The sequence below is a fragment of the Mustela putorius genome, unplaced genomic scaffold (genome assembly GCF_011764305.1).
Source record: "Mustela putorius furo isolate JIRA1106 unplaced genomic scaffold, ASM1176430v1.1 tig00000450_pilon_pilon_pilon, whole genome shotgun sequence".
Taxonomy (NCBI): domain Eukaryota; kingdom Metazoa; phylum Chordata; class Mammalia; order Carnivora; family Mustelidae; genus Mustela; species Mustela putorius.
Window position 1 is genome coordinate 1,174,125 of NW_025421385.1, and position 283,038 is coordinate 1,457,162.

The 283,038-nt window shown below is 56.8% G+C and overlaps 4 protein-coding genes across 5 annotated transcripts; 2 read left to right on the forward strand and 2 right to left on the reverse strand.

The window, feature by feature from the left end:
- The first annotated feature begins 5,192 nt into the window (after positions 1 to 5,192).
- Positions 5,193 to 32,478, forward strand: LOC123392144 (collagen alpha-1(I) chain-like). The gene is made up of 10 exons (XM_045080301.1): positions 5,193 to 5,270; positions 12,595 to 12,806; positions 13,038 to 13,909; positions 14,017 to 14,864; positions 21,023 to 21,162; positions 23,740 to 23,914; positions 24,617 to 24,857; positions 31,326 to 31,485; positions 32,052 to 32,248; positions 32,351 to 32,478. The coding sequence occupies exons 1-10, from the start codon at positions 5,193 to 5,195 to the stop codon at positions 32,476 to 32,478; spliced, it is 3,051 nt and encodes a 1,016-aa protein (XP_044936236.1).
- Positions 32,479 to 58,700: 26,222 nt separating this feature from the next.
- Positions 58,701 to 196,999, reverse strand: SMOC2 (SPARC related modular calcium binding 2). Of its 2 annotated transcripts, none has more exons than XM_045080005.1 (13): positions 196,737 to 196,999; positions 156,413 to 156,584; positions 146,524 to 146,630; positions 145,585 to 145,684; positions 132,106 to 132,153; positions 129,063 to 129,146; positions 127,696 to 127,770; positions 93,207 to 93,393; positions 87,571 to 87,653; positions 68,302 to 68,401; positions 66,322 to 66,569; positions 62,882 to 62,919; positions 58,701 to 60,162 (listed from the first exon to the last, which is right to left on the reverse strand). In XM_045080005.1, the coding sequence occupies exons 1-13, from the start codon at positions 196,830 to 196,832 to the stop codon at positions 60,145 to 60,147; spliced, it is 1,356 nt and encodes a 451-aa protein (XP_044935940.1). In that variant the 5' UTR covers positions 196,833 to 196,999; the 3' UTR covers positions 58,701 to 60,144. The 2 variants fall into 2 exon arrangements, with proteins under 2 accessions (XP_044935940.1, XP_012899788.2); XM_013044334.2 differs by having other exon boundaries at positions 129,063 to 129,113; positions 196,737 to 196,998.
- Positions 197,000 to 257,535: 60,536 nt separating this feature from the next.
- On the reverse strand, positions 257,536 to 261,174 carry LOC101674667. The gene is made up of 4 exons (XM_045080302.1): positions 260,970 to 261,174; positions 260,003 to 260,151; positions 258,010 to 258,232; positions 257,536 to 257,796 (listed from the first exon to the last, which is right to left on the reverse strand). Exons 1-4 carry the CDS (start codon positions 261,141 to 261,143, stop codon positions 257,536 to 257,538), a joined length of 807 nt encoding a protein of 268 aa, XP_044936237.1. The 5' UTR covers positions 261,144 to 261,174.
- Positions 261,175 to 270,019: 8,845 nt separating this feature from the next.
- On the forward strand, positions 270,020 to 279,970 carry DACT2 (dishevelled binding antagonist of beta catenin 2). The gene is made up of 4 exons (XM_045080006.1): positions 270,020 to 270,414; positions 275,668 to 275,800; positions 276,767 to 277,009; positions 277,595 to 279,970. The coding sequence occupies exons 1-4, from the start codon at positions 270,151 to 270,153 to the stop codon at positions 279,181 to 279,183; spliced, it is 2,229 nt and encodes a 742-aa protein (XP_044935941.1). The 5' UTR covers positions 270,020 to 270,150; the 3' UTR covers positions 279,184 to 279,970.
- The last annotated feature ends 3,068 nt before the right edge of the window (positions 279,971 to 283,038 follow it).

Genomic DNA, 283,038 nt, shown 5'->3' on the forward strand with positions numbered 1-283,038 from the left:
GGCCCGAAGAGATGGTAGAAGAGGACAGAGCGGGGAAGAAGGCTCTGGCTTCCCAGCCACTGGCAAAAGTATCCTCAGGTTCCTAAGTTCCCTGCGAGCACAGTCAGGTCTAGGAAAGACAGACGTGACCGCCCCTCCATCTCACTGTCCGCCCTATGGAATTCCACAGTTAGGTCTAGGAAAGACAGATGTGACCACCCCTCCATCTCACTGTCTGCCCTACGTAATCTTGCTCTTTTAGAAAAGGCGTCTTGAATTTTCTTAAGAGATGAGAGAAGTTCAGAACAACTGAACTATTTTTACAAACCTTCACAACAGAAGGTATTGAATTCCTCAAACCTGTAAAACACTGTCCTGGTAGGTTGAGATGTCACTTGTTTTTAAATTAAATACGATCTGTAAGCATCACTGATATCATTGGCACAATAGTTAACTTCCAGATAAAGGGAAATTTATTAAGGCATCTGTGTATTCCTGCGTAGCTTACAAAGTCCAGGGATTTACAAAGAAGTTCTCAAAAAATAAAACAAGGATAAATTATAATTACTTTAAATGTACATTTTGGCTAATAAATTGAGCTAATTGAACCAAGGTTATTCTTCTGTTTTGTTAGGTTGCATGTATTTCTTTTTTAATTTTTAAATTTAAATTCAATGTAGTTAACATACAATGTATTATTAGTTTCAGGGGTAGAATTTAGTGACTCATCAGTTGCATATAAAACCTGGTGCTCCTACATCAAGTGTCCTCCTGAATGCCCGTCACCCAGTCCTCCCCTCCAGCAACCTTCAGTCTGTCTCCTATAGTTAAGAGTCTCGGGTATTTTTCCCTCTCTGCTTTTGTCTTATTTAATTTTTCCCTCCCTTCCCCTATAATCTTCTGTTTTCTTTCTTTAATTCCACACATGAGTGAAATTGTATTTGTGTCTTTCTTTCTTTGACTTATTTCACTTAGCATTAATACCTTCTAGTTCCATCCACATTGTTGCAAAGGGCAAGATTTCATTCTTTTGATGGCTGAATAGTATTCTCTTGCATATATATACCACATCTTCTTTATTTATTCATCTGTTCATGGACATCTGAGCTCTTTCCATATTTTGGCTATTGTGGACAAAACTACCGTATGACTCAGAATTGCACTACTAGTTATTTATCCAAAGAATACATGTGGTGGAGTAGACTTACCTTTTCATTTTATGTATTAGCAACTAATATTTAATGAAGACATGTAGTAGGATGCCATTTATCAGCTTTCTGGTATTATAGCTCATTATAATTTGTCACTGGAGTCATATTGTGTTATTATGAGTTTCTATTGAGGACAAGGCCGCAAATGTATCATCATTCTTATGGAGCAGAATCGTTGCCCATGCTCTAGAGTTTCTGGAAGATACTGCAATGAAAATTAGAACTGACTATACTTTCTTTCAAGTCTTGTATGTTGGATATTGAATGGTATGAACACATACTTCTGTTCATGTATGTGTCTATCACTATCTCCAAAAGCTCATCCCTTAACTCCTTTTCAGTGTCTCCCATTTGCCATGGTCGCTTCCATGTCATTGAAATAAATCTTGGAGCACCTGGATGGCTCAGGTGGTTAAGCATCTGACACTTGGTTTGGCTCAGGTCATGATCTCAGGGTCATGAGATTGAGACCCGTGTAGCACCCTGCACTCAGCAGGGAGTCAGATTAAGATTCTCTTGCTCTTTCTCTTCCCCTATGCTCTCTCACTCTGTGTCTTTCTCTTTCTCAAACAAATAAATAAATCATAAAAAAACAGATAAATATTGAGGTCCTCAATGACTTTAACTTTCTCAACCTTATTAGTCAGTTCTCAGTACTCATCTCACACAACTTCTCTGAAGGATTTGTTCAGCCAGTTAAGCCCCTTTGTTTAAAAACTCCTGTCTCCCTGATCTGCTTCCTACCTCCTCAGTCTCTGCTATCCCTGCTTCTTGATTCATCCCGTGCAGCCTCACCTCTAAACATGGGAGCCATTTGTGTTCAGTCTTGGTGCTGTGTCCCCTCCACACTCCCTCACTGCGTGTCTGACCCAGCATGCTCATTGGACACCACCCGGATGCTACTGTCTTCTGGGTTATCTGGAGCCCTTTGTTCCGTGTGCATGTTCAGGAAAGAATACAAACACTCCATTTCTACCAGAGCCTTGGACGTCCACCCCAACCTTGCCCCGTCCCTAGTCTTCACCACATCCATAAATAACTACAGAATTCTTCTGATAACACATCAAAACATCAAGTTTAATTCTTTAACACCCTGTCTTCTTGATAACCACAGATCTCATAACCAACTCAGTGTTCGTTGGCTCACTTCCAAACTAGGCACCCCATTTCTCCCCTTTTCCCTCCTCTGTTGTCCTGTCCAGCTGACGTCATCTCTGACCTGGCCATCTCTCACAGCTCCTCACATCTGTGCTGCTCGGACTGCCTGCAGTCAGCGCCCACACAGCAGCCACAGGTCTCCAGAGAGCCCAAAATAGGCACATTGTCTCTCATTTTAAAAGTTCAAGTGACTTTTTCCCACTATCTGACTCAAACCCAGACTCCTCGCCCTAGCCATGGGTTGCTTCTTTTACCTCATTTCTCACTGGAGAAGCCATGCCCTGCCATCGTTACAGAGCTCTCCTTCTTATGGGACCCTGAGAAAGGTGTGCCACACATCTCCACTGCCCAACCTTGGCTGCTGCTATCCCCTTGGCTGGGAATACGGTTTTCTGAGATTGATACATTGATTATCACTGCCTCCCCCACACATGATTAGGGCTCTTTGAGCTCTTTGAAGATGTGCTGGCTAGGAACTGTCCTCTAAGCACTTCATAGCTCAACCCTAGGTACCTAATGCATGCTTTATCAATCATTATTGACTAACATTGCAATTAATGTAAATTAATATTAATATTACTTAATGTTTGTCAATGGGGATAGGGCATTCTTCATACAGTCATGGACTCACTACAGTGGCTCTGGGCTGGTCTTTGAAACAGCTGGCCTAGTCACTGTTGCTGGGGATAACGCCCTGGTCAGGAGAGGGACGGGTGGGATCCAGTGCACAAACACCGTCTTCTCCAGCAGTGGCCACGGATCGAACACTCCCTGGTGGCTGTGAGCATCTTGCGGGTGATAATGGCAGCTTCTTCACGTTTTATGGGCGACTGGAAACGAGGAGCGGCTGGGATTGCAGTCAGGGGAACTAGAGCTGGTGGTCTGTGAGGAATGGAACCTGGACAGGTGGGCAGGGCAGGGCTGTGGGCTGGGCAGGGCAAGGCAGACTGCTCCCAAAGGCATGAGAGGCTAAGACCCAACAGGCTGCAGGGTTTGGAGACCAAATATAAGGAGAATTTGATGCTCACTCGCAGATAGGTAGGAGGGGTTTTTTTTTTTTTTTTTTAATGATTTAATTCAGCAACCTTTAAAAATAGAGAGAAAGGGAAAAAAGGAAGGAAGGAAGGAAGGAAGGAAGGAAGGAAGGAAAAAAGGAAAGGAGGGAGGAAGAGAGAGAGAAGAAAGAAAGAGATATTTAACTTTTGACAAAAGAGAAGAACTTATAAAACAATAAGAGCAGGACTTTTTAAAGTGAAATTTATAAATGGAATAAAACTTAGTTATCTTCTTGACTTATTCACTCAGCATAATCTCTTCCAGTCCCGTCCATGTTGCTACAAAAGTTGGGTATTCGTCCTTTCTGATGGAGGCATAATACTCCATAGAGTATATGGACCACATCTTCCTCATCCATTCGTCCGTTGAAGGGCATCTTGGTTCTTTCCACAGTTTGGCGACCGTGGCCATTGCTGCTATAAACATTGGCCCTTCTTTTCACGACATCTGTATCTTTGGGGCAAATACCCAGTAGTGCAATTGCAGGGTCATAGGGAAGCTCTATTTTTAATTTCTTGAGGAATATGGTTTCACTTATTTGTGGAGCATAACAAATAACATGGAGGCCATGGGGAGATGGAGAGGAGAAGGGAGTTGAGGGAAATTGGAAGAGGAGGTGAACCATGAGAGACTATGGACTCTGAAAAACAACCTGAGGGTCTTGAAGGGGCGGGGAGTGAGAGGTTGGGAGAACAAGGCTGTGGGTATTAGAGAGGGCACGGATTGCATGGAGCACTGGGTGTGGTGCAAAAACAATGAATACTGTTACACTGAAAAGAAGTTAAAAAACAAAAACAAAAACAACCTTAGTTATCTTATTTAGAAAAATGTCTGAAATGTTAGTAATAAAAACAAACAAAAGGTATTTATTTGGAGAAACCCACACCTGTAACTTCATGAACCTAAAAAATGAATGCCACACAGACTTCTTTTTACTGACGCAACATGGGGTCCAATTCCCTTAATTGAATTATAAAGCTGTATGTTATACAAAACTGCAATCATTAGGTAGTATCAATTCCAAGACAAGGAATATTGGTTAAATTAACAGAGTTCCAACTTTGACATTATAAGGACTCAGTGAATGAATTTAATATATTTGGTCTAAGACAAAACAAAGTGGATATTTACAGTTTATTTGCAGAATTCGTAAAGCTGCTTAATGATCTCAAGAACAATGTTTATCCTTGTTTTTTAACCTGGAAATGGTTAAATTTGGAATTTTGATTTACAACAGTTGCTATGAATTATCACAAGAAATGTGTTTTCTCACCTCTGAAAGAATGACTTTCATTGAAGAGTAAAGATTCAACAGATACTGGTCTTCAATTCGATTCTTTAAAATAGGAGTGGAGACATTGTTGGGGGTCGGAGGCCAGTTGGGAGGATGGCGGCATCAGCCGAGGGAGGACTCAGAGAGGACTTGCATGTGTGGGTGACAGAAATTCAGAGTGTGTGAAGAAGGATAGCTTGGACAGATCCCATGCGAAGTCCCTTTGTCGTGGAAGACCTTGCATTTTCAGCTCGGAGTTTAAACTTTATCTGGTAGACCTGGTAGACCAAACTCTTCAGAAGCAGGTCAGTCTGCCCCCACCCCTCTTCACCTGCCTGATGGCCACGGGCAGGATGTGGAGGCCCTGGGGCCAGAGGGACCAAACTAGGGATGGGTTAGGATGCCAAGTCACTGTATTAAGAAAAGCTACCAGCAACATGGCAGCGTCCTTCATGGAACTTCTAATATATTGTCATCCACTGTTTTTTTTTTTTTTTTTACACTGAGAAGTTACCATGGCAGCCGCCATCACCCAAGCCAGTTACGAGGACATGCTGTCACCTCTGCTCCCAAGATGGCTGTTCCAGCACCAGGTTTGTGTGACAAAGGACTGAAAATGGACCTGACACCTGAGCTTCTCCTCTCAGGGATGTCAGAGTGTGTCTCTTGGACAAAACTGGCTACATGGCCACCATGGACTGCCAGAGACAATTCCACCCAGACACAATGTTCCCCAGACACCATGAGGGCTCTGTGAGACCTGCACTCGGAAGTAACAGTGTCTGTAAGAATGTTCTTCCAACAGAGGAAGCCCACCCATGTGTCTGGTGGACATGCTTTGCGTTGCAATCTCCTTCCACCCCCTCTGTACCCACAAGAGAAACATGGTGCATGGATCATGTGGTGTTTGAAGTCCCTGGGTTAACAGGCAGAGATAAATGGCTAACAAGAGGCATCTGTCCTCTCTTGCATGGCAAGTGAGTCTTTGATGGGCTTCTGTTTCCGTAACTAGATGCAGAGCAATAGGAGGCTGGGGGCCACGTCACTGTCTCACTACCGCCCAACCACTGCTGGGTTGTTCACGAGTCCCTAGTGAATGAACAATGATACAGGATGGGTGAGGAAGTGGGTGGACATGATGGGCAGATCGGAAACACACAGAGGGGATGACACTGTGCCTCCCAGCTGCAGGACCGGGTCAGTGGAAGGGGATTAAGTGCCCAGCCTGCATGGCTGCATTGAGACTTATGTTTAAATGAGACTAAGCATTTCAGAAGGGGGACAGGTCTTCAGGATGAAAGAGAGGGGACATCACCATTCCCTTCACTGCCATTCCCTTATCAGTGTCTAACTTGTCCTCTGCAGGTGCCAAGTGTCTTGGAGCGCAGTCCTGACTCAGAGACATCTGCACCATACAGCTCAGGTCCGGATCAGTACCCTTTCTGGCCTCCCAGCCTTCCTCCTGGGACCAGACTGGCAGGGACTGTGGTGCACACGTGGGGAATGAACCCGGGAATGAATCCACCATCCTTCACATTGGACTGACGGATGATGATAAGAACACGAGATGATACTCAGGAAAGTTGGGATCAGGGCTGCCCTTGGAGCCATGTCTAAAGGGTGGGGCTGAGGAAGACTGTCTAGAAAGCTCCCCTGGAGTTGTTAAATGCTAAGCCGGGACCCTCTGCCAAACTGTCCAATATGGTGGCCGCTCATCGTGTGTGGCTATTTAAATTTCACTGCAGGAAACGCCAAGCAAACTGATGATTCAGATTCTCACTGGGCACATTTCAGAAGCTCCATGCCTCTACACGTAGAGCACCTCTAGCCTCCAGAGTGGTGTGCCCGAGGTCCCACTGAGCGCTTCCCGAGTCAGAGGCAGTCTCTTCCAGAATGTGTGGCTAATGTCCCAGTCGGGATGGGGAGACTCAGGACAGGTGTTAGGATTTCCAGGGGACCAGCGAGGAGATTCCTGGACAGTACCTAATCCCCTGCTGGTTGACCCCACATGTGGTAAATAAGCCCTTTTTAAGTGTGCAACGTGGGGACTGCCCCAGGACATCAACGGTGCTTGATTCTCAGGAGCTACAACCTCAGGTTCGTGTCATAAAACTGCAACCTTATTTTCTTTTAAAGCTGAGTCCTATTTTCAGTTGAGTCACAATACCTCCTGTGGCAGAAAATCTCACCTACTCACTGCCAAGTGAGAACTGCCCAGTCCTTGGACCGTGAGTCATTTCCGTTTGAGCCGAGCTGATTCAGAGCCTTGGCTCCTGACTGCCTCCCAGCGTGGTGTCTGCAAGTCTCCAGTGTTTTCGGTGGGAAGACATGTCTGGTCTGCTGCTCTCCTGGGGATCCCCTGTCTGGCCTTTGGTCATCAGCCTCCACTTCTGCCAAAGCTGCAAAATGTACCTGGTGCCGCTGCAGGCACAGGCCCGGGGCCACCCAGGTCACGTGTACTCCTGCGCCGTTCAGCACACCCCCTCTCCCCCACTCCTCGCCCCTTGGGGGGTGGAGGGGAGGAGGCGTGTGGGGCTGGGGGTCCCCAGCTAGGCCACCTTGTTGCCACTTTGTTCTGTGGCCATTGCTCCAGGGAACAGAGCTGTCTACTCAAGGCTCACTTCTTCCTGGCACTTCACTCAGAGAAAGAAGAACAGGTCCCCGTCCAACCTAAACAGTTCCTATCATCCTCCTCCATATAAGGACTCAAATATTTGCAGTGTTGGGGGTAGGACAGAGGGGACAGGGCTGTTGCTTGGGACTCCCCCGGTCTGCACCTCCCCTCCCCGCACTCTCCCCTTTCCCTTCTGGGAAAACATCCATCCAGTCTGGCTCCTCTTTTGTCCCTTTGCAGCCTTTGTGACGTACACTGTGCTCAGCTTTACTCTGGGATTAACTGTGTGAGTCCAAAATGCAAGCCTCTTGCAAATTAAAGCTGTTCCCACACCATCTGCAGGAGCCTGTGTCAGAGCTCAGTACAATCGGAGCCTGAGCCTGTATCCCACTTTCACAGAATGCTTCCTGAGACCCTGCAAGGCCAGGGTCCCCCACGAGAACAGGCGTGGCAGTGGGTGGGCAGCGTCCCAGGGAAGAGAGCATGGCCAGTGTGTGAGCGCCATCAGGCCCCTCTCACCAGCTACATGCATCTTTTACTACTGACCTCATCAGAAGCATATTTGTAAGTTAGTTCTTATTCTCATAATCATGTAGAATAACTCTGGCCTACGGAATAAACTACAATTTTTGTAATTCTACACCAGGAGATTCTCTGTTGGCCTCTATCTCTGCTGGAAATTCCCACAGTTGAGAGATCCGCTCTGCTCTTCTTTAAATATTTCCCCAATTTATACGGAAGAAATATTTCAAATGGATTCAAGACACAAGATTAATTATGGTGTGAAGAGATTTAACAAAGCAAATTACTATGAACACCTAAATATGAGTTTTTTAATTCACAAATAACAGCATTATTTTACATTCTACATATTTTTCATGATTTTACCCATCATTTTCTCTACTGAGAATCTGTTTTGCCTTTAAAAATGCAGACAGGGCGCCTGGGTGGCTCAGTCGGTAAAGGGTCTGCCTTCAGCCCAGGGCATGATCTCAGGGTCCTGGGATCGAACCCTGCATCAGGCTCCTTGCTCAGCAGGAAGTCTGCTTCTCTCTCTCCCTCTGCTGCTCCCCCTACTTGTGTGTGCTCTCTGTCAAATAAATAAAAATCTTTAAAAAAAGAAATTCACATAGATCAGCATTGGGTATGAGAACCGAAAACATACAGATTCACATGTATCTGTAACCACAAAAATAAAAATCTTTTGATTTCTTTCATAATAAACTGTTAACAAAGTCACAATTGACATCTATCAAATATATCAGACTAGTTATTTTGCGATATCTTTATAGGTTTAGAAGTTTAAGTTTAAGATATTTACATACTAAAAAACTTGTCTTTTATTTACTGTAGACAGGGATTACAAGGCTCTGGTGACATCTCAGAATTTAAAAATGAATAACAGAAGTAAAATGTGTGGAATATATTTACACTGAGTTAAGAAAACCAAGCATAAACCTCATCCCACACTGTCCTGCATCGCAGGGGGCTGGTATTGGGGGCTGGGAAATTGTACGTATATTGGTTGTGGGCTGTGGTAAAAGAGAAAAATTAGTAACGTGAGTGTTCTTTAATAACTGACTGGCATAAATTTCACAGTTTCTAAAATAAACATAGCAATGCATAAACATTTCAAAATAGGGCTTTTTGTGTTTATTTCCAGCAGTGTGATGCAAAACGCTGAGCAGGGACCATGTCATCCCGGGCTCCGTGGTAGGGAGAAGCCAAGCCACACTGAAGATCAGAGTCGGCAGTAATTCTTGCCTTCCTCAAAATAAAAAACCTGAAATCCTTAGTTTTTCCTATTAAACAGCAATCACAAAGTCCTTATTCAGATGCTCTCATTAGTAAGAATTACATAGGGAAAATATAAGGATAAAAACATCTAAAATTTATGAGTATACCCAGTTGCAATTTTTATGGTTAAAATACCATTAAAATAGCACAAGTAGTTATAACTATATGTTGTTGCTCTCCACAGCTAGGAACACAGAGTTTCCAGTCTGATGTGATCAGGTCATACAAGAACTGTATTCTAATAAAAATCATTTTCTCTTCCTTCTCAGCCCATATTCAGCAGATCACACATTACCTGCTCACCCTTCTTCAGATGAGAGTAAACCTTTGCTGTAATCTGCATCACTTCCTTTGGATTCACACATCTAGAAGTCAGACTATGCCCTCTTAAAACACGACCTGGGGTGGTAAGGGGCCCTGCATAGACAGATCTGCAGACGCTCCCACACCTGTAGCTAAGGGTCTAGACTGAAGGGATCTGCTGTGCCTGGAGACCCAGGGAAGCCCCACTGTCCCCATGTGTCAGCACAGAAGGTTCTCATCCAAGTTCTCTTCAATTTCTCTGCATATTTTGTCTTTAGAGTGCTTTTCCCTTTTGTGATAAGCGTGGGGGAATTTGGAAGCTGGAGTTTCAAAGGCATGAATATGTGTTAAAATGCCTCTGATTATGAAAGAAGTTTGTTTCATGCAGTCAAGAGCTCTACTCTGGGCATGTAGGGGATCTGTGCACATTCAGATTCTATTTTTATTTTTTTTTTAAACAGAGAGAATGAGAGAGAGATAAAGAGAGCGCGCATGAGAAGGGGGGAGGGTCAGAGGGAGAAGCAGACTCCCCACTGAGCAGGGAGCCTGATGTGGGACTCGATCATGAGACTCCAGGATCATGACCTGAGCCGAAGGCAGTCGCCTAACTGAGTCAGCCACCCAGGCGCCCTCAGATTCTAAATCCCTTGCAATTTCACAGTCACTGTTTTTGGTTCCTATGAAATGAGGCTGTTGGTAGGTAGGACACCCTGTGTGGTAGGAGGTCCTGTGAAGGATATGCAGATTGTCCACACTGCCACGTATTAGGCCTGAATGTCATCGCACGGTGCCGACAGAAGAACCTCTACTGAGAATGCCATTTTTACCAAGTAAGCTTGAGCCTGAAGCAGTTGATGTTTTAATGCCTTTTGAATAAGCTTCCAAGGGCCCCTGGCTTTCAGAAGTAGAACAGGCGATGTGTTCAGCCAATCCTGCTTATACTGAATTACTCACCTTACAGTGTTTTCATTTGTTGGTCATTACCACAGATGATGAGCCAGAGGGGATAAAAAAAGAAGCAACCAACTCGTTTATTTGCCTCTAAGTCAAACCCAATTTTTGTTTGAGGTTCCAAATATTTAGATAACTTGCCCACTAATTTTTATTTTACTTCATGTTTTGCACATCCTTTCCCAGAGCCACAGTGCCCCTCGCTCCACTTTATTTGTTGGTTTAAATGTCTTCTGCAGAGAGAAAACAGTCACAGATGGACTTCTTAAAATGGGCACACTGTTGTTCATTTGTGCTGAGGGAAAACACTTTATTTTTCTCACCTTTTCAAATATTTTCCTTAAACCTCATTTTAGCATTATAAGTAGGATGTGTCTACACATTTTTTTTAAAGTTTACCCTGTTTGTGGATCACTGAATTTTTGAATCTGTAAAATGTTGTCTTGCTCCATATTTGGGGAGGTTTTACAAGGGCACGGTTTGACCTCCAGTATGGAAATAATCCACTAATTCAAATAATTGCTCTCAGAGCACTGGACCCTCTCCACTCTCATCCGGGCATGTGGGTGTTAGACTTGGGATATTGTCCCACTGGGTCCTATGGCTCTGTCACGGTTTCAGTTGTCTTTCTTCTCTGGATAATTGGATTATAATTAATTGCACACTGGATAATTGCTATGGGTCTATCTTCAAATTAATGAACTTCCTATTGTCTGCCTTCCACACACGAGCACATCCAGGAAATTGTTTCATTTCATCTACTGTAAGTTTCAGTTCCAAAATTTGTTTCATTTTTTTTTCATAGTTTCCCCTTCTTTATTGTGAGCTTCACTTTCTCTTCATTATGCACCCCGATCTCAAGGAGTGCAGTTATGGTAGGTACTTGCCTTAAAGTCTTAGATAATTTCAACATCTTGGTCATCTTGGTATCAGCCTCTGTTGACTGTCTTTTCCCTTGAATTATCAGTTATCATTTTGTGACCCTTTGTATGTCAAATATATTTGAGTTTTATCCTGGGTATCTTGTAATGTTATATTTTAAAATTTCTGTCTCCTGTTGAAATGCTCTGGAAAATATTAAATTTTGTGGGTTTTGTTTTTATAGGCCATCAGCTCAGTTTGGCTGGGGCAGCCTCAGTGTCATGGGCCAAATTCCAGTCTCACCACCTGATGATCTTGCCATGCTGAGTGGACATGTCCCATACACTGGTGTCTCAGGGGTTTATCCAGGAAGTGATCGATGGTCTCTGTCGTGTTTGGTGCTCCAAGTTCAGTGCTTCACTGCAGTGTGCAGGTCTTTTCTGCACTGATGTACTTTGGAGACCACCCTAGGATTTGTATCTGTTCAGACGTGGACTTGAGAATTTCCCTTGTCAAGGTGAGTCCTCTGCCAGTGCTCCCAGCTCTCAGGGCCCTCCGGGTCTCCCCTTGGGGTGGGAGGTGCCTGCATATAGCGGGTTGGTGCAGCAGAGACAAGAAAAGAAACAATAAATCTTAGACTACTGGGCCCTCCTATCCAGTTTAATGTGTCAGGGCAGAAGCAGACGTTTTCTCACAGGGTTTTGGGTTCTCCTGTTGTCACTGCTGCAAAGAGCCTGGAATTCGAGCTGCCACAGGACAGGGCCAGGAGAGAAAAGAGGCAGCCAAAAAAGGAAAGAAAAGGGAAATCAAGAAAACAACTGACTCCCTCCCATACTGTCAGCGTCTCCATCTCCCGAGGACCCCGACCCCTGGCCCTCAGACTCCGCTCTGTGTCTACATGTCCCAGACTAGGGCGGTGGTCAGGGGGAAGACGGAACATAGAAAAGGAAACTTAGCCAGGGCGGCTTCTTGACTGTGACGTCCCTTCTTCATACAAGGTTAACTCGGAATCCTGGAGTAGTTGCTTCCCGGATTTGTTAAGCAACAGAATTAACGGAGTAGAACTGGCCCATCTTACCGGCCTTCTTCGGCAGCCCACGCCTCGGGCAGCGCAGGGGAAGGAGCTTGGGAGCCGCACACACCGGCGGGTCCAGGGTGGACGGAGGCAGGAGAACTCCGCTTGCCGCAGAGGGCATCGATCGGGCAGGGCCGCCTTCCCACAAGGACGGATGGTCCGTCGGGCCGGTGGCCTCGCTAGCGCTGACCAGGCGATGCCGAGGGACAGTCCATGAGGGCTGAAGCCGCAGGTCGGCTGGGCCTTAAGTCTCCGATGCGGGGCTGACACGAGGGACTCCCTTTGGGGCCCGGTGTCTCTCGACGGTTTTAATTAGGCGGTGCTCGGGGGCTGGGGCCGTTTTGCTCCCACAGCAGCGGGGACCGCGCAGGGCGACCGCGCCGGCGTGTCTCGGGCTCGGACCTTCTCGACTGTCCCACAGCGGCTGTGCGTCCAGCTGGCCGGGGACACGGACAGACAGACGGAGGGGGGGGAGACAGACAGACGAGCAGGGAGAGGGAGGGAGGACGGCGGCGCCCGGCGCTGCGGGTAAAGGACCCCGACGACCGGCGGCCCCGAGGACGCGACGTCGCGGCGCCGAGTGCGGGGTGGACGGGGCGCGGCCCGGGTCGTCCTGCCGCAGGAGCGCGCGGCTGTGGTCGGCAGGAGGCCCGCCGCCGCCCGTCCGCGTCCGCAGCACCAGGCGCCCCGGGCCCCGCGGCGTCCCCGTGGCTCGGCCGTCGGGGGGTCGCGGTGACCCGCCGTGTGCCCGGGGCCGAGGGGAGCACGGGACGCCCCCGCGCAGCCGCAGACCCCAGCGCGCCGGCCGCCCGCACTGACCTCGCACGCTCCGCCCGTGGCTCCCGGGGACCGCCCCGCAGCCGGCGACGCGCTGGTCTCCCGCCCCGGGCTCCGGTCTCCCGCCCCGGGCTCCGGTCTCCCGCCCCGGGCGCCGTCACGGGCGGAGCGGCCGGCGGAACCCGCGCGGCCGGCGGGCCTGACCCTGAGCGGCGGGGCTGCGGGGACGGTCCTCGCCGACGGCGGCTCCGGTCCCGCGCGGTCGGGGCGCCCACGAGCCCAGGGCGCGGCCGGCAAGCGCCGGGTTTGCTCGCGGCCCCGGGAACGAGCGGAGCCGCGGCGCGCGCACGGCCGGAAGTGGCTGGAGCGCCCCCGGAAGCCGAAGACGGGAAGTGACGTAGCGGAAGTGGTGGCCGGGCGCGGCCGGAGGCTCGGCGGCCGGGGGAGGAGGCGTCCCTGCGTCTCGCCGTCGGGTCTCCGAGGCCCGCACGTGGGCTCCGCGGCCGCCGGGGCGCCGCTTCCACACCCGAGACTCGCTGCTTCCGCGCAGCCGCCCCTGGTCAGTGCGCCCGGCCCGCCGACGCGCCTCCCGCCGACGCCCCGCGCCCGCCGCAGCGGCCCTGCGCGCCCGCGCTCCCGGTATCCCGGGCCTGCCCCGCCGCAGCCGCTCCCGGGCCCCCCGACGCCTGTGGCACGAGGCCGCGGCTCCCGCGGTTCTCCGGTCGTCGCTGGGGCCCGAGCCCCGACCTCACGGGACCCGCCGTCTGCACGAGTCACGCCGGCCCCGCGTCGCGGCCGCCCGCGCTGGAGCCGGACCGCAGACCCCGGCCCGACGGAGCCGGACCGTCCACGCCGTGAGCCACGCTGCTCGGGCGGCCGCCGTGCTCTGCGCGCCCCGGGCACACGCCTGCCGCGGGCGGCCGCTCCCCGGACGCGCCCCTCGCGTCGTCCTGCCGTGCAGGGCCCTCGCGGAGCGGACAGCGCTCGCGGCGACACGCGGTGGCACAGGCCGCGCCCCGCGCTGGGGCGTCCGAATCCGCCGGGAAGCACGCGGTGCCCCGGGCGGGCCGCGCCGTGTGCTCTGGGGTCCGGTGCGGGTCGCGCCCTGCGCCGGGCTCCGAGGTCAGCGAGGAGCCGCCCGAGACTCGTCCCTCCGCCCCCGCCCCGGTCCACCCCGGACACGCGAACGCGCGGGATCCCGAGAGCGGGACCGAGGAAGCGCGCGGCCTCCCCGCCCACGGACGACGCGGGTCCGCCCCGAAACCGTGTCTCCCTGCGACCCCCGACGCCGCCTCACCGCCTGGGAGCGCGGCCGGCCTGGACCCTGGCGGCGGAAGGTGCCCGCGCTTCTGGGAGGACCCGCCGGGAAGAGCCGGTCGCCGCCCTCGGGCAGGACGAGGAGCCCCGCGCGGGCGTCAAGGGCCCCAGAGCTGGACGACGAGAAGCTTCTCTTCCGCCCCCGGAGCGTCGCGAGCGCCGGCTGACACCGTCCGTCCGGCCAGACGGCGGCGCGTCCCCACAGCGGAGCGGCTGACCCGCGGCGCCCGGATCCTCCTCTGGCGCGCGACTCGGCGGCGCGTCCTGCCCCGAAGCCCTCCGGGTCGGAGGCGCGAGACCAGCGACGGGGTGAAGCGGGCCGAGCCCGAGCTTCCCGGGGACCCCCGGCCGGTGCGGCTGCGGGAGGCGGAGCTCGCGGTCCCGGAAGACCCGCCCCGCCTCCGGCTAACGCGCGTCTCTGCGGTCCGGCCTCACCGGACTCCCGGAGGCAGCGCGAGCCTCGGACACGTTCGGGGACAAGCCCCGGTTCCTGTGCGTCACCAGACAGACCGAGGCGCCGAGACGCACAGTGAACATCCCAAATTCACGTGCACCGACTTAACACGGACATGGTATTTTCATTGTTTCGTAGCAAAATGAAGCAAAGGAATGCAAAATTTACTCAATGTGAAAGATTTATTATTGCTACTCAGAATCTATACTTTTCCCTTCCCAGATGATTAGTTTTTCCTCCTCAAATGAAATAATGATGATAATAGCATTTCTTTATAATCTCTAACCAGTAAATAAATAAAAATATGAAAGAGAAACCATATGTTGATTTTCAAATTTGTTAGGCAATGTTTTGAGTGCAGGAGATCTCAGATTTCAGGAGCTGCTATGCTACTGTCTACCGTGTCATGGACCCCTGGTCGAAGCTGGTTCGGACCCACCTCTCTCAGTGGGCCACACATTCTTCCAGTTCAGTCAGAATGCAGATGTTGTAATTATTACTTCCATTGTTTTCTGTGTTAGAAAAAGACCATCCCTACCTACTTCTGTACTATGAGTCAGAGATTTAAAAACTCTCAGGATATGAAATAATCTTCAAATTTTCTAGAGAAGGAGCTCAAAAACATGGCATTGGCTTTAAACCACAATCATATTTTGCAGGAAAATATTTTTAGCTACAAAAAATAATTACTACTTTCTTGTACTTTCTCAGTAGAGCCGTTTTCTCCACTTATACAAATGTCAGACAACCACTGAAGTTCCTAATCGCAAGACCAAGATACTAAATGCACTTTTAAAAAGTCTTTAACAAGATCATTAATGCATTCAAAACAGATTTTTTTTTTGTAAAAGACCATTCTGATAAGTTTTTGAATCAGACTTTGTAAACTTGACTTTCTGCCCTATTCCTTTAAAGTACAAGGAAAGTACAGTCTTTCTTCATGGTGACAAGCCCCTTTCTCTGGGTGGGACAGGCAACGGACTGGCCCAGTGGCAGGCGCTGTGGACCAGGCATTGATGGCCTGAGTGCCGTGGTCCTCGGGCTCCACATGGATGGTGCAGGGGCTGTGTAGCTCTCTCTGTTATAGTAGGAGGAAAACTAGTAAAGGCACAGAGAAAATCTTGGGGGTCTCAAGTGAGAGAAAATTCTAAAATGATTTACACGAGGACTGTTTTACGTCCGTGAGTGCTCATTCCAATCCAGCACTGGCAGGGATGGCACAGCCTGGAGGACACCCTAGCCATGGGCAGGATGGACCCGATGGACAAAGAGAGGGGTCCGGGATCTGTCAGGCTCAGGGGGGCTTGCCCTGTTCGCTGGAACCCGTCAAAAATGGAACCTCTCACCCATGGCAAAGCCTCTGAGGTTTCCAAGGATACACGCAGGCAACGTTTTGGTTTAAAAATGGAAAAATGAATTTAAGTGTTCATTTTTTCTTTCCCCTCAAACTTACCCATTTCCATTCAGCCACATCAATTTTGCTTTTGGTTTTCTATGGAATGTAGGTTGAACTGGAAAATATTTGTGGTTGAGGCGAATATGATTTTATTGGAATCATCAGCAAACGGCTCACAGGAATGCTTCACAACTGCAAATGTTTAAACAGGCTTCACCTCCTGGAGGCTTCGTTTCTTCTCCTCATCCACCTCATGTTCAAGACCTGGGGCTGGTCTTGAACCAGCCTGCGTGATTGCTGTCATCCTCCCATCAGGACCCCGCACATGTTGGTCATGCAGGTAGACCCATGGACAGACTCACGCCCGAAGTGTACTTGAACTCTTTTCCTACCACAGGTGTCTTTGAGCCCGTGCAGAAGTGTGACTTCTCCATCCACAGGCAAGGAACCCCTGGAAAACCTGACCCCACAAGCCCTGGCAGGGGGCTTTGTGGCTGGATGCAAAGCAGGAGAGGGACTGAGCTCTTCATGGGGGTCTGCTTGACCGGGGGGTGCTGGAGGCAGAGACCCACAAAGGAGACAGGGACTCTGGACAGTCACAGTCTGTGACACTGGGAGCCAATCCCCCTCCCATTCTGAGTGGCTGGGGAGGGGTTTGGGGTTACTGGTGACCCGGTGATGGGCAGGAGGGGTCCATGGGCCTGTAGTCCCCACACGCTCAGCCTCCAGGGGCTCTGCCTCCTCTTGTCGCATGCTCTGTGCACGGTGGGACCACCTGCACAGGGGAGCCCTAGGCTTTACCTTGCTGGGCTCTTGGGATCTGAGTCTCTGGGCTGCTGGCAGAAGTCGTTGGGAGGGGCAGCAGCAGCAGCAAGACCTGTGCATGTCCAGGGGGGTCGTGTCCCCAGGAGGCAAGCTAGAGCACTGACCCCCAGTGACTGAGAATGTGATCAGATTTGGGAACAGGGTCTTTGCTGGTGAAGTCAAGTGAAGATGGGCTCCTCCTGATCCTATCCCAACATGACCCGTCTCCCTCTGGGAAGAGAGATGAGGACCCTGGTACAGGGGGGCAGAGGTCAGGGTCGCAAACCAGTCAGCTGCCCTCAACTTCCAGGTACAGCGGGCTGCTGGAAGGAGCCTCCCCGGGCCTTTGGAGAGTAACCTGACCTCGGACCTGCCTCCAGCCAGATCTCTGGCCTCCTGGACAAGCGTGAGAGGACAGCAGTCGGTAGTTTCAGACCAGGGGCTCTTGGCTCGTGTCTGCAGCCCCAGTACAGAGGTCCAGTGTGAAGACCACACAGAGGGAGGGGAAGGGGGGTGAGGCGATTCCGTGTGTCTCCTCGTCGGTAACCCGTGTCCCACATGCTGAGTCACCCTGCTCCTGCTCTCGCAGCTCTCAGGTGCCCAAATCATGGCTATTTTGTTGCACTTAGAGTCACTTTTTACATTTTAAATCTGCATAAAATATAAGTGTTTTATTGCAGAAAATCTTTAAGAGTCTCCAGATGGTAAAAACAAATTGTTCTTACATCGCTATTGGTAAGGGGTCATGTAGTGTTCAACTGAGGGGTTTTTTGAGCAAACACCTAGACGTGTTTGTTGGACTGGTCGCTATTTCCCTTCACGTGGGGTAACCCTCCAGTGGGGTCACAGCCACCCACTCCCAGACCCTGCTGGGGTAGCAGAGGTGAGGTTTCTTAGTGGACCCCTGCAGGCCAAGGACACACATGACCCCGAGTGTCAGGGATTTGTTCCCTCGTGGCCTTCGGACTAGCATCTGAACAAGTGTTCCCATTGTTTAGCATTTGAGCTGTAGTAGCAGATTTCTCTCTTCAACACTCATATATTCTTAATTCTGGGGACTCCGTGTTGGCAGCTCAGTGGTGGGCTGAGTTACGGATGTCATCTTGTCTCCATTGACAGTGGCCGATGGGTCACTGGGCAAAATGTTCACTTACCTGCATCTTCTTTAAACCTATAAGGCAGGAACCATGAAACTCACCTTCCTCATCTCAAGAAATGTGTGAAAAATAGAGCCGACTCACCGCGTTCTGTAAGCACCCGCAGCCCTCCACCACAGCAGAGGGGTCCAGGTGTCCACCACGAGGACAAGGATGAGACATGAGCTGGAGGAGCAGGGGCAGTACAGGCCCCTACCCTGGGCTCTGGACCCCGGAAGCCACCGGTGGACACGGTGGGGTTTGTCTGACCACTGACTGCTGTCCCCGGGTTGGTGGGGGGCAGCCGCCGGGGCCCAAGAGGCAGGAGAGGTGCTGCTTCTTCCTGGACTTGAGCGGAACAGGAAGCCCCCTCTGGCTGGGGCTGGAGGAGTGCCAGCCATGTCCCTGCCCCTTGACTGCCAGCCCCTGGGTCATCCCCGGGGGGTCTTTAGCTCCTCAGGGCACAGAGTTTGTGGTTGGCTAGGTCTTTCTCTCATATGTGTGTGTGTAACTTTCTGAGATAATTGTCGGGGTTTTTGCTGCAGATGTGGTCTCTTGCAGTCACATCAGTGTATTCTAGATGGTTCAGTTCAAGTCCTTCCTGAGTTGGAGGGCACTGTGACCCGCAGTCCCGAGGCAGCTGTGTGTGTGTGTGTGAGAGAGAGAGAGAACGAGAGAGCGCCCCCCCCCCATTGACCGCCTTTGCAGCACGTCCTTCCGGCCATTCTCTGCTTGGCTCCACCCGGCAGTCAATGCCAGAGTCCCGGAAGCTGCGTCCACAGAGGGCGGCAGGGACAGCAGGCAGGGTCAGAATTCAGTAGTAGCTCCCAGTCTTTCGGGCAGAGGTTCTGCAAACACCAGGGGCCTGAAAACCTCCGGAGTGTGCCAGAGGGCATGCGGTCGGGGCTGCCCAGCGATGGCAATGGAGGAGGGAGACAGCCCCGAGTTCCTCTGGCCTCCCAGTCTGGCCACACAGGGTTGGTGCCTCCGAGGACCGTCCCAGAGCTGTAACCACACTGACCGGCTCTCCTGTGGGGCCCCAGTACCTCCTGGGCCCGACAGACACGTGCAGCCCGGGGGCCCCCCACGGGCAGCATAGACCTGGCAGTGACCACAGGTGACCATAGATTATAAGTGTCACTCACAGTTACAGCTTTCGGGAGTAAACGCTGTTGAGCTACACAAACTGTGTGCAGGGGCAGAGCGGTCAGCTGGCGCGTGGCTTCTGGAGGTGCGGCTGCCACCACCCTCCTGCCTCCCCACGGGGCCCGGCACCCACTGCTCCTCACAGCGTCTTGGAAGAACCGTGACACCCGCTCTGTTGGTGACAGAGAGAGACAGAGAGCAAGAGACAGAGACAGAGAGAACAAAGAAAACCACAGCCACCAGAGTTACCGTCACGTCTGTGCACAGATAAACACCATCGTATCCATGCATCTCTTGATGCGAGCCTGGGCAGTGGGGTCCCACTGACCGTCTGGAGCATTGCTCATCCCCAGTCCCCCCAAGCATGAGAACACGGTGCCTCCCTCTGAGCCAGGACCTCATCGGGAGCCCTCCCAGCACCGTGCACCTCCCCTGCTGGGGAAGGCCTGTACTTGGGGCTCAGCAGGTGACACCCCTGCTGGGGTTGCCCACGTAGGCCCCCACCATCCCCACAGCAGCCCTCCCCAACTGTTCTGAACAATGCAAACCATCCTTCCAGATCGCAGGGTCGGCCTCCCTGGGACAGGGAATTTAGGACACGTGTCCATTCCCACTGGAGCCCGTGTCCAGCGCCCGGTGTGACTAGTCCTGTGTTAGATGAGGAAATACCATTTCTAGGTCTATCTTGTCCCTCAGGCTACTTCCTGGGGAGGTCAGCCCCCTTTGACAGGAGCGTGTGTTGGAAAGACGCTTACCGTCCGAGGCCTTCAGGTCTGTGTTTGCAGCTGGCCTTCCTGACCTCCCTGAGGTCACCTGGAGGCCCTGGAGTCAGGGTCTTGCCCCGTGAGGAAGGAAGGGCCAGGCATGGAGTCTCTGGCTGGTGTTTCTCCCTCCACAAGTGGGAATGGCACGACCTGAGAGAACAGTGTTTTTGAGAAAGGAGTTGCTCCCCGTGTCGCTTCGGGCAGAGCAGACGCGGGAACCGGGCTCCACGTTCACACACACGGGGCCTCAGCGCTCTCCGGGCCTCCTGCTGGCCCCAGCCTCCGCCTGGACCCCAGGTGCGTGCGGCCTCCACGTTGGGCACAAGCCACAGCCACCTTTGTTGACTCTAAACAAAAGGAGAAATATTAAGGGGAAGGAGAAAAACACTGACCGAAATGGATGTGTTTGCTTTTTCCATTTCAATCATATTGGGTTGAGAAAGAGCAATTATGGAAAACAGCAGGGAAACGAGCTTTTCTTGTTACTGTTCCCACGATTCGCCGAAACGCGTCCGCCCCACACAGGAACTGGCGCTCCCCACGGAGGCACAGAAGCTGCTGGAATCCGGGTGGTCTGGGCCCTGGCCTCGTGGCCCCCAGCATCCTGGGGCTGGCGGCATGTGTGGCTGGGAGCAGGACAATTTGGGGTTTGTGTGGTGTGGTTTAATTCACAAAAGAAAATTCCTTTAATCAGGCAACAGGAATGCTGTCCTGTGCTGTGTGTGCACCAAGGACCCGCTCCGATGCGTCTGGCTACGACTGCGGGGGGCTGGGGACCCCTCCCCGGGCCCCCACTGCAGACACAGACCTGCCGCGGCCGCCGGCCCTCCACGCCGTTGCAGCGGGCACGCCGGCTGGGCTGGGCACGGGCTCCTCACGGGAATCACACCTGCGCCGGGTCGCCACTTCCACATAGCCTGATGTGCCACCGGGACCAGTCCCGCCAATAGGGTGCCCGGGGGGCCTTCCCCCTCCTACGGCCTGGGGATGCCAGTGGGCTGGGCTTTGGTCCCTTGCCTGCCGGGGGCAACACTGTGAGGCGGGAGACTCAGGCGGCTGATCTGCTCTCCTCCGGTTCTTTCGCCCGCCTGTGAGGGGCTCAGCCACGTGGACGTAGCTTTGGCCGCTAGGGTCTCTCCTGGGGAAACGGCCTCTGTCCCCTCGCACTGAATGGCACGGGGGAAAGCAAGTGTTTCTTATGGGACACCCAGTGGCTGAAGGGACCAGACCCTCATCCCCCTTCTCACCACTGCCTCCCCGATGGGTTTAGGAAAAGACACTGAGAATGTTTACTCCCTTGGTTACGAAGCAGAACTGGGCATAGAGGAAATCCCCAACTTTGAACCCGTTTTTTGCTCCATCTGTCTTGGTGATTGAATTAAGCTTCTTCCTGGGCTGCCGGGAGGCAGGGAGGTGTGCGGCACGCGGCGCTCGTGCAGCCCTCTGGGTTCCGTCCAGGGGACCCTGCTGTCCACGCTCCCGACAGGCTCCCCACTGCGAGCACCTCGGGTCAGAGCAGGCGTCCAGCGGGGGAGGTGCAGTCGTGTTCCGGCTCCTGCTCCCCGTGGCCCCGAAGCCTCCTGGCCTTGGTCAGCCGGTGGGGAGTGTGGGCCGACAAGAGCGTAACCCGCGCCGTTTCTGGCTCCACTTCCTTCGCCGCCTGAGTATTTGCTGGCGGGATGGAAGCTGGGCCCGGGAAGTGTTTGTAGTCTGTTCGTCTGTCCTGGACCTTTAACACCCATCACACACCAAGGGGTCTGTGACAACAGTTCTCAGGCGTGTGCAGGGTGGCGTAGCGGGCTGAGGGCATCCCCGAGAGACACGCAGTCCCCCCCTGTGTCATGGGCCAGGCACTAGCACGGGTCCATACTGGGACCCTCCGACCTCTGAGCGCCCCCCGCTGAGCCTGGCTGAGGTTGGACGGACGGAGCTAGAGGCCTCACAGGGACACTTCCGTAGCCCACCAGGTCCTGTGAATTCCTTACTGCTCAGCTTCAGCGCGAGAGGATGTGCCCCATCTTGGTTCTTCACGGCTTGTGGCCTCCCCATCTCTGCCCCGCGCAGGCAGGAGTGTGCCTGTCCTGTGCGCTCCAAACCCGACTTTGCGGTGTTCCTGAAAGACTCGCATTCCTGAAGAAATGTCAAATGTTGTCATTTCAAGTTGGTGCGAATCTATAGCAAATCCTTTTGACTAGTTATGAAGACGCACCTGCTTTCTGCAGTGGTGATTTGCAGTTGAAAAGAGACGAGCACAACCACACGGTGTTTCTTTTCTTAGACTTCTCTCGCTCAGCATCAGCCCGCCAGCACCTTCCAGGTCGTGCCCGAGGGCAGGACTCCATCCTTCGTGCTGGCCGAGTGACACTCCCTCGCACGGAAGGACTACGTCGTCTTCGCCCGTCCGTCAGTCTGCGGACCGCTGTGCCGCTTCCACAGGGGCCACCGGAGACAATGGTGCCGTGCGTGCCGGGTGCGGGTGCGCCTGTGAACGAGTAATTTTGTTTTCTTTGTGCAGCGTGAGTGGAGGGGTGTCGGAGACTCAGGCTTCTAGTCCTGGGGTGATCGAGTCACCGCTTCTAGTCCTGGGGTGATCGAGTCACCGCGTGGAGAAGAGAGACGGGGGATCGGGGGCGGCCACACTCGGGGTGAGCGCGGCACGGACCGGGAACTTGGGCTGTGTGCCTGAAGCTAATGACCACGCTCGAGTAAAGAAAGCGTTAGAATGCACGTACTAACAGACTCCGAGCAAGCTGGCGTCCTCTCTAGAGGACTTTCTCCAGGAAGAGTCTGTACGTGTTCTGAGGGAAAGCGCCGTTTGTTGGTTCCCACAGACCCCATCGCCCTGGTCACCACTGGGCCTCAGTTGTGGAACTGTGGGGCTGGGGTGAGGGTCCCCCAGAGCCTGTAGCCCACGCTCGCCTCCCTGTGGAGGTGATGGCCTAGGAACTTCCCGTGGGCGCTGGGTGGAATCCCGAGAGCTGGGTGAATTAACATGACAGAAGTGTTCTCTGACGGCTCTGCAGGCTCAAAGCCCCAGATCCAAGCGTGGGGGCCACGTCCTCCCTGGAGGCTCCAGGTGAAGACGCTTTCCTACCTCTTCCCATGTCTGGCGTCCTGCAGTCACGGTGTCCCTCGGCTGGGGGGACCCAGCCCCACGTGCGTCACCGTCTTCTTGCTGCGGCCGTTAGCACCCTGCCTCTGGGCAAGTCTGTGTCCGTGTCCGGACGTCTCCTGCTCATAAGGACTCAGTCGTCCTGGACAAGAGCCCCGTCTGATGACCTCTTCTTACCACGGTCACCATCCCAATAAGGTCACGTTCGGAGGTTCTGGGGGTCTGGACTCCAACCTATGGACGGGGAGCCCGGTTCATCCCTCCGGCCCAGGTGCGGCTCTACTTTCCTGACGAAGAGCTGAGGTTCAGGGTCTGTGTGACAGAACAGGCTCCAGACTCTGCTGACGGGGACGGTGGCATCCCCGTCGCCACAGGACCGGCCCGCTTCCCGGCGCCACGGGCTGCACCTGTCGCGTGTGCACACAACCAGGCTCCCAGCCCTGAGCCCGGCCTCCGTGCCTGCGTCCCTCGGCCTCGGGCTCGTGCTGTGCGCTCATGGAGGGCTCGGGTGGAAGGTCTCCATCTCCAGCCTGACGAAACCTGTCTGACGTTCAGGTCTCGGCCGTGTCGGGAGTCTCTGTGCAAGCCACAAGGAGACTCTGCAGGGGTGCCCGCTGGGGGGACACGGCCTGCCGGGCAGCGAGGGCCGGTAGGGGCCTGGGCTGTGACCACCTCTGCGGGGCCCTCCGAGGGCACCCGGGAGGCGTGCCAGCGGCGGACCCCCGTTCCGGTGTGTGAGCCCGGGTGTGTGTTCCTGCACCCCGTGGCGGGGTCGGAAAGCAAAGAGCAGCTCCCTGCCCGCACCTGGAGGCAGACCAGCAAGGACCGCACTACTGACCACGGGCAGGGGACAGGGATAAGAGGGACATCAGACCCAGGTGTGTCCGTCTCTTCAGAAAACATCTGAGCCGCGAGGGAGGCAGGGCGGGACCAGCACAGGGACGTACTCCCGGCGGCTCGCCAGCCGCTCCTGCTGTCATGGTCTCCGGGGTCCCTCCCTCCGAAGTTAACCTGCGCCCGGTGCCCTCTCCGACGGGGACCCTCGAGAGGTGAGCGTGGAGGCCGGTCCACACGAGACAGCTGGCCTGTCGTCAGGGTTAATTCGTCTGTTCGTCCGGTGACAAAGCACGTGTCTCCGCCTCCCGGAAGCCCAGACCCTGGGAGTTGGGGGGAGGGGCAGGGGTAAAGCATCCTGAACAGCAGGCCCCAGCCCCAAACAGACAGACTTTATCTGTGGAAACGACCAGCTCAGGGGTCCGTGGGATGGCTCCTTCCACCCTCCTCCTCAGAAAAGAAAATCTGACCACCTGATTTCATTTGCTGTCGGCAGCCGGCCCTGACCCCTTGCTGGGGCGGGACAACCTCCCGCACCCTCCGGGAGGGGCTGGCGGAGGCTCAGGCCCTGGCTCCTTCTGTGCTCCGGCCTGCCCAGCTCTCCCCAGGCCAGAGCAACGTGACAGAAAGCAAGTGTCTGAGCGGCCTGTCCGGTCGCGGCCCCAGAATCCTCTCAACAGGAGCCACCGCCGAGTACCGAGAGCGGGTGGCACGTCCCGCGCCCGTCCGCGTCCACTGGGTTCTGCGGAGTCTCCCGGACCTCACGGGCTTCATCACTGACCAGAACCAGAGTCGGTCGGAGAAAGCAGCCCGTGACCCTGGACATGGAGCACCCCGTGGTAATTCCAGAAAGACGCTCCCCCCCCACTCTTGTTTCTCACCCACGGCCCGAGGGAGCTCCTCCGGCCTCTGCACTGCTGTGTGGCCAAGCCCGGAACCCGCACAGCTGGCGGCCACCTGCCGAGCTCTTTGTACCACCTGCCGCGAGCCCTCCAGGCCAGGCTGTGCACCTGTAAGGTGCCCTGAAGGAACCCGAGAGGTGTTTGAGAACAATGGGCTCTTCTCTTCTCTGAAGCTTCTCATGACTTTTCATTCTTGGAGGGCAGCCCCACCTCCCCCAGCACACGGGGGCCCGTAAGGTGACCACAGTTCTGTGAAGCAGACATTTGGGAATGTGTTCCTGACGAAGACACAGGGCTAAGGTCTTATCGTGACCATCAGTGTGAACCAGGCCAGACCAAAATGTGTTCTGGATTTTCCATCCCAGGAGGGGCTTCGGAGATGGGGACCAAGGCAGTGACTGTGGCCTTGCTGCGTCCAGGCTGGGGAGCCGTAACCAGGCACGGTCAACCGTGTGGGTTAAAACAACAGAAATTTGTTGTCCCGCAGATGTGGAGGCCCGAAGTCCGCGACCGAGTGTCGGCAACTCTGTAGATCCCCTCCCTGCCTTTGGAGCCTCGAAGGCCGTCCCTGGCATTCCCGGGCTTGGGGACGTTGAAGCCACGTCCACCACCTTCGCACCGGACTTTGACCACGTGTGCCTCTGTGCCCAGACTTCCCCCTTCTCAGCCCAACAGCCTTGCTGGACCGTGGCCACCCTAACAATCTCACCTTGACTTGAGCACATCTGCAAAGACCCTATTTCCACATAGGGTCCCGTTGCCAGGTTCCGGGGCCAGGCCTGCCATGCGTCCTCTTGGAAGACGCGGTCCCACCCCCAGTACGGCTCTCACACTCTTGCCTTCGGGGGCGATTTCAGGCGGACCCGTGTCCTTTCCTCAGTGTTTGCCGCTGCGCTCTCAGAGAGTCCTAAAATCAAAACAAAGCAAAGCAAAGCAAAGCGCCGCAGGAGAAAGTCCATACTTCTCTGTAGCTTTTTACCTTAACAAACTAAAAGCACTAAAACGCCAATTTTAGCATCATTTCCTGTGAGCTGATGTCATGAATCCAAACTTTTATGCAGCTAGTATTTGAGAACTTTGACCCCATAAAACTCCAGGATTCAAGAAAATGTCCATCAAGCAGGTAAAGGCATGTGAGACTTCAGCACGGCATTCCCTGTAGTTTTATGAGATAATAAACTATTCACAAGTTGGACAAGAGGAAAGGGCCCCTTGGGGCAGCCCCCGTGTCAGGTCGCCCAGAGAAACCGGAGTCTGAGCGTAAAGATACAGAACGCTCTTCATTATGTAAATACACGTATAAAAAGCCTGAAAGAAAATACATCCAAATGTTAACAGGAGTTCGCTCTGGGTGGCAGAAATAGAAATTATTTAGATTTCTTCTGTACACTTTGTTGTATTTTCTTAATTCTCTATGGTAAATAGGAATTATATTTATATAGAACAAAAAGGCAGGAAGCATTATTTCAAAATAAATACAGGTTATTTTCTGACAGCCACAAAAAGAGGGGAGCAATCAGTACACTCTGGGCTTCTGAGGATTCTTCCCAACCAGCACGTCGCAGGAGTGCCTGAGGACGGAAAGGCTCCAAGACTGTGCAGAGCAAGGCAAGCTGAGGAAAACCAGTGGAAAAAAAAAAAAATAGGTATTCTGAGGCCATCTTGAAACACTTACCTTTTATGTTTTAAATGTTCCTGGAGCAAAATGAGCCTGTGGGGGTGTGTGACAGGGACTCCTTGTTGGCAGCTGCGATGGCAGCTGACCTGCGCCCTGGCTGCGTGGATTCCAGAAATGAACACTTGCCGTGGGCCCCACCTGCCTCTGGAGGCCACGGGCCACCTGTGCGCTTCCCCGGGCGGGCGCAGCCCGGGGTGCCGTCCCCACGCTCCTCCGGGACACGGCCGCTGTCCTGAGGTCATGGCACGCCGGGCGCGTTCCCTCAAGGCCACACGCACCCCCGGACTGAAGTCCTCAGCGCACGGCCTTTCCTCTTGCTGGCCCCAGGGCCACCAGACGTCCCCAGTGTCCCACCCCCCTGCATAGCCACCCCCTTCCTCTGATCTCAAGGGCAGCACCTTCCTCTCTGGAGGACGTGGACTGCAGACCAGGAGACCTAAGGATCCCTTCGAGAGCCGTCCCCCAGTGCCCTGTCGTCTGCGGTGACCGCTCCCGCCGTCCACCAGGCCCTCAAGTCAGCACAGACACACCCCAAGTCCTTCTTTCGGTGCAAACGAGGACTCGCACCTTAAAACAATGGCGGGCCTGCTCCCACCCTGCCTCCCCATGGCGGTGGGCCGTCAGGGAGCGTGGCGGCCTCTACTTCCTTCAGCCTCTCTGTCCCCATCCTCACAGGGCCCCTGAGGCAAGGGTCCCCAGCCAGCCTCCTCGCCCTCCTGCCTCAGGCAGGGGTCCTCCCTGGATCCCGTCCAGGTGGGTGGCACACATGCCCCAGGGCCGGCTCTCACCCCATCCTTCCCAGGACCTTTTCCAGCGTGGATCCAAGTAGCTCCAGCACGTCCACTGGCCCATGGCCCTCCCACTGGTGTCCCCAGCCCTGACTGCCCCAACTCCCAGCCTGTCTGCGACGGCCGCCAGGCTCTCTCGCCCGGACGCGTGTCTCCTCCTCCAGACCCGCCTCTCCTGGCCTCCGGGTCGGCTTACAGGCCCGCCGTGGTGTTGGCCGCGTGGGTCTGGAGCGGCACCCGTCCCCCGCCTCCCAAGCTGCACAGAGAGGGTCACGGAGCAGCTTCCCCCGCTCTCCGAGTCCTGAGGCTGAATCAGGGCGACAGCATCTCCTGGAGCTGTCCTGAGTGTACACGGAGTCCTTGTGCAGAAAGCTCTGGGCACCGAGCCCGGCATACAGTAAGTACCACATAAGTGGTCACTCTTGAGCACCACAGCCGATATCTCCACCCGCTTCCTAAATCCAAAGACTGACCGTTCTCCTGGAGAATCGCCCCACCCCGCCGCGCACAGCAAGCTCACCGGCAGAGCCTTGGAGACTTCTCCAGCTACGAGCCGGGAACGGCCGCCCTGTGCACCCCGGCGCTCCCGCGGCCTCCGAACCAGCCCTGGGCTCCTTCCCCGTGAGGGTGTGTCCCCCAGACAGTCCGCAGTGGCTGTGTTAGACACACCCTGTGACTGCCAAGCTCAAGAGGCAGGAGCTTGAATTCCGTGGGGCCACGGCCCTCCTGGCGCTCCCCTGGCAGGCCCTTCCCTCCCATGCCCTGGTCCCCAGCGGCCCCCGCCCCGCACACGCGGCGCTGTCCCACTGTGTGGCCTTGGCATGACTTCCTAATCCCATACAGATCACATCTTCCTTGAGTTCAAGCATCTGCCCAGAAGTCAGCTCCTCCTAGAGGCCCTTCCTGACCACCCAGAAGTACCCACTCCCACCCCTCCCGTTACCCTCTGTCCTCTGGCCTCTAAGTCCCGCTGACTCTCTGACCTGGTTCCACGCGTGTGTCTGTGGGGTTTTTGTCTCTGTCCTCTGTAACGTCAGTTCCTTGAGGTCCGAGCGGCCTGGGGGTGTGCTGCTGTGTCTCCAGCTCCCACAGGAGAGCTGGGCCTGCCTGGGGGTGGGGGGGATGCTTGCTTGGGGGAGCCCTGAGGGAGGAGAGACGAGCCACAGGAAGAACAAGAGCAAAATGAGGAGCTGGGGCTCCTCCTATGGGGGCTGGGGCTCCTCACGCAGGGGCTGAACATTGAGTGGTTTGGGGGTGTTGAGGGATGTCTGTCAACACTTATGAAGGTCCGCGGCGGAGACACAGCCATCCACACTACAGAGCTGCTCCTTACTGCGAGACCTGGGGCTGGTGGGGTCGAGGGGATGCGTGGGTCGGGGTGACAGCGAGCCCTCTGGGCCACACCTGTCACCCTGCAGCGTGGAAACGTTCACACTCGGGTCCCCTTTACGCTGGGTCCACATCAGTCAGGAAGGGGCTGAAGACACAAGTACACGATCTGGTTCTTTTAAAAACATGAACGAATTAATCTTAGTGTTTTGAGTTCCAGGATTGTTACCAGGGTTTTGTAAGAGAAAGATGTTTTTCTGAGACTTGGGTCCCAGAGTTGGGCTTCCAGCATTTCCACTCTGGCCCTCGGTTGGGAACTGCAAGCGCCCCACCGGTTCCACGTGCCGCCCTCTCCAGGCATAGCCGTCGGCTCCATGCGCCTCGAACCCTGGGCTTCCTCTCAGAACTGGTTTGGAGAAGGGAAGTCCTGCAGACATGTCTGAAAAGCCCTGGGGCCGACGATTTGTAAGGTTGCAAAGGGGCCGACGATTTGTAAGGTTGCAAATGGGCCTTGACCATGTTGTAGTTGGTTTCTTAGATACTATCAACGGTTTATCGTTCTCCAACCACAAGTGTCCACTCGGTCCCTTCATCACTGAGCCGCCATGAGGGCAGCTATGCCGAGTGCCCACTGTCCCCAGAGACACACTGAGAGGACGGTCACCTCGGATAAACCTACAGGAAAGAAACACACGTTTCCCTTCAGAGAAGCTGCAGATGAACAGAGGAACGCTCCACACCGTGCTCAAAGATGGACTTTATAATGAAATGAGCTTAGAAATGCAGACCGCGGCCAGACTAGAAATGATTACGTGGCAATGGCCGGTCACCGAGCGCACTGGGGTCTGTCTGGCTGCTGGGGTGGACAGGCCTCTGTACCACATCCAGGGACATTTCTTTGTGCTGCACGTTAGCCACAGGAGACTGGCAATGGAGGGACAGAGCTCCAGGACGGACAGACGCTGGGTGTTCTGTGATGGACCACGGATGACAAGCCCTTCATTCTCACTGTGAGGGCATCTAACCAGAGTCCGGTGCGGTGGCCAGCGGGCAGAGCTGGGAACGGACCCGGCCGCCCCGGTGCCTGCAAACTCAGCTGCTCTGGGCCGGGTGGGAGGGCGTGCGGCTGACGTCTGTCTTCAGTGTCGAGGCATCACACGGATGTCGGGCAGAGCTCACGTTCAGCATCCGACCGCTGGAGCGTCTGGATCACTCAGAAGGTCACCAGTGTTTTGCAGGAGCCCTCCTCTGAAAAGGCTTCTTTTTACTCAAAAGTTAAAATTACTAAAACCTTGTAATGGCTAGATTTACCGTCTCAGCGGAGCGAGTCTCCTGGTTTTCCATGCGGTGTCGCCAGCTTTCTCCAGCAGTTCAGCCTTGGAGCGCATTTGGCGCCTCTGGAGAGACATGAATTTTTCCTAGACAAGGTTTTTATGGTTTCATTTTGTAGCATTTAACTACATGTTTGATGAAGAAACCACAAAACCTCATGAACCTAGATGCAGCAGTGTCAGACGGCGTCCGCGGGTCCTGTTCTAGGCTTCGGCACGGCCATGTGACTCCACTCAAAACCCTGCCAATTAAGACGAGAGCGACAGTGCAGCCCGTGGGGGGGGCAGCTCCAGCCTGACTCGCTGCGGCCCGTTGATGCCCTTTCTAGAAAGACGGCCCATCCCAGGCTGCGACGCGACCACCTCAGGGTCGCAGGCTGGGTCGTGAGATTACAGAAAATTATCTTTAATAAATGTTCTGGGAAGTATGAAAACCCAGCAGGCGGGATCTTCAGACACAGCCAGGGTGCCAGGCACTCCAACGCGGCCCGCCCAGAGCCTCCGTCCCACTCCCGGCTGGCGCAGCGCCCTCGGAAGGGGAGCACAGACAGCGGGGGCACAGGCACCCGGCACAGGCACTGGTCCCCGACACAGCTCCCCGACACAGCTCCCCGACACAGGCACCCGGCACTGTTTCCAAGATAGTTGGGCGTAGGCTCTCCAAATGCAGCAGCTCGTTGAAAAGCTCACCTGTGATCGTCAATGCCGAGTTTGGCCGTTCTTGTGGGGAAACGGGTCGTGGCTGACGATCTGGTCTCTGCTCATGTCAGCCAGAAGACCTTCCGTGCGCGCAGCTGGCCGGGGCTCGCTGTGAAAGCAGTGACCGTCGGGACACACGAGAGGTTCTCACCAGCTTGAAATGGCTGCACCGTTTCAGGTCTATGGCCCCAGAGGGAGCAAGGGGGATTTGGACACCGAGGACCTGGGTTAGTAAGTGAGGCCGTGGTCACTCTACGCAGAGACCAGGACAGCGTGTTCCAGCCACTGAGGCCGGGACGGGGCCCGAGTACGGGAGGAGAAGCTCCACGAGTCCACATTCAGGTTACGGACGTCGGTCAGCTTCTCTTTCGGGCGCCTCCACCCCACTGCGCCCCTGAAGCCTCGGGAAGCGTCCCCCAAGGTCTCATACTCTGGCAAGACTCAAGGTCAAGGCCTTCCCAGCATCCGTCTCACTCTCTCTCCCTGAACTCAGAAACGATCTCTTGGTCCCTAGAAATCTCCTTTCCAGCTACGTGCAGCCCCTCGGCCGTGCTCCTGTGGCTGTTCCCTTTGTTCTCAGGAGCCCGTCCGCGTGAGGGAGGCAAACAGGCGAGGCGCTTCCGAGTGAAACGTAAGTCACGTTCCGCGCTGCCCTCCTCAGCCGGCGAGAGTGGACGCCGCCAGCTTCCGGGGGAGTCGGGGCCACCACAGACTCGCACCGTGCGCTGCCACGGACTCCCGTGTGCGACCAGATGTCACTGTCAAACCAAATGCACAATCTAACTCGTGCTGGGACACCTGGGGGCTTAGCGAAGTGTTTGCCTTCGGCTCAGGTCATGATCTCAGAGTCACAGGATCAAGTCCCTCAACCGGCTCCCTGCTCGGTGGGGGGCCTGCTTCCCCCTCTCCCTCTGCCCCTGCGTGTGCTTTCTCAAATAAATAAATAAGTAAATAAAATCTTTAAAGAAACGTTTGACTTGTGCTGTGCCACGGCCAGGGGTTGGGAGGCGGGCAGAAGGCCAACAGCAGGGCTGGTTTGCGTAGGGGGACAAGGAAGCAAGAGAGCTCGGGGACACCCAGAGAGACATGCACAAAGGAAAGCCCCTCCTGGAGAGCGAGCCCGATGGCCGAGGGCGATGCTCTGTGGGACAGCGGGTGTCCAGCGTCACTGGGCATGAAGACGTGCTGTGTGACGGCTTAGCCTCCGGCGAACGCACGTGCCTGCTGAGAACACGGAGACCCCCGGGCGTCCTGGCGGCGCCACCACGAACACTCTGCTCTTCAGGTCACCCCGGGCTGCTCCCAGGTCCAACCCACCCCATCCGAGTTCCCTGGTCATCCCTGTGAACATCGGGGTCGCGTCGGACAGCCCTGACAAGTCTTCCCGGAATAGCGACTCCCGTTTTCGGAGCCACGGACCCGACACAGCAGGCACCTCCGCTCTCCTTCCAACCGCACTGCAGGAGGACGGATCTGTGTTTGGAGACGGGAACACGGTCACGGGCAAGGACCATCCACGGCCCGCGCTCCCCGGGGCAGCCACACTGTCCCCACTAGGCCCAAGACCCCTTATTCGACTTCTCCGCGCCCGTCCCTGTTTTCCAGGAAACCCGCTGGTTCCCACAGTGTTTGCCGCCCAGCTGCCCGGCCACTTGCACCTGCGGCCGCCGCCGGTCGGGGCGCTGGAGCGCGACACCACATGCTGGGCAGACGTGGACTTTTCCCACTTATGAGGCAGCAAGTCCCAGACCACAGGACCAGCAGAGGCAGGTCTGGTCTGGGCTTGATTCTGGTGCCTAGAGTCACCTTCTCGCTGCGTCCTCATGTGGGGGAGGGGCACAGACGCTCTCTGGGGTCACTTATAAGGGCCCTGATCCCGCTCACGGGGCCACCTCGTGACCCCACCACCCCCAAGAAGCCCCAGCTCCTCACAGCACCAAGTCGGGGTTAAGGTTCGAACATGGGGACGGAGGACCCACACCCCCTCTCCCTCGCCCCGTCACCCACCTGTCTCCCAGTCCCGGGGTCCCAGGGACCGATCAGCACACACGGCCTCGGCCCGCCAGCTCCCGCCTCCACCCCCCAGTCTGCCTCCTCTTCTCCAGGGACCCTGGTCTCCGCGGCTATTTTTAAATACGCAGGTAGGTGAGGAGTAAACATTTACTACCCCTTAATGTTCCACAACTTGGGAAGTCTCACCGTAAGTCTACACTTCGGGAAATCAAGCCTGTTGGTTCAACACTGACTTAACTACAGTCAGCAGCTTCTCCTGCTTCTGGTGAGTGTTCTACCAGTTCTTGTAAAGAAATGTGACAATTCTCAGTAAGAAATACCTTGACTTTCACGGGTGTGCCCTCCATCTTCTCTCCCTGGACTCATTCTCTAAACACAAGGAAGGACGCCACCATCAGCAGCCGACATTCATCCCAACAGTAAGTGACCTGGCGTGGATTTTAGTTAGAGCTCAGGGGTTACGGTCCCTTCGCACATCAAGAAAATGTCCTTCAATCCAAGTGATTAATCTGCCAGTCTGTTTAAAAAAAAAAAAAAAAGCACAGTTTCATTGCTTCTCAAAGTAGAATTTAAAAGGTGACCCAAGTCACACAGGCTGGAGCAAGCTGTGACCCGGGGCACAGAAGGGGACAGTGTGGGGACACACCGCCGTCCACACTGTTTTCATGGGGTCAGGACAGTGTGCTTTGGTCAGGGACAGAATTATTCGGGGGACATCCAACATTCGGCTTCCAACAGACCGCGCTGGGGTTTGTGTGCCTTCTTGGGTCGTGGGTTTGTCTTGTTTATTCATCCAAGGACAAGCCCGCCTTGAGGAGCAATCATAAGCGACATAGTTACAGCAAGTAACAGAACTAATTGAAACCATGAACTAGTCACACTCCTGAGGTTTATTAATTCCTAAAAATATTCCTTCAGAAATCTCTTTAATGCTTTGAAACATATCAATGGGAATTGTATCTTCAAAACCAAGGTGAGAGTCTATGCATCGAGTACTTACCGGTAAGGGAAACATGCTGTTTTCAGAAAGATAACTGTTTCAATTTATCATAACCTGATCACGTAAAGCCGCTGTGCATTCCCCAAGGAAACCTCCAGCAAGAGGAAGAAATAACTTGCTTAATGTTGCGGAAATGAATTTAGAACAAGAACTAAGAGTTCAGGCAGATGGGTCAGCTGAGCTCCAAACCCTGTATCTTTGGAATTTGAAGGAAACTGAGTCCTTTTTGATTGCCAGAGAAATAATGAAAAAAGGAAAAATAATGTTCATGTTCCAAAATAAGATGAAGCATGTTTGGACTTGGGAACGCGGAAAGCTACTCCGTCATAGAACATAAGTCTATGAACAGATGTTGTTAGCATAAAATAGGGAAAGGATGTGCGAAACCTTAGAACAGATTTAGGTTTCAGGTTCTATTAAGATCAGTACTTGAAGTCAGACCTCCTGCAGCTCCTTAAATGATTCCCTCTGTCTTTTTGAAGGAATACTGTGTTTCCAGATCGCCTCGTGACCCAGCACGTCCTAGCTCGCTGGTACTGACAGGCAGAGCCTGGTCTGCTCTGAGCACCGAGACAGGAAGCCACGGGAGCGACCGGGACTTGTCCTTTCCAACCAGGAATGTAGGAGACACAGAGCAGATCGCCTGGTGGCTGCCCCCCGCCCCCCGGCCTGCTGGTCAAGGGACAAGCAGTCCCTGGAGGGGCTGACATCCTTCCTTGTTGCAGAAGCTGGCTGGACTGCATTTCCTTGAGTCAGTCTCCACTTTGAGTAGCTTTTCAACACTGAAGCCCGTGCCTTTCCCGTGCAGACCGTACCCGGGAGCCCAGCGTCTCAGGCTTGCGGTTGACACTGCTTGACGCTCCCTCATCCTCTGGGGTCCACGGCGCCTGGCTTCCTTCTTGTGGCCGCCGCAGTGTGACCGTCCCGTGCCTGCATTTCTAGTCTCTTTCACTGAAAGCAGACTTCTTGCTCCTTTCAGCCCAAAATCTATCGGGGGAATGTGCCCTGGGTAAGAATGGGAATGTGTATCTACCAACGCAACCCGGGAAACGAATTATTCCTTCCCTCCTTCTAAATAGATGTATATATAGAATATACCCACAGAGGAAAAAATGGATGTTTTTGAGCCAAAACACGAAGGCGACGTTTTCATTCAGCCACATGAGTTGAAATAAAACTTAAAACTGAAGTTGTACATTCAAAACGGGCCGAGTGTGGGTGCAGATCTGAGCTCCATCAAACGGATTCCTCCTGGCCCCAGCGTGCCGTGGGTTCGGCACCATCCGAGAAACACGGGCTCCGGAGGGAGCTGGCCAGGTCCCACGTGCAGCGCACGCCAGTCCTCCGCCGGCGGCCATGATCCTGACCTGACCCCACTCCTGGACACAGGCCTGGGGTGGGCTTCCCCTCCCCGCTGCTTCCCAGAAGAACCGTACTGTGGTTCTCATCGATGCGAAGGCAACGGAGATGTCTCTGAGCCTGGAGACTGGGGTTTCCCCATCTCAAGGCCTCGAGAATGACCGGTTAGCTCTGGAGCCCCTAAGATCTTGCTAACGCCAAGCTGGAAGCTACGTCGGCAATGAGCCAGGGATGAACTCGCCGCAGCAGCTTCGTGCATGTTTACAGTAACTCGACTAGTTACGGGCAATGTTCACCTGGAAAACACTGGCCCTGCCCCGTCGGATGTCCTTGGGAAGACACAGACCTACAAATAGTACCTACAAAGAGGGCCCACGGCGCAGTCACCCAAACGTGCAGAAGTGGGAGGGCCACCTTAAGGGAGGGGCACGAGGCTTGTGGGAAGGAGCCAGGAGGACGGGGAGACCCCCCCCCCGAGATTTGGGAGAATAATACTGATTCTACGTTCAGCCGAGCTTCACACATTTTACCAGTGGAGAATTTTAACTGTAGGTGTTAGACCCTTCACACGTGGGCCCTGGGCTCCCGAAATCCTGGTGAGAAAACACGTGTTCCAGGACGGCGGGACGGAGCGGGACCGATAAGCTGCTCAGACGTTGTAGGCTGGTTGGACGGTGGGTTTGTGGTCACCGTGGCTGCAGCTGGGAAGGTGAGCCCAGCGTCAGCAAATGACCAACAACGCCATCGGGCGGGCGCTTGCCTCCCTCCGGAGCGAGGAAGCTGAGCAGAGGAAATGACACGGCGTCGCAGCGACCAGGTGGGTGGGGTGGGGTCTGCGGGCGCCAGTCCTCCGTCACCCCACTCTGCTCCGCGTGCCGCCCGCCCCCTGTGCTCCCAGCCAGCCGGGGTCGGGGGATCGCAGGAGAAGTCCCGAGGTAAGACAGGGAGTGGCCGGAATCACCCAGAACACGTGAAGGGAGGGCTGGTTCTCTACTGATTCTGGTAAAGCGAAGCTTCAGACGCACGTCCAGTGAGGACGCGCCGGGGAGGACACATCCGCGGAGGCCGTGGAGGTGTCCACGTCAGCGGTCCCTCGGCCGTCAATACCCAGGCTACGGTACCATCCTCAGACTTCAGCCCCGAGGGGGCATCCGCACCACCCACCCCAGCAGCCTGTCGTGGGATGTCCCCCGCATCCGTGTCCGAATCTTCGGCAAACTGCTCTGTGTGCTCCGGGGGACACCTGTCCAACGCTGGTCACGCCCATGCGGCCCACCATGAGGGAGGCTACGGGTCCACACGGGCAGCCTTGTCTCCAGGCTCAGCAGTGGGGCTCAGGGGCACCTGCCGGACGGGTCGGAGGATGATGGAGAGAAGCGCACTGACGGTTAGAGACCCTCAGGGGAGACAGAGTCGGGACTCATGCCGCTCCCCACCCGCATCCCTGCGACCGGGGGTCGTCCCCGGGGAAGTGGCTATTGACTTCCACCCCGGTGTGACGTGGCAGGTTCCGGACGAAGCCTCCAAGTTACGGCATTGGGCTGGGGGTGGACAGTCTCTTGCCCACTCAGACCCCAGGGATCAGACCGTGCCCTGCCATGTGGGGCTGGGTTTCCCGCACACGGCATACGTGATCGGTCGGCCTACAGATCGTCCTTGTGCACCGGCACCGAGCGTCCCTCCCGGGCCTCCCAGTGGCCCTGCCCCGTGCGTGTTTGCAGCTTACGTCCTGGTAAATTCTCCAAACTACATATACAGGGATTAACTATTATGAGTAGCAGCTTTTCCTGGTCACACTTTTATAAATTGCTTGTTTTTCCCTCATTGGGGGATAGAGTTATAGTTCCCATCAAACAGTGAAAACGGATAGAATTTTCATTGCTCACTTAATATGAATTTTAAAATACTGTCTTAAATCATTTTTAATAGCCATGAGAAAGATAAGCCAAACACTGCTCGCTTTGGGGGCACCCAGCTCTTGGTTCCACCAGCCACGACGGTGTCCTTGTGGCCAGACAGCTGCCGCTCCGACCGTCCACTTTCTCTGCACTCGCCCAGGAGAGCTGGCCGTGCCGACCGCCAAGCCAGGGCAGAGAAGCAGCCCGCACGGCTCTCCAGGTGTCGGGCTCCAGCATGTGGTTCTCATTTGCAGGCTGAGAAGCGGCAGTGTTCTTGCACAGCTCCAAAGAGAAGCCGTCTCCCTGAAAACCGAGGGGCACAGGGGAGGTGATGTCCTCAGGATCTCCAACAGCCAAGGGCAGCACAAAGCCCGCATTCATTCGGGCTTGGCTCTGGCAGGGTGTCCAGGAAGGCTGTCTGCTCAGAATGGCTTGTGCCACCTGGACGCCCACCAGCGCCTGCCCCAGAAAACCCTGGCACCTGGGGCATCCAGAGTCAGATAAATCATTGCTCAGTGGAAGTCAAGTGCATTCAAATGCTTGGGAAATCTTCCAGCCCTAGTTAGACCCACTGGTCCCCAGCTCAGATCTCCTATGGAAACCCTAAACCCGTACTCACCTGGAGTGTGCAGACCAGCTGCCGTGGAAAATCGCACCCGGGGCGGGGTGGGGGTGGGCATAAGGTAGGCATGACTCCCCAGGATTCAACGTGAGGAAGGCGACCAGGGCTCAGAACGAACTGACCATGCGCAGACCATCTTGTGTCTTTGCTGTTTTGATGAAACAGCTGCACTTGGGAACAGAAAAGAAGCATCTCGAGATTTGCTCTGTTTTCTTCCTATCAGTCAGTCTGCTGAGAAATGCACAGGTGAGATGGAACCCAGCTGCTCTGGTCCCTCTCAGTGTGGGGGGGTGGCTGCGGGGGTGCTGGAGAGACACCTGGGGTGTCTCTCTTCACCCTGACATCCCGGGTGAAGGACGTTGCCCAGAGTCACACAAATGGTGAGTGGAGGATCTCTGGTTTCAACCAGACGGTAAACATAAGGAACTGCGTCCAAAAATTACAACTCCTTGAAGTTTCCAGCTAAATCGTGATTTCTCTATGTGCTGTCGCCATCACTGGTGAGTGTCCCCCTGGGTGACGTCCCACGTGACTCTGGTGCGCTGGAAAGACCGGGCTGTTGAAGTCAGCCCGACGCATTTAGCTCGACTGCCGTCCTCACCCGAAGTCTCCGGTTTTGCAAGGATTCTTTCTTGTACATGCGTCCCGGTGGGTGATTCCGCCCCGTCTGTCACACATGTGAATCGTATCCGCACCTCCACGGTCAGGACACAGAACTGCCCGGCGGGGAAGGACACAGCTCATCTCTCGGTGGGTTGAGTCTGTATTTTTGAACTACGGAGGCATCAAGGCAAACACGGCTCAGGGTAACGCACAGGTCTGACCCCGGGTGAGATGGGAAAGTGCCGGGGCACGTTCCTAGGACCTCCGAGAGAGGTGGGGACGGAGGGAAGGAAAGACGTTTAACTTCTTCACGCATCCAATATTACCCAACCTAAAATAAGCAATTTTTTTGTTATGATGTAAAAATACTAAAATTCAGTAAATAAAAAGGTCAAGCATTTACAGAACAGAAGGACAACTCCCACGCAGAGTTCGGAGCGCGGCAGGCGGAAAGCATCATCAGACCCGGCCAGCCCTGCTGAGAACGCACAGCGGCTTCTGTGCTCCGAGTTGCCCCGTGTGAGTGTTTTCAACAGAAAGTCATCGCCCGCTCTGAACATCGTCTCTCCGGGAATGTTTCAGAAGGACACAAAGGCTGTAGAGCTCGTGCACAGCATTGGCTCCTGAGGGAGCTGGATGGCCCTGCAGCCAGAGAGGTGGTGCCCCCGTCCCCGGGTGAGAGCCCCTTCCCCCCACTGCACGCCGGAGTGTGTACCCCACCACGGCTCGGGCTCCCAAGGGGCTCATTGGTTGTGAGATCGCAGCTGGCTCCTGTCGGACGGTGTCTGAAGGTTGCATGGTTGTCGACTGTGGAAGCAGGTTTTCAGGGCGTTCTGAAGTCTTCTGACTTAGCCGCCTCTGACTCTTGTCCTTCAGTCAGTAGAGTACCCGTCTGCCCTTTTGTGTACACCTGGTTTTTAATTTAACCCCAAATCTCACCTAGCTCTTCTTCAAAGTCCCAGAACTCTCTTTCCCTCTCCACCGCCTTGCCGAGCGCTTCCAGGAGATCGAAGCTCACGATCACCGGAAGCACAAGACACAGACTGTCCTGCGGCTTTCTTCAGCCGGGAGTGCGAGCCTCGGACTACGGCGTCGTGAGCACGGAGTACGAGCAGGAGACACTTTCGTCTCTCAGAGGCAGGCAAGGTCAGTAGACTGCCTTGTTGGAGGCAAACTAATAAATTAATCACTGGCACAAACGAGAGCGGACAACCTTCTCCGGACTTTATCCCCCTCTGCGGTGTAGTCTGCTTACGGACTTCGAGCTAGTTACAGAGCTTTGGTGACAACATGTAGAGAAGACACATGTATTTAAAAAATAAATTTCGCAGGCCCAGAGAATGAAACATGTTAAAGACGTACATTATTTATTAAGCTTCCTTTTCATAAACAGAATGTCTACAGTAGCTCTTCATAGGCTCGTAACGAAGTTCATTTTTATGAGACTGACGCGCTACCTATTGCGCTAACGAGGCACCTCGAAGTTCATTTTTAAATTCTCTCCATGGAGCCCTGGGTGTGGTGCGGAAACAATGAGTCTTGGAACACTGGAAAAATAAAATAAAATTTAAAAAATTAAAGAAATAAATTCAATCCCAATGTCCCCAACAACACCAGTATTAACTGGTCATTCCCAGTCCCTTTCACGGGTGAGCATTAGACTCCATTTCTCTACCCTTTACTCACGTGTGGCAGGGACCGTCTGAGGGGGAGGCGTCAGGTGGAGGAAGGGCTCTGGGCGTGAGGGAGGAGCCAAGGGAAGCAGAGCGCCGCGAGAGGAACTAGGACATGCCTCGTGCTCCCGAGAGGGGAACTCGGCCCCCCAACCTCTCTGAAAGCGGCCGGCACGGCCCACATGGCGACTGGACCCAAGAAGTGCCGTCTCAAGGAAAGAAGACATTCGTCCCCGAGCCCGGCTGGCGATCCGTTCAGAGCCCTGGGGTCCTGGAGGAGCAGGCCCCTGCAGGCCCCACTCAGGACAACGGGGCCTGGGAAGGTGCCTGTCCCCCATGTGTCAGTTGCCACAGGACGTGCAAATGCGTCATAGGACGTAGGGCGCCTTTAGCCTGGTTCTCATGACTGTGCCCGCCACATGGGACACAGACTGACGCCCGGGAAGCGAGGCTCCTCAGGAGGTGGGTCTCCTTGTCCCCGTCTAAGCTGTCAGGCGACTTGGGAAATCTGCGATCGGCGTCCGAGGACGCTTCATCAAGGCCCAGCGCTCCACAGCTGGAGATTCTTCCAGCTCACTGACCCCATGACCGACACGAGCGCGGATGTGGTAGGGAATACAGGAGAAGCAAAAGAAAAGGAATCGCACGTGTGCGTTGCGAGAACTTCTGTGGTCTGTGAGCGAAAGGCTAGTGAAGGGGTCAGTCAGCGTGAACATCGCGAGTCACTCACTCTTTGGACATGGTTTCCGATAAGTATCTTAAATTAAAGTTAAGAACATTTAAAAAAATAATTAAAAAGTAAAATATCCGTACCGTGACGATGGCAACTTCACAGAAACAGGCAAACGGGACATGCTCCCCGTCCGAGCCGACCGCGTGGTCCGGCTGCACAGCTCAGGCCTCGGTGCTGTTTTAACTCACCAAAATATTAGTATTAACACGTACCATGTCCTGGTGCGGACGGCTGACGTCTCTCCCTATTTTCCTACTTTATGAAAGGGTCTAAAATGAACATTTTGGGGACATCTGGGGGGCTCAGTCGGCAACACATCTGCCTTCGGCTCAGGCCGTGACCCCAGGGTCCTGGGATCGAGTCTGCGTCTCCCTCTGCCTGCGGCTCCGCTGCTTGTTCCCTCCTGCTCTCTCTCTCTGACAAATAAATAAAGGAAATCTTTTAAAAAATAAAATAACTAAAAAGAACATTTCAAAAAGCAGAGGACAAGAGGGTTTAGCGTTGCTGTAAAATCTACGTGTACACATACAAATATACTGGCTCCCTTTGCTGGTTGCAAAGACGTTCGTTCTTTTAAAAATGTAAACAAAACAAAAAACAAGCCCCCCCGCTCTCTCTCCCCTCAAGTCAGCTTTTGAGTTCCTGGAAGCTCTTTAAACAACAAAAACAACGCTGCCTCTTAACTGGGGTAGGGAGCCGAAGCGTCGTGCAGAAGGCAGGCCGCATCTTGGGGGCGGCTGCGGGAGCTCCGCGCCCCCGGTCGTGGCCTTCGGAGAACCGGGGTGTGCAGTAACCTTCGACATGGCCTTCGGAGAACCGGACGCGTCCGGGGTGTGCAGTAACCTTTGATGGCACGCGAGATGCTCCCAGGGGCCCGGCCTGCTCACCCCGGGGACCCCCCGACGGAGCGGCCGGGCCTTCCTCTGGGCTGACGGTCCGCATGAAAACAGAACACCCTGCCATCCATTCAGAAGTTATGGAAATAACAACCAATCCCGAAAGCCTTTCAAAAAGATGTGCGTTCAAAACCGTCCGAGAGATCTGGTAGGAGCAGGGGGCCGCGAGGCGGTGAGGACTCACCGATAAAATGCGCATTTGTGGCCCCAAGGCGGGCAGTAAAGTTCCCTCGGTTCTCAGGAAAGGTGCCCTCAGCCCAGAACGGCCTCTGGCGCCGGGTGCGCGAAGGCGCAGTGGCCTCCAGGAGAGCTGAATTTGCCGCTTGCAGAGAAAGCCCTAGAGGAGGACTTGCAGACACACACAGGAGAGCGGCCAGAGTCCGGGGAGGAGTGGCAGAGGTCACAGAAGGGCGCGGCGCCGGCCGAGTCGTACCTGGGTCACCAGCCCCTTCCGACAGGGCGACGCCGTGTTTCTGCGGAGGCGGACGGCGGCGCAGCTCAGAATGCATCCTTCACCCGAAACTAGGCACACTGAGCACGCGTGAGGAGCGTCAGCGGGGTGTGAACACGGGAAGAGCGGGGGACAGTCAGGGCCCAGAAGGCGCCCCCCATTCCAACAAAAGCCGGAGGATGAGGAAAAGAAAGTACAAGATCTGCCGAAATGAAATCACTTTGTTTGCATCAGCGGCAACAATAAAGCCGAGAGTCTACCCTCGCACAACACACAAGAAAGCTGAATTGAAAACCTGAATTAAATCTTTATGGAATTTGGATTTAAAGCCCCAGCTTCCTGCTGCCTACGAGAGTCAGCATTGAGACACAGAAACACAAAATACTGGGAAACCAAGAGGAGGGAAAACTGTAACGGCTCGGATAGGACAACAGTAGGTGAGGGAAACACAGCAAAACGACTAAGTGGATAAAGACGGATTTGTAGGTCGAATCGTGATCCTCCCCAAAACCACACGTTGACATTCTAACCTCCAGGGCCTCCTAATGTGGGCAGATTCTCTTTACAATTGTGTGCACGTATCTTATTATTTGAAGATCAGATTCCTACAGAAATGAGTGGGCCTGATCTCCTGGGACTAGTGTCCTTCATAGAACAGGCTGTTCGGACACGGGCAGGGAGAGAGGACGCCGCGGAGACACCGGGAGCTCCAGGGGAAGGTGGAGGCCACTTGTGGCCACCAGAGACCGGCCGGGGCCGGTGCCTGCCTCCCGTGCTGCTGCCAGAGAATGGAGGCTGTTTGCGGATCCCAGGTCAGGGCGCTGTGCCCCGTGGCTCTGGGAAGCCTTGGGGAGGGACAGGCTCCTCACAGAGAGGAGGGCAGGGCAGGGCAGGCTGAGCAGTCTGTCTCCCAGGGCGGCCTCCGAGGGTGTGGGCAGCTCCGAGGGTATGAGCATCTCCCAGGGTGTGGGCAGCAGGCCGGGTGCAGGGCAGAGGCCACCGCAACAGAAGGGCAGATGCAATGGCCGACGACCGTGAGGGGGCGGCCACGGGAGCGAGGACGCATGGGCGCATCTCACGGTGACAGTGGCCACTCCGGAGTATGGGAGGAGCCTCAGGATGGACGGCGAATGAGAAACCAGCTCTGTAGATACACCGCTTGCCGGGGGTGTCTGCAGACGCCGCGGATGCCGCCCCGGTTCTGGAAGAAAAGAAGACACGGGTCGTGTTCCAGACGGCAGGACACCGGGTGGGGGCGGCGCACGACAGAACGGGGGCGTGGAAGAGAGGAGGCCCCATCTTCGCCGGCTCGGGCCCATGGGAACCAGCCGCACAACCGGACGGGCCCCTGGCCTACGGGGTGGTCTGACGTGGGTGTCCGTGTTTCCGCAACGCGGAGCGGGCGTGTGGGGGTGCCGGGACATCGCCTCTGCAGCCTTCGCTCAAGTGTGCACTGTGTGTGCACGCACGTGTGTGTATGTTGCATGTGCACACATGTGACGTGCGCGTGTGTGCGTGCACCCGCCGGGTCTGGGCGTACACGCACGCTTGCACACAGCTGCCTTGTGTGTGCACCGAGTGTGAACACACCAGTGTGTGCACCCTTGTGTTGCCTGTGCACATGTGTAGGGGGCGGGCGAGGAGCCCGATAAGACAAGCGCGGGAAGACATCTGAAGCATCCGGGGGTTCTACGTGCCGTGCCGCTCTCTTAACTTTCCCGGCAGAAAGTATTTCAAAGCAAGAAGTAAAAGAATTAATGCAAAATAAACACTGATGCCCAAAGGAAGAAGAGAAAAACCAGACACAGGGAAGTGCTGGCACACTCGGATGTGGTTCTACGTCCACGAAGAGTTTGCCGACAGCCGGGGAGCCGTGTGGGGTCACTGTTGGCATCCCCACGCCACGTGCTTGGAAGCTAGACTCACGCCCGTGCTGATCATCGGTTAAGAAGAGGTCACATCTGCTTCGCACACTTGCAACCTAGTGGACAAGACACCATGCATCACCACGATGAGTGGGATGCCGGCAGCCGGTCACTCCAGGGGGACGCGAGGCCGTCAGGGCACACGCTGGACGAGAAGGCGGACAGAAAGGGAGTGAGCCTGGCGTCCATCCCAGTATGCCAGACGGCAGCACCAGCCGTCAGACTGACTTCGTACAGCCTCGCGTTCCTGAGCCAGAGATGGAACCGGTGCCCGGCCCTCACGGGGCTTTGGCTCTGGGCCTCGGCCTGCGTGCGGGGCTCCCCGCTGACCCGCTGTGCGTGGCTAGAGTCGGCGGGTCCCTCCGGGTGCAGAGAAGCTTGTGGTGCATCAGGGGAAAGAGCTCGGTGCAGCCGGGCCCCCGCCCACGTGCTGCTGGCCGACTGCATCCCAAGCTTTCGTAGTTTGTACGTGGATATTCTGTTTGCCCCGTTTTCTGACTTATTTTCATTCCGCTGTTCTCAGTGTTTGGTGAGCGGCGGAGCAATTTCTCGGGGACTGCCATCGACTGAGCAAACATACGTGTGCCTTGGACGGAAGGAAAAGCCTCCAGAGAAGTCAGGGGAACTCCGTGGGCTGCGTGATGCGCCAGGGCGAGCGGAGCCTGCCCGGGACTCTCCCTCAGCAGCTCCTGGCACCTGCACGGCAGTCACCACCTCCGAGGATCTCAACGTAACCTTTCCGGCCGGAAGTTCGGAAAGTCGCAGAGAGGTAGCCCACGTGCGCCAAGCCGGCCGGACCCACTTTGGCAGAGTCCCCGTGGCTCGGAGGGAACCGTCGGGCGCTCTCCAAACGCTGCTGTCTGCGGGGCTGACGTGGAGCCCAGGCCGGGGTCACTGCTTTTCTCCTGAATGTCTGCACCGTGCGTCAGATAGAGGGATCCGGCAAGTCCTCGAACATTCGTGCTTCATCGGCGCGTTTCTGCGCTCATTTTCCCTGCAAGACGGTTTTGAAGGAGAGTTTGACTCGTGTGTTTCCAATTCTCTTATTCTCACTGAAACTCCTCTGACATTGCTTTGTAACGGTTACCTGACGTCTGAGTTCTTGATCTGTTAACGGTTTTCCCCAAGTCAGGACCTTACGTTCAGAAAAACAATGAGCTCAAACCCTGCGTATTTCAACTCTGAACTCACGAGGTTTAAAATAACGACGGTGGTGCGTGAACTTGAGGTTTGTCTGCACAGAGCTGAGAATTCCGGGGAGGGGGCGAAGGCCCCGGCGTTGTGCGAAGGCTGCGCCGCCGAGTGGAGTGAGCGGCCCCTCTGGGCCGAACCGGGGAGGGTGAGGTCCCAGCGGGCGCAGGGGGTGGGCCGGGGGCCTGGACCCATGTCCCGACCGCATCCCCATGGGACCTGGCCCTCACTGGTGTTCACACTGGGTTTGAGGGAGAGGCTCTGATTTTCTGGAAGCAAGAGGCTGGGGTGGAGACCAGAAGGCCCATGTTATGAAGAGCGAGGGGCTCCTCTCTCTGTCCTCACCGGGTGGCCCGAGTGCGAGGGAGGGGACACGCAGAAGGAGAAGTACTTGCCAGGGTTCCTTCTCCGTCGCCCATAACCTCGGGTCCCCCAGGGACAAGTGCGCTGAGCAGTAATGCCCTCCCCTCGCACAGAGGTGCTTTTTCTCCGCCTCTGCATCTCTCTTGCAAAAAATAGGGATTTTTCCTCCAAATTAACTCTGGTGAGTTTATTTCTCTCACCCCCAGGGGTTTCCTGTTGGAGCTCGGTGGTCACTCTCCACAGCTAACTCTGTCTTTGGTGTCGCATGTGTCGGAGCCGCCGAGGAGCTCCGGAAGCATCTGCAGTCCCGGGGACGGCCAAGTTGGGACCCAGCACCCCGGGCTGCGGGGCCCATATTAACCGGGACAGTCAGAGGCAGAGGCTGTCTCAGATGTCAGACCACTCAGGGTTGAGTCTCAGATGTCCCGGTTTTTAACTCCACGACCTTGGACAAATACATCAAACTTGAAATCATTTCAAAAATGCGAAGAATAACGTGTGTTCTGCTTCACTGCTGAGTTGGAAGCGAGGACTTGAGACATGCTCGGCAAAGGCCACGCGGCGGGTTATTTCTGTCATCTGCCTGTGTCCTACCCCCCCTTATGGGCAACGCCCGCCTGCCCTCCAACGGCATTGCAGTGGACTGGAGGTGGACTGGGGTCCCCTGGTACCCCTCCGAGCTTCCCTGACAGCACAGGGCACAAGGTCCATGTACCTCTCGTGGGTTTTGTGAAAGGTTCTCAGGCAATGTGTTAGGCCCCCCCGGGAGACGGCAACAGGTGCTTGTCGACGGTCGCATGAGTCCAGCTCCAAGCAGGGACCCTTTACATGAGACATCGCTGCCCACCGTGGACGCGAGCTGGCTGCTCTCCCCCCGGTCCACACGGCAGGTCCTGCCCCAGACAGGCCCCTGGACAAGGACAAGGACGCCGGGATGCCGCCCCCAGCAGAGTCACGAGGGCAAACTCTGCGGCATGTGCCCTGAGCTCCGTTTAGAAGCTGTGCAGCCATCGCACAGGACCAGGGATCACTGAGGTCGACCCGCAGGTTCAAGCAAGCCTGGCTCCCAGCCCAGCCCAGTCCTGAAAAGCAAACCCTAACAGAGCCCTGAATCTGACGTTTCAGATGCAGCGAACCTCCGAGTCTCCTCACGTGAAGCAGCGTGAGGGTCCGGGCTCACACTGGGAGTGGGCGAGACGTGCCTTCTCTTGGCGACCCACAAGCCGGATGAGTAGCCCATGTTTGTAAAGTATTTATAAAGGTTTATTTCACTCGTCCCGGGGCCCCACGGACCGTCCGGACACCCTTCAGGGCTTTGAAAGAGCAGAAACACCAGAGCCAAAACCGGGCCGATCGGGGCAGTTTGGCCAAGTCTTCCTGTTATGAGGATCTTCTGTGCCGCTGCTCCGAACGGGCACTGACCAACCCGTCCTGCGGTAGACGCGGTGCATGGACAGCCCGGGCTGCAGAGGACATCGGGACACATCGTGTTTATACCAAAACAGTCACAGAGAACATGCCAGCTGGGGTCGGTGTGTTCCCAACGACAATGTTCAGATGCAGTCGGGTCCCGGGGAGCATCTGGGACTGATGGTGCATCTTGGGGTCCAGTCTTGTCCTGTGAGTCTCTCTGTTCGGCCGAAAGGACATCTCTGCAGCGCGGTCTGGTCCCTAACAAGAGGACGTGACGCCCACAGAGGACACATGTGTGATTGTGCAAGCTGTGCACCGCACTTCTGCCCTGAAGGCCATCTCTCTCCACGTAGCCTCCGAGGGGCTTTCACGGAAGAAAGTCCCTCCAGAGTCAGACTTGTTCCCTTGAGGTGCACGTCCCCTTCCTAATTTGCTCCTGCATCAGCTCCGCTGCTGAGCCGCCTCACCCTCGGCCCCACCGAGGACGGTGAGCTTGTCGGAGCCAAAGAAGGCAGGGCAGCTCGAAGGACAGAAGGAACCCGCCAAGCGCGGCCCGGAGAACCCTCCCCGAGCTGTGAGCATCTGTGGAGAGACACCAGCTCTGAATTTCAGAGGAGAAAGTGGTGCACTTGGATTATTCTGTGCTTGTAGGTCTGGGAGGTGTGCAGACGGGGAGTGTGTGCAGACCACAAGTGTGAACAGCTGGTGCCCAAAGCCACTGGGGTGCAGAGAGCCCATCGTGAGCCACCCTCGGGAGGCAGCCACCACGTGAACGTCCTACTGGAGCTCCCTTATGGCCGCCTCCAAGGAAACCTCCCCTCGTAGGGGCCCCCATCCCCCGTGCAAGTGCGAAAGCCTAGGAGTGATCTTCAGACCCTGGCATCTGGGTTTCAGCAAGGGGTCGGCTGTGGACGGCACCCCTGCGCATTCCACGCGTCATTTCTGGGCCTCCCTTTCCTCACTGGATCTACACGAGTTCACAGTCTGCCGTAGCTCTGAGCATCTGTGGTCTTGGTAGCGGGATTGGAGACGTCCACCTGGCAGGTGTGCTTAATGGGGAAGAGCCAGTGAGTTAAATATAGAAAACAAGGTGGGTTTTTGACAATGCCGATCTTTCTGCCTCTTATTGGGGACCTCACATATGATATCAGTGATCCTGGTATGATCTTGACGTATTTTTTAGATAATATTCATATTTAAATCAGTAGACTGTGATAAAGTGCATGGCCTTGCCATGTGGTGGGCCTCATTCAAACAGTTGACGTCTGTGGGAGAAAAGCCTGAGCTGCCTGGAGGAGGGGGGTCTGCCAGCAGAGAGCCTGCAGACTCCCCACTCTGCCCTGGGTCTGCGGCTCTCGAACGTGCACACACGCCCTCTTGGTTCTGCGTCCCGGGCAAGGGGGTCCCGTGGCTCACGGACAGCAGATGCCCACCTCCCGCCTACACCTGTGGGGACCTCTGACGTTACTCTGTCCCTGCAATTCTGAACGCACTCTTTTTTTTTTTTTTAAAGATTTATTTATTTGTGAGAGAGAGACAGAGGGCATGAGCGGAAGAGACAGAGGGAGAGAGAGAATCTCAAAGAGATGCCACGCTGAGGGCAGAGCCCAGCACGGGCTGGGTCTCACGACCCTGAGATCATGACCTGAGCCGAAACCAAGAGTCGGATACTGACCCGACGGAGCCCCCCAGGCGCCCCCTGACCATTCTTCCGATGAATACAGAGTTTGACAACACATCACACGTACCCACAATGATCCCAACCCTGGCTTAAGTACACGGCGGACCCAGGACGTTCTGTACAGGTAAACGCCAGAACAACAGAGGAAATGACTGACTAGCACTTTCATCCATTTAAGAGAAACTGATTGTAACCTTGACTCCGGCCCTCTGCGGGGAGTCCCATATCCCGCGTGTGTAGCATCTGTAGAAGAAAGCCCGCGGAGTCTTCCTGTTTCAGCCCCGAGGCCGCGGCCCTTTTCCTAGAATTCTTGTGCTCTCCCTCCCACTTAAATGTCTCGATCAAATCTCAAGGCAATAGGGAAACCGTTACTCTTAGCTCACCTCTGCATCTGGAACAGCACCCGAAGCTTCAGGAGAGCATTTCAAGATAGAGACAGACCTAAGGGGACGACGCGTTCACGCTCGCGCGCGACTTCCAGCCGGTGCTGCCCGTCGCACGTGGAGGCCGATGCTAACAAACGCGGAGCCGCAGCTGTCCGTGAGCGCTCCTTCCGCGATCGCTGTTTCAAGGAATTCCAGGGCACAGAAATGTGGAACGCGTTGTCTTCTAACCGTCTTCTCTCGTGACCCCGTAACGCCAGGCAGCTTCGGATACAGCCCTCAAGAGTGCGCTCTGTGTGACTCGTGCTGGCCTTCAGCCTCGCGCTCGGGCGGCTGTTTTTAGGCAGAGATACTCTGGAAACCCAGTGGATTGCGCTGAGGGACATTTCTGAGAACGAGAGGAGTGGGAAAGCCGGAACCGATCACTGTGTCCGGAGGGCAGGAAAGGAACACGCCGTCAGAAATCCATAATGCGATGATAGAACGTTCCCGTTTTCCCGGGACAGATGGATCCGCTCAGCTCAGCCGCTGGTGGCGGACGTCCCCGGGCCAGATGCCGGCGACACGCAGCCTGCCACCCAGAGAGCTCCCTCAGAGGTTTAAGGCTGAGTGTCGGGGGAGGCGGCGGGGCCGGGGTTCCTGGCCGTGGGGCTGGAGTACCGAGGACGCTGCCGATGGCCGGCTTGCGGACTCCATGGCTCGTGGGCGCCCTGGAACGGGGAGCTTCTGTCTTCTTGGAACTGGGCCGTTCTCACTGGGGAGCGTCTTACACTCGCCGCTTCTCTAGCGGAACCTCTCCCGCGTAGCGATGCTCCCCGTCGTAAACACTCCAGGGAGAGGAAGCAGGTGGAGCCGCCGTATTGCTCCAGTTCAGGAAAATGGTAAATGTGGGGACGCCACAGGCGTTACCCTGCGAAGCACCTTTCACTGTATTAGAAAACACGAGTCACAGACAACCGTTCAAACATGGTCGGACACTGGAAACAACAGGAGGGACCCCCAGACGTGGAGGAATAGGCAAGGCCGAGTTCGTGGCTTAAGCAATAAAAATCCTTGTGTCAGAAGACTTTTCTAGTGAAACACAAAAATGTGTTTAACTCTCTTTCCGTTGTGGTCATAGGGCATGTGTTTGATTAATCAGAGTCCATGCAGGTTACACCAGTGACGAAGCTTTGAGTGGGAACAGGAGGTGCACCTCAGCAGCTGAGCGGGGATGGGGCAGCTCCGCGTGCCGGGGCCACTGTCCAGAGTCCACTTGTCGCCGCCTGGGTGCAGATCCCACAGCTGTGAGCCTCTGAGGTGTGCAGGAGCACGTGTGGCACCGTGTGTCCTCTGCATGGCCTCGCAGAGAACGCGGCCTCGGGACCCGCCCACAGCAGCTGAGTGCAGGTTAACGGGGTTGCCCAGCTCTCTGCTCGGCAAGACGCAGGCTCCCCAGGGGCGGGCTCTTTCTTCAAGTCTCTGTTTTCGCCTGATGCTGCTGGAAAGATCCTGATGCATCACGGCCCGTCAGATGGACTGGACTTGAATTCAGGTTCTGCCGTCTGGCCTCACCACCGGAGCCATGGACGCGACGGGCCCCACACACTGACCTCGTGTCCGCATATGCCTGCAGCACACGTCTGTTGTGAGTGTTTGAATATCGAGCGTCGCAGCAGGTGGCACGTGTAAGTCATCGCAGCGCTTGGTCTTTGCGTCTCATGGGGGGTCCTTCACTTTCCCACGTGCCGTCTGCGTCGCGCCCCGTTGAGCCCCCCCGGGCGGTAGCCATCTGGGCACGGTTCACCGATGCAGAAGCCGGGGTTCAGCTTCCTGGAGCAAAGGGGCTCCAGAGAGGGACGGGACCTCTGGGGTGTGGAAGGAGGCTTCGGGTTTGGTGCCGGCAGAGAGAGGGATGAGGGAAGCCATCGACACAGGGAACGTCCTGCCCACCGGGTCCCCGAGCCCTCAGCCATCGGCCATCGGCTTCCGCAAAGTCCACCCATGGTGTCTCTGCCGTGTAAGCGAGTTATGCAGAAAGTTCCGCTTTTATTTTAAGAAATATTTATCATTTTTAGATACTATACACCAAAATCTTTCAACAACCACCAGAAAAAAAAAAAAGGTGAGCACTTTGCTGTTTGCTTCACCATCAGTGTGTTGGCTGATGAGTAAGTGAAGTGGCTTCTATCCGCCCGATCTTCAAAGGGTCTCGTCCTACAGGGAATGAAAGAAAAAAAAAATATGGTGGAATTAAGTTTTGTTTAAAGTCTTAATATATAAAACTTACAAAGAGAAATTCATCTCTGTTGTGGTTCCGATTTCCTCATTCTGCTGAAATCTGCTATTAATTGGGAAAAGTGTGTTGGTTTCTCCTTTACTTTTCATTAGATGCTACCTAGGCTCCATGTGCATCTCGTGGGGCTGGAAGCTGTCTCTGCTCCAGGCGGGCCGCGTATGACGGTGGGTGTGAGCCGGACACACTCGTGCAGGAGAGTGAACGTCTCCAGGGGGCCTGAGGGCTTCGTGAGGACGCAGCTCTCTCCGCACATTCAACCCTGTGTTGTCTGGCCCCTCTCCAACCCCCCACCTGCCCCTAATGCCCATCAGCGCTGCGGGGGGCGAACACCGACCATACCCACGTCCTCTCGCCGGCCCCTCCCACGTTTCCTTAGAACATCACGTCGTGATGTGTTTACGTCCAAGTGGTCCAAAGGGAGAGCCTGTCACGGACAGGCTGTGTCCCCCCAAAATCCATATGCGGAAGCCCTGGCTGAACTCTTGGTGCAGGTGAAGGGGTCACCAGGATCCGCGGAGGAGAGGACGCAGCACAGGTGCAGGGAAGACACTGGTCCAGGGGGAGGGGCGCTCAGAGTCGGCGGGGTCAGTGGGGGAGGGACGTACCGACAGGGCATCTCCGCCAGAGGACAAGGCACATCCTGTCCGCGGACCCGCGGGGAAGGAGGGAAGGACCCGGTCTCAGAGGTCTGGGTGATGGGGAAGGGGAGACCGAGCCGCAGCCCTGCGGTGAGACGGGACCGGCTGAAGTTGTGCGGGGGGGGGGCGGTGGGGGTGGGCTGGGAGCCGGGGAAGGCGACGGGAAGTGAAGGGAGCTCCTGGGACCCGAGGAAGACGGGCGTCGTCCTGGCGTAAACGAGAGACAAAGTTAAGACAGAGCAGCCCAGCGTCATCCAACGGCGACAAGAACTGGCATCATTTTGTCGTTTTTCCCCAACCGCGCTCTACCGCGTGGCTGTCGGAGCGGAGGACCTTGACGCGGGGTCACTCGGTGCCGCGGCGTGGCCTGACCAAGCAGAACGCCGCCGTTGAGCTGAGGACATTTGCAAAAGGCGATTCTAAGGCACAGCCACGGAGGGCGGAGGGTCAAGGTCGCGCTTGGCTGAGGGTGGGGTGTGTCCAGGAGGCTGCGGGCATTTCCGGGCACCGCGGGCCGAGGGGGCCTGGATCTCGGGTGTGGGCGGGAGCCATCTCCACCGTGTCTCGGGGAGGAGGGTCGCTGGGGAGGAGGAAGGGTTCACCGCAGAGATGACCAGGGGCGCGGCACTGGGTGCAGCGGAACGGTGGGCCAGGCGCCAACACGGCCAAGGGCAGTGAGAGCCCAGGACGACAGGATTCCCCTGGGGGAGACGGCAGGGAACCGGAGGTGGGGTCCTCAGGGGTCCGGCTGAGAGGAGGGAAGCGGGCGTGGAGGCCGTGAGCCGCTGGGACAGCCCTGACCTTCCCACTGGGATCTGCTTCTCTGTAATCCGTGGGAAGGACATCAGTGTCCTCACTGTCCCGGGGAAAATAAGTCCAGAGACCCTAACTACTGCCTAAGCTCACAGGCCACCAGAGCATTCCGCAGGGTCACTCACCGCCCTCGCCACCCGCGGGAAGGATCTCGCACAACTTCTACAACCTCTACCTTCTCTTTGGAAATGGAATCGATCGTCCATTAGGTTTCAGCAAACGTGAGCTGTGCCACGTTGCTGTACGAGAAGTTTCCAGGGAGGAAATTCTGTGGCTGCAGAAGAGAAAGACAGGCCAGGAGTACACCCAGTGTTCTTGGTGCACTCCCGGGAATGCCGGCGGTAAGCCCTGCGCGTGCTACCCAGAAAAGGGGCCCAGAGTGTGTGTGACTGGGGTCCCACCCCCAACGGCATGTGTGCATCTGTCTTTAATGGATTGAAAATGCATCCAATTTATAATCAAGTAAGAATACTTTGGGCTCAGTGCCAGGGGATATTAATCTATGGGGCTTTTCTGCACCCTGAAGGTAGCCATCTGGGATTGTTAAGAGCTCCTCCTTTCCAAGTTTTATTTACATGAATGGTTTTGCTTTTAATACTCAATACTCAATGTGCATTTCATCAGCACGATGGGACGCAGGCCTGGGCCCCGGTCTCCTAGGAAGCCGGTTCTGCAGAACGTGGGTGTGTTTGGCATTTAACGAAGAGATAAGTTCTCCTGCATTTGTTTTCCAGCATGAAAGACGAAAGGACATGAAAAATAGCATGTCCGCTGCAAATTCATCAAACGCCTTTCCATGTCAGGGGAAGCATGTAAAAAATACAAAAACCAAAAGAAAAAGTTGTTGTTAAGGAAGAAGAAACATCTGAAGATAATGAAAATAAACTTTTTTGGGAAGAAAATACATGGATTTAATTATGTAGGAGATATTTACTGGATGTGAGCACAGAAATACAGACAATTCTTTGGAAAATCTAACTTTTTGAAATGGTGACCTAATCGTGACCTAATTCAGTGACATAATAGGTCTTTGCTAAAATTGGGGCATGGTTTTCAAAGCATATACTTTTTTAAAAAAAGATTTTGTTTATTTATTTGAAAGAGAGAGAGAATGAGAGAGAGTGAGCACAAGAGACCACACAAGCAGGGGAGGGGCAGAGGGAGAAGCAGACGCCCCGCTGAGCACAGAGCCTGGTGCGGGGCTCGAACCAAGGACCCCGGGATCATGACCTGAGCTGAAGGCAGAGGCTTAACCCCCTGTGCCCCAGGCGCCCCTAGAAATGAATCCTGTACAGACACACTTAGCGTGCAGATTCTGGGAGTTAAAGGAGGAAATCACGGGCGGGCGGGTTCTCAGCCAATCGGACACGTAAAGGATTCTCAGTGGCCCGCACGGGTCTCCAGTGAATGACCGGGGAGCCCCAGCAACCTGAAGAAAAAAACCAGAAACAACAACTTCTGGAAATGAGAAAAGGTGAGGTTGTTCAACATGTGGCGAGAGAAGAACGGACGCGAGTGACAGACGTGGAGCGCCGTCGCGAGGCGGGAGTGGCACCGCAGGGACGCGACCGGGACCGTGTGGGGTGACCGGCGGGGGTGACCCGCGGCAGGAAGCCGCCGCACCCCTCCGGCTGGGCGGGCCCTTCAGCGGCCGGCGGAGCCGCGTCGTCGCCCTGCTCCCGACCTTCTGTTACTACCATTCTCCTTTCTCCGGAATATATCCTGATAATGGTAATCAGCGACGGGATACAATTTATTTCTACGTGTTTCACTCCATAAACCTCTTTTCCAGGCAAATATACTTGGAAAACTCAAAAATAACCCCAGCGAATGCCGCAGCTGGGGACGGCGTGGACAGCCTCTCACGTATCACTGAAGAAGCTTCTGGGACCCCGGCCCGTCTTCATCACCCACATGGCAGTTCTGCATTCCTCTTTCATGGGACCCGCGGGTGCTTCGAGGGGGGCTTTGAGGACCGGCTCTGCTCAGACGACCTCCCAGAACACCCGCGGCGAGCTCGGGAGGGCTCCCACACTGGGCTGCGGTGTCTCGGGCGTGTCCGTAGGAGCTGGTGCGAGAGCCAGGCTTCCAGAAGAGCCGCCTTCCGGTGCAGCCCTGACGATGGCAACGGGCACGAGCAGCTTCCACTTTACGCCCCTTCCTCCAGCTGGAGAAGGAGGATGCCTTCCTCCTCCACGGAGTCGGAACGTCCGGAAGCTTCTGGGTGCAGAGACTGTTCTGATGGGACGCAGGGGGCACTCTGTTGGTGCCGAAGCCATTCCAGCGTCCACCTCCCTGCTTGCATCGAAGCGGGACCAGCAGCCAGAAATCCTGTTTCCTTTTAAAGTTTTTATTCCAGTATAATAACACGCAGGTCCGTATTCCTCTAGGCGAACGATACAGTGACCCAGCAACTCTACACACCCCACAGCGTCATCACGGTGTACGGGCTCTGAATCCCACTGTGCGATTTCTCCCAACGTTGAAAGAAACATCACCTATCCAACCAAACCCAACCCCATCTTAAAACATATTTAAATTATTTATTTTATTGTACTTTTTAGAAATACGTTTCTTTTATCAGAACAAGCCTCAGTTAATAAAGTTATTAGCCAAATTAGAAAGATCATTTTCTTCAATGAGAAAGTAAAAGGCTCGCCATATTTTACGTAATAAAACTGAGCTCTTCTATTATAATACTCAGAGAATCATGAATATGGAGCTTTAAACTATAACCTTCAGACCCTTACCCCAAGGCACACTTACCAGACCCTTAGAAGCAATAAAAAGGCACCTTTCCTCTTAACTCCAGTAGCCACGGTTAATTGAAAAGCTGATTAAAATGGCAGGCCAGTAGGGAATATAAAAATTCCATCTTTTTCCACAAAAAACCAATATATTCACTGAGCATAATTTCCACTTTAATTCAAGGAAACAAAATATTTGTTCTGAAGTTAAAAAATTAATAACAAGATGCATAAAACCTTTCTGCTAGGAAACACATGTGAATTGAATTAAGTTGTCAGCTTTATCAGTACTTAACCTCTAGACAGCCACAGAAAATAGGCCAAAGAGAAGGTATTTATTTCACATAAAATATATAAATGGAGTAAAAATTATTAGGGGCGGACCATTAAATAGCAGATGGTGGCTGTGGGGAGTACAGCTGCCCTCCAGGGATACCTTTGCCTTGGCTCTTCCAACAGAACCACAGTGTCCTCCCTGGTGGCAAACGCCTGACTCCAAGTCTGACACCAGGGATGCGGGGACAGTTGTCCGTGGAGGGACACTTATGGGAAGTCTACCGGGTGGGCTCAGGGACACTGAGAGGCATCAGTCGTGCCACATTCAGCGGGCACAAGCCTTGGCCTGTACCCTTTGCCCCCCGCCGAGCCCGGGGACCACACGCTGGAGCCAGCCACACTGTAGGGTGACAGAGCCACCCCGAGGGGTGACTGCAGCAGTCCGGCCCATGGGGAGTCCATCCATTTGCTCTCAATGGGAGGAAAGTGGCTCCTACCCACTGTGCCCTGGCTTTCTATTCGTTTCGTACAATGAAGTCAATTCCTCACACTAAAATTCCAGTATTTCCATCCTGAGGGAGATTCCTTCTGTAGGAACGACCTGCCAGGTTTAACCCAATGTGTGGGGCTTGGGGTTTTGGATTCAGGGTTCCCTTGTCCTTGACTCTTTTCTGAGGGGAAGAGTCCCAACTGTGTCATATGAAGTCCTGACTCCTGAGTTTGAGTTCCTAATGCCAAATTAGGCATTGAATGCCTGTTTTATGCCAAACAGGGCACACTGCGGGCACACGGTGAGGCAGATGGTGCTGTCGGCCAGCAAGGTCGGTGCTCTTGCTCTCAGAGGCTATGCACTAACACTGAACCTGTCCAGCTGCACTGCTGGACGTGGAGCCTTTCTAACGGGAGGTAGAGAGGACACTGTGTGCTCGACCGCGGTCCAGGCAGCGGGTTGTCCTGACCACAAGTAGGGCTCAGTACCTGGTGGGCAGCACACCTCTCCCTGGCTTGTGACTCGCTTTGAGCATGTGACGGGCTCTGACGAGTAGATATGGGCAGACAGGTCATAAACTAAGGCTTGAACGCCTTTGTGCGGTTGGGCTTATTGTGATTCATGCACAGCCATGGGAGAACATGCCCCTGGTGGCCGAAAAGTCCACAGAGGGTGAGGGAAAGGGGCAGGTCTGCATCTGGTGTGACACGTGGAGGAGGGTCAAGCAACCTTGGCCAACACAAGAAGTGTGAATGAGACTAAACAAGCACTGTTCCAAGCTATGAGCTTTATGGTGGTTTGCTCACAGCATATCAGTAAAAGATGGTTAAAATAACTCTTTAGAGCGAAGAAATAACAAAAACAGCTAAATATCTAATGAGTCAAAATGCTTTTCACAATTATGGGCTATGTGGTATTGTGTGATTAGGGAGAAAACCACCATCATTACAATTAACACCACCATTACCATCACCACATCATCACCATCACCATCACCATCACCATCACCATCACCATCATCACCGTCATCACCACCATCATCACCATCACCATCATCACCACCATCACCATCATCATCACCATCACCATCATCACCATTACCATCATCACCGTCATCACCACCATCATCACCATCACCATCATCACCACCATCACCATCATCATCACCATCACCATCACCATCATCACCATCATCACCGTCATCACCGTCATCACCACCATCACCACCATCACCATCACCACCATCATCACCATCACCATCACCATCATCACCACCATCACCATCACCGTCATCATCATCACCATCACCACCATTACCATCATCATCACCATCACCACCATCACTCCCTTAGTGCCACATGCATTCTTCCTTTCTGGGGCAGCTCTGGTGACTGCATGACGTCTCTGTCCTCTTGGCAGTTTATGATTACGGCAGTCACTTTTGCACATTGATTAAAAAAAAAAAAAGCTGATGTCTTCCACCTTGATATCTTTTGAAAATTCCAGGTGTAACGCTCACAGGCACGGTCTGTGAGTTGGTCAGGGCACTTCTGAAAAATCTCTAACTTGGAAGTTTTTGACAAGGATGCAGGAGACCATTTTTAAACATGAGCAGAATTGGGGAGGGAGGCATCGATCACTAAAAGCAGCCACACTCAGTACATAAAGGAAAGAGATTTCTGCTCTAGATGTGAACCTCGTGCTCTGCCGTGAGAACCCCGTGCTGCAGCCCACGCTCCTCCGCTCACCGCCCTCCAGGCCCCCTCGACTGTCCTGCGCACCTGCCGTCATCGGAGCTCTTTCAGCTCGCAGAGCCCCGTATGCTCCCCCTGCTGCTCCACAGCCCCGTCCAGCCCCACCCCACCCACGGCATCTCCTGAGGGCTGTGTTCCCGTAGCTCCGTTCCCAGTGTGGGTTTCCTGCACAACGGACTTGCTGAGGTTGAATTTGAACAAGATCACCCTTCTCTGAGCAGAGAGAGAGGACAGACTTTCCAGGAGGGAGGAGGGAATTCTGAAGGAAATAGAACCGGGAGAGCCTCGCCTGGGAGGGGGCACTGGGCCTGCAGAGAAAGGAACGGTGCACGGCCTTCAGGCTGTGGACTGTGCGGCTGAGTGAGTGGCCTCAGCTCTGAGCAAGAAGCTTCTCTGTTTCTCCCGTCCTCGCCATCACATCTGGCAGCGAGAGGTGCGTTCGGCCGCTCTGAGTCCGTACTCGGTGAATGAGCGACCGCCTCCCACGACAGGGTCCGACCTGTACCCTCTGTGCTGGGCCCTTAGCACCGCACAAACCCGCTCACAGCGTCTCCCCCGGAGGCACGGGCCACCACCCTCCCTGTGTCAGGGAGCAGGAGACAAAAGCACAGAAAGTCTGAGCAGCTTGTCCCTGTCACACCCCGGAGGTCAGAGCCAGGACTCGGCCGCCCCAGCCCCAGCTGTGGCCGCTGGTCCTTGTCACAGAAGAGTAAGCAATGACGGGCTGTGTTTCGCTGGAAAAACAGTACACAGAGTTTTCATAGCATATTTTATTTGAATCTAAGAAAACTGATTAAATTCAAAGTTCAGAAATGTAAAGGATTATCCAATAAATTTGGGGTCGTAACTGTTCCTTGAACAACGATGACACACACTTAAGCTGGTTTTGTGACTCCAAAGTTTCGGGTTTTACTTTTTTACCGCTTAAATAAGTAAGAAGCCTCAGAAAATAGCTTCATGCCGAGATCATTTTATATGACGCGTGTTGTGGAATTTGGGGCCACGGAGGTTATTTTTCCGACCAAAAGTTGGAGCTAAAATAGCATCACAATTTGGCCCGCACAGCCTCGGACCGTCCTCCCAATGGCTCTGTCGCGCCGGGGCCGCTTGCTAGGGGCGGCTGGTGGTGCCTGCAGGCCAGTCCCGCCGTCACGGTGTGGACCTTCGGCTCCTGACCCTGCTCTCACAAGTGGCGCTCGTGGAATTCCTGAGGCCACCGGGAGAGAAGGGAGCCCGGGACCCGCAGGCGCTCTTCCTCGGCGGCCAAGACCAGCGTCCGGCCCCCAGCTTTTGCAGGAGGAGCCCTCCCTATGGAAGATACTCTGACTTTGTTCAGGTGATCATCTGACCCTGCAGGAGGCCCCAGAGTGGAGCAGGGTAGGACGGGTCATGGTCCCGTGTAGGAGAGGCAGCGGGACAGATGAGCCCAGGGCGGCCAGGCAAGGACTCAGTCCAGTCCTCTGACCGCGGGCCTGTTTACACAGCGTCTGGTCTGGACAGCGCGGGGTGGGGGGTGTTATTCTCGAGTACTTTAGGGCGTGATTAACCCGAGCCCAAGGCAAAGCTCCAACAGAAGCTTGGAAAGGAAAAGCAGCTCATCAAGATAGGTGGGAAAAAGCCTTTCCTCCCAGGAAACATGGCTTAGTGGTTGCGGGACTCGTGGGGGAATAAGATCTCTGGACAGCAAGAGAAAACAAACACAAAATCCCAAGAAACAAACAAGGCCATGCCCGTGTTGGCCGCAGCGTGGGGACAGCAGCGCGTCGCACACTTCTAAGGAAGCTTCCTGCGGCACTGCGGGTCTCAAAGGAAGCGACCACGGGGTCGCTGGGAGGGTAGCCCCGGCGGGGAGAAAGGCACGGGGTTGGGACCGTGGTGCCTGAGGCCAAGACTTCTACCGTGTCGACATGTGTAGGATAAAGAAATCAAGCTGAAAGCCATTCCAAACACATCTCCGCCAAGTACAGATTTCCAAGGTCAAGAGAGGACACATACATTGTATGTGATTAGTTTTCTGAAGCCAGCTCTTCCGTTTCACAGATTAAAGCAGTCTGTTTAAATATCTCATTTCTACAAAGTGAATTTACAGTTAAAGTACAAAGTGCAAATACTATGTGTTTTTGGTTTTGTTTTGTTTTTTAATTGCCTTTTGGTGAGGGAGTCTCCCACAGGTCCCGGACGGCCTTGGCTGGTGAGCCGCTACCCTTGCTTCCTCGGCTGAAAGACAGACAGAAACAGAGACATCGTTAGGACGGTCCCATGCCGTGTCTGTGAAGAGCGAGGCTTGCCTTCTAGGGGTGACATGATCCGACCTGTCGTCAACAGAGCAAAAGCAATATTTTTTAAAAGATGCAAAAAGAAAGAGCGCCGGTTTGGTCATTTGGGGCATCAGGATTAATAGAAACACAAACATGAACAAACATGAACCTCCCACACTTCCCCCTCTCTCACACCGGTGGAGAAAATTAGCATTTACTTTAAATATTTTCAATAGATTCAGTACATGAAATGTTCTGTGCAGTCTCCTGTCCCTTTGGATTTGTCATACAAAATAATCTTAATAGGGACGCCTGGGTGGCTCAGTGGGTTAAGCAACTGCCGTCGGCTCGGGTCATCATCCCGGAGTCCTGGGTTCCAGTCCCGCATCGGGATCCCTGCTTGGCGGGGAGTCTGCTTCTCCCTCTGACCTCTCCCTCTCACACACTCTCTCTCAAATGAATAAATAAAATTAAGAAAAAAAAAAGGAAACAAAATAATCGTAATAATCTAATTTATGCTTCAAGTTTGTAAAGGCGTCATTGATTCTTAATTTTTCTTTTCGTCCGTTCCATTTTCGAGGCCTCCTCTCAGAAGACGCGCACCTCAGAGGTCTGCTGCGGGGTACGGGAGCTCCGCGCCCTGACTGCCGATTAACAGTGATTTGGAATGGCGAGGAAAAGCGATCTACAATCTCCCACATCTACTTCTCCAAGTGCACCAGTACCTACTGATAGAAACCGACCCTTGCTTCTGCTTCATTGTTTCGTACAACTGAACACTCAGGAGGCCTCTGGGCCGGCTCCGCTCCCCGGGGAGAGACGCCAGGAGGAGTCGGAAGAGAAGGGGCGGACCCTCTGGACCGAGCTGAAGGGACGTCTGCTCTGATTGTCGTGGGTGAAGGTCCGCCGGCTGCCGCGCCCCACTTCCCGATGAGTGTGGGAGGGGCCGCCGGGGGGGCTCCGTGGGTCACGCGTCGGCCTTCAGCTCAGGCCGTGATCCCAGGGTCCTGCGAGGGGGTCCCGCGGGGGCCCCGGCCGGTGTGGGGGTGGGGGCGGCTCTCCCTCCAGTTCACACTCTCTCTCCTCTCTCTCTGGGTCAAATTAATAAATAAAATCTTAAAAATTTAAAGAAAAAAAAAAGAACTGTTGGAGGAGACGGGCTGACGTCTAGCCCACGGCCCATGTCCAGGTTGGCGTGGAGCCCTGCCCTGGTCCCGTCTGAGTCCTGCGAGGAAGGAGAGATCTCGAGAAAGACAGCTCGCTCTCCGAATCATACCAGCTCCGGGGGCCTCCTGGCTCCCCCTGCTTCAACGTTTCTCGTCTGGTTATTCATACAGTGACTATTTCGGTGCTTGGTACTATGTTTTCTCCTCAAAGAAACATCCACGTACAAAGGAGGGCCCGTGACATGACGGGCACCGCGTGTCAGACGCATCAGGTGAGCCCTCGAACACTACGTCAACACTCACGGTGGACTAAATGGCCACGAGGTGGGCATTAAAAAAAAGGGAAGAAAGAAATATCCACGGCCTTCCACTGTTTTATCCCAAGCAAGCCACGGCCGGCTTCCGCACGGGACCTGGTCCGGGGGGACAGTTCACAGTAGCGGCTGGGAAGTCCGTCCGTCCACCGGGCACTGCAACGAGAGCTGGAGAAGGTGCTCCCACTCCGTCTTCTGGGAGACAGCCGAAGATGGAGGCTCGTGTCCCGAGAGAGTTTACTCTGGGCCGAGAGCCCACGTGGCAGTTGTCACCACCGCGAATGACAAGGACCTGCGGGCGCCTCAGCCGGGGTAGCGCTTTCCGACCCGCCCTGTCCTAACGTGTAAGTGATCTGTGGTAGGTTTTAAGAAGTTCAAACTGTAAACACTTGCTAAGCAAAGAAAACCCTATCACACGACTTTCCTAATGAAATGGTTTTAAATTACACCCAAGGTGCGTGCGGAGGTCTCCACTCACACCTGCAACAGACACCGGGCGCCCTGGCACCTGCTGCCCCGACGTCAAGCAGCGGGAAGGACCAGATCAACTACAAACTGGCAAGTGGCCCTGAGGTGGGAGGGTCTTGGCTTCGAGGGAGGGAGAAGCACGGGCCCTCCTGTTTATCCTCCGGACAACACTCCCGACTCCGGACGCCGCGGCCTGGGAGCCCCATCAGCTACCGTAACTGCCCACACAGGGCTCCGGGGGTCCGAACCCAGAACCTGGTCTGCGGGCACACGGGGCGGGCGCAGGAATTGCCTTCTGGAGCAGGTTTGTGTCATCAAGATGCCCAGGAGGGAAGGATCCCCTGGATGGCCAGAGGGCAGAGGGTCTCCACGGAATCTCCATAACAAATTATAAAAAATAAATGGTAAATCTAAATCCCTGAATAATTGTTTTTCTTTTTTTTAAATGTTTCCACAAAACAAAAGGACTTGAACTTTTTTGTAAAAACAACAAAATAAGTGAAATTTCTAACAGTAAAAAAAAAAAAAAAACCCACGACATCTTCAAGTTGCTGATTCTGGTGGAATTTTGCGAGGCTCTTTCTGGCCCTCGCGGACGTGGGTCTGACGTGCCTGCCGGATGGCTCTTCGCTGAGAGGCAGTTGGCCCTCCGCATCGGCGGGCTCCCGAGCCGGGCTCGCCACAGTTAGGCCGGCAAACTCCCCGTGCCGAGCGCCGCTGGGATACTCACCTGTCTGTTGGCGGCGCCTTCCGCGTTGGCTCTAGGGGCTGCGGGGAAACAGAAGAAAACACGGTTACCAGCCAGGCTTCCGCTGATGAGCGTTTCAACCAGTTTCTGAGGAAAGGACCAGCATCCCTTCAGGGAAACGCCGTCCGCTGCCGACCTCCCGGGCAGGAGAACATACACGTGCGGGGCAGCACGACCGCCAGCGGCAGCCACGGAAGGCGCCGTGTCCACGCTTCTCCAACGACACCAATGCTCTCGTCCAACTGTAGAAGAACGTTTCATTTTTCCAAAACTTGCAAAGGACCGTCACCTCACCAGAGGCCAGTCTTACCGCGCTGAGCTCCCCCTCGGGACAGGAGGCCCTGGGCAGGGGCCACGCGGGTTCTCTGACATCTCTGGGGCTTTTTTATTTAAATCATGAGAAACTAACACGTCTGGCTCAACATAATTTTTCCAAATCCTTGAGGGAAATGGAAGGGGGAGGGGGAGGCGGGAGAGGCGTGGTGTTTGACCCGTGGCCTCACCACGTGGCCTGTGGCAGAGGGAAGACGGGAGGCTCAGACCCACGTCCTGCGGGCGCCCCCGGGTCCAGCTCCTCGGCACCTGCCTTGCTCCCTGGCTGCTAGGATGACCCTCCCCCCCACATTCTTCCTTCATCTCCTCGGGCTCCTCCTGCCCTCCCTGCCCGCAGAGGTGCCACCCCCATCACCGCAGGGCCACGCGGAGCAAGGCCACGTCAGTAAGATTACAAAACTACCAGAGGGAAGGAGGAAGCGTTTTGCAGCCCCCTTTGTGGACTGGCGCTCAGGGACGGTCGGGAGTGTGTGCGCCACTGGTGACAAGGGACACCGACGGCTCCCGCGGACCCCGCGCCCCCGGGCAGCAACCGTCCGTCCCCAGCATGCCCAGAAGGGACGCAGCTAGCATGACAGTCCAGTTGAAAGAGATAATTTGGTCAAAAATGAGTATTTCTTAATTGCTGAGTTTCTGTGTAATGGTCATTTTGGAGATTCATGCGGGAATGATGTAATGTTCAATGATTTTTTTTTTAAATACTCCCTCTCTTGGTTTTATCATTTCTCAATAATTTCAATTATTTTTTTTCTGCTTTTATTTTTTTTGTAATAGCAAACATTCAGATCCAGTTTTTCAATAATGTATCTTAGTTGTAATATTTTAGATGCAAAATCTTGTATCATCTTGTAAATTAAGTGTGATTAGGAAGTTCATGGGTGATGACCCTTTGTCTTGTAGTGAAATATTTTAACACAAGCATGGATGTGTGTAGGGAACAGAGACAGTTCAGAGGAAGACAGACTCGGGTCTGATTGTGTCTAAGAAAAAAGTCACATGGTATCTGTTTTTTATTTAGTTTCTGATTTTTTTAGAGTAAAACATGCATTGCTAAGTAGTGAGTAAAGATGAAGGAAACAAAGACACTGGTAACCGTTTGCACACTGGGAGCGCCCGGACTAACCCTCTCCTGAATCTTGAGGTTTTTCTGGCTTTTCAAAAGCAATTTCAAAGTACACAGGGCAGGACGAAGGAACGAATCAAAATTGAAAATGAAAATAACAGTAGGAAAACAGAGAAGTTCCTCCAGGAAAGTAAGAGTTGCAAAATCAACTTGTTACGAATTCAAATCCCCAATGCTTATTTTTGACCAAATTGCCACTTTCACCAAATTTTAGCTGGCTTTTCGGGGGAAGGAGGGGGTTCATCAGCCATCTCCTTGGTTCCTAATACGACTGTAACACTCAGTACGTTTGTTGGCCTGAGGAGCGCAAGCCACGGATGTTTCTAGTGAAGAGGACAGCGTCAGGGGAGACCCACTGAGCTCCATCACTCCCTGCCGTCTTCCCCGGGCGCAGGAGACACACTCTCTCCCTCCCCCATGCCTGCCCGGTGCACAGAGACCCCTGGGACCACTCTCAGGACATGGCCAGCAGCAGACCAGCCCCACCGCCCGGAGCAGCTGCCTCCCTGCCCCCCACCCTGTGCAACGCCGCACTTCCCCAGCGAGGGCCTTCCCCATCAGGAAGGACATGGCCCCAGTGCTCCCCGCCTACTGCCTGCGGGGACCCCTGAGCAGGGAGGCAGCGTCACCCTGGGGAATGGGCAGCGGCCTCCCCCGTCGGCCCAGCTGCCCCGCAGCCACATGCTCTTCCCTGTGGGATCCGAACCCACGCGGTGACCCCACCCCAGCCTCTGCTCTGCGCCTCAGCGGGGCCGCGCGGACGGAGCCGAATGCCACCATCATGGTCAGGAGCTGGGCGTCCCCTAGTCATGCCGGCGCCCGGCCGGGCACGGAGGAAATCAGGTTGTCAGGAAGGGACCGGGATGGTCCCGGTGAATCCGGTCCCGGGGCCGGTTCGATCCAGGAGCTGCGGCAGTCATGCTTGTACTTCCCATGCTTCCCCAGCTGGGGCCTTGCTGACCACGGGGAATGGCCCCTATCAGGGCAAACCAGTCCCTACACAGAGAAACACTCACTCCGGAGCAAAGCCGTCCATCCAGAGCCCATGCACAGCCCCCGGTGGGGCTCCTCACCAGGCCACGAGCCCCGACTCTCCTCACCCCAGAGCAGGGACCAGACAGTAAGCCCCCCACCCTTAGGGCAGTAGGGGTTCACGCACAGCAGGTTGTTCTCTGGGACATCATACGACCAGGGTCTGGTGGACCACAGCTTTCTCCAGCCAAGAGGAGTGAAACGGCTGGCTTCTTAGGTGCCCGAGGGGCCCGAGGCAGGACAGTGTCCCCAGTACTGGCCACGACACCCACCTGGTCTCCCTCCCAACATCCTGAGGGCTGTGCTCAGACATCAGTCTCTCAGAGACCTCCAACGAGCTCCTCAGCCTGAGCCTGGCCCTGCCTCCCTGGTCCCAGGGCCACACGTGCAGGGATCGTCACCTCCCACAGTATGCCTGGCTGCTTTCTGGGACCTGGGAGACCGTGAGCCCAGCCTCCATTCTCCACCCGCACCCCGCAGGGGGAGCCCCGCTGGCCGACTTCCAGGGCGCCATTGAGTGCGAGTGGTCTCCGAGATCCTGCACACGACTCTTCCCAATAAAGCCTGAATCGTCTAAGATGAACTTCTAGAGACTTGGGCAAGGTACATGTCACAGATCCAGCTGGGAACCACCGCGGTGGATGAAGCTGGGTGACCATCATAACAGAAACTAGGGACACGGGGACAAGTCAGAGAGAAGGGGACCCGCCACATGGGCCAGGTTCCTGATGGTCTATGATTCCGTCTACGGACAATGACCTACAGGGAAGCGGCACCCCCGACCTAAGGGACAAGCGACACTGTCTAGGAAGCTGGTGGAGCGGGCGTCTGGACCCGACGCTCCGCAGGGTGAAGAACAATGAGGAAGGGTCTCTCTGGGGGTCTCTCTGGGTTTACTGGGGTCTCTCTGGGGGTCTCTCTGGGTTTGCTTTACCTTCTGCTTTTGTCACCCCCAGACAGCCCATCAGCTCCTGCACGGAGATGGATTTGTCGTTGTTCACGTCGCAATACTCGACAAACTTCTTCACACATTTTTTGGGTTTTGACTTTTTCCGAAGGAACCTCTTGAAGGGCTTCATCTCCTTCTTGCCGATGTCCCCGCTGGAGTTTTTGTCCAGTAGCTTGAAGTACCAGTGGACCACTCGCTCCTCCAGCGTGTGGCTGGGGTCGGGCTCGGAAAGCCTGGAAGAGCACGCGAGGTCGTCAGACACCTGCCCTTGACCGTCGCCGGAGGCACAGGGCGCGCTCCGACGCTCCCAGAAGGCGGCCCCGCACGTCACTGCTACGGTGCTGGCGCCTAACCCTGTGTGGGTTCGCCATCCACGGAGCAATTTTTAAAAATAATTTAAAGAAAGGAATTTAGCAAGAACATTTTAAGTTGGTTTCAAAATTATAAATGGCACAATGAACTCCGTGTGCTTATTACACACTTGGTGTTGACCGAGTCTCTAAGGCCCGAAGCCTCCCTGCCCTGGGTTCCACGCTCCTCGGAGTGGGAGGGTCAGCCGGCCTCGCCGCGGCCCCCCGCAAACCCTCGGACCCCGAGGTTCCTGACTCCTCTAAGTGGGAGTCACTGGCATTCTGTCCGATCCTACAGAGCGGCTGGAAGAAGCAAATAAAAATACATCTAGACTCTTTCCCTTGGATTGAAAAAAAGTTTGGTATTTTAAGATATAAATAACTAAAATCTCTCCTAGAAGCTCTGCTTTGAGTCCAATCTTGGAAAATGTCCCAGATGTTAAAACGTGCCTCCTCACCCAGCGGACGATGGAGAAGAACGCGTGTGGACACCTGCGGGCCCTCTCTCCGCTGGCATCTGTGTCTAGGCTCTCCCCGCCCCGAGGAGCTCGTGTTCCCCCGACTGTGAAAACCGCGCAGGTATCAGGCATTCGAAGGCCACCGAGTACCTCCAGCCTTCGGAGGAGCTTCTCACTGACTGTCCTCAAGCCCAGCTCCTCAGATTAGAGCAAGCTTTCCCAGAGTGTGTCAGCTGGAGAGGTAGGCCTTTTTATTTCTTTATTTTATTTTATTTTATTTTATTTTTTGCTTTATTAAGCTTAATTTACTGCTTGATTGTGACATTTTCTGTTAGCATGGCCTTTTCCCTCTTCTTGAGTCTTACTCTTAAGAAGAGAGGCAGAGAGAGCCTTGGGCTGAGGAGACCAGGACACTTCAGATCATCAGAAGAGCCAGGACGGTCCAGGCTCTGCAGGCAGGAGTGGGGAGGAAGGCCAGTGTGCGAAGGAAATAGGAAGATTCTTCCTCAGAAAAAGCCTTTTAGAAGAGAGGGATGGGCTCACTAATCCTCAGGGGGTCCAGTGCAGGGAGCTGCAGGACAGAAGACTTCGGGGACCCTACAGGAGCTCGACTCAAAACCCCAGACCCACACCTGCAGAACACCTGGGCGCTTTCAGAGAGAACCGGCCCAAGTTTCAGGACTCACCCTCTGAGCCACGCCTGTGAATCCCAGGATGGTAAGTTGTACGTTATATGGGTTTTTCTACCATAAATACATAGCATGTTGAAAACTTGAAATCAGACACTTCAATTCCAAGTATTAAAATCTACTCGATTACTGGAAAATGCAGCTCCAAGGCTTGACGCCAGCAGAGTGAGGGTCCCCGCCTTCTGTTCCTGCCCTGCCTGCCACCGCCTGAGGGGACCGCTGGGAACCCCAGGTTCCAGCTCTTCCCATGGTGACACAGCCCTTGGCGGTGTAACTGCATTCCAGGGAAACCAACCACCTCCAGACCCACGGAGCGGGGGGACGTGTTGGGAGAGGACTCGCTTCCCAGAGCCCTGCCGGGTCCGGAGAAGCTGACCAGCCTCGGTGCCTAACGGCCACACCGGCATCCGGCTTTCCGGCACCTGGGGCTTCCTCGCAGCTCCCGCTCCACTGCCGAGCGTGCCCTACCTGCCGGAGGAGGAGGGGTCGGAGACCGCGTGGACCATGTCGGTGGACAGCGCGTCCAAAATGCTCGTCAGGAACTCATTCTTTTTGGCACCAGGACAACCTAAAGAGAAAGTACAGACGTGTTTTCCCCCCATATTTCACAAAACCCACAGAGTAAAAGTCTTTCTCTGCAACAACAACAAAAGAAACCAGGGAAGATTTGGGAACCGTGCGGGCGCAGCCCATCGAGCGCAGGTGGAAGGTCACTGCGCACGCTGCCACACGCGTGTTGACCTGGAGTGCGATTTTTTAAAAGATTTATGTATTTATTTGAGAGAGCGCGTGAGTGAGCGTAGGCATGTGAGGGGCAGCGGGGCTGAGCGAGGGGGACGGAGCCCTCTAGCAGACCCCCGCCGAGAGCAGAGCCCGACGGACCGTGATCCCACCGCCTGAGAGATCATGACTTGAGCCAGAACCAGGGGTCAGATGCTCGACCTGCAGAGCCCCCAGGCCCCTGTTCTGGATCGTGATTATCGTAAATGACAGGCTCTAACGCTCATCACACCCCTGCACGAGGCGAAGACATTCGCGGGCGTTCACCCCCGTCCCGGGGACGCCCCAGGGGTCCGCTGTGACCAGTCCGGGTCACAGCCGAGGTCCCCGTGCTTGGCAGCATCAAAGGCGTCCTGAGGTCACCCTGCGGGAGGTCGGGGCCCAGACACCTGCCCCGACTCAGAACACCTGTTTACGCGGCTCACCCCCCAACACCCCTCACCTGCCAGACCCCCCGTGCCGGCAGCCCCTCCCCCACACACAGGCCCCACACGGGCCCCCGCTGGGGCAGTGCCCCTCTCCCCCGCTTCAGGAGGAGGAGGAGGGAGGGCAGCAGGGCTGTCTTCTCGGGCCGCGGGAGGACAGGGCCTGCGCGGGACGGTGGTGCTGTGCTTCGGGGGATGGTCACTCGGACACCGGCCAGCTCTGTGGTCACCTACACTCTGCTTTTGTCTGTGTCCTGCTGGCGCTTGACTTTCTGGCGTGACTGTGCAAGCATTTGCCGGCGGCCGGTGGCGGGAATCTATTTAGGTTGGTTCCCCCTTCATCAAGTACACAAGCCAGGGACAGCTGTGAGCGCTCCAGGGAGGGACAGCAGGGTGACAGCTAGAGAGGCAGCTTCTACTCCGGGGGAAACGCTCACCCTTGGGAGGACGCGACTTTTCAAGAAAAAACATGGTCTACGTAGCTCTTCCCCTGGGAGGCTGCGGGCGAGTCACACCTGACCCGGACCCGGGCACCCCCTGCGCCGCCCGCACTCCGGCTGGGAGAGGACACCAGCCTCCTTGGAGGGCTGGGGCAGCGACTCTGTGACCAGCAGGACTGGCGGCTTCTAGGAAGGAGAGGACAGGCAGACGGGCTCCCTGCCCAGGAGCATGGGCGGGGGGGTGCACGACAGACCGCCCCCATCCCTGTCCCGGGTGCCCGCAGGGCCTGGTCCCCAGGACCCCCACAGCCTGTTAGCCTCGAGACAGCCGTGGAGGGCTGGGCGGGGGCTGAGGAAGACCCTGGGGGTCTGGGAAACCCCCGGCTGTTGAATGTCGCTCACGGGAGCAGCTCTAAGAGAGCCGGCGTGAGCGCCTGCGTGGGGGGCATGACCTCGGCGGGGACACACCCAGCTCTGTGCTTGCTGCTGATTTAACCACATCCCGCAAACAGAGCGAAGCAGCACGCGGTCTCTAACCGGAAATGACCTCGTGACCTTTGCTCAGGGTGACTGCGTGCCCTTGACCGGCCGGAAACGGGACTCAGGGCGTGTGGAAACGTTAGAATCCTTCGATGCACAAGAAGTTGACAAAAAAGCTGAATTTGCTTCTAAACCAAGAACTATTAGCTGAGTCCTGCTGAAGACCCTTCTTACGGCTCCACGAAACAGCCTGCCTCACTCCGATGTCCCGCAGGCGAGGCCGGTGTTCTGCCACTCAGAGGAGCTGTGGTCCCGGAAAGACACTCCTCCTTCTTAGATGCAAAGACACTGAACTTCCTTTTACATAAAGAAAATAAACCACAACGGAGTTTGTCTGGAAGACAGAGCCGCCTCCCCCGCGAGGCCTTCCTCGAGGCTCATGCCCCTCCCAGCCCGGCGGCTCCGGTGCAGGGCTGTGGTGCACAGGGGTCCGCTCGTCGGGGTTCTGACCACGCCACGGTGCCAGCTGCACAGATGCTTGCTGAGACCCCAGCCGAGGAGCTGGGCCCACGGTAGCAGCCACAGGAGACGGACGGAGCGTGCATCCCGAGTCCTGGCCTGACCTGGGCGGACCACGGGGTCGTGATCTACCCTGGACTCCAGGAGCCCCCCCCCGCACCTGCTGCTCACAGGACCGTGCCAGGGACGCAGGGTGTGGGGGCTGTGGTCGAATCAGGAAGGAAGGTGGGGCTTGGGGGGCACAGTCCCACAGTCCCCGCAGGGTCAGGGTTTCCGGGAGCAGCAGTGTTGGCCAGTGGGGTGCGGGGGGAGGCAGCGGGGGCGGGGCCGGGCCTCAGCCCCTGCCGCCCAGTCCTGTGTGACAATGTGCTGCTTGTCCCTGCCGCACAGGGCCTGTAGCTCAAAGCTATTTCTGAGACAAAACGGCAAATGAAAAGGTAAAGCTAGAAGAAATCAGAAGGAAAAAGTTCAGAACCCTTTGAGGGAGTTTTTACCACATGGAAGTGACAGAAATACAGGAAAGGAAACATCATGGTGGCGCGGGCGCAGCCTCAAAACCGCATGGAAGCAGTGACGGGCCTGGGGCAGAAGGGGCCGCCCCCAGCCACGCGCCTCTCCCTCATCCCCCGTCTCTGCGCTCCCGGGCCGCTGCTCCGGCTGCAGACAGGCCCTCTCGGGGGCCTGCAGATCTGCGTGTGTCCTGGAGCCCTGGGGCCTCGTGGGGCCACGCGCCGACAGGACAGACGCCCCACAACAGTCAGGACCCTCAGCCACGACTCGTCTCCTCCTCTCCCTGCGCAGCTGCCCCAGGGCGGCTCCACGGCCCCCCACAGCTTATGTTGTTAAAACACAGGCCTCAGGCTCGGCGGGAACGCAGCACTGTTCATGCAGGTCTGCCGTCCACACACGGTGCCCTCCAGCCCAGTGCGGACTGGCCCTCGGAAGCCTCGGACCGGAGGCACCACGCGTGGGTGGCCCCCAGGAGCTTGGGGACGGCGAGTGTCCGGCTGCTGTCTCGGGCAGACGCTCACAGGGCCCAGAGACACCTGTGCAGGGACAGAGGAAACCACGCTGCCTCCAAAGCTGCAGGCGACATTATTACGTCAGTTTAGTTAAAACCCATGGCAAAACCAAACCAGCAGCTTAGCCTCAAGATGCTGTGATCCCACTAATCTGCAGAATCCAAGGAACACCCTTGGTGACCGATTAGACATCCGGGAAAAGCACTTGAGTCCTAATCCTGGTCTGGAGCTGCAGTGCAGACATTTGAGCGTCCACGGTCACCGACCCTGGTCTCCACCGTGGCCACATACCCAGGCTGCGGACAGGCTTGAGCAGCTCACCCTGCACACCGCGGGCTCTCCGGAGCCTGGTGGAGACTGTGTTCCCTTACAATCATCTGACCGGTGGTTTTTCAAGATAAATGTGTTCCTCGCTTTCTATAAAATGTCCTTATTTTTAAAAACAGAAGCTTTTTGTCTAGAAATTACGGTATCTTTTTTCCTTCAAATCGACATCAGTGCACCTTTGGGACTTCTCCACGATCACATGTAAAACCGCTCTCTCAGTCAAAGCCAGAGTCACCTTCCTTCCCGTTACCTGACGCTCTGGGATGGCCGCCGAGGGGCAGGGGACGGCGGTGTCCTCAGACGTCCATCAGGGGAAAGCAGTATGTGGAGACAACCATATACCGTATTTTTGGACCCGTGTCAGCCAACACCAACCCACGGGCTTGTCACTGCCTAACAGGTGACCACATGGGCTCCCGGCCACAGAAACGGGAAGGGGGCCAGGCCGACAGACTGGGTCCTCTGTTTCAGGGCAAATGGGCTCGTGGGGTGGTGGGTGTGGGGGTAGGACCCCAGCCGATCTTCCTTCCAGCATCTGTAAAGCTTCGGCCGCTTGGCTGTAGGTTTGCGTGGTGCGAGCCGGGAGAGCATGCAGGGGACGCTTATAAAAGCGAGAAATAAAGCTGCTTTGATTCTTGCTGTTGAAAACACAGAGTCCGGCATAGAGAAGCGGGAACTGTCTAGAGCGGCCGAGCCTCAGTGCAGCTGACGTGAGACCACCCGAGACACGGAGAAGACGTAAGAGCAGAGACGCCCTGACATTCCGGCTCGGCGCTAACGACAAACCCTGCCTGTCCCCACGCACAGCCGGCCCCCCAGGTCTCTGCAGGAGCCATGGCCCAGAGCGCAGTAGGACGAGAGCAGATCCCCTAAGACTTGCGGGCTGCCGGGAGCCCCGGGAAGAAGCTGGGGATCTGTAGGAGGACACAGCCTGACTTAAGATCTCTGACCCTGCGGCCCAGGGATGGGCTTCCCGAGACGGACCCCGGCATGGGGCCGTGGGGGCCTCCGGGGACCAGCTCGAGGGGAATCAGGGAGACCACAACCCTCTGGGGGGTCCCAGCCCCAGCACAGCAAGTGCACAGAGAACGTCCTCGGCAAGCAGGGGCGTGGGTTCGCCCTTGAAGCCCACCTGGGGTGGGGGGGGACGCAGGCCCCCACCCTGCGGCCACAGAAGGCAGTGACGGTCCAAGCTCAGGTCTGAGCGCACCCGTGAGGGGCCGAGGTGAGGGAGTCAGAGGGTGGGGTCCCCGCCCCCAAGGAACACGTCCTCAGTGAGCCTTTTGCGAGGCCCACGGACTCACGGCACGCCCTGTTTCCCAAAGCCCACCGCCACCGAGTCAGCTGCCGGCTTCGAGCAAATGACTGCGCTTTGAAAAAGGGTCATTGCTGCGCAGGTCAGTATCACGGACGCGGGAAACACTGTGCTTCAGGAGGGCTTTGGAAAGCACCACCTCAAGCGGCGGAACGCAGGAAAGCAGCCCCTGCCTGATGCACCCCTCTGCCTGTCCCGGCCCTGCGCACACAAGGAGTGGCCCGGAGCAGAGTGTCCACTCACCAGAAGGGCTGAGTAATCCCTTCCGCTCCCTGAGTCTTACAGGCAAAAGGTGATGTGCCCCAGCAGGAGCTCCCGCTTCCAGAAACTGGCTGAGTGACTTGAGTATCGTAGTCCCAGCGGCGTTACAGTTTCCCGGGCCACAGACATGGATCTAACCGGCAGGAAGATCAGGCACTGACACCCCTGAAGACCCTTGCACAGAAGGTGCCTGAGAACAGGGGTGCCTCTGCACCCTGACTTCCGGAGTCTGGACAATGAGTGAGGTCGCAGGCTGTGCACTCAGCACCTGTCAGCCCGACCACCTGGTCCCAGGAAAGATGGTGCAGACACGCTCCCCCACGCCCCACCAAGGCTGACGGAGGAGACCTTCGGGGACTCTGCTCCCTGGGTCCAGCGACCTGCCCCTCAGTGATGGGCCCGCTTCCCCCAGAACCCCCACTGCACCAGGTTGGGACGCTAGCGCTCTGCCCCTTCCAGTGGTCTGAAAGCCCTGGGGTGGCCTGGAGGGGCACCGTCCCAGCGGGCAGGCCACGCAGGACAGTGCGGACAGAGGGACCGAGAGCTCGGCGGGCGTTTACAGAGCACAGACAGCACCAGTCAATGGGATCCCACCGCCCGTCCAGCTTGAAGCTTGCAGGTCTGCCGGAGAACCTTCTGGAAGCCCGACCAGATAAGCAAACATGGTGAGGAGGTGAGGCTTACAGAAAGGATAACTTACACCAGATCCTCGCTGCGGGTTTCACATTTTCAGACTTAACACTGTTTCTCTGAATTACACATCAAGTCATTTCTCAATATTGAAACTGCAGGTGTATATTGTGTCCCCGCAGATTTCTGCCGCTGGCCTGCAGACGGCCACGAACTGTGGCTGCGTGCAGAAGCAGGACCAGCTTCGTTCTGGAACGGGGTGCTTCCACTCGGTGTCCCGGTGTTTATTTGTGCTCAGGGTGCATCAGTTTAAGGCAGAACTGTTTCTTACAATCCAATATTTTCGTTTGGGAGGCAGCCACAGAAGGGCGAACTCTTCTCCCCCGAGGGTAACTAGATTTTACTGTTCTGTTTCTAAGAACTTTTGTAGGCACTTTGTTTTCCCAATACAACGGCACCAGAGGTAGAACAGGCCGCGTGCACGCTCCCCTCGTGGCTGCGCAGGAGGCCCCGGGGAGGGAGGAGGCGGTCACAGCCACCTCCTGGATGGTGTATCGTAGTCCCAGGATGCACCCCGCTGCCGTCCCCTCGAACAAAGACCACAGCCCTCGAGCCAGAGCCCCCCGTGAGCCCTCGCGGTGACAGGCGCCCCCATCGGCTGGGTGGGAATCCACCTTAACCCGACTCCTTGCTCAGGTCCAACCCCACAGAACGACAACCAGCATCTGCTGGCCCCGGGCTTCGCAGTAAGACATGCGTCTCCCTCCTCAACACTCTGCCCACGGATGGCAACACAGCTGGCCGCATCAGGGAAGCTGTCGTCCCCAGGACTCCTCGGCAGTCTCCTTCTGTACCCGCCCATCTTTACTCTTTTAGAATGTGAGAAAGTCGGCAGATGGAGGCGGGAGCTCTGGCAAGACCGTGCCAATGGACGTGGTTTGGAACGAAGGTGTCTGGGAGCACCCGCGTCCACTGCTGGCCGGGGGAGCCTCGCTCAGCCTTCCTGGGTCCACGGCCCGTATTGCAGGACGAGCCAAGTTCAAATGGAGGAGGACATCAGGACCGAGAAAACGGAAAGCTACGGGAGGCCGGTGGGAACGAGAGTCAGGTTAATACACAGAAGACACATCTGGTGTGGGTGCAGCCACGCATCAGAGTCCAGAGCCGGCATGAAGAGGGATGGTCCACCAGAAGGTCTACCTGACTCAACGCTACGGAAAGAAAATGCCACTTGCTGATACCGAACCCGAAGAGAATCCTGTCCTATGGCGAACATGTGAGCCGCGCCATGAGGTTGGCTGCAGCCCTGCCCACACCCTGACCAACGACACGGCTCCCGCAGGGCGTGGCCCCTGCACCTGCAGCCCCAAATCCTACCGAACCTACTAGAGGACACTCAGCTGATCATACACTCACCTCACTGCTTGCCCAAAGTTCCCAGGCAAAAAGCTGAAGATCGGTGTCTGTTTCTCTCCTGCATGTTTGCTATGTCTTCTCAGAATTTGATAAATACGGTTCACCTCCCAACGTGGGGGCCTGGAACGCATCTTTTCTCTGAAGTTGGTAGATGAGGAACTGTTTGCTTTGAGAATCACATCAATTAGGAGTCTAACCATAACACACTGGGTAGAAGAATGTCCCTCACTCACAGAGGTGGCCAGCCAAGGTTCTCCAAATGCCGTCTGGGGCCCACCCAAGCACACAGAACAGGGGGATCGAGATCATGAGTCTCTAGGGCTGTGTTTCCAGCCTAAAAGGGTCTGTGAGCAGGTGTAGCCAAAGGTGTCTTTCAGCCATTACTACAAATCCCAGTGAGGACGCTGATTTGGCCTGGAGCCCCCCCAGGGAACTGCCCACAACGGCCGAGAGACACACGTATAGGTAACAGAACGAGGTCGGCGGCTACGTGAGTGCTAACCAGACACCAATAAAGGCTAATGTTTAGTTTTAGAACAACTGACCCATAGCCCTTCTTCACGGGCAATAATTAGAAAGTCGGGACCATTGCCTTTTATGGCCCCAAACGGTGTAGACCGGTGTAGAAAGTCGCAGCCAACAAAGACGAAACCCAAGTGGCCACAGGCACGTTTGTGCGAAGGTTACAGCCAAGCCCTATAAAATGTGTCTATTCTGGTTCTTAACAGAATGCACATAAAAATGCAGCTGTGTCCCAGACGTCCCTGGGCCACTTCGAGTAACCGGAGCCATGCAGAAATCTCCCACACGTGGCCGATTCTTTCTGAAGATAGAAAAGCAGAGGCAAAATAAGAATTCGGATATTTTTTCTTTTTAAGATTTTTTTCTTTATTTGAGAGGGAGAGAGAGCACAAGCAGGGGGAGTAGCAGAGGGAGAAGCCGGCTCCCCACTGAGCAGGGAGCCTGATGCGGGACTTGATCTCAGGACCCCAGCATCATGATCTGGGCCAGTCATGGAGCCCCACATGGAGGGATGGTCGTGGCCAGCCTGGCACCAGCCTCTGAGCCCCAGCGAGACAAGGCAGGCCTGAGTGACCGACCTGGCTTTTCTCATCCACACGTGAGGACATTCTCCCTCCAGAACTCGCTTCTATCCCTGAGCAGCGCAAGCAGTGCAACTCTGGGCTGCGACGGGCTTCCTCTCCTGTGCTCAGATCTCGTCTCTGGTCAGCTGTTGGGTGATTTCTCCAATGACCAACATCGCAGACTGTTGATTTTTACCATTCTCAGTGAGGAGCTCTTGTCTCAACAAAGCCCACAGACTACGAAAGCCAGAGCGATGTCTTCACTCCAGCATCCAAGAGGGCCTGGACAGGCTGTTACATGTGTAAACACAGAACTCACTCCCCGCTCAGAGGGCTGCTTGCCTTATGTGCTGAGAAAACCCAGAGCTTGTGTGTCTGCATTCCCTGTGCCCACGAGCTGGCGTCCCCGACCAGGGAGCTGCAGGGGGTGGGCCGCTGCACCTTGCGTTGGGGTGGGAGCTTGTCACACGGGTCACCATCGCCTGCCCCAGGGCCCATGGCCACGGAGGCCTCAGCTCTTGGCCCGCCTTTGCTGGATGTACTCCCTCAACACTCACAAGGAAAGGGAGCTTCCTGGGAGGGGGCCATGGAACCAAGTGGCAAACTTAGGGCCAGCTCATTGCTTCCTACGCCTTGAGTCTGTGCCATTTACTTCTAAGAGGTAAAGAAGAAAGAGCAGGAAAAATATAACCACAAACACAAATGCCATGATGAAAGGAAACCAGAATCCCTATAATACAGACGAGAGCAGGACTCTGATTCAAGAGGCACCCCACATTGGCTGGGTGACCTTGCACAAGTCACCTGACCTCTCTGGATCTGAAGGTCCTCCCCTCAGAGCAGAGCCTGGATTGTGCTATCATCCCATAACCTCTGCTGGGTGGAACCCGAATGGGCATGAGGAAAGGTGGGTCTCCAAGACCATCCTTCCAAATAAGCCAGAGCTAAGGCTAGATCGCAGCTCATGCAAGGACACTTAGCGTTCTGGGTGGCCTGGGAGTCCCAGGTATCTTGCTATCTCTAGCAGCAAACCCTACACAGGAGCCCCAGTGAAGCAAAGCAGGAGGACTGGGGGGAAAATTCAAATCATTTGCATTGATTTTGGTAAACTGAGCTTCATTAACATCGGACATAAAATTGGTGTTTGTAGGAGTTGTGGTGGCGGTGATAGTGATGGTGATGATGATGGTGTTCATGAGGGTGATGGTGGTGACAATGACAATGATGACGGTGGTGATGATGGTGATGGTGATGGTGATGGTGATGGTAGTGATGATGATGGTGATGGTGGTGATGGTGGTGATGGTGATGATGATGGTGATGGTGGTGATGGTGGTGATGGTGATGATGGTGATGATGATGATGGTGATGATGGTGATAATGATGGTGGTGATGGTGGTGATGGGTGGTGATGGTGATGATGGTGGTGGTGGTGATGGTGATAGTCATGGTGAAGGTGTTATGGTGATGATGGTGGTGATGGTGATGGTGGTGATGATGCTTATGATGATGATGATGACGGTGGTGGTGATGGTGATGGTGATGATGGTGATGGTGATGGTTATGGTGAAGGTCATTGTGGTGGTGGTGATGGTGGTGATGATGGTGATGATGATGATGGTGGTGGTCGTTATGGTGATGGTGGTGATGGTGATGGTCGTTATGGTGATGATGGTGATGGTGGTGATGGTGATGGCAATGGTGGTGGTGGTGGTGGTGGTTGTGATGGTGATGGTTATGGTGAAGGTCGTTGTGGTGGTGGTGATGGTGGTGATGATGGTGATGATGATGATGGTGGTGGTCGTTATGGCGATGGTGATAGTGATGATGGTAATGGTGGTGGTGACGATGGTCATGATGGTGATGGTAATGGTGATGGTGGTGGTGATGGTGGTGATGGTGATGGTGATGTTGGTGGTGATGGTGGTGATGGTGATGTGGGGGAAATCATGGCAGTATATATGTGTTCCATACTGTGGGACAACAACTTTATTATAGTTTTATTTTGATTTCTTTAATAATGAATCACAGAAGGCATTCACTGCCACCCACCTTATCCTAGTGCCATATCACAGAGCATCTCGTTCCAGTAAGATTCTTGTTAATATGTATGTTTGTGTGAGTGTATGTATGTCGCTCTGACTGGCTGCACGCGAGTGAGGCTCAGTGCTCACGGATCACTGTGCTGAGGTCCTCGTGCTACAGATTCAGGTACTCCATGACACTGTGCTCATCTACAAAGCACAGACTCATGTGGCCTATTCTCACAGGCCGTTGTGACGACTGCGTGAATGAACACGGGTGCAGTGTCTGTGCGGACGTCCTCCCAGTTCTCAGCCGACCTCCACGAGCATGAGTGCTGTTCAGTTCCTGGTACTCTTGCTCCTCTGTCTTAGGTGCCTCTGACTCACCAGCCACAACCCTGTCAGTGATGTTTTTTAATAAAAAATTAATTCTGCAAAACTCGTCCAGGATACTGTCCAAATTCCTTAATAGGACCTGATCTGAATCTTGCCAAACCTCCAGCCTGTTTCTCCTTTTAGAGTATCGCATGGTGACCTCGGTTTGCTTCACAAATCCCGCTTGTCTGGCTTTGTGTGTTTAAGGAATTCTATAGGAATGCCCCAGTTGGAAGAGCCAGCAGATCATGAAAGGGCTCATTTAATCCGTATTCATTTATGCAAAAATTGAGCTCAGTCACTGTCCAGATGCACACGCTGTGAAAATGAAAACCTTGCCTCTAGAGAAGGGCTTCCAAAAAGATGGCTCTTCAGGGTTTGCTAAGGCTGGCTGCCTGCACACTCCTTCTTGCACAGAACCCGAGTGGTTCCTGCTTTCTGGACTTGTCCTGTGCTCAGAGGGGAGGGAAGCGCTCTCATGAGCCCTGGAATAATGGCCTTCCACATCCGACTTCCCTCTTTATGGACCACATGTCCCAGGTGCAACAGCATCTGCTTCCCCCATAAGACATTTTATATGTCAGCTGCTCCTCGAGAAGGAGACCGTGCAGAGGTGTTGACATCAGAAACATGACCATAAAGCGGAAAGGACTTGCAGTTGATGGTGGGAACACAAGGACTGCCGTCATAGCTCTACTCTGGCTCGACTGCCTTGTGACAGTGTAACCAGCTCCCTTCTACCGAGTTGAGGTAAAGTGGTCAGAAGCCAGGCATAAGTCGACTCTAGGCCTGGTGCATTCTGGGAAAACAGCATGTGCCAGAAGAGTTGGTTCACTTCACAATAAAGAGTGATGTCAATAAATGACAAGAAAAAGAGCAGAGGGTCACCGGGAACAGGGATATGCACAGGAATCTACTTGTCTGACACCTATTTTATTCCTCCCTTTGCCTCAAAAATAATTTCTCCATTAGAGAAATTACAAATGTGGTTATTCCCTTGCATTTGAATAAACAAATTTACCCCATATAAATAACAAGTGGTTATTACAAATATTGACTTCAACAGGACTTCTGAGTGCCCATCAAAGGATGCTACCAAGAGTGGTCTTTTATAGCAGAAGATGCATGTTTTTCTGGAGATTAAAAAAAAAAATCAGAAATCTAGGACTTCCTGAATTTAAGGAGTCTCTGATGACAATGCCATTCTGTGTCGGATCCTGAGATGTCCGGCTCTGAGCAGAGAGAGGTGCCTCATTTCCCTGCTGGAAACAGGGCATCACACGCTGCAAAGATGTTCCTTAATTTAAAAAGCAAAAGTGCAGAGAAAAGACAGGATGAGAACCCAGTTTTAAAACTAGTCTGCTGGGAATCAGTCTCAAAAAAAGCATCTCAGGCATTTCTAGAAGTTACCTAACAACCAAGGAACAGTCCATTTATCCTTTTCTGTCAGAGGGAGAAACCATTGATTTTTCTGAAAAGTTGTTCTTGATTTGACAAGTCAGGAGAGAGCTAAGAATAAAATTAAATCATCATGTCAGGGAAAACATTCTAGAGGTTTCCACGGCCTGCTGTTATTCATTACAAAAGAGGTTTTGAAAGTTTCCTACCCTCGCTGGCCATCGGGGAGCGTCCAAGTAGCCTGACACAGGGCTTATGTATCTGAGGACTGTGGTCTCGGTTTGTCCACTGAAATTCTTAAAGAATTAAGTTATCAGGAAGAATGTAGCTCCGTTTCTACCATAAGCCATGCCATTTTCATTAGTTGGGCCTGAATTCTAAAAGTAATCACCCTGTGTGCTGGCTAATCTCCAGCTTTGACCGGATTCTGCCTGTGTCCATTCCCTTCGCGACGGCTCAGAGAGAAGCGATTTTTCACTCTGACCCCTCAGCCCTGTTCCGTGTCAGCGCCACGACGCTCCCCCGAGAGTCCTGACTCCAGCAGTACTGCTCGGGCAAGGGCGAAGTGTTCCTGACCTTGGCCCAGAACCTGGAACAGAGCTTTTAAGGAGGATTCCATGACATTTTCAGGCATTAAGGGGAAATTTTATCATGCACCAACTTATCTCCTTAATTTTCCTAATTGTGTATAATGTTGCTGTCTTGTTTAAGAGCATCGGTCGGGGAACCATAAAACTGAGATCTTGGCTCCCAGAGTTTAGAGACTTTGGCCTAAGTGTCTCTGTGTCCCCAGACTCCAGCCCGGGGCCATCTGCACAACAGGATTGCCACCCACAAACATTGCTCACAAAGCTAGCAAAGAAAGGAATTCTCAGTTATAACAACACTATAAAACAGAGAAGGCCCAGCATCGTTTTGGGGCTCTGACTGTTCTGGGTTTAAAAACAGGAGAGCCAGGAGGATGCGGAGAAGAGCGTGGAAGACGTGGCGAAGGACCGTGTGGGAGACAGCTGAGTCGACGGCGCCCGCATGGCTTCCCTGCCAAAGAGGGACTGACAGGAGCCCACGGCAGCCCCTTTGTTCCAGGCCCGCATGCCTGGCGCCCCTGAACCCGGCCTCGCCGAGCCCACAGCCCGTCTAGGAAGCGAGACTCATGGGAAGAATGATCAGGATGCACTCAGGAAGGGGGAGTGGGGCCGAGCCCTGGTGGCCGGCCGTTCCCACGACGGGACTCAAGATGCAGAGCACAGAATATTCTGGCTGCAGCTGCGGTACCAGGATTCTCCAGCCGCGGCCGATGCCGGGTCTTACTGCGGACGGGTCACGGGGATGGCCTGGCGGCAGACACGGGCACTGAGACCCTCCCTGGGCCCGTGTCACGCCCCATAGCAGATTACTGAAAGGAGCGCGTCAGAGCAGCTCTGTGATCAGGTCCTGGCAGAGGCCAGATAAATCCGACGAGCTACGAGGGACGCCAATGTTAATAAAAGTGAGTCGTAAGCCAGTTAAAACGGATTTGTTTTTTCCAGGGTACCCTACACTTGGAAGGTATTTAAAGTGGTTGTTTGGGACAAAACTGCTTATCATCGGACAGCAGTAGAGTTTAAACTACTTAATGGTGTTTGAGAACAGAGTGTGCTCCCCACCTCCTCCAGCTGTCTCTGAAACAGAGCTCACGCCCTGAGTCAACCCGGCGGACGCTGTCCCGTGACGAGTGCGCGTCTAACCCTACTCCCTCCCCCTTCTGCAGAATCCGGCTTTCAACGGAGCAGAAGCCGAACGGACCAGGAGTGTGTGTACTAGTGTCATTGATGGGACTCCCCACCATTTTAAAGAACTTGTTTAAACTGGGCTAAAGCTCAGATTCCTCCCGGAAGGAGCAGGGGAGCCAAGCCGCGGGCGTCTGCGTGAGCAGGTGTGCCCTGAGCGTTCCCACGGCGGCAGGGGCAGGTGCGCCGGCTCTCGGGGCTCGGCTGCAGCGGCAAACCTAGATGTTCTTAAATGAAGGCACTTACTGTGTGATCACGCTGGGGAGCGAGGAGTCAGCTCAGACACTGCGCTTTAGAAGTTTAAAACTTCTAAAGTTTTCTGGTAGACAACCCTGAACTGTGTCCACGTCTTCACTCCCTCAGTGTGGTCTCCGGAACTCACTGCTGCCACTGTCACTCCTGACTCTGGTCCTCAGGACCCGACGCGGGATAAGGCGTATCCACATGGGTCACACCCAGTGCCCTGGCAGGGCCCAGCGCGAACCTGAGAATGTGGGGCCCCGTCTTCGAAGCCCACGCTGGAGCGTGAGTTGGCGGCAGCGGGCGCTTAAACCAGGGCAGACGGGGATGGCGGCCAGGCTGCGCCCAGGAGGCTGGACTTGCTGCTCTTGAAACTCCCGCATACATACTCACGTCCCGACTGGGGATGCTGGGAAACTGTCCGTCTTTTCAGATGGGAGACACAGATGTCAGATGACCTGCTCCCTGAGGAACCACATTTTCCTGACAGCCACAGTGTGGACACCAGGGATGGCCAGCCCCTATGACACAGCGGAGGGCAGCCCCTCGATGTCATGTGCCGGCTTCAGGACACATGGGCCTCCATTTCTGGAGCAGAGGCTTCGGTAGGATGGAGACACGGGGCTCTTGGTGGAGAGCAGAGGGAAGGGCCTCGCCTCTGGGACATGCGGGCGTCTTCGACGTCTCTGCGTAGCAAGGGGCCCCGTCCCCAGCAGCAGCGCAGGGCAGGCCCATGTCCTCCGTGCCCCCACAGCAGCTGGGTGACCCAGGGACAGGAGCCCCACAGGGAGGCCACTCGGAGGCCTGACCAGGGAAGAGAGCTGAGGGCCGCGCATGAGACGTGGGGGACATGCCGTGGGAAGCAAGGGGACACATCCAGGTAGCTGTGAGGCTCGCGACAAGAGTGATCATGGCTTCTGACCCACGCGTCCTAAATGTCACCTGGAAGGACGGGAAGACCACGGCCTCCTCGGCCTCCCGCACGGCCTGACTGCGCGCTTGCCTCCCGCACGGCCTGACTGCGCGTTTGCCTCCCGCACGGCCTGACTGCGCATTTGCCTCCTGCATGGCCTGACTGCGTGTTTGTCTCCCGCACGGCCTGACTGCGCGCTTGCGCACAGGTCTGCACGAGCTAGACCTCTCCAGGTGCTGCGGGCGCGGCCGGGCACCCAGGAAGCCCCTTTGCACCTTCCGTGCCTTAGCTGAGGAGGGACCTTAACGCTCACATTTTCTCACTCCGCTGTGGACGTATTAACAAGCGGAGGACGCGCCCAGCACCTCCTTGCAAGTAACTTCAAATTTCCAGCTGACCTTTGTGAGTCTTTCCTCTGCGTGTTAAGACTGAAAAAAAAAAAAAAAGCCTTTGCTTCCTTAACTTGTCTTTATGTGTTCTTATTGTACTGCGAATGAGTAATTCCCACAATTTTCCACCACGCCTCCTCCAGTTTCTCCTCGTGCTCTTGAAAATGGAGAGAAAATATCCACTGAACTAAACAACTGTTCTAATAAAAATCTCACTGAGAGTTCTGCCAAGGGCGGCGCAGTCAGGACCAGAGTCTTCGCCTCACACATGCCTCCCGCCACGTCCCGCATCCCGTCTGATTTCCTGCGGCACAGCCCGAGCGGCCCACGGTACACATGCCTGCGAGACTTCATGGAAGTGTCGCTTTCAGGAAACACCAGCCTGTGAAGCCGTCATCCCTAACCAGAGGCGATCTGCCGACGGCGAGATGAGCAGGAGACACGTGTCCTGCTGCCCGGCGTTGGCGGGCAGCGGGCTCGCCAGCGGACATGGAGGCCACGCAGGCCACACAGGCCACAGGCCACACTCGCCGAGCAGGAGCTCCTAAAACAAGTGAGTTTTGCTTTGGGAACGCTCAAAACCACATAAATCAATAGTGATGTTTTCTTTATACCGTTGAGACTCAGAGCAGATCTCGCCGGGACACTATGCTTTCAGGTAACAGACAAAGCTGAACTAAGTAAACGTCTCGCTGAGGACACGTCCCCGTGTCCTCTGGACCTTGTGAGTAACTCCCTGAGCACATCCGCGAGCCGGACGCAGCGTCGTCTCAGGCCCTTCCCCCGACCCCCGACCCTTGTCCCGGGATCCCCACCTCACCGAGCATTTAGGATGGAAACCACGTGTGATTTTCACTGAGTTCTCATTCACGGCGCTCTCTCCTACACTGGATTTAAGGCCCATGTCTTCATCATACATCCTACAAAATGCAATTTGTTTTTAAAGATTTAATAACCCTATTTGCCCACAGTTTCATTTCCCATTTAACCCTCAAGCTCACTGGTCAGAAGCCAAATACAGCAGCTCTAGTCTCTCTCCCACGTGTTGGGACTCAGTCTCCAGCACAGCCAGAAATGCAAACTCAGACTTTGCTCCCGAGGTGACAAGCACGGATGGCTCGCCGTGAGGCCACCAGACAGCTCTCTACAGAACGACAAGGTCCTGTCTCCCACACAGCGCCCCGCTCTGTCCCGACCCGGGCTCTCGGCAGCCGCGTGGCAGAAAGCCCCCCGAGCAGCGACTGAGCGTGGACGGAGCTGGGCAGACGAGCCTCCACAGACACGGGACCCCAAGCTTGCCACGTACATATGGGTGGAGGGCTGTTGTCCAAAATCAGACTGTTTCAGCTGAAATTGGGGAGACACAGGTCTCTGAATTCAGTATTTGATCCAACAGAAAATCATAGAATTTGATGTTTTTAATGGGTGAACTGTTGACATCTCCTATTATCTTTGAAAGAGCCTTGAAGGCTGTGGGGTCCCTGTGGGAGAGAAGTGAACCCGGGGGTCTCCTGGGGTCCTGCAGCCCCTGCGCAGGTGCGAGGCCCAGGGTCCGGCTGCCACTCCGCTCGTGGAGTACGGCCGCCACAGCTCTGTGCTCGCTTCGGGGGCGGGCATGATGCCGCCGGTCGGCACATCTCCCCGCTCGCCGCGTCAGAGTCAGCGTCCGTCGCAAGCACTAGCCCAGAACTGCCGACTACACTCCCTCTGCCGGGCTTTTCATCCCCGAGACTGACTTATTTGTGCTGGAATTCTGTGCCGCTCCCCTTTATCCACTTCCCCGTCCCCACTCACCCCTGCTCTGCGGGTGCGGGCGAGGAGGGCCATCTCTGCCCCGACGGCCCAACGATCCCCCCTACCCTGTCTGGGCCGAGGGGGGCGGCATCCCAGCCCCGGGGACATGTCCTCACCACCTGCTCGCGACTCCACCGGCCGACAACGCCCCCACACTCCTCCGTGGGACGAGCAGCTGCTCCCACAGTCCAAGCGATCAGTCCCATCTTTAAATCAAGGGCCCGTCTGGTATTTAATGGGCTCGAGTCACCGTGAAAAGAGCTTCTAGCAAGCCCACCCCGGCGAGGAGGAAACAGAGAACCGACTCTGGTCACGGCGCCTTTTACTAACGAACAATGCCAGACTGGACGCACGGAGACGGACCGGCTCTCGGAGCGAGCGTGCGAACCCCACAGCCCGAGCCAGAAGTGGTGGGGTCCGTCCTATGTCTGTCCTCCCAAAAAGGAAACCGCGCAGAGTCGTGGACCCGTGGAGCCGAAGGCGCAACACAACTGAGACCAGCTACAAACAGCAGGCGCCCACTGAAGGCTCTCGGTGCGCCGAGCCCCTGCCGGAGCCATCATTTCCTGGGAAGAAAAACCCTGCGCACCCCTGACGAGGCCTGACATCAGAGGCGAGAGATGACACCGGGCGACGGAGGGAGGGAACTCGCTGGGCCGAGAGCGTCCGGGAGCAGTTCAGCCGTCCGCGAGCTCCTTCCAAGGGTTACACACCATGAATACAAAAGGTGCTTTAGTAGGAATCTGCACGGGTCTGTGGGTGCTCCTCCGCCGGCTCTCTCCTCTCTCCCTGTCCCAGGGTGCAGGAAGGAGCCGGCCCGTCAGACGCAGAGCGCACCGACCACACAGAGAGAAACTCGGTGCAAAAAACCTCTAAAATAAAAAATCACAGGCTCCTTGAGCCTGCGTCAGAAGGAAGTCGCTGGGGAGACCCGCGCCGGAGACGGCCCCGCACACGCACGTCGCAGCAGCCGCAAAGGGCGACGGGTAGAGTCATCTTCAGGGAGGAAAGCGGCCCCCACCCCCCGCCCCGTCTTAGCTACTCCCGCTCCCACCGTGGCTGAACAGATGGAGGCGGGCCTGCGTGCTATTCTAGTTGTTTCTATCCGCGCTCACACACAAGAAAACACCTTTACTCGGATTTTAAAACCCTCTTTACCGACACAAGCGCAAATACAGCAAGAACCACACTGTTCTAAGCAGAGTTTATCCGGACTTGCTCTAAGACCGGGATCAAACATGTGCTCTGAGCTAAGACATTAGAGAACAGTTTGCATGGTCTCTAAGGCCTTGGTTAAACGCACCCAATCTGGAGATATTTAAAAGAAAAAAGAGAACCAAAAGGACATAAATAGTGAGTAGCTTTGAAGCATCTTACACGTCATCAAATTCACGCCACAAGGTCAGAGCTGTGTCTGTAAACTCCTGATCTCATGCCATGAGCTGAACTGTGGGACCCTCGCCTGCCAGGTCGCCGTGTCCATGCTGCCACTCTTAACCCCGCGTACGTTCCCAGAGGGACGCAGTGTCCGCCAAAGGCTTTAGGTTTAAGTACTGAAGTCGTCATTTCTGGTGTATCATAAACACGTATGTGCTTTTTGATGAAAGACAGTATCCATTAAACATCTTCTGTGAACATATTTTTAATAATTGTAAGATGAAACTCACTGCCTCTGTTTAATTTGAAATACTTCCTTGTAATTAAATTCACTTGATGCAAAGACAGAGTTCATGTTTTATTCAAACCTAAACTTCAGCTTCTTGAATGGTTGATTCAATTCAAAAGGAATGCCCGAAGATGACATTTGAGTTACTGCTTTCTTCTGGGAAAACAATTAAAGGACCCCTTTGGTTCAGAAGTTCTGATTTTAAGGGACAGTGTTTGCTTCTCTGGAAGGCCGGCTCTGGGACTGGCCCTTGAGCGTCACCCGCTGCAGGAGAAGCAGACGCGCACGTGCCCGAGGCGTGCTCCCTGGGGTCCCGCGCATCTGCCGACCGCGGGCCCCTGGGGAGGAGGGTCCCTGGCCAACGGCTCCGAGGCCCCCATGCATGCCCGGTGGGAACAGAGCTGCAGAAATTCTTTCTCGTTCTAAACCTGCCAGAAAGCTCATGGTGCCAGCAGACGGCTCTACTCACCTTGGAGCTGGCGGCCTTTGTACAAATCCCTCGTTCTGGCGGGGTGAGCCCGGGCCGTGTTGTCGCATTTTGGCTGTTCGTACCTGCGGAGCGGGGGAGAGCAGGAAAACGGCTTTGACACTCGGAAGGCGATGGTGTCTTCTGTTTCTCAGGTGCTCAAGCACAGACACCGACCTCCGCCCACAGCACATCTGTGGCATCGACCTCTCCTGATGTATGACCGCTTATGACCTTTGTGACAATTTGCCATCATCAGTTCATTTTTCAGTCGGTAGGAAGGAGCACAGGGCTCTGCATCCTCCTCCAGTTTCTGGAACAAATCTCGCACGGGGGCTGCCGAACGCCACTACCTCCTCGCCACCACCTGTTCCAGGGTTGGACATGGTTCAGAGGGGACAGGCTGGGGGAGAGGAGGCCGCGGGTGTGGCCCGGAAAGAAGGAAAAGTCACAAAAAGAACCACAGAAGTTTACATTTACGTATGACTGGAAGACCAGCTACATCTTAATCCGATTCAGGAAGCTACAAAAGGTTGTCCCTGTGCTAATAGGAAGGGAGGGGAGGGAAAGTGAGGGGAGAGAGAGAAGGAGAGAGACAGAGAGAGACGAGAGAGAGAGAGACAGAGAGAGAGAGAGACAGAGAGAGAGAGAGACAGAGAGAGACAGAGAGAGAGCGCACCACGGGGCACCTGCAGCGAGTGAACGGAAACTGCCGAGAAGTCCTGCCAGGTGGGTCCTGACGTGGGAGCAGCAGGCGGGGTGCTGCTGACCCTGCCCCCGAGAGGGCGCACCGTGGTGATTCCGGAGCTGAGGAATGCAGCTGGCGGGCTTCCCACGCAGGCGCAGGGCAGCAGCTGGCCCCGGTCTCCAGGGGGTGCTTGTGGGCCGCTCTTCAGGGACGCCCGTGGTCTGGGCATGGGTACCACAGACGGGGGAGCCCGGGGTCCGGGGGAGAACCCCCGGCCACTGGGGACACTGAGAGAGAACCCGCTGCCCCCCATACCTCATGGAGCTAAAGGGTGGACAGTGTGCGCCAGTGGGCAGGGGTGCGGGGGGAGGTCCCGGACTGAAGGTTGCTGACTTCCAGAAAGTAAGCGGATTCCCGGCTTCTCACCATCCATTCGGCCCCATGTTCCTCTCTCGCTCCCCTAGAAAGGGAGCTCACACTTACTTCATAGTGGTCATTCCAGATTCTTATCTTTTCTTACTTCTTGTTTTCCCATCAGAGGAAATAAAAGAGAATGAAGTGTCTCCCCGAGGGACACATTTTAAGTGTCCTTCCCTTGGTGGCCAGTCCCGCAGGGCCGAGCGGGTGTGGCTGAAACCAAGGCACCCCTCCCGGCCCTCCCACCCCGAATGGCCTCTTTGATGATAGAGACTGTGACACCCACTCCCGCGAACGTAATATGTCTTTATGAAGTGTGGTTTTTGAAATTAAAGAGTCCCTGACACACTCAGCGAGTAGTTAAGCGATCACATTTTAACCAACAGCCATTAGCTCATGTTCTTGGGAAATGCGGTGGGGTTCCTTACAGACGGCAGAGGAGCCACAGCCGTGAGAATGCAAGCAAGGGGAGGGGGACCCACGTCTCAGCCCGGGGGACTCCTGTCCCTCCCGGCACCATAGCAGGGAGATGAGAGCCGGACATTTGCCAAGAGGAACTGAGCAGAAGCAGCCAGCCCATGAGGTCGCCCTGTTTTCACAGACACGCGTCAATCTGGAGAACTCCCCGTTCCAGGCTCTGGGTCAGTGTCTGGGGAGCTGGAATAGGCTGGAATAGGCTGGAACTGACACCTGCATTAGAAGTGACGTCGTCACAGCTGACGGCCCGTCAAAGAGGAGCCGTGAAAAGACAAGCAAGTGTTCCAGCTTCTGATGGATGAGCTGGAAACTCAGGGCCCGGCCGTTCCTGGGGACATCCTGCTCCTAGGAATACCCGAGCGCACCTCGGGGACGCTCACGGCTGCTCTGTCGGGTTAGAAGCTGAACGGGTAATAGGAACTCTGTGCAGAGCCTCGGGAGTGCCGGAAGTCAGTGCCGGCGTCTTCACAAGGGCCGTAAGAGACCACACTGTTTCCAAACCCCCGTTCTGATCTCGAACTCTGCAGCGACCCAGCAGCTAGCCACCCTGGTCATTCTGGTTTTGTTCCCAATTTGTCCTGGACGTGTCTTAAGAATCCTAGCATTTTGCTGATATAAAAAAAAAGTATATTTAAATGAAAGCATCCTGCCTCTTTTACAGAATATTGGGAAGTGCCTTGACCTGCAGAACTGGCAATCTCCAGAAATAGAATTAATGCCTTTGAAGTCTCGAAAAAAAATCAAATTCTGGGTTGACATCCATCACATTCTTTTCGATAGTGTTGAACTTATTTGTATAAAAAAAAAAAAAAAAGAACTTGTCTTCGTTCCCCATCCGCTTGGCCATCAGAGAGCAGGCTTTCTGCCAGGGAGAGACGTGATTCCACGCTCCGGGGCCCGTGCACTCGGCCACTGAGAGAGTCGGTTCCTGAGGCTGGGACGGGGGCGACGTAGGAAGGGCCCGGAGCCAGCGGCGATGGGTGGGCCCGTCCTCAGCTGTGACGCTGTGGAAGGGGAGCCTGTCCGCCCTGGGAGCTGATGCGCTCGCCGGCAGTCCGCCCGCCGCGCTCCGTCCGACGCCCGTGCCCGCTCTCCCCACCCCGCGGCAGTGGCCAGGCCGGAAGCTGCCCCTCGCAGCCCAGATCCTGTCCTGCCGCCCATGCTGTGGGCTCGAGCAGCTGCCTGGGCTCCAGCCCACAGGCAATCTGCACATGTAGCTCAAATGTCAGTTCTGACACCGAAAAGGCAGGAGGACCGGGAAGCGCTTCTGCACCTGGACCAACTCACGCTTCCACCCAGATGATCACCCCTAGACGATCAGATTAGAAGCCCTGTGAGAAGGAGGCAGCCGTCTGCCCTGGCAGGCAAACCACGTGGGCTTGTCGTCCTCAGCACAGCCTACAACAGAACCCATGCGCTTTAGCGTTCTTGCTTGGGGACACGAGGAAAAGGAAGCTGGCTTACGACAATGCTTCTTCTGTGTATGGCTTCTTTCTGTCCCGGATTTTTAAATCGTTCTTCCCCATCAGTCAATACAAATGGGAAAGATAACGGAGGGCGAAAACCCGAATCGTCTACCCCAACATTAACACAAATCCATGAAGCTTCTCCCTGGAACGGATTATTTCAGAAAATCATGAGAAAGGAGCCCGAACACGACTGGGCATTTACACAGGAACGCGGAGGACCTCCCGATGATGCTGGTCCGTCACCGAGGGAACCCGGTGCTGGCTGGGCTGCGGACGCTGGCCAGCAGCTTACCAGATGTCCCTTAATATTGGTAATTTGGACTGATTTCCCAACACCCACGCCCCCCTAGAGATCAGTTTAAACTAATTTTTCCTGCTGGTGACGGGCTTAGCCATGGTCGCTTGATCCAATTCTGGCCAACAATTCATGCATTGAATTCACTAGGGGCCTCGGAGGGAGGGTGGGTTGGCTTCCTAAGAAAGACAGAGACGGGCGGTGCATCTCCTGAATGCTGCAGTGTCTGGAAGAGATGCTCGGATCCTGGCAGTCACTCGGCACCATGAGAAGAGTCCAAGGGCAAAGACAACTGTGTCCTCACCGACATCACCGGATCACAGCGTCAACCGAAACGGAGCTTTCTCCACCTCTGTAATTCTTACCTGAGGTGAAGCAGCCTCTTGTTTATGCCTACTTGTCAGAGGTACCACTGTTAGACATGAAAAATGTCCTAATTGATACACCTTGGCTTTGGATCCAAACAACTGGGTTCCGGCTCCGGGACCTCCACTGTGCCAGGCAGCGCTCACTCCCTCCGTCTGGACTGCGCCCCTGCATACATCTGTCAGATCAACCCCCAGGATCTTCAGGACTTGACTCCAACATCCGCTTTCCAGGGTGGATCCCCTGCCATTCAGGTCAAGTTGAAGCCCCCAATCCCACCCCCACACACCCTCTCCTCTTCCTGGTTCATTCTCCTCCAGAGCAGTGGGCATTCGCCAGCACATTTCCTGATACTCAGGGCAACTACTTCTCTGCTTTGCCTAAAGTCCATCTCCTTCCATTGGAACAGAAGCCCTGTGGGAGCATGGGTTTTGTGCATTTTGTTTCTGGTACATTCCTCACCCCTAGAACAGCATGCATGACACTGAGGGCACTGGGAGGTGGCTTGTCCCAGGTCTGGTGCCAAATGATGGGAACCCTCCTCCAGGAACAGTAGACCTGGTCTGGGGGTGACAGGCTGAGCATCCAGTGAGGGGAGACCCCCAGAAAACCTATGGGGAAGGCTTTCCTTGCCGTCAGAAGGAAGCCCCAACTCTGTTAGATGATGCTTCTAGAAACTCTGTCAGGGATAAATCACAAAGCAATCCCGTACGTAAAGGTGTCCAAGCAGAGAGAACAACAGCAGCAACAGATGCTTATTAAAGCCCTTGAACTGCTGAGACAGTCCGAACTGCCCTTCACCTTTGAGGGTGCGAGCTGCTGAGATTGGATGCCGTGGGGATGTGAGGTCTCCCTCGTGCCGCCGCAGGAGTGCTGCTTGCTCCTTCCCTGATACTCCCCAAGCAGGAGAGAAAGTCCCCGCGGGAGGAGACCTGCTCGCTGGGTCAGTGCTCCTTCCCCAGCCGCGGGATAGTGATGGGCTCTCGTGGACCATCTGCATTTGGGATGGATGAACGGAAGGTAAGAAGGAAGGGAGGGGGAGGGCTGGTGGGAGGACGGACGGACGGATGGACGGACAGACACGTAAAAGGCTGCATGGGAATATGAAGAGATGGAGCGTTTCTTCCTCGAAGTAACTCATGGCCATACTTGAGAAATTGGGGGAATAATTTAGGAAGTGTCAACATGCCTGTGTCTAGGTCCTAGAAAAGAAACCAGTGGCTAAATTTGAAAGCTTTTGAGAAGAATATTTTTGTACATTTGTAATTGTTTTTATATAAATCTATGGACATTTGAGATCACTTCATATAACAAAGAATGGCAAACACATCTTCACTCGTGTTTTTACAAATTCCGTGAGTCGTTTGTGTGATTCGGGTCACGCAACCGTTTGCCCAAACTCATGGAGCAGGAGTGAGCCCCGTTTCTGTATCTCAGAGCCCGGCGCAGCGCGTGCTGCTCTGGCCTTTAGCGCATCGTCTTTGCTTTTGTACTATAGACAGCCCTTCTGGGAGATCAGTTCTTTCAGCCTGGGAAATGCTTGGCTCCCTTTGCCAAAACCAGAAGCCCATGGAAGCTTCCAGTGCTACCCGAGTGCCCACCACGCCAGATCCCAGAGCCGGTTTCCATAGTCCCAGCCTGCGTCCGTATCGACAGAAGCAAACATGGCGTAAAGAGCTCAGCCTCCATAACCACTTGCTGCCGTTCACACAGGCAGCTCCTGGTGGCCGTCCCAGAGATGGTTTCCTCCGGCTTCTGACGGCCAGAGCCATCGGTTTCTGCAGGCTGCCTAGACAGGGAAGCGAGTGCATGGCGGGAACAGTCGGGCAACCGAGTGAAGTCTGGCCGCCAGGCATCCACGTTGGAGGCACCCATGGGGGTTTGCCCCCCATCTCCTCCCTCCCTCGGCCCATGGGCACAGCTTTACCTGGTAGACGTTCCGGGGATGGGGCGTCCGGTGTCCACCAGGACACACCAGCAGTAGCCAGTTGAGGGGTGGCACTGCACCGGCTTGTAGAGGCCGCCGTGGGCGCACTCGGGGATCACCACATTGTCGCTCTCGGGCCGCCTGGCCTCCTCCAGAGCTGACTGCTGCTCCTGGTCACACGAGGACACTAGGGGAAGAAAGACAGGGGTGTGAGCGTACAGCACGGGCAGCCCCGCGCGGAGTCCCTAAGGGTGCCCGGAGAGCCGCCGAGACCTGAGAAGGAAGGGGCTGGGGCTGGTCCGTCGGAGCGGCAGACACATCAGGAGAGAGTTGCGGCACACGTGCCCCGGGACCCCTCCTGTTAGGGGCGGATGGTTCCGGACACACAACAGGACTGCGGGAAAAGCTGGACATCAGCCGGTGCCAGGTTTACATCTGGGATGTAAGCACCAAGGCCATTTGTAAGTATTTTCTAACATTTTTTTACAATCTGTGCTGGACCTAGAATCACGTTCTACTTCTTTCAATATTGTCACCACTTTTATTTGCTGAAGCAAAGGAAGTGAACATCCATGTGCCTGGCTTATTTGCGAGCACAGTGGAACCCTGTCTCAGCCCACAATGAGCCCAGGGCCACTCGGCAGAATGCGTGTACGCAGAACAATGAATCCTAGAAATGACAGTGGAAACGCCTGCTGTTAACCACGAGAGAGACACAGTGTAACAGTAACAGTTACACTGTGTAACAGTGTAACCCTGACTCTCATGGAACAAAACAGTTGCTGTTTAGAGTTTTCCTCTGCTTGAACTGCCCTCGGTCATTTCATGGCTTTTCTAAGTTAGCCACTGGGTAGATGAGAAAACAGAGGAATGCACAAGTCACACAGGGAATGCCATGCAGCTAGAAAGGGGCCACCCCAGAGCGCAGATCCAGACCGACAGACTCCGAAGCCCGTGGTCTGATCGCGCGGCCAGCCTGTGCCCCACGGACTCTGGGCAGATGGGGATCTCACGCCATCTGTGCACACTGGCTTAAATAAGCCAACTGCAAAACTCTATGGGGCTCCTCAAAAGTTAAATACAGAACTACCCAGCCCAGCAACTGCCCTTCTCGGTGTTTACCCAAAGAATAAAAGAACACTAATTCAAGGACACCTGCCCCCATGTTTATAGCAGCATGATCGACAATAGTCGAACTATGGAGAGACCCCATGTCCATCGACTGATGAAGGCATGGTGTAGAGACAACGGAATATTATTCAGCCATAAAGAAGAATGGAATCCTTTTGCTGTATTTGTGATAATGTGGATGGACCTAGAAAGCATGACGTTAAATGAAAGAAGTCAGAGAAAGACAAACACCATACGAGCTCACTCATATGTGGAATTTAAGAAACAGAACAAATGAACATAGTGGGGAAAGAGAGAGAAAGAAACTAAGACGCCGATTTCTAACCCCAGAGAGTGATGGTCGGGGGGGGGGGTGGGGGACGGAGGAAACAGGTGACGGGGATGAAGGAGGCCCTTGTGATGAGCACCGGTGATGTGCGGAAGTGCCGAAGCCCTATATGGTACACCTGAGTCTAATATTACACGGTACGCTAGTTAACTGGAATGTAAATTAAAATTTGGAGGAAAAAAAGAAAGCTCTAAAAGTCAGCCCATCCCTTGGCGTATCCACACTCCAGTATCCCAACAAAGTGAGTCCTGTCCACTCAGTTGTCCTCAGAAGGTAATGACTTTGAGTCAAATAAAGTAAAACATGGAGAATAACTTTATCCTTCATTATCAAGTCACACATGGTTTAAAATATAATTTAGAAATATTCAGCATATTTCAAATATTCCTCTTCTGGATCCTTCCAGCCTAAATACATGACAGTAAAAATGAACAGCGGCAAATCAAATCCCCTCACATTGTAAAGAAAATGTGGGGACATGTCTGAGATTTGTCTGTGGAATGAGCTTCTCTAGGTGCGGCCTCTGGACCCCTGAGCAGGAAGACGTTGGAACAAGCATCCGGTTGCACGACCACTCGTCCAGGGGCTTGAGGTCAAGGCGAATCTCAGAGCCGCCGTGTCTCGAGGCAGGACAGGTGGGGCCTCCCAGCCCCAGAGGAGCTGCCGAGACCTGAGCCCTGAGTTCCCCGTCAAGCACGTGGCTAACGGCAGAGCGGCCCTCCACCCCGGGGCCCACACCCCCAGGAGCACACCCGTCCTCACGAGAAGCTGCTGTGGCATCTAGAAATGACATTCTTCTGCTTTCGGGTTTCTTCTTGCAAAGGAAAATAAAATAAAATAACGCACTGAGTGAATATATTTTGATTAGAAATCTCTATAGCACTTTTCTACCTCTGAAGTGTTCTCTGTGAAGTATGCCTGGGTCCGCTTAGGAGCCACTTAGCTACCATTCTGTGACTGTAGCTGTGACAGCAGACAGCTGGAGACCACCAGGATGCTGAGATAGAGCGTGTTCCCACGTGGGGGCCGAGAGGCGGGAGGCGCGCCGGACGGCTGTCGGGGACGGCACCTGCCACGGGCCCAGCACACGGGCAGGAGTCACGTGCGGAGCGTCTCTACGGACCATGTTTCAGAAGACTTGGCTGTGATCGCCACTCCTCCCCCAGGGCCAGGAGAGCACCTGGCATATATCAGGCTCTCAAGAGATTTCTTTTTAGATAATGAACCATGGTTATGACGATAATAGTTGGAAAACGACTTGGATTTTAGCCTCTCTGGCACCTGCATGTACCGTAGGACGATAATCATACGTGGAATTTTGTGATTCGTTCTTACTGATATAACCAAATGCTATTAAATTTTTTAAGCCATATACATTTCCACATATGTACTAGAAAAACCTAGAAATGTTGCCTTTCAGATCCTTCTCCATGCTCCTACCCAAAAGCTATTCCGCAGCTCCCTAGACTGAACAAGGCCTCCTGAAACCACAGAGGAGCCAGACTGAAGCGCGACTAATCACCGTATCGGTCCAGAGCCAGGTTTTGTACGATAATCACGGAACCCACGAGTCACTCAAATGTCACAGCTGGTGCCAAAATCATTTTCATGGATACGAGGAGAAGGAAGAAATCGGCCCTTGGGCTCACAGAGCAGCTCACACTGCTAACGGCGGGCTCTCTGGTGGCCGTGCGGAGAGCCTGGTACGGAGACCCGTCCCAGCAGCTGGTCTCCGGGCTGGTACCGAACAGCCGGTGGGACCCAAGGCCGGCCTGCAGTGTCCTGCGCTGGGTCCCACCGTGCCCACTGGGGTGCTATCTGCCTCGTACGTGAACTTTGAGGACATTGGTCTATGGTCTTGGGCTGTGCAGACCACGGACCCGCTCCGGGCCCCCGGGGAGCTGCTGTCTGAGCAGCCTTCCACTCTGCGAGGCCTCCAAGTATTTCCAATAAATTCTTTGTATCCTTAGTTACCCAGGATCAGATTTTTTTTTGTCTGTAAGTTAAGAACTTAAACAACAAAGTTCTGATCCTTGAACAGTCTGACCTCGGGTTGGCATTTGGTTTTGATTTCTGAAATAACAGCAATGATCCGTGCGTGTGACACCCCCTGGTTGAAGACCTTCTCTGCGTCAGGCGCCGTTCCAGAGCCCACGCGGGCCACTTCTAAGTACACAAGCACAATTTGTGGCCACCCTGTGTCTGATACCACCACCACCTGATTCTTTTAAAAATTTCAATTTGTTCCTTTAGAGTTCTGTCCTATGCTATACACTCTAGATTTTGCTCATCGAATACATGGACACAGAAATAAAATCCAGCATGCATTACATGGTCATCGGAAAGCCGCTTTCACTCCAAGTTGGAAATTGTCAAGAAGAAAGTGACAGTGATTTGATTTCTTACTGTGTTGCCCAGGACATCCCTGGCGATCACCAGAAGTCATCAGGGAAAATAGAGTTGAGCCGCATCTCAGCGGCAACTAGGTGTTCCTTTCCAGAAACCCTCAGTGTAGTTAGTCCAAGACAGATGGACTTTCTTCCGGGGAGAATTTTCTAGCACACGCACCACCACCACCCCCACGTCCCACCCCGGAAAACACACCGCTCACTGTAGCAACCCCTTGGATCCCTTTTGGAAATTTTATTAGTGAACAGAATTTATGGTGTGATTCTCCGGGCACCAAATACTTTTTGTGCTTCATCCAACGACACATTGTATCTATAGGAATGGTTCCGGGAAATTCCTGAAATGTCCCTTTTGAGTATTTCATTTAATATTTGCAGATCCGTTATAAGCAAAATAAGATTGATTAAGTCAACAATCTCTTATAATTTGCCAAAAATGTTGTAAAATACAGAAGACATTAGAGGTGAGTCAGAAGAAATTCCACGCTGGTTTGCATAAACATCTTGGTTGGTTAGAAATGTTAACACGAGCAATTTTATTTGGTAAATCTGGTTCCACATGGGAACTTAGGGAAATGCAGTTATGTTTTCTGTCCATGAGGGCATCTCAGAGGAAAATCTTCTTTAGACAAACTCCTGTCAGCCTCCGGGAATAGGGGCTGAACAGAAGCATGATTTCTGCATTGGAAAGTGGCCCTCCTCACCACGATGGCCTCAGCGCCGGGGAACCTGACCACAGGTTCCACAAGGGCTCCTGCTGGGGACACGAGAAGGTGGCACAATCTCCCCGTGTTCCATGAGGGTCATCAAGAACTTCAAATGGAGGCAAACGGGGAGCAGAGCGACAGAAGTCATATTTCATCACAACTCCGGAAGCTTTCGGTCACGGAGACCCCCCGGAGCATGGCTTCGAAAGGGACCCAAAGAGACAGGTCTTGAGGAGGGGCCAGAAGCATATCGATAAGTCCCCACAAAGCATTAGGAAAGGATGCAGGGAAGAAGGATCTTTTCTGGAGAGAACGGAAGAGTGAGAATGGAAACGAGGAAGCTGGGAAGGGGAGGCCGGCCCCGAGCATGGCGGCCAGGCAACGCCCCAGAGCCTGGCAGGGCAGAGCCAATGTCTGCCGCCGGCTGGACCCAGCGGCTTACAGAGGCCACCAAAGCTGGGCTTAGCTCAATGATATTAATAGACGTTAGATTGACTCCATTCCAAATAATGGCCATCAACGGAGAAAAATAAGGTTTGGGATGCTGGAAAATAATTCAGCAAGAAAATAAAATAACGCACACAAAATTCAAAGTATAATATCTAGTTTAATATGTTAGACACAAATATTTCCATTTGATTTCCTCTCCAGCAGGGCTCTACTGCTATGATGGTCTCTTGCACGAAACGTTGAGGAGTTCGTGTATGAAGGAAGAGAGATTGAAAAAGGAAAAAGATGAACAGGATTATAATGTGAGCTCATAGAAAGGGCCAAGGAAGGTCCGATGAATCAGAAGTCACTGCATTTGCCCAGGAGAAGCTGCCCAAAGACAGACCCCATTTGAGAACGATGTCACGGGAAAACGAAAAGTTGAGATGTTATTTAGAACTGAGGATGGGGTCAAAGGGATATTTTCCTAATTAAAGCGGTGGAGAAGGGAGCCTTTTGGATAAAAAGGTACCTGCTCCTGCAGAGTTGGAAAGTGAGTAGAAACCTTCCAGTATAGCTATGGGGGGGGGACAGGATTGGAGCGCTGAGCCCGTGGGGGGTCACCAGGGGAAAGGTCAGGTCCTAAAGTCGGAATCAGGCTCCCAGCTTTTCTGGGTCCCTCAGTCTCTCATCCGACCAACTTCAGCGAAACCGAATCCCATGTCCTCCCTTAGCCCAACCTGCCGGTCTCCCAGGATGACTGCAGCCAAGCACAGCGGAACAGTGATAGGTTCTGTATGAACTTCAAGTGTCACTAATCCCCCAGGAGGCACGGAGATGCAAAGACAGTAAAGAATGACTCGGGGCCGGGAGGAAAATTTAGGGACCATGGGGGCTTCGATTTAAATCCCGTATTCAAGCATCAGAATGGGGAAATACGCGATTTTTCTGTAACTGGTGGATCCACCGACGTCCACATTCATATCACATTATCCTACCAGTGACCCGGCCACCACGTAACGACTGACATATAAACAAAGCTCAAGTTACCAACGGGTCTGGAGCAGCCGGTGGTGCGTCTGCTAAGCGCTCTGCAACGGCCGCGTCGGGTGGCAGAGACCTGTCCTCAGCTCTCCATATGGCAGGCACAATCCATCACACCGCCGGATCTCGGCATCGTCCACCGAAGGGCAGCCTGCCACCCAGCTCACCAGATCTGTTCTCACCCAGGCCGCGGGCTTCCATAGTCCATAGTCCATAGACAGCTCTACTCTACCATGGCCTCACCAGCTGCCCTGCTGGTCCCTTGAGCTCCTGCAAGATGTGCTAACTGTTCCCACAACTGCGGCGATCACCCTGAACTTCTGGCCTGGCCCACTCCACTCACTCTGGCCAACTTCTGAGGAGACAAGCTCTCTCTGGCTCGGAGAGCCTGCCGTGTGTGTGGCCCAGACACCGGACCTCCGGGGCCACACACGCCACTCAGAGCAGACTCCCAAAAAGTCATTAGCACTCTGGGGACAGGTTGCCTCAATAGTTTTCCATTAAACCATTAAACTAGAAATAGGAGCACAATCCCAATTTGTTTCTATAAATTTTAATTTCTGCAATCATATAACAACTGTATTTTTAGAAAACTTCCTCTGTAAATTTGGTTGGATTATTAATTTTAAAATATTATTTTATTTCCCAAGCTAGCAATATATTTTGGTGACTTAAAATGTGTCTGACAGTGCGTTCCAATAATCTGACAACCAAAGGCAAAGCAGATTATGACAAACAGCTGCAGAACATTTATGAACCTAAAGGGAGCAAAAAGCACTTAATGATGATCTCATTAACCGTATGCCACGTGATTTTAGTATGATGTTTAAAAAAAAAAAAGAGAGAGAGAGAGAGAACTTCGGGTTTGGCTACATTTCCAGAATATGCAAGTTGCACATGTAAGTTCTTCCAGCTGGCGCACATCCTAAGGGTTTCACATTAATATTTACTTTTTCATTGTTCATTATCCAACAGGCACAGAATCCCAAAAACCTCCTTAAAAGACTGAAATACTTGAAACTCTGTTTTTGCCCATCCTCATGTCCAGCACCGGCATTCTTAGTCGTCTGCACACCTCACCAGCACTCCCGGACCCAAATCGTCCACAACGAGGTTGCTATTGTCTGTGCTGCTGGGAGAGCACTGCCCAGCTGCTGGCTGGTTGGTGAGGTGGTGGTGGTGGGGTACTGTTGTTTTCTATAAGGGACCCTGTGTCCCTTTATCCATATAATAATCTGCTCTTGGAACATTCTGTGTTCTAAGACATAAAGAATTCCATAAAATTGTCACTTAACAGTACCAACACCCTTAGAGTTTCTCAGAAACTATTTGCAGATAATACCGATGGTCCTTGCTCGTTGTATTTCCATTAACTCGTATCCTCTTACCTAACTTCTACTGACAGATTCTACATTCTATTTACCCCCATCTAATTTATTTCCATAAATGAAGAAGCAACCCAGCAAATTTAACATTCAAAGTCAGCATTTTTACTTAAATCTCTGGTAATCGTTCCAAAAATATGGCAGGCTACAAGACCTGAAGTGAAGATTAAACAAGATAAAGAGAAACACAGAGTCTGATCTGGCCTATGGCTTTAGGGAAGTCGTGTACATTACAGGAGTCACTTGCCAGGTGTCATAGCAGGGAACTCCTCATGAGATGGTCAGAGGCACAACGGGATATTACATGAGACATTCAGAATGAAGGATAAGACGTCATGCAAAACTGAAGGGACCATTTAAAATACTAGAAATAATACTCAGTAACTCTTTCAGATACTTTGATAACACTATGCCTTATATTAAAATGTTTTCAGTTATAGTAAAACTATCCACTTTTAGGAAAATTTAGGTGTTCACTTTTATTAAGGTGAACCACTTTGTCAATTAAATGGCTAAACTCCCAGAAAACTGAAATTAGAGGAAAACCTTCTCTATCTGTTAAAAAGCATATACTTCAAAAACCCCCAGCAAACATCAGATTTAATGATAAGACTGAAGGCTTCCACTCTAAGACTGGAAGGAGTCTCACCACTTCTGTTTGTCATTACACTGGGTATCCAGGCAAGGCATTAAAGGTGAGAAATAGAAACACATAAAGATTGGAAAGAAAAAATGTAGAACTTTCTTTAATCACATGTGATAGAATTATGCTTGTAAGAAGGAACTAAAACATCTACAAAGAAAAAAACTCCTAGATTTAATAGATAAACATAGCAAAGTCTCAATGTAAAATGTCATTATACAAAAATGACCTCTAACTCCATGTAGTAGCAATGAATAACTAGAAGACAAAACATTTAAATGGCATTTTAAATAACTTCAAAAACATGAAATAAATTTATGAAAAGATGTGCAAGAACTTGAAAAAACACTGCTGAGGAAATGAAAGGAAACCAGCACAAACACAGACAGACGCACCATGTTCATGGAACAGAAGACTCAGTGACGTTATGATGTGCATTCTTCTCAACTTGCTCTGTGGTTTGAACACAATTTCTATCCAAGTCCTAGGAAGCTCTGGGTTCCTGGATGGGCCAGTCAGTTAAGTGTCTGACTTCAGTTCAGGTCATGATCCCAGGGTCCTGGGATTGAGTCCCACTTTGGGCTCCCTACTCTGTATAGATCCTGCTTCTCCCTCTGCCTCTCTCTCTCTCTCCCTCTTTCTCCGCCTGTGTGTGTGTGTGTGTGTGTGTCTCACAAATAAATAAATAGAACACAAAAAAAGAAACAAAGGGATATATAGTACATTATGCTATCTATATGAAACTCTAGTCCCTGGAAAAGTAACATAGAATAATGGATAATGGAATTCAAAACAGGAGTTATCTCCCAGAAGGCATTGACCCAGAAAGGCCTGAGGGAGCTTGCCCATGTGATGGAGACTGTCTTGGTCTTGATGGAGTGTGAGTTACATGGGCATTCCCACTTGTCAAAGCTCATTTCACTAAACACATCTCTCTGGTCTGTGCATCTCCCTATATGTAAATTTCCTCAATAAACAAATCAACACTTAAATGAGTCTTTACAAGTTTTTAAAATAAGAATAAAATAGGAATTCTAAGATATGAGAAAATATTGGTCACAATTTAATTGGCAGCATGTTCTTCCTTTTTTAGGTGTGTCTTATGATGGATGGTGCCTTGAATCAGTGATGTACAAAATACACATGAACGCCCACAGTCAGTAGAGCTTAATGAATGCTTTGTCTTTTCCTTCATTTTCCTAGTAGGGTTTGATGTCCCAATATCTATATGTGCTACAAAACAAAGACCTCTTAGCATGAAATATGGCGTCAAGAATAGGATATGAACATCTATAGGCTGAATGGGACTCTAGACCTGTAGTGTTAGCTTTGTCCATAATAACTCTTGGGCCTCCAAGTATGACTTCATTGGTTAAAGAGAGTTTCCATCCCAAGTGCGAATAAAACCAGTGGAAATTCTGTTTGGTCCCATATCCAAAGGATCCCGGTAACATCAGTGTGACTCTGCTTTGTAAGAGTCCCCAAGTCAGAAGCAGTTTTCCTGTCTGGTCAGATGTGTCACATGAACAACCCCTGCGCCCAGCCCTCCCCTTCCCCTCACTTCCCCCATCCGGTCCGCGGTATCCTTCGTCAGTGTCCTCTCTGGCCTGCAATCTCATTATTATTAGCTGGCCCGACTCCCAAGAGTTCGCAGGCCTGCCGCACTGCTCTGACATGCACGGACTAGAGCTTGCTTACCTCTGATGGCCTCTGCCAAGTCCCAATTACCGCTTCAACCACAGCCAGGGAGGCTGGAAATGCGTTGTGTCTTCAGCCAATTCCCACACCAATCCCGGACTATGTCTCACCCCCTCCAGGGTCTCCCACACGGGATAATTGCACACTCACATCTTGCTGACCTATCCTTCCTCCCTTCTTATCAGCAGAGTTTCTATAGCTTTTCCACACCGGCAGCGAGCCTTTCCCGCTCTGTGAACTACCTAGCTTGTGGGATGTCTGTCGGCATCAAGCAAGCTGGGGCGTGGCCAGTGTGTGCGTCTGGACCTGCTTTCCCTCGTCTCCACTCTTGCTCTATGAAGAACATTCCCATTTTCCCGCTTAAGCAGGAGGATGAGACACATGAGCAGAGCCCAGCCAAGATCAGCAGGTACATGAGAAACAAACACCGGTCATTGAATGCCATGAACATTCTGGGGTTATATGTCATGAAGCAGCAGCTCTCTCTACAACAGTCATTCCAGGGCAAGTTTCCAAAACAAATATCTCCCTTTTCTCTCTCTCTCTCTCTCTCTTTTTTTTGTATCTCCTTATGGTATTTTCAAAGTTCTCTCAAAAAGTATTCCTAATTAAGATACCAAATATTTTACTTGAAGCATCTTGTCCATTCCCTTGTTAGTTCCTGACCTTTGCTTCTAGTGCACACACAGTGAATGACAAGCTCACTGAGCAGACTTGTGTTCAGCAAGCACAGTCCAGGGGGCACTGAGCTACACGCGAGGATGCTTGACCATAGTGGGAGGGTCCACGGCAGGAGGTGGACATGTAGGATGGCAGAGACCAGGCTGGGGGTTGGGGGCTCCTGAGCCAAGTTGAAGGATTTTCACAAGCATGAAAGCCTTATTGGAATTTTAAAGACTGCTAAGACCATATGTGTGCTTTAAGAACCCCGGTGGCAAGCTCTTTGATAGAGAACCAAATCAAGACTACCTTACATCTCCTTACCTACAAGGAATAATGAGGCCTTATAATCCGAGGCTACAAGACACATGGAAGGTGAAGCAGTTGACACTGTAAATACTAGGAAGCCCAGATAAAGATCATGGATGATTTAGCACGCGTGCAGTAAATGACTAAGTACCCCATTAAAGGTGTGTCTAGAGCACTGTTCTTTGGAAGGCTAAGGATACCCCAATTTACTGCCCAAACTGCTTAGATGTACATGTACACCGGTCCGGTCAGTGCACTGCACCAGTGAGGGACCTCTCAGCTTTGTTCTGTTGTTTTAAAAGCTATGAAAGTGTCACTTGGGATCACAAAATGTGGGGTCCTCTGCACAATACTGGGTACACAACTGCTGTGTATGAATATATACGGTCTAACTTGTGGATATGAAGAGTTTCACGGCTACACGAAGGGAGATCTGTGAAGTATATTGAGGTCTAAAAAGGACTTCATGATTCAGGCATTTCAGAGATAAAGTGATAAGCTATTTGTTCAGTAGAATCCCACTTACAAAAACTGAATTTTGCACGTGGGCAGAGACCAGAGCCTGACAGGTGAGAACACTGAGTGGGCGTGTAGGACTACGCACCTCGCGCCCGTCCACTTCCTCAGTCGCACGTTAATTCCGCGAGGTGGGATTATCGCTACCATTGTGTAAGTTCAGTGGCTGAGTCAGAGAAGATCAATCATTTTCCCAATCTAGGTAACAAGTGGCAGAGACAAGAGGCGAGGACCAAGCCATCAGGACCCCAGAGCGCCAGTCTGGGTGAGGTGAGTGACTTGCTTTGCGGCCAAGTCACCAGATAATGCGCTAAAACAGGCGCCTCCTTCCATCGGCCACAGATGTCCTCAGAGCGGCTTCCAAGTTTCCTTAGAATCGAATCCCTGATTGTCACATTGTCTTCATCAGTCATGGAGTATTCGTGGTTTTCTTTTTAATTATACAACACAGATGATCAAAGAAGGCAAAAAATTTTAAAAAGAAATAGAAAGAAATGTACCCTTCCACTTTGCTTTTCTTGAAATGGCAGATTGGGCGGAGGGAGACCTTGAAACTTGCGGTATGAATGGAATGGAATGACCCACAGGCCCACTCGAAGAAGGTACCAGATGGGAGTCACAAGGCGAAGGCTTTCCCAAGAGCAGCACGTGTTTGAGACCAGCCATGTAATTTAATTCCAAAGGAAGGTTTTTCAGATTAGCTTTTAATCCAGGGTCACAATTTAATATTTACAGGCTCGTAGGCACGGAACTCAGCTTCTGCACGATCTCCTGCGATCCTAGTAATACCAGAACGAGGGATGTATATATTCCCATCGTGCATTTTACCAACAAAACAAAGGGAGGCTCCAGCAATGTTACGGCTTACTCAAGATGGCAGAGCTCGGAAGAGCTGAACAGGAGTCCACAGTCAGGCTCCAGCACATCACCGCCCTCTCTAGGAACACCCGCAGCAAAGAGAAACATGGGACATCCACAGCCAAACTCATGTTTCCAAAAAAAGAGAGATTTGGATGCAATTCATGGATCCGGTTTCTTTGGAAAGAAAATAGTGACCACGGGTGTCATAGCAACAAACCCAGACTTCAGTAACTGTGGACCCAGAGGTCGTTTCCCATCGGAAACATGCAGCCTCGGCCCCTGAGGGGAGAGCACAGCCGCATGACCCCTGGCTAGGAGAAGCAGCCTCGGCCGGCTCTCAGAGCCCCAACGCTGAGTGGTGCTCGGTCACACCCCCTTCCCACCCCACCTCTGCCTTCCCTGTGGCCCGGCGTCTCCGGGGGGCTCCTCCACGCCGGGGGGCTCCTCCAGAGTGGAAGGCAACGCCACCGGGATTTCTGTAAGTGACAGCTACGCCAGCATCACTCTCACGTGGCTCCGTGCTGTCCCCTTCTTGCTTTTCCTCCACCGTGAGCCTCACTCTCCGTGGTGCTCACCAGTCGCACCCCCGTTCTCCAGCATCCCAGGGCTCTCCACGCTGTGACGGCCACCCCAGCCCTCCCACCGCCACAGTTGGGATCTGGCCTCGACAACCCTCACCGGGCAGCTCACCAGGTGCACACCTGCCCGGCCGTGGCTGACCATACCCCGAAGCCTTCCCCGGCACCACCTGTTAGCTCCAGGACAATCCCCCTCGTCCATGTTCTCTGCTCATGGCCCTTTCGTAGTTAGTGAGACGCAAAGCCTCAAATGTGCTACAGAAATGTCACTTCTTTTCCTTTAAATTGTGTAGAATTAGGAGACTGATTTTCTTAAAGGGGGGTAGGAAAAGTAGTCTGATTTTATATTTGGATTCCTTACACAAGGAATCAGGATGTTTTCCATTTTCAAGAAAAGTCCCGCATTAAGACTTTTATCTGTTTCACCTAAAACAGATACAAATAAAACTGATATCGCTCTCCTAGTTTAACATACACTGTGTCCTCTCAAGCCAACACCCAGAGTCGGCCAGATCTCTCCAAACGAGGGGCGCCTGAGGGGCTCCGTTAAGCATCTGCCTTCGGCTCAGGTCATGATCTCAGGGTTCTGGGATCGAGCCCCGCATCGGGCTCCCTGCTCCGCGGGCGCTGCTTCTCCTCTCGCTCTGCCCCTCCCCCAGCTTGTGCACTCTCTGTCTCACTCTCTGCCAAATAGATAAATAAACTCTTTTAAAAGATGTATCTATACTAGTTTACTTTGCCTGTAGTTAAAGGAAAGAATGGTGGGTTTTAAGTAATCAGATGAGAGAAAAAGACGAAAGTAGCATTTGGACACAAAGGACAGACGTTTGAGAGCCGCAGCCCTACCCACGCGGCACAACCCGCAGACGAGACGCGGTCAGGGTTAGGAACAGTGCAAAGGCTCCCACCGAGTGTTCTCAAGTCGACCTTTCAAGTCTGCCCCTCATTGACAAAGTGCAAAAACCAGCCCCTCCTGCACCGTCACGGAGAGAGACGGAAACGAGAAGAGACGCATAAATCCTGCCGCCAGAGGCCCAGGCTCTCCTGCCCCCCGCGACGTGACTGGGCAAAGGGCAGGAGGCCGCAGAACTGAGCCGGCGGATCTGGTCGTACTGCAGGTCAACAGGGCCTCCACTTAATGGCTTTTACCCCTCAGACCCAGGGAGAAATGGTACTCCAGTGCCTGAGAGTTATGCCCCGAAACACCACCACCTCCCGGCAGTTCACCACAACAAGCGTTTCTGCGGAGGCTAATAGATGACAGGACATGGAGGCGGCTCTTGTAGGGACAGCAACTGGGTGTCACTGGAAGTAACTCGATCCTGAGGTAGAATTCTTCTCCCTTCTTGGGAAACAGGAGCCCTTTCTGTTCTCCGAGAAACCCACTTCTGAAAACAGCCGTGGGAGCGTCTGCCCTGAGCCCAGATGACTGTTCCCTACAAAGGGGGCTGAACGGGGGCGGGGCGTGGACCTACGTGCGAGGGAATAACTCGGAGATGAGCAAACTTTGGACAATTATAGCGGGAAGGGCCCTAGGGTCATTGAGGTCTCCTGACGGACTCTACAGAATTGACAGGAGAAGTCCTACTTCCACAGCATTCGTCAGACTGCAGCGCGGCTCACTCTTCTCCTACCAGCTGTAGCTGCGGACAGCTGAGGGGTCAGTCCACGCTGACACGCTCCCAGCCACTGCCCGTGGGCTTACGGACACTCACGGACACGCACAGATACTCAGAGTACTCTCAAGCACTCACGAACACTCGTCCACGGTCAGAGATACTCACGGGTACTCTCGGACACGCCCAGATCCTCACGGACACTCATCCGTGGGTACCCCCGGGCCCCACACAGGCGCACACGCCCCTGGATGCTCAGCTCGGAAGCTGCCCCCACCATGCCCTCCAGGGAGGAACCTCGTAACCTGCTCCCTCAGCCCTGTGCAGGCGCCAGCGCCCGGCTCAGACCACCCCACCCAGGGCGCAGCCTCCAGCAGCACCGGGTAGTTTTCCTTGGTCCTAACCACCTGTACAAGGAGCCCCGAAACCACCCTGGGGTCCCCTGTGGACACAGGTGCGAGGACAGTCTGTGACTTCCCGAGGCTGTGCGACAAGTCGTGGTGGAAGCAGGAGGCAGGTCGAGCTATTAACCCCACTGCCCAGGGCTTGCACTTCCTCAGGAGCCCAGAATGGTTCAAAAGACGGAACGCAGAAGCCGGCCTCCCGCGGCTGGGCTCAGCTCACGGGACAGCCAGCGATCCGCTCCCCAGCACACTACTGGTCGCCACGTCTGTGCCCTCCGCCCACGGCCTCCCTGCACAGCGGCACTTGACCCTCAGACCTGAGCACTGCCCTCCCCACGACAAGGCAGCTGACGGCCACTGGGGGCGGCCGGCGGGCAGGCAGGGCCTGGGCAGGGACAGCCACCCGCCCACCCACGAGCAGCCACCTCAGTGGGGCCAGGCCACATTTCTAAGGTGCCGTCCTCCGAGACTGGCCCCGTGAGGAGCCCTGATATTCTTCATCACTTTTCGGATCGCTGGACCCCAGACAGCCGGGACAGCTGACGCCAGAAGCACCTCTTCGACGGGGGCAGGAGGGGAAATCCCAAAGTCCTGGAGCGTCCACGCCAGCCAGCCCCCGGGAGATGGGAGCAGGGCGCCCAGATCTGGGGAGACGCCCGACTGGACTTGGGCCTCAAAACAATTTTTTATACATGGACAGATTTTGAAGGGCAAACGGCCATTTCAGAACAAGTATGTCCAAGGATGCAGGGGCTCAAACCTCCTCTTCGGGGCTTCCTTGTGCTGGAAGCCGGCCGCAGCCCTTCCTGTTCCCCACGTCATGTCTGTGCCTCCAGAGAAGCAGCTCGGGGCCTGCGTGTGGCTGATCCGGACAAGGAGCCACGTGCTCTCACGAGGGACGGAAGCCGACACGCGCAGGTCTGCGCCAGGCCTCGGGTGGACGTGTCTGATCCCTCACGTCCGCCACGCCCTCCGGGGATCCCCGACCCTCCGCTCAGGCCAGGGACTTGCGCTGTCTGACCTCCCCCCGCACTGCGCTCGTCCGCGTGCTCCTCAGCCACCGCGACCTCACAGCGACAGGGTCCTCTGCTTGCTTGCGACATGTCCAGGCCTTGTCTCTACTCCAGAGCAGTGGTTCTCAAAGTGGAGCCCCAGGGCATCCCTGGAGACAGAACACTTTCTGTAAAATATCAACGTGCCCTTCGCTCTTGGGTTCTCACAAGTGACTGGTGACGACCCAGACAGGACGTGTCCTCAGGGAGCACACCCTTGCCCGCTTGGACACGGGGCACCTGCACTCGTGGATACAGCCCGGGCTCAGAGAGGCTCTTTGGGTCCCTCAGCCGGTGAAGAGTATAAAGGCTTCTCACACCAGAGTCTGAGACCCGCCGCGTCAGGCCATCAGCTTGGATCGTGTGAGGAGAAGACCCTTGGGCTGGGCGTGTGCCTGCGGACTCTTCTGGTGACGGCAAATCCGTGTGACATGTGACCCAGCTACTCCACACGCCCATCGGGGTGCTCACCAGGGCCGTGTGTGTGGAGACCACGATGCCCACGGGACAGCCTGAGTGCTCCAGCCCGACCAACACGCGGCCACGTGCGAGAGCCCCGACCGCCACGCACACCGGCTGGGCACCTGCTGCTGCCCGAGCATTCGGCGGGCCATGGCCCTGGGCGTCGTGGCTCAGGCTGTGTCAGCCACTGGAGAGCATAGACCGGTCCCTGGACAGGACCACCAGCTCGAGGCAGGGGCAGTGTCCCAGGAGAGCCGCCGTGCCCACAAGGGCGCTGCAGCTCCGGAGGACGCCGGCGGGAGGAGCTGGCTTACCGAGCTGCGTGTCCCCAAGCAGGTTGCAGCCGGGGAGCCGCCTGATGCCCGGGGAGTTTCCCTCGGCTGCAGGGAAGACCACACACTGTCCGGCAGAGTTTACTTCTTGCTTCTGCCTGAACTTTGCTTTCCTCAGCAAAGCCAGGCCCCCAGCTTGGCTCCGCTGCTTGGCAAAGACACCCAACCTCCGACAGGCTTCTCCATCCTCCTCGTCGGGGCGGCAAAGGGCCCATCTCGGTGGGTCCACGCACTCTGCCTGCTGCTCTCAGGAGGGTCCCCGCGTCCCAGCAGGGGTGGCTCTGCTTGCTCAGCCCAGCAAGGCACAGCGTGTGGGGACTGTCACAGACACACTGGGAGACACTTAGAACCAAGAAGGGAAAGATAAACATCAAAGAGGAAGAGAAAACCCACATCTGAGGTCAGCCGGGGACCCCAGAGCTACGCTCCTTCTCAGCCACAGGACAGCTGCGTTAGATGGGGAGCCGCAGAGATAGGGAGTCGTGGACCCCCCCGTCCTGTCCTCGTGAGCACTGACCCCACGGGCCCGGGGCCCAACCAGCTCACCTCCCTAGCCGCCCGCCCTCCTGCGGGGCCCGGGGGCCGCACGCTGCCCTGACAAGGGAGGAGAACCTAAAAACACGCTTTGGCAGAAGTGTTCAAACAGAGCAGAGTCTAAATATTTAACTTTCGCAGATCAGAGAGCACAGGAAACGGCGAGTCTGGCACCAAATCACCTAATAAGGCAACGTTTGCTGCAGCGGGTGTGAAGGCGCCTGCGGCCTGCTGGCCGCCCTCGCACACGCGTGACGCCCGGGGCGCTGGTGTGACGGGGAAGGCAGAGCCCTCCTGGCGTCCGCGGCGAGAGCAGCCAGGGAGGCCAGGACCCGCGCCCAGTGGAGAGAGTGTGCCTCTGCCCCGGGTCACTAGGCTGCCACATGGACTCTTCCCTGAGGTTGGGGCACAGACTCTGAGGCCCTCAGCGACAAACCTGAGCTCTGAACCCTCAGCCAGAACATTCCAGATTCCTGGAAGCATGTTCAAAAAACCCCGGAGCCACCAGAGCCCAGACGTGGAGAAGGGCTCCTCGGTGATGAAGCCGGGGCAGAGACGGGGAGGGGAAAGGCCCCACAACCTGGAGTGGCCCCCGAAGCCCCTTGAACTTGGAAACCAGGACACGCAGCAAACGGTCCGCAGTGTCTGTGCGACAGGCACGCGCCCCCAAAACTCCCAAATACTCACCCTCCTTGTCCACACCCCCGCCGGCCTGACCACGCCCACTGCGGTCCCCTGGGAGCCCCTCCGAGAGGCAGTTCCCCACCCCCACAGGGAACCAGGACGCACACTGTGACCTGACTCCAGGCGTCCCCGTGTGCACCAGGTCTACGCGGCTCTGCCGGAGAGCAGCAGGCCGCACGGGTTGTGCGGGAATGAACGGTCCAGCGGCTGTGCCCACGTGCACCCGGAGCTCGGAAAACACACGTGTCCTTTGCCCGGAGCTTCAGGAATCCTCAGGAAGTACCTCCTGAGCACATGATCTCAAATGTGCAGACCACAGGTGAAGAAGCATGTTTCTGGGGCGCCTGGGCGGCTCCGTTGGTGAGCACCTGCCATTGGCTCGGGCCATGATCCTGGGGCTCCAGAATCGAGTCCAATGCAGGGAGCCTGCTTCTCCCTCCCCCACCCCCCCGCCAGCTGCTGGTGCGCTCTTTCTCTCAAATAAATAAATAAAATATTTTTTTAAAAAGAAAAGTGTCCCTTAAAGAATCGTTAATAAGACCAAAATAGTAACATCAGTCTAAGAACCTTCTCTTAAGAACTAGATTCAGGAAACTGTCATGTCACTTGACGGTGTAAAAGCCACACAAACAATGCTTGGAAAAGCATCTCCCGGGTCTTACTGTGCAAAACTGTCACGCGGGGAACCTCATAAAGCCTCAGGTTCCCATACACGCAGACCCGGCAGACCAGCCCCGAGGCAGGCGTCTCCCACTCACCCAGACGGCCGCGGCTGCACCGTGCGCAGTCCCACAGTGGGACACATCCCGTGTCCCCCGCCCCATGTCCTCCGAGAAGTCCACGCACGGCGCGCGCCGCTTGCTCCTGTTATCACAGTTAGGAATCCACAGGTCGTTTGCTGTATTTTCCTTGGGCGTCACTCTTCGCTATCATGGGCACTTGCAGCACTTTGAGAACTTCGTACTGAGCAAGAAATGTCTCGGCTGCGAGCCCCCAGCCGGACGCTCCCGGCCAGAGCCCGTGTGCAGGGGAACGAGGAGCAGCCCGCGTGGGGCCCGCACGGAACACGGGCTACGGCGGATCTGCTTCGCGCCCTGCGCTCCCCGCCCGCCCCAGTGCAGAGACGCACCTACGTGGGGCAACGTCCCTGCAAGCAAGATGCTCTTGGGAAGGACGGAGGCGCGAGGAGAGAAAAGAAGGAGGATTTCCCAGAGAATACTCTGCCCAGAATGAGTAAATAAGGCACAAACAGATGCACCGAAGCGTGAGAAACGTTCCCACCAGAAGCAGCAGGGCCACGTTTTCCACCGAGGACGGCGTGTCTAAAACACTCGCTAAAGTTATGTTCTCTTCAATTGTCTCCTGGCCTCAGGTGTCCTCGTCGAATTCCTTCTGAGCACGGGGAGCCTTTCTGCCAGGGTGGCACACGCCCTGCCTGTCCTGACGGGACCGAGGCCCCGCTACAGACGCCGGCCCGCCTCGCCCCTCAGAACGTTTCTCAGCGCTCCTGTTCTTCCTGCAACCCTGGGCTCGTCGCCAAGGAACCGCGGCACAGACGCCAGCCCATGAAGACGCTGCGGAGGGAGGGTTTCCTCTGGCCAAGACCACGACGGAGCGAGCACAGCCAAGCTGGGAGTCAGGGGGAGCGGGGAGCCCCCGGGGAGCCCCCGGGACGGCCAGGCTGGGACTTTTCAGCTTGTTCAGAAGAGAGCTTGCATGGCCACGGCCTCGTCCCGTTCAGCAGGCGACCTCCCGGCCTTGCTCCCGAAGCCTTCCTCGCCCTCGATCTTATTCCCAGCCAACGACGCACCCCGCTGCCGACTTCTCAACACTTACGCCCGGCACTGCCCGAGAGGCCGGAAGCGGACGCCGCAGCCACACCTCACGGGAGGGTGAAGCAGCAGCGAAGTCAGGGCAGGGGTTAGGACGCTCTTCAACACGGACGCCACGCCCGCTGCACGCCCACAGGCCGAAAAGGAATCTGGACACAGACCTTACACCCTGCACAAAAATGAACTCAAACTCCATCGTAGACTGAAACGTAAAATGTGAAGCTACAACATTTCTGGGAGCGAGCACCGAGGAGGTCTCGATGACCTTGGGTATGGTGAAGACCGTTCGGGCAGGGCAGAGGTGTGAGCCATGAAGGACGCGACGGCAGCCCGCGCGGCGTCAAAGCAGACCGCGCCTCCTCTGCAAACAGCACGAAAAGACAAGCCACAGAGAGAAAACATGTGCAAAGCCCAGACCTGAGGAAAGGCGGCTTCCCAAAGGTGTAAGAATGCTTAAAACTCAACAATAAGAGGACAACTTGAAAAATGGGCAAAAGCCCTGAACAGACACCCCCCACCGCCACAGAAGACAACCAGACGTCAAATAAGCGCGTGGAAGGCGCCTACTCAAAGCCGTCTGCCGGCCGGCGCGGGCGCCCGTCGTGGCCCTTCCCCCGCGGTGCCACAGGAACACGCGGCTTTCAGAACTTGAAGCCACGGCTGGACATACAACACCGCGGCGATTGTGAGAACACATCATGATTGAAAAATGCTTCAAATTAAGAAAAGAAATCTTGAGCTAATAAAAAACTCTCTTCTCAACCAAGCATTTTAGAGAAATTTTTGTTTTTGTTCGTTTTAAAAATGAACTTCTAAAATGAAGAAAATACCCTCTTTTCTCTTGCGGTAGGGTAACAGCAGACATGGAAACGAACTTAGTTCCAAGCTTCCAGACAAGAGAGAAAACACACCTGTTGGCCAGGACGAGTCTTGGAAGCCGCCCTCCCGAGCGAAGTTCGAGCCGCCGTGAGCCGCAGGAACGCGGTCAGACAGAGCGCCGGATCCCCTTCTTGGCCGAGGGCCCCTCGTGGGTGAGGACCCCGACCTCTCCTCCGCGCCGCGTCACCAGCCCCTGCCCGCACCTCCCCAGCACGCGCCCAGAGGGTGTGCCTTTCGGCAGGACCACGCGTGCCGCCCCGTGTCCCGGGCGTCTCGCTCTGCACGGGCCGTGTGGACGACTGGCGGTAAAGGCTGACAACTCCTTTCACACCTTCAGCCTAACTAAAAGTTTCGTTTCTGAAACTAGAATTAAGCCCACCGTCCTTCACTGACTAAATCCACCTACGACAAAGTAAAGGCTGATTCTCTGGGGCAAGGACCGGGGATGAAGTTTCAGCCGCTGCACTTTACCCGCAGCAGGGGTCCCTGCGGAGGGCGCAGAAGTTGGGCACCAGCCGCTCACACGTGAAGGTCCGGCCTGGAGGCCCAGGAGCATTTGGGGAAAATCCCCACTGGCTTAAGTGGCCGACACGCTATCACAGCTTCATAAAATACATGAATTTTTCTTCGTTCACATGAACTGTACTTGGCTGTTTTTCAAAACTGGGGGGCGGGATCCCACTGACACACACAATATGTGTGATGATGAAAGCCAGAGCCACGTTTGGGGGAAATTCTCAACTTCGTCTTCCTCCCAACCTTGAGACAGACCCTGGGATCAACGTCACTGCAGCTCCACAGGGACGGTCACACCGAGGTGCACCATCGTGAGACTCCGTCTTCTTTACGGATCATAAAACCATTCCTGCCGTGAAGGAATTTCCTCACAGAAGACACTAAACATCGCGGCAACCACAGAGGGAAGCATAACGAGGAGCCGCTGGAATCGCCCGCCGGGCGGGGGGGACCAACGGCTGAGGCTGAAGACAACCGAGGCTCCAGGCTAAGCCTCCGTGCCGATGGGTTTCCTTTGGGTTCAAACCATCCAAATGCAAGTCACACTGCAATGATTCTATCTGTTTTGGACTGAGCTGTGTCACCCCAAAAATTCATGTGAAAGCCCCAACTGTTCCCCAGTGTGACTGTATTTAGAGACAGGGTTTCTGATATCATCCCCTCCTAAGGAGGTTCTGGTTGAGGCTAGAGGAGGCCATGAGGCCAGGGTCCTGCCGCGGGCTGGCCGGGGTCCTCACGAGCACGCACCCGCACGGGAGAAGCCACGCAGGCCCCGGAAGGAAGGTGGCTGTCCACATGCCCAGGAGCAGAGCCTCGCAGGGAGCCCACGCCGCGGCACCTGGTCTTGGACTCACAGCCTCCAGGACAGACAGAAATAAACTCTGTTGTTTAAGTTGCTGGTCTGTGAGGTTTTGCTGTGACAGCCTCGCAGAGGAACACACTCTGCTAACGCCTGTTTTTGCACAAAACCCAAGAAGCTTTTTTCCACTAAGGTGAGCTCCACGAAGGCTGAGCCCAGGGAAATGTCTTCCCTGTGGGCAGTGGACAGATCACGTGGGCAACAGGTTAAATGTGAATTAGGGTAAGTTTGTACCGTGCAGAATGTATGTTTTTTTCTGTTATAACATTTCCTCTTATTCCTCCCTTATTCCGAGCTCCTGCTGGCGTAACCGCTAACCAGATTCGCTTGCTTTAAAGAAGCAGGAGGAGGGGGAGCCGGAGCAGGAGGGGCCGGGGAGGAAGCAGAGCGACATGGAAAGGGGGAGGAGGAAGCTGTTCGTGGCGGAGGGAAACGGCCCAGTAGGATCAGACTCAAGGTTCAGGTAAGTCTCCAGAGAGAGGAAGCAGCGGGGCCGTGTCGGCACAGGCGTGAGGCCGGCGGCTCCCGGGGCTCCCGTCGGTGCGTGGGGTGTCCACGTGGAGCCCCGGGGAGGCTGCAGCATTGTCTATTCCCCGGAAGGGGCTCAGCTCCTACAGTGTCCTGTGACAGGACCAACGCGTGACCAACAACAGAAAAGCAGACGAACTGCATCAAAAATAAAAGCCCTGATGACTCAAAGGAGCCCGTCCAAAAAGAAGTCACAGATCGGGATATGATATTTGGAAATTATGTATCTGATAAGAAACCGATAAATGATCCAGAAAATGGAAAGACATCTAACAAGTCCGTGATAAAATGGTGAGTGACCAAATATTTAAAATGCGCACAGGACGGGGGACACATTTCTCCGGGGAAGACACGCCATGAGCCAGCGAGCCCGTGAAGGGGTCCGTCATCCGCCACCGTGGAAACGGGGCTCACACCTGGAAGAGCACGAGACCTCAGACACCATCAGACCGCTGGCCCCGTGTTAGAAGACGGGAAGTAGCAGAGTAGGAGGGGGTGAGAAGAAGCTGGAAGCCTCCTGCGCTGCTGACCAGGGTCTCCACAGTGCACGGGCTCGGCGGCTCCAAAAATGTTCAACTCGAGTCGCCACAGAGCCTGGCGGTTCTCTCAGCTCGGCCCTCGAGGGGAGGGAAAACTGTCCACAACCAACGCACACATGCGTGTTCAGAGAACACTGGTTCACTTGCCAAAAACTGTCAACAACCCAAAGTCATCAGTGGATGAAGCCTGAAGGTGGTCACATTGCACGGAACGTCGCTCAGGCACGAGCCGGTGAGGCCCACAGACACCAGCTCCAGCTCCGACGGGCCTCACGAGCGTCCGTGGGGTGAGGGAAGCCGGTCTCCAGAGACCACAGCTGCCTGACCACCGCCATGAACCCACAGAACGGGCACCTCAACAGGGACAGAAGCTGATGAGCGTTCCTCAGGGCTGGGGGTTGGCCAAGGGGAACGGCTGCCGGGGACACGGGGCTCGGGGATTAGTCAGCGTGAAGGAATGTTCTAAAACTCGACGGTGATAGCTGCACAACGCGGAGACTAAACCGGAAACGCCAACTTTGTCGCATCTGGAAGGAAGACAGGCCGGTAGAAGCAGCACAGGCTGGCCCAGCTCTGTGCGACTCGCCCCGCACAACTAACGGCACAGCCAGGGAGGGAGAGGCCCCTGACGAGACTCTCTTGGAGGAGGGCCGCCCTGGACAGAACGGCCGCTCCACGCTCTCCCGGTGGACGGGGAAGGAAACCTAATCTCCTTTACCTGTGGGTCGTGTCCAGGAAGACCCTCCCTAGCTCGTGAGCTGCCCTGATTCTGACTTAGGCTTTAACCTAACTGGTGGGAAGACCGCAGAGACAGGACCACGGGGAGGTCTGTTCCACAAGCGTCCACTCCTAAGCGTGAACATCAGGGAGAGGCGTTTCTTCTCCGTCTGCAGGGAGGGCTGCGTCAGGAGCCAAGACAGCGCAGGAGCGTCACGGCGACCAGCAAGCCTTTCCTCGGCGCACCTGCTCCTTGCTCCGTTCTCACAACTTCTACCACCGGATTCTCAGCCTGGGTCTCTAGCAACTTTACAACGAACACACAGGCACGGGACTCTAGAAGAGCATCCTCTTGCCATGTGCCAAGCCGGGGACTGACCTAGACACAGACCCCTGGGAACTAAGCCTACCCCTGGGGACTGGCTGCACGGAGAGCCCCACTGGCCTGGGCAGACTCCTGCCCGCTCGGTGTCCGTGCTACGCTTTGAAGTTGAGATGCTGAGACCCAGGGAGATAGGAGCTCACGAGGGTCGCGCAGAGGGATAGGCGCTCACGAGGGTCGCGCGGAGGGAACCCCAAACCAGCCCCAGTGACCTCCCGCCCTCAGCTTGACCCAGAGGCCGTGGGAGGGTCTTGCCGCAGCTGGTCTTCTGCTGGAGGAAAGGCTGCCGCTAACTCACAGACACCCAGGAAAGGGACAGTCACCCGCTCTGTGTGTCGTGTTCCCACGCACACTGTGTGTGCGCCGTGCCCAAAAGCCCCTTCTCAGCATGCGGTACACCTGTCTCTTTCCAGGCACCTCCGGTCGCCTGGAGTGTCCCTTACCACATAACTGGCTTTCGGTTTCCAGAGTGAAGACGCTGACACCCTCCTCGGCCCCACACCTGTGGCCCAACCACGGGCAGCTCCCATCACCCCCATCACGCCGGCCCCTCCCCCGAGTCCGGGCCTGCACCTGGTCAAGAGCTCACGGCAAGTGCACCACGGCCGGGCAGCCCGGTCTGCTCTCACGCAGAGACAACATCCAGAGGACGGGACCGCGGTCCTTCCAGGGTGAGCGCACCGGCTTGGAACTGAAGAGGCCTGTCCGACCGGCCGCGCGGGGGTAGGAAATCCGGAACCCCAACTCTGGGCGAAATCCAAGCCTCTGCCACTGAGAGATTTTGGAAAAGTGTCTCCCTAGGAGACAAGAGACAGAGTCCATTATCTGTTAAAACACACGGCACTCTGCCGGTGTGGGACAAGCTTTCCGTCCGTTCTGTCAGATTCTCTCTGGTGTTCTGTCCAACACCAGAGCTCGTCACCTCAGCGGAGAAGCAGATGCACGTCTTTGCCCGGTGAGAGGACGAAGTTCGGAGGGACACACGCCGGCCCGAGCCGCGACGGGCACACGCCGGCCCGAGCCGCGACGGACACACCCCGGCCCGAGCCGCGACGGGCACACGCCGGCCCGAGCCGCGACGGGCACACGCCGGCCCGAGCTGCGACGGGCACACCCCGGCCCGAGCCGCGACGGGCACACCCCGGCCCGAGCCGCGACGGGCACACGCCGGCCCGAGCCGCGACGGACACACCCCGGCCCGAGCCGCGACGGGCACACGCCGGCCCGAGCTCTCAGGACCAGTGGGCGGGACGTGCTTCTCACCACTACTCCCCGTCCTCACACTGCAACGCTGTGTCCCGGTTCTTTAACCATGTTTGGATACTGAAATCTAAGAATTACACGTGATCGAAACTAAAGCTTTCCTTTATAATCAGGAAAATTGAATAAATTCAGTGACGCACACTGTGGTTGGGCCACAGGTGTGAGGCTGAGGAGGGCGCCAGCGTCTTCACTCTGGAGATTAATACTTTTTAAAATAAATCAAAAGCTTCTGCACAGCAAAGGAAACAGTCAAGAAAACAAAGAGGCAACCCACGGAATGGGAGAAGATATTTGCAAATGACAGTACAGACAAAGGGCTGATAATCAGGATCTAGAATGAACTCCTCAAACTCAACACACACAAAACAGACAATCCTATCAAAAAAGGGGCAGAAGATATGGACAGACACTTCTCCAATGAAGACATACAAATGGCTATCAGACACATGAAAAAATGTTCATCATCATTAGCCATCAGGGAGATTCAAATTAAAACCACATTGAGATATCACCTTACACCAGTTAGAATGACCAAAATTAACAAGACAGGAAACAACATGTGTTGGAGAGGACGTGGAGAAAGGGGAACCCTCTTCCACTGTTGGTGGGAATGCAAGTTGGTGCAGCCTCTTTGGAGAACAGTGTGGAGATTCCTCAAGAAATTAAAACTAGAGCTACCCTATGACCCTGCCATTGCACTACTGGGTATTGACCCCAAAGATACAGATGTAGTGAAAAGAAGGACCATCTGTACCCCAATGTTCACAGCAGCAATGGCCACGGTCGCCAAACTGTGGAAAGAACCAAGATGCCCTTCAACGGACGAATGGATCAGGAAGATGTGGTCCATATACACTATGGAGTATGATGCCTCCATCAGAAAGGATGAATACCCAACTTTTGTAGCAACATGGATGGGACTGGAAGAGATTATGCTGAGTGAAATCAGTCAAGCAGAGAGAGTCAGTTATCACATGGTTTCACTTATTTGTGGAGCATAACAAATAGCATGGAGGACATGGGGAGATGGAGAGGAGAAGGGAGTTGGGGGAAACTGGAAGGGGAGATGAACCACGAGAGACTATGGACTCTGAAAAACAATCTGAGGGGTTTGAAGGGGTGGGGGGTGGGAGGTTGGGGAACCAGGTGGTGGGTATCAGAGAGGGCACGGATTGCATGGAGCACTGGGTGTGGTGCAAAAACAATGAATACTGTTATGCTGAAAATAAATAAATTAATTTTTTAAAAATGGGCTTTTACAGTCTACATTTAAAAGAAGTTACGGACTTACTTTAATACTTAAATCTGTGCAAAAACAGAGGTTTTATCACTTCGAATCTGGTCGGTGTCTTGATGCTTTTTTGATCCCACATTTGAAAAACAGAGTAAAAAGGGAAATGGGGAACGAAGACTTGGAAACTTGGAAACGCAGAAGAGAACATAATGGGTATTACTCTCCCCAAGAGAATGCAATTTACCATGATTTAAAGCAGAATCAAAAGATAATTATCTCCTGGCCCTAATTTTAATATGCGCAATAAAACAACAATTATCAACTCTGAAGAAAGCAGAAGAATGTTTCCACTGAGGGGTTCCATATAACCGTGGAGCGTCGTGGGCGTCACGGACGTCCCCCTGGACAGAAAACAGAGCTGTTTTTACGAGCTCAGGGAGGAGGAAGAAGCATTTTCCCCAGAGCGGGAGGAGGACGTCAGAGAGGACGGACAGGCCCCAAGTTCCCTCCCGCCCACACACACAACTTAAAAAGACCAGTGGAACCAGAGGCTTCCCAGGGCTGCCCACCCATCCCGGCCGCACTCTCCCCAGGGTCTCCAAAGGGCCACGTCTGCGGCCCGATGCCCAGCTTTTGGAGGAGCCACAGGCAAAGAGAGAAAGACACGCTGCACTGCCAGCTTCGGACGTGACCCATGACAGAACGCCAAGTGCCACGAAGCCCGCCACACGGACCCTCCCTCTGAGCCGGGGAAGAGCCTGCAGCACCCCCACGAGCCACGGCCCCCAGCGTTGGAGGGAGTCTGGGGTCAGGGTCCGCCTCCCAGCCCCAGCAGGGCCGCCCCAGCAGGGCCAAGCAGGGCACTGCGACCCGGGCCAGGAGGGGAGAGCTCAGCCCTCCGGGACCCGCACAGAGGCTCCCAGGCCTGGGGCCGGGCGGCCTCCATGCCCGCGGCCATGGTCAACCATGCTGAGTCTCCCACGGGCGGGTAGAGGTTACACGGCGGGCACTCTGCAGTCCACCCGCCGTCCAGGTCATTACTGGCAGCAGCCAGAGAGGTCAGCTTTTGGCCCAACACAGAGATCAGCCACGGTCCTCAGCTTCCCCAGATCAGGGCAGCGGGCTCACCCTGATGCTGGACCTACGCCCTCCAACAGAGACCTCAGACGTGACCCACTGTGGGCCTGAGTCCCACCGGCCCCCGAGCACTGCATCTCACAGAGAGAACAAGTCCGTGTCCGCAGAGGCGGGGACGTAACTGGAACCTGGGGGCCCAGATCAGATAGTGGCAGGGTTCCTTGGTGCTCCCTGAGAGGGCAGCCGTGTTGCTTGCCTGGCGACGCAGCGTCCCCCACCCCCATGCCACACCCTCACCTGATCTCTGAGACGCCCCCCGTCCTGCTGGGAGGAGCCCCGACTTCTGGAGGGCAACTTGCTTCGCTCAAAGCAGCGGACTTAAATGCTCAGCTATGGAGCACCATCTCTGGAGCTCCTAGTGTGTGGCCAGGCAGCAGGGCTGTGTCAGTCAGGAGCTGCTGGGCCCTAGGGATTGGGAGGTTTGGGGGCACTGCTGGGCTCTGCATTTGGGCCCAGGGTGGCGTGCAGGCAGCTGGTGGGGCCTCCGTGTGCAGGAATTCTGTCCTGAGATACCAGTATGACGGACCCCCGGGGACCTCACCGTGTGCCAGCGAGGGGAACGGAGCCATGGGTTGTGACCCGGGAGTGAGAGCTCACCAGCCTCCTCCTGGTGGTCCCCAGCTCAGGAACACTGGGCCAGACAAGCCTGGTGGGCTCTGAGCTCGGGCAGGGCTTCCTGACGGGTTTAATCGCTCCCGGCGTGTAGCTCTTTTCTCTCCAACTTGCAGAACCACAAGCTGCTTGGTCTCTTGTCTCCCTGGCCAGTGAGCACAGGTCCCCGGAGGCGGGACAGGCACGGAGGCTGGAAATGTGGAGGCCTGAAGGTTTGAGGCTTCAGACCGGGCAGAGGACAGGAGGTCGGGCAAGAGGGCCAGGACACCAGGCCGGCAGGGAGGCTGCATCCGCGTCGTTGTGCAGACAACTCACGCCATCTCTGTTCCCCTCCGGGCTGTGCTCTTGGGTCCCCCGTACCCCGGGAACTGTGCGCTGTTAGAGCCCAACGGGGCTGCTGCCCAACAGTGCCACAAACCTGACTCAGGACAGAGGCGACAGAGCTCAGGCCCAGGGGGACGATGGCAGATTCCACCCGCCGGCCCCAAGCCAACAGGTCTTGGAGAAGGGTCGTGAGGTCGCCTGCAGGACAGAATGCCTCCTGGTGACCCACCGGAGGCCAGCGCACAGTGACAGAAAAGGTACAGACAGCAGTGGGGCCCGATCCCACAGAGCTCACCCCCTGCATCAGAATGAGCCTGTCGGGGGCCTTCCCACGGCGGCCCAGGTCCTGATCCTTGCCCTGGGCCTCACGGGGCGGAGCTGTGACCCGCAGGAGGAGCCCGCGTCCTCCCTCCGCCAGGCAAGGGGAGCGCCGGCCACACGGCAGACCAGGGCCCCCGCCTCCCCGAGACGCTGTCCTTCCAGAAGCTGCCAGCTCCGGCCGGCAGGGGGTCCGCCCTCTCTCACCCCCAGACCCTCGGTGTGATGGCCCCCAGCACCGACACCCCAGACACAGAGACTGCCCTGGGCCACCAGCGCCTCTCAGTCCCCTGGTCCCCCCCCCCCCAGGCTTCTCGGCCTCATCGGGAAACTCCGGCCTGACCCCAGCGACTGTGGGGTCGGCACCGAGGCCTGGGCACGTGTGGCCCCGGCGGGAAGTAGGAGGTGGAGGGGCGCACGCGGATCGGAGGATACAACCGTCCTGGTATCCGAATCCACAGCCGCCTGCCCCTCCGGGGAGAGGGTGCGAGCACTCCCCGCGGTGACGTCCCTCCTGGCGCAGGCCCGCGCCCCCGAGCCCCAGAGAGGACGCGCCGCAGCGCCCACCCGTTCCGCAGGCCAGGCAGAGGGGGCAGGACGGCCCACGACGGACTCGCCGCAGCTCCCCAATGCCGTCACCGCTGCTGGGGGTGCGGAGCTGGCGGGAGGCATCAGCCGCTGTCGCCGACCCCCCAGGTCCCAACACATCATCAGACCACAGGGCCTCGCCGCGGGCGTCCCACTTGGTGTCATGTGAGGCCGCCCAGACGCCACGGAACCGGCTGTGACATCGGAAGAAGGAGGGTCACGGCCGCGACAGCGGAGGACGGTCACGGCCATTCCCTCCTGACTCCATCGCGGTCACCTCGGGAGCTGAGTCAGCGACGCCTGTGAGGCCGCGTCCTTACGGCACGAAGACAGGACGGGCGTCCGTGAAGAGATTTTCAGTCACAGACCGGAGGTAAGCATCCGACGTGGACACCGGCCGGCGCAAACGCAAGAAAGACCATGTGTGCGAGTCCACAGAGAGATGTGGCCCAGTCAGCCTGTCACCCCCAGAGCGAGCCTGGCCTGATGTGTGCCCTGCACATGCTGCTCCGCAGCCGGATGCTGATGCGCCAGACCCTGATGCGCCGGACCCTGATGCGGCCGACGGTGACAAGGCCTGGTCCCAGTGGTCCGGACGCCACACAGCCATCGGGCTGTCGCGGGGCTCAAGGGCAGATTCCTGAATCTGCTCATCTGCAAAGAGCCAGATTATCACGAAAACCTGTAAGGACCCGACCCGTGACTCGGCAGGACAGAAGAGCCAGAACATGCCCATTACGTGGGAAGGTAAGGAGGGCCCGGGAGCCGGGGCCGAGCGGGGCCGAGCGGGGCCGAGCCGGGGCCGAGCGGGGCCGAGCGGGGCCAGCAGCACCACGCGTCCCCAGGGGGACGCAGACTGAGGGGACCAGAGCTCAGGGTGAAGGGAGATCCGAGTCCTGGGGAGCAGCGGGCACACCCGAGGGGCAGCCACGGCCAGGACTGACTGAGCGGACCACACGGCCTCAGCCCCGGTCCCCGAGGCCAGTACACAGCTGCGCTCTCCGCCTCGTGGGGTTTCGTCGTGTCAGTGAGCCTCGCGGGTCGCTGGAACATCCCAAGGGAAGACGCTCATGGTCGTGCAACGTGGCTTCTCCGAAGGGTCAGCGCATCTTTATGAAGTACGCGTCCACCGCGCCGCCTGCAGTGAGCGGCCCGTCTGGCCCCAGGTCCGCTTCCTCGGTCGTTGCATGAACCGGCTGGGCGAGGCCGTCCCTGTGGCGTCCTCCACGGTCCGGTTTCAGAACCGCGCTAAAGCGCGTTGTCTGTGGGCGCGACAGCCGGGCTTCTCCACAAAGGACGGCGGTCACTGAGGAAAGCTCAGCCGCGCACCGAGCCGCCCCCTCTGACAGTCGGCGCTGCGTTTCCCGGTTCTGGCCACGGGCGTGCACGGCCCCTTCCACGGCGAGCGGCGTGCTCGGCCGCGGCCAGACGGGCCCGTGTCACGCCCTCCGCGGAGTCCCGGTCCGGCCCGTCCGGCGAGCAGCACTGAGCTTCCGTTCTCGGGAGTGAGGTCTTTCCTGCTCCGGAGCCACCTCTGACTCCGTCCACATGCTACGCACGAATTCCACAGAATTCAACGACCGTGTCACCAAACCGCTCTGCGGCTAAGATTTTGTGACCGACTTTTATATCTTATCGGATAGAAATCAAGCCACAGAAGAAATGATTCAGGACCGTAGTGGACACTCTCGACTTTACAGTGAGAAGGAAACGGAGTCATGCATTCTTGACCGAAGCACGAGTTCAGGTTTCACTCCTCGATGGATGGTGACTCACGTAACGGACTGACGCTCTTCTCGCGGAATCAATCACCAACAGATGATTTCATTCATGTTCGTATTGGATTTCGGCTAATAAAAGTGCGCAGGTCAAACTGAACTTAATTCTCTGAAACTGAAATTAATTCTCTTTTCTAGTTATCTGTTTTTTTCTGTTGTTTGCTTCATTGAGTTTGTTTTAGGGAAAAGTAGTAGTGACGCCACCAGAGAGCCCGTGGAAACCATAAGGGTCAAACTCTTTACCGATTTAATAGACACTAAGTGCCCACTGTGTGTAAACTCTCATAGCCTGGAGAACCCGTTTCCTCTGCAGGAAAGGTCCCTCCTAGTGAACGCCACGGAACGTTCCAAAGCCTGCTGACCACGGGCCCACGGCACACACTCACTGTGCACGGCGATCGCATTCTGCGTACTCCGTAGCATGAGTGATAGTACATCATGTTAACACAAGCTCGCAGGGCTAATAGGAGGGACTTTGAACTCACAGAGAAACATCAGAGGGAAAGAGAAATGGGCTCCGGGTCTGGCCTCTTCTGCGGGAGGGAACGCAAGAGCGGGGACAAACAGCTCCTTAAAAACGTGCAGAAGAGGAAAGAATCACCACTTATTTGTGCTTCGTTAAATAAATGTGCCTGCTTCTATCAGAGAAGATCATTAGAAAAGTATCTTTTAAAAATAAAAATTAGTGGGGCGCCTGGGTGCCTCCGTGAGTGAAGGCTCTGCCTTCGGCTCAGGCCACGATCTCAGGGTCCTGGGATCGAGTCCTGCGTCGGGGTCTCTGCTCGGCAGGAGCTGCTTTCTCTTCCCTCTCTGCCTGCTTCTCTGCCTACTTGTGATCTCTCACTCTCTGTTGAATAAATAAATTAAAATAATAAGCATAAATAAAAATAGAAATTAGAGGCGCCTGGGTGGCTCAGTCCTTTAAGCTCCGACTCTTTCCTTCAGCTGGGGTCAGGGTCTCCGGGTCCTGCGAGCGAGCCCTGCGTCAGGCTCTGCGCGGGGCATGGAGCCTGCTTGACAGTCTCTCTCTTCTTCTGTCCCTCCCCTGCCTTGAAATTAAAAAATTAAAAATTAAATGAAAAAATTAAAATTGAAGCTCGTTTTGCATTTGAAACCTCAACAACGGTTTCACTGTTCCACAGTGCCCATCCAAGACTATTTTCATTTTGTAAAATACCAGTTTGCCGGGACCTTCTTTAGACCCTGGGAAAGACCGTGCATCTTGACAACGGAGAACCCAGGAATTCCTTGCCCTGTGTCCAGGTAGCAGCGAGTGTCACCTTCTGTAAGTCTGCTCACGCAGGCTGACTGAAACCAGATCGTAGCAGACGGTGACTTAGGGACACGGGCATTTCCCGAAACATCATTTTCAGCCCCTACACGGCGAGCGCCTGGCATGCTGCCGTCGGCCTGGGACTCTGGTAAGAGCCCGTGACGAGTGACAGAGACGCATGTGTCCACAGGCAGCTTACTCTGTCAAAACCTGAAATCATGTCCTCTGACACGTCAAATTGCTTCTATGGAGAATGCGCGTTTCCAGGGACATCGTTCAGAATCCTTTGCTACACTACGCACTCCTCAGGTAAAGCTGGGGAGGGCCACCCTGCTTCTCCCAGGAGACGCCTCCAAGGCCCACGGAAAACAGACGACGTTTTCTTCATTTCTCCGCGCGCGTCACACACTACAGGGCAAATCTAACGAGATCGCTTCGGGCACCAGAGTGACAAGACCGAGGAAATCTCCCTGGCACTAAAGTTCGTGAGAGTAGGATGCGTGTTGATCCTTTATACGACAGGACAACTTCTCCCGATCACTCCAGAGAAAAAAACGCAGATTCTAGAACATGATCGCGGTCTCCCTGCCGTTCGCACGCGCATCTGAGAGTCAGACCCGCGGATTTTCCCTTCCTCATCTCAGCCCGGCGGGGCTACAACCCCGGACGACGCGTGCAGGGGGCGTCCTCGGCAGCGACAAGGGAGCGAAGCGTCGTGCTGCGGGGCTGGAGGAGGGGACGGGGGACCTCGGGGCGGAAGTCGCTCCAGAAGGACACGGCAGGCCCGCCCCAGCCCAGCCCTCCCAAGGCGCCTCCGCAGCTCGTTCTCCGTGTTGCCTCGGGGGTGCTGGGTCAGTGACCGTCCGCACCGCAGAGCCTCTGTCCTGGGCCCTGCAGGGGCCTCGAGACACCCAGACCCGGGGTTTCCCATCAGGAGTCCCTCTCAGCGTGCGCGTCGGGGACACGGACGGGAAGACAAACGATCCTCCGTATCCTGAACGCGGGGAAACTTCCGATTTCTTTCTGTTAATTGTCAGGTGGCGTGGAAACACGGGAAGGAGAGCACGCAACCACCCGCGGCCGAGCTGGGACTCACGGGGACTCGGAGGCTGTTTTTCTGCGGACACTCGCCGCCCGCGCCTGGGGCCGTCACGCACCGCCCCGTGATCACTCTGCGGTCCCAGCCGCGGAACACCCAGCCCTGGACGGTCACTGTCTTTCACTAAGTCCTCACACGGGAGCACCGCTGGGGCAGCCAGGCAAGCGCGCAACCCGCTAAGCTCGGAGCGCACAGGACGCGTCCGTGGCGGCAAAACCTGTCCATGGAGCCACGGTCCCCTCTTCAGACGTCGCCGTAACACACAGAACTCTCCTGCACCCAGCGGCTCAGTTGGTCCCCTGACTGCCTTCCGCTCAGGACGGGCTCCCGGAGTTCCAGGATCGAGTCCCAAGTCTGGGTCCCTGCCCAGCGGGGGGGCGGCTCCTCCCCGGCCCTCCCCCCTCACGCACGAGCGCTCTCTCTCTCTCAAATAAATAAAATCTTTTTTAAAAAATGTAAAACTCTGTCAAACACTCCTTCGCAGCAAATGCAATCCACATAGTTCTGAGGATTTTGAATTAAATTAACAAGTGTTTGGACATCTCTGAAATGAGGTCAAAAACAAATACTTAGTATCAAATATTTCTATTTTTACACTGAAGCTCTCATTTGCTTGACATTTTCAGAGAACGCTTTTAAGGAACTTAGAAAATTTAATAAAAACACCAGTATCTGAGCTACATTTTGGTGGTCAGGTCACAAGAATCATTTGCGTGAGTCATCAAAAATTGAGAAAAAAAATGGACTACGTGCTTAACTTCCAGAAAACAAAGCCACTCCCTGCGTCGACCAAAACCCGCCTCACAAAGTGGCGTCGGGCCCCCTTTTACCTGCATTCTTATTGGTTTTGTTCTGCCGACTTTTAACTTGCTCAGTCCAAAGCGTGGGGTAACGTGATGCGATATCTAAGAAACCAAAACAAAGTGACGATTATTTCCAATATATCTTGAAAACACAGTCTCCCGATGACAGAGCTCGGTAGGCAGCCTAAAAGCCACAGGCGCTGCGCTCAGTACATACATTGTGCACATTTTTAAAGAAACCGTTAAAATGATTATGCGCGTGAAACAAAGGGCAAGAGTCAGGCACGGAGCCTGTGGCTTCCCTCCGCGCTCCCGCCTCCCGAGTGTAACGGAATGGCACGTCTTCCGATTGGCCTCCCTTCAGAGAAGCGGGTTCCAGGGAGAAACCCCGACAGAAACCCGCCCTCGTGCCGCCAAGAGCGGACGTTTGTGCGGCACACGCGGTTCTGCTCAGGGAAGACTCAGCACAAACCACAACACGGAAGATACGATTTTGTGGAAGACATTTCAGGAACGGTCCCTTTCCGCAGTACCGTCCGGCAAACCCGAGCGCTTGCCGGGCGCCAGTCACACGGCAGGACTGAGACCCCACGGCAGAGCCACCCTCTGCGCTCACAGCCTGTGACCTCGGACCTGCGGCGTCCACGGACTCCGGGAGCGCACGACACTGTGTCGGCTCGGGGCCTGCGGACGTGAGCCCCTCCTGCTCCCGCTCTCTACGGAGCGCCTCGTCGCTCTACCTTTCAGTCTCTGACTTATTTATCACCTTCAAACCCTCGTCCCGTTGGGCCCGAGAACCTGGGAGCCTTTGGCAAGTACCGAAGCTGACGTCGGAAAGGCCAGGAATGGGAAATCCACCTTTGCCGTAACTACAACGTTCAAAACCCTTGGAAACACCCGCACACACGTGACCTCACGAATTCCTTCTCACACATCGCATTGCAGTGGAGACATGATGTCAGACACGACGCATGAGCAAGGAACAGGACGTACGTGTCTACACCCTTTGAAATAAATATTTTATGGCCTCCCAATTATACAATCTCAACTCATAAATTTTGATTTAAAAAAGACCTCTGTGTCGTGCTGTATGAAAGCACATGGCCCCGTTCACGAGCCGTCTCCAGAGCCTCCAGGAAGGACGGCAGGAGCCCTCAGAGAGCTGCAAGTGGCCAAGTCCAGTCCACTTGGAGGGGACTCCCAGCAGCGTGACTTGCCTGCACTGCCCAGGCCCATGATGGCCCCGTGCACACCCGCCTCCTCCCCCGGCCAGACCCTGTGTCTCCCGGGCTCACGTCCGCTGTCCTTGCCCACGACTGTCCCAGTGTTTCCGTGTCCTCCCCATGCGCCCCGCCGCCCTCCCCCAGCCAGACCCTGCTTTCCCCTGGGCTCACCTTCCTCATCTCCTTGGGGTTGAGTCTCCAGCGCTGGAGCTGTGGCATCATCTGAATTCAGAACGGAAAAGATTTGCAAGGAGACTACAATTATGAGAGTAAGTTCAGTAAGTGCACATACAGGATGGAAGCGGGGGGCTTGCATACACCCCACACATCAGCCAAAACCACCACCCCAGGTGCACGGGTGAGCGGAGCCGGGCAGGGCTCCCCATAAACCTCACAGGGGCCCTGGTGCACTGCCACGTAAGGCACGTGCCGGCTGAAAACCGGCCCTGAGGGAGGTGCTGGGTGTCCCAGGGAGCCAGAGCAGCTTGGGACGGGCGAGCAAGGGACAGAATAACGGAAGGCAGGGAGCACAGCAGCGGGGCGGGGACTCGTGTCGGCAGAGTCAGCGAGCGGGGGTGACCAAGTCAGGGGCGTGGGCTGGGGGACCCCGGATGCCCTTGCTCTGGCCCCGCCCCATCTTCCTGAGCACAAGGTCGGGATCGAAGAATCGAGTCTGACTTCCTGCTCTGGGCACCCCTGCACCATCAGCCCCTCCCTCACCCCTGCAGGAGCTAGGGCAAGGGACGCATGGAGGGACCAGAGTCGACGTCACAGAACGGGGGCTGGGGGTCACAGCAGCGCTCTGCGATCTCTTTGGAGGCATAGGTCCTGTGGATAATCTTTCCTTAATCAGTAGAACAATGGACTGTGGGTTCCCTGGTAGAGCCTAAGGTTCTAGAAAGTTCTGAGATCTAGCAGGGAGATGTGGAGAAGGAGCTGCTGAAGTCTGCTCTGGGTGAGCGGGCCCCTGCCCTGGGGGCGGTCACAGGGCACCTTGCAGGGCTCCCAAGAGCCAGCCTGTGCCTTTCCCTCAAGCTTGCCCATGCAATCCGGTTATAAAATAATTTCAGGATTAAAATACGCTAAATAGTGAGAGAGATGAGCACCAGCCACAAGGCTTATCTGTGATTCGTGACTTTCCCAGATGTCTGAAGAGTAAAAACGAAGTTTCTCATAAACTCTTCCTGGGGGGAAACCAAAAAGCTTTTTTAAAAAACTTTAACACACAACGGTCTTTTGGGGGGGAAAAAAGTTTTCTTTCTGTCGGAACACTGAAAAAATGTAATGCTGCCTATTCGAGAAACTCAAGCTCTAACACTGTTGGACCTGTAAGCCCATCGAGTATTTCGTCATCTCCTCCCTGAAGCTAAAGCTAGCCGGGGACGTATGTGCAGTGCACCAAACATGTTCAGACGTCCTTTGAAGCGACGTCAGTCGGCACATTATTAGTGCCGTACATTTTTCCTGAGGCCCAGCCGCGTCACCACTCTGGGGCCACGAGTCTGCTCCCAAAGTCACTGGGTCCAAGCCAGCCTAGAAAGTCGGCCCAGCTCACTCATGGCGGTGAGGCTCAGGGCACAGCGGGCAGGATGAGGCCCCATCACCCCCCATGTCCGGCACCAGGGGCCCCCACGTCTCCTGGTCCAGGCCCTACCCCCCCCCCATCAGCACGACCGCCCTCCACCCCCGTCTACGCTCAGGCCCGTGTGGAGTTCTGTCCCAGCATAACGAACATAACAGCACCTACTGAACTCGGACCCAAGAAAATGAAACAGAACTGGGAGAGCCGTGTGCGTTCTGTTTTCCCCACTAGAGTTAGCAAAGGCCTCATTTTTATCCATAACCCAGCTGCGTGGCTTAATGTCAGGCATTTTCTCTCTTGTGTTCATGTCTGTATATCAAGAGCCTTCAGTAGAAGGAATGTGTTCTGGCCTTAAATTAATTTCTGTGCCCACATACCCATTCCCTAGGGATGTTCGCGTGACCTCTGGAACGGTTCCGCAGTGCACGGCAAGGCCCGCCGCGTTGGAAGGAGTTTCCTTCCGTCCCCGCGGCCCCCAGCCTCGGACTGAGGTGACAATCATGAATGTCGCCCCTTCCTCCTCTACAAAATACTGACAGGCCCGACCTGGGGCTGCACAGACCCAAGTCCATGCTGGTCACTGAACATTCTTTTCCGGACGTAAACCCTTGCTCCAGCAGCATTCTAACTCTGCTGCCACTGTCTTTCCCCTAGAAAATGGGCTACTTTCCCCAATTATACGGTTGTTCTGTCCTACGTCATGCCATACCCCGTCCACACACTCCACGCCCACCCACCACCCCCTTCCACGGGGCTGCTCCGCGCACACCCCCACGGAGCCCCTTGCACACCGTCCTCACGGCTGATGTGCCTGTCCCCTGTGCTTATCTTCAGGACTTTAGGGACGCCACCATCTTCCCAGGGCAGGGACGATGCCCGCCACAGCCTCAGTGCCGGCTTCTGGGAATGGACTTGAATGAAACCCAGGTCTACTTGGCTTTACACCACTTTCCTCTATTACTGGGTCATACACTATAACCTACATCAGAAAAAAAAAATGCCTAAAATTTTGGCTCTAAAACATTTTTATTTTCTCTTGAAAACAACTTCTGACTTTAAAAGTTGATATAAAGGAGGAAAATCACACCCCTGGGTCTACAGGATGACGGCTGTGTGACGGCACAGAGAATATTTGGGATTCGTGGATGGTCATGGCGGATGCGCCGTGGCCTGTGTGAGATGAACCAGGAGCCCTGGAGGGGTTCCAAAAGCACACGGCCCGCTGCTCTGCCCGGTTCTTGTTGTCCCCAGTCCCCGAGGGCATGACTGTCACAGGTGGAAAGCATACCCCTCTTTCTGATGGGCCACAGTGACCGCCCGAACTCCACAACCACATGTGGAACCCAACACCAAACTAGAGCCCTCCCACAGGGACAGACCCCTGTGGCACCTGCCCGCACCGGGGTCCCAGCAAAGCCACGCCTAGGAGGCCCTCACGTGGGCAGCGTGGGTTATACGCCAGCCCCGCAGGTCCCTGTCCCTCTAAATGGACCCAAACACGGATGTTGAATGAGGAAGTAATCAAGTGCTCAGCTCTCCTTATCACACAGCCCACATTACAATCTCAACAAGGCGCTGACTGAATCAGCTGCTGCATATTATCATCATAGAAATTTATTCTAAGATAGTTACCTGTCTTTCCTGTGCCTTCCCGTTGGGGCACTTTTTCATTTATGGAACCTAAAAGGGGACAACAAGGAATAAATTATTTTTGGCTCCCAAGTGGTCATCGACAGTTGTTACGCAAATATTGGGTCCCACTTTGAGCAGTTCACAGTGCTTGTCGCTTCCTCTTCAAACAACACATGCCATCATGTATGCTCAGGTGACAGTGTCGTCTGCAGTCACAGGCCCTCGACTAGCAAACCAAAGACGAGTTCCGACGTCTGCTGCTGACTCCTTAGTTGGCCACGCACGTGAGGACATGGGCTCCCGTATGCAATAAACAGATCACCGTTCCCTCACTGGGAAAGCCCTAATCCCCTTAACATGCATTTGGCCGTGTTGACACAGCAAAGCACATTAGATTTAAAAAGGAAACATTTTTTTTTTAAATAAAAAGTTATGCAACCAGGGGACCTGGGTGGCTCCGTGGGTTCAGCCTCTGCCTTCGGCTCAGGTCATGATCTCAGGGTCCTGGGATCGAGCCCCGCATCAGGCTCTCTGCCCTCTCTCTCTCTGTCTCCCTGACTACTTGTGATCTTTGTCTGTCAAATAAATAAATAAAATCTTTTTTTAAAAAAAGTTGTGCAACCAAAGATCAAGAAAACCCTGCTTCCAGCTGGATTTCATTCTATACGAAAGAATACTGAGGAACTTTTTGCGGAAGAGTGCTGGGAAATGCCAAGGCTGTGGAGTAATTCACGAGAGCATGTCTACACTTCTGTCACCCAAGAGGTCTGCCCTACACCCGTGAGGTGCGGCTCTCTCTTCCCCAGGAGCTCAAAACGGCAACCAGCACTGGCTCCCCCGCCATTACTGCACTGCTCGAAGGACTGAAAAAAGAAAATTCTGTTCTGAATGAATTTGGAGTTTACCTGCTCATTACGCTCAGAACCGTCCATGCAGGGTTCATTAAGAATCACCACCGTCTCCTGCTGGGGTGCACGCCTTAGCGAAAACACCTCACCACACAGAACATGAAACCCACTGACTTGTCTTATAATTTGAAAGTGATGTTGAGATACAAACCAACATTTATGCTGAAGATGTAACTTGGTGACATTTAAGAAGGCTTACCCTGTGTCTTGGGTTGTAACAGTAATATAGGAGGGAAGGTACCAGCAGTTCATCTAGGGGAAGGTCTCACCGCCCAGAGAAGTTAACACACCCCTGCGGAAACCATTCATTCTCTCCAACACAGGCGGAAATCACTGGAAGGCGGTGGGTTCTCACACCCTCTCCCAAAAGGTCAGCGGGTTTACCTCAAGAACAAAACGCACACACCATAGACCTTTCTCCAGCAGCACGTCCGCTCTGGCCACACTCTTGTGAGGTCGGCTCCCAGCTCAAAGAAGGAGACATACCTACTCCTCCTGCTGCGGCAGGTCTAAGAGCAGCCAAATGCCGCACATCTGCAAGGTTCCATCCTCCAGCAGACGCGAGCACTGCGGTGTGCCCAGCCCTCGCGCGGCAGCCAAGGGGCTCACCTCCCGGCTGCAGCTCCTGCCCCCGGAGAACAGTCCACAGCCTCCAGGCTTCAAAACACACGGCTCTACCTCTGCTAAGAACTCTCTGGGATAGAAAGGGGGCCCCAGCGTGCGGCCTTCTCTCAAACCTTTTGGGGCCCTGCTCTGCTCCCTTCTTCCTTTGAGCCTCTCTCCACAAATCCTGATTGCTTTTTTTGTTTTTTCCTTTTATTTTATTTTTACAGTGTTCCAAGAGTCATTGCTTATTGTTCCACACCCAGTGCTCCAAGACAACTCGTGCCCTCCCTGGTAGCCACCACCAGACTCACCCGACACCACACCCCCTCCCCTCCAAAACCCTCAGTTTGTTTCTCAGAGTCCACAGTCTCTCATGGTTTGTCTCCCCCTCCGATTTCCCCAACTCACTTCCTCCTCTCCGTGTTATTCCTTATGCTCCACAGTAAGTGAAACCATGTGATAACTGACTTTCTCTGCTTGACTGATTTCACTCAGCATCATCTCCTCCAGTCCCGTCATGTTGCTACAAAAGTTGGGGATTCGTCCTTTCTGATGGAGGCATCATACTCCATAGTGTATATGGACCACATCTTCCTGATCCATTCGTCCGTTGAAGGGCATCTTGGTTCTTTCCACAGTTTGGCGACTGTGGCCATTGCTGTTATAAACATTGGGATACAGATGGCCCTTCTGTTCACGACATCTGTATCTTTGGGGTAAATACCCCAGAGTGCAATGGCAGGGTCATAGGGAAGCTCTATTTTTAATTTCTTGAGGAATCTCCACACTGTTCTCCAAAGAGGCTGCACCAACGTGCATTCCCACCAACAGTGGAAGAGGGTTCCCCTTTCTCCACATCCTCTCCAACACATGTTGTTTCCTGTCTTGCTAATTTTGGCCATTCTAACTGGTGTAAGGTGGTATCTCAATGTGGTTTTGATTTGAATCTCCCTGATGGCTAGTGATGATGAACATTTTTTCATGTGTCTGTTGGCCCTTTGTATGTCTTCATTGGAGAAGTGTCTGTCCATATCTTCTGCCCATTTTTTGATATGATTGTCTGTTTTGTGAGTGTTGAGTTTGAGGAGTTCTTTATAGATCCTGGATATCAGCCCTTTGTCTGTACTGTCATTTGCAAATATCTTCTCCCATTCCGTGGGTTGCCTCTTTGTTTTGTTGACTGTTTCCTTTGCTGTGCAGAAGCTTTTGATTTTGATGAAGTCCCAAAACTTCATTTTCACTTTTGTTTCCTTTGCCTTTGGAGACATATCTTGAAAGAAGTTGCTGTGGCCGATGTCAAACAGGTTACTATGTTCTCCTCTAGAATTTTGATACATTCCTGCCTAACACTGAGGTCTTTTATCCATTTCGAGTTTATCTTTGTGTACAGTGTAAGAAAATGGTCGAGTTTCATTCTTCTAGATATAGCTGTCCAATCTCCTCAACACAAATCCAGATTTCTTAAAGAGCTTAACCATCTTTAGTCATCAGCTCTACTGTTATCATGTGTTTCTGCAATGAGTGTGTTCTATTTTGGACTGGAAATGATAATATTTCAGCAATATTTCTGAACATGACTACTCTGGTTTTAGCATTCTGAGCTAACTGTAAATGCCCTATGTAGTCATCCGATGCTCCTCACAAAAGAACCTCTCCACTGGATTAAGGCAGCATTGTGTAATCTAGGGGCTGAGGACCAGAAGCTGCAGATTCGGGGTGAAGAGGCTGAGCCCCAGGGGACCTTGGAAAGGGCTCCCTGCCCCCTCGGGCACACTTTCTCCCAGACCAACCACCCCTGAGCTTGCTCACCAGCCCCCGAAGTTGACTTGGTATTTACTCAAACCAGGCCACACAAATGATTCCATCTTGTTCTTAAAGTACGAAGTGATTTTAAAGCAGAGTCAAGCATCCTTGGTAACCTGCTCCTGGAGTCAGGTATTTTGCAACAGAATTTGGAGAAGATCCCGGGGTGCTGTTTACTTTGTCTTCCAACTGCCTCTGGACAAAAAGCCTCCCCCAAACCTCACATCCTTCCCAGCAACGGTGTCCCCAAGGATGTGGAAGAAAGCTGCACGTTCCCCTCCAGCAGCAAAACTGCATGCTGCCTAGAATCCATGAACCCCAACCAGAAATCAGCTCTCACTCTTTCCTTACAGTTTTCTGGCGATAAAGGTGTGCTGAAGAATTCTCAGCAATTGGAATGAGAATTGGGAGAGAAATGGGTGAGATTGCAGGACTCAGGTGCAGAAAAAGGCTTCAAAACGGGGGGCCTGAGGGACAGTGAACACCTTCGTAAGCTGCGGGCTGGCCAGCTGCACCTTAGAGACCTGATCCCTGCTCACAGACATAAACACTGCCCCTCGGATTCATCTCTCAAAGGGCACAGCTGAAGTCCCTCCACGGGTGAACTCTCATCCCATGTAAATGCTACTTTAAAGGACATGACTTTTTTAGCAATTACGGTATGCGTGACCAGTGGAGGAAACCACAAAAATACAACGTGGAGAGAAGAACACCTATGATTTAAGGGGGAGATCATGTGAGTTGTGGTTCTGAGCACCTGGTTAAGATCCAGCTACAGTCTGGAATCCCACTATGTTGCCAGAAGGGCGTCCAACGGAGGGTGCCAGGTTCCGCTGCGAGTCCGTGGTCTCAGCAAGCTCCTTCCCCAGCCTCAGACACCACGATGGAGGACAGTCTCCAGTGTGCGCAGCCGCGGCAGAAGGGAGAGGGTTCATGAGGCCCAGGCCGGGGAGCACAGATCCAGCAGGCCAAATGGCCAGCTCCATCAGGGCCCAGTTCAACAAGCCACCATGATTTATGTCTTTCTGGAAATCGCACGTTCAAGTAGAGACTTACAGCATCACATGGCTTTGTTTCAGAAAAAAAGAGACAGGATCGGGGGTTGGAGAGAAAAGGAACAGAAAGAAGAGTGGGTGGGCTCCATTCCTCCTGAATTTTCTGGACACGCGTCTCTTTGCCGTGGCTCTGAGTAACCCAGTGGGCCTTGTGTTCTCTGAAAGCCATCTCCCTGTCCCTTCCAGGCCCCTCCTCCTCCCACCATAGGACAAACCAGCGGGCTTTCCTCAGGCACTGGCTGGTGATGTCTGCCCCTCATTCTGTGCTCAGAACAGCCTGCGGTGCCGTGAACGATCCCGCAAACAGCTCATGGCCACACGGTGCAGGGGGTCGCAGAACCAGGACCAGAGCATGAACTCACCACCCACAGCTCTGTGACCCTCAGCAGGCAGCTGCACCTGCTCCAACCTCCCTTCCCTCATCTGCAAAATGGGCCATGTCAGGAGCATCTGCAGGCTGATGAGGAGGACGGCAGAGAGCCCGGTGACGCGAGGCTCACCATGATCGTTCAGCTGAAACAATCAGGTGCCCCGAGGTCTGTGGCACAGTCCGCCATGGCCTCTGTCTGCACGTAGGAGTGTTTCACAGGCAGAGGTGGTGACAAGGTCCACACCCGACAGACAGCAACACCGTCCGCACTCAGAGCAAGCAGGCAGGCAGGGCACCTACGAGCCTGGGGGACGTCGGCATCTCTCCGTGATCACGCTCGTGGGTTCCTTCAACACATGCTCACTGCGTGTGGCCAACACATGATGCAAGAGAGACAGCGCTGAAGAGTTTCATGTGCTTTGGGGAGATGAGCTTGAGCTGGAACTCACTGAAGCAACGGGCCCGGCAGCTGTGAGCACACTCTGCGCGGTTCCGACGGTGCCGGTCGCTGTCCTCAGTCCTCCCCATCCATCATGTCATTTAACGCCGACAACAACCCCATGAAGTAGGTACCAGCATTATGGCCACTACACGGACGGGAAGACTGAGATCTGGGCAGGTGCCTAACTGGCCCAGGTCACTTAGCCAGTAAGTGGCAGGGCCAGGATCCCTGTCTGCACTGTTTGCCCTTGGGAAGCTGAGCAGACAGGCAGGCCCCAGAGGCGGATGGAGGGGCCAACAGACACCCCTGGGGGAGAGCAGTGTGAGTCGGGAGCAAGGCCAGCAGCACCCTGGGGCACGCGTGCGTGCTGGGCACCCGCTTGTCCCCTTGTTGTGTGCAAACCTCTGCTTGCGAGGACACAGCTCCCCATGTGGGGACTGTCTGAGCAGCCTGGCCCCTGCAGAGTCTGGTGTGGGGCAGACCCTGCCTCAGAGTCAGGGAGCCTGAGAGTGACCCGTGGAGGTGGACAGCACCTCAGCCAGCTCCAACAGGCCCCTGATCTCAGGCCTGCTGACCCCTCGGCAGCCAACAGGCCCAGCGGTAGAGAGCCAGGGCAGAGAGACAGAGAGTGAGACGCGTGGGTGTCAAGCCCGGGATGGAAACCAAAGCCGACATCCAAGCGCTTGGAAACCAGCCAACCCCATAACGCTCTTTGGTCCAGGGCCAGCCCTACAAAGGGCTCCGGACACAGTCACGTGCTTGAGCCAATGTGCACAATGGCATTGCCAGCACCTGATTTTTTTTTTAAAGATTTTATTTATTATTTATTTGACAGACAGAGATCACAAGTAGGCAGAGAGGCAGGCAGAGAGAGAGAGGGGGAAGCAGGCTCCCCACCGAGCAGAGAGCCTGATGTGGGGCTCGATCCCAGGACCCTGAGATCATGACCTGAGCCGAAGGCAGAGGCTTTACCCCACTGAGCCACCCAGGCGCCCACCTGCATCCAATTTTTAACCAATCGCTACAGCCCAGCTCCTGCCTGGTGACCTCCTGGGGGCCTCACGACACCCAACCCCGTGAATACCAGTGTCAAAGCTTAGAAACGCCCAGTCCAGAGAACATCATGACCTTCCGTGAATCATTCCATGACTGTGTCCAACATGGTGGGCCCCTGCCCTCCCCCATGGGATCCGAACCAGGAATGATGTGGCTCTATTCTTTCACTCCCTGAGACCCGTGCCCGTGTCCAGCGGGCCCCATCGGTTTCCCTAGGGTGACACAGCAGCTGGCCCTCAGGGAAGTGGCTCCTCTGGTTCAAGACCAGAGGACTGGTCTTGCTTCCAGGACTGTGATGCTTCCCGGGTATCAGTAGATGGTGCAGGAGCAGCTCTGGCGAACCCCCAATCTTCCCTGTACATAAGGCTACATATCATACACCCATCACACACAGACGCTGACAGCAGCAAGTAACACCTCACACTAGCTGAGCAGTCATGACCTTAACGGCCACAGATTTCTCTTGAGTGTCTGACAAATCCTGGCTTTACAGGAATCGCTGGGAGGGGCGCCTAGAGGGCTCCGCTGGTGGAGTGTCTGACTCTTGATTCAGCTCAGGTCATGATCTCAGGGCTGTGAAATGGAGCCCTGTGTCGGGCCCTGCTCTGGGCATCTCCCTCTGCCTTTCTGCCCCGCCGACTCTCGTGTGCGTGTGTGCGTGTGTGCGCACTCGTGTGTGCGTATGTGTGTGTGTGTGTGTGTGTGTGTGTGTGTGTGTGTGTGCACGCGCGGCCTCTCTCTGTCTCCCTCTAAAAACAGTTCCACAGTCTGGAAAGTGTATCAGAAGTTTAACAAGCGCTGTATTGGCTCGATCAGATCACTGTTTCGTCTCATCAGGGTTGTGAAATGAGTTTCCCGGATACCTCGCTGACGGTCACAGCGGTGCCGGGTGACTTGCATTTCTCTCCAGAGCCCATCGCAGTGAGTGACGTCTGCACTGCCTCCCGGCAGCCACAGGAACCCCACTCTGGGTCTCGCCCCAACGACCCACCGGCTCTGTCCTCAGACCTAAAGCTCCCTGTTCTTGCTCCCTTGCCCGTATGCGCCGGAATGCCTTCCTTTACTCTCACTTTTCAGGAAGAGAATTATTAAGGTGAAAAAAAAGCCATTTTGAGAGAAAAGGGGGGCTCCTTCTGATCAGTAACCTTTCTGCTTCACACCAAGCAACCCTGAATTTGCATTTCAAGCATTTGTACAAAGAAATACTCCAGAGACTCGAGAAGCCAGCTGCGGCTGTGCTGTTGACGTCAGGATTTGGAAATCCAGTTGTTCCAGAAGTTTCTTTCAGATTCCTCAGCTGTGCAGGTTGGTCACTGAGCACCAGGGAAATTCATGAGTGAAAAATGAAAAAAAAAAGTTAGCTTCTCTTTTCCAAGGGAACATTTTCAGAAATGATTAGGATTTTCATAGAAATGTGAAGTGCCCCCGTCAGGGGGAGGCCAAAGCTACAGGCACTGGGGAGGTGCAGGACACATACGGGCAGTGTACTGAGAGGCCTCCGACCTAACCCCAAGGCCGCTCTCCTGCACGCCTGGACCTTCCCAAACCCAGCAGGGAAATCACTCAGATGAGTGATCAGGAAAGGGCCACTGATGTGCTCATCCCTCTCGGCAGACAAGCGATGCCTCCAATAACTGACCCCAACGAGAGATGACACCGGGCATGATAGAACGGGCCGGGAAATGCGTGGGGCCGAGAGCCGGCTTTCTGTCCTGCCCCACGAAGGCACGGGGACTCGGGGAGTGGGGATGTCGGGTTGGACAGGACCCCCAGCCTGCTCGGGACAACTCTCCCCACCGCCGACTCTGGTTTGGGGGGGGGGATGGGTGCTCCCAGGCAGGCCTCAGCCACGGATGCGGATGTCTCCCCTCTCCTGCTCTGTGGCCCCAGACCTACAGCGGACGTCGGACACAAACTCCCAGCTGAGCCACACACAAAGGTTCCGGGGATGTCGTGACACGGAGAGTTCTTGCGGGCAGGTTCAGCTCACGTGTCTCACGCTGCTTTGTACCTGTGCCAGGAATAAGCTCTTGGCCACGGTGCACAGTTGCAGATGGGAGGGGAGAGCCTGGAGCGATTCCCACGTAATAGCGGAGGTACAAGCTACAAAAACCCTCCCTTGGAGAAGAGTCCTTTGTTTCTGAGTTCTACTCTGCCTCCGGTAACGTCAGTCTTCAAGTCTTCAGAAGAAGAAAAGAAGAAAAAGTTCTTGCAGAATAAATATGAATCAGCGACGTCCAGATGGAGGCATGTCGACCCGGCCCCCCAGCAGCACAGGGGGTGCGGGAATGGCTCAGGCCCCAGCAGCACAGGGGGTGCGGGAATGGCTCGGGGCCCCCAGCAGCACAGGGGGTGCGGGAATGGCTCGGGGCGTTCCTGTCATTTCCTTCATCCCCTGAGCATCCCCCATGCAGAAGACCCTGAGCGTAAAGCCATCTCCTGACCCAGGGATTAAATCCACAGGGCTTGATAAGCAAAGAAATCTCCAAACCATGAGCAAGAAACGCGGCAGGGCAAAGTCTGGGACGCAGCTGGCGGCGGCTCAAACAGCAGCATTTCGGACCTGAATGCTTCTCAAGGCGATGTGCGGCCTGACCCCCGCACGCTCTCCCCTGGAAGGCTGGGAGCTCCCACCAGCCTCGCGCTCACCTTCTGCACCGGCCTCAGGACCCGCAGGCAGCAGGGAAGCGAGGAGCCCCGGCTGAGAACAAGTACCAGACCCCCGTGCCCCGTGCGGCAGCGCGTCCCCCCCAGAACGGTGGTCGCCTGTCCACCCTCACGCAGCAAGCCGACCTCGCCCCCCGGGACACACGTGTCTGCAGTGCCCTGAACAGACCGTGCGCGCCTTGCCTGGCAGGGGCTCAGCCACAAACGAATCAGCAGCGCACGACGAGTGGATTCCTTGGGGGGGGCGGGTCACGTTGGATGCCCTCCGTGACTTTCCAGGCGAACGTGTCACGTACACTCTGGTCGACTAACGCAGCATCTTAGGACTCGTTAGGGGGTCGCCACGCTCAGTGGTTCAGTCGTCAGGAAGCGCGTGTCCACGGGGTGTCGTGGGCCAGGATCTGCCACCCCAAACCTGCCGCTCCACCGAAGCCTCTGCCTCTCCCCACTTGAACACCACTGAGTCCGTGGCCGCGGCTGGAAGGACACGGCGCGAGACTCACTAGCTATGGAAATCGGAGCAGAGCGCTGACCCTGGGGGCCCGTCCTGGGTTCATGCGGATAAAGCCCGTGGCGGGTTTCCAGAAGCAGTGGGGAGCCGATGGGCAGGGTGGGGGCAGGCGCAGCGCCTGCCGGGGCCTTGCCGGGGCCTGGACAAAACCTCCACCTACTCGTCTCCAGGTCTCACGCCTGGAGTTACGCATTTTCCAAGTAAGTTCATGGCTCGTGAATTTGCATTTTTGGATTTGGCTGAAAATGTGGGCTATGGAGACAAAAGCTAAGAGTTTTAAGTCGTAGCTCTGTCCCAAGCAAAGAGGCCTTGGGTGGAGTCCCCACCTGTAAACTAGAAGGAACTAGAAGGTAATACCACTTCCGTCCGGGCAGCCGTGATGCCCGACGCCTGGTGGGTCCCCTCAGACACCAGCAGCAGCCGCTGCACGGACACGGCCACCGAGCCGCCGCCTCCGCTTCTGCAGACCGTCGAGGACGGCAGCCGGGCATCCGCAACCCGTCCCTTCTGCGTCTCTCACCCATCCCTCCCTCCAGCCCCGGTGTGGCCTCAGTTCCCCGCCCCCCCCCCCACCCAAACCCTGAGGTTGAGGGTTCAAGTCCCTGTGCTATTTCTTCCAATGACCTCTGCAGTTTTCACTTTTTCTCTTTAAAGCTGTGGACTTCTGCCCTCCGGCCACCGACATGCCTGCACAGCCTGACAATCTGTCGTCGAAGATCCAGAGAAGCACTTCCCGGGCACGCAGAGTCGACACGTCCCCCCTCTCCGGTCAAAATCCTCTGCCCCTGGAACGGCCATCTGATCCTACCACAAGCCCTTCCTCATGCCTTTGTGGCTTTCTGCCTGGGGATGTTTCTCTAAGTGCAGGAGTTGAGTTTGATTTGTGTTTTGAATTTTAAGTGGACTCATGTGTTCTGTGGCGTTTCCACTTAGGACCACATTGGCACCGTGGGACCGAGCAAGCTGACCCAAACACATGGTCCATCCAGTTGGACACTGTGGCCGTCCATCTGTTCCCCAGATCTGGTTGTTGCCACAAACGGGGGTCTGGACGCTCTGCGCGTGTCTCTGGCTGCAAACCAAAGTGAGCGTCCCTGGAGCCACACCACACCCCGTTACCCCATGTTGGAGGCCAGCGGGTTCTGCTGGTGCAGTGGGGGAGGGTCGGTGCACCCATGTCCCTATCAACACATCACAGATCCCTTTTTCTTTGCTGTTAATTGGGAGGGGGCAGGGGTGTGGAGGGGACTCTCATGGCAATGTTAATTAGCATTTCTCTGGTACTAGTGAGCCTACACACTTCCTCCTATGTTCGCGGGTCATCAGGGTTTCCTCCTTTATAAAACGCTGTGTCTCTTCAGGACTTTTGACCATTTTTCTGCTCAAGTGTCTCATCTCATTCTCCTTATCAATTAATAGGAATTTTGGTCTTTTGCATTAATGGCTTAAGATTATATAATTATGGAATGAAGGACTGTTCCCCTTTTTAAAGGGTCTTCTGGGAGAAGCGAGCTGGTGGAGGACTTGGGGGCAGGAGGTCCTCTCCCTGTTCTGACACCTCAGTAACATGAGCACGTCTGCTCCCTCCCCAAGCCTTCCTCACCGTGCACCGGCACAGGTTCGCCATAGACACAGGTGCCCGTCCTGAATGACGGCTTCCGTTGACGGCTACAGTTTAACTCTCTTGTCACAATTTCATGGCGGGTGTTTATCGGGTAAAGCTGGTGTGAACTCCAGGACGAAAGACAGCTGTTGAACAGGGAGCCTGACGCGATTTTAATAAACTGGGTGAAACCACGGCCACGGTTCACAGCGAGTGGATCCTGGGCACCAGCAGTAGAGGCGCGCGCCCGTCTACCAGGAAGGAGAGGACGATGTCCCCGGAGAACGGGTCCCTGGCTGGTCGCAGACAGAAACTGCGCTCCCCTGCAGTGGTGCCCACACAAGGACCCCAGCAGGGACGTCCTACCCCCCGCTTTGCTGCATTACCCGTGAGGCTCTGTCAGCATCTGGGGAGAAGTCACAGTGCCTTATGCCCACGTCTGTCACAAGGAGATCATGCACGTGTCTGTGTCGTGAGTGTGGCACCGCGTGTGCGCATGTGACCGAACATTGTGAGTCTCCGCACACGTCACGTGTGTGGGTGTGAGCACGACCGTCCCGAACCCCTACCTGGCCTCAGACTCTCACCGCAATTCCCCAAACCCTGCAGTTTCCAAGCACGGGCACCTGCTTTCCCACACCCGCACTCCTGCAGAACAAAAGCACGACACAGCGTGGGGTCGGCAGACGTCTCCCAGGGCGCCTCGGAAGTTACAGAGGGCGCCGCAGGGTCCGCGGGTGTGAGGGGACGCAGCCCACGCAACCCCCGCCCCGGCCCAGCAGTGAGAACAGACGCTCACGCGGAGACAGGGAGTCTGAGAGCCGCGCGCCCCGCCTTCGCCGCTAGCCCGACCGACCCACCGAGCCGGGCGCAGGCCCCACGCGAGAAACGCCGGACTCTCGAGCACACTGTTTCCCCAAACCCAACACATGGGCCAAAAAAATCCACACAGCCACCACGAAAACACAGCATCTCTATATAGTCTGATTATAATTGCTGGTACCTGGTTGGGAAGAGGATGTGTGAGCGGGTCCTGTAGTGGCTTGATTCCAAAACCGAATGTGAGAGATTCGGCCGAGTTTGTACACATGGCTTCCCAATACAGACCTTTCAGACACAAGCTAATTTCTAACAGTATCACCAAAGTCACAGAATTGGACATCCCCCCAGTTTTCTCCTTCACAAAATAAGCTCGGTGCCTCATGGAGTCGCACGCCTGGAAAGAAACCTGTGCGACGGCGTCGCCCAGAAGGAGAGGCGCGGAGGGCGGCGGTCGCGTCGCGCTTCCTTTCCTTTGCTCCGTGAGGTCATAGAGGGATTATTAGGGGCAAGCGTTAGCTCACGAAGAATATTTGTCAGCAATTTTTAGCTCTTGGACAACCAGGGAGTTTTAAAAAATAAATCTTTTTTAATTCCACATGATGCACACCCGTGGCTTTTAAGTGCTGACCAGTGACTGGAAATATGAGGTTCATGTTCCTGTTAACTACAGACGTCGTCATCCTGCAGCCGTCGTGAGTTCTGGCCTGCGCCCTGGCTCCCCGTGTAAACATCTGAATCATGAACAGAATTCCTCATTATAAGATGTCTCACTTTTAAAAAGTGAGTCTAGGGCACCTGGGTGGCTCAGTGGGTTAAGCTGCTGCCTTCAGCTCAGGTCATGATCTCAGGGTCCTGGGATCGAGTCCCACATCGGGCTCTCTGCTCCACGGGGAGCCTGCTTCCCTCTCTCTCTCTGCCTCTCTGCCTACTTGTGATCTCTGTCTGTCAAATAAATAAATAAAATCTTTAAAAAAAAAAGTGAGTCTAAAAGTACATCCTAAAGGCAAACGCTTCGATGTTTTACGTGAAAACTCGGGAACACGCGTAGTGCTTCGTTTTCACTACGGCTGCTTCGACCGTGGACTCAAGTCCGATCTGGGAACCGGATGCAGAGATCACGAGTCCCTTCAGAGACGGTCAGATCGCTCCCCCAGGCCGATCAATCACAACTCACGCTGTCACACTCTCTCCAGTGAAAACGACCAGGCCCACTTATACCATTTTTGGTAAAATACTAAAGAAAAATGGATTATCTCATAGGTTACACTCCTGGCCGTATTAAGCCTTTGGCTTAATAAAGAATGAGCCTCTTTTTCTTTGCAAACATCTACATATAAAACCAGAACATTTTTCTTTTTTCCCCAAAAGAAACATGTGGCAGTTTCCACTGCTGACTACAGTCCCTGTGGCCGTTCCTGAAGAACCCCGCATCCTGAATCAAAGAACCTCCCGGAGCCAGAGCAGACGCCCGCGGCAGAGCCGTCTTGAACAGCTCTCCCTGTTGGCGGCTTCGTCGCTGACCCGTGACTCCCACAACCACCCCACGGGGTCCCCTGGGAACCACGCGCAGATCCGGCCACACCCAAAGAACTCGGCGGTGGTCAGTGGCCGGCGCGGGGCGCGCTCGCAGACCTACCCGGGCACCTGGGCGTCTTGTGGGCCACGGCCGTGCCGCTGACGGGCCTCCCGTTGGGCGTGACGCACCAGCAGTATCCGGTGTAGCTGTGACACTGCACCTGCGGGCGGACGGGACAGCGGTCAGCTCTGGCCGCGCGCATCTCCTGTCACCGCGTCCGCACACCCGGCGAAGGGCAGGGCAGAACCGCGTCCCGCAACCCCGCAGCGGCGCGGCCACGTCCAGGACGCCTGCCCGCCTGAGCTGCAGCCGCCGCTCCTGTCTCCACGGGGAGCTGGGCCCCAGGGTGTCCAGGGACACGCTCAGCCTCTCCCCGCGGCACCGCGGTGGACGCCAGGGGAAGGGACAGCGCCCTCCCCACCTCGGTCCGTGGCACCGCTCCTGCTCTGCCCCCACCCCGGGGTCTCCCGAGCATCTCTCCTGCCCCCACTCTCTGACCCCGGGTCTCGCCAGCGTCCCCTGGCTCCCCAGGGTCTCCGGGGCATCCCGCGCACTACCCCTCCCCCATCTCCTCAGCCTCCCTCTTGCCCACCCCAGGGTCTCCCTGTCACCCCTGCCTCTCTCCCACCCTGGGGTCTCCCCGGCCCTGCCCCCCGAGGTCTCCCCAGCATCCTTCCGGGGGGGGGTCTACTCTCTACTCTCAGAACTCAGGATCCTTCTGGGACTAGATCCTCAGCGAAGAGCTTGGTGCCCAGGCGCCGACGCCCCTCAAGGGGGCTGGGGGGCAGGACAGAGTGACCCAGATGGACAGCAAGGCCCCAACAGAGACCCCTGCCCCCCGGAAAGGCGCGAGTGACTTCACTCGCACAACTGGCCGTGGAAGTCAGCCCTGTCCTTCACTCGCTCCCGACCGGGGCAGCGACCTCTGCCACGGGAGCCCCCGCCCTCCTCCCCCGGCCCGCCGCCCGCCGGCTGCAGACGCTGCGGAGAGCAGGTCACCTGGCTGTAGGCGCCGTCCTCGTCACACTCCGGGATGAACACCTGCTGCAGCTCCTTGCGGGCCTGCTCCTGGGTGTACTTCCTCTCGGCCACGCACCTGGACACGTCTGCAGAAGGAGCAGAGCACAGGCGTCCCTTACACACCCCGGAGGGGCAGGCGCGGAGTCACCCGCCGTGGGTGGAGGCGGGCGGAGGGTCCCCCATGGAAGGACCCAGGCCTGTGCGGTGGGAAGTGGGGTGCTCTCCGCACTCAGCGAGCAGACCTGAGGCTCAGAGACGGCCCCTCTGCTTCTCCGGCTGCAAGGACTTTGCTTCCTCGAAGGTGAAGACGTCCCCCCGTGGGGCCAGCGGCAGACGGCCGTCTGTGGGTCCCAGCGGGGCTGTGAGCTCACCAGCACCAGGACACACTCCACGGCCAGGTCCAGAAGCCCCTCTAAGATCAGACCCAAGGCCCTGGCCCTCCACCGCGAGGTCTGGAGACCACCTTGGCCAGGAAACCACAGTGGTCCTTGTGTCCGTCATGCTGTCCCAAGGTCTCCAAGCCATACTGAGGCCCTTCCCCACCCCCAACGACGCATGGAAAGTCTGACAATAAGTCAGATAAAAAGTCACACATCTTTAGTGACTCCCTCCACTGCGTCCCATATTTTCAGGCATTTGTACTAACATGACCATAACATATTTCAATGAAAGTTTCTACGTTCCTCCAGCTCCTCAGGGAACCACCTTCTGGGACCCAAGAAGCTCACAAAAAAGGAAGAGTCTGAACACACTGGCATGTATCATCTCTGTGCGGACACCAGGAGTTTGGAGACAGACCCTCAAACCAAACACGGAGATGCGTGCATTGCAAGGGCACGCTGGCTCGGGAGTGAGTCCCCCCGCTGTCCCCACAGCCTGCCACGGCCCGCACATGACCTCCGGGACCAGGAGGGACCGGAGCTCCCGCTGCTCGTGCCGGACGTCTGTGACGGGTGCAGAGGCGTGGACCCCCAGAGCCCCCAGTAGGGCAGGGGCAGCAGCACACCCCCGTGTGTCGTCCACGAGCCCCAGGACACCCACGCCAGCTCATGTTTCCGCTCCTCAGGCCGCCGTATGATGTCGCTCATCTGAGTTTTCAGACTCAAGAAGAATGGCTTTCCCCATTTTTCTCAAGTGTTTCCAGATTTAAATAACAAGTTGTCTAGATCTTAAAGGCCGTCTGGACTCCAAGATATACTTCTTCAAATGTGTCCACTGGCCAAGATCTTTAGATGGTGACTTTTGATTGCCTGGTACCGGAGACTGCTGGCTCGGACAGCGTGCCTGCCCTCTGGGCAGCCGCTCCAGGGCTCCGGTTGTGGCCACAGCTCCCACGGCGTCCAGGGGCTGAATATAGACTCTGCCACTCCACACACCCGTCCTGGTCTTCAGGGGGACGTGGGCTGCAGGCTGTACCGTGAGTTACGGGCACACACGCTGCAGAAAACAGCCTTTCATCCAGGCTCCGCGCTCACGTCCTGATCTACAGTCCGGCCTGGCCAGCCCGGGCTCAGCAACATGTGGTTTTAGTGCAGTCTGTGTTTTAGCTGAGGACAAATCATTGCTTTGCTGGACGGCTGTCCTCGTTTTTTAAGTATAACCTGTGGTTTGACTGTCTAAAACGAAAAGCGATATGACTTCCAGCTTGCAAGCTCTCACCAGGGCACAGACAGAATTACAAATCATGTCTAATATTTGGGCTATTGTGGGACATGGGAAAAGAGCATACATTTTCCAGGCAACTCACAGACCTTGTTCCTGGCTTGGACGCCTTCCCTAGAAGACTCTGCACTTAACTGCGGATCGGCTCAGACCGGGGCGGGCGACTAGCACCTCTCATGGGAGATTGAATTCCCCGTGTTGGTCCAGCATGCCGCTGGCTAGGAGGTCGCCGGAGGCATCCTGCGGCACAGAACTGTGGGGCCTGTGTCAGCTGTCCTTCGGAAATGCAGGCTCCGTTTGCCCACACCACCTGCTTGTGCCCCTGACTCTGGATATTCTGAATCCGGGTCTTTACCCCGGAGAGGGGTCAGCGGCCACCAGAGCAATTCCACTGGAATTCACGAGAACACCAGGGATGGTACCGGAATGAGAACATCTCCCTTCCCTTCTCCTTAGTTCGTGATTGGTACATTGCGGTCAGAACACTCCACGCCAGATCGACCCTTTTGGCAAGAGCTCGCCCTAGGTGCCGTGCCGCTTAGTGATCCTGGGCGTGGACCCTCCCCCGTGTCCTCAACATCACTTTAAACCCTTACACGGCTGACGTGTGCCCGCTCGGCTAAGGCAGATGTCCCTCGTTACTGAAATCCTCGTACCAAGCACAGCGAGGTGAGAGGCGAGACGGGGTGTTTTCCTGGGCGGTGACTCGGGCGGGAGCGGCCACCACAGGGTCCTGACTCGGAGTCGGTGCCGTGTGCCGGGGTGCAGACGGGCCCCGCCGCTGCGTGCTCGCGGCCCAGCGCGGGCCCAGCGCAGACAGGGCTGGCCTCAGAGTGGGGGGCCAGACGAGCCGCGAGCGGCTGCCAGACAAAGGAAGCTGTCCCGGGGCGGTGGCCGCAGAAGCGCCGGTCCTGTGAGTGACGTGCTTTTATTTGTCCTGGCACCCAGCGAAGGCGGACACGGTTTCAAAGGTTGTAATATTTTATCCACCCGTAATTTTGAAGGCCAGACTCTGAGAAAAAGCAAGGACTCTGTGCTGCAAAGCTCTTTGCCTAAATTTCTCTAAATTTCTCCCTCCCTAATACAGGGGGTTGTGCTGTGATAAAAGCCAGAGGAACGGGCGGGGGGGCCCCTCCACCGTCCGCCGCCAGGCCACACGGACAGCAAGGCCGAGCGCCTGAGGAAAGGAACCGAGTTTCCCTTCTAAATGACTATGATCAGTTTAAGTGCAGAGAGACAGGAACAAATCGTAACAGGGAAAGCTTCAGTCCATAACCGGGGCGGCCCATTAGACACCCTGCGAACTCTCGCAACATCCATGCAGGAAACAACCAACCACAACCATCGGTGCGGGGACATAACCACGAGCGTCCAGGCATCGAAACGGACCCCCGCAAACTGTCACCAAGCCCCTCCATCGGGTCTCAGTGCAGCGTCCCAGGACACACGGCGCGAGGCGGTGCCGACAGGCCCCCAGCGCTGCGGGCGCACGAGCACGCGGAGAATGCAGGCGTTGCTGAAGCACGGGGAAGACACGGTTCACGCGACGTTCCAGAAAGCGCTGGTGCGTTTCTGACCACGCCTTGAACGGGAAGGCGATGACGCTACCTGTCGTCCCGTCGACTTTAGTCCATGAGGAAGGACATTTCTAACATCAGACCTACTAGAACACTGGAAGGGAGTAAAAACGTGATTTGTGTAGGTTTCTGTGACACGAGCACAGACACAGTGAAAAAGAAGTGCGGCTTACACAGGGCGGGTGGCACCGGCCAGGACCCAGCCTGTAGACGGGACAAAAGAGAGTCACATACACACAGACATGCACACACAGACACACGGCCATGGGCACACGCAGACACAGACATGTGCACCCAGCTACATGTGGGCACACGCTGACACATGTGCACACAGACACAGACACGTGCATTGTGTACATGCATGTGTGCACGTGTGTGTAAGACACACCTACACAGAGACCCATGTGTGCATGCACCTAAATGCACACGCGCACACTGATACACACATGCATACAGCCACGTGCACGTGTGCATACATGTAGGCAAAAATATATTGTGTGATGTGACCATGCACACATGCACACAGATACGCACACATGCACAGCCACATGTACGTGTGCACACATGTTTGTGGAGATGTGTGTGTGAGGTGACCAGGCACACATGCGCACACAGGAGGGACACATGTGCAGACACACACATGTGCACACATGTGTACACGAACACACCAGTGCACACATGCACACATGTATACATGCACAGATGCACACAGAGATACTCACGCGTGCGCACACACACACACACACGTGCATCCTACATAGACTTCTTCAGTGGAAATACCTGTTCTGTTTAGGAAAGTAGCAGCAGCCTGACCACTGACGTACAGTGACCACTGACGTACAGTGACCGAACCACACCCTGAGGCGGAGGCTTGTCTGGCGGCATCCGGAGCCTTCTGTGATGACGATGCTTTCCTGGGTCCTGGCAATCCCAGGGGCGGCTGTTCTGTCACAGATCCGTGATCACTTTGATTCCAGAAATCTCAGCAGTTCCCACGCCTCCTGGCATTTTACGGTTCTTCTTCCTTTTTTTTCTTCTCTGACTTTTTATTCAATGCCAGCAGTTTGGATGAAAAGAAATCTCCAATTGCCTCAGATCAAAAGAAAAGTATTAATGTGTTCGCTAAGTTTTGAAAATCAAAACCCCACGGATCTAGGACCCTGAGACCCAGGCCTGGCTGACTCAGGAGTCGGACGCTCCACCGACGGAGCCCCGGGGCGCCTCACTCAGTTGTCTTACAATAACCCTGCAGCGAACAACGTCGTTCTAAAGTGACTCTAATATCTGTACCCGTGTCAGCGGAAGCGCCACGTGAACGGGACTTTGAAATCTACAGGCACCTGCACGTTCTTTTTATTCTCACTTTGGATGAAATGGAACCAGCTTTCGTGAGGTGAGTTTTACTTCTACCCGCTTCCCGTCGCACACGTTCTGTGCCACAAGTTTATAGGATGGCATTGGAGCTGAGTGAGAACCCGGCCAGGAGAGTTAGCCGGAGCCGGGAGGCTGGGTCCGGACACACCGAAGCCAGCGAGGAGCTTATCCAGAGGCGCTCTGGCGAGGCCCCACGGCGGGCACAGCCAAGCTGAGTCAGGTTTCCACCAGGAGAGCACGGGCTCCTCTGGCCCGGCTCTGACCCCGCACGGGTGTCCACAGCACGAGCGTTAATCCAGAGGCTTCCCCCGGAAGCTTCCTCGCGGCCTTCCCAGACAGCAGCTGATGGCCGTCGTCTAAGGGAACATGGCAGACGCAGGACCGTTAACTCGGGTGGTAACCGCCACCTCTGCGGCACGCCACCACAGCGGTGCCAGCACAGCTGATCGCTCCTAGATCCTTCTCTGAAGACCAGGGCGTCTGATACTTGAACTTCTTCTTAGATCATTCCTCCTATGTCAGCACAGGTGACGCAGGGGCAAAACTACAATCAAGGCATCCGGATTTTTCTCAGATCGATGTGTCTAGAACCGGGACACACAAACTAGGACGAGGAAGGAGGGGGAGGGCCTACATGCCAGCTTCTCCGTGGAAGCCACCTGGCAGCCGTGGACCTGCTGCTTCCGTGGCGCACGGCCAGTCGCATCTCTAAGCTCCAGGACAGCTGCGGCAGCTGCGGCGTGCGGACGAGTCCAGCAAGTCCGCCCATCGGTGTCCGCGCACCCGCGTCCCCACCCCTGCTCCCCGCCCCCGCACCCGGCCCTGGCTCTGGTCCCCATCCATGCGCTCTGTGTGGTTTCGAGTCTGCTTCTGGGTTTCTCTCTTTCCTTTGCTCATTTATCTTGTGTCTGGCTTCCCCACATGAGTGAGATCGCACAGTATTTGTCTTTCTCTGACCGACGGATTTCACTCCGCGGAATCCCCTCGAGCTGCATCCGTGTCGCTGCAAACGGCAAGATTCGATTTGTGTCAGAGTACTGTTCTGCCGTGCACGCGCCCAGACACACACACACACACACGTCTGTGGACACTTGGGCAGCTCCCAGAGTCTGGCTATCATGGACATTGTTACTACGAACATCAGGTGCACATATCCCGTCAAATTAGTGCTTCTGTATTTTGGGGGGTGAACACCCAGGAGTGCGATTGCTGGGCCGTAGGGCAGCTCTGCTTAACTTCCTGAGGACCCTCCGTGCTGCTCCCCAGAGTGGCCGCACCAGCCTCCGTTCCCACCGGCAGTGCGCAAGGGCTCCCCGTTCTCCGCGTGCTCGCCAACACCTGCTGTTTCCTGTCTGGGTGATTTTAGCGGCTCTGACAGTGCGAGGGGGGAGCTCTCCGTGGTTTGATTTCATTTCATTTCCCTGATGATCAACAATGTGGAGCACCTGCTCGTGTGTCGGCCGCTTGTCTTTTTTCGAGAAATGTCTGTTCTTGTCTTCTGCCCATTTTTAACTGGATTATTTGGGGGTTTGGGTGTAAGTTGTACAAGTTCTTTGTACATTTGGGAACTAACCCCTTATTGGACACGTCATTTGCGAATGTCGTCTCCCATTCTGCAAGTTGCCTTTAGTTTTATTGACTGTTTCCTTCACGGCGCAGAAGCTTTTTATTTTGAGGAAATCCCAATCGCTCATTGTAGCTTCTGCTTCCCTCCCCCCAGGAGACAGATCCAGGAAAATGCAAATCATTTTAGTCCCTGGACACCCGTCGGGGCGCCTGTCCTTCCCAGTAAAGTGCGTGAGAACGCCACGGGCAATTTGTGTTGAAAAGTGACGTTGAACAACGCAAGAATGGTGGATCCTGATGCATAGGAGTCCTGGGGTCTAAACATTGCTTCTTCAAAGACTGTTTCATCTTCAAATATCTGGGCTAACTCAGTCTTTGTCGAAGGCACAGGAACATATTTCTAGTGTTGGGGGTTCAGTTTGGGAGGCTTTGGGCGTTCTGTTTTCATGGTCCCCGTGAGGGATGAGCTGCCCTCGGGGCCAGGAGACCCTTGTGTCACTTTGCCTCGTGAGGGATGAGCTGTCCAGTCACTACGGGTCTCTGAAACCCACGTGAGAGATCGTCAGAGGAGAGCCGGGGACGGGAGCCTCTGGGGTTCTGGACAGTCTCACACGGGCCATCGTAGAGCAGGGAGGAGGCCGTCCTCAGTCTAGACGATGCCGTCATGACCCGCAAGTTCTTACAGAGGCCCTGGGTGCCATGGAACCAGAAGTCAATCCAGCGCAGGGCGAGGGCCAGGAGGTCACCTTACAGGCGAAGCCCACTCATTCTCATCCCGGTGCCTCTTCAGGGAGCCACTCATAACAAGGAACGCTGGTTTCCCAAGTGTCCCGGCGCAGACCTGCCTCACTTCCCCTCACCACGCCTCCCAGACTCGCTGCCGCCGAAGGTCGTGGCAAACCAGCACCGAGAGATCCGCCAGCACCACGTCTCCAGCACCGAGAGGTCCGCCAGCACCATGTTTCCAGCAACACGTGTTCACTTCCTGTCTCTGAGCCATATTTTGGTGCTTCGCACAATATTTCAGTCCTTTTCATGGTGATGACGTGGGGCGGTCTGTGGTCACGTGCGTTCCCGAAAACTCAGATGAGGGCTGCCACCCTTCAGCACGGACGTCTTCTGTAAGCGAGATATGTGTGTTGTTTTTTTAGATGCGATGCTTGTACACACTTGTAGACTGCAGGGTAGTGTAGACAGAACTCACGCACACACTGGGAAACCAGAGCATTGATTGGCCTCGTTTTGTTGGGGAGCCCAGATGGCGCGTCTCTGCGGCGCACCTGCACCGAGTGACCAGAATCCTGGGACGGCTCGGCGGGTGCTGAGCAGTGATTTCAGAGCCAGACATGGAAGCTGCTTCAGGAATATCGATCATTCGCTTGAGGAACAAAGGTTCCGCGTGTGTCCGGGTCTTCGTCCAGACCATCTGACGTCCTTCATGTCTCTTTTCTCCAAAGGAATCAGAAACAGCACAGTTTGCTGAAACCTAACGGCCACTGAGAAAACAGGTCTGAGGACCGTGCTGAACCCTGGAAACCCAGATGGGTGGGGTTTGATGAATCATATTCTGTTTTCTACAACTGGGGAAGGATATTTAAGGAGAAAGAATCATCTTTCATTTACAAAACTCTTTTTGTAAAGTTATGCGTTGCTTTCTTCCATCACACAACGAGAGGCCGAGTGAGTCGTGGCGGCCCCAGAACCCCGCGTCTGCCTCCACGCGCCCTTTGGAGGTAGTTTTCACTGTGGGAGGCACGTGCGCGTGTATATGTGACTCCGTGACATCCTTTCTAATGCCACTGACTTGGATTATCTCACCTTTCATGGCATTCTTCTATGAAAGATATTTCCTATCTGTGCTTTAACATTTTAAAATTATATTTCCCTAATAAAGTAAAACTTAAGTTATAAATCGTATGGGCTTTGTTCACAAAAACTACAGGTCTCTCCTGAGAACGCGCTGCTGTCCGCGGGGCCGGCGCTGGGAGAAGAGCCTTCCTGTGCACCCCGTGGGTGGGCGGTGGCGTCAGACCCCCAGTGTCTTCGGACCCGGGTGCGACCTCCCCCCGGTGTGACCCCCCCCACCACAGAGCCTTCCTTTCAAGTAAAATCAAATACTTTGTTCATCGCATTTTCATAAACGCAGCAACTTACTGAAACGGAGCTGAAGCCACGTTTCCTGCCGCAGCGGCTGCTCCCTTCACCTCGCGTATCCCTCCGGGGGCAGGTCCGGGGGAGACTCACCGGGGCCAACCCGGCGGATGCCCAGAGCCCGCGTGCCCAGGCCAAGGACCAGCGCAGACGGGAGGGAGGCCGGGGGTGTGGTGCGGCGAGCGGCGCGTCTCCGCACAAGTCAGCGTACGTCCCTTTTCTGCCTCAACTCCCTGGGGCTCCCCACTTCCCGCTAAGTAAGAGCAGAGCCCCCCACCGCCACCCCGCGCTACTCCAGCGCTCCTTAGGGCGGTGCCCTCTCGTGTCCCCCGTCCTCGTGTCTCTACTCAGCCTCCCCTGGGGGCCTGGCTTCCTGCATGAAAAGGAGACGCACCTTCTGTGCGGTTCCCGCTCGGGCAGCAGCACCCAACCACAGGGTAGGAAAGGGGCTCAGTGGGCAGTGCTCTGCTGGCCCCGCACGGAGAGGGCGTTCCCAGTGTCTCTGGCCAGAGGGTCTCCCACGCACCACAGCTCACACTAGGGCCCCTCCGGGGCTTTTAAATGCTCAGGGTCTAAAACACTTGGACTCTGAACAAAGCATGATGGTGGAAAGAAAGCCTCGTGAGCACGTGAGCGCCGGTATGGGCAACACCCAGGTACTAGAACCCGCGGGTGGTGCCTGCGGACAGGATCCGGCCCGGGCGAGCCCCAGCCCCAGTGTGGGCGCCGGTGCTGGTCACGATGGGAGCCTGGGTCTGCGGGCCAAGCTCTCCCGTGGGGCCGAGGAGGGGGCTCTGCAGGAGCAGGCAGGGTGCCGACTTAGTCACGTGCAGAAATGGCCGGGACGTGTTCCCCTCGGGTACCGCGATTGTCTCGGGAAGGAAGGACGAGCAGGTGATTCAGAACGGGGCCAGGCTTGGAGCCAGGAGCCGAGACCCGGCCTGCGGTGGCCGAGGAAGTTCCACCTCGCTGAGGGCCTGCTGGGCCCACGCGGACACGGAGCAGAACCTCATCTCAGAGGCGGCTCTACTCTGGTCTTTTCTCTTAGCTAACAGGAAAAGGAAGGTCAATCCCTTTCTGAACGCAACCGTTTGTGCCGGAAATGTCAGCATATGTTGCCGAGTCAAACCCTTCATTAACATAGGAAGGATTTCGGTGTTTGTGCTGGTTACACTGAAATCTGATTCTTGAATCAGGACAATCAGAAATTACACGTGAAACGTCCGTGGGAAGGGAACTCATGGACAGCGGGCGCAGGCTGTGTGGGTCCCGCGAGCTGGCAGGAGAAACGAGGTGCGGTGAACCGAGGACGGTCCCCGGGGACGGTCAGAGCAGCCGGTGTCCTGGTCAAGTACCCCAAGGAAAGAGCATTAAACAGCTTCAAAAATGCCTCTGCTCCCGGGACTCACAGAAATTCCTCTTCCTATACACCACGAGAAAGTCCCACAAACTGAAAACCTTTCAGCGTTTGCTTATAAAAATTAGCAAGAGGAGAAAACAACGTGCGTGGCCATCGTGCTACCGGCCGCCCCGCTTACCTCTGCAGCTTCCTCGGTGCGCGATCTCCAGCTGAGGGTCTCTGCACTTGGCGCGCTGGAACTCGCAGCGGGACAGGAAGGTCCTGCCGTCCGACGCGCACAGGGGCTTCTGTAAGGAGCCCCCGCAGTCCAGGGCGCAGTCCTTGTCTTTATCTTGATCGACTCGCAGGAACTTGGGGGAGGGAAAAAACAAGAAGCCAGACAAACGTAAAGAGGCGTCCCGCAGAGTCGCAGAAAGCAGAAGTCTGCCCAGGCCACACACGGCGGCGGAGTGAGGCCCAAAGCGCAGCGGTGGTCCCTGAAGCCCCGAGCCCTGGGCCGCCGAACCCTCAAGCCGGCCGCGCTAAAGGGTGCACACAGCTCGGACGTGCAGGAATTCTGCTTGGTCCTCAACGCTCGTGCTCTCGGTCGTGACTTCGCTGGCGAGAACCCTCCCACACGCGCCGCATCTTGCCGCCCCCCTGGAGGTTGCTCCTGTGAGTCAAGAGGGGCCCGGGTGGCAGGTAACCCCTTCTCGGGTCTTGCTGGAGCTAGCTGGCCGTCTCTACATAAACACCAGGCCAGGGAGGCCGCGGATGGCCGTGACACGGCCGGCAGCCCCACACACGTACGCACACCCCCCAGCCTTACGTGGCCGATGGCGGGGCCTGCCCTCACCCAGGACTGCAGGCATCCGCGAGCGCAGGACCGCGTGAGGGAGCCCCCAGGACCGTCCACAGCCCCTCTGCAGCCACCGTGCTCCCGTCGCCCGCTCCAGGGTCCCTGTGCTTGCCCTGGTGCTCTGGTACCCTGACATGACCCTGCAGGGCCAGCCGTGTCTCCCGGGGCCCATCTGCCCCTCCCCCGCCCTCGGAGGACATTTCCAGTCCGACCTGTCTGTCCCCCATCTCTCGGGCAGAGCAGCGAGCAGGAAGGCGGCACTCGGGAAGGCTCTGTACATGGAATAAACAGAATCTCCACCTGCCTTTTGCACCCTGGTGTACCCCCTGCCCCACAGGGTTTTCTCTGACTTCTGGAGCACTAGCAGTTTGCCAAGCGAAAACAAGGAAGGAGAAAATAGGAAACTGAGAGATGTGGCTATTTTTTTTTTAAATTTTACTTATTTATTTGAGACAGAGAAAGCAAAGCCGCGGGAGTAGCAGGGTCAGAGGGAGAAGCAGACTCCCTTCTGAGCAGTGGCCCGACGTGGGGCTCGCCCCCAGGATCCCATGTTCGCGACCTGAACCGAAGGCAGAGGCTTCACCGACAGAGCCCCCCGGTGCCCAGAGCTGTGGCTATGACCGCGTGCTGCGTGGGGGCGGCTGGCCCCTGAGTACTGTGTGCACTGAACGGGTTTATTTGGCCTCGTTTGTCCCAGCGGGATTTATGGAGGTAAAGGGTCTCGTCCACTTGTTCCCTCTTCAGGACGAGAAAAAAAGGAAATTCTCAAATTTTAGATACTTCATTGCTCTTTCTTCTTTTTTTGTTTTTGTTTCATTTTTCTGATTTTTTGTTTGTTTGTTTTATTTCATGTTCTCAGTGCTCCAAGATTCCTTGTCTACGCGCCACGCCTGGTGCCGCGTGCGGTCCACGCCCCTCAATACCTCGTTCTTTGAAAGGTGCCGTGCTTTCCCGGGAGGCTCTGGGGTCCTCGCCGGCTCTGCTCCAGAGTGACCCAGAGCTGACTCGGAGACAGACGTGGAGGGAGGGAGGACCCGAGCAGGGGTGGACCCCACAGGGAGTCCGGGCAGGGCCTGGCGCCCCCGGTCGGGTCCTGGGAGGGAAGGGCCGAGCGCACCGGGGCCAGGAAGGTGCCGCTCAGACGTCCCAGAGCAGCAGCGGGGGCTGGGGAAGGTGGTCCTGTTCTCGCTGTCCGGATGAAGGCTCCAGCCGGGGACAGGTGCCGGGGGCAGGAGGCAGCGGGGTCTTCCCGGGGGGCCTGGGGCCACGGCGGGGACGCGCTGTTGTAACTTGCTCGGGCTCACTCAGCGGAGAGACGTGTGGAGACAGATCGCTGCTTTCTCACGTTGTGTGGAACGTTGTTCTTTTATTCAAAAATGGGCAAGGCAAGCCCACGCGATCTTTTGACAGAATTCTGTCTCCATGGAGTTTTACGGCCCAGTTTTTTTCTCTTTGCCCAAATGTGCTCGAACTTTCCAGCTCGGAGGTGCACCCCGGGGCTGCCGAGTTCCCGGGACGTGCTGACACCCCACAGCAGGGAAACTAGGGGAGCGCATCCACGGAAACGCGGCCTCCAGTTCCCCGGAGCTTCTCTGCGCGCCTCGCTGCTCCCGCAAAGCTCCTCTCACATGCACAGCCGGGCCCTGCAGGGCAGCGTCATGCAAACGAGAGACACAGAGACAGACAGGGGACAGACAGGGGTACAGAGAGACAGAAATGGGAGACAGAGAGACATTCAGAGACAAAGACAGACAGAGAGAGCAGAGACAGAGAGAGAAAAATCGAGAAAGAAACAGAGAAAGACAGAAACACAAACGGATAGACAGAGACTAACAGAGACAGACGGAGCCGGGAGACAGAGCACAGGTGAACCGAGCGCCCACCGGACCGGCCCTGCCCGAAGGCCACACCGGTCCCTAATTCCGGCCTGGAAGGGGGGTCTATTCACGTCTCCTGAAACCCCAGATCCCTTGCGGTAAGACACTGAAGTCATCCTTTTCCCTAAGGAGAGAGATGGCGTCTACATCGCACAATAGAGGAAAAAAGGCTCAGGGTTCTGGCGTTGGGAATTGGACCATAATCCCTGATAATTTAATGGTGCGGAACGAACAGGGGCACATTCCTTCATCAGAAAGAAGAGAACACACTCGACACACGTCGCTCCCCTTCCCACCGCTGACCACAGTCACTTCCGAGGCAGATGGTGTGCGGAGGACAGTGAGCTCTTACCTGGGCTGTTTGTTCTTTGACACACAAACCCCATTAGAGGAAAATAAAACAGCCCTCTTTTAAAGAATTCACTGTTTATTAAAAGAACTTGGTAGAGGGTCTTCAAACTAGTTAAGATAAAAGGTAATTTGCCAAATTTAGAAAGAAATCAGACACCGACGGACACGAAGCGAGACCTCAGAGTGCCAGGGGTCCCCGTGTCTGTGTCTTGACAACGTGGCGCTGTGCCCACGTACAAGGAGAGGCGGGAGGAAGTCACGGAGGGCGCCCGCGCGACCCTGCACGGGGCAGAGGTAGTAGGTCCGGGGCTAATGCATCAGAAACATGGTCTGTACTTCGCTTAGTACAACGCAAGGGTGTCAGCCGGAGGAAAGTTAGAACCAAACCCAAACACTGAAGAAACGGGTTAAACGGCTGGACTTTCCCTCCATGACACTGATTTAAGGCTTTTTTTTTTTTTTTCACTGTTTATGCTACGGGATAACACCAAGAAATACGTAGTTCCGCGGTGAGAACTTTCTAAATCAGAGCCCACTGGAAAGTAAGTACAGCTTCGAAGTGCATTTGCGGAATCTGCAGAGGAGACTCACCCTGGGGGCCAGGGAACAGACGCACGGTGAGGGCATCGGGGAGGGCACACACCCGCCCGGGCACAGGAGGGAAGGATCTTGAAAGCGACCGAAGGACGGGCATGAGCACGAGCGGTCAGGAGCACGAGCCCGGGAAGGAGTTCCTGCCTTCGCAGTAAGCCAGAGAACCGGGATCGGCGGGGCCAAGGGAGAACCTGTCCTGTCTACAACCCGCCCCAAAGGGTAAAGTGGAGCCAGTAGGACACTTGCCCCAGGGCGCTTCTCCCAGCAAGACTGCCTTTGCGATCACCCCTCACGCGCTGGAAGCAGTACGAGCCGAGCCGAGTCAGACCAGCTTCAGCGGAACTTAGTGGATAATTACTGAGGGACTGTTCTCCACCGTTCTCATCTCCAGGGCAGCGGGATTCAGAGGAGGGCCTGCCTGCTGAGATTAAGGGGGCAGCAAACCTGGAACCACGAGTGATCACCGGGTCGCCGGGACACCCCATGATCACCGGGTCAAGAGAACGTAGCAGGTTTTTCAACGAACATGCGGGAAACAAATTAAGGTCCATCCCTTCTCTCCGGGTCAATGCTGAGGGGCTGCCTGTGACAGGAGGACCCACCAGAGGGGCTGACAGGTGACGGAAGGGGTAACATGGGGGCCAGAGCAGTGCCTCTGAGTGCCAACCCCAGGAGGAGTGTCCACTTTCAGTGGGGAACCAAGAAAGACCTCTCAGGGCTTGAAAGCCTCCAGGGGAAACACAGTCCCAACAGCCTGGATGAGACGTTCCGGGACGCAGTTTCCGGATGCCTCTCTGGTCAGTGAGGACATGGAAAGAGTGCCGGCTCACAGAGGTGAAAGCAGGAGCCTAGAAACCGTCATTCTCCTCTTTATTGGCCGTGCCGCCTTCACACCGGCATGCACGCGAGACTCCCTGCGAGTGTTTCTGTAGACCGCTGGCTGGCCGCTGGTCCCTGACCCGCTGTGTCCCGGGACTCTGCTGGCTCCTCTGGGGACACCTCCTTCCGCCGGCAGGTTTCGGCTCCAGCCCGCGCGGGGGACGGGCGGGTGCCGGGTTGGCTCCAGCCCGCGCGGGGGACGGGCGGGTGCTGGGCCTCCTGCTTTGCTCTCTTCTCCTTGCCCCAAACTCTTCCTTTGCGGTTGCTTCCCGCACCTGCTCCCGCATCAACACCAACGTCAATGTCCTTGCATTTCTGCGTCTTGTTAGCGCTTCTTGGAGGTAAGTCAAGAAATCTCTTGGGTTATTCATTGTTCCAGGTTCATGTTAATTTGAGATTCAGTGAGAACCTGGTTATCATAAAATCCTTAACAAAAAACGATGTGGATGGTATTGCCTTAAGACAAGAAGGATTTTGGCAAAACATACATCAATCAATCAATCAATCACATTAGTCAACATTCGTCCTTGCTCCCGGCATCAGACGTGACTTGTCTGCACACGGCGGTTTCGACTCTACTTCCCTGTAGAAGACGGCACGGAACAGGATTTCCAGCCCCAGCTGTCACACCCCCACCCGAGGGTCCCACCAGACTTCCCATCACGTTACGGTGCTTACAGAGGGCTCACTCGATCTGGGGCACGATCCCCATTGATTCCAGGGACAACCCAGTGCCACTTGCTAACCCAGAATCCCAGGAAGAATCAAGGGACACACCAAATGTCAAATGTGTCACGATCTACGTGTCCCTCTCGGCCGCAGCCTCATGAATCGGCACGAGGCTGGCACGGGGAGACGCTAGAGCGGACACTCAAGCACCCCCGGGGGCCCACGGGACCGTCACCCCACAGGCTAGTGGGGACGTACATTCCCCCATGTGGCCTTGGCCACCCCACAAGGTGTCTGGTGTGCAGCCGGGGCTCGATGCAGGCTTGTCTGGTGTGACCCTGCGGCACTCACTCCAGAGTGGCCAGGGCACACGGCGGAGGAAAGGGAGGGGGTGGGGTGCCCGGAGGCAGGAGTGCAGGGGCGAGGGCGAGCCGAGGCCATGGACGGACACGTGCGCCCCAGGAGGAAGCCCCGGCCGGCACGCCCCGCGGTGACTGTTCGAACGAGCAGTGCTGCCTGACTGGATGCTCCATCCGTCTGTCCGTCCACCGGCCTCTGCGGCACATGCCTTACTTGGCAGGCATCCCAGCATCGGTGGACTGAGGCACACAAAAGCTCAGATATCCACTCTGCCCGTCAGCGGTGCCAAAACTGAACATTCCACCTGGAGAACCATTCCCAGTGACGGGGAAGTTTACGCAAGAAGTGTCTAAAAGTGAACATGAGAGGGATTAAATCCCTGCCAGACTCCGCGTCCCCAACACCCCCATCCGCACACCGGGATCACCACGGCTCTGTGTTGACGGCACCGCCAGGGACTGGCTCACCGCGTGCACCCCCGGTCTTCCCCGCAGGGACCCTGATTTGCAGACCAGGGTGAAACCAGATATCCCAAGGAGGTCGTGCGACCACTAGCGGCCCGACCTGTGTCGTGGAGCCGCGTGGCTGGAGGTGCCCGCCACGGGCCATGGGCTGTGGGCCGTGGGCCGTGGGCCGTGGGCACAGCTGGCACCCGTGTTCCGAGAGGGGCTCCGCAGGATCTGTGACTCCCCCAAGCACTCCACACTTCCGGAGGTGGCGGAAGGAGCAGCACACGGCCGCTGTTTCTCTTTGTGTCCTGCTTTCCTCGATGACCGGATGCATTTCCTTGATGACATGACAGTTTCAAAGGCCGGAGTGTCTTCTTGGAGCTCCTGCTCATTTCGAAGCATTTAGACCAAAGTACGCTAAAATGCCTGTTAGAGGGCAACCTGCGAAGCCAGGGAAGTCTTCCGGAGGCTGACACAGCAGATCACTTGTTCCCTGGCCGGACCTCCGTGGGGACCACATGCTGCAGGGAAACTGCTCCCACTGTGGGCGTCATGAGGCAGGAATCAGGAACCAGGACACGAGCCCTGGCTGGAAGCAACCTGTTCACGCGGCCACGGGGAGATTGCCACAGCACCCGGAAGCGGGCATGAGGACAGGGGGTACCAGGAAGCGCACCGGATGCTTCCGACTGGGCTGGCACTTGGGGGGAAGGAGTACCTCACGTCAGGGCCGGGGATGCTGCTCTCCAAGCGGCACCGGGTCTGGGTCTGCATCCACAGCCAGCAAGACCCCCAGAACCTCGTCTCCACCCCCGCTACATCGAATCCCCGTCTTCCTCCCCGTGTCCATCATCTCGCACTTCCTCAGACAAGACGTGGGCCCAACCTGGATTCTGAAAGTAGGGGCTCCCCCTGCCAATCAGGGTCGCAGGGCTCACGATCGCCACAGGTCTGCTTCCTGCAGGTTTCCCCGACAAGTCCGAGCACAAAGCAGGTTCTAACAAGGATGTGCCGTGCGAAAAAGCCGGACGACGGGATGTTGCTGGGACATCCCCAGTGTGCAGAGCAGCCAGGATCCCAAGGGAGACGCACTCAGCAGAGGCAGGAGAAGACCCTCCTCTCCCCCATACTCATCGCCACCAACCAGCACAACCACCACGCCCCGAGGGGAAAGAAACAGATGCGGAGGTCCGAGTCCCTTTCTTGTTATGGAGAGAACCGATCCCTTGTGCTCACGGGCTGGGGGCAGTGCAGACGGAATGATGCTGTCGGGGCTGGAGGCTGGGAGGGGCTCGCGGGGACAGAGGCGCAGAGACCCGGGCCCTCAGGGGACGCCAGGTGCAGGTGCCCCTTCAACTGAAGAAGCGACAGAGGGTCCCAGGGCCGGTCACCCAGCGAGTCCGTGACACCACAGGAACCACAGCAAGGACTCGGGAACCAGGCGATTAGCCTCCTGCAAGTACGCCTGCCAGGGTCCTCGGCCCAAAGGCGCCAGCGCTGGGTCATCTCTCCCAGGCCTCAAGCCCAAGGCTGCAGTAATTCCCCCGAAACACAGGACCAGCCTCTAAAGGAAGCTTCGGGGGACGTGTGGCAGGGGGGCTGCCTTCCGTCCCGCTCTCCGCTCTCATCAGCTCCCGCCTCGAAGGCAGGCGGTGCCGGTCATGTCTGGTGTCCTCAGAAGACAAAAGGGCTTATTCTCCCTCTCACCTTGGTTTGCACATTAGAACAAATTCTTCACATTTTTTACAGTCTTGGTGCATGTCACGAGATAGCCAAGGCATGGGATCCTTCCACGGGAATTCTCTTCACGGTTCTTGGACATGCAGCATCTGAACGGCAGTCACTCCGGCACCCCAAATTGTCATCATCATTGCAACGCGTAAGTGCAACCCTGAGGTGGGTGGGACCGTCTGGAAGCCCCACGTTCACTAGAGCTGGCGCTGCTGGAGTCCGTCACCTGACGCCTGTCACTACGGCGCCCGGGTCACCCTCCGCCAGGTGCCTGTGCGGGGAGAACCCACTCGCCGCTCTAACCCGCAAGCCTCCTCCAAGCAAAGGTGTTTCAGGGGAGCATGACGGCTGCATGGCAGGCGTCCCTCCGAAGCCTTTAGAACACGCAGCTTGCTGTCGCCTCGAGCCGTACATCGGGTGTGGGGACACCGTTAGCTGCATGCCGCCATGTGTACTGAAATTAATCAAATTAGATGAGACTTAAAATTCGGGTGCTCCTCCCAGGGGAACGGGGGGGAAGAGAAACAAGACAAAATCAGAAAGGGAGACAAACCTTAAGAGATGATAAAACCGTAAGAGACTTGGGGTGGGGGCTGGGCAGCCGGGGGACGGGCAGGAAGGAAGACCCGTGGTGTCCCAAGCACTGGGACACTAAACTGGGACACCAAACCCCACCTCTGAAGCTGACAACGCACCGCAGCTTAATGAATTCAATTTAAGTAAACTAAACAACAGAATGAAGGAGTTCCAGTTTCTCGCCACACGGTTGCTCTGAGAGCCCAGAGCCGACCGCGGGCGACGGTGTCTCCCTCGCCGAGGACGGCTCTCCCGCGCACTGCCGCCAGGAAGCAAGGCCTGGAGGCGGTCAGTCCCTCGTCTGGCCTCCTAGAGCCTACGGTTTTAGAACAATTGCAAAAGGACAACTAAAAATCAATTCCACGGCAAAATGCTGACAGAAGAACCTTGTTTTGAAAAAGTGATGCTGAGATTCACAATGTTAGTTAGGAAGGAAAGAGAAATGCCTTCTTCCAGGGAGGAGGAAGTGGGTGATGTCGGCCGAGGGGATCGAGAGGTTTCCGAGGCCACCGTGGGCCACTGCAGGGGAAAGAGCAGGAGGGAGGCAGAGCCCGTGCGGGGACGGCAAGCCAGGGAAGCAGCGGAGTGAGAAGATGCTGCGACACGGGCAGTGAGTGAGCACGGGGACACGTGGGACGCTGGGCCTCACCCCCGAAGCCCACGGGGCTGCCCCAAACAACAGCTTCACTCTGTGCTCCCGGGGCCCCTGTCAACCAGGCGTCTGGAACCGAGCATCGTGTGCACGTCACCCACACTTACAGGGAAACAAGTGTCCCACAGAGACACAAAGAGAACTTGGGGTTTTTCCGAGGAAAGTGTCCAAACTCTGGAAGCAAACCCCGCAGCCTTGCCTGCACTCGGCGCTGACGGCCCTGGGTGAATGTCCAGCAGCGCCGGAGACGCTCATGAAAGAATCCAGCTTGCCCTCGTGGGGGTCCCAGAGCCCCCAGCCTCCAGTCGGGGGAGGAGCACGCCGGCAGTTCCCGGGATGGGCAGAGCCCGAATTCCATGACTCAGAGCATGGACACGGCCTGGCCAATCAGCTTCAGAACTTGGGGGTCAGGAACCAGTGCCCTGATCTAGCAGGGCCAACAGACACGTCCTGTGGCCAGAGAACTGGGAACCCTAGGAGTCAGGGCAAACCAATAGTTGCACCTTTGGCGGCGCAGCTCGGGGACTGGGCTGTGCGGGCATCGGGGGACAGAAGGCCAGGACAGCAACATTAGGAGAAAGACGCCCTCAGATGATGTCCGCTCTGAGCGCCGGGGCTCCCTGCCCCGGAACATCAGTCACATCCCAAGTTGAGCACGGCTCCGTTCCAACACCTTTATCACATTTTTCCCATCTTCTTGGCAGGGAGATGCGTCCAGGAAAGATTTCCAGTGAAGCTTCACTTACCCAAAAAGATTCTGCTGGGCTCTTTCTCTGCATTTCAGTGGAAGTCCAGAAAAATGCTAAGTGTGAAATCCAGGACAAGGGGAGAGGGAAGAGGTAAGTCTCTGACGTCCCTGGAAGCCCCTGACTGGGGAGACGGACAGGACTGCCACGGCGCCTGTCCCCGCGTCCAGCCTCCCGGCCCCAGACGCCCCACTCTGCCATCGCACTGCGAGTGAAGCCACGGGGACCGTCTGCGAGGGGACGCAACTCTGACCAGCATACGCCACGACTATTTAAGAAGCTCGACAAGATGTGGACCGATATGCTGGGAATCCCATCAAACCAAGAAAACAGTGAGGTTTGTAATGGAAACAGAGACACACTTGAGTTTAGGATTGTCCAATAGCATCGGGACAGTCCCACACTCCTAACACTCGGATTCCACGGCCGGTGACGTGCAAAGCTCACAGAAGTGGCTGCTGCATGGAAACCTGTGACGTTTTCCAGAGAGTGACTCCGTTAGGAGCTCACGTCAAATAACCCTGGATGGCAAAAACCAGTGAGGACCCCGTGAGGACAGAGGCATTTAACTCTGGAGTGCATGGCGATGGAGGAGGTTTTCTCTGCTGCCATTTAACTGGGGGTGGGGGGGGCAGGGTTTATGCAATTTTTGAAACACATGTGTGCGTCTCTGCGTTACCAACATGCTCATCTGAAATGATTTTAACCACCCAGCGTGTCACATACTTAAAATTTTGATGTTACTATATATCAAACTAACACAATTTCAGGCAAGGAAACCGTCACAGGGCCCAATCTTATCACACTGAGGTCCATTCTGAAGACATCTTCATACTTTGAAGGTCGTTTCCTGAAGCCTTTCTTTGGCTCCGTCCCGCACGTGAGAGTCGCATCCCGTTCCTGCAACACCGGCCTCCCCACGCACCATGGCTACGTGGCACCTTGTCAAAGTGACGGGAACCGGGTTGTCCCAACTGTCCACTGGTGAGGACCGGCTTTCCAGCCAGCGCCCTTCACAGACCACCTCTGAGCATCTATGCGTTCATCCGTGTCGTCTTTATTCAAGTCTTCTTGGAAACTACCTGCCCAGCAATTTATGAAAGACTCAAGAAAACATCCCCAGGGACATGAATTTCCTCCCATAGCCCCGGGTTCAAGCTGCCAGCGGGCGCGGCGTGGGCAATGGGAGAAACGCCCCTCGCCGTGTGGATGGCAGCACTGGCCAGGGAGCGCGGGCCGGTCGCGGTGCCGGCGCCCTTTCTTGGGGGCGAGCTGTCCCCCGTGACCCACCTCCTGCCCCTGTCTCTGTGTGGGCTCCCCCAGTGTGGCTGACCCGCCACCACTGTCGTCCCAGAACCTAGGGAGAAGCCTGTCCAGCTCCCCGACCTTGCTCTGTAATAATGTCCCCGTCACCGTGATGCCCCGGGGGCTCCCACGGCCCCTGCAGCCTCCCAGTCTCCCTCCGGCCCCGGGCGGTCTCTGAAGGGGGACCCGGCCGGCTTCCGATGAACCAGGGAGTGGTGGCAGCTGAGAGAACCGGGCGTCTGCGCAGGTGTGGGTGGGCACGGGCAGGCGTGGGCAGGCACGGCGGCCCTTCCTCAGGCCCCCAGGAGAGCCCGACTAAAACCTAAGGGGCCTGGACGGGAGGTAGGTATAGGAAAGGGAGAGCATCTTGGAGCAACTTCGTGCGCACGTGTGCGCAGAGTGTGCACAGAGTGTGCGTAGAGTGTGCACAGCGTGTGCGCAGCATGTGCTTGCGTGTGCGCAGTGTGCGCAGAGTGTGCACAGAGTGTGCGTGCGTGTGCGCAGAGTGTGCGTGCGTGTGCGCAGAGTGTGCGTAGAGTGTGCGCAGAGTGTGCTGCGTGAGTGCAGAGTGTGCGTGCGTGTGCGCAGAGTGTGCTTGCGTGTGCACAGTGTGTGCAGAGTGTGCATGTGTGTGCGCAGGGTGTGCACAGAGTGCACAGAGTGTGCGTGCATGTGCGCAGACTGTGCTAGCGTGTGCGCAGAGTGTGCGCAGTGTGCTTGCGTGTGCTCAGAGTGTGCGCCGAGTGTGCACAGAGTGCACAGAAAGAGGCCACGAGGATGCCCCCGCGACGGGCTGCTCTGAACACAGGGGCATTTCCACTCGAGACAGAACCTTCTCCGCCTCCACAAGGAGTTCTTCAAATACAAGCTGAGTGTGCGCAGAGTGTGCATTTCCACTCGAGACAAGTAGTTCTTCAAATACAAGCTGGGATGCTTCGCACGCTGGTCGAAGACGGAGGAGACATTGTCCTGTTTAAATAAATCCAACTGTACTGTCGGTGTCTGGTAGGATCAGAACATCCCTACGGCTCATGTGCGCAGTTTGCTCTCCGCACGCGCGCTCGGCCGGACCCCAGCAGCGCTGCCCAGGAGGCGCCTGGGCCCCCAGCCCTGCAGACCGGTTCTCAGAGACTCTCTACTTGCCCTTCACTCCCCGGCCGGTTCTCGTGCACTCGGGAAACTCAGCATCGATAACGCCACAGGCGCAAAGCTGTGACTTTGCTGAAATGAGGTCAGTCCTCTGCTCCACACCGTTGTCCGGCTTCGTCCTTCCGGCTCCCCAGCCCCAGCGCGACCCCGACCAAGCACGGCCCCGCACACAGACAGACAGGGAGGGCCCGACAGGGGAAACACTGGCCACGACCTGGGCGGACCCAGCGCGAATTCTACCAGATGATCAGAAACACTTCCCGCTGTCAGAAGTGACACCCAGGGCTGCGCACGGTCGTCCTTCCTGAGGGAGGCACGTCCCCACCCTATGTAAGTGACACAGACCCAGGGCTCTCCCCTCCACGTCCTGCCCCAGTGGGAGCGGGAAGGGCAGACCCCAGACCCCATCGGCCCCGGCGGCCATGGGCTTGTGGCCAACTGAAGGGGAGACCGACCACATAAGAAGCTTGTGGCTTCCCGGCTGGGCCACAACACGCCCACGGCATGGCCGCCGTATTTGCCCACCTGCCGTCCCAAGGCTTCCCAAGCCGGGGCCCAGGCTGCCCGGGGACAGCTCCATCCCAATGTGAGGCCGACTTCACCACTTATAAGACCAGGGTGCCAGGGGTGCCGGGGCGGCTCAGTCAGTGAAGTGCCGGATTCTTGACCTCAGCTCGGATCGCAATCTCTGAGTCGGGAGATGGAGCCCTGCATCAGCTCGAGCTGGACGTTCAGCCTGCTTGGGGGTCTGCTGTGCCTCTGCCTCTCCCTGCCCGCCTGGGCACGTGCTCTCTCTCTCAACAGTAAATAAAAGTAAAACCGGGGCACGAGGGCATTTCTCAGGTCCATCAGGTTTTAAAACCACGAAACTCTTTCCGCCAACTGCTTGCCTCAGAGTCCCACGGTGCTCTCCAGCGTAGGTGGGCCAGGGGCCCGTGGACGGAAGCCATGCTCTCTACGCTTGTTAGGGGTCAACCAACCCTGTGTGGGGCTGTCACCCCTTCCGACGCCACCTCCTCTGGCACAGCAGTTCATACTTCTGGGCCGGTCCCTCTTCCCTCCTAGACATGGATCCTTGGGCCGAAGTGCCTGGAGCTGCCGGCTGGGGACTGGGGTCCCCGTGCCTTCCCCTCCCAGAGTGCTCAGAGGTCAGGCCGCCCCCTCACTGCCTTTCACACACGGACTTGCCCCAGACCCACGAAAGCAAGGCTGCGGGTCAGGAGGCGACAGACAGGATCGGGCGTGTAGACGTTGTGGGCTGATGTTTCCCTCAGAAACGTCCTGTCTCACCCCGGTACCTGCGACTGCGACCGTATCTGGAAACAGCATCTGCTGACGTGACCCCCTGTGGCCCCTGCATCCGATCGCCAGTGTTCTGGGTCGAATTCTGTCCCCCAAAATCCGTATGTGAAGTTCTAACTCCCAGACCCAGAACGCAGCCTTGCTGGGAAAGAGCTGCCGCCGAGGTGAGTAGTTCAGTTAAACTGAATCGCGTTTGGGGAAGAAGAGCCTTTATTCCGCCAGGACCGTCGTCCTAGAGGACAGAGCAATCTGGACACAGACACGCACATGGGCTCGTGCTGGCTCTGTCTCTCTCTGTCTGTCAAATAAATAGATAAAATCTTTAAAAAACTACTCAAAAGGGGAGAGCGAGCCACATCTGTATGTAGGTTTAGCGCCACATCTGTCTTCTCTGATCGCGGGTTTCCACATTCTCACTGTAGCGGCCCCTTCTGTAGACCGGACGGGCCAGGCGTCCGCAGAGCCCACGAGCGCTACCGAGCCTCCCTGCGCAGAGCCGAGCCCCCACATCTTTTCTGCGTCTTCCGTTTCCCACACCACAGACGTTTGCAGGCCCGAGGAGAGGGCTGAATGGTTTATGAGCCAGAGACGGGCCATGCACGTTGGCCAGCCGCTCTCGACACAGCACCCGAAGCCCAGCGAGAGCCGAGTGCCGAGGAGAGGGGCTCTGGCAGGGCGACTGGCGCCAGGAGCTGGGTGGCCACGCTCCAGGGGCGCACACGGAGAGGAGGGGAGGACGGAGGGCCAGCCTTGCCTGTCCCCCAGGGGGCATGGGGCTCAGAGGACAGGCGCCTCGACAGCCCATCGGGGTAAGAGGAGAAAGCCAGGCAAAGGGCGCAGGTCTGCTCCGTGTGCCGAGAGAAGGTGAGCACGGTGTGGAGGGGGGACAGGGCTGGGCGCGGGGGACGCGGTCCCCGTGGGCGGGGGACAGCGGAGGCCAGGGCACGTACTTGCTGTCCCAGCTGGACCCCGCCCACCAACGGGAGCAGACACGGCGGTCTCTGCAGGGTCTGAGGACACGCCGGGTCTCCTTGCCAGAAGGCGCGCCCTCCCTGCCCCCCCACACGTCGCCTGCCTTCTGTCCACTCACATGTGGCACAGAAATGAGTGAATTCGCCGAAACACAACCACCAAGCAAGTCCACCCTGGCCAGCCTGGGTACAGCTTCTGCAGACGTTTACAGAGGCCCCGTGTGCACTAGAACGGGCCCCTGCCCGCACCGCGGCCTGCAGGCTGATCCCGTGGACGCTGGCATCCGTGACTCGTGCAGGAAAGGCCACCATGCAGGCTGAGGGCTCGCCCGGGACTCTGGCTCCACAATGAGAAGTGGCAGACGTGGACTTGGACAGCAGAGAGCTGGAACCAGGAGTTTCTGTTTGGTGAGACCCTGGGCACCCAAGAGAACCCCAGCAGAGGTGCCCAGGAGTCAGGTTTCCAGACGGCCTCCGAGCGCCCTGCCACGGACTCACGGGTGCCCCGCGACGGGTTTGGGTGCCCCTGCGGCTCTGAGGAAAGAAGCCTTGGGAGCAGCTCTTTCCAATGGAAGCCACGCAGACACCAGCCTCGGTGGCACTGGTCACCCCTATGTCCGTGACACAGAGGCAGGGGACACCTCCTTCCCCAGCCCGACGGTCCCCTCCCCAACCCCCAGCACAGCCGCGGGGCTCCCTCAAGGGACACAGCAGTGCTGGAACAGAGGGGGACATGAGGGTCCCGGGCCGGAGCTGTCCGTGGGCAGAGACAAACAGCTGCCTTCAGAGTCCGCAGCCAGGACCTGGCCGCCCCGCTGTGCCCTCAGATCTCGGCGACTCCAGACTCGGAAGCTTTCTCGGGCGTAGCCCTCTTGGGCTGGACCCGGAATGGACCAGGGGTGCCCACGGCGAGGTGCGGAGAAGACGCGGGCCGGGGAGGAGAAGTGGCGAGCCCCGTCCTAAGTCTTGTCTTCACCCCCAGACATTCTACGGTCTCTTCATAGATGCTCGGAGTTACTCCGATATTACAGAATTAACCTCTTACATGAAATACTTTCAAATTTGATGAAGAGCCATCGGAACCCATAGGGAAACTCCTCACTTTTCTTACTAACACACAGAACCTACCAGCATTTCCCATTTCCTGATTCCCTTTGCTCTGCGGAGCAGAACTCCCGGTAAACGTAGTCTATTAACACGTCCCAACGTATTTAGAAACGACCGGCTACGCGTGATGGTCTCGGCAGCACGCACGAACGTCAGTCCGTTCTAGGTCTTTAGTCACTGATGGACGGCGGAATCCTTCTCTGTAAACCTGAGCAGTTCGAAACCAGACGTCCCACGGGACTAGACGCGCCGCTGCTCTCCCAGAGTTCGGACGCCCTGCACCACGGCTCTCTGTCCCGCACAGCCGGAGGGCTGAGCGGGAAGCCGACTGCCTCAGACGAGCCCCGTTCCTGTCGACCCGTCAGCATGCCGGGCACAGGCACACTCTGCTCCAGGGGGCCACCTCCATCCGGCTCCCTAGAAACACTCTCCTGCCCTCCTCCTCCGGCTGGCCCGCCCACCCGACCCCCTCTCCGGGGAGGAGTTCCGTGTCCGGGGACTCAGCTAACCCTCCAGCTCCCCTCTACTGACCCAGCCATGGTCACCCTTCGTTCACCGGGAAGGCTTCCACCGCTGGCATCTCAGCCTCCTCGGGACACGGAGCAGGTCCAGACTCACACGGCTCTCGCTCCAGCAGGGCTTATGCCTTTGCTCCCAACAGGAGGGAAAGACTCCAAGGCCCAGAGCGGTGGTTGATGACTGTGCTTCGATCCGGCGTCCAGCGGTGGGCGCAATCCGTGCCTACGCTCTCTCCCAGCAAGCTGCTGCCCCACTTACATTCACATGTGTGTCTGTGCACAAACACACACACACACACACACACACATGCTCTCTCCCAGTGAGCCGCCCCCTCACACGCACGTGTGCACACGCACAGACACACATGCACATGTGCACACGCACAGACACGCACACCCACGTGTGCACACGCTCTCCCCGTGAGCCGCTGCCCCGCGGCCGGGACCCCGCTGGGCCGCTGTGTCTTCAGCACACGCTTCTCATTCCCTCCTGTCCTCTCATGCCCGGCCCCGACGCGGACACAGGAGAAAGAAAGGGCTCAGTTACGTTCCAAAGGTCCTCGAAGAAAAGAGGTGACGGAAACACTCCTCAGCGAGAGACCAGTGACTGGACTGCGTCGAGCCGCGCGCCGCGTGAGTGAGAACGCTCCACGCTCTGCACACCGAGCCGCTGAGCGGCAGCGATGGGAGCCCGAGGCGGGAGGCCATGCCGGTGCGGGCTGCTGGTCGGCCGCTCTCCTGCAGGGCCTCCCCCCCGCTTGAGCGCCGCACGCCAGTCTGAGAACCCCCGGGTTCGTCCGTGGGCTGGCTGGAGCGTCCACGGGAATGGCTGTTCCTGTGGGGCCAATACCCTGCTGCCCCCCATGACATCAGGATTTGAAACGTGCGGAGCTGCAGGAAAAGAAACGGCAGGGACGGAGCTTCTGAAGTTAACTGAGACAGAACTACCCTAATTCAGACCAACCGCGGTTAAAGGAGGGACGTCCTCAGCGGCGCCACACGAGAAAGCCTGTAACAAGCATACGGAGTCTTAGATCGAAAACCAGGAACAGCAGATGAGCTGGTTCTGAGCTGTGAGCCGTGACGTGCTCCGAGCCGCTCCAACAACTCCACGAGTTCCGCGGCCCCGAAACCACGACAGCTTCCAGACATCATCAGAAGCCTTTAGAATGCAGATGTGTGACTCCGTTCCCCAAATACACGGGAAGAAAAAATCACATCATGCACCGCCCTGCTCGTTGTGTCTAATCTCTAACAGCAAAGTAAGTCTGAAAGAATCAAATACAACCACAGAGGCTGGGATAAATAAATTTCTACAAATCCACGCATCAGAAATGGAACAGTCCACTAAAATCATGTAAAAGGTATAGAAACCATTTTCCAACAAAAATATTTAAAGTTTTAAAACAAAATTTTTTGAAGTGTAGAATGGATCCCAAGGTTACGTACCTACCCACGAACACACACACACGCGCACACACACCCAGCACACGGACGCGCACGCACAGCCAGCACACGGACGCGCACGCATCACACAAGGACCCCCCGCGGCGTCACCATGTGTAGCCCCTGGGGCGAGATGACACGGGAGAGAGACTCTTCTGTTTCCAGATTCCCCCAGTGGACCTTGGCAACTGTTCTTTTTTAAAAAATCATTTTAATACGTGTTATTTTTAACCTATAAAATACTTCCACCGTAGGGAAAATACGTGACGGCGCGCCCATCACCCAGTGGACGGTACAGACAGTAAAGAAAGACGAAGCGTGAGTTACTAGAAGTGACAGCAAAACTAAGCCCCAAGCATCCATCAACACACAGCGGGCACGGATCCCGGGCCTGCGCCCCCTTGTCATCTAATGAGGGACCCGATGTATACGGTGAACGTCGCCGATCAGGCACACATTCCTGTCACCCCCGTCACCGCCGGGTCCAGATGGACTCCCCAGAAACACAGGCACGCTCTTCGGGGCAGCCCCAGCCGCCCGCCACAGTTTACAATAACTGAGAACAAAACCGAGGTGCCCAGGTTCAAGCTCTATTTTGGTCCCACCGCACCTGCGAGCTCCTCTGAGTCTGTAAGCGACAGACCCACCCCGTGGCTCTCTGCGGGCAGCCCAGGGACACGGGACACGCGAAGAGCCTGGCACCCTGCGTCACACCACAAGTCATCACACCCAAGACTGCCAAAGTCAGCCGGTCCCCACCACACCCTGGTCCCACCTGTCCTACTGGGCCCAGGGCGCCAGCCCCACCCTGCTGTGCCATCCCAGGGCTTGGAGGGAGCCTGGCTCCTGCCACCTGCCACCTGCATCCCCAGCCCGCCCTCCCCTCCGCCCGGGACTTCATCTTCTCCTACCAGACAAGTGTCGCCCGCCAGGCTGCAGACATCCGGCCAGCCGGGGCGCTGGTCCGTCCACCCGGGCTAACCTCAGCCTCCTGTCCGTCGCCCTCAGGACACACCCCCGTTTCGCAGGCTGGACCTCACCTCCCGCTCTTCTCCCCAAGGCTTCCACAGGCTTTCACAGAACTGACCTCTGCCTGCACCCGCGACTCGCTCTCCTTGTGCCCGTGGAGCAGAGCAGGCGACAGGAGGGGCTGATCAGCGCCTTGTCCCCTGGGCCGTCCGGCCTGGGCCTGGCAGGCCGCAGCCATTCCTCGGAGGTCTCAGAAATAAGGAAACGAGTGAACCCGACCTGCTTCCACGGGAGGAGGAGGCACAAAGCAGTGATGGTTACACACGAGGCCGCACCCTTTGTAGGCGTCGTCTCCAAAACCTGAGAGGGGCATGTGACGTCACGGGAGGAGACCAGGAAGTTAGGAAGTTAACTCAGGGCTCGAGCCCGCGTGGGGCCGTCTCTCGGGCCCCACGTCTCCCACCTCCGGGGGTTGCCGCCGTAAGAACTGTCTGGCGTCAGTCGGCACGTGAGCACCCGCTCCATAGAGTGGTCTAACCTGCAGTCAGCCGCGTCGACCTGGCACCCTTCACTGCCCTTTTTAAACAATTGATTCAGAAGTGTGTCTGAATCCTTCGTCCCAGGACTGGAAACTAGTTTTCTGGGTAGTCAGCAGGGTGGTATCATTCAAAAGTGAAGTGAACCGGTCACACATCCCAATAACTAGGAAAACATGGTCTCGCCTCGGAACCAGCCCACATACCCCAAATGCTGGAAAATGTTAAATGCTCAGAAGCCTGGGAGAGGCTTAGCTGAGAACTCGGTCATTTGTTCCATGTTTTCTAAGTCAAACAGCAGCAGCTTAGCCTGGGCTGGTGACAGTGCTTTACTGTGCATGTGGCGAAACCCCCGGAGTTGTGCAGTGTGTAGCCTGGGCCTCTGTGCACCGTGTCTGAGCTACGGAGCTCTTGCAGAGGCAGCTGCAGGTGCATCTGGGGTTTGGCCGGCTGGATAAAATTGCAAATCATAGACTGCAGGTGGTGTTTAAAGACCCGGACATCATGGCATTACCAATACATGGGGTGCCCAGAGGGCAGGGGGCCAGGACCAAGCACCAGACAGAGGACAGAGAGGGCTCAGTGCAGGACAGGGGGCCTGGACAGGAGGACCCGTCAGCCCTGGGACAACCCAGGAGCGGGCACTGACGGCAGGCCCACGGGAATTTCAGAACAAGGAAGCGGCAAGCTCGTTCATCTTATCCCAGAGCCCCAGCCTTACCCCCGGACACAGGGTCCCGGAGGGCAGTTAATGTCGCCCGCCCCTTGGGCCCAAACCAGCTCAGCCGGCGGCTGTCCTCCTAGTCCTGCAGGAAGGTGAGCCCGGCCGCCCTTCTGCTTCACCAGCCTCCCCCGCGCTGGGAGGGGCTCACGCGCTGGAGGAACGAGAGAGCAGACAGCAGGAGACCCTGTGCCGCGACCCCGCACCCCGTCTCACTGGGCGTGCGCTTGTGTGGTTGCGTCAGAGCGACGCTGTGGAGGGACTCGGGCAGACACACACTTACACTCACGCTCACGCCCACACGCACAGCCAGACACGCTCACACACACACCCACACACACTCACACGCGCTTGCACTCGCACACCCGCGGGAGGAGGGAGGCAGCATGGCTCCGGACTCGCTGAGGAGCCGCCGCGGGGACAAGGGCCGCGGACCCAGGAGACGAGGCCCCGCGGCGTCGACAGGAAGGGGCCCCGGGGACCACCCGTCCTGCCGCACCTGGAGCGCCTTGGTAGTCAAACGCGCCATCTCGTACTTTCCGGCAGCACCGCAGCCAGGTGTGGGGGGAGGCCCGGCCCGGTGTGGCCGCCTCCCCGCCTGCACCCTCCCAGGCAGGCTGTGGTGGCCTCAGTCTCTGCCCAGCCCTTCCCCTCAGAACGGAGGTCACCGCTGAGCCTCCGTCGTACTGAGGTGTGCGGCCCAGGACCAGACTGGACACCTGATGCCGCAGGGGACAGAGGACCTGTAGCCCCAGAGCATAGCCAGGGGACCGGCAACGTGTGCCTGGTGCACGAGCCGTAACCTACCCCAGGGGAAGCCATTTGCACGGGTGACCCTGGAGAACTGCGAGGACAGGGTGCGGCCAGCAGCAGGGGAGGGACGAGGGCTGCCCACCATGCCGCACACACCCCCGGGAGATGCGCGAGGTCCCCATCCTCCCTCTAGGGCTGGCTACAAAGTGACACACAGAAGAGGGCTCTGTTCCCGAGAAACCGAGCTCCTTCCGCCCCTGGGCCGTGGAGGGCAAGAGCCCGCACTTCCTTCTGTCTGCGCGAAGGATGACATCGGACACCTCACTGGGCAGGAGTCTCAGTCTTGCGTTTCCTGAGAAATCAAGACACCGCAGAGAACAGCAGCATGGAAAGTTCCGTGGAAATGCACCTGAGCCGGGGTGACCTCCAGCAGCTGCTCCTGGAGCTCAAGGAGGCCCCTCGGGCTGCCCCCCCCCCACAGCCACGTCCTCCGGTTTCTAAGAGGAGCGTTTCACAACCGATGTGCGTAGACAGAAATCCGAGCAGCGACACGGTCAGGTACGGTGGGCACGTAGAGGAGAAGCTCTCAGCATCTCGCATTTGGTATTTCTTCCCTTTTTATGTTTTCGTGAAAATCACTCTGGAAGTGCCTCGAAAGGCCGTCCAGAGAAGCCAGAGCAGTTCCCCATCTTCAGCGTCTTGGGATGTGCGGCCTTAGATGCACTGAACATGACGTCACTGAAACAGACTTTGTGGGGCCCTGAAAATGGAAGCGTTTTTCGAAACTTCGATTATACATGTTCGACACAGAGCAACGAATGGCGCAGGTGATCACGTTTAAAATTCAGAATTTTCTGAAATGAGAAGCCATCTTTGTGGCAAAGCGGACAGGTCCTTCTCAGAAGGAACAGCTGCCCTACGACGGGAAGATGAGGGCCTTCATTCTTAAGGACACTCTGCAGGACCAGCAGCGGGTCGTGGGGTCCGAGATTCCACTGAAACGAGAGCGTTCAGCCACAGCCGGCAGGTCCCGCTGAGGGGACCAGATTGGAGGCCGACAGGCACACTCTGCAAGTGGCGGGCGGTGCTGGTGGACGTCGGTCCTTGCCCACACCGTGAGGGGTCTGCCTGAGACCCACACACGGCCACACGGGCCAGTTCTGAGGACAGGAACACACATACGATTCCGTGTGTCTTTTCTGTGAGCACAGCGAGTGAGAGGACACTATTGTCTAAGTCAGCCCTGCCGCCCAGGGACCGGAGAGAAGACATGCCAGATTCCCTTGAATGGCCTGGAAATTTCCATTCAGTTTTCTTCAAGGGATGAGAAAGCGTTTGCAACGGGCCTGCAGGCCAGGAATCTTGGCAACTTGCGGTGTGGCCGAAGCTCGCCGTCCTCCTAAACGGCATGTCCCGGACCAGCTCCGTCGGGAGGGAGCCGAACGCTCTGTTATTTTTACTACAAAAGCATGTGACTGGGGTCTGGGTGCCGGCCCGAGTCTGCACGCTGCTCTGAACCGCTAATGCTTATTGATGTCAGGACACTGTTTGCAAACAGAAAGATTTAGAAGATCGTTTCCGTCTCCAAACCCTGACCCTTGGAGTTCCAGGCTCCCCTGTGCTCCAGCAGCCCAGCCTTCGTGTTTACACAAACCCGTGTGCATCTGTTTATAGAACGCGCCCTGGGCCCCCGTGAAGCCCCACCCCGACCCCGGAGGTTTGCCACACTCTTCCTGAGCCGGGACGGCCCCGCACACACAGGAGCTCCCAGAGAAGTGGAGATCTCAGAAGGCGGAGCTCCCTTCCCCTGATGCCTCACAAGGGCCGGAGACCGCACCCTGGACGGCGGGGCCTCACGTGGGATAGAGACCTGCTTACCAGTCAGGGGCCACGGAAGACCCTGCCCACAGCTGGGGCCGTGGCTGCCCACAGAGGGCTGCACTGTCCTGGCCTCGGTCCCTGAGGAACACGGGACGGGACCCGTCAGTGAAGCGTGGCCAGACCTGCGCCATGTGGACATCCCCGATGCCAGCTTACGGGACCTGATTGTTCCGGTTGTTACCCAGGACTCCGGCTTCTTGTGAGACCCCAGGAGAGCAGGGGTGCGCATGAGCCCGGCCAGCTACTGAGGCAGCACTTCCCAAACACCTACCGTGTGCTGCAAAAGTGAGCTCGGCCCATGAGGACGCGGGAAAGGGGGGATGGCTCCAGGTCTCCGCGGGGCATCTACACACGTTGAGAGGACGGCCTTGAAAACCACCTGAACACCCCACACACTCGCAGCAGGGAGAGCCGGCAGCCCCCCTCACCTCACGCACACCTCACCGGCTCCAGTCACTGTGGGGTCGGAGAAGCCTGCCGCCGTCCACTCCCGGGCCTGGACACGGCCCTGGGCCAACACCCCGGCGTGTTGTCTCCGGCCTCTGGTTTTGTTCAGTGTTGTTACCGACGGACTGAGCATGTGCCTGCGGAGCCGAGGCACAGGGAGGTGCACGCGACAGCTTCCGGGGTTACGTTTAGGGGGCAGGGGTGAACGAAATGCATCCGTCGTTGAAGCAGAAAACACGACGGGTCTGCAGCGGGTTGCCAGAGTCTCGTTGCCTCTACGGAAGATCTCTCCACATTCAGCACTGCCCAAAATTTAAGAAAAGTCTGAAAAGCCGTCATCCAGGGCAAGGCCGTCAAAAGGATATCTGTGACCCATCGGGACGGCGTCGGAATAAACCCAGTAGGACACTCAAAGGCCAAAGCAATTCCACAGCTTTGCTGAGGTGTGAGCCATGTGCGATCAAGTTCACGTGCACAGGAGACGGTTTGCATTTCAGCCCAAGCGCGTGGGTTCGGGGCCGACTAAGCTCAGGCCCCATGGCCCCCAAGGGGTAGCTGGAGCTGCGGGCCCCAGTGTTCAGGGACCACCCCGTTGTGCGGGGGCCTCCGGCAATGGGCTGGGACAGTCCCCGGCCAGAGCCCCCTTCCTAAGACGGTGACGGAGAGCAGCCCAGGCCCCAGGCCAGCCTCACCGCTCGCCTCTGCCCGGCACCACCCCAGCCCCTGGGGGGAGCCCAGGCCAGGAGGAAGACACTGCCTCCCGCCTCCTTCCCACACCCCGCCCTGGCTGGCAGGGACACAAGTGCGTCGCAGGTGCGCCCTGACCCAGCGGGGCTTCCGGAATCTGTCCTCTGGGACAAATACTATGAGAAGACGGCTTTCTTCCGGAGGCTTCTGGGAACGGCCTCCAGCGGAAGTTCCTTCCCCGCCTACGGACTGCACCGGCAGCCTGGCGGCCCTGGGCCCCGGCCACAGTCAGCCCCGCCACCCTCCCGACCCAGCGCAGCCCAGCCGAGGGGCTTGCAGAAGTGCTGAGCGGAGATCAAGGGCCCCTGAGAGCAAAGGCTCTTCTAGCGGGTAATTCTCATCCTACCTTTATGACTTTCTGTTTCTCGAGTTTGGGTCAGAAGCATGTTTGAGGAACAGAGCCCCCGAGAGCTGGGTGGTGAGGGAGGGGACTTGGAGCCCCCGAGAGTCACACCTACTGCCTGGCAGCGCCGGACCCCAACAGGGTCCTCAGACGAACGTGGGGGCCTCCAATGAAACACCTGCTTCGTGTGTGCGAGATCACTGCCAGCGTGGCTGAGGCTTATGCGGATCTTGGAAACGGTAGGATGAGCAGTTCCTCTCACCCACTTAGCCCTCTTGCCGGGGACACACCCCTTTCAGTCTCACTGCCGGGTCCCCGCACACAGAGCAGGGCAGAGTGCACAACGTTGGGCGCCCTGACGTCAGGTCATTTCCCAAGCTGATGTACCCTGTCTCCTGTGCATTTTCCCTCCCTGTGACCACTAAACTCACCTCCATTCCCTCCCTAAACATTTCTGCGTCAACGCAGTCTGCACCACCAGATGTCCTAACGGTGTCATTCCACGTCAGTCACCAGAACCTACCTTTGTGAAACACGAGATGACGGCCTCACATGTGTCCAACACCACAAGAGGCTGGGCCTCCAAAACCAGGGAGGAGGGCAGGTGACCCCAGCCAGCAGAGAGCTCAGGGGAGCCTGGAATCCTCCGCCCGGAAAGAACCACGCCGTCCGCAGACACCAGCTGCATCTCCACATCACTAAAAACACAACATCTCCCCAGAGCCCATCCGTCGGAGCTCGGCACGGACTCCAGAGTATGGGAACTGCCTTCATGGTACTCGACGGAACTGGAATCCCGAAGTCACCCACAAAGCGTGCTCGAGGGACGAGGTCGGCTGACCCCAGCCACTCAGGGAGCCAAAGGCGGCAGAAGTTAAGGGAGCAAAGGGAAGGGCTTCTGGGCGGGAGGAGGGCACAGCCCCGGCCACTTGGCTGATCTAGACAAGAGCCACCGTCGCGGAGACTCCGTAAGTGACGACACTCCTGAGAAGCCCACGAGCCGTCTCCCGCCGAGGACTCCGCGCATCCGCATCGCAGCCTGACCTAGAACTCCTCGTTCAAAGTCTCCGTGCCCAAAGGCAACCGGAGTGTCCACGGCTCACGGAGAGTCCGCGCCAGCGAGCTGCGCTCTCCCGCCAGGTGCACCTCCGCCGCCGGGGCACCAGGCTCGATGGGAAGAACTGAAGGTCTGCACGGGCTCCTCCTCGTCAACGTGCTACGAGGGACTTCAGTTTACATCCAAATGCTTTAAACAGCACCAGAATTCCACACCAGCTTCCCAATAAGTATGCAAAGGAAACCCGACACGAGAGTGGACTGAAAAGTCGCTAGAAGACGGAAGCTCGCTCAGCCTCAGCAGGGCAGGGAGGGGGGCCCTGGAAGCGCGTCCTGGGCCTCGCCCTGTGCCTCTCCCTTTTCACAGTCTCCAAGAAAGACCCCAAAAGGTTTACAAGTGACTCACTTGAAATTCAGAGTACGCCCACAGCACAGGGCAATGGGGGGATTTCCTTATTCGTTCTACCAAACAGCACAGAACTGTGGGCGTCTTACACACACGTGTCAGGGCCCCACGGTGCACCGCGGCCCTTCCGGGCTCACCCGTGCACCGGCCATTCCTCGCCCTCAGGCTACAACCATTCCCAGCACAGGAGACCCACAATGGCGCTCACACCACGCTGTACCCTTAATTTTAAAGGTAGTTGGTCTATGTACACATTTGCACTAAAATAAGTCCTTCTTAAAAATGACTGCGATATGCCACGAAGGTTTGGGTGCTGAATCGTTTTTACTAAACTTTGGCACGAGGTTTCCCCTTAAACGTGAAGCCTGCCAAGGAGGGTGGCGGAAAGTCGGAGAAGCCGCAGCCCCGGCTCTGCCAGGTGCCCGACTTGGGCTGTTCCTAGCGCAATGGTGGCGGCGAGCGCGCCTCCACCCTCGCAGCTCCCAGGCTGCTGCTGTGACCGGCCCTCCCCCTCGCCTACCCCAGCCCTCAACGCTACCAAGTACAGATGTTCACAATTCTCGTCCGAACCATGGTTTTCAAAGTCACGTGGGCAAGTCTAGAAGCAGCCACACAGCTCAGGCATGTCAGGAGGTCCCATGCGGCTGGGTGGTGTTAGTTCTCAAGATTACGTTGCTTCTAGAATTTCATTTCATCTCTGAAGCAGGACACCCCCCGACTTCCAAGGGAAGGACTCACAGGACTGTGCTCACTGCTCACGTGAGCTGAACGACGTGCCCCTGCCAAATCTTTCGGCACATCCGTCCGTCCAGACGAGCCCTGCTGAATTCCACCGCGGCTAGCCCACCTCAGAAGGCGTCTGGGGGTCCACAGGGCTCAAAGTCGCAGCAAGAGCCACACGCACCATGAAGCCCCTCGAAGTCCACACCACCCCCTGGGGGACAGCGTGAGGAAGCGAGACGGGGACAGCCGGGGCAAAGCCGCACAGGGACTTGGGATGTCCCCATCACAATAAACGGGCTCCCAGACGGCTGCGGCTCTCCCCGTACGATGCCCTGCAGACCCAGAGCCCCACCCCGACCCTGCCAGGCGCCATGGGGAGTCTTCCTCCAGCGTGTGTGGGGACTTCAGCCCAGACGCTGCAGTGCACGGCCTGCCCAGCCATCCTCCTCAAAGGAGGACCTTGGCCTCAACAGCAGTGAGTCCATGGAACACTCCTCGGCTCCAAGACCCTCGTCTGCAAACCTGCTCCCCAGAGCCTCCAGTGCTCCAGGGACTCACCCTCGCCCGCGACGACCAGCCGTGTGACCAGGGCGCGGCACTCGGTCCTTCCGTGCCGGGTTCCTCGCCGCGGCATGGCACAGTCCGCACGCCCACCACGCGGAGCAGGGGAGGGAGCCGCGCCCAAGTCCCCTCAGCATCCCGTTAACTCATTATTTCTAGCGCGTCAGTCACAGCAAGGGGCACACTTTGCAACTTCTGCTAAATGAAACTGCAAGATTATGCTGGTTTCCAAGACATAATTAATAAATTAGCTTTTAATTATTACAGGATGAGAGCTAAAATAACAATACGCCAACGGAGCACCCCCAGCTTTCCCGCAACTCCCACGTGGAGCTGGCCATAGACCGACCGAGAGTCAGGAAGGCTTCCTGGAGGAAGGGCGGCTGTCTGCAGAGAGGGAGGAGCCGGAGCCAGCACACGACAAAACCCAGGGCGTCCAGCAGGCCCGGCAGTGGGGCTGAGGCAGAGCGAGTCCTTGGCGTGCGCAAGCCAGCATGCCACACCGGGGAGGTGGGCACCTGGAAGGGGAGGGCCTCGCCCAGGAGGGTCATCTCCCCGCTGAGAGCTGGACCCTGTACGAGCGCAGCAGAGCTGCGTGTTGACAGCGACCACCAGCACAGGGCACGGTGACAGAAGAGGGCCACGCTCCCGCCTTGCAGCCCCAAGGACCGAGCTCAGGAGCTGGCCCCACCCCCAGCAGCAGCAAGCCCAGGGCGCACGGCCAGACCGAGTCCTCCTGCCCACTCCCCACGGGCCCTCTGTTGGCCAGTCCGTGGCGGCCCCGGGAGGCGCCTCCTGCAGAACTTCGTCCTCACAGCGTCCCTCTAGCACGAGTTCAGGAGGCCTGTGTGGTGCTACAGTCCACACCAGAGTGTGTCTCACGACAGGGCCCAGTGTCCACTTCCGCGGCCGGTGACTGCGATCGGCTCTAGGTTGTACCCGGAAGGTCACCAGAGAAAGGACGGCAGACGAGAGGCGAGTTAGCCACAGAATGACTGACGACCGGAGGACATGGAACAGAGGGTTCCCTACCAGACTCCTCAGACTGTTTCTCGACGGAAGGAAAGAGAGGAGAAAACTGGTGGGAAATCCAGAGCTCTCCCTCGGGTGGGCGTACTGTCCTCTGTCCCGCTGGGGTAAGTCCTCACCCCAGCCAGCAGCCAGCGCCAGGCGGGCCTTGGGCCGCTCACAGAGGAGGCCGGCCAAGCAGGTCCCCTCGGCCCGCGCGGCTGCGCTCAGGTCCCCGTCTGCAGCGCACACATGTGGTTACCCCCCGTGTGCCACGCCTCCAGGACCCACCACCCTGCCTGGCTTTAACGGGAACCCAGCCAGGTCAGACCACCAGGGAAGGACCATCCCGGGGACCAGGACCCCTACGGGTGGCCACACTCCCCACGCCCGCCTCCCATGCCTGCCTCCCCCCACCCCACCTCTCCCGCCTCTACCTACATAAGGCCCCACCCCACACCCCCACCCCATCCCCCACATCCTGCCCCCCAGGGCCCACACACCCGTCACCCTGGTCACAAGCGCAACCACGTTGAGGCTGCTGGGTCACTCGAGGGTGATGTGTGGGGCCGGCTGTCAGCACGGTGGCGCAGCTGTGCTCAGAAACCAGCCCCCACCCTCCGACAGCCCAACGGGAAACCAAGTCCTTCCCAGTGTGGCGCACATGCCCACATTCAGGTCCCAGCCCACGGCCCTCCAGGGTCCTGCAGCTCAGGGATTGTCACCCTCGGGGGCCGGGCCGGGGCACTGACAGCCACTGGCGGTTTGGAAAGCCTCGTGGGGCTTCTGTGGACACCTGGCAGGAGGGGGCACAGAGCCCATGTCGTGCGCCCTGCAGGCCACCAGGTGCGTCGTTGGGGACTTGCACTCCCAGAGCTGCCCGCCTGTGTGACGTCAGGATGGCCTTGGGGGTTTTCTGAGTCTCCCTTCACTGTGGTGTCGTGGTCCCCACAGCTCAACTGCTAACCCACGGCCGCGGGGACATCTGACACCAGCGACTCTGAAACAGGCCCCAGGAGTAATGATGACATTTGTGTCCTTTGTTTGGCATTTTTTACCTGATTGTGTTATGTAACCTCCGTAAGGTGAGTGAGTCTCAGTCTTCAGAAAGTCCATTTAAAGGAGGGAAGGGGAGAGGCTGAGCATGAGCGTTTCCAGGTACAGCAATGAGGACAGAAGCCGCCTCTCACCATGGCGAAACCCAGCGCAGCCCCCGTGCCAGGCCCCGCAGGCCAGCCTGGGCACCGTGTCACCGCGCGCAACCCGCCCGTCCCCCCTTGAAGGTCTCACTTCCGACTCCGCTCGAAGATAGAAGGCAGCGTGGAGACGGCCAGGCCGGCACGAACTCTGCAGCTCTCGCAGAAAGCTCAGCCTCCGGAGTCAGGCGGAAGTCAGCTGCCCTCCCATGGCCCTGTCGAGGGTCGGGGTGAAGCGGCAGAGTGCGCTCTTGCCCTAACGGACAGACAGCTGAAGAGCCAGAAACAGGAACCCCGGATCACAGGGTGCACCCCGTCTGCCAGTGCCCCCAGCACTGTGGCTGCACCCCCCGGCCCCCAGCATCATGGGCTCCAGCACCAGCCTGCACCCTCTGCCTGCACCCCTGCTCTGACAGCCTGGGAGGGCCCCCATGGCTGCCCAGCCTACCCTCTCAGAGCACCTCGTGCCCTGCGCCCAGCCCCTGTGCCCCGCAAGAGACCCTCATGAGGCCACTTTACACGGCCCGGCGTCTCTGTGCCTAGCACACTCCCCACCGAGACCCAGACCTCAGAACTTAGGGGGACAGCCCCCTCCTAGGCAGCATTTTGGAGAGCGATGATCCCTTCCCATAGCCCCAGCCCACTGTCCACAGCTCCAGCAGGGGCACAGGTTAAGTGACGCACAACCGTCTTCTCTGCTGGACGCTGCCCGGTGTCATGGCTGGACAGTGAGTAACCTGTTTGTCCCATTGTCTGGAGCCGGGAACGGCCCTGGAGAGACTCCACGTCTGTCACACACCTGGTCCCTCGAGCCCACCCAGACGCTGCGCGTGCTGTGTCACGACTTCATCCCGTGTGTCCCTGGGCTGTCCCTCCTCCAGAGAGCCCTCCAGCCCATGGGACTCGCACGCAGAGAAGCCCCCCAGCATGGGGACGGGGCCTGGGCTGCAGGGCACCTCTCACGCGCACTGCCTGCCCTCGTGCCGCGCCGGGCCCCTGCCTGCCTGCCCGCAGAGCCGAGGCTGGACCAACTCTGCCACAGCCACCCTTGGGAACGCCCAGACAGCAGGGATGTCAGCCCTGAGAGCCTCGATCTCACAGCCAGAGACTTACGGAAACCCAGAAAGTAAAGAAGAAAAGGTTAAAAAAAAGTGATTTTTTTAAAAAAAACAAAGCCTGGTTAGAATTTGGCTGAGTCAGATTCTGGGTTAGCACACGCATTCTTCTCGGACATTTCAGTTCACAGAGCCCGGGGGCATACAGGCTTCTCTACCCTCCCCACGGGGAACAGGTGACCTGACCTGCACAAGGCTGGAGGCCTGGCTCCGGGGCCACAGCCGGTACCCGGACCGCAGGGAGGAGGGGATGGCCAGGCGCGACGCTGCGCGTGCTGGGCAGACTTCAGGAGACCCAAGGCAGAGAGAGACAAACACAGACAGAGATAGAGACAGACAGAGACAGAAAGAGAAAGAGACAGAGACAGAAAGACCAAAAGCTTTAAAGAGAGAGACTGAGGGAGACGCAGAGACAGAAAGAGACGACCTCCAACGCTCCCTTGCTTTGCCAATTAAATTTTTGCTACATTTGGGGCTCAGGTAAGAAGAGAAGGGGCGAGGTTTCAGGCGACGGGCCAGGCGGCCCCCAGAGGAGGGATGCAGCGGTGGCACGGCGCCTGAGCTGCTCTCTGGGCGCAGCCGCCTGCCCCGCTGCCCTCCCTGAGGCCGGCGTCAGCGCACACGGGCAGAGGTGCACCTGCTGGGGAAGGTCGTGGGGGACCATGACCGCCGGTTAACCTGCGGCTGGACCTGGGCTGGACCTGGGCTCTGGGAGGCCACTCACCCCTTCCTGCCCGCCTTTCACCCCCAGAAGCTGCCCCAAGGACACAGCCTCGAGACGGAAGGGTGATGTGAGCCTGTGAGGACTGGTCGTTCCTGAGCCCATTTGGAGCCTCCTTACGAACATTTCCAGTCTGGCGGGAGACGAGACGCCAGAGCCCCTCATGGCCTGGGCCATGGCCCAGGATCCCCAGAGCCCAGGGGCAGCCCCTCCAACCCAGCACCAAGCAGCAGAGCAACCCAGGCTCCGCGAGGACAACCTGGAAATGAGCCCCAGCTCTGATGAGAACCAGGCTGGGGAAGGGCCACCCCAGGATGGCAGGCGTGGCCCTCCTCCTGATGGCCTCCGGAAAGAGAGTCCAGGGGCGACGGCAGCCGCAGCAGAAGGAAACAGAGAGACGCGCCCAGGACGAAGGAAGGGGAAAGAGCGGGGACAAGGGTGGGCCGATCACGACTTCTTCGAACTTCCTGCGGAGTCTCGGGTACAGCGAAACGGGAGTGGTTTCTGAGCCTGGTGCGGTGAGGGGTCAGCGGGAGTCTGGAGGGAAGAGGGTGTCCCTGGACACCCGGGAGGGCCTCTGTTGAGGTTAGGACCCATCACATGGGGCAGGCTGGAGAACTTCCGTCCCCGGAGCACGGGGATATCGTACGGATTCTGCAGGGAAGTGTCATCGGACTCCCTGAGCCGGCAGACCCTGCAGCCGCGGCAGCCGGGGGGCAGACAGCCCGACGGCCTCAACGCAGCACTCCTGCGGGCGGCCGGGAGCAGCCGTGCATTTACCGAGCGAACCCCAGACTCGAACTACAGCTGCCGGAAACACCAGATGCAAATTGTCCTGTTGCTTCCTTCCCTGATTGAGCATCTCTGCACCGCGGCTCCAGTCTCTAAAACTGGAAAGCCGGACGTGGTGTCGGAACCCACACTAAGTGGCAGCAGCCTCTGAGGTCTTTTCCTTGTCAAGGCGGCAGAGGCTCTGCTGGTGGTCAAACCCCAAAGCCTACCCAGGAGCCCCCCAGCACCAGGAGCCAGGCTGCTCTTGGGCTCCCTCCTGTGGCGGGTGCCGGGAGCGTCGAACCGGCGGCCTGCACGCGGGGGCGGGGCGGGGGGCGCAGCACCTGTGCTTCCGGCTGGGTGTGCACAGGCCTGGGGTGCCGGACGGAGATCGAGACTCCACCTGGATTCTACTTCTGAACGGAGGCAATGATGCATCTGCGGCAAGTCCCGCCAAAAGTTCAGTCTTTTAAGGATGAAGACCGGGTTATCAGGAGCACCGATCGGCAGGTTCTGCGAAGCTACAACTTAGCGAACGTGTATGTTCAGGTCAGAGCTGTTACTCACTTTCCCACCCTGAGGCGTTCGCACAATCTAAAATACATACACCCAGGAAGTGTATCCAGCGTCTTGGCAAGGATGTCACAAGGACGAGCGAGATGCTATCGTGAGGGCGCGGGAAGCTGGCTCGCTGCGGCTCCAGAGAGAGAGGCTCGCAGGGTCGAAGCAAGGTATCACACGGAAGCCCTAATCCGCAGTCCTGGAGGCGTCGCCCCGATGCCGGGAGATGCGGCCCGTTCCCCGGAGACAGCTGGGGGCGCGGTGCCGGAACGGGGTGTGGCACGTGGGGACTGCTGGGCGCTCGCTGCAGGACATTATTCGATTCAAATGTCACTCACCGGCTTAGTGCAAGCCTTTTAGAGGGAGTTCGCAGGAACCTGCACTTGGAAGTCTGAGGGGGCGTTTTGATTGTTCAGTCATTGATGCTGAAGTGAGGTGAAGGAGGGGAAGACGGACCCAGACCTCCTGGGCGCCTCCCGGAGCAGTGCTCAGGGCCACGGGCGGACATGCACCCCTTCTCTTCTGGAGTGAGTCCTGGCCTGTCCTTCGGGTGTATCAAGGCCAACAGCCCCTTCCAGGAGGACAGAGGGGTACCCCACACACCTGCCCGAGCCAGGGACGGTCCCAACTGGCCTAAGGGGAATGAGAAAGCAAATCTCGTTTAACAGGACTGACAAAGAAGATGCCACTGACGAATTAGGGGGCGACTACTGGGGACACTGGCTTAACAGAACCTCAAGTTTAGAAAGCTACATGGACAAGTGAGCCAAGCACACACTCGTGCCTCTTAACAAGGCTCTGCTGTGCCACCTTCTGCGATCTTGTATCTAGACTGACCGCCACATTCCTGGAAGGGTACTCGTCCACCAGAGCTCGAAATGGGGCCTCAGAAAGGAAACTGGGAGCCTTGGGCCGTCAGGACCCCACAGAACAGATGATGGCAGACACAGAGCAATGCTTAGTGGCCGCCTGGGGCACATGAACTCCTCCTGTTATCTTCAGTGTCCTGCAAAGGCTGGGCAGAGAGCCGGCAGGAGAGGCAAGGACTTGGGGGACAGGAGGAAAGGCATCTGGCCTCCAGAAGACCTCACCATCTTCCCTAAACACGATGGAAAGCAGAATACTATACAAGATCTGTAAAATAAGTAAATGAATGAAATAAAACCAAACTCCTTCTGAAGTTGCTGCGGGTCCAAGAGAGCCTTCCTGATGACAACTTGTGTTCCCTAAGGAATGGCCTCGGACCAAGGCACCGGAAGGTCTGTGCTCTCTCTCTTTTCCGTGTCTAGAACTTGGTGTGTCTGTTTCCCGAAGATGAGGGACTTGCCGGCCAAGCTGTCCTGGCCCTCGGTGGGCTCCACGGGAGCCCGGGGCGCCCTCTGTCCCTTCCTCTTCTCTCCGCCACCCTCCTCCAGCCGGCCTGGCCTGCGGCGGCTGCCCTGCCCGGGGGGAGGCGTGGGGAGTCAGCCCAGCCCTGCACGCAGCTCAGGCTGGCCGGCGAGCTATGGGCCTGTGTCAGCTCAGCTGTGTCACAGCGAAGAGATTCTTGGGGCACGTGACATCTCTCAGCAGAAGGAAGGAAGGGAAATCACGACCTGCGTCTCACCCTTTCCCCAGGGCCACGGTGCCAGAGACATCTCTGTGCCAGCAGGTGACACGCCATCTGGACCTCTACCCCAGTGGCCTGGGAACCCCATCATTCATGGGACCATCTCAACCCTGCCAGCCACACAGGACAGCAGGACACTAACTTCTGGTTTCCAAAGATCTACTTTTTATGTTAATTTTAAATAAACTTGAAGCAATTTTGGGATTACACAGGCCCAGGTCCTCTGTGGAAAGAATCCATACACACGGAAGACAAACAACGCACTAAATTCTGCTCTGAAACCTTCGTTCACATCTCACAAGTCGCTGCTTCACTGACGGGCGTTCATGGAGCTTATCATCATCGTATTCCGTAATTCCCGTATCGTGTCTCAGAGCGGCCGGCGCCTCTCCACGGGCCGTGAAGGCTTTGCTCCGACGGATGCCTGACGTGCAGCCACAGAGCTGCGAGGGGTCTCTGGGGTGATCCTGTTCCTTCTGCCTGTTGCCGGTGTTAGGGGACAGCTGGGGCAGGGCAGGAGAGAGCACGCCTGTGACAGGTGCACCAGGAGAGGCTAACCAGAGACGGCGGCCGGACCCGCGGAGAAAGGCAAGTCTCCCTCTGGTTCCTCTCATGACGGGCCGTACGCAGTGGTGAGAGAAAGGAGCGGGAGAGGGAGAAAGAGGCCGCTGGGTGTCTGTGGATGAGGCCTGGGTGAGATCCAGGCCACGGGGGCCACAGAGACCCGCAGCTCCTCATGGCTCTGGCTCAGCAGCAAGGCTGTCAGGGAAGGCACCTGCCCGCGCCCACGGGTGCGTGAGCTCGTCAGCAACGGCACAGCATGGAAGCTGAGGAGGTTCCCTCAGAAATGAGAACCCTCCGCTGCTGGCCTCGGCGACGCGCTTCCCGTCACCGCTCCAAGTGTGCGCCAACCACCTTCAGACACTGTCCACTGAGGCCCAGTCTCACGGGCCCCTCCAGAGAAGGAGGCTCGCTACGGGCCGTCGGAGGGTCCGCACTGCCTGGGCCGGACACAGGGGCCTCCTCCTCCTCGGGCTCCACGGGGCCCGGTGCCCTCCCCTGGTACCCGGAGAGGAGTCGGGGCAGAGGACGCCCACCCGGACCACTTCCCAAGGCAGCCTTCGTGGGAGGCCCAAGAGGGCCCAAGAGGGTCTCCTGCCCGGCACCCAGCCTGGGCACGGGCCCTGGAGCGCCCTGGCCTGGTCCAGAGGACTGTCCTGTCTGCCCTCGCGGGCTGGGCTGGGACGGCCCAAGCCCGATCCCAGGAAGGGAGTCGCCTGCCTCTGGCTCGGGCATCGTGCCCATAGCGTGGGTTCCTTTGTTTCTGGGGCTTTGTTACTGGCCAGAGGGGAAGACAGACACACAACACAGCCCCCCTCGGCCCGTGAACCTCAGCGTGGTTTTGCCAACAACCCGGCAACTTTGTTCTTGAAGAAGTGACTGAAATCTAACAAATTTGAGAACATCCGAGATGGAACGCGGCCTCACAGCCGGGGCCGCACTCTGAGCCCGTGATCAAACGCACCGCGGATTATTGTGTTTACCTAAACTTGTCCTGCTTTCCGAGACTTCATCATTAACGGGAGAGACGTTGCCAGCAACCTCAAACCCTAAGTGTCGGCGCACCCCCCGCCCCCGCGGAGAAAACACCGCCGGGAGCCAGGCTTGCTGGTGGGTGGGTCAGCTAACGGCTGGGGTCCCGGGACAGCAGCGCCCCCGCGGCACAACGACCGCCCGGGCAGAGCCGAGGGGACGCCCGCCCCATGCTCCCGGGCGAGCGCCAGCATGGAAACTGCTAACCGGGACCGCACTAGGAGCAGCATCTCCGTGAGGGCAGCCGCGGCGATTCACGGTGACTCGGGCAGAAGGAGAAAGACCACGGCGGGAACAGAAAGCAAAACAAAGGAAGACGCGTGGCCGAGGAAAGGAGAGGTCGCTTCCTGCGCGGACATTCCAGCTCGTCTCCGGGGCCAGCGCCGTGGGCCACACACCGCATTAGCTCATCCACAACAAAATCACAACATCGAAACGTGACCGCGGTTCTAGGCGTCACTCTGAGACTGCCCTCGCGTCCAAACCTCCGATTAAACTGAGCAGATATCACAGCGCGCAAGCTGCCACTTACAAGGTCTTTTTAAAATTCTGACAGTACAAATGCGTTAACATTTCCCTGGGCTCCAGGTTTTGTGTGTGTGTTATTACGAATCTTTGCTCTTTGATTTCCAGCCTGGGGCTACAAAACCACATAAGACCGTCTGTTATTAATGCTTCCAGAATAATTTCTTCCTGGCCCATATGAAATTAGGATTTTATTTTCTGAATTCTTTCCTCTTGCAGGTTTCAGTTAAATAGCTAATGCATCAAGCACTTTTCAAACTCGAAGCACCTACGAATGTTAATAGCGGGATCCTGCCCTACCGCCAACACCACCGATCGGTTCTACTTTTCTGTAAATGAGCTCAGAATGTTATTTCTCAATTCTTCTTCTTCAATTTCAAAATCCCACTAGAAATCCATCAATCATTTTTGGCCTCTGTCTGTCATGTGGAGAACGGTATAATTTTAATTCAAAATGTGTAAATGTCACCTTGCTCTCTCTCCCAGTGCTCCGCTAACCCTAACTACAGCCCCCCTAGATCCGGGAGGCTCCTGAAGCCATTTTGATGCAGAGTCACCTAGAAATCTGCTGTCCTGAGCCGCTGTCACGTCAGCGCCTGCTTATTACGCAATCCTCTCAGGACCTGAAGTTACTTATGGCTTCATTTATGGTCTTGATACCAAACCAGAATTCAAGTGGCCCTCCAGATGCTGGGGCTCAGTCACAGGCAAGGGGCTTCTAGTTGGAAACCGCCAGTTGCGTTCCCCATCCCTGTCCACCTCGGCTGTCGGTGGTCGGTCTCGGGCTGACGCTGAGCCCAGCCCTCCCAGGGCACCAACGTGCTCAGGGCACCTGCAGCACAGCAGCAGGAGAACAAACACCCACAGTCGTCGCCGGAGGTACCGGACCCGACCGCTGAGACTCCGCAGGCACATCTCACCCTCGTGGCCCGGAAATGGGGGACACTTTGGAGCCGATGCTCCCATGACATCAATATCAGGTTCCCCTGTGGGCGTGCAAATGATGAAATATTTTAAAATTTACAGATGAGCAAATGCCGGCTTTGCGTTTCCTTCCCCTCTTCCAACGCGAAGAAACGCCTGCGGGGTGCAAGCGGCCGCTTGGACTCTGTCCTTCCAGGGCCCTGGCGGTGAGTCCCGAGCAGGAAGGTGGGAGGAATGCAACGCGGAGCAATCCTGGGTCCCTGAAGGGGACACGGAAATTAGCTCCGGGAACACCCATCCCCCAAAGGAAGAGAAACAAATGCAGGTTGAATTTGGAAACGGCTCTGTCAGCTCCGGGCCAGGGGCAGCTCCCCCGTGTCCTGAACTGGGTGCCACAGGACGTTTGTGGGTGGACGGTGGCAGCTGTCGCGTGAGCAGCACAAAGCCCCTGGCAGAATGCCGAGCGCAGGTGCTTACGGCCGTGTCCCACAGGCGAGCCCAGGACACGGGCAGCGGCCGCTGGGCCCAGGGAAGGGCGAGGCGTCTGCCTCTGACGTGTGGCACACCACCATTCGGTCGGCTCTCAAAGGAACCCACGGGCTCCTTCTCAGATCCTGTGGGAAGGGGTCCAGGAACCTCAGCGCCCGTGCAGAAAGCGTTCGGGAGCGGGTGTGCCGTCCGACCGCGAGCACCCGTGCAACGACCCCCGTGACAAACTGAAGGCATGACCACGGGCGCGTGCTGCGTGCGCCCAGGTGACCTTGACCGCAAAGTAGCCGGCAGTCTCAGCCTTCTCAGAAGTACGAGGGGTGGGCGCCTGGGTGGCTGCTTAGGATTCTTTTCCCCTCCCATTCCCTCCCCCTACACCTCACCCTGCTCTCTCAAATAAATTGATTAAATATTTTCAGTTTTTTTATAAAGAAAAAAAGGCTAGGCATCCCCATGAGAAATGGACATGATCTCGCCTTAGAATGTACCTACTTCTTAAAGAAAGAACAGCTGTAGACCCCATGAGGGCAGATCAAACACACGGAACACCATCTGTGGACTGCCAAGAACAATGAAGTCTGATCGATAACCAGGAGACCAGGAAAAGCCAACAAGAGTCATAAGAGAAACACAAAGGTCCTTGTGGCACCATTTCTAAAGAATGACTTGGCAACGTGCCTTCTCTCGCTCTCGAACGGAGTAGTAGCCGCGCCCCTGCCCCCGACAGCACTGCCCCCGGACAAAGAGTGTGGGTGTGAGGAGGGCGGAGGGCCGGTGCGCAGCTCTGGGAAGCCGGTGGGGACAAGCCCCCAACCCACAGAGGTAGGGGACGATCCCTGCTTCAAGGTGAGGACAGAACAGAAGGAGGCGCAGAGGAAGCCGCGTTCTCTCCTCTGCCCGTTGACCCCTGCACGCCTGAACGAGGCACACAAACAGGCCAAGACCAAAGCGGCGTGCTCGAAGCTGTGACGGGTGAGAGCACCGTGTAGCCAGGGCCCTCACACCGAAGGACACAGCACCGAGCTGGCAATCACAGCAGTCGAAACTGCGTCACGCAGGACAATGGCGTGGGTGTCATCAGAAATAATGCTAACGGAGAGCTAACATACGCCGGGCGTGTCAAAGGCTTCATCCTTAACCTCACAGCATGTTCAACAGACATTACTCTATCCCCAGGTCACCGACAGGGAATCTGGAGATGAAGAAAGTTAAGGCACAGCTCCAGAGTCGGTCACACACCCAGAAGACGCCCCAGCTGCCCGGGGCCGGGGCTGTCTCTCTGAATGATTAAAGATCAGGTGTAAATCTTGTCGAGGAAACAGAAGATGCCCAAATACTAGAAGGTGATCTGGAAAGAGGTGATCACCGCCGAAGATCCAGCACGTCCAACACTCCCTCGGGACGCCTCAGCCGACTTGCTGAATTCCTGGACTGTGGGACCGGATGGGGGCTGGGATATGCCAAAATCTTTTAGGGCTTTAAATTTTTCCTCTGGTCATGAAAGCGTCATGCATCATATTTGCAAGTGCAGATTTAAGGCAAAGGTCTTCTGGGAGAGTGTAGTAAGGGGCCTTGGTCCACACTGGACTCCCCAGGCAGGCAGCCAGGGCCCATGCAGCCGAGAAAGACACGGAGCATCCCAAGAAGCAAAGGACAAGACGTCCCAAGTAAGTTACACACAAGAGTGGCCGGGAGGGAAGGGAACCTAGAGATTTAATAACAAACCGTCTTGCTTCTGCTTTCCCAGGGAGGTGCCAACAGACCCAGGAGCTCCCAGAAAGCGGGCACCTGGGAGTCTACCTTTTACACATTCAGAAAATTCACGGCAAGGGTAGGAAAGCTGGTTCTCCCAGCTCTGGGAGACAAGGCCAGTGTCGTCTTTGGGGAACTGCTCCGTTCCTCTGCGGCCTCGGTGTGCTCTGAGCGGGAGGGGTCTGTTGGTACTTGTGTGTGTGCCTATGTCTACGTACTGTGGCTGTGGACACACGGGGTGGGGGGCACCCACAGGAAGTCGAGTTTGACAGCCTCTCCGGTGATAGCAGTCCTGCAGGAAAGCTGAGCCCGGGGAGACAGCCTGGGAGCTTCCAGGGAGCAGTTTCTAATCTACAAGTCATTTGCAAGACACAAGGCAGGGACCCAAGGGCTGCTCCAGAAGAATTTTAAGTATGAACAGTGAACTCACTAACATCTTTCCCCCTCACACTGCTTGAAAAGGAAGAAAGAAAGAGAAAGAAAGAAAAAGGCTCACAGCGCTGCTTCAGACTTGCTGAAAAGCAGAGCCAGCCGGACCGCAGCTCCTTTCAAAAACCTTAGGTGTTTTCGATACAATAACCCCTTCAGGACAAGCCCCACTACTTCAGTCATCTCTCCGTCCGAGGTCAGTCATCTCTCCGTCCGAGGTGTTCTCTCAAGCACTTGTTCAAAAACACATTTAAGTGGAATGTTTTCGTTTCTGCAGATTGCATTAATTATGGGTTTGCAAACGCAGCAAGCCCACGAGGTCTGCCCGAGCTGGGGGCTGCAAACACCCGGCCCGGGCCAGCGGCGGGTGGCTTGGCTCACGCCCTGCACCGAGCTCCAGGCTTGGCCCTGCGCTGCCGCTGCGGCCAAGGCTGCTGCAGAGAAGTTTCAGCTAAGAAAGAAAAACACACAGCGGTCAACCGCGGTGACCCACGCGCTCCGGAGCGCGCCTGCCTGCGCGCAGCCCCCGGACCAAGAGAGGACCAGGGGAAGGGGACTGTGGGACATGGAGACGCCTTGTCCCCCAAGTTCTGCCGGCTGACACGAGGGAAAATACTATTTATTTTAATGTCATCTGCTTCCTCCGAGATTCCCTTGGGGAGGGTGTCTGGACACGCAGGCGAGCCAAAGGGGGCTCAGGAGGAGCGCCATGACAAGCGGCTCCTTTCCCAGCAAGCGGCCGCGGGTCCGCGCTGTGCCCCGGCAGGGCCCAAGTGACAGAGCGACGCGAGGCCGAGCCCGCCCCAGGCCGGAGGGGCAGCAGTGAGTGGGCGAGCGTGTCCGCGGCGGGCGGCCCTCGGACAGTCCGCGGGGCGGCGCCGGCGTCCTCAGCCCTGGGTCCGCGCCGCGCCCTGCCCCCCAGCCAGCTGGACGCGCAGGAGCCCAGAGCACCCCCACGCGGCGGGGAGACCCCAGAAGCCCACGCAGCCGCCTGCGGACCGGCCCGGGCCTCACCTGCCCGGACCCCGAGGCGGGAGGCGGCGCCACGTTCCCCAGGGTCACCTGCTGCCCGCGCCCGGGCGCAGGGGCAGGAGGAGGCGCGGACCGAGTCGGGACGGGCCGCCAGGTCGGCGCGGGGCGACTCACCGTGAGCGCCGAGAACTTCTGCGCGGGCGCCGGCGGCAGCAGCCCGGCCAGCAGCCCGGCCAGCAGGGGCAGCCAGCAGAGCTGCGGGAGCAGCATGGTGACGCGCGGCCGGCGGCGGGAGCGGGGCAGGGCGGCGGGAGCGGGCGCAGCGTCCTCACCCGCGCTCGGCGCCGACTCCAGCGCGGCCCTCCGCACCCGCGGCCCTCCGCGTCCTGTGCGGCTCCGGCTCCGCCGGCTGCTGTCAAATAACCCAGAACTTCCCGGATCCTCCTCCCGCCGCTCGCTCCCTCCCTCGCCGCCTCCGGCCCCACCCCCGCCGCGCCCGCTCCTCCGGCGGCCGCGCGCTCGGCCCGGGCGCCCAGAGCGCGGGGTGCGGGGTGCGGGGTGCGGGAGCCAGCGGCGGAGCGGGCCTCGCGGGGCTGCGCGTCTGGGGGAGCGGCCGGCTGGCCGGCTTCCCGCGCGCACACGCACACGCGCGCACACAGACACGCGCGCACACAGACACGCGCACACACGCACTCGCGCGCACACACAGACACGCGCGCACACAGACACGCGCGCACACGCACACGCGCGCACACGCACACGCGCGCACACAGACACGCGCGCACACGCACACTCGCGCACACACAGACACGCGCGCGCACACAGACACGCGCGCACACGCACACCCGCGCACACCCTGGGAGAGTCCCAGGCACGAGCCCAAGATGCGTTGAGCCCTTCTAATGTCCGGGGCACTGACCCGCTGGCGCAGAACAGACCCTGAGGTTAACCCAGCCCCTGGAGTCTGGGTCCAGCCCCAGGCCGCAGGCTTCTCCTAGACCTCCCGAGAATGTGTCCCCTCGCGTTGGCTGGTGGATCAGATGGCTTTCCAGCGGAAGAAGCCATCAGCACCACATGGTCCAGATAATTCACCGAGGGCCGCTGGCCTTTGGCATTTTTCAGCAGATTAATGCACTTGGGGACGAATTTTGGACTAGAGATCCAGGGTCTGACAGGGCACCAGGCAAGTTTGGCAAGAATGTGGCCATTTCTAGAGCGGCTCTGTCAAGGCCACTCAGGTGTGTTGGGAGCACACCAGTGTACAGGTCCAGACTTCACCGTGGGGACTGGTTAGAAACCTAGAGACTTTTGCACACCCAGTCTCTGGACAGTGCCCACTGCAAACGACATTGCTGAAATAGTTCAGCCTTGGCTTACAACTTTACAGGGAAAAAAAAAAAAAAGACTAATTCTGGCTCCCACAGAAAACCCAAGAGTGAGGATTTTCAAGAACAATGCCTCGATTGACTTGTCAAGGGCACTGGGAAAAAAGAACAAAACAAAAATTCCAGATCTGATTTTTAATCGAATGTTTAATCTGAAGCTTTGGCTGGAAAGGGCGGGGTGGGGGGGGCCGGGGGCAGTGGGAAGGAATGTTGGGGCCGTGTCAGCAAATCCCATGACTGGTTCCGGGACAAAAGCTGTGCTATTCCAACCACAGGGTCCCACACTTTGGAGGGAGAGGTCTCCCCACGTCCAGCAGGAAAGTGATGGACACAGGGTCAGGCAGGATGGGGAAGAAACGTCTTGCCGAAAGCCACGACCGAGTCTCCTTCCGATTCCAGAGCCCGGAGAGTCTGCTGAGTACTTAAACACATTCCTCCTGGCTCCGGGGCTCAGAAGGAAATTATAATAAACTCCTGGGGCCTGAGAAACAGGTGAGCAAAGCAGCTGCAAGCGATTACGTAAATAAGGAATGCCATTAGGAAATGTTAATAAAAATTAAGGTAACAATAGAGAGGTAAATACTGCATACCACAAATTGTAAGACCGTCCAAAGAAGAAAACATACATTCAGAGCTGACCTGAATCCTTTAAAAAGCACTTCCTACTAAAAAATTTTGTGTTTACTTTCTTCTTTGGTTAGAGGCCTGCTGACAGCTGAAATGCTGATTTGATACTGTGCAGTTTCCTGTAGCCCTCGGGAGGCGCGGACACAGGTCTGCTCCTCGACCCTCACGGACTTCGAGGATGGCGACAGCAAGACTTCATGATCCTCAGTTTACAGATGAGAAATAAAAGCAAAGAGGTCACACACCTTCGCCAGATCTCACAGCCAACAAGATCAGGACCAGATTGGGCTGCGAAAGCCTGTGGTGCCGGCAGTCCTCCTCCCCTTCCTCGGGAGGCGTGGGGGCCCACGGGGGCAGAGACAACTTGGCTCTCAGAGCCTCTTAGCCAAGGAAGATGTGTCAACTTGTCTGTCACACCTGCAGATCCTCCGGGAATTCCAGAAAGATAAATGTGTTGGGTACGTCTGTGTCTCTGACAAATGAGGCAGGATGAGGTCCCTCCAAGACCCTAACAACGAGAAGAGCCCACGGGCGCTACCCGCCAAGTGTCACGTTCTCAGAGATGCTCGTGGTGGAGTCTGCAGACGTAGCCAGGTTCCATTTTATGGCGAAAAATAATACGTTTATGTAAAACACTGGGTCATAGTTCTGTCTGCTGCTCTGAAGTCTCCAGAAAGTCACAACTGGCAGGAATACCAGACAGTCGCCCCCACTAGTAAGAACAAATGCATTTCAAAATTTAGACGGGAAATAATCGACTCGGTGTTTTCCAAGCAGTTCCTATAGGACAGACAAGTGCGGAGAAGTTCCCTTCTCTCGGAGAGGCGGGATTTTTGAAAGTAACAAATGGTTAGAGGTCATTCTAAAACATGCCTTCTGGATCCAGAACTTGGAATCAGAGAAATTAAACAGCCAGTATTCACCCGGGGCTTAGATCTAGAATGCACTGACGCCGTTGGCAAAACCCTTTATTGGGCACACCACCTTACTTTGTTTCTTGGACTACAGTAACACGACAGAAGGACCTTATTTTACGATATAATGTGATTATTATTTCTGGGTAACTTGTGTTTGGCTAGAACACTTTCTGTCAGCTCCCTTTTCTACCTTCATAGGCAGCTGTGGGCCATTTAAGGAAAGGTCCGCTGATCCTGTCTTCCAAAGCTTACCTCCGCATCGCCATGCTGCCTGTCCCCCGTCAGAGCACAGACCCGTGTCACCTGTCCCCCGTCAGAGCACAGACCCGTGTCACCTGTCCCCCGTCAGAGCACAGACCCGTGTCACCTGTCCCCCGTCAGAGCACAGACCTGTGTCACGGCCGCCTCCGCTCACTTCCTCTATCAGCCCCTGTCCCCGCTTCTGCTGAGCCCTGAGCCCTGGCAAGAGGAATCGTCCAGGCCACTCCATTCCCCTTAGGGACGGACTCGCCTGACAGTCCCTCCCCTCAGTCCTGGGCTTTTCATCCGAGCCCCAACTCCAGAAACCTGCGTGTCAAAAAAGGGTTGACAAGAGACCGAGCTGACCAGTCAGGCGGATGGACAGGACTGGCAGGCTGGCCTTCACCATGACGGCAAAACCACGTGGGCTGCGCTCAGGGCCACAGTGCGTGTGGGAGCCCGTTGCCTAACTCAGAGGTTCTTCCCCTATTTTATACATTTAAGGAACAGATCATTTGAATTTGTCTTTGTCGTCAATAAAATCACGTGAACAAGTTTACCCTTCCTTCTCAAGATGCTTGTAACAAGTTTTGTGATAACACTTTTCAGGTACTTTATGGAAATTTTAAGTAAATTGAAATATGCTGGGTGTCTTATACACATTATCTAATTAATTCTTGCAGAAACTCTGAAAAGTCATTATTTCCAGGTGGTAATAATAAAGCCCAGGGAGACTACAGGGCCTGCCCGGGTTTGCACGACTAGGAAGCGGTAGGAGCAGCAGTCAGCCTCCCCCAGGGCTGGGGTCCTTCTTCCCCGTCAGCCCACACTGCGGCAGGCGTGAGTACTCAGGTGCCCGCCGGCGGCCCCCACTGTTTTGCCCATTGATCAAGACCCACCACCGAACAAGTGAAAAATCTCTTTAGATTGTTCTTGGTTTGTCCGTGATCCTTCAACCCCACTAGAGTGTTTTCCAAAAGTAAGATTTAATGTTTCCGAAGAAATAAAAATTCGCTACAAAGCCAAATGCAAAATTGCTATTTCTACAGTGAGAACGTTCCCTCTAAAGCTGACAGGAGATGCCTGAGCTGTTCTAAAAGGACAGATTCCTGCTGCCAGAGATCAAGTCAATCTACACAACCGATCTACCGTCAGGTCCCAACATGCCGCTCCCGCGGGCAGACTCAGCACATGCTTCTTGAAATCCATCTGTTTCCGTAATATCCAGAAGCTGTTTTTGTCGTTCACGAAACTGCATGTGTTCGTACACGAAACTTAGAGAATATGTCGGCTCCAGAGCTAAAATCACGATCATTTGAAAAGCGCTTCGCTCTCAAGAGTAACGAAGGTGTGACGTGTGAGTGTGGAGAGGCCTCGAGCCGGTCCGTGGTCCAGGGGCCGAGCTGCCTCTGGGGTCCTCCTCCTTATTAACCACACTCTACGAGCGCCTTCCCCTCTCCACATGAGAACTGCCTTTAGGGGGGAAGAGTGTTTAAAATAGCAACAGAAGTATGGCTTGCCAGGAACACTGTGCAGCGTGTGAGCACACGGTGTGAGTTAGGCCGCAGGAAGCAGTGTAAGTGGACAACCCAAGAAAGACCTTCAGTTATCTTCCGACCCCTGCCCCTTCCTAGCCCGGCACACACATGCGTATGGTATCCCACCACACCAGTGTGCTGCCCCAGGTCTAAGCAGAACATTTAAAGGCATCTCCCCAGACTTAGTAGAAGGAAGAACATAACAATGATGGAGCAGAAATAAATGAAATAGATATTGAAAAGACAACAGAAACGATCGCTGAAATGATGCTGGTTCTTTAAAAAGATAAACAAAATGGGCAGAACTTTAGCAAGACTCACCAAGAAAAAAAAAAGAGAGAGAGCGAGAGAGGGCTCAAATAAATAACATCAAGAAAGAGGAGACATTATGTCTCTGCCACAGAAATACAACGGATCGGAAGAGATTGTTATTAACAATCTTATGCCAACAAACTGGACAAAAATGGATGAAGCCCTAGAAACACACAAACCACCAAGACTGAACCGTGATGAGATAGAGAATCTGAACAGCCGGAGTACTAGTGAGGGGATCGAATCGTTCATCGAAAACCACCCAACAAACCAAAGTCCAGGACCAGATGGCTTTCCTGAAGGATTCCACCAAATGCTCGAAGAATGAACACCCATCCTGCTCAAACTCTCCAAGAACGAGAAGAGGAGGGACCTCTCTCAAACTAATTTTACGAGACCGGCATCACCCTGATACCAAAACCAGACAACGGCACAAGAAAAGAGCATCACCGGCCGGTATCACGGATGAACAGAGTCGCAAAAATCTTCAACAGAATCCCAGCAAGCGGAGCTCAACATGACATGAAAGGGATCACCTGCCAAGATCAAGGAGGGTTTACTCCGGGACGCAAACAAGGGTGGTTCAGCATCCACACATCGGCCAGTGAGCTCCACCGCATTACCCAAGTAAAGGGTCAAGACCACACGAGCAACTCAACAGATGCAGAAAAAGCATCTGACAAAATCTGCTATCCATTTACAATGAGAACTCTCAACAAAGTGGGTAGAGAGGGAATGTACCTCCACACAGTAAAGGCCACGCATGACATGGCCACAGACTCATCATCTTCAATGATCAAGAGCTGAGGGCTCTTCCTCTAAGATCAGGAGCAAGACAAGGATGCCCACTCTCGCCACGTCATCACTGTGTTCATTCAACACAGTATCAGAAGTCCCAGCCAGGGGCGCCTGGGGGGCTCGGTGGCTTAGAGCCTCTGCCTTCGGCTCAGGCCATCCTCTCTGGGTCCTGGGATCGAGCCCTGCATCGGGCTCTCTGCTCGGCGGGGAGCCTGCAACCCCCACCCCCCGCCTGCCTCTCTGCCTGCTTGGGATCTCTCTCTCTGTATCAAATGAATAAATTCTTTTTTAAATTAAAAAAAAAAAAAAGAAGAAGAAGTCCTAGCCCAAGCAATTAGGCAAGAAAAAGAAATAAGAGGCATTCAAATTGGAAAGGCAGAAATAAATCTGTCACTATTTGCAGACTACATGGTATTACCTATAGGAAACCCTAAAGACTCCACCAAAAAAACTGTTAGAACTGATAAATGAATTCAGTGCAGTTGCAGGATACAAGATCAATATATAGTAATTTGGAACCCTGTTCAGCATGAGTGGTTGAAGCTTTTAGCCGAAAGAAAGAAAGAGAAATCAAAGAAACAAAAATGAAAACAAACAAACAAACAAAAAACCCTCAAATTTCATTATTTTTTATTATTAAGTGACCGGGATCATGATCATGAAAGGCTTTTTTAGGATATTTTGTCCCTTTGAGAACTTGTCAGTTTATTGCCTGCCACTATTTTATCTGCCACTATGAAAGGAAGCAACTCTGCTGAGAAAGTCACGATACCCTCTAACAGGTTGCATAGGGTCTGTGCCCCTCGGGGATGCCCCAGTGTGGGGCAAAGAGCATGTGTTGATGTGTAAACTCAGGACGTCTGCTCTCTGCTGAGGGAACGATGGGGCTGGCTAACAGTGCGCACGGTCCGTACTTCGGTCTACTATTTTTGTTCAAAGTAAGATACATACATTTCCCTCAGAGCAAAAGAAAGAGAAAGAAAAGAAGAATTCAAAGGATACCTAGGGTTCTCCAATTAGTGACTGTGGTTGGGATGCCCATATTTTCTCCTGCTTTCTCCAGAAATACTTCCAAAGAGAAGGTAGTGGGGTTTTTAAAGCCATAAATCCATAAGGAGAAAGAGAAAAGAAGAGGTGCCCACGTTCGGAAAAATCGCAGAAACTGGAAAGCAGAGGGGCAGGTGGACAGGAAGGCAGGCTGACCCTGTCATGGAACCCTCAGCCCCACGTCAGACTCTCAGGGAGGTGCAGCCCCGGAACAGCCTCTGTCCCGCTCCCACCGAGCAGAGAGAGCCGCGAGTGCCGGCCCCAGGGCTGCTGGGCACCTGTGACCATCCAGGGCAGGGCCCAAGGATGTGCATGTAGGGGACAGGCAGGTCCGAATGACAGATGCTGGAGGGGCTCGGCTTCTCCCCCACTTGCTCCCGGGAGTACTGCACGCTGGCCTGTACCCTCCGGGAAGGGTCTGGAGGAATGTTCCCCGGGGAGACAGGCAGCTGGCCGGCCACGCGCACTCAGAACCACCAGACTATGACTAATGTCCCATCCGTGGTCTGAGCGGACAGCAGGAAGCCCGGCGCGGCGGGGGAGCTTCTCCTCGGAGAAGCCGAGCCCGAAGCCGCCACCTGCCGCGCAGAGGCCAGCAGGGTCCCGGGGGGTTTCCTGACGCACGCGTCTGAGGGTCCACACACCCAGCACGCAAGAACGGGCTGCCCTCGGCTCCTTCCAAAGCAACTGCAAAGAGGAAGAGGTAAATAAAACCCTCTTCACCCAGCAGAGATGGGGAGACAGAGCGGCGGCCGAAGGAGAAGGTGCAGAAAACGGCCTGATCCCACCGACCTGACAACCGGGAGGGAAAGCCAGGGGAGGTCAGAGCCCCACGTGGGGACATGGGCCTTGGGAAGGGGAGACGTAGCAGGGCTGGGAGGACCCCCCACCCCTTGTCCCCACCCCTGCCCGTGCAGAAGCCTGGCCTGGCCTGGGGGAATGTGGCCCAAAGAAACAGCGGCAAGAACAGCCCAGGGCAGAGCCCCGGTGACAGGAGCCGTCATCCAGCCCAGGCTCCCTGACTGGATCTCAGACGGACACTGGTCCTTGATCCCAAGCTCCAACAGGTAGGCCAGGCGCTAGGAAACCTGTTTCCTTGTCCGCCACCAGGAGGGGAGCCCGTGCGGCCACGGGGGAGAGCAAGCGTGTCTTCTGCCCCAGCCGTCCCGAGGGACAGCAATCAGGGACAGGCCAGCTCTGGGAAGGAGGCTTCCCAGGACCACCTGCCACCGAGATCTGGGGAAGACCGGAGCCCCGAGGGCAGGAGCTGAAAGGCGACTCCTGTGTCCCCAACCCCCAAACCCAGGCACAGAGGGATAGAACGGGGGGCCCCAGCCTCCAGAGAGGGCTCACCCAGAGCTTCTCCGAGCACGCTCACCTGTCGCGTGACACCCCAGTATATCCTGGGGATGTACTGGTCCCTTGGGGATATACTGGTACTGAAACTTCAGTGAGTCACACACCCCGTCCGGCTGGCTTGCTGCTGCATTTATAGATGTAAAATTCAGGCCCTGACAGGGTTGGGGGCAAGTGGGTCATCACCGTCAAACACACGGTTAAGAATTAACCAGACGGGTCGTGCGCCTCTGTCCGCCTCTGCCAGCCCCACTGCCACCCGACCCGAGCGGGGCGCCGGAAGACGGAGGGGCTGGGCTCTCTCCTTGACAGGCCCTACAGCAGCGGGGCTCAGGGAAGCAGTGCTCTGCCCTGGGCGTCCAAGCAAATAGAAGCGGATTTAAACCCATAAGCCAGAAAGCCGCACACCCACGTCTGATCCCCACTTGGACCGAACACCCCGTTCCCAGGACACAGAGGATCGAGGGAAGAAATGCTCTCCGGACGGCACGCACAGCGGGCACTTTCTGGCATCACGAGCGAGGCCCCGCCCTGCTGATGCTACACTCCACTGACTTCCTGCTGAGCGCCTTCACCTGCGGCCACTGGGCCCAAACCCCAGGGACAGCACGCTGGAGACTTCAGCTCTCCCCAGCACGCACAGCCGGAAGCCACGAGGGCCCCTCACGACCCCCTCGGGCAAGCACGGCCACTGCCCAGCCTCATCTCAAAGGGAAACCTGCCCTTTCTGGGCACTCCACCCATCCAGAACCGTGTCTAAGTCCAGCCGCCTGGTCGGGAGGGCCTCCCAGCCAAGACCCTGAAGCATGGGCATCACAGGCTCTCCTGGAGGCCACCTACCTAGCACAGAGGAAACCCCCGGCAAAACAACTCCAGAACATTCCCAAACCGGGACAGCACGTTTCAAGGTTGAATGAGGCTCCCGTGCGGCACGCCCTCAGGAGCCGGCAGGACGGGCCCGCGAGACGGCGTCCACCAGCCCCAGGGAGAGGAGACACACATCCCCAGGAGCAGGAGTGAGAGTGGCTCAGCCCTCCCCGCGCAGGAGAGAGGAGGACGGGGGACGCCACACGCGCACACCCAGCACGTGCACGCACACACGCGCGCACCCAGCACGTGCACGCACACACGCGCACACCCAGCACGTGCATGCACACACGCGCACACACGACACACGCGTGTCTGCACACACACGCACAGCCACGTTCACGTGTGTGCACACAGAGAGACTTGCGTGCACACAGACACACCTGCACACGTGTGCACACAAACACACAAACACGCATGTGCCTTAAACACACGTGTGTACACACACCTGCACACAAACACTGACGCACCTGTATGTTTGCGCACAGACACGTGCATGTGCACACATGTGTGCGCAGATGTGAACACAGACACACATCACATGCGCACACACTTTCACATGTGTACATGTGCACACAAGCATGTGTGCATACACACATGTGCACACGTGCAGGCACACACATGCGCCTGTGAGCTGCAGGCAGTGCACACAACACGTGATATGCATGCGCACACATGTGTGCACACACGCACACACGCCCACGTCTGTGTACACGCACACCACCACATGCATGTGTGCACACACGCCCGCACGCACACACACACATCTGTGCACACGCATACATGCGTGCAAGCACATGCAGGCCCTCAAATTCCTCAGAGAAAAGTCAGAGGAAGCCCCGTAGCCCGTGTGCCGGCTTCCTCTCAGCGTGGCTGTCCCTGTGCCTCTGGCCAGGGTCCCTCGCCCCCAACGGGTCCCCTGGCGGAGACACCACCTGCCCCAGAGCCAGGAAAACAAACAGAAGAGGGTTCCATCTTGCTGGTCACATTTTAGGAAAAGAACAAAGTTTTAAATAATTCACAGAATTACTGGCACAGTGGAGAGCAGCCGGCTCAAAGCAGAGTCGGGCTGAGGCTCGGCCCTGGATGAGATCACCGGTTGGTCGGTCCTCCGCTCCGGAGAGGGGCGGAGAGGACCACAGGGGTCCCAGCGGGACGGACACGTAACGTTGGGCTGCGCGTCCGCCCGAGCCCAGCTGCAGGGAAGCGGCCATGCGGGCTTTCTTCCCTCAGCCCCAGGCTGCCCAGGGCACACCCCTTCTTTCCCAAAACGAGGCTCCTTCCTGCAGCCGCGGGACACGGCTCTCGTCCTCAGGAGCAGCTGCGCTCCTCAAGCACCAGGGATGCCCCGTATGGGGATGGGCACGACAGAATTTAAAAACTGGAAAGAAGGTTTGCTCGCGTCTGTGAACGGAGTTCCTCGCCCCCCTGGAGGGCCACGAGCAAGAGCAGGGCGCCGTCTGCACCCCAGACGTTTGTCCTGGGAAGCCCCCCACCGCGGTGGGGTGTCCTGGTCCCGCTCCAGGCCGCCTGCTTGCCGGGGCTCGGCCCCTGGCCTCGGGGGTGCAGGGCGCAGCAGCCGGCGGGCGAGAGGGAGAGGCAGGGCGAGCGATCTCTGGCTGAGATAAGCCCTCCCCCTGTGAGTGAGATCTCCCTGGCAGTTTGGCACACGTCTAGAGCTTCAGCTCCCCTCCAGGGCTCAGGCTTCTGGCCCTCGAGTTCTTGTCCGCACCCGATTCAAAGGGCTGGGTCTTCTTGCCGGAGTCCTGTGTTCTCCCGCTGGCTCACCTCCACTCCGCAGCCGACGCCAGCTCTGGGGAAAAGGGCCTTTGCCCCCCAGGCCAAAGACCACACTGTTTGTTGTTGAGTTGTCTGGGCACTCGTCGAACTCAAGACCTGGCTGTGTTTCCCCAGAATTTGGCTCCCTGGATGCCTCTGACTAACATGTCTGCTATGCTGGTTCCCTGAGCGGGTCCCATGAAACTCCTGGTGGGGACGGACCCCCCCCCCCCGGGGCGATGCGTCTTTTCATCTCCTCTCACCTGCTGGGGGTCACACTTAGTCACGACAAGGTCTTGCTGTGCTGTGACATCCCGCGGCGGACACTGGGTCCCGGGGACTCCTGGGTGCCGGGGCATGCTCTCTGGGACGCGTGCTCTCTGAGAATGGCCACGGAGTCCAGACTAGGGCACTGGGACGTAGACATCCGTGGGGCTGGAATCGGACGTGATCTCAGAGGATGTCGGGCCTCAGCAGACTCTCGGGGGACAGGATTCCCATCAGAAAAGGGACCCGAGGCTTTCCCTCTGCGGGAAGGTGGCTCCTGGGGACAGCACCTGACCGCGGCCCCGTGAGAGGGTGCGGACGGGCGGAGTGGGTGTGCTTGTGCAGAGGGAGTGGCGGGCACGGTTCTGTGCCGAGTCAGACCCCACCACGCGGAGCCTCCTACTGCTGAGAAAATGCCGTGTTCGCGTTCTCCCGAGAAAGAGACTGATGGATCGATTGTAGAGAGAGAGGCGTTGTGGGCACCTGGGGGTCCGTTGGTGAAGCGTCTGCCTTCAGCTTGGGTCACGGTGCCGGGGCCTGCGATGGAGTCCCACAGTCGGGCTCCGCTCACCGGGAGTCTGCTTCTCCCTCTGTTCCCTTCCCCTCAACTGGTGTTCTGGCTCGCGCATTCTCTCTCTTGCCAATATAAATAAAATCTTTAAAAAAAATTTTTTTTTTTTTTTCAAAAAAAGGAGGGTGTTTGATTGTAGGAACTTGGCACACCTGAGATCTGCGGGGCCGACCGAGGCCTCAGCCCCAAGGAGAGAGATGCTGCGGCTCGAGTAATTCCATGAGCGCAAGAACCCCTTCTCCTGGGGAAGCTCAGACTTTCCTCCTCAGGACTTCGAGCGATTGGACGGGGCCCAGCACATTATGGAATGTCATCAGCCTTTCTCAGAGCTGATTGATTTAAATGCCAGTCGCATCTAGAAAGAGCTTCACGGCCACATCTGGAAGGCTGTTTGGGCAAACACCCAGGTACGTGGCCCGGCCGGGTGGACGCGTACCCTCAAGCAGCCCAGTCACCGTGCGCTACCGAGATGCAAGTGAGGTCCCCGCGGCACGTCAGAGCAGAGGCACAGTGGGGTGGCCCCCACGGGGAGGTGCCACCCTCGGTGCTGGCTGGGCTGGGGAGCTGCCGTCTGAGGGAGGAGACGAGTCGGGACAGCGGGAGAGGGCAGCTCACTCGGTAAATCGTCCGGGTCTTTGCTTGGTCCTCTCCTGATGTTCCCTGCTCCCTGGGAGCGTGGAGGACGGCGGACGGAGAGCAACAGACTTCAGGCAGGCGGCACCGTGGCAGGTCCTCTCAGGGGGTCCCGCGATGGGCCTGATGGGGTGAGCAGGACAGAACTTAAATGAGGCCATTACTGACATCAGCGCCGGCTCGCCAGCCGGCCTGTGTCCCTGCGTAACACGCAGGTAAGTGTGGCCGTTGTAGCAAAGAGCAGTGACTCTAAGTATTAGCAAACGTGGGTTTAAGGGCATGAAGCTCAAGGCCATGAAGCCGCACTGGGTCGCAGGACGCGCGGAGAGAAACAAGGCAGGGCTGACCATCAACATCAGAGCCGTTCTGGCGCCCAGGGGAGAGAAGGAGCAGGACAGGAGGCGGCTCTCGGGGCTGGGCCTCGGTGTCTCCTCGTCCAGAATCTGCTTGTGTGCGTGCTCAATGCTCGGGAGAAAGCCCTGCCTCCCGCTGAGGTCCCCCAGGCTTTGGGTCCGGATCCCAGTAAACCTGGGCCTGGTCCGAAAGCCTCTGGTGCATTGAGCCAGAGGACTGAGAACGGTGCACGGCTGGAGGAGGCTTTTCCCTCCAAGCGCTGCCAGGGGGCCCGTTTCAGAGTCGCGTTGTCTGGAAGACAGTCCTGAAGACTCTCGGTCACTCGGTCCCATTCCCCAGCTGAAGTTCTGCTTTTGTTTTGGAGCGTGAGGTGGCGATTCATCACGGAGCATAATAAAATTAAGTCCCAGAAAATAAATTAAAATATAATTGTAAAAATTTTATATTTTATATAATAAAAAAAATAAAATTAACCCCAGAAATACCTAGAGATCATGTACCTGACAAAGGAAAGGGCGTATAACCAGAATACACCCGAGCTCCCCCTGCGCTCCTGTTCCCTCTGACTTGTCCTCTTCGGGCGCACAGCTCGTCCCCCATTGGCTGCACGGGGTCACCCGTTCCGCCCGAAATCGTGTCCTACGTCGGTGACTCTGTCTGCACCAGTGTCCACGCTGCGCCCGCTGCCTGGTGCGCCCTTCTCCGAGCCCCACCACCTCCCACCCACCGGGACCCCAGAGCTGGTGCCCCCAGGTGCCCAGGGCCAAGGAGAGAGCCCAGCGGCCCCACTAAGCACATGACGTCAGTCCCACTGAGGGAAGAACCTCTTTCGTCCTCGCTCTGGGCATGTCATTGTCTGTCCTAAAATCAACACAAGCTCATTTCTCATCTGGTGGGGATGGCGGAGTCGGTGATTTTCCCGTTGGCAGGTTTCCGGAGGACTAGAGACTCTCTGACCCGGCTGGGCTGCCTCGTAGGCTTCCTTGCCCTCTGACTGGCCCACCTGCCCCGGCTGCCCTCAGCCCAGCACGTTTAGGGCCCCACCCGCCCAAGCGACAGCCAAGCCCCAGTCCCGCCCGCGGCTGTATTTGGGAGGTCTGGGGATCACGTGGGGCCCTGTCACAGGGACCCACGGCGTGGGCTGAGGGCTGCCCGTGGGGTGACAGTGTTCCCTGTCCGATGGCAGGTTTACCGTGACCTATGAAGTCAAGTCCTTCCCTTTCGCAGAGGAATGTGTGCTGCTTTTCCTCTCACACTGAACCCTGTTAAGGACCCGTGTGCCCAGAATCACTCCTGACATCCTTGGGAGGTGATGAGATCTGGGTGGGGTCCCACGCATGGGATCGGCACCCGTAAGGGACCCCACGGTGCCCCTGGGCTCCGTCCCCCGGGGAGGGTGCAGGAGAAGACGCTGTCTGTGGACAGAGAAGCGGGTTCTCACCAGACACGCACCGTGCGGCCCCAGGACTGTGGGAAAGCCCGTCTGCTCTTCAAGCCGCCTGGTGCGGGGTGTTTCCAGGTTCGCAGCCACCCCCTTCCTCCCGCCAAGCGGCCTGACAAGGCCAAGCAGACCACGGCTGTTTCCCGCCCTGTGTCTGGCGCTCCTGGTGGCTCATTTCCCACTCCTGTGCTGTCCCCAACGCCAGGAGCTTGTTGGGAAGGGGAGACATGCCAGCAAACCCACTAGTGTCCAATCCGCCACCAGGCTGCTCCTTAATCAAGCCCGTCCCGCGCCCGCAGCAGAGCGAACACCCAGGTTCCTCCCCGGGGCTTAGATGCCGACTTACCACCTCCCACTTGTCCTCATTCTCGTCTTGGAGAGAGGCCCGTGGAAGCTGCCTAGTTTGTGGGGCTGAGAGCGACCTTTTCAGGAATTTTCTGGAGCTGCTTGTCAAACATAAGACAAGAAAGCTTCCGGCAGCCCCCAAGGCCTGAGGAACTGGCACCTCTAACACGGGCCACCGCAGAGCTCCCGGAACTCCGGGACGTGACTCTAGGACCCACAGGCCCCTTCCCTGGGAACAGGAGGGGACTCCTCCTCTTCTGGAGGAGACGTCGTGCTTCCCCGGCCACTGGCCTCCTGCGCCTCCCCCTCCCCCGTGGCTTGCTGCCCCGCGGGGCCTCCATCGCCTATTGTCAGGCTTTCAAGCAGGACACACAAGCACACTTGTCGGCCGCTGACGACAAAAGGCTTCGGAAGGTATTTACTCCCTCCTGAAGTATTAGCCATCTCGCCAGGTCGGAGCAGGCCCGGGGGGACCTGCACCTTCACCCTAGGCTCGGAGCACGTCCGGGAAAGTGGAACAAGGTCTGCCAGGCCGGAGCGAATTCGTTTCTGCCAAGCCCCGCAGAGCCGGTGTGCTCCGAGGAGGGCCCAGAAGCCCAGGTCCTTGCTGGATCCGCCACGCAGAGAGCGCCGGGCGGGTAATTTTACCTTTCATCAACAAACGGAGATTCTTGGCTCCTTTTACACCAACTCTGCCTCTTCTTGGCCCACCTGGGATGTGTACAGCTTTTGACATGCCTTAAAGGAAGTTTGCTTTGCGGCGCTGCTGGGGATTTAGGAGGAGAAAGGGGGTTCACGAGAGCTCCGGGTCTGTCCACGTGGCTGAGCTCAGACGCCAGAGCCTTGCCGGGCCTGTTGTCTCCTCCGCAGCGGCCTCTACGTGGGCACTAGTGTTCTACAAGGCTCCAACGCAAGCCTTTGATTCTGCATGGTGCGAAGCTTAGCCACGGTGCCCCCGGCGGCCTCAAGGAACCCTGCTCGGCGTCTTGGGCAACCCCCAGTCTCCTGGTTTTCGTAGCGCGCTTCAGGAGAAATGTTGGATTATCCCCAGCATTGGGTAACAGCCCTTTCCCCAGAGATCGGGAGATAAGCTCAGAGTGTGAGCGAGAGACGGAGGGAAAGGGGCAGAGCGAGACGATCCGCTCCCCAGGCAGAACAGTGCTGAGCGCGTGGGCTCTGCATCGGCACGTCGCTGCTCCTTTTGCGGAATTACCGGCCGTGGGACCCTGGGCTGGCCACGGCCCCACACACGCGTGGGGACAGGTGCTGCGCCCGCGTCATCGGGCAGGGGTGGGTCCAGACACAGCGGACCACATGAGGCGGGTCCACGGACGCCTGTGGCCGCACAGCAGCCCCCGCGGAGCCCCAGGCTCTGCTCCTCCTCCAGGGAGACCGCGTGCGGGCGTCGGCCGGCCCCAGAGGCTACCGCGGCCAGACCCCCCGACTGCCCTCGAAGTCCCTCCCTTCATCGGTGGTGAGGAAGCTTTGTGGGAAATCATGCTTCACGCCAACCTCTGCATATCTGATGACTCTCTAACAAGGTCTTCGTGCGCAGAGAAACATCTGAATTTTCCCTACAAACACGCGTCTCTGCTTCGCTGGGTGCTCGGAGCTCGGTGCCAAGCGCAGCCTCTGCCCGGGGCAGCCTCTAGGAGCCAGAGGTGGCTCTGGGCCGGGACCCGCTCCACGCCCGGCAGGCGCCAAGAGCAGACGCTCGGCCAGCACGGGGAGGAAGGCAAGGGGCAGGAGGGGAGCGGAGGCCCGAGGGCTCGCTGCCACGGAGGCCGGCAGCGTGTGCGTGGAGACCCGCGGCCCCGTGGCTGTCCCCGCCGGCCTCCGCCTCCCCCCGGGGCGGACCAGGGGGAGAGCCAGCCTCAGCCACAGAGGGTCGGGCTGGGGTGGCGAGTGAGGACGGGCATCCCCGTGCAGGGCCGGCAGCTCGGGCAGCGTTTGGACGCAGGTTCGTGGCTCACATGTGACCGAGCCGAGACTTGATTTCTCCTCGTAGCGTTAGGGTGCCCGCAGCTACCTGGAGGGCCCTGATGAGGGTGACGTGGGATCCCGGGGGTCTCGGGCGCATCGTCGCTGCTCAGGAAGTCCCTGTTTCCCCAATGAGCCTGCCTCCGCCAGCCCTGGGCCCCTTGCCTTCGGGGAGGTGGCGTCCGGCCCTCACTGGCCACCCTCTTCTCTGCCGCCCCCGTAAGCTGCGCTCTCACGGAAGAGCTGGGGGCCGCCGCTCGGAGAGCCAGTCGCAAGGCTGACCTGCCTGCACGGACGGGCCAAGCCCCCGGGGAAAGGACAGTGTGGCCAAGGCAGGAGGCGTCAGCGGACTCCCCGTGTGTGGGCACCGCTCGCCGTGTGTGTGTGGCCAACCCACACACAGAAGCAGGAGGTCCTGATCTCTACTGGGGGCTCCCACCCCGGCGCATGGGTCCCCTCTCAGGGCCTCACCTGCAGAGCGCTCGACCCCACCCGGGTTCTCCCTGCCGCCCGGGGGGTCAGGCTTGGTCCTTCACGTGGTCCACCTCGGTTCCCCGGAGGACATCCTGGGGACGCGTGTTCCTCCTCTCTGGCTGCAGACGCCACGGCTGTCACGAGAACGGGCTCTCCGTGGGTGTTCCTCGCAGAAGAGTTCCTCCTGCCGGCAGGCCTGGCTGTGAGATACCGATGCGCTGGGCCCACGGCACACCCCATCCCCCAGCGGGCCCAGTCCGTTAGACAACCGGGCGGCCCGCGTGCCTACCCCGAGGGGCCGTGTCCCTGGCACTGGGGAGAGGGACCGAAGGCACCAGAGAGAAGTCTACGTCATGGACGTTCTCACGACAGTGTGCTGTTGGCTGTGAGACCCCAACGTGGCGCCCGGGGTGCAGGGCCGGAGGGGTGCGGGAGAGGCCGGCTGACCTGGGAAGACCGGGGAGGAGCCGGGTGCGGAGCTGGGTCTTCGGGCAGCAGACGCCGGTTGGCAAGGCCCAGAGGGGAAGGCAGGGCGTGCCAAGACCAACAGCGCCCCTGCCCAGTGGGCTCCCGCGACCGCCGGCCCCTGCTCGCGCGGCTCCCGTGCACAAAGCCGACGACTGTGCTCTCCCACGGTCGCTCCCGGACCCTCGCTAGACGCCGACGCTCAGTGACTCACAGCTCTCGGCACACTTCTTGGCTGGGACTGTGGAGTCTTGTTTTTTTCCTTCCCCAAAGAGGTGATTTTGTGTGAATGTTTAAGACGGAACAAAATTGTGTTTTATTTTTGAGTCATGAGAGAGTGATTTAAAAAGTCTTTGCTCTGCAGCGTGATTTCCAGGCAGTGGAGCCGAACGGTGTCGGTTCCGCGTGCTCCTGAGGACTGTCGGCACCGCTCCCGCCGCGGCCCCGTGTCCTCGGGCACGGCCCTCCTCACGTCCCGCAGACGGCTGCAAGCCCAGACACGGAAGGGGGTCTGCGGGCGCAACAGCTTTTGGGGTTCGGAAAGCGCAGCTGCCCGTGGTAGCGGAGAGGGACGTCGGAGTTCTCGCTCTGGATCCTTTCCCGGAGGGGGCTGCCCCGGCAGCGGCGTGCGTGCCCCAGGGCCTGCCTGCAGGTGCCCACAGGCCAGTCCTGAGTCTGGCGTCCCCGGCGTCCCCAGCAAACAGGGGTAGGAGGCAGAGGAGAGTCACCATGGGAAGAGTTCCTCGTGCGCCTAACGGCAACGTCGGGGGGCGCAGAGGAGGAGAGTGGAAGCGCGACCCCCGTGGGCCAGGACACAGAAGAGGGGCCGGCTTGGGCCGCGGGGCAGGACCGAAGTCTAGGCTCCGCACTGCAGGATGAGGGTTTAGGACCCGAGAAGACGGCTGCTGCCGACAATCTCTCCCAGCCTGTGCCTGTCTGGGAAGGGGCGTGTGGGGTGGCCACGTGCACGTACTTCACTACGGGGTCGGAATGCACGCCTGAACCTGGGAGAGAGGGTGCGTTCCTTTTGCAGATGGGAACATGGCTTCAACATCTGGTGGAGAAGGAGCTCCCGCCCGGCCCCTGTCCAGACAGGGTGGGCCCCGGCCGTCAGCTATCCAGAGTACAAGGTCCCCAGACAGTTACCGTCTTGAGTGATTTCCCAGGCGACCCTCCACCGGGACTAGGGAGCCCCTCGGGAAGGGGAGACAGGGCTCAGGGGAGGGGAGGGGAGGGGCGGGGAGGGGGGCCGAGGCGGGGCCTCCTGGGGGCAGGACCCGCCCAGTACGTCTCCCACAGGGTCTCCTGAGCTGGGGCCGGACCACCTGCTACCCCACCTGGCGAATGATGGTGGCATCAGATGATGACGTCCTTGTCCCGACCAAATTACCTCCCAGAAGTCCCACGGTGAAGCCCCGACCCCAGAGATGGGCCTTCACGGAGGCCGTGGGGTTAGGGGAGGTCAGGAGGGTGGGCCCTGCTGTGCTACGGGGGATGGGTGTCCTTTCCAGCAGGGGACAGCAGAGCCCTCCCCTCACATGCACCGCACTGAGGCCCCGTGGACGGCTGCATGTGGCCGGGGCAGGGGTGGGGGGTGGGGGACAGCCACCAGCCTCCAGACCCCAGAGAGCACGAGTCCCACTGCTGCGGCCACGGCCTGCGGCGTGTGGAGTGCGACCGGGGGCCCGCGGACACGCAGGAACCACAGACGAGCTCACCTGGCTCTGACTGCGCTTCTGCCGAATTGTCCAGCCCCTGGTGCAGGGTCACGTCCAGAAGATGCATTTTCCAGGTTCCAAAACGCCCTGACTGCGAACGTTCTAGCAAGACTTCAGCCGCGTGCCGTGGCCAGAAGCCACAGCGAAACCCGGAGCTGAGGGAGCACCCCCTTGCCTGGGGTCACCGGTGCACAAGACCGCGGGGTCCGCGCTGGCCCCCACCCGTGGGACTCAGCCCCCACATCGTGCATTCTCACCCAGAGCCCCTGCAGTCATAGATGTCCAGTTCTAGAGAAGAGAGACTGCGTCGGGGCTCCTGGTCTGGGAGGGCGCCCTCCTGTCAAAACCCAGGACGCGACAGAAACTCCTCTTCCAGCAAACGCCTCTCAGGAAGCCCCTTAAGACAGACCTTTCCCGGGGAGAGAGAGAGTCCCCGGTGACAGGTGCTAAGACAAGAACACGGGAAGACAGGGACATGCTGTCCGTGCCACGGCAGGCACCTCCCCCTGGCACGCGCGCCAGCGGCAGCCGGGAGCCAGTCCTCAGCTCTGCCAGGTGAGGGTCAGCACTGCGGAGCCCGGGGGTCTGGGGGCCTCCCGCCCCGGGGGACGCCCAGGCCTGTCAGTTGCTGCCACAGGGACACTTCTCTGGGCCAACGAACGGACATGCGGCAGCAACCAGCGTGTGGTGGGTTTTCTTATAAACACTTGCGTTAAATCTTCATTCAGTGGCATATCATTTGTCCCATAATTATGGTTCAGTATGATCCTATGACCGGTCGAGTTTAATAGTTCCAGGATCTGAAAGAGCACATGTCATCGTGACGACACGGAGACCCGGCTCCTGAAGTCACCGTCCTCACCCTGGGCGGACAGGCGACTCACCCGGCCACCCTGCCCGGTGCCTGCGGACGCCGTGGCTCCTCAGCTGCCCCCCTGTTCTGCGTCACACACGGCGGCCTCCCCTGCGGTCCCCCAGGTGCCTCTGTTGTCCTTCTGCAGTGCACTGGGTCGCGTCTTCACTTCTAAAACTGAAGACGAAGTGGGGAGATGGCGTGCGTTCCTACAGTTTCAGAGTTCGTTCCCCAGTGACCCCGTTTCTGAGGCGCAGCGGCTCCAAGGGCCCAGCCGACGCAGGGCACACAAGTCTTGAGAGGGACCCACTCCGGAGCACAGGCACGGCCTCGGTGTCCCCCGCGGGAGCAAGGCCCCTGAAGGAGTGGAAGCGACGCTCCGCCCGTGTTACCCGAAGACCCCACCTCGGCGCCCGGCGCGATTTTGCGAGGCAGTCTGGGGCGCATGCGGGAGGGACACGGGAGTCCCCACTGCGGCAGAGTGCAGGAGGGGCCACTTTGGTGAGGAACCGGCGACCCGGCTGTGGCTGTCCGGCTCCTACCAGGACGCGACGGGCTGTCTGCCGAGTGCCCGAAGCAGCCCTCTCTTCACCAGAGCATCCGCGGGCCCGTCCGGTGCTGCAGACACCGGCCCCGAAGGGGTGTGGCGCCCCACGTCCGCAGAAACACACGAGGGACCGCCTGGGGGGGCAGCCGGGAGGGCCACCCCTGCCCAGGAGTAGACACGGCCTGGCTCCGGGGCCACACGGGGCAGGCTCTGCTCGTAGCCAGCCACAAACTTGCTTTCTTGGAAGGAAACAAGACGCAATTGGTATATTGTCCTCAACCCAAACCCACCACTGGCTTCTAGTCTGTGTCACGGGCGAATCCGCCTCCCCCAGGGGCCTCGCCTCTCAGGGACTGAAGCAAGGGCATGTGCTCTCTGCGGAGGGCCCAGCGAGGCTCGGGGAACGCGGCATCCGTCATCCTGGACCGTGGCCCCTTCCCGAGGCCCCGGAGGAGGCTCTGAACCCCGAGGCTAGGCCCCAGCTGGCTCACCTCTCCCTGGCCACCCTTGACCTTCCGGTCGTCCCCTTACCTTCCTGGGTGCTCCCTGAGAGCAGCTGCAGGACCAGAGCTTCGGGACCCAGTAGGGCTCTGGGGGGGCTTCTTGGGTCACAGCCATAGGTTCCAGGACACGGGAGACAAAGGTAGCATCAGCCTCGTTCTGTTGAAGCCCTGATTTTGTAAGGTACAAAAACACTCACAAAAGCGCCAGCGAGCGTGGATCCCGATAGTCAATGAGACACCTCCGCGACGGCAAATGACTCGGGGATGTCACGAATATGCAGACGCCATGATTTTTGTCTCATTTCCTTCACGGGTGAGACGTCAACACATTTTAAAGGCGGATTGTTCTGACACAGCCTGGGGGCACTTCCCTCCTGTCGTGAACCCATCGCCGGCTCCCACCCGGCAGGTAAGCGTGGCTCCGGGTCTCCTGTGTGTCTTTCCAGAGTTTCTTTGTGTACAAATAGACAAATGCACATGTGGATTCCTATTTTCAGGCTTTTTTGTGTGAAAAATGCTGTAGCATGTACACTGTGGACAACCTTAGTTTTTTTACCGAACCATCGGCCTTACAAGGCTTTCCCTGACGATGCCGGGAAACAGCGTCCCCGGCAGGACCATCCTGCAGCGTGCCGCTGCCGGGCTGAACTGGCTTTACGGGGCAGCCCCAGGCTACAGGGGTCCAGGTTCCTGCAGATGCTGTGGGCACATGGCAGCATGAGATGGACACGGGGTACCTTCCACAGGGAGGGTTTTATCGCATGGAGCCTATGGACACGCACCCGTGGCTTTGCTGGACGGGGCTCTAAAGACCCACAGAAGGGAATGAAGCCATCTGCTTACCGACATGTACTGACACATTTACTCTCAGTCCTCATCTACCAGTTTTCAGTAATTTCTATGTCTGATGCCACAAATGTAGACGCGATCGATCGAGCCCCCGCCTTCCAGTCTGAGGGAACGGGCTGATCTGGACCACCCCCTTCCCACGTCCCCGCACGTGCCACGGAGACCCTTCCTCCGTGCGACCAGCTCGTAATCGTGGGTCCTTTTCTATGCTCTGATGACTCTAAACATTGAAAACAGCAGTCTTCCGTATTTCATCACTTTACACAACTCATTCACTGCAGAATCCAGCAGCGTCACCCCAACAATGAGGTCGTTTGCAGGGAAGTGCTTCTGCCATCAAGGCTGAACGGGCGTCCCTTCGTCAGACGCTGACTCCTGCACAAAGTCACGGTGAGGCATCACTTGCTTTAGGCTCTCGCCAGCTCACTCAAGAGTGTTATTTGAGTGTGAGCCAGAGCTGGGTGTGCGGAAGCAACAGGTCCAACACCCCTTGGAGCCTGCATTTCATTCAGGACATACGGGCCACACATACCATCGGGTGGAGGGAAATGCAAAAGGAGGGAGGAAAGCGCCAGAGGCACGAGCGTCGCTTGGGAAGCTGGCAGCCAAGAAGGTCTCCCTGGAAGGTGGCATCTGTGCAGAGACTTAAAGGCAATGGTGAAGGAAAGGGCCCTTTGGACCCCAGGGCAGAGGTTTTCCAGCCCCTGGGTCTGAGATGGCAAAGGGGCTGAGGAGGAGCCTTCCTTCCCACGAACAGAGGGCAGGTGGCCATGGTGGCTGGAATGGGCATGGCCGAGGGGCCGTGAGAGGAGATGCGGTAAGCCGTGGCCGGGAGGCAGACCCCCCCGGCTTGTAGGCAGACCCCCCCGGCTTGCATAGGTCATGCTAAGGCTTTTAGGTGTATCCTTATAGTGCTGAGAATCCCTGACGTGCTTTGAGCAGGGGACTGACCTCACAGGACTTCGGTTTTTAAAAGATCGTTCTGTTTCCTGTGTAGATAACAAAGCAGGCTCGTGGCAGGCAGGCCGCCCGGACATGGACCTCGGGTGAGGGAGGAAGCAGGGGAGCCACCGTGTTCCAAACAGATCAGGGCTGGTTCCAGTCCACGGGTACTAAGGCTGTGAAGATTGGTTGGAGCCTGGTTACATTTTAAGGGCAGAGCCAAGAGCACATCCTAACTGATGGAATGTGAAATATAAGACAAAATAAGGAATCATGGATAACAGGTTTTTTACCTAAAGAACTGGAGGGATTGAGCCGTCCACTGGGTGGTGTGGCCACTGACAACGGAGTTGTGCTCTGGTGATGGAGCCTTTCACCGACGGTAGAGCTGCCCGTGGAAGATGGAGCTGCCCATGGATGGTGGAGCTGCCCATGGACATTGGAGCTGCCCGTGGATGGTGGAGCTGCCCATGGACAACAGAGATGCCAAGGGTCAGGGATCTGTCCATGGACAATGGAGTTGCCCGTGGATGACGGAGCTGCCCGTGGATGATGAAACTCTCTGTGGACAATGGAACTGCCCAAGGACCACGGATCTGTCCACGGAAGAGAGAGCCTCCCATGGACGATGGAGCTGTCCATGGATGATGGAGCCCCCGCGCGTGATGGTGGCCGGGACAGTGAGCAGCAATCTTCCCCGCCTTCAGACCCAAACCGATACATCGGCTCTCCCGGGTCCGCCTCTGTCTCTGTCTCCCTGCGTCTCTCCATCCCACCCGCCTTCCTCCCTCCTTGAGTTCTCTAATTACACGACGGACACCCAGGAAACACACGGGATGGGGCGGAAAGAACGCGAGGTTGGACGGGGTCAGATTCATGCCTGGGAACTCACGGAGCAGCGCAAGTTCGCGCTGCGGCTCCGGGAGTAGAAAGGACCCCAACAGCTTGAGCGGTCAGTCGGCCAAAACATGACTTGAGAAGGGCCCAGAGTGGACGAACTAGAAATGCCACGGCCTGGTCCGGTCTACGGGAAGGCGGTCAAAGGCTGGAGACGCGAGCAGGTTGCCTTCTCTCTGGAAATGCGCGTCACAGCACCCCACAGAGAGCGCGTCAGTCTGTCCCTCGTGCAAGGAGAAAACTGAGTAATTGTTGTTCTGAGTGGGCGACTCTGCAGTTACTCGTTTCCTGCAACATCTAGAACGCATCGTGGGAGAATGGGCGGGCTCCCTCGGTCCCCCGGCTGACACCCCTGACCCCAGTCAGTCACCTGGAAAACGCACTTCACTGATCGAAAGAGACGTAAGTTGAGAGGATAAAGATTGATTAATTTACCCGTTTGTGTGGCTGCAAAAGCCTGCGGGGTTCCTAGCAGTTTGGAGACGACTCTGCGTCGGCGTAGCTCGAATACACTTGTTTGCGACTCGCAAAATGGTCGCATTTCCTGGCGGGCGTCATCAGAATTCTTTTGTGCCAATCCATGGGCCGCTGCCCAGGCTACCAGAATCAGGCAAAGGCCCTAAAAGTGCCAGGAGAGCTCGAGGGACAGGGTCGTCCACGGGGCTTCTCCTGGCTTCTCTGGCGCGGCCCCGAGCATGGAGCCCTGCGGGCAGTGGTGGGCCTTCCTCCGTCCGAGATCCCATCTCGTCAGACTCACAGCCTTCGGAGAATTCGTTATCAGCTCCTAAAACCTCTTGTATTTGCTCTAAATCCCTTGCCTATCTCAGGGTTTGTGTTCGACAAGAAATGTGCAGAGCCTGACCTCAACAGGACCGGATGAAAAACCACTTGCCGACGCTCTGCAGACTCTCCCCGAAGACGTGTAAATGTGCTATTTGCAGGAGAACGTCTGCTGGCCACCCCCGGCCCGCCGCACACCTCATCGATCAGGATGCCCACCCCGATGTACAGACGCGCGTGTCCCCCGATCTGTTCGTCCTTACGCACGAGTCGCAGCCCGTGATTAAATTCCTCTGTCCATGGCTGTACCGTCTGGGGATAATCCCAATGTCAAGACTCTCCTGCACAGAAATCCCCCCAGGAGGACACGGAGAGGCCAGTCTGTGGACATCACATTCAAGGAGATTCTCTGAGGTCATTTCCGTTCGCGGCTTAATCAGGCTTCGGGCCTGAGACTTGGGTCTTCGTGGTAGAAAACCAGGCACGAGGCCTCCGCTGTTCCGTGCCAGAGAGCACAAGCCTTAGCCCAGCACGTGTCAAAGAAACCAGCAAAGGTGCCGCTGTCAGAGCAGAATTAGGCATTTTGCGTCCATTATCTATTTAAATGGTTGTAGCAATTGTGTGAGTTGGAGACTGTCCCCTGCTCTTTCAGGGGAGGACACGGTGGATTCGAGGGTATTGTGGGCTGTACTGTGTCCCCCCCATTAGACACACTGCGTCTTGACCCTCTCATAGCCCCCCGAATGTGACCTTATTCGGAGAGAGGCCTTTCATAAGGCGGCCGGGTGGCCCCGAGGCCATCGCAGGCCCTGACAGGACTGCTGTGCTCGCACCAACGCGAGGGGGGCGCACCCCGTGGAGAGGAGGGACTGAGGCCGCGCACGTCCCTCCCTGAGCCCGCAGGGAGCCCGGCCCTGCCCGCACCCGGCCGCAGACTCCTGTTAGGGGTGGCATGGCCGTCATTCACTCCGCCTGTGTCGTGACATTTGTCCAAGGAGACCCGTCCAAGACGTCACTCGCCTCAGGCCCACGCTGCCGAGAGGCAGGGACAGCTGGAGCGCACTCTCCGCCTGACCACCTTCCGGGACGACGCCGTCGGCGGCTGGCGTCCCCCACGTCCTTCCAACCAGGCCTCCTGTGGCACGGCTGCCCGTGCTGCTCTGAGGGAGTCCCCCTCCCATGGCAGGAGCTGCTGGTCCCTGCAGAACCCCGTCTCGGCCCGTACTGGGCCTTCCCGCTGGCAGTCTGGACCCCCCGGCCTCACGCTGGCTCTGGGGCTCACCCCCACATGCGCGGACGCGTCTACCTGGTCTCTAAGGCGGCAGCAGAGTGGGCCATCGAGCTGATGGCGTGGGGGGGGGGCTGCTCTCTGGGGCTGCGCACAGGGCCTGGGGGTCTGTTCCCTGCACCTGCCTCTGTTCCCTGCACCTCCTGGGTTGGAGTGGGTGGGTGTTGCCCCGCCCCCACACTGCAGGTCTCGAGAGCAGAGCCACGTCCCCTTTACCTTCCGTGGCCGGAACGTGCTTGCTGGGCACTACGACAGGGCGTCAGGGGTAAGGAACTGAGGGGAAGAGAAGCCCCTTCGTCCTTACGGAATTGGGCTTCGGCTCATGAGTGAGGTGACAGGGAGGGAGGGAGGAAGAGGAGAGAGACCCGCCCGGAGAATCTGGGTGAGACTTCGTACGTCGGCAGACGAGGCCTTGGGGCCGCACGGTGCTGACCGGCGGAGAGCACGGGGAGGGAGTCTAGGCACGAGCCGGAGCTTTGGAAACAGACGCCGCCCCTCATGGGACGGGCGAGAGGGCAGGCGGGCGGTTAAGGTTCTCCAAGCAAGACGCGGAAGAGAGGACGGCAGCGGAGAGGAGACTTCCCGCCAACCTCCGTCCGCAGCACCCGGCCTCTCCCTCCCAGGCTGGTTAAGGCTGTGACTGGAAGGGGAGGAGATGTCTCCACGTCTCCAAATTTTGGCCTCTCCAACCTAGTAAAATTTTGAAGTCTAAGTTTATTTTTTAGGTTAAGATTTTATTTCTATGATGCCTCTAGATAAAAGAAAAATGTATCAAAGAGTCACCTAGGATTTTGTTTGGCTGCATAGAATGAGAAGGCCTTACTCTCCTCCAGAGAAAAAGAGATAAGACCCAAGTGTATTTCTCTCTCTCTTTCTCTCTCTCTCACACACACATGAAGGCAGGTAACCCATGTCGTCTCCTCCTTCAGGAATTCTGTCCATCCTCAAGTTGTCTCATGGTTCAGGATGGCTGCTGAATCTCCAGCCATCACATCTGTGTTTCAGGTTTGAAGCAAGAGGAAGCTGGCAAAGGGCAGCATGCTGACAGTCCAACAATACCATGCCCACATCTGAGTCACCGGGACTGAGTCACATGACTGGATTGGCCAGGGTGGGGGGTGGTGCCGAGGAAGGCCACAGGGTGAGTCGTCGTATGGCCCAAGGCTCTGTTCCTGCAGAAGATGAGGTGGGGGAAGGAAGGGGATCAAAGAGCATCAGAGCCTTTTTAGGTTGGGTTCCTGTAAGTATAGGGTCTTGGATATAAAAAGGACCTCAAACCTGTCGGGTTTATCTGCTGCCTAAGGAGGGGCTGCCCATGGTTCCTGCAAGGTGCGTCCTTCCCCAGCTGCCCAGCCGTTTCTGGCGAGGGGGACGGTGGAGGGTTTGGACGAAGCCATCGCTGGGCTCTCGGGTCAATCGGATAAAAGGAAATGTGTCCCAGTTAGGCCTGACCTCCTCAGAGCAGCTCGAGTCCTCAAGGACTCAAAGATATTTGGGAGCCCCCCACTCTCTTGCCTCCTCAGGCACAGAGCGACCCCTAAAACAAGGGCCTTTTAGGGCAGCAACTCTTAAACTTGGTTGGGTCTGCCACCCAGGAAACCCATTTAAGATGGCCTGTCTGGGACCCCAGCTCTGCGAGGGGGTGGCGAGTGGGCAGGGGGTCGAGAGGCCCTCTGACGAAGCCCCAGGCAGGACGGAGGCCGGTGGGGGGCCCTCTCTCAGGAGCCGCAACAAGGAACTCCAAGATCGGGGACCCGGGACCCAACAGCTGGCTGCCTTACCCTCCGAGATCCGCTTCTTTCTGCCTAAAATTCATGATGTTTTACAAACTAACTTCTGAATCGTAGTCTCACAAACTCGGGACACTCAGAGAAAACGTGTTCCATCTGCTCCAAACCTGACATCTCATTTCCCTGAAGAGAGGGTGACGGCCTTGCAGGGGGTCAGGGGATGGGGCGGGGGCCAGTGTGCGTGCGGCCACTCAGGGCGGCGGAGGGCGGCCGTGGTCTCCGCAGAGGCTGGCGGGCGGGGGCCCCAGAGCCGCACATGGGAGATGCTGTGTGACCCGCAGAGAACAGGCACTCGTGAGGGCAGCCGCCCTGTGTCTCGCTTCGGGCGGGAGCGGCATGAATTCTGACCCCCACCCCGCCGGCGGACCCCACTCTGCAGTCATCGTGCCGGGCTCTCGGCCCTTCAACGTTGGAAATAGCAGATCTGGTCGAAGCCTCGCATCTGATTCTGATTTATGTGCATTTCCTCCTCAAAATATTAAAGCTCTTTAAGGTCAATGAGGCTACTTAACAGCCTTTTAATACTCCTGTCGTAAAAGCAGAAGCCTGTGATTTGCCTGGTATGAACAAACACAGAACATCAAAAAGTTCTAGTTTGGCCCTAAACCAAAAGTCTGCAATGATCAAGGGAGATCATAAGTGCGGCCGGTGCACGCCCAGTTCCGACCTCCCACCCACGCCCGTGGGGTGCAGGACGCGCACAGCCGTGGCCGCTCACCGGCCAGGAACCACCAGGCTGTCCCCGTGGGTGGGGCTCACCGTGACACGCTCACACGCACACACACGGTCACGCACACTCACGCGCTCACACGGGTGTGCACACGTTCTCGCGAGCACACGTGTTCACACAGGTGCGTGCACACACACGTTCGTGTACACACACTCACAAGGGCACGCGTGTACAGGCACACATGTGCACACAGGTGCCTGCGACGTCGGCGACCTGGGTTTCCGCGGGGAGAAGAGACGCTGACACCCGTCGGGAAGGAGAGAAAGAAGAACGTGAGGACGAGGACGGAGGAAGGCAGGGAAGGGGGAGGCGGGGGCGGGGGAAGGCTGGTGGAGGGACAGCACAGCGTGGAGAAGGTGTGACGTGGGCACGTCCTCCCCAGAGCAGCGGGGACACTGCCGCCTCCCAAAGAGTCCCTCACCCCACGCCTCGGAAATCGCCTGCCGGGGCCGCGGGGCACACGGCCACACACACGGCTACACACATGTCCACGCGGCGAGGCTGTGAGTGAGCCTGGGGAAATCACCGGGGAATGCACAGGGGTCCACCAGGACGATGCTCAGAGATGCCCAGAGCTTCGCTTAGGAGAGAAGATGCCCTCAAATGGGGTCGATCACGGAGCCCCCACGTGCAGGGCGGGGAAACTGCCACCACAGCGATGGGACAGGCGGCCTCCGCGCTGCTGTGTCAGGCGTGTTTGCACAGCAGCCCTGCGTGTGAGCACACACACCTCCGGGTGCGCGGAGCCCGTGCAACCCTGCCTGCACCCGACACTCTGATCTCACAAGCCCGGGGCTTCTCACTCTCCCCTGTCTTCTGAGCGAGTCACGGAGCCATGAAGCACCCTTGACTCCAAGCCTTCAGTCCAGCCTCCTTGACCCCGAGAGGGATGTGCGTGTGTGTGCGTGTGTGTGTGCGAGTGTGTGTGCATCTCTGCTTGTGTGTGTGCCCTCCTGTTAGTGTGCATGTGTCCTCGCGTGAGTGTGCGTGTCTGTGCGTGGCTGCGTGCGACTGTGTGTGCACGTATGCACACGCGGGTGTGCGTGTGTGTGTGCGCGTGCATGGGTGTGCGTGCGTGTGCGCGTGCGTGGGTGTGCGTGTGTGTGTGCGTGCGTGGGTGTGCGTGTGTGTGTGTGTGCGTGCATGGGTGTGCGTGGCTAGTAGCAAATGGAGTGAACTCCAAGTCTCTGGAGTTAGAATCACCAAAATGCCTCCCTGCTCCCCCCCGCCCCCGCCTCCCCCCTTCCCTGCCTTCCTCCGTCCTCACGTTCTTCTTTCTCTCCTTCCCGACGGGTGTCAGCGTCTCTTCTCCCCGCGGAAACCCAGGTCGCCGACGTCGCAGACGCCGGGTCAGCTGCGGAGCGAGGCCCACCAGGCCGACGAGGCCGACGCACTCTTGAACTGCTGGCCCCGCAGGCAGGGGCCTGGTTAGGCTGGAGGGCGTGGGCCTGTGGTCCCAGCGTCCAGGACCACTCGCTCAGACCTTGTCCTGGAGAGCCCTCGGGCGTGACAGCACAGACAGCAGGGCTCCCTCGCCGGCCCCGGGAGATGCCAGGAGCACGAGCTCCCCGGGTCCGGCGAGGGGCTGCGGCACATCCCGACATCCCGGCGCTGCGGCCGGCGGCCGGCCCTCCGTCCCGCTGAGAAGCGTCCGAGCAAGAGCCCCAGGGGCACACAGCCCTCCACAGTCCAGCCGGACACATCCCGGGACTCCGCGCTGCCCAGGGCCCACTCTGAAGTAGGACACGGCATCTTCAGCCCCGTGAACGGGGCCCGGAGGCGGCCGCTGCGCTGGGCGGCTGGGCCACCGCCTCCAGCAGAGCCTGGCTTTGTCCGCACCTCGGTTCTCCTGTGCACACAAGGGAAGCCTGCGTGCCTCAGTTGAGTTCGCCACAAGCAGACCCGGAAACCGGCATTTAGGGGCTAGAGGCAAACTTGGGAACTGGTCCCGAGGAACCGTCGCGGGGGTGTGGGGTGAGCACAGGCGGCGGCGGGCAGGGAGGTGTGCCGGGGCGTCTGGTGGAAGGTGCCCGCGAGCTACCCACGCAGGCTGCGGGGCGGGGATCCGCAGACCTGCGACCCGGCTGGGCGAGCGGCTCCCGGGACGGTGCCCGCCCCCACGGCCGCTGCGGGACAGCCCGGAAGCAAGTGCTCGAAGCCAGGAGAGGCCTCTTCCCAAAGGGTTAACTGCCAGGTAATAATTGGCAGCAAAAACTTACTTTTCCCGTGTTCCCGGGATCGCAGATTAAACTACTTGGAAGCCCAGAACCCTACTTTAATCTCCCTCATTTCAGGGGCAGGGACCAAATCTGGTTTTGACCTGCGTGTTTTCTAAAAAGTAGGTCCGTGGGCAGCGGCAGGCTTTGTTTATCCCTGGACGTGGTTCGAGCACGTTCCGTCTACACTACGGATCTAGGCTGGCCTTCCCGCATGGGGTTCTCAGGTCGAAAATCACTTCCTGGGCAGCGTCCCCGCGGCCACACGGAGCCGTCCCGGAGGCCCCGGGGTGGCCGGGCCTGGCAGCTGCTGCGGGAATATCAGCTCCCAGGAGGCCCGCAGCTGTCGGCCAGCGGATCGGTCACCGACGAGCCGCTGGACTCCGCAGGGAAACAGTGTCTATTTTAGCACTATAAGTATACAGCGGACATCTGAAGCTAAAGTAGGGGTTTCCAGACGTTTTTTTAGCCTCAGATTCAGATTCCTTTCTTCAAAAGAAATCTCACCCAGAAATGTAAACACACAGAGCGCAGCAAGTAGGACCGTCCCTTGAGGTGCCACAGGAGGCCCGGCTCCCAGACGCTCTCCCCGGGGACATCCGGGGCTTGGAGAGGCCGTGGGGGTGCAGACACAGGCCCTGGGAGACTCAGCTGGGCAGCCACAGGGCCGTTCTCACTGGCCAGGAAGCTGCCTCCTCCCAGGCGTCCTGTCTTCTGTGGCCATCCGCCCGCTGGCTGCCACCGCCGCCCACTGCCTGGGAGCCACGGAGAACAGGAAAGGGAAGGTGCTGCACATTCGCCCGCGCCCCTTTCTGTGCCCTGCAGCGCTGGGAGGGCAGGGAGGTGTCATTCCCATTCTTCTGCCAACACCTGGCAGCGAGACACCCGCCGTGCCGTGGGCACTCACCAACGGACTTGTGGGTTAGGGAAGACATGCTCGGACGCGGCCCACCTCCGTACCAGCCCCTGTTATGTAACACACGTTTAAAACCACACTTAGAGCCACACAGCGGTGCACGGGACCTTCCAGGACACGCAGAGGCCGCAGCCCAAGGGCGTGTGTGGGGCTGGAGCACTGGCGGGAGACACAGCGGAGGCCTCAGCCGGCCCCCAGCCGGCCCTGGGTCTGGGCGCTGCGGCAGGTGGTCCGCACGCGCCGGTCGTCCTGCCGTTTGCAAAGTGCACGTGACCAGTGAAAACTAGACAGAGAGGGCCCGCGGCTGAGCGGCTCTGGAGGCCCGCAGACGCGCTGTGCAGTGCTCCGCTAGACACAGTGGAGCCGTTCTCGGCCGGGCCAAGGGCTCGGGATCTTTCCTGCACCCCCTTTTCTCCTGCTTTGGCTTAACCATGTGTGTGTATCCGTAGAACTGCCTTTGGATTCTGGGAATCAAAGAGATGAAGAAAGTTCACCTGGTTTTAAACAAAACCCATCTTTTCCCGTGGCCTCGCTTTCCTACAACAGGGAGGAAACCTGTGGCTCCAGTGTGGCTCCCGGTCTGGGACCTAAACCAGCCCAGGTGTGCGCCCGGGCCGCCTGCCCTCCTGGCAGGGCCGCCCCCCAGGACGCCGGAGCAGAGGGAAGGCCTCTGCCAGCAAACGCGGGCCAACTGCTGGCAGGCGGCCCCACGAGCTGCAGCCAAGTTCAGGGTCTTTTATAACCTGAAACTAAGAACTCCACCGGCTTCTGAGAGGACATGTGTGTCCCGGCTTGCACTCTCACGCACGTGTGCGGACATGGCGCCTCCCGCAGAGCCCTTGCCCCTGCTCCTGGCTCGCAGCTCCCTGGCCTGGGTTTGTGCTGGGGGATGAGCCCGGGGGCGGGGGCGGGGCCGGGAGCTCGCACACCTGGCCTGGCACGCCCACCTCACCGTGGGGCAGGTCTGGGGGACGAGGGGGCGCGTCCACCCCCGTCCACCTGTCAGCCTGAAGCTACAGTCAGAGCTGTTTCCTGCTGGCCGAGCGGGTGGGTTTAAATTCTCTTCCAGAAGAAGGGCTCGTACCTCTCCCGCCATGAAGCTAGAGACTTGTCTGGCTTTCCCGGGCCCCCGCAGTGACTGCAGGAGACGCACACAGAGTCTGCTGTGGGCTTTGCTCACAAGGACTGCCTGGCTGTGGGGTCCCCCAGCCCCTTTGCACAGCTCGAGGGAGGGCCATGGCCTCGGACATCCCCATAGCTCTGCTGTGTGTCCAAAGACAAATTCGGCGTGAGGCCAGACATGCTCTCCGAGGTGTCCATTCCTGGGGGCCGCCTTTCCATGGCCACTCAAGTGCTCTTCCACCCGCGGGCCGGGGTGCATGGTCTTGCCCAGGGCCCGGGCGATGGGCTCCGTCTGCCGCGTGTGCAGAGGATGGTTTGGGGAGTCTGGAGAGGGAGACTGGTGGGGCGGGGGGGAGGGTGACTTTTATTATGGGTATGTTTATTTCTGATTTAGAATTATAAACTTCTCTCGGCCACTTGGGGGTCAGGGGAGACCCCAGGGAGGGGTAGCGAGGCCGGGTCCCCCACCCCTGCGCCCTCGGGCACCCACGCGGAGGCAGACCGGCCGCAGCCCCTCCGTGGCCTCTGCCCCTCGAGGATTTCTCCTATTTTTCACATAACTTCGGTTTGATTAAAACCCCAGATGCATTTGGCCGACCGCACTTCCCTCTAATTTTTAGCATATATTTATTTTAAGGGAAACATAAGCCTTGCATTTCTGATTCACTCATGGTTCATCCGCACTGGCCACCAGCGGGTGGGGGCTCCTGCGGGTGCCCGGGACGCCGGGGGGACGCTGGGGCAGCCGTCCTGCCCGGGAGCGCGCTGACCACCCAGAGAAGCAGGAGGACCGCTGGGCCAACACGGCTCCCAAATCCGAATGGGGCTGAATTGTTGTTGTTGTAACTCAGAACCCATGATTTTCGAGTGGTTTCGACTTGGAAAAGCATGTTTCCTCCACCCCTACGGACGGAAAGCTCAGGTCTGACAGAAGCCTCCGGGGAGGGGTGCGTCCCAGCACCCCGCGCCCCCGACGCCCCCTGTGCCCTCCACCTCCGCGTGGGGGCGTCTGCTGAGGAAACACCTGCTTGCCAGGAGGAAGGTGGCGAACTTCCCCTGGAAACACTAGGGTTAGCCGCCCGCCTCCCCCCAGCCGCGGCGGGTGTGGCTTGTGCAGCAGGAGCCATGTGTCTGTCCCTGTGGCCCCGGCTGCAGCCACCGTGTGGCCATGGGGGTCCCCTTGTCCCCTGCCGTTAACTCTCCTTCAAGGTGAGGCTCGGGGCCAGGAAATCCCCAGGCGGCGAAGGGGCTCAGTCCGCATCCAGGTCTTCCAAGGGGCCACGTGCCCAGAGTTCCTGACAAGGGGTTCCCGCCGCTCCCCGAGAGGGGCCCCCACGCCACATGCACAGGGTCTCGTCCTGACGGCCTTCTTCCCGGACCCCCACCAAGCATGACCCCCCCGCCAGGGCCCCAGGAGAACCATCTGTCGCTGTTATCTGCACAGGTGCCTGTCGCGGGAAACGTTCCGCCATGGTTGCCACGGTCACCGGCGGATGTCACGCTGTCCTGTGCGGTCATGTCAGCACAGAGTCCCCTCGGTGCCCCACAGTGGCCGCCACTCCAGCAGCCAAACTGCACCCGTGGCTCTTATCCTTAGGGACAGTCGGTTCAGCCCTGGAGAAACCCACCGGCTGCCTTTCTCGAAGAGCTCCACTCAGATGTTAGGGGCTGGGACCTTCTGTCTTCTGATACACTGACTGTCCCCCTGGAAGTCCACCCTCCCTGAGTGCCAGGTGACGGCCGTCAGCACAGGCTGGCCGCAGAGGGGTAGGAGCAGGATGCTGAAAAATTCAGGGTAGGGAAGGCCGATGTGAGGTTTTCTGAGGGGCCAGGCCCACTCAGATGGACGTGAGTCGCGGCCACCACACCGCGTGCTGAGCAAGAGCGAGGCTGGGGCTGGGGCTCACCTGGCCTTGAACCCTGCCACAGGACTCACGGGTTTGTGGTATCCAACAAGGGCCGGACACGCTATGAAGCGTCCCTCCTCGTTTGTAAAACAGGGTCCGTGAGACCCACTCACAGCTCTAAATGATCAAATCCAGCAGGATACTGAACTCCGGGTAGACGGCAGGGTTCCTGGTGTCCAATGGTGCTCACTCCATGTGGATGGTGGCCTTTGTCTCCTAAAGCCTCCCTTTTACCAGGGCTCAGTGCCCTGTTTCTGCACACCTAGCCAGACAGAGACCCCGCAGGGCACATCCGAGGAGCGGTCAGGCTGGTCTGGACCTGCCGCTCCTGCAGAGGGGTCTCCGCGGCTGCCGGCCAGCAGCACACAACCTGGGAGACATCACGGCCCACGTGATAGAGGCAGTTCCCACACGCGGAGTCCACAGACCTCAGGTGACCTCCCTTCTGGAAGTTTTCCCCTGTTTTACTGTTGCACATCCACTCAGCAGACTTTGACCTTTACTCACAACTTTGAAAACAAATCCCGAGACAGTTTTGCAGATTCATTCTTGGGGGCAGAGAAGCAGGGAACCCACTGCGTGGGTGGGGAGCCCTGTAAGCCCATTCCCCATCCACATGTCCCCATGAGCTGAGAACCTAGGACAGAAAGTTGTGTCATTCCACCATAACGCCAGATCTCTCTTCCATCATATTTAGTGTGTTAACATGAATTTTGCTCCAAGAGCTAGCAGCGTCCCTATGTGTGTACGCACTTACGTGCCCACGCGCACACGCACTTGGAGAACACGGGCTGGACGTCAGACCTCACTAGCCTCTGAACAAGCTACCGCTCAGTCTTGCATTCATTCCTTGCCGCTCTGTTCCAGAACCGCCCAGTGTCCACTGTGGCCAAGAATGCTCTGGGCCCAGCGGTTATGAGAGAACTAAGACACACTTCTCCGTCAGGGAGCTTCCGGTGGGGCTAAGGTGCACGAGGAAACATGTCCCGAAACACGCTGCCGGCCAGTGGAGGGGGAGGGACAAGGCGAGTGTTCTGAAATCTTACAGGAGGGAGTGGACACAGTGGGGCGGGGAGTGCGGGACAAGGACAGGAGAAAAAATCCCATAGAGGGATTGTGGGTGGGCTGTCTCCTCTCACACACCCGTTTACTCAATCTGCCTTCACTGAACGCTTCCTGGGAGCCAGGCGCCGGCCCTGGGCTGCAAAGGGGGAAAGGCACCATGCTCTCGGAGCACAGCATCTCTGGAGGTTCGTGATGAGGGGTATTCGTGGGCTCAGAGAAGTGCACAGAAGGAGGGGACACTTCCCTCTGAGCCTGAGGCGTGGTCAGACACCGTCCGGACGAAGGGGGAGGTGTGGTGCCTGCAGCAGCACTGGGAACCACCCCGAGGACTGGAGCGCTGGTCGACCCCTGACCGGTGGAGTCCTGCTGCAGGAGCCTTCCTGCCGACAGGGAGGAGTGCGCGAGAGTCCGTGAGAGCAGAGGCTTCTCAGAGGATGGACAGAACTGGCCACAGTTCTGGGAGCAGAGAACAACACCATCAAAAATGACCGGGCAACAAACTCTTCTTGGGGATCTCGGAGGCCTGGCACAGCCAGGTCCTGGCCCAGGCCCCCAGGTTAGAGTAAGAGCTCCAAAGAGTACTTTTAAATGGCCACAATAATCCTCAGAGATGCTACCTAACAAAGTGTTGGAAATTAGTAACATCACAGAGCAAGTGTGTGCAGTCCAGAACAATAAGACCCAGATGCGCAGAGAAGACCGGGGAACACTCCGAATTCACCTGCTTCGCAGTGGGACCTCCACTCACGCTTGCACCAGACCTCTTTTTGGTCCAGCTCCAAACTTAAAATACCAACAAAACATTAGGGCCATCACCACTCCGTGCAGTGTCTGCAGCGTCAGGAGGCCGTGTGCCCATGAAGAATCCAGAAGGAAACAGTCGGGACACTTTCTAGCGGCGTTCTATATGAGCTCACTTCCTGCTCAGTAGCCCACCGGCTTACAGAAGGATGTCTGGTGCCCGTGTGACCACAGCAAGTGACTCGTGGCTCCATTATGTGATTCTTTAATTTCCTCCCAATGGTATCACTTCCGTGACGTGATGATGTCATGCTAAGTGCCTCCAGTGCAAACCTTGGAGGTGGGTAACTTTCTAACTCAGGATCCTCAATCTGGCTCATTTCCCTTAAAGATAGCCTCTGGTTCGACACATGCTGTCACAGGTGGCCGGACCTCAACATTTTCTGCGGGTGAATGTGCACGCGTCTGTCACATCTTCTTTCACCCGTGGCCTGTCCTGGACACTTGGCTGCCTCCATGTTTTGGCTCTTGTAGATAACGCTGTGATAAAACGAATGGACAAACAGGCAGCAGAAGCAGACCCATAAATACAGAGAACAAATGGATGGTTTCCAGAGGGGCTGGGGGAGAGGGGAGTGGGAGGCACAGGCTTCCAGTGAAGGAGTGAGTAGGTCACAGGGCCGAAAGGCCCAGGGCGAGGGAGTCGCACTCGTGGTGAGCACAGGACATGCCCAGACTTGCTGGATCAAAACCATACAAACCCCTGCAACTAATCCAACATTGTGTGTCAGCTACACTCAAACAAAAAGCAAAATTGAAAATAAATACCAGTGCTCAAGCTTGGCTGGAGACATCAGAGTACAAAAACCAGGCTTGGTTAGTCTGCAACCCCCGACCCCGTGACAACGGCTGTGAGATTGATGGAATTTCTGTGTGCCGGGACATCAACACAGAAGGTGTGATGGCACATTTTCAGCTGAGCAGGACATCAACATAAACCCTGAAGACAGCAGCTTACTCCAGGGGACAGACGGAATCGTGACCGACCAAGGTGTCCGCACCCCGATCCCGGAAACCCACTAACTTATTATCCTACGTGGCAGGATGGGCTTCACAGTCAAGACTGGGTTACAGATCCTGGGGCAGGGACATCATCCTGGACTGCTCAGCGGCCCTAACTGTGACTGAGGGTCCTCACGAGAGAGAGGCCGAGGGAGATGTGGTCACCCCCAGGGAGATCGGCTTGGTGGAGGGAAGAAGGGCAGCACATGTCCAGAGGTGGGACGGGCACAGACACTGCTCTGGGTCCTCCAGAAGGAGCTGTCCCCCATGCACCCCCTATAGCCCAGGAGGCAGTTCGCAGATGACTGACCTCCAGGACTGTGAGGGATACATCTGTGCCGTTCCGTTCCAGCAGAAGCTGAGAGTTGTAGGCCCTACACAGCAAGACGGGCCCAGGCCGGAGGACGCCCACACTGCTCAGAAAGCACTTGCCTTGGTTTACCCGGCTTCACCCCACTCCCATGTCTCAGGCCAGCTGAGACCCTGACAACACTCAGGGTCTAGAGGGAAAATCTCCCTGGATCTTTTTTCTAAGAGCAAAAAACTTTTCTCAGAAACTTCCTACCAAACTTCCTTCACATGTCATTGCCTGGCATGGGTCACGGGCACATTCAGAAAGGTCTCATCCTGATTGGCTTGGACTAGGCTCTTAGCCGGGGGTCCGATAGCCCCCAGGAGCACTCCAGGGTCTGAAGACCCGGAGAGGGGTGGTCCCAGCACTAGTGGGTAGACGGGCCAGGCTGCTCCTGAACCAGCCATGGCCCAAGCCCGGCAAGGAGTACTTCCCAAGCTCAAGGTCATGTTGTCTCCTGCGTGTCTGGAGCTGGATTGGCTTCCTCTGGGAGACACGCGTGTCCCAGGATGGGCTGAGCAAACCCTGTTGGGACCAAGGCATCAGGATGGGTGTGCAGCAGGTGGCCTGCCGGCCTTTCGCAGAACACGGTTCCTCCCCTTGGTGCTTGCTTCTGGTTCCACTGCTGCCTGCCAGGTGGGGGAAGTGGACTTGTCGAAGAGGACATGACAGGTTCTCATGGTTCTGGGGCAGCATGTGTCCACGTCCTCACCCTCGGGGAAACAGAGGCACCTGGGATCCACGGATGACCAAGGGTCACGGATGGAACAGAATGCCTCAGCTCCCCAAGTCCTGGCAGGGCCCCACAGCGCTGGCTAACCAGCATGGATCGGCGTATTCTGAGAACAAAAGGATGTCTGAACGATGAGCCCATCAGACTGGATGGCTGGGCAGAGAAGGCTCGCCGCCCCATCCCCGAAATGCAAGCCCCAGCCTGGCCAGAGGGTAAGGGGTCCATGTGCTTCAGGGACCCTCTCCACCCATAGGACGTTTTCCAGCCGCGTGGCCTGGGGAGGCGTGCTCGGGAGGACAGCTGTGCACACTCAGCTTCCGCTGGATGAACAGAGCACGCACAGGAGGCCGTGTGGTGTTCGGCCCGGGGCGGCCCACGTCGCGACAGTGGGAGCTGTTGGAGAGACCGCCTCACCAGCACCAGCCCCGGGCAGGCGCCCCGAGTCTCGGTGGTGGAATTCTGGGGCAAACGAACCATTGTTAAGTGACACACAGAAGCCGTATGTAAGAACCCACTGATTTCTTTCTCTTCGTGCAGCAACCAGAGTTTGATGAAAGAACAGGAAATGCTCAAGACAAACAGTCGAGTAACCGCGTGTGTTCCCAGGGGCCATAGCTCGTCTGCATCCATCCCTCCTGGAGCACGGACCTTCCGGGCGCGCCAGGAGCCAGGAGCCCTGAGGCTGCGTCCTGCACACGGAGCACTGGGGGCTTGCCACTGTCCCCACTCCCGAGGGAAGGGCGGAGGGCCTGGGGGATCTTCGTTCCTAATTCAGTCCCATGCCCACGCTGCTTTTTATGTGGGCCCTTTGAGAGTTTTCTTTGGGGGTTAAATGGATACTTTACTAAATCCAACCGATTACTTAGCATCTAGTGGTATGAAACAAACCAACAACAACAGCCCCAAGAGACAGCTTTCCCTCACCAGCACGCACTGAACGGTCTGCACACAGACCGCGGCTACCTTGGAGGCACCAGCCTCCCATGCTGCAGTTGTGAGTACAGAGCGATTAGGATCGGATTTGATGAGGCCCCAGGAAGAAGACAGGTCAGCATAGGTGACCGATGTCACCAGCGCGTGGACGCAGTTCCTGCGTAAGCGCAAGACGTTTACAAACAGACACGTGCAGGGCGGGATTCTCAACAGAATCCTGCAGATTCTCAACAGAAGGGAAAACTGCTGGTTTCAGCTGCTCGATGACCCTGACTTGACTCTTGAGGCAGGACGTGGCGTCGGACCTTCCATGTAGCTCCCAATCATTTGCAACGCGTCGCTGTGTTGGAGTGATCCCTCGTGCTGGGGAGGACCAGTCACGCGCGAGCCGGTTAGGCAGGCAGTCCTGTCGTCCCGACCGGCCTGCACCTGTCAGCTTTGGCATAAACACAGGTGCCCCGAGTCCGGGACGTAGGGAAGAGTCATGGGAGCCGGGGCCAGGGCGTCCCGCAGGGCACCTCCTGGGCCGTGGCTGGGGGTGGTTGCTTCAGGAGACTGAACAGGGCCGCAGGCTCCAGGCTTCCTGAGCGGGGCCTCTGGGGCAGCGGACAGCTGGCATGTACGACCCGTGCCCCCCCGCCCAGCGCCTGCGAAGTGTTCAGGGAAATGCACTCTCTCTAATCGGCACAATTCTGTGAAGGACCTGCTGTGACGTTCAGTCTGCAGATAAGAAAACTGAACCCTCCAGACAGAGGTCAGGTATTGTCTAAGTTCCCGAAGCGAGCAGAGCGGCGGCTCCGAGACTGAAACCCACCTGCTCTGACCCATGCCTGAGCGCCGTCTGAGCGCCCGCCTAGCCTGGAGACCCGTAGCTTGGGTTCGGGGAGGGCCTCAGGCCATGCCCGCTCCCCCGGGGAAGCAGGTGGCTTTGCTCAGCTGCCCAAAGGGTCTGCCTAGGGTCCCTTCCTGGCTCAGGGTTCTGTGGATGAGGAACAGGCCTCCCAGTGATGTAAGACCCCTTCCAGCCGTGGCTCATGGGGTCCTGACACCAGAGCCTTCTGGGCAAACCATGTTCTTTGAAATCCCCAAAATGAAATAGGCAGGGCAGAGAGGTCTCATCCAGGCGCGGTGGTCTGGTTGGGGGCGCGGCCAGACCTCTCCCGAGGGCCCCAGCCTGAGACACTGGGGGATGTTCAGGAGTCCAGAGGGACGTCGCTGGAAAACCGCCACCCTGGGGCCCCAACGGCAGCCGTGGCCTCCGGAGTGGCCGCTGCTGTGAGGGTGTGGATTTGGCGTGTGGCACAGATCGGCACAGAGGAGGGATGTGACCAGATTTCTGTGCCCACACCTGGCCTGAGGAGAGACGTGCCCCACGTCCCCCGAGCAGGAGTAAAGGAGGCTCTGCGGCAGGAATCCCGTCCCACCTCGGTCACGCAGGAGTGGGGACACGGGACCTTCGGCGGCAGCAGGCTCAAGAGGGACCCCCTCCCCAAATCCTTCCACTGCAGCCTCTGGAAGAGGGAAGAGGAGGGTGAAGATGTCCGCTCCCTGTGGGCATTCCCGGACGGGGACACCCCCTCGGCAGCTCTGTCCCCTGCCCAGCAGGCTGCACCCTGGTCATCACGTGTCTGCCACCTGCGCTGGACCTGAGCCCCATCCCCGAGGCCACAGGAAGTGGGATGTAGGGCTGCGTGTGCAGCTGGAAGGAGGGGGCTGCCCATGGGAAGGAGCCGAGTTTCCCTCGACTCCCGCTCACCCGGAGCGCACCCCGCTCCCAAGGCCTGTGTTTGGTTTGGTTCCGCCTCAGGCGTGGCCTCCAGCCAGTGGCTCCTTTATCCCTTCTGTTTGTGCTGAGCAGCTTCTGGGGAAGAGGCAGTGCCGACCGTGTCCCGGGGATGGAGGCACCGGAGGGAGCGATCACAGCACGAGCCGAGAGCCATCACCCTCCGTGTCACCGGTCCACACTGCCCACGTCCGGCGCCTGCCAAGGCAGGCCTGGTGGGGACATGGGCCCAGCGCAGGTGGACCTCTGTGGCTCTGTCCCCCGCCTTCCACAGCAGCCAGTGCTGGTGACTCAGGCACAGGTGGCGGGGTCCCTGCCCCTCGGAAGCCCACCACACATCTCCACGGAAAGCCCCGTCATCTGGGACTCAAACAAGCGTGCGAGGCAGAGCAGCTCACACGGCTTCTATGGAAACACTCCCCAATCTACTGTCAGCGACGGCTTCGGGACCTCGAGCTTCTGCTGTCCGTCCTGAGCGTGGGCACGATTCACTGGGGGCAACTCTTGGCAGAAGCAGGAGAAGGGCTTGCTGAGAGGCCCGGGGCCGTGCACAGACCTGGCGTCACGGGGACAAAGTCAGCCGAGCCCGAAGTGTGGGGGGTCTCCCTACAGCAGCACCCCGGGGACCAGGAGCTGCGCCCCACCCCTGCCCCAGGGCTCGGGCCCCCCAGGGCCCCGTCTCTGTCTGAGCCACGATGGCTGAAAGAAGCCACAACCCAAGCTGTTTCCCTGGAAAGGCTCCTTCCTCCAAGTTTCTAAACTAAAAGGGAAAGAAAAAAGAGTTCTCTCCTTTGGATGCTGTCAGTTTTCTGACGACAGGGGAGAAGGGGGAGCTGCAGAAACCCGCCTTCCTGGGTAAACAGAACACCTCGTTGCTGGAACCACGAAGGCCCGGCGGGGAGCAAGTCAACACAGGTGCGTCGTCCGCGCGGGAGGCAGGCGGGGGCTGATTTCCCTCCCGGCCCGCAGCTCCCACCTGGGCCCCGCACCTGCTGGGGGAAGCGGCTGGCACTCGGGCGGGACGGGGTCCTTATCAATAACGGCCCGGGGGCCCCCTCCGCCCCGGCAGCACCTGTAAGCAATAAAAGCCCGGGGGAGACGCTCCCATCCGCTCGGAGCTCAGCCTGCCGGGACCGTTGCTCCAGATCAACAGCGTCGGCTCCCGGGAGCAAACATTCACATCAAAGCGGCTGCGTCCTCCCGGAAGCCCAACACGGGCCATCAAAGAGAGCACCCGGGGCTGAATGCGGCTTTGTCACCTGTCCAGTGGCCTGGGCTGGGGCTTCCAGCCAGCGGCTCTGAGAAGGGCTCACGCACACCTGCGGGAGGGGCCGGAGAGTTCCAGAACTGCCCACCACGGACGCAAGACCCAGACGCAACCTGACCTCAGGCCTCCTCCTGCCTCCAGGTCCCACGGTCCCAGGGACGGTCCACACTGCAGTGCGCCAAGAGCAAGGATGGGCCACACTGTAGTGTGCCCCTGGCTGGGGTCCCCTCCGATGGGCGCGTGTGTGTGCCCACGCGTGTGTGTGCATGCAGTCGTCCCTCCGTGGCACCCGTGTGTCTTCGGACCCCTCGGCCGCCGTGTCTTCAGAGCCGGCCGTCCTCAGCGGCCCCGTCCCGGCGGCTCTGAGCCAGGCTGCCCCAGGGAGAGGACGTCCTCCTGCACCCCGGCCGGCCGACTTGCTCAGTGAGCTGCTGGCGGCACGACCCTCTGGCATCCCCCGGCCCCTGCAGGCCGACAGAGGGGAGGTGGGTCTCGCAGCTACAGGCCAGCGGCAGGACGCTGAGGGGGCGGGAGGGGGGCCGAGCAGCCTCGCTGGGACCTTCCCCAAGAGAGGGCGCGGGATGGGGCGCACACCAGCCACACAACGCTGGACAACAGTGCCCTCTGGTGGCCACTCCCCCCCACCAGTGGGGCCTCCCCTGCCGGATTCTGACCCTAAAACCCAGAAACCTAGTCTGAGTGTTGCCCCTGGGGTGGGGGAGGGACACACACCAGCCTCCCACGTCGACAGAGCCCCCTTGCTTTCCGGGGAGAACGGTGTCCCCAGCGAGAGGGACCGAGGCCCAGGCCTTTACCGGTGAGCAATAATGTGACTCTTTGTGCAGACGCCACCAAGTGAGGACGAGGCCGTCGCAGAGGAGGCGGACCTAAGCCAGGGACCCTGTTCCCCAGGAAAGGCGGAGACAGACACACCCGGAGCCCCTGAAGGAGCTTGGCCGGCCGCCCGAGTGCGGGGTCCCCGACCTCCAGAGAGGGAGACTGCGCTCCTGTGCGGGACGCTTGCCCTCGGGAAGAGGAGGCGCGGGTGGGAGCCGTGTGTGTGGAGGAGGGAGGTGGAGGCCCGGGCTGCGCGAGGGACGTGGCCCCGGAACACGGCCGGGGACTGGTGGCCCGCGTGCGGAGCGCCACTGCTCACAGCTCGCCGCCGGGGCACAGGGTGTGCACGAGGACCGAGGCCGCGCCCCTGGCACGGCACCCCGAGCGTGACCCCGCGGCTGGGAGCAGCCCAGCTCCGGCAGCGAGCGCCCAAAGTCTCCAGAACGTCCGGGTCTGCGTCTCGCTGTGAGCGGTTCGTAGCCTTGGAAGGCTGAGGCCGGGGCAGGACGGCTCCTCGGCTCTCTCCATCCTCTCACAGAAGGAGCGGCTTCTGGCCCACAGCAGCCCCGCGTGGGGCTGGGACCAGGCCCAGGAGAGGGGGCGCGGGGCGCGGTCGTCCGGACGGAGACGCTCATACAGTGTCTCCGACGGCGGAACGGACGCGAAACCCGTGCTGAGCCGGACACCGCGAGTCAGCCCGGATCACGCTCGATGGGGACACCGTGTTTCTCGTTCTGTCTCGGGCAGCCCTGCGGCCCTGGCCCCACATGGGTTCAGGAACCAATGGTGCCTTCTTTGCCAGTCAGAAGCGGCAACCTGAAGAAATTCGGAGGGTGCGTCTTGGCACTTGTGGTTGGCGACAGGCCTGCCCACTCCAGGCCACCACACTGCCCGCAGGGGACCGTCCCTCTGCTGGGCCAGCAGCGGGGGCTCCCAGGTGCCTGGAGGGAGTCTCGCAGTGCGGCTCGGCCCTCCTGTGCCCGGCAGGGCTGCGGCTGCACTGGGTCCGTCCGGGACTCCTCAGCCTCCGCGGAGCCCAGGGGGCATCCGCCGGGACATGTCCATGGTCTGCCATGTCCTGTGCGGCTCCCACGTCCAGGTCCAGACTTCACGGGACTCGGCGGGGAGGGGTGTAGCATCCTCAGGGCTGCGAGAAACACCGTCTCCCGTGACCCCTTCCTACTTCAGACCAAACTGGGGCCGAGGGAGCGTGAACACTTGACACAGAAAGGTCTAACGCAGGGGATTTCCCATCAAGCCCCGTGATCCGTGCCCCATCCCCTTGGCGATAAGGGGCACGTGGCTTTTCCCAATGTGGAAAGTGACCAAAGCCAGCCTTGGACACGCTCCTCTGAGAAGCAGGTCCATCCGCACGCAGGCTGGGGGTCACCCGCAGTCTCAGGCCTGACCCTGCAGCCAGAGACGTGCTCTGCCATCTGGACTTAGGCGCGGCGGCCAGGGCAGGTGTCCCCTGTGTGGCTTTCGGACGAGCGTCCCGCAGATCCCCGGCTCCCCGCTCTCCTGTTGCATCCCGGGCTCTGCCTCCCACACGGGGCCCACGTGGGGCTGGGTGGCTTCTGCCTGTCCTCCCCGCCCAGCTGAGGGGGTCAGGGCGGCCTGGCCGGTCCCCACCCGGGGACTCGGAGCCGCGGCACAAACCGGCTTCATTGAGGGGCGTCTTCAAAACCACTGTCCCGCACTCCGGCCCCGTGAGAAGCCCCAGGTCCTCCCACCGCTGGGGACCCCGGGCCTCCCCCACTGGCCCCAGGAGCTGCGAGGGTCGCACCACGCCACCCCGGGGAGCCTGCCCCACCGGGGACCTCGCGCGGGCGGATCCCGATCGTCCCGCCGCCAGAGGGGCTCACGGAGGTTAGGTCCCAGCACGCAGCTCTGCACGACTCTGTGTGAACCCAGCGGGTTTCAAATCCAGGCTGCGTTGGCGCGCGGCGTGGCGTGGGTGTGGGGTGTGGACGCAGGGACTCCGCAAGCTCATCCGTTCTCCACGCTCGCCCCGAGTGCCGCCGCCGCCTGTCCCCACACACGCGGCCACAGCATCCTCGTCCACATTCCCCGAGCGGGGCCTTGCCGTCTGCACGGCCGGCAGCCCGGGCCTCCCCTCCCCTTCCCTCTGGCAACTGTCCGTCTGTTCCCTGTCTTTACGGGTCTGATTCTGGGTGGTTTATTCGTTTGTTCCGTTTCGCAGACTTCGCGTGTAAGTCGTGAGCACGCGTGGAACCTGTGTTCTCATTCTGCCCCGTTTCGCCCGGCCGGTCCCCTGCAGCCCCATCCCTGCTGCTGTAACCGGCACCGCCTCATCCCTCTGTGACTGCGGAGGGTCCCGCCGTGGGGTGCACCGCACCTCCCTCATCCGCTCGTCTGCGGACGGACGCCGCAGCTGCTTCCGCGCCGTGGCTGCTGGGCACACTACAGTAAGTACACGGGGGCACTGAGCTTCGCACAAACAACTCAACACCAGAACACACAAACGATCCAATGACACATTGGGCTGAGGACCTGCACAGACACTCTCCCAAAGAAGACATGCAGAGGGCCGACATGAAAAGATGTTCAACGTCCCTCATGATCGGGGAAATGAAATCAAAGCCACAGCGAGATCCCACCTCACCCCGAGGAAAAGCGCACACGTTCCCCAGGCTTTGCAAATAGGAAGCCCCACTCAATGCGTCTCCTAGTGTAAATCCCCGAGGAGGCCTCAGAAGAGACCTCAGCAGCATGAACAGAGCCCAAGCGGGTTCGTCTAAGGAAACCCCGAATGCCTCGAAGGCTGGGCTGCTCCAGCCACTGGGGACGGGAAGGCACCGATGGCAAGGCCTGTCCTCCTGCACAGTGTGGGGGCAGGGGTGGGGCCGCAGACAGCCTGCGCGGACAGGGTGGGGGTCTGGGCAGAGAAGACTGGACAGCAGGAGAAGGCATCTCCACGCGGCGGAGGGACCGGCAGGCCAGGAGGAGCCAGCGTCGCTAGTGGGGCGGTCCCCAGCACCTCGCGGCTGCTGGGGACTCAGGGTAGACCCGGCATGGCTTCTCTGCGTAGCCAGGGGAGACAGTCCACGGAAGCCAGGTCTGACGGCTGATGCCTCCCCCAGAGCCCTTGTGGGGAGAGCAGGGGAGGCGGCTCTCTACTCCCACCGCTGCCCCCGACTAGAGCCCCTGATGGGCCCTGCAGGAGGCGTTTGGCCCTGCCAGCTTGAACAGAAGAACACGGGCCTTTGCTTTCCTTCAACCCCGACAGCTTCCGTGGCCCCCGGGGCTGGGACAGCCGGGGTCAGAAGTGGCTTCCATTTCCTGAACCCCCGCTGGGGAAGACACCGGGCCGCCCACCGGCATTCTCCTGCCTGCGGGAACGCTCTGCCTTTGCGGGGAGGAGGTGTCAGTACAGAGAATAAAAACCCCTGGGCGGGTCCTGTTTCTCCGACTCTCCTCTGAAGCTCAAAAGGAGAGAGGAAAGAATTCTTCTTCTAAGACGGAAGGAGCGAGAGCAGAGTCGATCACGGCCAACCGACGGGTGACCGCACAGTTTCCTGCGTCCGGCTCCCGGGGCCTCTCTTGCAAAACACTGGTCACTCCAAGCCACACTCCTTCCTCGGTTTTCGTGGCAGCGCCCAGAAACTCGCCCCCCAAAAATAAATAAGTCCAGCAGAATTGCAAAATACTGGGAGATTCATTGTGAGCCAACAGGTCTGCAAATAATTTTCAAGATGAAAAATGAAAATAGTATTACTTTGAGGACGGATAGGATTTGACTTCGGCGGGATTTCAGTAAGGCCCGGTTTGCACCGCGAGGCTCAGACAAAGAACAGAATTTTTTTTTCTTTTTTTCCTTTTTTTTAAAGATTTTATTCATTTGACAGAGATCACAAGTACGCAGAGAGGCAGGCGGGGGGCGAGGTGGGAAGCAGACTCCCCGCTGAGCAGGGAGCCCGATGCGGGGCTCCATCCCAGCACCCTGAGATCATGACCTGAGCCGAAGGCAGAGGCTTAACCCACTGAGCCACCCAGGCGCCCTAAGAACAGAATTTTAATTTGCACGTGTCGGGTTCTTCTTGAAGCCCTCACAGCGCACGCCCGGTGAAGGGTGTCCATAACCCGGCAGAGTTCTTTCCAGATTCGGAGGCCACGTTCCTCCCACCGCCTTGGTGGAGGCTCCCTGTGCTCCTGCGTGGGAGGCGTTGCGTTCAAAGGTGCCAAGATCTGCCCAAGAGGCGTCTGTCCCACGGCGAAACAGGGGTCGGGCCAGACCTGCCCCTTAGCTCTGCTCCCGTCTCCGGTCTCCCGCTGAGGCGCCCCACTTCCCGGCCTCCTCCTACCCCAGCACGGCCCCCCAGGGGCCCAGGTCAGGGGCTGCATCAGCACCACCGCCGGGCTACCAAGCACCACGGCTCCCTCCGGGCAGCCCACCGGCTCGGGGTGTGCAGAGACTCCCCGGCCCCCCGGACTCTTCTGGGCGCGGGTGAGTGTGTCAGCCGGGCCGTGCTTCTGTGCGGGAGCCTTCCCGGGAGCCTTCTGAGGCGGGTCGGAGGGCGTCCCCGAGCAGGACTCGCGTGTCAGCCTCTCCCGGTTCCCACACCCCGCAGATCTGGGGCAGCACACTTCACGGAGCCGGGCTCTCACGCGTCTTAAATGTTGAAGGGACTTTGTCTTCTCCGAGTACCATGTACGTGTGTTTTGCAACATGTCTCGTCAATAGAGAAAGTGTAAGGGAAGGGGGCTCCCACAGCCCCACAATGCGGCCACGTCTGTTACTAGACACTTTCCCACCCAAATCCAGGTGTTAACATACATTCTTTCCGCGGCCAGCTTGGTTCCCCTCAGGACACTCCCCGAAGCCTGGGTAGTGAGGTCTGTACCCAGCCCCTTGTGTCCGAGACGAGGGTCTCCGTCCTCGGGATGAGGGCAGATGGGAGGGGGCAGCCCACCAGGAGTGGCCAACAGGGCCACTGCTCTCGCTCCTCTAAATCTCCCTTGTGAGATTCGGGCTCACAGGCTGATTGGGGTACAGCAGATTCAGGAGGTGCGAGGTGTGGCCTGTGCGGGCAGTGGTGGGCCCATGGACCGTCGGTGCACACACGGGCACCTCCAGGCCTCCGCGCCCTGTCCACGTACCGTCTTACCGTTCCAAGTCCTGCGGCGTCCTGGAAGGAAGACGTAGGGAGGGACCCAGGCTCTGTGCACGTGGCCGCCAGTGTGATGGAACGGGTCGCTCTGAGCTCACCGAAGAGGGGCTTCCGGCGCGCTGGGGAGGACAGCTCAGACTCCAGGGCATCAGGACCTTCCGCTCACGAGACACTGCTCCCAGGCTCACAGCTTCTGTCGGGGGAGGTAGGAGGTCCCGTTGTCAACTGCGGGACTTCCGTACTTCCATGGGGCTCAACGGCCAAGGAGAGCTTCCACCGAGCCTCCGGAGGGGTCCGCGCTGGTGGTTTGCCTGCACTGCCGGGCCAAGCGTGCGCGGCGCTGAGCAAAGACAAGGAGCGGCCGGCTGGGGCTGCACCGTGTTCAGCTGTCAGGGAAGGTCAGAAGCGCATGGACCGAGGGGCGGCACGAGTTCAGCCATAGCACCGGGGCTCGCTGTCCCACTGTCCTCCTGACCATCCGTCTGTCCTGCAGAGAGACAGCACGCATTCCCTCCTACCCCAGCTCCCTCCTGCTAGCCTCCCTCTACTGTGCCGTGGCCAGCCCGGCTCCCATGCTTCCAGATGCCCCCTGGGGCGGGCCTGTAGCGGAGTCTGTCCAGGCCACCTCGCAGCCCCGCAGCCACACAGGCCATGGGACCCTCCCGCTGGCCCACGTGCCACCCCTACTTCCCCCACCCACCCCACATCACCCAAGGGAGTGTCCTGCAGTCCCTCTGGGGTCGTCCTGGGCCCCCCCCTTTGAGGAAGGCAGACCTGAGAGTGCCATGGGGGCCTGTGAGTCTCAGGAGGGACCCCAGCCCGGACTCGAGAGGCGGAAACCATCTAAGCCAGCACCCCCCATGTAGCGGGCCCTCCCCCGGGTCCGACTGCAAACCCACGGCCTGTCCGCCTAAGAGCTCGCTAGGAAATCCTCAAAGGGACAGCGGACCCCAACCTGACCTGAGGTCACGGTGTCACGCCAGATGCCCGCCCCTAGCTCTCTGTCCGTCGTCCACGCAGGACAAGGGCTCCTTGTCCGAGGCAGGAAACCCACCAGCAGAGATAAGCAGACGGAAGCCCCGGGAACAGAAGGAGTAACTCGCTGGGAAAAACGGAGAGCTGGCCAGGGGCGGCCGTGCGCCATCTTCCAGCCTGGCCTGTCTCCCCGTCCCTCCCCAGGACAGAGACCCCTCCTCACGGGACGCTCATCTCCCTGACCCCCACCAGAGGAAGCACGTCAGATCTCCCGCAACATAGTCGTCCCCGCGCCTGCTGGACGCGTCCCGTCCGACACCTCACAGGCTCCAGGCTTCCCGAGGAAGAAGTAGGAGCTCGCTCACGGGGTTAGGAGGCCATGGAAGGTGCTTCCGCGAAGGGCACCTTCCTGCTGAGACACATCTGTGCCTCCTCCTCTCTGCCTTCCCCGGGCCACCCTCCGGTCAGACGGGGCCGGAACCACCCCATTCATCCCTTCACCACAGAAACCATCCAACCAGATTTGGGGAGGACACTCAACATCTGAGTGCAGGACCGCCCCCAGGACCGCTCCCCCAGAACCAACCCCCCCAGAACCAACCCCCCAGGACCACCCCCACTTCTGATAACTATTCCACAGGGGGGACCACACTTCAAGGGCCCTTTCTCTTTCCTGGGTGTCTTCAATCAGTTCTAGTGAGGTAGGACCTCGCCCCTGCTGGGGCCGTCGTGGTGTTTCTGGAGCCCGTCAGCGTCTACCGCAGGAGCCTCTTGTACAGTAGCCCCTGCTGCCTCCCGCTCCTGCCCCGTGGAGGCCGTGAATGCGTCTCCTGATCACCCCGGCTCGTCGGCCCCATAGCAAAGACGACCGAGGTGGGAGGTGCTGGACCCCGGTCTTCAGCCCCGCCCCTGGAGACCGCCTGGCCCAGCCGGCGCCCCCGCTGGCCTGCAGGAACCACCCCTCCCGCCTGTCCGTCCAGGCCGAGGCTGCTCTCCCCACCACCCTCGCCCGCAGAGCTCGGTTCCACAGGCCAGAGTGTGTCTGACAAACAAAACTCAGTTTCTGTTCTACAAATAAGGATCGTGTTCAGGAAGGTGTCAGGCCTGCCGTCACCGACGCCTGCAGCCCATTCCCAATATTGGCTAAAATTTCAACCTTCAACTTTGTAAATTTAAAAAAAAACCTTTATTTTTCTTCACCCTGCGGAGTGGGGTGGTTCTTGACTGTCCTCAAAGAATGTCTTTTCATATTATGCACATCTAGAAACACCTTCCGGAGCAGGCGTCTTAGGCAATAAAACGCTCTTGGGAAGCATATGGGGATGCCCCGAGCCCTCTCACATCCACGACGTGGCCCAAAGTCGTGCGGGCGACGCACGGGGTCTTCTCCCTGACAACCGTCTGTCGTTCTCTTAAATGTGAAGGAGTCTCGGGACGCGTGGGCCCTTCTGGGCGAACAGCAGCTCTCCCGACGCTCGTGGACGGGAACGTGCTGGTGTGTGCCGCCGGCGGCCTGCAGGGCGATGGCCGATGTCTTCCTTCAGAGAAGGGGATTCAGGCTCCCGTCTTCACACCCCACAGGCCTGCAGCGCAGAGCCTCAACGGGACAGCCACAAGGCCCCGCAGAGGACGTCGGGGCATGGGCCGGGGTGGGAGGCAAACAGAGTTCTGCTGAAGGAGACAGCACCGCAGGGCCCGTCCCTGGGGGCCGGGAGCCCTCCAGGAGTGGCCACACGGGGCACAAACCATCTCGCGGTGGGAGCCGCCAAGACAGGCACTGGGTGTTGCAGTCAGTGGAGGCCAAGCCCAGTTTCCTAGGGCGTCTTCACTCCCCAGAGGTCTGGAGTGAAACCCGCTGCGTGACAGGTTCAGCCCGGGGCAGAGCACCGATCTCTGCGCTCCTAAACCCAGACAAGCTGAGCACGGGGTCCGGGGAGACTCCGACTCAACAGGACCTTGGAAAACCCCAGCCATTTCCGCCGTCGCAGTCTGGACGCCGCACCAGGACCAGAGGCGCAGAAGCCGGAAGACGTCCCCGGCAGACCACTGCCCGCTCGGAAGGGGAGGAGGGGCGCACCGTAAGTGTGTGTGTGTCTCTGCACGCGGACACACCCACTCCTGGTAGTTCCAAGAAGACTCGATGGGAAAATAAATGGAAACTTTATTTAAGAGAAAGAACAGTTCCCTTTAGGGGCAGGGCAGGAGCCGGGCAGAAGGGGGACCCCCGGCCTGTCTCCTGCTTACGGTTCCAGCTGGAGAAGCTCAGACATCTGTACGCATAACATGGAACAAAAAACTCACGGTTCTCAAAGCCGACAGGACATGGAACTGAGCGCTGTCCGCGTGGGGAGCTGCCCCAGGCAACTTTGTTTTCTTGACCACGTCATTGAGGTCCAAGTGACAAGGACAGACCCCACGTCCTAAGCCTACGATTTGGTGAGTCGTATGCACGGACCACACGTGAAACCATGTACACGGTCAAGAGAGCAAACACGTGCCACCCTCGAAACTTCCTCCTGCCCCTCGGGGTCCCCCAGATGAGGACGGCCCTGCCGTGGGTCCCCCAAGCAGAGCTCACACGTTCTGGACTTTTCGTCTACACGGTCATGCCGTCAGTGCTCCGTTGGGGTCTGGCTCCCCTTGCTCTGTGTGGTTACACTGAGATCCGCCCGTGCCGGTTCTCGGACCGATAGTTTCACGGATTGCTGATAGCACCGCATTTTCTCCATATTCCACGATTTGCTTTTTATCCACGCATGTCCCAAAAAGGCTTCGGGAGGCTTCGGTTTTCGCCCTTACCAAGAAAGCTGCGACCCTCTCTGTGTCTGTATTCAGATAGAGACGCCGGCCTGCTCCTCTGCTCGGTGAACACTAAGGAACGGAATCGCTGCGTCGTGCAGGAAGGGTCTTTCACTTGGAGAAAAGCCACGTCCTCTGGCTGCCCCATCCTGCGTCCCCACCCGCGTGTGTGGGTCCCACACCTCCCACTGGGTGCCTGGACACCGGGTGCGGTCTTTCTCCCTGACGTTAGCCTCCCTAACACGCGTCGGTCGCGGGGGCCCGTTGCGGTCTCCATTCATGGGGGTGAGCGTCTTTTCTTTCTTCTTTGACGTCTGCTGTGCCGGGGGGGGGGGGGAGGCCGGGAGGAGGCCGGGAGGACCGCCTGCTCACAACTTCTGTCCCGTGTTTCATCAGGTTGTTTGTTTTCTTGATGAGCATCGAGATTCCCTTAAACACCCTCAAGATTCAAGTCCGTTACCAGATACGAGATTTGCAAATATTTCCTTCTCCCAACCGCATTTCCCAAGGAGCAGAAGTTTGTTTTTGTTTTGTTTTGTTTTGTTTTTTAAAGAAGTTCAGTCTGTCGAGCGTCGTGTGCGTGTGCTCCACGCTCCACGCTGGTCTGCCTGAGCTCACGCTCGGGCACAGGGTCTAAGAAAAGCTGTGCTTGCGGTGCCTGGGTGGCTCAGTGGGTTAAGCCTCTGCCTTCAGCTCAGGTCATGATCCCAGGGTCCTGGGATCGAGCCCCGCATCAGGCTCTCTGCTCAGCGGGGAACCTGCTTCCCTCTCTCTCTCTCTGCCTGCCTCTCTGCCTACTTGTGATCTCTGTCTGTCAAATAAATAAAATCTTAAAAAGAAAAGAAAAGCTGTGCTTACCCACAGCACAGACCTCTGTCTTCCTCTGGGAGCTGGTAGTCACACGTTTTCCATTTCTCTCTGATCCCTTTGGAGTTCATTTTCGGATGTGCTGGATCGCACGGATCTAAGATCCCTCGTTTGTTGATTTTTAGCCATGGACATACAACTTTTGCAGCACTAATAACTGAAAAGATTCTCATTATTCCATGAAATGTCCTTTAAACACTATCCAAACACCAAGCATCCCTATACGCGTGGATGTACACCCACACCCTTGACTCTGTACTGCGGACCTGTCTCTGCCCACCTCTCCGGCCGCAGGCTCACGCCCTGGTCACCAGAGCTTCGTGACAAGTCTTGAAATCAGGTGGTGGCCATTGCTCTGTTTTGTTCTCTTTCAAATTTGTTTTGTTGTTCAAGATCCTTTGCATTTCCAAATGAATTTTAGGATCAGCTTGTCCATTTCTACCCAAAAAAGACCTGCAGAGGTTTTGACCAGAATTGCATTACAGCTGTAGGTAGTTTGGAGAGAGTTGACATTTTAACACTATTGAGCCTTCTGACCCAGGAACAAGATCTGTGTCTGCATTCGCTCAGATTGTCTTTGATTTTTCTTCTTATTTGATAGTTTTGTGTAGGATTTCACATGATCCGTCGTATTTATCCTCAAGTATTTTGTTTGAACTCACTCAGTAGCCATATTGCCGGAGGTTATTGTTGTTCTAATTCTGAAACCAACACAGGTAGATCGTAAGATCGGACAAAACGTACCCCTGTTCATCTTATTAGAAACCAATATTTTTTGCACAAGACAAGAGTTTACAAGTATAAATCACAGCGGAGAGAAGTCAAGTCCCAGGTTCTTGTTTTCTTTCTCTTCTTCCTTCACTAGTGTCTAAGTTACTGACCAGTTGCCAACAGGAGAGGCGGACATTTACAGAGAGCACCGGCTGACAGCGCCGTCCTCAAGTGATCAAAGCAAACAGCCTCCACGCCGAGACGGGGAATCGCGTGCCCCGGCCGGGGTGCGGCAGGAATGGGGCGTCACCGCTCCTCCCCCGAGGCCCGAGGCCCTCGCCCCGTCTGGACCAGAAGCAGCCGTGGCATGACCCTCATAAGTGCCAAAGCCAGAAATCAAAGACAGACTCCAGAACCGCTCCAGACCAGAGGAGAGACTCGGATAAACGACAAGCCCCCCCGCCCCCGTGGTCACTGGATCCCTTTGCTGGAAAAGACGCGACAGAGACAGCAGGTGGGGCTCCTTCCGGGTCCCGGCGATCGCGGAGCCGCCCCGGGCTGGCGGCTGTGGGAGTCACGGCGACAGAGGAGCGCGTCCCGGATGACGGGAAACACACACGAACGTCTGGCGGGGGTCAGGCTGGCAACTCCCTCCTTTTCGTTTCCAGGAACGAACCGTTCTTTCTGTGGCACTTCCAGCTTTCCTGTAAGTTTCTCATTATTTGAAAAACGAGTGTGGTTTTAAAAAAGCCCCTTCATTCTATTCCAAAAGGACTTCGGAGTGCAGCTCCCATCCGTCCTAGAGGAGAGCCTGTCGCGCTCTTGTCCAGAAACAGCAGAAAGAAGGGCACGTCTGCGGGTTCTCGTCTGTGCTGGCCACGCCTCTCCGCGCCCCTGTCTCGTGCCCGGACCTTCGTGTGCTCGAGCCCCACGTGCACCCGGGTTCCACGGTCACGTCATTTCCCCTCACTTTGCTCAAGACCTGACGTCTGGGAGCAGGTTAGAATCGTAATTCCTCTTTCCTGTTACGGGCTGGCTCCTTCAACGTCCTCTGGGCACATCGGCTGCGCTGAGAGCTGCCCTCTGACACGGAGGGCGTCCCGGGACCTCGGAGAGCAGGCGCCAGTGCACGCACCCGGACAGAAGCCCTTGCTCAGGCAGCTGCGACATCACGTGGAAGCCACTGTAAGGCGTCCTGTGAGCATAAAAAAAAAAAAGTAGCGTCTGCCCTGAAGTGCCATCTGCCACCCCCAGACCTTACGGTGAGCGCTTTCCCCACAGCCCTGCCCCCGTCAATGCACAGAGAAGGTCCGTTCACCAGCCGCTGATGGGAACTCCGCTCCACGAGCCCCACGCTCGCCCCCTGCCGCTTCCACCGGCTTCGCCGTCAAAGGGGCCCCTTTACATTCTGCGCGAGAAGTACGTTTGCAGAGTTGACAACTGATATCATAAGGAAGAAATCTGTTTTCATGAATAACACGGTATCTGTTGTCTAGAAGACAGAAGCAACTGAGCAGCCGTAACACTTAAAAACTAGATTGTTTAAAAAAAAAAAAAGGAAAGAAAAGAAAAGACTGTGTGTCTGGGATCCCCTGATTATATAAATGACACAAACAGACGAACTGAAGATCCGGTCCTCACGGAACGAAATCACGGCGTCTCCTGCCGCGTGAGGTTTGGGCATCAGGCTTGCGCCACCGGCCATCCACACGGACTGACTTGCGGGGCGGTGGCAGGGTTTTTAGGAACAGCAGATGCCGAGCAAACATCACGTCCCGCGAGCGTGCGCGGTGACACCAGCCGCCTGTCGGAGCTCTGCCATGTGCTAGGCATCTCCTCACGCGGTACCGGCTTCCACAGACACCCGTGGGCGCTCCAGACAGCCGCACTCAGGGGCCCTCGCCCGGGGCCGGTGACGCAAGGGCAGCCCCGTGGGAAAGGCCGCGAGAAGGCGTGTGCTGCCCGGAGGGCGTGAGGCGCCGAGACGGTGGGGGCAGGTGCGCGTCCCACTGGGTTCCCAGACCTACTTGGTCGTCAACCCCACTGAGACCGAAGACGCTACCTAGATTTCAGGAGGGTGTGGACCGAAGGTGAACCGATTTCTGAAAGACAATTTTGTGTTCAGAAAGGAACGTGGGTCCACCTCAGCTCCCTGGTCCAGCTCCGGGCCCTGACCCTGCCTCTGCAGGCGCCTCAGCTCCGCGGCGGACCCTGTCCTCTGCCGCCCGGTGGAAACTGCACCCGCCATGGGTCTCATCTGCCGCCCCCTCAGCCTTTCCCCTGTGGAGCCCTCTCCTGCCCCGGCGTGTCCCCGGCCCACTAACCTGCTGGAGCCCCCCCCCCGCTAGAGAAAGACCCCGTCCAGGGCCACTCGGCTCCCCCGTGTCCCGCCCACACTGTCGTGCTCTACAGCTCCTCCTCTGCCCAGCGCTGTCTGGTCTCACCCCACAGGCAGGGCTCACCCTGAGGGGACCAGGGCCCCCGGTGCTGAGTGTGGTGAGCCCGTGCCCCGGCCTTCCTCGCTGGCCTGCTGGCCTCCCCCGGCTGCACACACCACCCGCTCCCTCCCGATCTCTTCTTCCCGCCCTCCCCGGGGACCCCGCCAATGCAGTGGGTGGGGGTCGTTCTCAGCGCCTCTTGGAGGCCGGCCTCGTCCGGCTGCGTCAGGGCCGAGCCATCCGCACCCCCGTCCTGGGCCGCGCCCCACGGCCAAGCAGAGCCGGCATCAGCATCCCCGGGCCACAGTCGCTACTTCTCCCTTCAACCTGCTCGGACTCCGGTGTTGCTGACCCTGGTGGTGGGTTTCACCGGCCACCGTGGCACAGGCCACCCCTGCCCCTCATGGAGGGCCGGCTCTTCCCCGGCCCCTCACCCCTCCCCACACTTCTGTCCCTCCCTCCCCCTCCTGCTGTCATCCTAGCCTCAGGAGCGCCCCGCTGCCTCCCCGGCCGCACCCCCCACAGAGACCCCCGCCTGGCAGGGACGTCGGACCCCCAAACATGCACACCACACACTGTGAAGTCCAGACTCCCACACACGTGTCCTCTCGGTGTGACATGGATGTGCGACCGGCCACAGTCTGCGAGGGCCCCTCACAGTCCTGCGCACGCTTGGGAGAGGCTCCCCCGTCTCCAGGACCAGGAGCACGAGCAGGTGCCCAGAGTGCATAAGCCCGCCCGCCCGTGAGGGTGACTGTGAGGGGACACGAGAACCAGGGAAGGAGTGTTGGAGCGACCACCCGGGTCCTCGCCGCGCTCACGAGCTGGCCGGTCCCCGCAGGCACGACGGGGCAGCTGGGTTCAGAAGGAGCGACCGTCACCGGTCCCCTCTGCTGCATGTTCTTCCACCCGAGCGAACCCACTCATGGCTGCGGCCGTGCGCTGTGGGCTCGCGGGAGGGCGCGGAGGCCACGTCGTGACTGGACTAGAACGTCTGCCGCTCCAGGCGGCCACTGTCATTAGAAAGAGCCCCTGGGGGGACTCCCAGGGGCCGCCCCAGCCCCCTGCAGGCCACCTCCCGCAGACTGGGGTGTGCGGGGGCCTCGGCGGCTGCCGTCTGCGGGCCATCCTGCCCCTCCCCCACGCGGGGTCCCTGCAGGGGTGGGCCGTGAGGGGGGCATGGGGGCGAGGGTGCGCAATGCCCGGTGACCTCTCCAGGCCCTGGGCCAGGCCAAGCGTTGCGTTAGCACCCTGGGTCGCCGCAGCATCCCCGTGGGCCGGACACTTCTAACGCCCGCCTCCCGGCGGGGGGAGCAGGAAACTGGAGGCGTCGAACTCAGGGGTCCGGAGCCGGAGGGGATGTTCTCGATGGGCCAGAGCTTGAGTCCGGGCTCTGGGTGCCAACTACGGGGGGAGGGGGGCTGGAGGCAAAGACAGGGAAGGGAGGCCGGGCCGGCCAGGGCGGCGGGCAGGGGCGGCGGGAGAGGGCGGCGGGCAGGGGCGGTGGGCAGGGGCGGCGGGAGAGGGCGGCGGGCAGGGGCGGCGGGCAGGGGCCTCCTCCAGAGGAGCGGTCAGGAGCCCGCGGGACGGACAGCACCTGACGGCACCAGGACGTGGGCTTCTGGACTCCCCATCCCCCTCCCCGCGGTCGCCCGCCCGCAGCCTCCCGCGTGCCCACCAGGGGGCGCCCGGCCCGCGCGGAGCCAAGGCCAACCCAGAGGGGGTTACCGCGACCACGTGGGTTCCAGAGCGAGCCCATCCGCAGGCCTTGCCCCGGGTCTGAGATCAGAGCGGCCGCCGCAGGACCCCGGCGTGAGCTCCCCGGGGAGCAGCCGGAGGCCGTTCCAGAGAAGAGAGGGCCCCGGGCTCAGGGGGCACAGCCCCTAGGGTCACCCTTGTGTGACCTTCCTGGTCAGTCCTTCGCTCTGACTCGGGCCTTTTACTTAAGCCCAACATTGTAAATCAAGCAAAACAGACAGTTTACCTCCAGAACGTCTCAGTCTTGCATTAGGAAAATGCTGGAAAAAAGCACAGAAAGCCCTCTGGGACGGGCGGCCAGCTGCTGTTCTGGGCCCCAACGGTCCTGAGGTCAGAGTCTCTCAGCTGGTTTGGAAAGCAGCCTGGCCGGGGCTGCCTGCCCAGCCCCTCTGAGGACCCCAGCCCAGGGGAGTCCCGACCGGAGTGAGCACGACACGGAAACCATTCGCCAATGCCTTTGCGCTGGTTTCTGCTCCGTAAAGTGAGGACGAGGCCCCCAGGCTTTGCAGGGCTCTGGGAAGCTTCAAATGACACAATCGTTAAAACCAGAGACTGTCACAGGTAACGGACGTGAAAACACTGTGCCCTCCGGTGACAAGGACAGACTCCTACGTTCACCAAGCGTTTCTTTGTTGCCGGAAGCACGTGGGCCCAGCGCGGGGGACGAAGCCGGATCAAACACCATTTCTCCCCCCAGAGCTCTTCACAGTCCAGAGGACTGCCCCATTTTGATTCAGTGCTATTAGTGTTTTTTACGACAGTTTGCAACCCAGAAAAAAAAGTGATTTGCTTATAAAGATGATTTGTTTACAGACAAGGAGTACGGAAGGCCGTGCTGGACCGTGGGCAGCCACTGGCTGAGCGCGCCACCGAGCTCCGCGTGGAAGTCCACGGCAGCCTGCAGGGGCCCGAAGCCCCCAGCCCCATGCACGCTCGCCCTGCACACACTCCCCTGCACCTGCCTATCCGGCCACGGCCAGCAGACCGTGGCCCGTGGGCCCCCGTAGCTTACCAGCTGCTCTGCAGGCCTCTGAGCTCTGAACGGCTTCTAGCCTCGTAGAGACGATGAGGAACAACCCAAGAAAAACGCTGTTTTGTGACATGTGACCACGGTAGGAACTTCCGGCGGCCACGCCCAGGTGGAAACGTGCTGTCGCTCTAGTCGTCGGAAGACCTACAGGAGACCCTCAACTTCGACCTTTGTCGTCCGCCCAGAGGACAGCATGTGCACCGAGACTCGTCCTCAGGGGGTTTGCCCCCATGGCCCCACACGCCCCACCCCCCCACACACACCCCCGGGGCTGCTGCCCTCCCACAGGATGAGTCTGCCCGAGCAAAGCTGGGCAGGAACACGGCCTCTCGGGGCGCAGGAGCCAGTGCCCCATGCGGACCCCTGAGCCCGCAGCCCGGCCCATGCTGCACGGTGTGAGGCAGCCGCTCCCTCGCCCCCTCGTGGGCCGGGCTGCGCTCAAGGAGCCCCGTGGCAGGGACACGGGCGGGCCGGGCGTGGGGGAGGGCCACGGAAGCAGGAGTCAGGAGGACACGGAGTCAGCTGCCGTCCTGTCCGGCAGACGCCCCCCCACACTAGGCAGAAGCCCAGGAAGCCCAGGCGCCCCTCCGGGTCACGCTCTCTCACGCGGAATGAGAGATTGTGATGAAATCTGATGACGCGGTTGGTTTCCTGCTGCTGCTTCCTGGTGTCAGGAAGGAAGAATCGTCCCGACTTGAGTTGTTTCTTCCAGCGCTTCTTCCATCGGTCGTGGGCACGCGCTGTCAGCGCCCTTCGGGGCCGTCCTTCTAAAGGGGGACCCCAGCAGGGGCCCATCCTCACGGGGGACCCCGAGGACAGCCGCAGCGCCACCGGAGAAGGCCGGCACGGAGCTGGCCCCGAGGGCGGGCGGGCCTCTGTCTGCCCCGGGCTCCCTGTGAGCCGGACGGGACGTGCCCTGCGCTCCGGGCAGGCGTCCTTCTCTGCGGGCCTGGCCGGAGGGCCACCGGCGCCGTGGTGACGCCCCAGTGGGGCCTCATCTCCTTGGTCACTCCCGTCCTCTCTTCGGCGGTGCTCACCGTGCCGCTGACTAACAACGCAGGAGAGAGGGTGTGCCCCACCCTTGACTCCACGCCCGGGAGATGTCACTCAACACGGGCCGAAACGGACTCCACACCCGGCTCCCTCCTCTCTCCGACTGAGCCGCCTCCCGCTGTCCTGCGGACACTTGCCGGCAGGTCCTCCTTCCAACCGGAACGCGCCTGCCGGGGACAGTCCAGACCACCTCCTCCTCTCTGTGCTCCCGCGTGCCGCGTGGGGACCCCGTGGCTGGGTGTTCGCTCCCCCGTCCCGCTGAAAGTGCGGCCGCTGACCGGGCAGAGTGAACGCTCAGCCCACGTCTCTCAACGCCTAGATTCGAAGCCTCGCACAGACAAGCCGGCTGAACAGCGGCTAATGCCTGCAGGTGCTGCTGACCCACGATGCCTCTTCTCAGGACGCCCCGGGTTTTCAGTCACTTCCTCTCTACCCCGCACTCCCGGACGGGGGCTCCTTTGCAGCACCGAGGGCCTCACTTCCCCAGCTCGAACGTGAGCTGAGGCCGTAACCCAATAATGCTGTGGCTGGTTCATGACGAAGACGGCGGACTCGGTCCCTTGTCGATTTAAAACAATCTTTTCATATTCTTGGAGAAGAAGGAAGCAGATGATCGTCATTTACAACAACCCTAAGAAACCTGAGGACTTCTAAGCCCCTGGTGCCACTTTATATGGTGGCCCAGGCATGCACATTGTCCCATAAGTGGCACGTCGGCTGCCCAGGGGCAGGGCCAAGAACGCAGAAGGCTCTGTGTGCTGCCTCTGCTCTGTGCAGGGCGGTCAGACATTCAGCGAACAAGTCCACAGCGAGGCTGCGCCCTAAGCCGGGCTTGCGGGGACCCCTGGGTCCGAGTCTGTTATTCGATGTATAAGACAACTCCCGCTTTGCTGGAAAGCCTCTGGGCTCGCACACAGTTTTAGGCCAAAATGAAGAAGCAGCTGGTGGTTTCACGAGCCCCTCGGTACCCCCACTGAAGGAGCTCAACACGTCTCCGAGCTCAGGTCCTCGGCACCTGTCAAGGACACGCAGTCACCGTGAGCAAAGGTCACGAGGTCACCCTCATGTGCAAACCCAGACCCTGGCCCATGCCCGGAGTCCGTGGCACTTGCCAAGCAGGAGCCAGCCCACAGGTCTGGGGCACGGGACACCGAGGGCCTCCGCGTGCTGGGCTCCACTCTCCAGGCACCTTGGTGGCTTGGCCGCGGCTCCACCACGGCTCCACCTGTGGCTGGACCCCCCACCTGTGCAGGCGACAAAGAACAGCTCCCTCAGAAGGTGCCCCCGCACACCTGCCGCTCCCTGGTGCACTTTCCCCCGCCCCCTCCACCCACAAGACTATCTTGGTGGAGCAGGATTCCATGGGGCGTTGGCCCCGTGAGAGACTTGGGACCCCCAGCGTCCCCACAAGAAGCCACCAGCCGGAGAACCAAGCCCAGGGCTCCGTCAGAAATCACCTGCATTTCCCCGACTCTGCACAAAACGAGCCAGTGAGAACAGCTCCCAGAGAAACAGGACGAGCCTCGGGGCGCCGCTGTGCCCCTGGGAAGGGCTTGGACCACAACCTGGACACGCACTCCACTGCTCTCGGGTGTGCAGGGGTGCAGGCGGCTGGCTCGAGCAGCTTCGGTGCAGGGAATCATGGTGGCCCAGGGGACCCAGGGCTCCACAGATGTCCCCCTAAAACAGAAGATTAGCAGGAGTTAGCCAGTAACTTCGGGTGTAACTTCGGGTCACCTCCCACGACCTCCTGCCCTCCGCCAGTGCACGGGGCTTCCTGCGGGCCGGACGCAGAAGCCGGCTTGACCTCGGGACGGCCCCTCAGGGTCAGCAAGGGCCGCGTGGACCAGCCGCTCACAGACTGTGACTGGAAGCACCTGGGAACGGGCCCTTCTGTCCCAAAGCGTGGTGACTCGAAGCCAAACATCCCCCCCCTTCATCTGTGGGTTCGCAGGACGGCTCCACCCACTTGCTGCCACCGCAGGACCGGAGGTGCAGGAGACTCACCAGCAAACCACGCGTCTGCCAACAAGTCAACCATGGTTTCCTTTAATCCGGTGCAAAACTGTCCCACAAACTTGTCTGATACAGAAACATCCCCCAAAGTTTCCTCTTTCTCAAAGATTCAAGTGTGTCCTTGCCTTTAAGTGTTTGCAAATAACGTAGTAGTTTCTAGAAAGTAGAAACTGTGGACACGTGGGCGATACTTTTTGGGACTCCCACATGGTGGGTGTGTGTCCAGGAAGGAAGGACAGATTCAAACACAGCGGCAGGACGGCAGGGGCCAGCAGCCATCATCCTGGCCAGAGCACTGATGCCCCACGCAATTTTCAACAATTTCAACAAGCTTCCTTCTACCGTGTGTGATTCCTACTTAGAAAATGGAGCTACTGCAATTAATTGCGTCTCCATCAGTTAGGGTCCCGTGCGGAACAGTGTTTTACTGCTTTTATTGTGTCCCCGACAGCTCCGCACATGACTGACCTGTGGTCTCGTTAAATGGTCCCAGATTTTTCCTGTTTTACTCTATTTTTGACAGTATCTCCTCTCATCTCTAATAGAGAACTCTTACATGCCCATACTAAATATCCCAGTTCAATTTTTGGCAAAAGATTCGAACCAAGAAGATGTACAAATATTTTATAACATCAAAAAAAGATGTTCAAGGGGTGATTTGGTGGCTCCGTCGGTGAAGCCTCTGCCTTTGGCTCAGGTCATGATCTCAGGGTCCTGGGATCGAGTCCCGCATCCGGCTCTCCGTTCAGCGGGGAGCCTGCTTCTGCCTCTCTCTTTACCCCTCTCCCAACCTGCACTCATGCTCTCTCTCTCTCTCTCTCTCTCTCTCACTCGAATAAAATATATTTTTTTTAAATGACCATGCATTACTCATCGCCTACGAACACAGGGTGTCCTTTCGGTTTTTAGCAGGGGACACACACACAAATAAATTTTACTTTGCTGCCCAGGTCTACATTACCATGTGCCAATGTAAGGACAGACACAGACACATGGAGCCTTTACCCCAGATTATCTGCCATTTCAAAATCCTGGGCAGTAAAACTAACCCCCCCAAGGAGGGTATCAGAATAGGAATTCAGGAAAAAGTAGTATTGGAATAATACTACAGTAATAATGAAATTATAATGTATGATACTATAAATTCCTGAGCACAAGACAGAAAACAATGAAAAATAAAAGGAATTAAGATATGGCTTCATTTTCAAGAACTAGGAACTCTACTGGCCGTCTGTCAACCCATTCACTTGGCTACCTGGTACCTGCTTTCCGTGTTGTTGAAATTCACTGTGACTTTGCAAATCAAGCCCAGTCAAGTCAAAACGCCAGAGCCTGAAAGGCTGCTACCATTTTAGGAGGTTTGTAGTGGCTTTAGGCAAAACACAACAGGGAAGTTTCAGTTCTGACGGCTCTTCCCCACCTAGTCCGACTTACCCAACACACACAGCAGTTCCTTCCCTGTGGTTTGTGCTCTGGGAGCACTTTCTTGGGGAAAAGCTTCTCCGGGGCCCCGTGGAGCTTCCTGCCTTTGTGAGGCCAGTCAAGACACAAGGACGGAAGGTACTGCTTCCAAACAGCCCATGCTTTACGTGGAAAAGTCAAAATAGAGAGATTCTTAAGGCACCTCATGAACATCGAGAACATTGAAAACTTATATGAATGTGAATTCAGACTTAGTAAAACATCCTTCTAGTTTTTTGAAACCAACGGAAGCATCGTCGAGTAACAAACTCTATCACCACGACCACCGTCGCCAGCGGCACAACTTTGTTAACGGGTCATTCCCTTCAGTAAAAATAAATAAGCTGTTACAGCCTTCTCGGAGGACTGGGTGAGGAACACCTACGCCGGTCCTCACTTTAAATATCCCGCTTCCAGGCCATACAAATGTGGTCCTATCACAGCTCCAGAGACCTGAAGGCAGAACTTAGCTGGCGGCTTTTATTTCATAAGGCAAGGGGAGTCACTAATTTGTTAACTTTTTTATTTAGTCACTTGGGTAATGCTTTTAGGAAAAGCAAAAACTGTTGGTGTCTTACTCTTGATTTCAGCTCAGGTCATGATCTCAGGGTTGTGAGATGGAGCCTTGAGGCAGGCTCTGCGCTGGGCATGGAGCCCGCTTGAGAGCCCCCCTCCCCTTGTGCCCCTCCCCCCCAATAAAAGATATATATTAAATAAAATTAAAAATCAATACATAAATACAGGAAGTAAGGAGATCAGGTCACCTACAATCCCTTTACCCAGATGGAACCTTTAACATTCCCAGTGCACAGGCCCTCACACTCCCTTGTGTGTGAAACACACGCACGCACACTTTCCTGATGGAACCACAGAGTTTATAACCTGCAGTTTGCCTCAGTGACGCATCAGGAGCATTCTACCGCGTCAACCACTTACTCACATGGACTGCAGTGGACGTCGCCCTCAGATTCGATAGAAAGTGATGAGCCTCAGGACAGACGAACAGGTCAGAAGAAGGATGAGCTCTGGCTGTGGGTATTATAACAGAGGCAGCATGTCCATTCAGTGCAAAGGTAATGTGAGGGGCGCCTGGGGGGCTCAGTTGGCTGAGCATCTGACTCTTGGTTCCAGCTCAGGTCATGGTCTAAGGGTCGTGAGATCAAGCCCTACATCAGGCTCTGCACTCAGCGTGGAGTCTGCCTAAATTTCTCTAGCCCTCTCCCTCAGTCCCTCCCCCTTCTCTTTCTCTACAATAAATAAATAAATCTTTTTTAAAAAAGAATATAGTTTGCCAAAATACTGATTTCATGTTGAAATAAGGAAGAATTTTTAAGTAAGACAGTCATCATAAAAGATATCAGAAAAAGAGAAAAAGAAGAACGTGTTAAGCACTGATATGTCGAGAACACCACGAAGCTGGAGGAAAACCACAGACTGGGCAGGGAAGAACGCAGGCAACACACACCAAACACCAGCCAGAACCAGCAAGATGAAGACAACAGGTGAAGACTGAGCAGGAAGGCCCAGGGGTAGGAAGTAAAAGCTCTTAACAAACCCACGCAGAGACGTTCGTACTCAGTGGAGTCACAGCGTCGTTCACCAGACGGACACTGAGATACTCTATCTTCACCCCTCGAAAGTAGTTTTCAGAAGGAAGACATTCAGTATCAGCAATGATGTGGGTTTGGAGTTTGCACTAACACGTACTGGTTACTGCTATGATCTTTCTGAGAGAAAATCTTGGCATGTTAAGATAAAAACACAGATGCTCTCAGACGTGAGAAATTCCAGTCCTGAGAACACAGCCTACAGAAATCAAAGCAACAATAGCAAGGCCACATGTATGGGAATGCTTTCTGCATTACCGCTGCAGTAGGAAGACATGAAGCAACCAAGTGTCCGTCAACAAAGTGTGCTTAACTGTGTCCGCAGAGTGAAACAGGGTGTGTCTGTTTAGAGTTGGATGTAGCAGCTGTAGAGTAATGCATTTGGCGTAAGAGCTGAAGGGGGGAGGCAGCTGATGGGTGGAGAGAGGGAGGGAGAGGCAGACGGAGCGCAGAGAGATCACTGAGGATAAGTGATATGTAGATGGACAGAAAGACAGACACATGACAGATAATAGAAAGAAATGATGGGTGGCTGGATGGGACAAGCGGATGGACAGATGGACGGTGGATGGATAGATGGACAAGTGGATGGCTGGATGGCTGGCTGGATGGTGGATGGGCGAGGGGGTGTGTGGGTAGCTGGATGGATGGACAGACTGGCACACAGGTGACAGACAGAGATGAAGTTTTCAAGGTGGTAAGTGTCAACAGTGTTGAAAGTGTGCATCCCTCCATCGGATGCGTGACAAGAGCACAGCCTCGCTTCTGTGATATTCCCCCCTTGGGTACATAACGGGAACCAGGAGGAACCCTTAACAAAATGAAACCAAGGAGCATCCTACAAAATAACAGGTCCAGAATCTTCAAGTACAGTCGTAATTCAAGAAGAGTTTGAGCCACTGCTCCAGCTTGACAGAGACCAGCAGGATGGGACAGGTAAATGCATTAGTCTGGACAGGGTTGTTCTGACCTGAAGGACGCTGATGAGATAACTGGGGAGATCTGAGTTGAATATTAGATGGTAATTATGAATCACCATCAATGTTTTGATTTTAATTACTAAAATTAATGACTAATGATTAATTAGTTACTTTAATTGATTTTTTAAATTATCCCTTACTTAGGATAATGCCTTTGTGTGTAAAAAACACACATTAAAATATTAAGGTATTAATAGTGATGGGCATTCTCAATGGTTCTGGGAAAACAGGAGAACGTTTTTCATACTGTACATATAACTTTTTCACAAGCTTGAGACTTGCAAAAACTTTGTCTGAAGGCAAAAACTTCTAGTGGATTCTCATATAAAGTAGTGTATAGAGCACATGTCCTCCTACCGAAACCAGATGAACATGATAGTAAAGAAATGAACAAACAAACAAAAAAAACAAAGTATGATCTATACCCACAACTGATGTAAATGATTAAAATATCTAGGGAGGCATGGCGCTGGTGTCACAAATACTGCCCTTCGCATCTGACCCTGGGCGACACACAGCACTCCAGCCAGCTCTGCATCCTCTCTCTCTACCATGAAACCAAACTCAAGTGCCAGATACACCTTCCTGTTGCCTCCCAGGTGAACAGCATCCAGGAATCCTCAAGTCACAATCAGAAAGAGAGAGTCAAAGGTGAATAGAAAAGCTGACACCGTACAAAACAGAGACAATTAAAAACAAAACAGAGGGGCACCTGGGTGGCTCAGTGGGTTGAGCCGCTGCCTTCGGCTCGGGTCATGATCTCAGGGTCCTGGGATCGAGTCCCGCATCGGGCTCTCTGCTCAGCGGGGAGCCTGCTTCCCTCTCTCTCTCTCTCCCTGCTTCTCTATCTACTTGTGATTTCTCTCTGTCAAATAAATAAATAAAATCTTTAAAAAAAAAAAAACAAAACAGAAAGTTTGTATCCATAGAGAAATTCAAGAAGCTCCTATATCCCCCAAATAAAAATGGTATGATGTAAAAATGATCCAAAGAATAAGGTCCACCAAATTTTTCTAATTTGATGAGTATCTATCTTTACGGCTCAGTATGTCAACACTCATAGCTTAAACAATGTGATTCATGAGAGAAGAAAAGGATAAAATTCAAAAGCTCTCCTTCTTCTCGGACCTTCTGTGTCCTTATGTAACCAAATGTGGAGGCTGGTGGCTCTGCAGTGAACGGTAACGGGGAGCAGCAGATTTGTTCTTCAGGGATCAGAGGCTTTGGCTCAGGAGGCTGGATTCGTGACATGCACACCCAGGTTCTGGCCGGCTCTCCAGGGCCCAGGAAACAGCATTCTCTGTGCGTGCAAACAAAGACAGACTAAGTTCCTCAGAAATGGACAAGGATTCCAAGTTCATGGAAAACAAAGGATAGGACCAGCGAAATAGGAATGAGGTAAAGGATGGGAAAGCCAGAAAAAATGCCGACCGTCTACAAGGGAGCCTGGGGCCGTGGTATGAATCCAGTTCCCTCCTGGGGGCCCCAAACTGTTCCCTGAGCTCAAACCCACTTTCAGGAGGCACTTGTGAGCGGGCATACCACTTTGATCTTGTGTGTGAGAGAGAGAGAGAGAGAGAGCAGAGTCCTCTGCTCCTATGATTTAAAAATGAGCAATGGGGAGAGGGAGGGTCCCTTAGACAAGCAAAAACCAGCTTTTCTGGGCCCCCTTTCTGCCTATGACGCTAGGGACAGGAGACAATGGCAGAAGAAAGAAGGACGAGATGCTAAAATTCCTTTATTTCTCACATTCTAGGGCAATGAGATGCCAGGCATGACTTTCCTAACACCATTGCACATGACAGCTGTCCTCCTCTGCAGAGAGCTCCAAATTCAGATGTTGCCCAAGCAGGCAAGTGAGCCCACAATTTGATCTTAAGGTCAAGAGAATGAACACAGTGTAAGATGGGGCAGGACCCAGCACTTTCCCAGTAACGGGTTCTTGTCTACACAAGGAGGTGTGAGCAATGCCGAATGGAGGAAGGAGAGGCCAATGAGTGAAGAATCCGTTTCGAGAGCCTAGAAGAAGTATCAAGTAAGTTATACCTTGAGTAAACAGACTGAGGCAAATAATGAGGAAAATAGACTGACAGATGAGAAAACAAACAAAAAAAGAATCAGTAAAGTCAAAAGTCGGTGCTTTGAAAAAAAAAACTGGTCAAGTTGTGAAACCATTGCTAAGGCTGATCCAGGGGGGCAGAGAAGGAGAGAAAACACAAACAGCCAAATGACAGGGGAAAAGCTGGGCAGGGGGTATGCACATTTGATACGTATTTGTAGACAATATCATAGAACACTTACGTCAACACAACTGAAAATACGGACACGATGAGAAGAAATCTGAAGCAATACATTCGCAACAAACTGACACAAGAAGAAACAGAAAGTCTGAGTAATTACACAGCTATGAAGGACTTTGACGCATAACTGAAAACATTTACACCAAAAAACCCAGACATAGATGGCTTCATCTATATTCTACCAAATGCTCAGGAATGAAATTATCTTCATCAAACAGAAACCGTTACATTGAGTGCCAAGAAGGGATATTTTCACTCAGCCTGTGAGGCCAGCACAGTCTGACTCTGAAAACCTGAGGAAAAAATTACAAGAGAAAAGGAGGGGCTGACCTCACGCATGCAAACGGATGCCGAACTCCAAAACAAGATACGTCAAACTAAATCCAGCATCATACAAAGGGGGAAAATACATCATGACCAATTTGCTTTATCCAAAAATGCAAGGTTAGCTTTACATTTGTAAACTGATTAACATAATACATCAAATGGGGAAAAAAAAGAAAGTAGTATAACCATTTCAATAGTAGAAAATATAGTTGGTAAAATTCAATCTCCATTCTAGAAACAGAAGATAATTTCCTTGATCTGATAAACAGTATCTACAAAACACATTCAGCAAACATAATTTTTAATGGTGAAATACAGAAAACTTTCCCACCACCCTTGGACGTGAACATAGATGCTTGACATCATCACTGTTTTTGACATTGTACTGAACGTCCTAGCCACTGAAGTAACACCAAATAAATACACAGGTGGGAGATAAAGAGATCGAGACAGAGATACACGGACACGGCATAAGGATGGGAAAGAAAAAATTAAAACTTCATCAGTCGCAGATGATATGAAAGTATATGGGAAAATATTTAAAAATCTAAAGATAAATTATTCAAGAGAATAAATGAGTTTAGCAAAGTTGTTAGAGATATCCCTGGCATTTCCATACATCACCAACAAAAATAAGGTAACATTGACAACAGTATAAGGGGAAAAAAAAACCAAGAAAGAAGGGATAAACCTCACGAAAGATGTGCAAGATCTCTACACACAAAATTATAAAATATTATTTAGAGATATTAAAAAAATCTTTATAAAAAATCTTTATTCCATGTCCAAATCTTTATTCCATGTTTTCTTCCTGTCTAGAAGAAATAGTATTAAGAAACCATTTCATTCCAAATAAACTCTAGAGTTAATGTGTGATCCCTGTCGAAAAACCAGCAGGCTTTTTGCAGAGATCTACCTCCTGAGTCTAAAATTCACACAATATTGTCAAGTGCCCAAAATACTCAAGACACCCATGAAGAACAAGGTGGGTGAGCATGCTCCACTGGGTGTCACCACAGCATAAAAAGCCACAATAATTGGGACAAGTGACAGGATAGGCAAACTAATCAAATAGAAAAGGGAACCCAGAACAGACCTAAATATATTTATGACAAAGGTGGAAATGCATCACAACTCAAAAAGGACTGGGTTTTTTTCCCCCAACAAATACTGCACTAGATTATGTATTTGAGAAAAAATAGTGATTTCCCCCACCTCTTATAATACATAACCATTGCAGGTGGATGGTAGATCTAAATGAAAAAAGTGAAATCATAGAGTTCCTAGAAGCAGCATTAAATAATATCTTGAAGATCCTGAATGAGCAAAAATTTCTTTAAAATGGCACAAAAAGGACCTATGATAAATAAGAATACAGAAAAATGAAGAGTTTCTGTTCTCCAAAAGACACCGCTAAGAGAGTCCACAGGTGGGGGGAAGAGAGATAACTGAACAAGGGTTCATATCCAGTGTAACCCTCGCTCTGTCTCTCTCTGGAAGAAAATGTAAAGGAAGAATCATGAATTTTCCTGTAGAGAAAACCAGCATCCAGGACCTCACTCACTGCATTCATTATACGCCTGAGCAACCTGGAGGCAAGCGGTCTCGGAGCCGAGGTCTTCTAAGCTTGTCTCATGCTGTTTCTCCACCAGCAGACAAGATAAGCACACAGGACTGAGAAAACAGCAACAGCAACAAATCATAGGATAACCTGAAAATCTCAGTGATAATAATACAAGGAACAAGGAACCGGAGGGAATTTTCTCCTCCTGATAAAAAGGCATCTAAGAAAAACCTGCAGTTAACGTCAGACTCGATGGTAAAAGACTGAACATCGTCCCAAAATCAGAAACAAGACAAGCCTACCTGTTCACACCACATCCGTTTGACATTGTAATGGAAGTTCCAGGCAGAGCAGTAAGATAAAAAAAAGAAATTTAAAAGCATCCAAATATGAAAGGGAAAAAGTAAAACTGTTTCTATTTCCAGACAACATGATCTTGTAAATTTAAAAAATGCAAGGAAATCCACTTAACATTTACTATAACTAATACAAAAATTCCGCAAAATTCAACTGCTTATTTCTACAAGTTAGCAATGAACATTCTGAAAACTGAATTAGAAAACATTTCCACTTATGATAGTACCAAAAAGAGTTTTGTAAATATTTTTATTAGAAGTAAACTTAGCAAAACAAATATAAGACCTGCAAACTGAAAACTACAGAACACTGTTGAAAGACATTAAAGACCTAAATATTTAGAAAAAATCCCATGCTTATGGTTCAGAAGACTTAACCTTAATGGTGGCAACACTTCTTCAATCAATCAACAGATTCCATGCAATCTCCATCAAAATCCGAGTCAACTTCTTTGCAGGAATTGACCAGCTGATCCTTATGGATTCCATCCATATGGAAATGCTAGGGACCTGGAAGAGCCAAAACAATTTTGAAAAAGAGAAAAGTTGGATGACTTATGCTTCCTGCCTTTAAACCTCACCACGAATCTACGGTATTCAAAACGCTGTGGCATTGGCACAAGATCATACACACTACAGTAGCAGAACTGAGAATCTGAATCAGCTGATTACCGACAGGAGTCTCAAGACAGTTTGGACAAAGAACGGGCTTTCCAACAAACGGTGTCAGGATAGGGAGACACCTGCATGCCAAAGAGCGGAGCTGGACCCCTACCTCGTATTGTGCACAAGAAACAACTCAAAATGGATCAAGGACTTAAATGTAAGCACTAAAACCATAAAAACTCTTAGAAAAAAAGCAGATGTGATCTCTGACCTTTGGTTGGACCATGGTGTCTTAGATATAACACCCGGAGCACAGGCAACAAAAGAAAAAAATTGATAAGTTGGACTGCATCAAAATTAAAAACAAATTTGCTACAAAAAGTGTACTTTTTAATACACTACCAAGAAAGTGAAATATTACCCCACAAAAGGGAAAAGACATTTGTAAATCATACACCTGATAATGAAATTGTGTCTCCAATGTGTAAAGAATACTTACATCTCAATAATTCGGGGATAATTTTAAGAAAGCGCAAAGGATCTGATACACATTTGCCCAAGAAGACACACAAATGGCCAGCACACACATGAAAATACACTCCAGGTCAGTAGCCACAGGGAGATGCAGGTCAAAATCACAGTGAGATACCACCTCACACTTACTGAGTCGGTCACAAGCAGAGGACGGGTGCTGCCATGGGCGTGGTGACACGGGGTCCTCCGTTCGCACTGCTGAGAATTTAACAGTCTGTCCACATTTGGGCTATTGGGGACATCGCTGCTATAAACATGGGGTGAAGGTGCCCCTCTGGGTCACTGTGTTTGTATCCTTTGAATAAATACCTAGTAGAGCAGTTACTGGGTCATGGAGTGGCTGCTCCAGCGTGCATTCCCACCAACAGAGTAAGAGATGTGCATCAACAGATGAGTGGATAAAGACACACACACGCACGCACACGCACAATGAAATACTACTCAGCCATCAAACGGAATGAAATCGTGCCATTTGCAAACATACAGATCTAGAGAGTATCATGTTAAGGGAAATTAGTCAGAGAAAGACAGAGACCATATGAAACAAACCGGATAAACATAGGGAACGAAGGAAGGAAAAATAAAACAAGACGAAAACAGAAAGGAAGGCAAATCATAAGAGACTCTTGACTCCCTGGAACAAACTGAGGGCTGCTGGAGGGCAGGTGGGGGAGGGGCGTGAAGGAGGCACGTGAGGCCCTGAGCGGGGATGTCCTATGCAGCTGATGAAGCACTAAATCCTACCTTGAAACTAATAAAAATCAGCAAACCAACGAATCAACAAATCAAAGCAGTCAGGGGTTCAAAAGGTCTCCCAGCGCGCCCCCTCCTCCGAGGTCGGCGCCCACGGGAGTGAACGCGCACTGCCGGCTAAAAGCAAACCCTGGATGGCCATCGATTTTTCAAAGAAGCCAAAAAGGGGCACCAGCCCGAATGCCCACCAGGAAAGAGCGGAGAAGCAAAAGCGTCTACCCACAGGACGCGACATTGTCACCAGCAGAAAGAATGAAGGACGCGGTCGCCGGCAGCACGCGGAGCCGTGGACACAGCGGCCCAGCGGGAGGAGGCCAGCCGCGGAGGACTGTCCAGTGTGACCCACGCACGGGCCTTTGCCGCCGCGGCGCAGGAGCGGTGCTTGAGCACCGGGAGCGGACGGCGACGGGAGGCTGAGGCTCAGGGTCGATGGCTTCTTCGGGATCACTGACCCGGCCGCGGCACACTTGTGCTGCTGGGACTACAGAGGGAATCACCAAGTTGTGCCCTTGGAGCGGGTGCCCTGTAAGAATAGGTTCGCTGCATCTCCATAAAGCTGTTATCACCCCCCAAAACGGGGGCATTCCCACTGCTGATATACGTTAGGAAACGTGGGTAATACGTTTTTCCAATTTATAACAAGCTTAAAAAGGTACCATGGTCCTTAAAAAGTGGTACCTTCCCAAGAATTTATCTTAATTTAAAAACAACAACAACAACAAACCAAAACCACCACCTTTCACCGCGTCTGTTCCCCTTTGGGCCCTTTCCGGCCTCCTGCTGGGGCCCTCCCTCTCCTTTGGTCCCCTCCAGACTCACCGAAAGGCTTGGGTCCCCGGGACCCCAAGGGCACGGGGCGGCGACGACGGGGCGGGCCCGGGGCGGCCGCTGTGACCTGGGGCGTGTGCAGACACCGCCCTCCGCGGCCACCGATAGGTCCCACCCCACCTTGGAGACCTTCGGGGCGGGGGCGGGGAGAAGCTGCGCAGGAGGCCGCGCGCGCGGCCCGGCGGCTCCGAGGAAGCTCCGGGAGGCCGGGGAGGCCGGGCAGGCTCCAGGGAGCCCGGGCAGGCTCGGGGAAGGCCAGGCGCGGGATGTGGGCGCCGAGCTGCCCGCCGGGGCCCGCGGGCTGGGACCGCCGCAGAGTGGGCGCCCGGCTGCGCGCGGCGCTCGCGGGGCTGCGGGAGCTGCAGGGGCTGCGCGCCACACAGCAGGCGCGCGTGCGGGGCGCCCTGGCCATGCAGTCCCCGCCGGGCCCCGCCGCCCCCCAAGACCCCGCGCGCCCCGAGCACCCCCGCGGCCCCCGCGCGCAGGAGCTGCGGTTGGAGGCGGCGCTGGCGGCGCTGCAGGAGCAGCTGGTAAGGAGCCGGGGCCCCGGGGGTGCTGGGCGCGCGGGGCGACTGGGCGCCGGGCCACCTGGTGCGGGAGCGCGGTGGCCGGACTGTCCCACTGATTGAAGGGGACGCATTCGGGTTCGGATGGGACGGCCGCGGAGGCCCGCGGCACGCGGGTGGGGATCCGGACTCGGAAAGGCGCACCGGGGCTGCCCCGTGGCGCTGCCTCCTGCTCCCGCGGACCGGCTCTGAGCGCGCCCTCCTGCTGGACTTCCGGGCTGTTCCGGGAGGAGCGGCTCAGTCGGTTTCCCCGGGGCAGGGGCTGCTTGGGATCCTGGTGTGGGATCCCGGGTGCAGGTGGCCCCGCCGCGGGGCTCTGGAGCGACACTGCCCGCGTGCTGGGCGCAGCCCGAATTGTGCCCGTACATCACACCCGAATTGCTCAGATTTGATGGGTCGGGTCGGTTGTAACAAAATGTGGAGGAAAGCATGTTTCCCAGGAAAGCTTCAGCTCCAAAGTGTAACCTGACCTGCAGAATGAGGTGTGTCCGCGGAGTCCCCGAGCGGGGGGAACCGGGCACCCTCTTAGGGCGGCTGCACCTGTGTGTCTCCTGGCTCCCCCGCCTGCTCCAAACGCCAGCTCCGTCTCACTCCACGTTGTTCCTGCGGTTTTAATCTGCTGCCCGCCTCCTCTTTCCTCTATCCGACACAACTCAGGAGTTTTTCCAGCACTGAAGTACGTTTTAAAGGAAAAATGAAAAGGCTCTATGGAAAGGTTCATATCCGATGGCGTTCATTCTAGTCCTCTTAAGTAGAATTTTTTAAATTTAGAAGTTCAGATCTGTTGTGTTTAAACGCTGCTGGCTGTTCTCGTACAGCAGGCTGCACGGTGCTGCGGCCTTCCTCTCTGCTTAGCTCCGTCCGGTGACCGGCGCGTTGGGTGTTTCTGAATTCCAGAACCTGGAAGATGCCTCTGGGGACTCCAGACCCACATTGCAAAAAAAAAAAAAAAAAAAAAAAAAAAAAAAAAAAAAAACAGGCAGAAAGTGGAGGGAGCAGAACCTGGGCCCTGACTGCGCAGACTGCTCCCCGCCTGTGACTGAGCCGCCCACAAGGGCAGGGGCCAGCTCTGGAGCGGGACCCGCACCTGCGGTTTGCCTGCCCTCACCAGTCAGCCCCGGTTCCCTGTGCGTCTGCACCCAGGGCTCCGTGGCACCCGGCCGCCCGCAGAGATGTGTGGCTCCGGGGAGAGCCGGGCACAGCTGAGAGGCAGCCCTGAACTCCTCCGCGGGCACGAGCACAGCTGATGATTAACTCGACTTCGGGGATGCACCAATCAGACTTGCAAGTCGTCAGCCTCTAATTACAAGTAGCCTTTGGAAGAGATCAAACAGGTTTTTTGTTTAATTTTTTTTTTTAATGTGGGGACCAGAAGGAACACGCAGACTTTGTCTTCAAACTTTGTTCTTGGCATGGATTATGTGATCAAAAGAGAAGAACTGAATTTGTGTGACATCAGCTAGGGCTTAACACTTCCCTGTTTTTCTTGCAGGGAAAACACAGGAGTAGTGCTAGAGCCGTGGGGAGAGCATGATTCATGGGCCTCCTGGCCAGGGCGGCTGCAGACCCGCAGCGCCGCTCACTCCGCCTCCCCCAACCCCTCCCCGCGGGCGGCCGGGTGGCCGCGCTCCGGTGAGAAGACCAGAAGGGCTTGGATCTGCCCTCGCGGCCTTGTCGTGCACGCGTCCCCCGGTCGAGGAGCGGGAGCAGTTCTGGGGACCTGCACCGCACTCGGGTGAGCAGAGTTAGCGCGGTGACTCGGATGGAAGCAGGCTGCGCCTGAAGTCGCAAAGGAGCATGCAGGAGTCGCTTAGTAGGTGTGCGATGAGCAAATACAGGAGCGCCTTTCATTGCTCTCCTGGGGGAGAACCTTCCTGTCTCCCTGTTGGAGCTGACGATGCCCCGTGACCCCGTGTGGGGCAGCTGCTCCTCACTGGTGGGTCCTGGGCTGATCCGTGGATAACTTTGGGGAGCCCGGTCATCCCTGAGAGGCGGCGGCCGGTCCACTGCTCTGGCGTCAGGTTCCCGCGACACCCACGTGGCCTGCGGTGCCCCAGGGCAGGCCAGAGGCCCCACCCCCCGTTGGGGGGCTGCCAGTGGCACTGGGAGAGGTGCCCCGAGGTGCCGTGAGAAAGGCCGCTGGGGACCCCGCCGCGACATCTTACCCCGAAGAATTTCCCAGGAGCTGGCTCGGCGGGTCGTGACTTGTCCTGAGAGTGGCAGCGGGCCACGGCTGCTTTTCGCGGGCAGGTGCTGGCATTAGGGACAGCAAGAGCCGGCGGGCTGCCTCTGCCGGGGTCAGCAGGAGGTCGGCTGCGTTCCTGCTTCCCGGGCCTGCCCGCTGGCTTCCTGAACTTGCTTCCTGAACCCTCCGGGGAATGAACTGGCTCAAGGTCCCCAGCGGGGGCGGGGCATCCCCGACAGGGCCAGGCCTCCGGCCAGTTCCCACGCGGCCCATCTGTGCCCCTGGCCTTTGCTGGTGGTCGGTGGACTTCTCCTGCAGTCTGGCGGTCTACGCCCCGCGGGATAGCTGCGGCTTTCGCCTGTGTCCTGCTTCCTGTGTAGACGCTCAGCTTTTGAGGAGAGAGAAGGTGTTTTAGACGCCGTGGGTGTGTTCTGAACTCGAGGGCAGTTTTCCTTTTTGTCCTTTGGCTCTGCCGTGAAGGCTTGAAGAGAGCGGAACGCTGATTTGTGGATGGAAACCGAGGACAAAGAAGGGGAAACCGGGTGGTTCTCTTAGGGTATAGACAGCAAACATCACAGAGAAAGGATAAGCCGAGTCTGTTTTTAACGGCGATCTGTAGAATGCCCTTCTCCAGCCTCTCGTGTTCATCCGTTCATTGCGTTCCCTGGGAAGCTCGTCCCGATGCGCAGGCCCGGGGTGACCAGGATCCCCAGAATCTGTGTTTATGCTCAGGCGACCCCACCTCCCGGGGACTTGTGGGTGTGCACTGCCTTCACCCCAGCCCCAAACACCGGCTGGGGGGGATCCTGACTCCGTACACCGCCGTGATAGTGAGCCTGGATGCTGGGGACAGAGGTGGGGACGAGGGGCCCCCCAAACGCGCCGGCTGCTCTGATGGGGGTGCACGTGACTGCCACGGCCCTGGTCCCCCGGTGCCCATGTGCCAGTGACGTCTTCTCTGCAGAGGAAATACGTGGGGAGAGATTGTCTGTGGCCGGCTTCAGTGGCTCGTGCTCTCTCCTGGTCACAGACTGAACCTGGGCTCTTAGCACAGAATTAGACACAAGGAGTAAATGAAAAAGCAGAAACATGAACCCCCGAGTGAGGGAGGGAAGCCTCAGCGAGGACGGTGTCACCCCAGACAGCGAGGCCCGCGCCTGAGCTGCCGCGTCCCGGGGACACGGTAAATCGTCGGGGCGCCCCCGAGCCTGTGCGTCTTTGACCTCTTGCCGTCAATCAGGAACCGCCCACCGAAGGCCTGGCTGGGCACACAGTAGTCACAGAGCGGCCATTCTCAGCACAGACGCACAGAGGGGACTCTCTATTTTGGAAATCGGCTTAGAGGAGCCCTGGGGGCTCAGAGGTGCCCTCCTGCTCCAGAAGGATGAGAATATCATGATTTGGAAGAGAAGCAGTCAGATTGCTTTGTAAGCATCGAGCTGTGACCCCACAGAGTAAGGCACAGCAGCCCTATTTAGGACAGGGAAGGAAAAGTCATTCGCAGTGAAAACACACACTGGCCCCTTTGCCTGAATGTAGTGTTCTTTGTGCGGAGGGTGTTGGCGTGAAGCCCAACTTCGCACACCCTCAGCTCTCTCTGCCATGGCTCTTGACACGGTCACGTTCTCCTTGGTGAAAATATTCAGAGCAAGAGGCCGCATGTTCAGGCTGGACTGGATGGTTCGGGGATTACAAAGTTTTTATGAAATCCAGGACTGGTTTTGGCTGTGATACGTTCACAGATTATCCTGTGGCATAAGACTCTCTGGCTGTGACACGTGGAGTCTGCTCTCAAAGCCGTGGATGTGGTCCCCGAGCAAAGGGGAGTTGGGCATGGTGGCCCGGGGACGGTGGCCCGGGGATGGCGACCTGGCACGCACCAGGCACTGTGTCAGGCCATGGGCTTGTCACCCACGTCACCTCTCTCGGGCTGGATCCAAAGGCTGTGCCCACGCGACCCCCTCGTAAGAATCGGCAGTTCCTGCCACCTGCTTCCCTCCCAGACCGCAGCCTCGCGGTGCTGAAATTACAGAGATAATTATGGGGTTTAGGGAACTTCCTCCCCTGTGATATTAGATTTGAAACACAGTCATTTTCTGAAACAGGGTGAACCACATAATTACATCCATTCATTATTTGCCTTAAACTTAATTGTTGATTAAAAATAAGAAATTTATGCAGCAGGCCCTGAAAACGGTGCTGCCTGACGATGGAGAGAAGGGAGTCCACATCCGTGAGGCACTCGTGCTAGTTCTGCACGTTTGTCATTTACTGTGGGTGTGCAAATGCGTATTATGGACAGTAACCGCGTACACATACGCATATTATATGATCACACACATACGTGCGGCTGATGCTGTAATAACCCGTATATGCCTGAGCCTGGAGAGGGTAGAGCCTCAGGGCAGAGCCAAGATGTGAACCTCTAAACCCAGAAGATTCTGGGGCAGATTTCCAGGTGCGCTGAGTGCAGGCACTGCCCCCTCCTGCCGGGCCTCTGCCCCTGTCCCTGAGGGTTCCACAAGGCGTGGAGGTGACGCCTGTGAAGGGGGATCCGAAGAAGGGGGCCTCTTTCTCCCTCGGGGACTTTCCCATGCCCTGAAAAGTCCGGGGGCCGCACAGGGCCCACTGAGCAAGAGAACGAGGCACACGAGCGTGGGAAGGTCGGTTCTTACATAAACCTCGAGAACAGCAGCCGAGCGCGACCTCTGGGCCGCGTGTAAGAGCCGGGCCGCCTTTGACCCTGAGCTTGTGCCCTGTCAGTCTCCTTAGGAAGACATACCTCGTGGAGAACTGCTGACGCTTCTAGAGGCCTGCCGTGGCGGCCGGCAAGCCGGTCGGCGGGGGCAGGGGCTCTTTCCCTCTGGCGACCAGAGGGCCAGAGCTTTGGCTTAGGGAAGTGGAGAGGAGCTACCGGGCTTTGGAGCCGGAGCCGCGGGCGTTGCGAGGCACGTCGTGTGCCGGTGCTCACTTCCCGGGCGTCGGGCTTGCTCTCTGCACTCGGACAGCTTTGTGTCCTGCTTTCCCCGTAGAACCGCTTACGACGCCAGGACGTCGGCCTGAAGACCCACTTGGAACAGCTGGACCGGCAGATCGGCGAGCTTCAGCTGGACGGGAGCGGGCCCTGCGGCAGGGCGGCCGACGGCGACAGCAGGCCCAGCTCGGGTAGGCCGTGCCGGCGGGCAGTGCCGCTGCGGAGAGGACCCCCTTGCCCTCTGGGGACCCCACACCTTGGGGGCCGGTGCTGCGGCGGGGGGGTCCGCCCAGGCTCTCAGGCCCGGCTCATGAGCACAGCCCCCACCCCGAGAACCTGTTCCCAGGGAGCACGCACTATGCACCCCTTCCTTCCTCCTCCCTAAATGTGTTTCTGGAAAGAGGAGCGTGTGCACAGTGTGCGTTTATGGGGAGCTCTTTGATGGGAAAGGCCTGCTTCCGGTGGAAAAACCCTCCATGAGTGTCTCCCCTTCTCTGGGCTGACACACGTTCCAGGCTCTGTTCAGGTCGGAGTAACAGGGAGATGGTAAGGAGCTGTTTTAGGAGGTGATCGTCTGCAGGTTTATGGAATCTCAACTCTGGGTAGTTTGTCAGAGAAGGTGGGCAGGACACTGTCCCCTTGCCTGCTGCCCTTGGTTGAGAGCTGCGAGGAGATGGCTCTGGAGCCCTTCCAGCCCCCCTGGTTTAGAGCGTGTCATCCCATGTGCCCGGAGCCTGGGGCACACGCAAACCCAGGAGACCGTGGGCAGCACCGCCTGCTGTTTCTCAGTCTTTTTGTAAATTTGCAAAACCATGGCCTAGTCTGGGTGTACAGCACGTGGAGTGGAGTGGGCTGGAGACCCCTGGGTGCTGTCCTTCCTCTGATGGCTGCGGGCACCTGGGAAGAGGGAGAAGAAAGCCAGCAGCCCGGCCACGTAGGGAGAGGGAAGCCACTTGCCTGAATGGGGGCCGAGCAGGTGGTGGGCTCCCACGGACTGTGCTCACGAGGCAACCGTGGACAGTAACGGGGAGTCCCCAGATGATTTCTCCAGCGCCCGCATGCTGAGATCCTGATCCCCTCTTAGCCCTGGGGCCAGCTCGGGCAGGAAGGGGGCCGCTGCCCCAAGGTTACTGACTGCCTCCGCTCACCCCGTCTAGGCTTCTACGAGCTGAGTGACGGCGGCTCCTGCTCCCTGTCTGCATCCCGCACATCCGTGTGTAGTGACCGCGTGTACTCCTCCCGGGACACTTTGCTGCCGGCCAACGCCACGGCCAGGCCCGATGCGGGGGACGGCCGGCCCCGGTCGGCCGACGAGACCACTGTGCACGGAGCGCCCCTGCCCGCCTGGAGACCCCTGGCCACAGAGGAGGGCGTGTCCAGGCCTAGGCCAGTGTCTACAGGTAAAAGAGAGCCGGGCGGGGTGGGAGGCGCCCTCCCAGGTGGCGGGGGCTGCTGAGTTCAGAGCCGGGAAGCCCCAGGTATACTTGGTGCCGGTGCCAACCCCACAGGTACCACTCCAGGCGTTTTTGGTTTTCGGATAGAGACGGGAATACGACTGTTCATTGCAGCAAGCCTGCTGTGATAAAAAGCATTCTTTTCTTACAATTTAAGTGGACATCAGGAAGTTATTTTACAAATCCTTCTAGAACCCTTACACACCCTGACGGGCACCGTCTGTCATCGGAGCGGACACAGCACCCAGAGTGAACCAACCTCGGGTGAACGAGGGCATCGAAACAATCGACTTTGTGTCAGGGCTTTACCACGCACGTCGGGGCAGAGAGGGGAGTCGGGACAGGTGACGGAGTGAGCGCTCAAGCCAGCCCTTTCTGCAGGCTCGTGTCCGGTGTCACTGAGCACGGGCTGCTGCTCCCGCCGGCCTCCTGCCCACACCCGCACAGGGCGCCGCGCAGCCATGATGCTGCGTGGAGGCGAGCCCAGGGCCGTCCCCAGTTCACCTGTTTGCTCTTTTTTCTCGTTCCCAGGCGATCTTGAAAGAGTCCTGCCGTCCGAGCTGGAGCTCCAGAAGGCCAGTGCACACCCCAAGTCCACTTCCGTTCTCTGCCCCGGGATGGACCTCCCGGCCCCCGTGCTAGACCCCAAGTACCAGTGTGACCTGGTGTCCAAGGGAGGCAGGGAGGTGTACCCGTACCCCAGCCCCCTGCACGCTGTGGCTCTGCAGAGCCCTCTCTTCGCTCTCCACAAGGAGGCCCTGCCAAGTCCGGGCCACTCGCCCCCCAGGGAGCCCCTTCCCAGCCCGGCGGCCCTGGGCTCCATCCAGACCAGACCCGTCCTCGAGGCTGGCCCAGCTGCGGCCTATATAGACAGGCTGCTGAGGCTGCACGGCCGAGGGATCCCCCTGAGGGGCAGCGTGGGTGAGCAGGGACCCCCAAGACATGAGGGGCCCCTATCCCCGCCTATGCTTGGTGGCCAGAGAGCAGAGAGGGAAGGTGGCCTGGACAGGCTGGTGTGCACCCCAGAGAGAGCAGGGATGGGTAGGCTGCCTCGGAGTGGGGACACCGGCAGGGACAGCCTCGAGCAGGGACCTGAGCGCCTCACAGCCACCCCTCATCCCAGGAGCCTTCCAGAGGAGGGACCCAAACCCCAGAATGGCTGCGTCCGTGGGGAGACCACACGGGGCTCCCCTCCGCTGGGGCATGGGCCAGCCCCGTCTCCCTGCCTACAGGCTCTGCAGCCGGCTCTCAGCTGCCAGGACGGCACGGTCCGGTGGCCCACCAGGAAGGGGGGCAGGGAGAGCCCCGCGCTGGCCCCAGGCCTCTGTGCCCAACCCCCGTTTGCTGACCATGGAGCTTTCCTCCTGGGGCTGAACACAGGCCACCCCAAGACAAAGGCTGTGAAGGTCAAGAGAGGGGCCACCGACAAGGTCCAGCCGTCCCCCGGGAGGGCTCTCGCAGCCCCCCTGCTGCCCCCAGAGTGGGGGCAGGGTCTCGGGAGGAGGCCCGTGCCGGCAGAGGCAGCGCCTAGCCGGTCCTGCTCTGAGCCTAGACTCTACCCCGTGCCCCTCCTGGTGCCCCTGCTGGTGACCCGACGGGAGGGTCGCCGGGCCCCGGTGCAGGCCTTGTTCCCCTTGGAAGTGGCGGCTGGTGTGCAGGTGCGGAAACAGCAGCGGAGGTGGCTGTCCTCCGTGGAGGTCGCGGGCGGCCTGGGGCCCCCCAGGCCCGCAGTGAGCCGAGCCAGGGGCCCGCAGCCAGGGTGTGCCCGGGCCAGGCCCAGGCTGCCCCGCCAGGATGCCCGGGTCAGGAGTGAGTCAGAGGGCTCCGAGCCGTCGGCCAAGGGCGTCTCCTTGCTCTATTCCACGGTGGCCGAGACCAGCGAGGACGGGGCCAGTGACCACACCTCCAGCCGCTTTGGAGACCGGGAGTCCAGCAGCAGCGACTCAGAGGTCGGGGCCTGGCCTCGGGCGTGTCCCCCGCAGCCCTCAAGGGCCCCAGGGGCCCGCAGGCCACCCCTGCCCCCGATGCCCAAGCTGTGTCGCATCAAGGCCTCCAAGGCCCTGAGGAGAAAGATTCGAAGGTTCCAGCCAGCAGCGCTCAGGGTCATGACCATGGTGTGAGGCCCCGGAAGTTGGCAGAGAGCCTCGCTGGCCGGGCCCAGGCCAGGGTTATCCCCAGGAAAGCCATCCTCTGCGGAGCGCGGATGAGCACTCAGGCCCTGGCTAAGGACGGGCTCTCGCTTCCCTGGTTGCCCGCCGTGTGGTGCGGGTCTGGGTAGACTTGCCAACATGGATTTTCTCCCAGGTCACTCGGGTGAAGTGGGTCCCTGGGCTCGCCCCATGGACCAGCTCTGAGGAGCGTGTCCCTGCCCGGTGGAGACTGCCCCTACCCCTGCGGCCTCCGTGTCCGCATCCTCCCTGGGCAGGTGTCCCATCCAGGCTTCCCTGGTGTCTGCCCTGGGGTCCTGGTGGTGCGCCCCTACCTGCAGCCCCGGGCCCCCGACCCCAGCCCGTTCTGCATGGCTGGGCACCGGGGTCGGCCCAGTCCTTCTGAACCGTGACTCCCAGGAATCATTCTCCCCGAGGGCCGGGTGGAGGCCGGTGCCGGAGAAACCGGGGTGTGAATCCCACGGTAACTCCTCACCGGCCAGGACACGCGGGTTACGCCGGTACCGTCACCGGCCCGTCTCTTCACGCGCCGCTGCTCCTTCCTGCGGCCCTCGGTGGGCTCCCGGGCCAGCCTGACCCCCCGCCTGGGCGCCCCCCCCAAAGTGGGAAAACGCCGATTCGAATACACAAAACGGAGCATGGAAGTGTCGGCTCAATCCGTGGATGGTGCAACTCGGTCTCGGGGTTGGGAGTTCAAGCCCTGCACTGGGTAGAGAGATGACTTATAAATAAAATCTTTAAAAAGAGTGTTTTTGAAAAAATAACCTTTTTTTTGGTGTTCACTCTTTGAAGAAATGCCCTTCAGCTTTTCCGGGATCTTCAGGGGAGCGGCCTGCCGAGTAGGGCAGCATTTGTAATCCTGAAGCGGCTCTACCCGAATCCTTCCCCGGCCGCAAAGGGCTTCCCCGGGCCTGGGGCCTAAAGAATGGGTGGGGGTGTCTACACTGCGGAGCTTGGGGGGCCGGGGACCTCAGCCCCTCCGTGGGGGTGGTTTGAAGACAGACGAGCTATTTCACCTTCCCTAAAGAATTTCTTAAAAAGGACAATTTTGGATCATTAGAAATCATTGAATCATTTGTAACTTCGACTGTGATTAAAATACAAAGACTTTAGACAAAACCAAAAAAGAATGAACCAGGTTCCAAGGGTCCAAGTCAAAATAAGGTAGAAATTGAATATGTGAGAGTCGTTAATTCATAAAAATTAGGGAAAAGGTGTATTTCCGCACCTTGTGTCATTTGAGGAAACTGAAGTTTTGCCTTTTGTTACGGACATTCAGTCCGAGTGTGCCGGAGCTTGGAGGGGCCTGGAGGCTGGGGGAGAGGGTCAGGCAAGCGCGCCCGGAGGTGGCCGGAGAAACCAGCCCCACGGCCCCTGGAACTGAGGGGGCCTCAGCCCGTGGGAGGGGGAGTCCGTGTGTCCTCACTGCCTGCTCAGGCAGACGGTGCGGGAGCAGTGGGGAGAGCCCGCAGCCCTGCAGGCCAGAAACACTGACGCATCCCATGTATTTCCCTAAGAATCAGGAGGCTAGTGGAGACCAGAGCTGAGTCTTCAGTCAGCCAGCCAAGCGCATGTACGGAGCACCTACTGTATACAGGAGCTGCGCAGACTCTGCCATATAACCGTCTGGCAGGGGGGGTTTTGTGGATTGTGAACATTAATTCTTTTTCCTTAATGTAAGTCTCATCACATTTCCGAAACGTTCTGGCCATCTTGCCAGTCTGTACTCTGCTGGGACATTTTCCTTTTCCTCTGAGCTTTAAGGCTCAGCGCCACGCACCTGCCATGTATGTGGCTGCCTTGTTGCATTCGGGTGGCGGTTCATTCCGCTCTCCCCGGCTTTTATCCCGGCCGGCCTTGCTGGAAGTGCCGCCGTGTTACTCGCCTCACCAGATACGGCTGTTCTGTGTGGTTCTGTCGTCTGGCCGGTGTCCGGGACGGTGCTCACAGGATTCACTTTCCAAAGCCGCGTGCTCCCATGATCCTTCTCACCCCACCTCCTCCAGGTCCGCCCTCGAGTCTGTAATTCCTGTCCCCCCGTCTCCTTGGGGTCACGCCGCAGCTCCGAGCCGCACGACCGCGTCGGCGAAGCCCTCCAGCCCGGTCTGCCGTGCTCTGTGCGCCGAGAGGCAAGCGTCTGCCGACTCTGGCACCTGCTCCCGCTGAACCTGCGAGTGAGCTGGGTCTATACCTACTTCCGCGCAGAAGGGGCCGTGTCTACGACGTCCGCGGCGGCTCCCTGCGAGGTTGAAGGACCCGGCCTACGTGCGGACAGAGCTTTGAGTTCTGCCCCTCGCGCTTCCCGCTTGTCCGTATTCCTTGGGGCCTCTCGGGTCGTTTTCGGGGGCTCGTCGAGGGCAGCACTGCCCCTGTATTGGCGAGGAGGTGAGGCCTCCGAGACGTCTGTGCCGGCCGACAGCCTGAGTCCCGGTGGAGCCGCCACGGCTGGTCCCGCACAGACCGGGTTGGCTGCCCCCGTGCGAGGTTGTGGCTGCTGTGGGCGGCCGAGCACCGCCTGGCCCCGTGCGCGCTGTAGGACACTTTGCCTTCCCAGTGGTGGCTCTCCTCAGCCTCACTCGCGGGACTTGTGTCCCGGGTGACACCCTGTTCTGCACACTGTGCGGCCGGTCACGGCATCACGAGCCCGTCGTGCTTTGTACTGTCCTCGGGGGAACACCCCTCCCTGCCCCCGTCCCCGACTCTGCCGGCGGTTGTGGGGTTCCCGCCCTCACAGCGCGGAGGACGCCGACTCTCTCACACGGACCGAACTCGCGGGCATCTGTCTCTGGGGTCTTACTTCGTGTCTGTCGAAGACCGTACTTCTCTTCCATTTATCCCATTACAGTGTGACTGTTCTTTTCAAAATTTCCATCCGCCGTGCGTCCTAGTTGGACGGTCTCGGTGTCAAACCACCATCCCTCCTCCCGTGCTCGTTCCGCACTCAGGCACAGCGAAGGACGGCTGGACCTCGGCCGCTCCCTCCCCGCACCCGTGCTCCGGACGGAGAACGCTCTCGCTCTGGGCACTTGTCCCGTCGGCGGCCTGCTTCATGCCCTGGGTAGCTCCACCTGCTGAAACCGCCTCTTTTGGGGGAGCCCGAGGGCCGCTGTGTCCTTCGCAGTCGTTCCTGGAGCCGCTGTTACAGCTTCTGCGACTCTCTTCTTTGGTTTCATTTCTCTTCTTCTTAAAGAACAACTTTGACAAGTCCTTCCAGGGAGGGCTCGTGGCCTCGTTCTGGCCTGAAATTATCTCTATTTCGTGGCCATCCCGAAACGGCGCCTTGCCTGGGAAGATCCTTGGGCGGATGGTGGTGTCCCAGAGACCCTGGCCACCATCTCCCGGCCCCCTGGCTCCGTGGCCGCAGTCCTTCATCTCATGTTACAGGTGAACATGTCTTCCAATCAGAAGCATCTTGGAATTGTGTAAGCCAGTACCACGTCTTGGCCTCCATGAAACGTGGCGTGGCTGACCGCGGCTGTGGCCGCCTGTGCCGTTCGGGGCAACCTCTCCCTTTCTTCACTCCTCTCTCTCTCCTCTTTGGGAAGATTCTTCCCTTCCTTCCTTCTATCCGTTCTTCCCACACATTCGTACTTTCCTTTTCTCGTTCTGCCTTGTGCAATAATGGGACCGTATCCAGCCGGCCACGTGTCTCAGCCCTGGCACGGACGAGCTCTGGGGGGGATGGTTCTCCACCGGGGAGGGCCGTCTCACACGTTTCGGGATGTCCTGCGGGTGAGCGCCCTCCGACAGCCGGCCCTTCCCAGGGCGCAGAGTCACCCGGACGTCCCCGGCACCGAAGCCACGGCA

Bases quoted from the DNA above. Each gene is read 5' to 3' on its own strand.
- LOC123392144 (XM_045080301.1), top strand. From the start codon at position 5,193: ATGGCAGCCGCCATCACCCAAGCCAGTTACGAGGACATGCTGTCACCT. The intron at 5,271-12,594 runs GTTTGTGTGACA...GGTTTTAATTAG, and splicing joins GATGGCTGTTCCAGCACCAG to GCGGTGCTCGGGGGCTGGGG. The intron at 14,865-21,022 runs GTGCGTCACCAG...TCCCGCCAATAG, and splicing joins GGGGACAAGCCCCGGTTCCT to GGTGCCCGGGGGGCCTTCCC.
- SMOC2 (XM_045080005.1), bottom strand. From the start codon at position 196,832: ATGCTGCTCCCGCAGCTCTGCTGGCTGCCCCTGCTGGCCGGGCTGCTG. The intron at 132,154-145,584 runs GTAGGTCTGCGA...GTCCCCTTTTAG, and splicing joins CAAGACGCCCAGGTGCCCGG to GTTCCATAAATGAAAAAGTG. The intron at 87,654-93,206 runs GTAAAGCTGTGC...CCCGCTCCGCAG, and splicing joins ATCCCCGGAACGTCTACCAG to GTACGAACAGCCAAAATGCG.
- LOC101674667 (XM_045080302.1), bottom strand. From the start codon at position 261,143: ATGCTCAGCCAACTGAGCCCCCCAGGCGCCCCTCACATTACCTTTGCA. The intron at 260,152-260,969 runs GTGAGTAAGTGG...TTCCACGTAAAG, and splicing joins CGACGTCCACTGCAGTCCAT to CATGGGCTGTTTGGAAGCAG. The intron at 257,797-258,009 runs GTGATTTCTGAC...TCGCCTGCACAG, and splicing joins GCAGAGTCGGGGAAATGCAG to GTGGGGGGTCCAGCCACAGG.
- DACT2 (XM_045080006.1), top strand. From the start codon at position 270,151: ATGTGGGCGCCGAGCTGCCCGCCGGGGCCCGCGGGCTGGGACCGCCGC. The intron at 275,801-276,766 runs GTAGGCCGTGCC...CACCCCGTCTAG, and splicing joins CGACAGCAGGCCCAGCTCGG to GCTTCTACGAGCTGAGTGAC. The intron at 277,010-277,594 runs GTAAAAGAGAGC...TCTCGTTCCCAG, and splicing joins GCCTAGGCCAGTGTCTACAG to GCGATCTTGAAAGAGTCCTG.